Source organism: Sardina pilchardus, chromosome 21 (assembly GCF_963854185.1).
Source record: "Sardina pilchardus chromosome 21, fSarPil1.1, whole genome shotgun sequence".
NCBI lineage: Eukaryota > Metazoa > Chordata > Actinopteri > Clupeiformes > Clupeidae > Sardina > Sardina pilchardus.
Genome location: NC_085014.1, coordinates 28,576,484 through 28,848,957, shown reverse-complemented (window position 1 = coordinate 28,848,957; position 272,474 = coordinate 28,576,484). Strand labels below are relative to the sequence as shown.

Below are 272,474 nucleotides of genomic sequence, written 5' to 3'. Positions count from 1 at the left end.
CTATCCAGCCTAGGCTATTCGTGAACATATCAGTCACAAAAAAACTGTAACGATGTCATATTTCATGACCATCATTTTTGGCTTCTGCTTGGCTTTGCTACAGCCTAGATTGTATTAAACGTGCGCGTGATTTCGATACCGGTTCCTATCCATCTCAAGCGCGCGCCTGCTCGCGCAATTTCCTCCACTCCCTGGTAACCTTCCTTGAGCGTGTAGCCTGCGAATTGGTGCTTCCACTGAAAAGCCACTGATTCAACGATCACAACCGAAACCGGCTGTGTGGGCAACCACACCTTGACTGCGTAGGGTATTGCGATTATTCACTCGTAATCCAACCAAGACTACTGCGGCGCGAGGACCTCAATCATGAGCCTTCAAATGCATCTGCTGGAATAATATTTGCGTCTGCTACCTGTTCCATCGAGGAAAGTTCGGTGTTGAGCGAGAGATTTTACGTTTTCGGTTATTCATGTTATTGGAGCTGCAACAGTACCCTGTAACAGGCTTAAGAGTATCATCATCCTCGAAAGCAGTTCATTTGAGCATACTTCTAGCCTACGGAAAAGGACACTCGTTAAGATTTTGACCATTTTTTAATTATCAAGTCTAAGGTCGTGATATTATTCATCTGTTCTATCAAAGAGGGAGAGGATGGGGACGCGGCGTGTGTAGAATTGGTAAGTCAAAGCTACTCATATGTATCTTGATGACATGCTCAGAAGCGTGTCAGAATGCAGAATTTACAGAGAATGCTTGTAGGCTGTTAGTATAGAGCGAGCTTGCCTGAACGATCAGGAGCAATGTTTAGGTAGAATTGGATTAATACATCTTTATATATACAAACCAATGTATAGGTTTTAAAAAACCGTTTACTGCATACAATATAGGCTACCTGCAATGCAATCGACATTTGTGTATCCCTTTACTTTACGTGGTTTGGTCTCCTTTGTGATCAGGCTACTCCCATACCCTTCATTGATATGCACCGCAATATAGCCTATACATTTACACACAGCAATGATTCTGGAAATGTCCCTTTTCAGCGGGTTGACACGGCCAAAGTTTACCGGATTTTAGAAGTCCACTTGACAGCGCATCCAGTCACTGGGCATGCAGAGGCTAGGTGTAGCGCGTGGTGGGTCCAACAACAATACCACTACGATATGACATTACACATTGCTCATGTGGGAGTCAGCGCTGAGGCTATGCTGAGAAAGTGCTGGGTGAACACAACAGATCTGTTGGAGTTTTTGGTTGGGGTTTGTCAGGACCTAACAGCTGCAAGCCTGGAGAAGGTGATGTGATAGGGATCTGTCGGAGGGTTGGGATACAATGAATGTGTAGAGGTAGGTTGTAAACTCCCCACAACCTTAAATCCTTAACCCAGTGTTCTTTCAGTAGCTCTATAGACTATGTGCAGTGTGCCCTTGCGTTTTCCTGACTGAAAACTGATAGACAGACCTATACTTCAAACAGCAAGAAATATTGTTTTAAAGATCTCGAACTCAATGTTTCACAACAGATAAAAACAAAGAAGGACACCCTAATACAACTGAGGAACATCTATAAGGTAATGAGAACACCCTTTTTATACACAACCTAATCTTCTGGCAGTGAAGGATGTTTGCAATTTATGCGCTTGCGTTAGGACACTTGTTCAAACCACAGTGGAGGAATTGACTATCACAGTTTTGCTTAACAAGAATGAGAGCATGGCCCCATGTTTTTTTTCTCTGTAACTTGTTGGTTTGGTAGAAATCCTTCTGTGATTATTGAGACAACATTCTGAAAAGCAACGCCTGCTCTCAGCACGGTTCTCCTCTGTGGCCAGGGGGACAGAGAAGTCACCTTGAGCTTTTCTGTCTCTTTCATGATGTTCTACTCCGGGACAAGATCTGAGATGCTCCCCAGACACATTCTCTCTCTCCCCCTATCTCTCTCTCTCTCTCCCCCTATCTCTCTCTCTCTCTCTCTCTCTCTCTCTCTCTCTCTCTCTCTGACACACACACACACACACACACACACACACACATTGTTGTTTTTGTCAATGGAATCTCCACTATTTCATTGGAGGGGGTAGGTCTACTGTATGTCTATTCTTTTACATGTGTCCCAGTCAGGACTGTGACAAGGAGTGTATCACCAATTGACTACATTGCATTGGTGACTGTTTCTATACCCAGATTCTAAAGGTCCTAGTCCTAGCATGCAGCTTAGCTGTGAATATTAAGTGTTTCCTTTACATCCTGCTAGTAATCCTGTTAATAGTTAACACACTTTTAATGGTAAGAACTCTGCCTCAGTATAACCTGAACCTGTTCTGGCCATAAACGTGGTTTGTATGTTATAGAACGTTATACCCACCTAAACATGGTGTTTCTGTGTTAAAAAGTGATGTTTACTTGGACACTGTTGTGTTTCCTTTTGTATTGATTACAGATTTAGCACTAAAGTCGCTTTGGACAAAAGAGAAACATACAAAGTGTCAGATATGCTTTAAGAAAGGGTACATTTTTGCTCTCAAGGCAATATTGAAATCATGGTCATGTTGATTGACTGCTCAAGTGAAACTGAACTGTGCTGTCAGAGATTCCCATGCCTGTGTTGGTTTCCCTCACTGAATGAAGTGGCCTTTGTGGTGTTCTCTTTGTTTGCGCAACCCTGTTTAGTGTGGCAGGAAGTTGTCCTGCCAGATTTTTTGACATCAGACATGAAAAAGGACCTGTGTTTATGTGTGTGTAATCACTATTTAATGACAGCTGTTTTGGGTCTTTGAATTGCTTGTCCTCATCCTGATGAGCTGACTAATTTTAATCCTTAACATTTTCAGTCTTTACTATCGGCATCAGTTGGATTTTTTTTTTCAGAGGGTATGAAGCTTTTTTTTTTCAAGAACAACAAAGAGTACTACAGTTTTGTATTAAAGCTTGAATATGACAAGAGTCATCATCATGAGTACATAAATTATTGATGAACTTTGCTCTTCCAGGTCCACAGAGAGACCACTATGTGTATTAGAGATGGTCATAGCAGGAGGGAGGCAGGAGCACCAGTTGCCCCGCTTAGCAGCTGTTAAGGCTGGGGATGTGCTATATCAGTGCTGAGTATACTCTGATCCCATTTCCCGTGTATTAGACGCATGATGTAACTTATAAACCGCACAGCAGTGTTTATGCTATTTTCAAGTGTATTGGCTGCACCCGTGTATAAACCACAGTTTATTAAGCATTACTTTATATTGTGTCACAATTAAATACAATTCACTTATGTAAAATGAAGTCCACAACTAAGGTTCACTTCAGTAGATCTCACTGTTTGATACCAAGGTCCAGTTTCTGACACTAGTGTTCTCTCCTGCCCTCTTCCCACAATCCAAATGACTGCCAATGGGTTCAGACTGGCTGGCATCAATGAGACTACAGTACAGTACATCTACAGTAATAGTCTAACAATGTGGAGTGATGTCATAGTTCTAGCTGTTGTTGTTTTATTTGACCCCACCCCCAGCCTCAGCCCCACCCACACCCTGCTTCTGTAGTGGAATCAAGTGAACCCCATTTCCATATCTAGATGGGAATCTTTCTGATGTCAGTAGAAGAAGATAAGATAGTAACAGTGCTTCTCTGTTCTTCTCCATTATTGCCTGGGGCCCCTTTTTGTAGTATAAACATCAACCACCTGCCTTCAGCTTCACCTCTTCCTCCCACAAAGGTCTGCTACTTCTGGTCTGTCATTACAAATTGTTCCTCTGTCTTTCTTCCTTTTTTATATGATAATGTAATTGAGCTGCTAGTTGACCACGCCTATGCTGTGTAACAATCAGGCAAGTGTGTGCTGCAGTCCTAAGATTAGCTTGGTCTCATTAGCCCACAGCCTGTGCCCAGACTCGCTCTGGAATGGGGCTGGCTGCCTCTCTGTGGAGACGCTTTTGTGCACAATCCTGTGAAAGCTATTAGGAACTCATTCCCAAATGGACTGATAAAGCTGACCGGAGAGTGGGGTAGGTGTCAGGATTTGGACTTGAAATCTTTCCAGAGGCCATACGAGCACATTGCTGAGGCAGTGTTCAGAATGCATCCTCACGTCTGCGTTAAGCTCTTTGTCGTGCCTTGGGCGATGGTATGTGTGCCTCCACTGTAACCTGATAGCGTGTGGGTGTACATGAATTTGGGTTTCACAGTTATCTGCCCTCCCTTTTGGAGGTGCTACATAATTGTGGTGCACCGTAACAAAACAGCCAATTAAGGATTAATAATATTCATGAATTGGTGACCTAATAATTTTGGCATGCAATCATGATCCTCTGTGTACCAATTATTCAGTACCTGTTAGCCCAGCCCTTTCTACTGCCATAGCACCAGCAAGCCTCTGCCCTCTGCCACTGCAAAAGCTTACCATTTGTTTGGCTAACTAAATGGTGCTGGTATTTCTGTGTTTTTTTTATTTAGAGCAGCAATAGAAAAGAGTGGATGTGCATCAATCGATGTAATTGAATGTCCAAACATTATGGGTGGGGCAAGTGTTAAAGATTATGCAACCATACCATACATACAGTGTGCATACCATATACGACATTCAGCTTTATTATGCTAAATGCTTCTTGCCTACTAAGTAGAAAGCCTTAAAGCCTTTTTTCATAACACTATGGCATTACTGAAAAGAGCACCAATAAATTATGTCTGAGGCTTTCTGAGGATGTATGGTAGCTGTTTGATTCAAATAACCTCAGGAACTCTTTGAAATGCTGTGTTTGCTTAACTAAATAGAAAAGCTCCTTTCCGCCAGTCATTGCACCCCACTTAGTTGTTATTGTGTTTGGTTTCCTGCATCCTATGGCCTTTGAAATGCTTCCATTGGAAAGGCCAGAGGCTGTGACCTTGAGGTCAGGTGGCAGGGCTTTGAGTCTGAAGAAGTGACATTCCTCTTAGTGCTGACAGCCCCAGGCCATCTGTTTGATGTGTTAAAACATTCAACTTTGCGTCTGATATCAAATCTCACAAAAATACATAAATGTGTTTAAACTGCTTACATGACAGACAGACAAGCACATAAAGTAAGCACATTGACAACAAAACCCAGGTATGCAAATGCATGTAGACAGACACACATAGATACATACATACATACATACAAAGCCTACGGACTACCTTTACATGCATGGTGTGGCGCTGTCCACATTAGAAGAGTGGGTGTCCAGATGGTGCTCTCCCAGGCGTTGGCATGGCTTGTTTTGGTTTTGGCTCATGTTCCGCCTTGGTCACTGTAGGACTATAGCGTTGGTGTTTAGGGACTTGCCTGGAGGCAGCAGAACCTCTTCGCCAAAACTAGATCCAAAAAAAAGGAAACTTCTCCCACATCTCCCACAGTATGTTAAACATTCGGATTGACTTCTACTCACATTTTAGCCTGGGTGTTCCCATGCTGCCTTGCACACAATTTGATTCAGGCTGAAGGCAGGCCTGGAAACTACCGCCCTAGTTTTTGCCTCAGATAGGGGACCAATCACAGAACAGGGGGAAAAGCAAGACGATGATTAGCTATGCACAGATGCATTTGATAGACATCGGTGGTGCCCAATAAACGGATCTGGACATTTTTTTCAAGTATGAGAAAATTAACGTTTGGTTCCCAGACCACGTATCATTGAGAAGTGGTGGCGCTAGCCAGGCTACTCACATTGTGAATTGGGTACACTTTGTACCAAAGCACCACCACAACACATCGCTTCTGTGCATATACCCAATAGCAATACTTCATTAATTGATCAGTTATTGATTAAAAGATTCACTTTAAATTTGTTTACATTTTTGTTATGATTTATTTATATAAAATATGAGTAACCTTTTCCTCTTATTATTTAAATTCCATTTGAAATAATTTGATTTTGATAGCCCAAAAGGGCAGCCTAGACCAGGGGTTAGTAATGATTACTTTTCAACTTGGTTATGGTCATGGAATTTAGCAGATGCTTTTGTTCAAAGCGACTTACAAAATAAAATAGTGCAATGAAACAATGAACAGTAAACAGTAGCAACAATAATCTCAACGCAATATCAATGGTCTAAAATGAGAATGAACAATATAAAGGGTGATTGACAGCTCACCTCAATTATTATATTGGCTATTGGTTGAAATAATTCCAGATATACAGTATATTCTTGATGAGTTGAGTCAGACATTTAGTTGAAAAGAAACAGTCACCAGTCTCATTTAAACTGCTGACAACAAACCTTCCTCAGTCTGTCTTTATTTGAACCCACTGAATGCATACAGTAGAGTTTAAGTGCTCAGATTATTGTGTGAGCTGCTGGACAGCTACATTTCCCAGGGGAATGAATAAAGTATCTGTTTGAGAAGATGGAAGTGGCAATGCAGTTGATGTAATCACACAACTCCCCCAGTGGGACTTCCTTCTCTGAGTTATCAAAGGCTAACGCCATACATGTGGAACATAAACACTTTCCAGGTTACAGTTACAACAGATGTTAACATTTTACTCCGTTTTTCTTCATGTGTGTACAAGCTTTATGTTTTATTCTTGTACACTGCATATACTTTACATTCTATGTTAAAACACAAATCTGGAGTCCCCCCGTTTATTGACTGCAAACATTCCCTCACTCCAGAATACAATAGCAATATAGCAATATTAGATTTGGTCTGCATCTTGGTGTAGCTTTATTGACTTCTTGTTGAGTCAATCAATACAATTATACTCTTTTAGAATGTTGCCAGGTTTCTGCCTGTGCTGTCTAATATTGAATTATTGCTATCACATAAAAGCCACCCAAATATATTTAGGATACAATGGTTTAAATGTGAAAACAGCATGAGTGTATCCCACCTGCACTGTATTCATTTGACCTTTTCACTGATCATGATCAAATGTGTGAATGTTACGTAATCCCACCATATGATGGAGTGTGGAGAAGCCTGGAGAAGGGCTTGGGGATCAGTGTGATGGTGCTTGTCTAGACTTGACTTGAATCGTCTTTGTGTTGGCCTGCTTATACCGTCTTCCTTGCTCTCCAACATGCACACAATATAGGCTGACAGCTCTAGCTGCTTGCGTTCCAGGGATGCAGTGTCCATTTTGACCTGACCTATTACAGCCGCCTGTGTTGCCTGCACAGCCAAGGAAACCCCTTCTGAATATGCATGATCTAAAGCAGACCATGTTTTATCATTGTACTTATCCACGGATGTCAGTGATGTTACTTGAATATAGAGGTGTGTTGAGGGCAAGCCTCATTGTTGATTGGTGTTTTCAGTTGCTGACCTATTGTGATATGGTATTCTGAAGCAGGTAAGGTAGGCTTAGTGTCTGAGCTAGATACAGGCTGATATATATCAGGATGGATGCCAATACACAAGTGTGATAATACTCTATCCTGAAATACAGTCTGTAGAGATCCATTAGGAGATCCAACAAGTGAAGTCCATGCAGTCCATGTTCAGCACAGCTTCAAGACTAGGCTGGATGTCTATGAAAGGAAGTGTAGCTGTCACCTGCTAGTCAGTTGTAATTAGGACTCAGGAAAGGAAAGCAGATGACAGGGAGGAACAGGAAGTGAGAGGATGTGGAGATCTGAGGAGGTGGTATGGGGTGACCAACACACATAAACACAGAAGGGAAACATGAAGGCTTCCTAATGTCTGGCCGGCGCATAGACACTCCGACCTGAGTGCACCAACACTTCCTGTCACTTGCCCACGGATATCAGCATTGAGATGTTCAACTGGCAAGCATTCGATAAACTATGGACTTTATTGAGCGGTGCCGACAGAAATAGAACCGAATGGTAATCTACACGGCAGCAGCAAAAGGGTCCGTCAGTGGTGTGCAGGGTTGTATTGAAAACAGTGGAATCTGAGTAATTGAATGTGCTGCACTCATATTGGCACCCATGTGTGGGGGCCTTAACTGTGGCCAAACATGCACATGCAGTGCACACACACAAAGGTGATCCACTGATCTATGACTGGACACACACAGCCTTACCACAGGCCTGTGCCACCACTATACTACTAGCCTACTAGTGCTACTACACTGGCTCCCTCCCTGAAGGCATGCATGTGCACTTTGAGTCTTGGTGGTGCCTGTAGGGCCGTGCTGTGGTGTGAGTGCCCTCAGCGTTGGGCCTGTGTATCCTCACAAGGCTGGACACACAGCTTGCCTCATTCTGATGCCTTTGTGTACTTCAATTAGAGCAGAAAAGATGGTTTGTGGACACACCTCCTACAACAGGATTAGACAGCGTGAAAGGGAAACACTGTAAATATGCTTCCAGTATGTCTGTTGTTTTTACACTTCACTGCAAGGCTACAAGAAGATTACAACCACAAAAAAAACTCTCAGAAAGATGTAGTAGCCATACAGTATATTTTAATCAGTAAATGCATGTAGTGCGTAGATTTATATACTTTCCAAAAATACATATTAATAAAAATGCACAGTGAGAAATGTTGAATGTGTAGATTGGGATATTTGATGTAGAAATAGGCATCTGAGTGGATAGATCATTGTGTAGTGTGCAGTGTAAGCACTATGCAGTGTGTGTGGCACAGATCATGTCAAAGAGAAGTTACTAATCACAGCACCAAGTGGAAGGACATTCTGTCTTACTGCTACTGCATAAAGATGATTTAATAGCTGAATCATTTGATTTAAATCCAGGGCATTTCACCACCTGAATCCTATTGGCCAGCCTTCTGCAATGCTCTTTCTGATGTAGCGTAATGTATGTCCTCCCCAGTGCCAGACAGCCATGCTCTGTCAGAAGTAGGATCTGATGAAGCATGAACCTGCTCCCCCCTCCATTTCACCCCTCTGTAAGATATGGGCCCCCAGCAGCTCTTGTGTTGCTCTCGTGCCCGTGTTTATGTCTCCTTCTGTTGTCCCCACATGCTCTTACTTCTGCCCACATGCTGGGAGGTCCATCAAGGACAAGGAGCTCTTTTGTCTGCATGTTTCCTGCTGCCAACAGCGCCTCGTCTCAAATGCCTCAACAGGGATATTAGCATAATATTATGAAGTATTGTACAGCACCTACAGTTACACATTTTAGCAAGAGAGAGAGAGAGAGCGCAATCCAGTATAATACCTGTAGCTATATTAAGTAGAGATGCATGCAGTGCATTTATTAAACAAACCATGGATCCAAATGAAAAGACATCTTTGTCATAAATGATACTCTAATATTGACTTTCACATGTGTGGTGTTTGGCTTGGCCGTTGCTTTAGCTGTTGCCTGAGACATGAACAGATGAGTAGACGCTGTGCAGTTGTTCATGTGTCCTATTGTGCAGATATTGTCCTTTATAGCACCAACCTGATTCTCCTATCATAGTGCTGCCCTTGCTGTCATGCTATTGTTCCTCCCAAGAAACAAAAGGACTGCCCATGCGGCATGCGCACCCACACAGGTCATTAAACCTGTGCAGTGACACTACCCTGGTGACTCCACTGCCTGGTGCAGGATCTTGGGCAACAGACGGAAATGAAGAAATGCATGAGATGTTGTTTACTTTGGCTGTGCCATGTTGAAGAATCTGCCTTCAGAGACTAGCAGGGCCTTTGTGTCAACACCACACCCATCCCCCATCGCTCGCTTGTTCTCATGCTCGACTACCACTAAATAAATAAAGTGTGTCCGTGTCCGTGTGTGTGTGTGTGTGTGTGTGTGTGTGTGTGTGTGTGTGTGTGTGTGTGCGGGTGTGCGTGTGTGACGGAGAGTGAGAGCTCAGTCACAAATGGAAGCTGAGAGTTGTGGAAACTGGAGACATGTCCTGCTGAGAGACCCCTAGTGCGACCTCTCCCCTCTTTTAAGAGCTGTGACCACTGCAGGCTCAGAGGTCAGCCACTCAGCTGAGGAGCAGGGGCACTCCTAACATGATTTAATGCCTGCTCCCCTCACCAGCCGCTATATAGCCCTCATATAACAATACAACACTTTGGACAGATCAACAGACATATCTTAGTTTTTAACAAGTTACTCAACCTAGTGTGTTATAAAATACCTAAACAAACCCCGGAAATGTACAGTATGGGATTTCAATCAATAGCTTCACAAGGCTTCATACGGGTAGTCATGCTATACAGATCCTAATGACTTCCCAGTTCCCAAACATCCATAGTATCTTCACCTATAGCTATTGAACTAGATCGACCATGTTATTGGTATTACACAGGAAATGAGTTGTGTGTTTCACATGCCAGTGAATCCCCTGTTTTCAGTGCATGTCCAGTAGGTCCAGTAGGCAGTTTACAGATGAACTGTCACCTTCATTCATTTGAGCCAAGATTAGAGTAGACTTTGGAGCACTGGTCAATGCCCACATGAGCTATCAGGTTCTGTTGTAGGCCTACAAAGAGAGATTTTTCTACCTCTACACTGTCAAACAAGATATGGTCAAGTAACTGCCACACCTTTCTCTAGAATTTCCCTTGTTCTGCAATCGTGTACACCTGACATGGGAGCAGTTATTGTTGTCCCACTCCCTCTACATCCTTTCAGTGCAGCTGGTCTGGTGTCAGCTATTAAAGTCCTGCCGCACTGCCATGTACTACTTTCTGGTTTAATGTCAGTGTAACAGACAGTACTTACTGAGAGGGCTTGCTGAGAAGGAAGTGGTTAATGTTTAATCTGACTAGTGTTTCCCAGCAGAGAGCAGGGCTGGGATTGCCGTGGCGACAGCTAGACCCATATTTTGCGTGACTTAGCCTCTCCAGTGGTGCAGCTGTTGGGGAGTGAGGCAGTGTCCCACAACAACTGCTCATACTGTGTCCCCATAACAACTGTTGTCTAGTGTGATGGAATGGAGTTGGGCAGATGAGAAAAGTAGGCTCTTATCTCAGTGTGGACTCACTATAAAGCACCTCAGCACTGCACTGGCAGATTGGCCAGTTTGATAACAGGCTGTTAACAGGCAAATAACAGGTTGTTATTTCATTTGAGCGACCAGCTGGAGCCATATGTAAATCTTTGACATTGTTAATATTGCATTGTGACGGTATCAGGGATGTCCGTTGCCTATTCTTTATTCATGGCTAGACTTTTACATACTTCCGTCACAAGCCATTTTACTATGACCTTATGCTGTACTTTAACTACGTACTGTAATATAGACAAATCATTTTCATTGTGATTATGCACAATGTATGTGCCCTTGCTCAATATTAAAGACCTAAGACCTGCTCTAAGCATGATCATATTGTGATTTTTCCAGCAATATATCCATTCAGTGTGTGACTTCAACTAGAGATGAAAATGTAAGGTTTATCTGTGTGTAAAATGTCTCCTTTTCCTGGGCTATTTATGTCCCATTGCTAGTTGGCTCACTTGCACTGTTTTTGCCTGGTGGCCAAGTGGCTTGTCTCACGTATGATACACCTTATGGGAATAGCATGCAAGTCTGCTGGCACACTGGCCTTGAACAGCTGCCATCGAAATAGTGGCACATTGTCGCAACAGATTGTGGTTGTGTTGGTTTGACCATCTAACAAGTGTGACTTGTTCTCAGATCAGCGATTAGAATAACAGGCCAAACATGTTAACACTAATGTTGGACAGCATCAGCTTGCTGGGACTGTCAAAAAAGGGCTCTCTCTTTTGTTTGGGTGTTATATCTCACAAGTGTGACTCAGTAAGTTATATACTATCTCTCCCTCTCTCTCATTCTCCCTCTCCCTCTCTCTCTCTCTCTATCTCTCTCTCTCTCTCTCTCTCTCTCTCTCTCTCTCTCTCTCTCTCGTGTTCTTCTGTTCCCCGGTGTAAGATAGGAATGCCCCAAACGGTGTGCTCCAGCACTATGTTTGCTCCCAGTGGCGTGGGCCCCCCTTTGGCCTCCGGTGAGGATCCCCCTCAGGAGGGCCCGGGCCCCGAGACTGGATTTGGCGAGAGTCCCCCCTTCTCCTCGGCCTCCCTGGACACCCTCATCCAGAACCTGGTGCCCACCACAGACTACTACCCTGAGGTATGTGCCAGCATCGCTCCACAGAACATTAACCTTGCTGCCCCCTGGTATTGATGAGGAAAACAGTATTTTCAGATGGCTGCCATTTAGACAATGGGCCTATTCTCTCAGTGTAGCTAAAATATCGGTAGTCTTGTGAAGCATGTCAATGTCAATGCCTTAGTGTTAGTGCCAGAATGTGACACTATAGACACCTTATTGGATGGACTGCCCACCCCCCCCCCCCCCCCCCCCCCCCCCATCACATTTACATGTGCTGATGCTTCAGGAAGAACAAAGCTCGCTTTTAATTAACACCCTACACCATGCTGTTAAATAGTGCCATTTTAAATTAATAAGAGTTTCAATACACTGAATGACATTTCAACAAAAGACTCTTCAGCTGTCCCATCATAATGCTTCCAAATGAATAGTAGCGAATAATAATAGTCATTGGGAACATTGCTATATGTGATGAGTGTCATATTTGTTTCTAATTAAACTTCATTGGAAATTCTTTTTGAAAAGAAAACAATCCTCCTATGATGTCAAAACCACTGCATCAAAGTTAATTTTCTAAGAAAAGATGAAGAAGGCTTGTGATACATTTAGCACAGGTGCACACGAAACAGTGTGCATTTCCAAGCTGGGCTAGTGGTTAGAACTCAACAGTATGAAAATGTGAAAGGTAATAAATCTACTCTTGGCCATTTATTACACTCTAACAAGGTGCTATGGATCAGTTGTAAAAACATGGATGTCCCCCCTTGGTCTTGTTGCGTATGGGACTCCAGTTTAATTGTCCTCTCTCTCCCCTGCAGAAAGCCTACGTGTTTACATTCCTGCTCAGCTCACGGCTCTTCATCCCCCCCCACGAGCTCCTGGCGCGGGTCTGTGAGCTGTGCATCAAACAGCAGCAGCTGGAGCAGACGCCCCTGGACGCGGTCAGTATCCAAGCCACACTGCGTGTGTGTGTGTGTGTGTGTGTGTGTGTGTGTGTGTGTGTGTGTGTGTGTGTGTGTGTGCATGTGTGTGTGTGTGTGCCTACATGTGTGTGTGTGTGTGTGTGTCTGTGTGTGTGTGTTTGTGCTTGTCTCATATCTCGATCCAGAGTGGCAAATATGAAAGAACAAAATGCTTGGTGATGTTTCAGTCAGAATGGAGTGTGGCGCCTGACGTATTTGGGCCAGCTTTGATATGGTCCTCATCTCCTCACTGCTCATTCCCTTTGCTCGCCTCCTCACTGAGCGTGTGTGTGTTGTGCGCACCAAACTCTAGCAGTTAGCCTGCTGCTAACTAGCCCGTTTGTGTTTCTAGGCCAAGGTGAAGAAGTTTGGTCCCAAAATCCTGCAGCTGTTGACCGAGTGGACAGAGACCTTCCCCTCGGATTTCCGAGAAGAGAAGATGGTGGCCCATCTTAAAGACATCATCCACAGGATAGCCCCTTGTGATGAGGTAATGTGAAATAGGGCATGAGGAGTAAAAAGGGTGCCCTGGCTGAGAGAAGGCTGATTTCAGTCCATGTCTCTGGTTAGTGGGATTACTGTAGACATCACATCTCCAGCATGTCATCAGATGCTATCTGGAGCTGAAGAGGGAAGGAGGAGATAACTAGGGTGGAGAATGAGATGGTGCTGAGAGAAGCACACGTCCAGGAGAATAAAACGGGTGGAGAGAACGCTGAGTGAGAGAGGACAGAGAGAGGGGCGAAGCTGCAGCTCTGGGCCCAGACAGCAGGGCTGATCCTGACATGCGGAGGAGGATGTGGGCTGTGTGGAGGCTGAGTGGGCAGGGTGGAGGCTGAGTGGGGAGGGTGTGGCGCGGAGCGGTGCGGAGGTGGAGGATGAGAGCACAGCGCTGGGGGCGCACTGGGACGCCTCAGCTTGGTGCAGCTCCCGCTGCTGTGGAGAGAGCACACACACACACACACACACACACACACACACACACACACACACACACACACACCAGAGCAACATGGAGGGGGGGAGAGATGGGGAGTGGGATTGTGAGAGAGATGGTGGGGGAGAGGGCCCAAAGAGGCGAAAGAAGACAGACTTGAGGGTGTGTGGGGAGGTTGAGATGGGGGTGTTGGGAGAGAGGAGAGCCATGGCCATCAGGAGGGGAGGGGAGGAGGACTAGCCCAGCAGTGAGAGGAGAGCCATGGCCATCAGGAGGGGAGGGGAGGAGGACTAGCCCAGCAGTGATGAATGTGCTGCTATTTGCGGTGGCGCTGGGCACAGGAGTGGGGCTGGGTAATTGATGACACACATGGCGTGATTAGCACAGGTTCCTGACCCAGTGGCCCCACGTTCCTCCTGTTCTAGAGCAGAGGAGCCAAGAACCCACTGGAACCCTCTTCACCAGGCCATAGACACAGACAAAAGAGAAATGCAACTAGAAACGCTGTTTGTCATTTGTATTGAACTAGTTCAGTTCTGAAAGCCATGTGGATTTCTTTTTTTTATTGCTGTCAGAAACACACTGTAAATGGGCCACAACTGTTTGTGAATGTCACAATGACAACAATCAAAAGCCATGTGGTGAGCGAGACTGTGCTTTGTCTTGGCAGGCGTACAGGAAGAAGCTGAACCTGGTGCTCCAGAATCTCAGTGCCAAGCTGGCGTCCATGGCTCAGGGCGACGAGAGCATCGTCAAGGTCACCACCTCCGTCTCCGACAAACTGGTGGCCTTCAAGACCAAGCCGGCGCCCATCCAGAAGGACATGATCAGCATCTGCAACGACCCCTTCACTCTGGCCCAGCAGCTCACACACATCGAGCTGGTGAGGGGGGGGGCACTGGGGGCGGAGCACTGCAGTGCGGTCAGAGACATGGCATGTCATGTGAGGACAGGGGTCAGCGCAGGAGCGAGAGGAGGAGTGGTCAGATGTGGAGGAGTGCGCTCAGATAATGACTGAAAAGGAATAAGAATCGGAGGAATAAAGCCGAGTAGATTAAAATACGTTCATGTTGAATCAGGTGGATGCCTACCTGGCGCCGCTAAGACCCTGAAATCTCTGGTCCCATTAGCTTCATTAGCAGCTATTATTAGATGTTTTTATTAAGCGCTGTTAGTTTTAGCCTGCAGCTGAGGCGAGTGAGGGCACAAATGAAGCGTTTTGGACAAGAATAGATTGCCGTTAGAAGCCAGAAGAAAAGAGTCTCTCGCTGCTGTCACGGGGCTGATATTGGTGTGTATTTTTGTCCTAGTGAGGGCTGTGTGTGAGGGCCGTGGCGTGGTGTGGCGTGGCGTGGGGTGGGGGGCTCGTGCGCGCCCCAGGCGGGGAGGAAAGCGTGCACTCTCGCCCGAGACTGTGACATCATCCCCAAAGTCACTGCGCTGGCCGCAGGGCTGCCGAGTGAGCCGGCGCTGACGGAATGCGACCTGACAGTTTTACGCCACGCCACGCCACCGAGCCTCTGACACACACACACTGACACACACACACACACACATGGACACACACATTTACACACATTCATTCACTTTGCGTGACAGTTGAAGGTTTAGGTGCAGGCCAGCAAGTCCAATTAGAAAACAAAGGCATCAGGGCAGATTCAGACATGTACGTCTCCACATGCCGCTGCCTTCTTTAGTGTAGAAGCAAATGTTCCATTCATCTCTCACTCTCACTCGTCTGTCTGTTTCTCTCACTTTCTCTCTTTCTTTCTCTCTCCCTCTGTGTAATTGTAGCATCACTGTGTGTATGCAAATGATGTATGTGTGTATGTGCATGCTGACTGTTTTGGGTTTAAAATGTTTTTATTTTACAGGAGCATCTGAGTCACATTGGGCCTGAGGAGTTTGTCCAGGCCTTTATTCAGAAAGATCCCCTGGACACCACCCAGGTACATCTGTGATGGAGAGTACAAGAGTATCCATTGTCCTCAATTGGACTGAAATCAATAACTTATGTGTGTGTGTCATTTTACAATTAAAAAAAAGTCCTTTCAGCTAGTTTAGATATTCAGTCTACTGTTGTTTGATGGATTTAAAGGTTATAGTTCCCTGATGTATTAACCAATAACAGTGTGATAGTAATGTGATAACATTACTAGTTTCTACTAGTTAGTTTCTTCTGCTGGGCAGTAAATCCGTCATTATAAATCACATTGACAACTAATTGCCAAGTGAAGCCACTCTCACTGTCTGGTGTCTGCCCCTGAGACATGGTTTAGTGTGTGCCATTGTAAAAGCTCTGTCCAGTAGCCAGTTATCTGTTGAGAGGTCATAGGTCGCGGGAGCGCTAGGGTCTGTAATGATGAGAATCCCCCTCCCCCTCACCACACACAAGTGCCTGACCCAACTACAGATAGTGATAGCGTCCAGTGTACAGTGCTGCAGGAGGACAAAGGAGAGTCATCAGCAATAGCACTGGTGATGAACTAAGTGTGCACTGCATATGGAGCCATCATGTCCATGCTGTGTTGATCAGCGCTCTCATTACAGACCGGATCACTGTCCTTTGTCTCCTTTCCCTTCCTCATGGTAACCACATGTGTTCCCCCACAGCCTTGCTTCAGTGAGCAGAGTAAATCCTCCTCCAACTTGGAGGCCTATGTGCGCTGGTTCAACAGACTGTGCTACCTGGTGGCCACAGAGATCTGCATGGTAGGTTCTGGAGTCCACGTTCCCATTTTAAACCAGCTTTATGACTCACACCCAGCAGTAAAGCAAGGCTTCAGCAGCCATCACTGGGTGCCACAAATGGAACTGTAGTGCCTCCTGGTGATATTTCACTGTCATAGCATTAGGAGACACTCCTATACTGTATTTACTGCCTTACAGGTACTTTATCTTGGGGCAAATGTGTTTGAAATTTGATGTAGAATACAGAAATGTAATATAATGATCATGTTACTTTGTTCATTTATGCAGTAGACTGATGGGTAAACAACAGTAAATGTCCAATGTCATCTGTCATGTTTAATTAGCCTGCCAAGAAGAAGCAGCGTGCCCAGGTCATTGAGTTCTTCATAGATGTGGCTCGGGAGTGCTTCAACATTGGCAACTTCAACTCCCTCATGGCTATCATATGTAAGTGGGAGGCTTCAGTCTGTGCATGTGGAAATACATTTGTTCTGACTGTGTGTTCACCCAGGTCTTGAGATGTTTAAGCCAATCTACAAATGTTTCTCTAAGCATATATCAAATGTTTCATAAAATGAATGTATTATATTCAGCTGGCATGAACATGAGCCCAGTGTCTCGTCTGAAGAAGACGTGGGCGAAAGCCAAGACGGCAAAGTTCTTCATACTTGAGGTAAATGGCTCTCATGTCAAAGGTCCAAGTGTGGCTATCACTGGCAGCATCTTGTTGTAATCATATTTATGACGCCATCAAGGTCCACCACTGATGAGAGCATCCATTCTTGACAGATTAAAAACCATAAAAGCATTTTTCAGATTGCAGACTAGTTTTTTGAGCCCTAATATAACTAAATTATACAATATAACGTATTATTATGAAATATAACTATTTCCTTAAGGTTGTCATCAGTCTAGCAATGTGGCATACATATTGAAATAGTTTTCAAATAACATCTGAGACACCAATGATATCCAAAGTGCTGTGCTGTTGAAACAGGTTTTTTTTTTCAGATTTCACTAAATAGCTTGTCTAAAAGAGGAGTGGTGAATGTGTAATATTATGGGCATAGGTCACATCATACTATGCATGTTGCTATTGCTTTATGAATTGTTATTTGATTGTGCAAACAGCATCAAATGGACCCTACTGGCAACTTCTACAACTACAGGACTGCTCTGAGAGGAGCAGCACACCGGTCCCACACAGCGCACAGCAACAGGGAGAAGGTACCTCTGGCCCTGCACCATCACAACGCAGTAGTAGAGTATGCTTAGGGGACAGCAGTACTTTAGAGTGATGATGAGGAGCCCTGCACCATCACAACGCAACACAGTAGAGTATGCTTAGGGGACAGCAGTATTTTAGACTGATGATGAGGAGTAGTAGTAGTAGTAGTAGTGGTGGTGGTGATGGTGTTAAGAGTAGTGTCTCCCAAGCCTGAGAGAGATCTAATGTCTGATGTGCTTCTTTCCTGTCAGATTGTCATTCCTTTCTTCAGCCTCCTCATCAAGGATATCTACTTCCTGAATGAGAGCTGTGCCAATCGTTTGCCCAATGGGCATGTCAACTTTGAGGTGTGGTGGTACAGACTCAGTTGGCCTCCTTTTCCTGTTAGTCATCTTGATGTTGGGAAGGTAAATGTTGACCATGAGGGTTTGTCTGCAGAAATTTGTGGAGCTGGCCAGGCAGGTGGGAGAGTTCATGGCCTGGAAGCAGGTGGAGTGCCCATTTGAAGAGGACCGCAGCATCCTGCACTACCTCCACACTGCACCCATCTTCAACGAAGATGGTACGTTCCTGTGAGCTCCTGAGATCACTTTATTCACTGAATGTCCAATTGGGAATACTGGTCATCTGACCCAAATAATGCTGATTTGTCAAAGTAGTGTAGTCTTACGCTGTTGCCATGTTATGTGATTGTGGTTATACTGTATGTATACAAAGCCATTCCTTAACTGACATGTGCACCTTCTGTCTCACATGGTTCGTGTGTGTGTTGTAGGTCTCTATCTGGCGTCCTATGAGAGTGAAAGTCCAGAGAATCAAGTGGAGAAGGACCGCTGGAAATGTCTCAGGTATGACGTCCAGTCACGTACATTACTTCCCCACTTTGCCTGTCCAGTGGGATTATTGGGAGCGCTTGCCCCCACACTCAGCTCATTTCTCCATCTCCCCACAGGTCCTCCATTCTTGGGAAGACCTGAGACAGACCTGCAGCTCCCTTTGATGTGTAATTTGGAGAGGGTATTTATTGCACTAGAAGAAACTGTGAAGGAACTAAGCTGGCTCTTAGATGTGTTTATATATGTAATGAAGAACAAACATACTTCAATACAAGAACTGATGAGCCGGAATCATCATCAAAAACGACATGTCAAAAATGAGCAGTGAAACATGAATTGTATAGCGAGGGCTGAGAGGCAAAGGGGCGTAAGTGATATTTTGGTCAAAATTGAGTTATATATATCACCTGAAAGCTCTTGATGAGCTCTTGCTAACTGACAAAATTATAGAAGTAAAATATTCATAAATATACAGTTATTGAACAAAAACCAAAGGTCTTTAACTGTGAACATATACTGTAGAAGCAGTTAGATTTGTTTTGGCTCTCCTGTAAAGTTGGTGAAATGTCACTTACGCTCCTTTGCTTCTCAGCCCTTGATAGGCTGTAACTGCTGTTTGAACTGTAGTGTGTGGAAGCATTTTGTGTGTGGATGTGTGTCTTTCCATCATTATATCTTGAGAATTCTTCAGAATTTAAAAAGAAATATAGTTACAGGGAAAATGCAGCTTTTAAAACTTTTTATTGAAATTATGATGTATTATTTTTCTGTTATTTTTAAGGGTCTTTTGAACAATACTGTAATCTTGTTGTAACTCAATTATTGTCCAGGGCGCTGGTTTGCCCATGAAGTTGCCTGTGCATATTAGACAGGGAACCATTACATGCTGTACTGTTTTGAGCATATGTGTGCTGACAGGCAAGTGTATGCCTCTGTGTGTGTGTGTGTGTGTGTGTGTGTGTGTGTGTGTGTGTGTGTGTGTGTGTGTGTGTGTGTGTGTGTGTGTGTGTGTGTGTGTGTGTGTGTGTGTGTGTGTGTGTGTGTGTGTGTGTGTGTGTGTGTGTGTGTGTGTGTGTGTGTGTTCATTGCACTCATTATCTGTACACTGAGTCTCAGAACTGGACATTAGAGCCATAAAGACAACATGAAAAAAAAACCCATGAAAAGACCACATGCTACCTGAAGTGACTGAGAACAGGGCAAATCATTGATATACTCTATGTTTACGTCAGAAAACAAGCTGTTCTGACTATTTCACAGCTGATGTGGCGTCTCTAATACTCTTATGTGTGTTTTTTCTGATGTTTACCTTTTGAAAACAAAAACAATCAAATGAAGAGAAACTGTATAGTGTGTGTAAAGGACTCCCTGCCAAACTTCCTGTGTCCCAGGGACCGCTCTACTCGACTGATATTCAGTTGTTTAACATGTTCATGATTCTGTGATAGCAGATATTTGTTTTTATTATTTGAGTTATTTCCTGAAATGTTGTAGTGTTCTACCAGGAGGTAGTGACATGCGGTGTGTTTTCAGTGGGCATTATGGTTGTACTTGAAAATTGCAAGCCTTTTACCTTCGCAGTAGAATCATGCATACCATTCTTAAGCCTTTTTGTAAATATAGTTTTTAATGGTTTAATGGATCATAGTGGCATTTTTGGTGCATAAGTTACTGAGTTTAGTTTTAGTCATACTCCTCTACAGTATATGTTCTTCATCTAAGCGCTCTTTTGAACCATGACCTTGGTGTGTTTGTGGAACTTTGTTTTTCTGTAAATATATAGTGTGCACAGTTTGGGATGTGTTTAGTTTCATCTGAGGATTATTTGAATAGATATTTAAGTGATGTGTTAATTTAAGCACATTTTGTGTGCTGTTGTGAAGCCATGACATACTTCCTGAAGCATTTTCCCAACCTCATCTTCCTCCCATACAATCCTCTTTGACATTGAAGAAGCACTGGATACATTGGAGTAAAGCCGCCATTCTCTTGCACCTGACTATCACCATACGTTATGCAGCGCCCATACAGCACAGCACAGCACAGCACAGCACAGCACAGCACAGCAAGGCTGCTTTAGTCACAGCAGCTCATACACTGGTGTCATCATCTGCAAGCTGAGCACATTCTACTGGTGGATCATTTAGGACCTTATTCATATTACCATGCAAGTGTTGATTTGGATTTCCAGAATGAGGTGTAATTACAGCCCAAATGTGACGTGTGAAACTTTTGCTCCCTATCATGTCATCAGTGAGATATTCATGATATACAACTGAGAGGAGCATTTGTGCCTGTCCTGCTGAAGTTTTCCACATACATTTCTAACCGTTTATGAAAAAAAGAATGAAAAAATATATTTGGTGCTAGAAGCTTCTGCTGGCTTCATTTGGTTCCATCAACCTTTACTGTCATGAACAGTCACAGTGCAGGAATTGTCTCTAGGGAGATCCGAACAAGCCGGTTCTCAAAATGAACTTTAAGTCAAACTACTGTAAATCCTGAATCAGCATTCCTGCTACACTTCATAGTATGCCTACACATGTACCTCATAAGCCTGAATCTATATAGTGAAACCTGTAGTGTTATGTGAGCTTCATATGCATTATAATCATGCCATAATATTAGAAAACTAAGCCTTTTTTGAGATGGTTGCATAACAACTCACAACTTGACAGAATCCACACACGTCACTGCTGTCCATATGAAGAAGTCAGGAACTTCCCCATTCCTTATCAGTACTGGTGCCATGTTTCGTTTATCTCTCTTGCGCTGTGTTTTAACAGTATTCGCCTATCTTCATTTTTTTTGTGTTGGTTTCTTTGTATTACTCCTGCTTTGTACAGTAGACTTGATATTGAAACTGTCCTTTAAAATAAATTGGTTGGGCTGCATCTAATGTTACCTGTGTTTTTTGATGCTGAATGATCTTTATATCATTTGTACAAATGCCAATCCTGCTTCATACATGTTTGTGATTTCTAATTGAAGATTTAATTTGATAGATTTATCAGATTGATCTGCATTCAATTGTTAGCTCACATTAACTCTGTTATTTAATCAAATGGTCTTTTTGAATATGTGGTTTAATATGTGTTCATACTTTCATTGTAGAAAAATGTCCATCTGTTTAAAGTTGGACTGCCTACACACAAAGTTTGCATAATGGGCTCTGAGAAATATAGGACACATTTTAAGAGAAAGAAAGAGCTGCAGTATTAATGGTGAGGGAAGTTAGGCATCCAGTAGACACACACACACAGTGCCTGTAAAACATATCACCCCCTTGGATATGTGTCCTTGGCGTCAATTACATTATATAATTTGAATTGAATACTATTATTCTGTAGAAATGTGCTGTCACTTTGACATAGAGGAAGGGATTTTTGTATATTATTGTTAAAAACAAATCAAATTCCATTTATAAAAGCAGTAAAGAGAGGAATGTCCAAGGCACAATTTTATTCATGTTCTATATAGGCCTGATGATGACTAGTCAGATGTGTTTTAGTATTATGTGTCTTTTTAGTCATTCACTGTACTTCACTTTTCCAACTTATGCTGTGTGTAAATGTGCTTTATAAATTAAATTTACTTACTTTACTTACACAAATACAGAACAAGAAACTCACAACACTGTAAGGATAGAAATACAATCGCGAGATGAATCTATCCACCAGATTCCAGGCAGGGAATGGACACGGTCATGCAGTATGTAAAAACAGAAGTGATGCAGTGAGATATTATGGTCAAGTGTGTGCCATGGAGGTAATCCAAAAGTAGACAGTGGAAGCATAGAATTACTTTGTGTGACAGAAAACAAAAAGGTGAACAGAAAAACAAACCCTTAATACTCTATAAACATTAATACTAAAATACAGGAGAAAGATTCAAACTAAGACATTTATTTACATATTTATTTATCAAAAAAAGAGATTATACAGGTCGAGACACAGTACAAATTTGGACAGAGGACAAATAACAATTCCCTGAGTTATTGTTTGTGAAGATTATCCAGTCATTTTATAACGTCCAATGCCATATTGATTGCCAGGATTATAAAGTCCAAGAGAAAAACATCATGTTTCATTTCCCTCTGTGTAGATCATATTCACACGAGGGAGAAGACCAAATGAATTTATTCATCTCAAGTTAAACAGAAAGCTGTGACTGCAATTGAGGGCTGAAACATTGTGGAGAAACCCTCTATAACTGAAACAAAACAACATTTTTGCAAACTGAAAATTAAGATTATGGCCTTCTGAAGGTTTCCATCCTTCCAAATCAGGATGACAGCCATTACAAGCTGTGTTTGCTAAATGTATAGTTATCTATGACTGCTAGAATCCTTTGTCCCCTTAGATGACATGTTGATATCTATAAAACATCCCAAACAAAAAAACTTTTTTACAGAATCAAAGAATTACGATCAAGATTCACTAATTTATCTCAAGCACACAATCATATGCTTTGGCATCTCCCCACATGTGAAAAACATGCTTCAAGAGACTGACACTAGTTTCTGCCATGTAGCATTCTGTTGTTGTCACACACTCGGTCCTGTACCTGCTCGTCAATAAACTAACGAAAGAAGGCCATTACCCCATCAAAACATGTATGATTACACCACAACAATGAATACACAATACTGACATTTTCTGTCTGAACCTTGCCTCAGTGTCCAAGTGTAGACACCACAAACACTACGCTGTACCTTACATTTCTACTTTAAAAGAACGACTCAAAGCTCCAACTTTGATAATAAGGCGATCTGCGTTCAGTCATTGGCCCAGTGTGCCACGTATTGCACTGTGTACTGTACCTTTGGTGGAGTGGGCTGTGGGGTGATCCTTTACGTCAGCTTTGACGCGCTGGGAATCCCTTCAGCACCATTTTTCATTATGCAGCACAGTCCAAAGCACCCTCATGAAACTCTGCATAATCAAAAATTATGCTGAAGGGATATCAAAAAATATTATACAAGGGGTATAGAATACAATTTTTGCATTATGCTGTTTTAAGCTCAAAACTGGAGAGGCAAGCCCTTTGGTAAAACGGTTATGTCCTTTGGCAGGACATTAGCAGGACATTAGCTTTTTCAAGAATTCAAACTGTGGTGGCTGCAACACTGGTGCTCACTCAATGTTGGGGGGAAGTTTAACTAATCCAGAATGATACAAGTGCAATAACACCAACTTTTTAAAAATCAGCATTTGTAAATGTATTGGAGAAAGTAACTGTTGTGTCTAGGATGGGCAATGTAACATTTTTCTACATTTAATGGCCTGAAAAAACAAGGCAAACTGACAGAAGGCACGTATGACGTTCGTAGTCTTACTGGTGTGAAGGGAAAAAGAAAAGAAGTAAGAGGTCAAAAGTCATTCATCATTTGGCAGTCTATTGCCTTCTGGAAAACGGCAGCACAGATCCAACCAAGTGTTTTTAGATTCAATTCTCAAAGTGTCTTTGAATTGTCTGTTGAAATTCAAATTTCATCTGAACCATTCCATCCATCATTTCACCTGTGGGTAGAGTATAAACAAGAGTGTTAATTCATAGACATGTCAGAGGAAAACGACACAGCTTCAAAGGCCTCTCATTGTTTTTCTCTGCACATGCCCACCTCTGGGTTTTGGAGTTGGACTCAGCGGGCAATGCAGACGTCCAGGATGCAAAACTTGGCCCTGCAGGTGGGGCAGGGCACCCTGCTGCCCAGCCAGGTCTCAGGCCGCTGCTGGTCCTGCCGGCTGGCAAACCACTTGCCCATGCAGGTCAGGCACCACATGGGGCGGCAGTAGCACTGCTGGCACTCGCCCTCACCCTCGCCCTCTCCGTGGCACAGGTGCAGCAGCTTGATGTTGGCCGTCTCCTGCATGCAGCCAATGCAGGGCTCCAGCTCCTGGGCACGTACAGGACTTTTCAGTATTTGTTTACGCGTTCATCATTAACACACAAATGTATTCCTAGAATCTAGTTTGAATGACTTGAGTCTGCTATAGGCGGCGTCACTCTCACCTGACCACTGGGGCTTTCATAGACTTGGTTCAGCTCCACGAAAGACCTGAAGGTCTCCAAAAAGAGCTCACTCATGGTCAGATGGATGACCACGTTTGCTGCATTCCTCACAGGAGCCTGTAGTTTGTCTCGGAGTTCAGTGTACTCTGTGGAATTTAACCTGCCAACATCCAAGTCAGGGATTAAAGTTTAATCTTTTTGAATAAAGAGTATAGTAATATATCATCCAAAAATGAATTAACCTCAAACCTTCATCTTGACCTAGTCAAGAAGATAAGTGATGACACTTTGGTAAAGAACAGGTATGGAAAAAGAGATCAAGTTCAAATATTACTGTCCCTCAGTGACCCAGTTAGTTAGTGAGAGGTAAGTAGCATAATGTTTTATCTGTACATGAGATAACCATACATTGTCTAAAGCTGAACGTTATTGATTCTCGTAATGTCTGCTTTTCAAAAATGTATGGCAGTATAACATAGCCTATACATTGTAACTACCAGACATGCACAATGCATTCATCCCGTGTAGCTTACTCACCTGATGTCAAAGGGCTTGACATTGGGATTGATACTGGCGACACTAAGGGTCAGGATCTGCACCGGCGTGCCAGAGTCAGGTGAAAGATCATGCTGCTTCGACTCGGTGACAGTCAGGTGTGTGTCTTGCTGCAGGGCCACATGGACATAGTAGGTGGTGACCTTCATGATCCAGGTGTCTGTAACGATGACTCTGGCACCTGGCGCACCTGTAGCGAACTTATCGATTCGGCGGAACTCCGTGTTGATAGAGGAAGCTACAGCTCTCCAGCTGGATTGAGGTAAGGCATGGGAGGCTAACGTTTTTGATATGGTGTGATTTGCCCATTTCTTGCCAGACCAATAGAGAGCGACGAGGCAACTCAGAAGCAGAACAGCAGCTGACACAGTGAAGTACAGCTGCCATCCTTCACTTGCCAGGTACACATAGATCAGCTTTTTATCTGGGGCAGCTATACACATACCCAGGTAGTAACCTGACAAGATAGAAAGAGATACGTTACAGTTTATTTCTTTCTCTGTGTCTGCAAAAAAAACACTATCATCTTTTGTCAGGAGAAGTGTCTAGATTACATTTAGTTCCATAGGTCAAAACAAGTAGCCCAGCCTAGCCTAAGATATAGCTAAAGTCGAAATATTGGGTTTTCTTTTGCCTCAAACATCTTATTCACAGTATGAATAGAAAGAGGACCGTAACACTTACCAAGAGGCAGTGAGCAATGGACAACGAGGGTTAAGGTCGTTCTCCTGATGTGGTACTGGACGAAACCTATGTCTTCGCTCCCGAGCCAAAAAGAGAACAAATTCTGAACGGTAAAGCCTGCCGATCTGAACTCATTTGGCGTAAACACAAAACAAAATGCAAACACAACATATGCCAAAGTAAATGTCACATCGGGGGAGTCCATCCTCACAATCAGCTGTTGCCAACACCGACTTCCTGTCAGTGTATGCGGAAGTTTTATAATAAAAGTCCCACTGCGCTTCACATCCCGGGTGCGTATTTACGCGTGATCCCGCGTACACCCAAAGCACGATAAAGGGTTCTCTCATCAGTTGTGTTAGGAGGGCCTGCGCAACATGTTTTAAAAATACAAGATATGATGTTGACATTTTTGTAAAGAACATTAGACATTAGACATTCTGAAACAATTATTTATATTCATATGAAAAATGTTAGGGCTGTTGTTAGGTGTGTGTGTGTGTGTGTGGGTGTGTGGGTGTGTGGGTGTGTGTGTGTGTGTGTGTGTGTGTGTGTGTGTGTGTGTGTGTGTGTGTGTGTGTGTGTGTGTGTGTGTGTGTCTGTGTGTGTGTCTGTGTGTGTGTGTGGGGGGGGGGTAACATATCAGATAATATTGAATATATTATCTAAGATATAAACATTGAACAGAGTGGGATTGTAAGCACCTAACAATTTTGTTTGTGTTCCATATGTATTGAAGAACAAACCTAGGAAGATGCTAAAATGGCATAGGCTGAAACGTGTTCGTTTTGTGACATGCTTTCTTAAAAATTAGACTAAATGAGTTGAAGCTTGAGAGTGTTTCATCCAGTGCTTCCTTTGTTTACGCACCCAAAACTGCTCTTTTTAGGTTGAGTTGAGCGCACCTATTTCTTGCCCTCCATACCAAACCAGAACATACCAAACATCCTTTTTGCCTTTTCCCCCATATAGCTTTAGGCTACATGTTGATGTTGAAATATGAATTATGCATAGGCTGTATAGGCTACTGTTTTTTTGGATATAGCTTGTTCCTGCAAGACTGAAGTTTGTAGCCTACTAAACACACAACATGACATGACCTCCACCATGACAGATGTCGGAGGCAGACCGAATGGCCTCAATCACAACAAAAGTTTGATCACATTCACAATTCTGTAAAACAAATCGTATAGACTCCTGTGAAGACTATATAAAAGCTACAGAAAATATGTATTAATTCTAACATCACATTATTCAAGTCTGCAAATGAACAGAATCAGGTTGACCCTCTCATCTTGCATCATTTAGGATCAATTTGGATTCCAATTACATGTTAAACCAAGCTCTTCAATACATTACTCTCCAGCGCAGACACCCAGTTTAACATCAGTCTACGTAGGCTACTCCTGACATGTCATTGTGTGAGGGAATGTTGGTGATTGGAGCTGAAAACAACTGAATAGGGACATTTTTTAGGCAGCTTAAAGATAAGGCCTGGGTTAAGTCTGCCCTATAGGCCACTATTGGCCACTCAGAGACTGCAATAGATAGATCAAAGGTGAACGGGACTGACCCGGAGCATTTCACAAACAAACAAACAAACAAACAAAACTGACTGTGAGGCAGAGCCTGCAGTGTACATTACAGGAAGATAGAGATGGTTGCAGATATGATAGTTTGAGAAAGAAATGCATTTTCATTTTCATCTCACAAATATCCACTGTTGTCACTGCCAGTCCATCTCTATTCATGTTTCTGTTCTTCTTTCCCAACAATGATGTAGGTCTAGAACTTATTGTAATACTGTGTTTTAGCGGTGTTTGATATGGCTAACACTACATATCCATTAAAAATATTTATTGCCCAGTGGTATTTGTTAGAGACAAATGTTATTCTATCACAAAATATTTTCCTTTACACTTCACTAGCATTGTTTCGATGGGATAAAACAGTTGTATTCCAAACTCTCAGACAGGGCAATAAATTACCTCATCAGAGAGCCCCTGCAGTTCTGCCTGTTAGAGATATTTACCTTTGGGGTCTTGTGGAGGGCTGGCGTCAGCCAGGGCAAAGTACATGCCAGAGGAATTTAATATCTGGAGGAAGCAGCAGGTCGCTGCAGCAATGGCACATTGCCCAGGAACAACTGGAGGCCTTTTTTTTTCAATCCCATGTCCTTCTGTTTCTGCAGATTCTTTTACACTGGGGAAATGTGGTATTTGAGGTGTCAGTAGATTATTACAATATAGGATACTTAACTTAAGACTTTAGACTAATGCATTTAAATAGTAAATAATTTAACCAGATGTGTGTGTGGACTGACATAACATTTAATACATGCTGAAAAATATTCCTTCAGGCCTACTTATCCTTTTGTTTGCTATAACCCTTTATTTGTGAACCGTATTACAAACTGCTTCTGAAAAGGACTTTCTGTTGTTGAGCTGTATTATTATGACCTTAAGAAATGAAGATTCTGCAGGGTACCACAAGATGGCGTAGCAGATAGGAATAAATAAATAGTTTCTTGCTTTTCAGAAATGTAGGCTAGCCTACATGGCGTTAAGTCGACGGGGCCAAAATGAAGCAGACTAAACTCATCTACTGATATGAGATTTTGCTATTGTTTCGTCTACCTGTTTGTAGTTTATTGTTAGGCCTGCATGACTGGTTTAATTCTAAAAACATTTTAGGTTAATAATTAAGCCAAACAAATCGGACCTTTAAATTGTATGCATACTAGTATGCGTCCAATGTTTACTGAACATATATTTTCAATATTTAACTTTTCTAACAACATAGTTCTTGTGCCTTCATTCACAGAGCAACAGCACAAACCCTAATGATGTCATTGGCGTCCAGTAGGCTGGTTGAGGTCTGGTGTCTACGAGTGTCACACTGCAATTCCGTTGCAATTTAGTAGGGTATTACATGGCCCAACGATCTAAGCATACGAGATGACACAGATCAAGCCTGTTGCTTATCATATGATACGTCGCCCTTACTACAGGATACTTTTGATTCTGAAACGCAAAGGACATAAGGCAAAGTCTGTCGTGTAGATGAAAAGCGCATGTCGCAATTAAGAATGTGACAAGTTCTCCAGGTAGTTTCAGATGTCAAATAAGCTATTGCTTCAGCGTAGCGGTATCATAGGCGGTGTTATTATTTGAGCACCGCCCGGGGTCGTTTTATTTTGGGCGGTCTCCTAGTGCTGGCGGCTCGCAGACTTATCTCGCCAACAGGGGCTTCTATGTAAACTGAGGCTAAACAAATACATATGAACCTCTGAGTCCAGGCGCGTTTACTACATTTGCTGGCAATGCTGCATGGCTCCAGAAGCCGCCGGGAGTCCAAGAGAACAACACGCATCTGCTTAAGCTGTCTGGTCAGGATTTTAACATCTAACATGGGCTTCAACACCGTCAGACAGCGTCTAGCTGTGCCTAGCTGAGTGATTGCAGAAGAGAAGCGTTTCTTTGTGGAATAGCCTGGTGATAATCAGCAAAGGTTTGCGTCTCTCTTGGAGTGGAACTACTGCAATCATTTGAAATGAAGGATCCACATCTTGTGAATGATGGCAACTGGAAGACACTCAACGTAAAGGAAGTGTCTATGAATAAAAAGTTCAAGCGCAAATCACGAGAGCCAGTAAAACGTGTTAGTGAGTTCAGAAGTTCTCAAGATGACTCTAAATTGGACGAAGACTCAAATGAAGACTCAATGGACAACACTTTTGTTTTAAACAGTCAAAAAAGGCTTCAAGCCATTGCTTCTGTCGTCAGTGGAGAGCACATTGGTCAATTGGGGATTTCGGACACGGCTCTTGATATGCGGATAAATGCATTGCCTGCTATCAGCGGTAAGGGTCCATCACAACCCCAATCATTGTCTGAAACAGCTTCTTCTAAGGACACAATTCAGGCGACATTCGCTCAAGTGTCTGGCTTTGACAATCAGCAGGTTTTTTCTCGTGAACAGAGCTTACAGTCTCGGGTTGTGCTGTGCCAACGCGCAGAGCGACCGCTATCCTCAGCCTCACAGGCGTCTTACATGAATAACAACGAGCCGCCGGAATCGCCGAGGAAACTGCTGGGAGAGGCGTCTGGCGTCGTCACTGAGATCAAAGCAATTCAGCAGACACGGAGATTGCTGGCAAATGCCAGAGAGAGGACCCGGGTGCATACCATAAGCGCAGCCTTTGAGGCGCTTAGAAAACAGGTATTTTCCGCCAAACTGACCATAGGCATTATCGAGTTATGTTTTTCCATTTTGACAGAGTTTGTCACAGTAGCTTTCTATAGACAGATGCTGTAAGAAATATGATCACCAAAGTATCCAATCACCTTAACACATATTTGACAAATGTCTTTTGAGGTGCATTTGACTTACACTAAGCCAGCATGAATTCAATCTGAGATGACAAGTGTAATGCTAGGCCTAGGTGGTATTTTTGGAAGAGAAGAGGTACCTGACCTTTGACATGAGACAATTAGGCTAGCACAGGTCAAACTGGAGATGGCACAGCAACATTTAAAGTCAATGAATTCATTTATTAGAAGCACATGATTCAGTAGAATGTCCATCCCACACAGATAGAAGATAGTCTATTTTAACTGGATAGCTCACAGTTATAGGAAGTCATATTAATTCTTCTCATTCTTGGATTTTGCTCCAAAGTTTTGCATCTTGCCTTGCATACACTCTCTTTGTCCCATTCAAGGAGATACAAAACATAAGGCAATGCAAGCATTCACTGGTATTTCTATCAGATGCACAAAAACAAATCTGTCTCTCTCTTTGACACCCACACACCCACACTGACATAGCTAATCCACTGCATTGCTTCTGTAATCCCAAGCAGTCACAAACACCATACCCTTCCAAAAATAAGCACACAAACAACAGTGAAAAGATAAGTACTGTATGGGCTATAATAGAAACGTGTGATTTCTAGTCACTGGCTGCATGTCTACAAGCCCTCCCTGTTGATGGCTGATAACCATATTAGCATCCAATTGGGCCTTCTAACGGTCCTGTAAGTGAAATACATGCATGGAAAGCTGAAGCAGTTGCTGCCATCTCTGATTGCCCTTCTGTGTGCAGTAAAGTGAAATGCTGTGCTCACATCTGCTCTGCAGTGTCATGCACAAGTAAAGAAGAAAGAGGCTACTGTAAGATAAAAGCCCCGACGCTTCCATGCTGCAGGCTGTTGTGTAGAGACAATGTCTACAATTCTTCCTTTTAGTTTTAGTCCATACTCTAAACATACTCTCAAACTATGACATTCAACAGTGGTATACAAATCTTTAATATTTAACAAGTCTAATTTACAGCACTATTTAAAGCTACACAGATTTGTTTTTTTTTTCTTTAAAGGACGAACAACCCCCTGCAGGAATTAAACATCGGGTTGTTATTATCAGATAATGAATGTTATATAATATAAATATTACGATATGATATGCACAACTAGGCTACTTCAATCTTCCCTCCTGCCATATTAGTGCTGCATAGATCAGTGCCATCATGGCATCCCTTTTAGATATTTGGGGGGGGCCCACAGTAACCCTCCGTCTGGCTCCTCACAGGTGCCATGCTACTCCTATGGGCAGAAGCTCTCCAAGCTGGCTATATTAAGAATCGCCTGCAACTACATCCTGTCCCTGGCTCAACTTGCAGACCTGGACTACACCCCGGACCACAGCAACATGAGCTTCAGGGAGTGTGTGGAGCAGTGCACCCGCACCCTGCAGGCCGAGGGACGCTCCAAGAAGAGGAAGGTAATTGGGTGATGGTGGGATCGGGCCTGTGCGGCTCACTCCATGTGAAAGTGACAGACATAACGAGTATGGACACACACATCATGTAAACAATAGTAGGCCTAGCACTTAGTCCATCAAGTTCTCTCCCTGTCTACATACACAACAGAAGATAAAGTGAATAAAGTGGTTTGCTAAATACAATATTTAACTGGTGATTTGGGAAAATAGCTCTGAAAGAATGGATGATTTCATAAATATTTAGAAGTTCCTGTATTTCAGACAGCTTTTAATATACTCTAATTCAGAATATCTGCCATTCTAAATACAAAATATCAAACGACTGACAGTTGACATAATGTAGCTAGTATGTCCTTGAACACAATATTAAGTTCAAGGAATAGCACATTCTTCTATTCAACTTTGTCAATAATTGAATATATTCAGCATGACAAAGACAAAAGAAAACTGTAGTGACAGTTAGCTCAGAAAGTAGTTGTGCCACGGGAGAATCAGCAGAGTAGAGCATTCCCATCTGGGATACGCACCCCGCAAGCTCACAGTTGGTGTTGATAATTTTGATGGGCTCTGTCAGACTTGGTGGCGCAAACTCTTAACCAGATACGTGTGCTGTTTACTTCATTTGTTTTGTGTTTTTTTATATCAGCGGACACCATAACAAAGCTGGAGTAAAATATATTCGCTCCAATTAGGGAGTGCATTCCTTTGCTTAGTAAGGACCCCATTAAATTAAATCATCATCAAGTTGTGTTTGAAAAGGAACTGGGTGTTCAGCCAGCTTTTTCCTCCCTAAACAGAGGAGCAAAGTGCCTCGGGTGAATAAAGAGGGGTGATTGATGCCTTTGTGTGCAGTTTTATGACATGGGGAGTCATGTAAACCAAGGCTGAACTTCCGTCTGTGCTCTCCTGGACCCACACGCTTAGGGGCCTTGTGTGTAGTGGTCATTCCTCAAAAGTCCACAGGTCTTTCCAAATGCATGATGAAGATCCCAGTAACAACATGGTTGGTCTCTTCATGGTTTATCCAGTATATTTCTGGCCAGTAATTTAGTCAAATATTCACATGTTAATAGATATATGTTTGCATAGAGTACGTCAGAATACGATTTGATAATAATCCAGCTATAGGGTAAAAGTTGTTGTCTGGAAATCAGTACAATAAGTAATGATAAGATTCCATAATGTTAGTTGAAACCTTTAGCGTTTTAAAAAACAAAACATTTTCAGTAATCTTAAATTAGTAGGAACTGTTGCAAATATTCTTTGGTACAATTTTGTAAAGGAGTATTCATTTAAAACATGCTGAATGTAAGTCCTGTCTCTTCCTCCTGCACTCTATGTGTGTGTGTGTGTGTGTGTGTGTGTGTGAGCTAATGTGTTTCCCTAGCATAAGCGTATTCAGAAGGAAACTAGCTGAGCTGCTGCTTTTTTTTTCCTGGCAGTCCCAGACACCAGATGTTCGTAACGCTAGTTGGGAAGTCCTGCTGGCGCCACTCAGGGCAGAGGGCAGGGTGAAGGCACGCGAGCAGGATCCCAGAGAACTCACTCACTGCAGGAATTGGCACATTCCCCAGCCCAGTGCTGGCACATTCCCCCACTGCTCCCCTCCGCCATCTGTTCCAAAAAAACACTTTGAAATGAAAAACACTGATCATCACTCTCGCAGGATACAAGCACTGAGGAGCAGCTGTTACAGAGGCCGGGGGAGAGAGAGGGAGAGAGAGAGACGGAGAGAGAGAGAGGGAGAGAGAGGGAGAGAGCGAAAGGGAGGGAAGGGAGAGAGGGAGGGAGGAACGGGGGCTCTGTGTAAGAAAGAAATCCCTTTGTCAGAGCGAGCCAGTGAGTCTGAGGGGAAACTTTGTGGAAAAAAACACTGTTTTCTCAGTGCAGCTTGATTAGAAGCCATTCAGAGCTGGACTTGTGGGGTTGTTTTAAGTGGAGTTTTCATCTGAATTAAGCAGCCATTCACACATTTTTCACTCCTCAAAACGTTTTAAAACTAATAAGCATTTGATTAGTTACATTTGAAGCATTTGATTATTATACTTTTTCTATACCTTAATGACAAGAATTGATCCACAATCATATAAATCAGTATGTAAAACTGCATGTGTTTGCACAACTTTGTTGGAAAATCCAAACAAACAAAACATTCCATCTTTTTAACTTTGGCTGACTTCCAGTCCCTTTGAAAGGGCCAAAGAAATTCAAGCTGTCCTGTGAGATCCCTCCCTCAGATTTACCAAACTAGCCTTTCCAAAAACAAATATACATTTCTCATTCGTCCATTTGGATTAATGCTCACTCCCCACCTGTGATCAGGTTGGTTTCACATGTGACCATGTGAGTGTGTTCTGTCATGTATGTAAGGCAGCACTACTCTTCTGGCTTCTGACATATGCTTTGCTTCTGAATTGGCAGGAATGAAGATGAAGAAGGAATCTCTGGTGGCGTCTGAAGGAGCGTGGGGGATTTAACCGTAGGAGACTGCAGAAGAAAGACTTTACTCAGCTCAACACTTGCAGTCACCTTCGTAACTTACTCCCTGATAGATCCTCTATGCTGCCATGGAGATGAATGTAGCAAGCACTTTGTCAAGTTAGAAGATGTTCATTATCTTAAATGGACAATAGCATCATTTATTGGTTGTACACCATCCTGGGTTGCCCATTACCAAGTGTTGGGATTAATCAATTGAAGGCATCTGATGCTTTAGTTGCCAAAAGACTGTTTCTTCAATTGCAGAATGGACATAATTTGAGTAGCTATCAGGGGCAAGCCATGCCTCACACTCAAACCACATACAAGAACTCATAACCATCATGGATTGGTTACAACAGAGAATGGAAACTGCCTTATAACCGAATATATCATAATAGACATACTAGACAGATTTCTTTTTTTTTTTTTTTTTTTCTTTTTTCTGGGAAAATTGAAGTTGCTTGGATTGGAGTTTTCCTGTAATCTGATACTCTGACAATCAATTAAATCTGCACAATCAAAGTGATGAAGGCATAACAGACTTAAGAGGTAACATTCTGCAATGTGAAAATAATAAAAATGGATCATTTGGTTTTACTAATGTTAAGCATTTAACAACGCTGAATAAACAGTATATGTACATTAAAAAAAGCATGGGGTTTATTTAAGATAGAAGGCAGTGATGCAGTCACTGAAATCAAGTTGATGCATGTTATGTATTTTAAAGCATTTACCCATGTGAAATGTTATATATCTCTTGACATCTATTGCCATTTATAAAGATTAGAGGTGTTAATATTTTTATATTATATTATACTATTTTCAGAAAGGTTATGTATTAATTCAATTGACATTTTTCACACTTATTGCTAAACTGTTCCAAATTCAGAGAAAAAAAACATGTTTTCCAATCCCTTATCATATGTGTTATCACTGCTTTTGTATCTGAGGAAGAGTTGAAATGGGCTTAAACATCTGTTTTATATTTAAGACGAAAAATAATATATATATATTTCAAAAAAAATAAAATTAAATAATATAAAAAAAAAAAACGCTCTGGCCAATGACCCCATTACCATCACAACATAGTGGCTTCTGGTCCCTAACAGGACGGAATGAGTAGTATGGACAAATGATATCTCCATTTCCTCACTGGAACAGACGCAATAACTGTAAGATGTGAGCAGCAGAGATCTGTCTGACCCCTCAACACACCAAGATGGTCTTTCCAATGACACCGGCTGTCCCTCACTCCCATGTGAATGCCCCCCACACACACGCACCCTGAGCTGCACTGGCCCACACAGCTGTCAGTGGCCACGTCTATCACCAGTACTAGCCCGATGACCTCACAGCTCCAGTTGTAAACCAAAGCCCAAACAAAGACTGACTCACCAGAGCATATCCAATTTGCTCTATTAAATAAGGACCAGCTTCAAAAGTTCCCACTCATTATTGTAAATGTAATTGCCTACAGTCCAGAAACTACTGTCAGAATGTAGTCATTGCTGTCAAACTGTTACTCAGCCTCTCAAAATCAACGAAATTAAAGAAATCTGCATTTGAGTGAGTCAAATGAGTGGCGAGTGAGCTCAGCTGAATAAATGGAGTGAAAGCTAGAGAGCAGGTTTTTTGAGTGGTCTCCCTCAGTAAGATCAGTTCGTTCTGGTCTGCTGGCATGCTGCCCTCAAAAGTTGGAACGCATTCAGCCCTTTACAGTCCTTCAAATTGGGGCTGGAGCCGGAGAGGAAATACTAGTATCCTGTATATACAACCTCTGTCTGTCTGCACTAAAAGGCAGCGTGAAGGGAAAGCAAACGCAGACGGCCAGGAATCGCTCCGATCTGAAATCACCCGTGAACACTCTGCTGTGAACGCAGTCAACAAAAGACAGTGGAGCTCTTCCCTTGTGCCTTGCACTGAAAGGGTAGCTCATTGAATTTGTTAAGGTTCTTTTGTTTTGTTTTCTGGGATTTTGTTCAGAGTGCCTGTAGCAAGCATTGAGATTGTAATCAAAACATTTAATGTCATAACTTAAATTCTGAACTTTCCGTAATTCTGAAAAGTGAACTAAAGACAAGGTCTTGCCTATGGCATAGTCCTGTGTTTTCATGGCACAAATGTGCTTCCATGACAAATGAGAAAAAGGAAATCCTTAGTAACTGACACATGAATTTAAGTGCAGTATCCACTCCATCTATTGGCAAAGCAATGTTATTACAACACAAGCGGTAACCATTTGTGTCTTTCAAATCCAAGTTTGCTCGCAACTGTTGAATAGTGTGTTCACTGATTGTGGCTTTTGAGCATAAAGGTGAATCATTTAACGTATTAACTGGTTTGAGAGGTGTCTCCAATGGTGGTCACTGTTATTATGTAAAACTAATTAAGTTAACGGAGGGAGACAAAAACCTGCTCTCCAGCCTTCACTCCATTTATTCAGCTGAGTTCACACACTCATTTGACTCACTCAAATGCAGATTTCACTGATTTCATTGATTTGAGAGGCTGAGTAACAGTTTGAGAGCAATGACCATTCACCCTTTAAAACCTAGAATGAGTACAACAGTATCAGAATAGGATGATTTCTTTTAACAATTCATTCATTCTTAAGATAAAAATAAAAATACATTCTTTAGAGAAAAAATAAATAAATTGCTACTCTTCATGAAAACAGAATTTGAAGTGGCCATAATCATTTAACATGTTAACTGGCTTGAGAGGTGTCTCCAATGGTGGTCACTGTTATTATTAACTAAATTAACTAAGTTAAAGACAACATCAAGTCCAAACATGTATATGTTGTAATTGTTGTTTTGATACAACTACATTCGCAACAATCACACAAGTTCAACCTGTATTTCCAGTTATTTCTCTTTATTTGGATACAGTGATAAAGCAAAGCATTGTTACTTCCTTTGCAGCAATGTAATGTAAAAATATACTATATTGCCAAAACCTTGTCACAAGTACAACTATACAGTTGTTAGCCAGCATCATGCTGCATACCAACACCAGTGGCCTGCTTTTTTAAACAGTAGTGTACAGTAAAAAAGTCTTAATAGGTCTGGAATGGTGGCCTGAGGTCCACTGATCATAAAGACAAGGACAAGGGAGATCTTGTAATTCTTAATGTCCCCCCAGATTTAAGCTTAAAGGGATATTCCGCCATTTTTGGAAATAAGTTCATTTGCCACCTCCCCTCGAACAAAACAATCGATATTTATCTTGTTCCCGTTCATCCAGCCATTCTGTGAGTCTGGCGATACAACTTTTAGCTTCAGCCTAGCATAGATCATTGAATCGGATTAGACCATTAGCTTCTCGCCTGCTAGCTTCATGTTTAAAAGTTACTAAGATTTCTGGTAATTTTCCCCATTTAAAACATGTCTCCTCTCAAGTTAGAAAGTGCAATAAGACCAACTGAAAATGAAACCTGGCGTTTTACTAGGCTGATTTGACATGGAACTACACTCTCATCTGGCGTAATAATCAAGGCAACTTGCAAACTACTGGCACTACTACTGCTTGTTGTCTGTGAGGACTATTTTCAGATGCTGCGTACGATATCACTGCGCCTATGGTACGTTTGCAAGTTGCCTTGATTATTACGCCAGATGAGAGTGTAGTTCCATGTCAAATCAGCCTAGAAAAACGTCAGGTTTCATTTTCAGTTGGTCTTATTGCACTTTCTAACTTGAGAGGAGACACGTTTTAAATGGGAAAATTACCAGAAATCTTAGTCACTTTTAAACATGAAGCTAGCAGGCGAGAAGCTAATGGTCTAATCCGGTTCAATGATCTATGCTAGGCTGAAGCTAAAAGTTGTATCGCCAGACTCACAGAATGGCTGGATGAACGGGAACAAGGTAAATATGGATTGTTTTGTTCGAGGGGAGGTGGGAAATGAGCTTATTTCCAAAAATGGCGGAATATCCCTTTAAATGAAAGCTTTGTTGCAACGCTGGAGGATGTACAGCATGATAAAGTAAGGCCCATAACCTGAAATAAATACATTGGAATGATAAAACAAGATTGTAAAATTATGGCAAAAACAATCAAAAAAGTCAGAACACTCGAGTACCAATTGTCATAAGACGTACAGTGCCAAAGACATGCAGTGTACATGTCTACAACTCTTTACAGTCAAGTGGCCGATTACACCTTTTTCAACAGACACACAAACAAGCACGCACGCACACACACACACACACACACACACACACACACACACACACACACACACACACACACACACACACACACACACACACACACACACACACACACACACACACACACACACACACACACACACACACACACACACACACACACACACACACACACACACACACACACACACACACACACACACACACACACACACCTCAGTGTTGAGCTGAAATAATCTAAACCAGGTGTGGGTTATACAGTGACTGGCCTGAGTAAAGTTCACATTAGGTCGCATGCATGTTTCTCCCGAATACAACAGAAAAACACTGTAAAGTGCATGTAATATTCATAATGTACATATTTTAGCCAATATCATCTGCAAACACTTCTAAGCAATGTAATCGGCAAGTACCACTTAATGTAAACAGTCTTTGCACCACACATAAGTAGAACCTAGGTACAGAAATGTCAACCTTTCTGCTTCGGTCATTCACTAATTGTCTTTGACCACAATCAAAACATCACATTTGTTAAGTTAGTTTTTCCCATCGAGATTCATCATACATTTTAAGAGTAAGATGTTTCTGTATTGCAAGTCATAAAAGATCTGTTGATTCGCCTTATGCAAATCCGTATACCAGTATGAAAACTATGAGACAATTTCTGACGGCAGCTGCATATACAAATATGTATTCTAAAATCTAAACAAAAACAATAACAACCTAAACCCATTAAGACCATAAGGCAGCAGCAGAAAATACCTGAGAGTATAGCTCTCACTCTAAAAAATGAAAAGGAGCATGAGAATGAAGTTGTAGTCTAATTCTATTGATTGTAGTTTAGTATTGCAACTAGAACATGCAAACATGCCTCCTGTTGTCAGACTACAGCCCTATTGTATTTATTGAGTTGATCAGTGTATCAAAATGCACCCATCCTTGATTCCAGATAATATTATGATGAGATCATATTAAAACAGGACTGTTCCCCCTTTTCCCCCTCCTCTGACATTTATCTCAACAACACAGGTGCGTTCAAATTCAGCAAACATTGGCCAACGTTCGATGTGAACATGTTTCTTCTAAACCGTTAAATTTGAGCGATTTGGTGTGAACCTTGTAACAGTAATTGCATTGTGCTCATCAAGGCCACGTCCAGCTCCACTGCATTTTCACGGAGAACTACCTCCTCAGACGGTTTACGAGTGTTTGCAAACGTTCCCCAAAAACTCAAGGCAAACAGAGATTTCTTTCCAAACGTTTGCCTATGTTTGAAAATTTGTACGCACCTCAGGTCATCTTGGCCAAAACACACGGCTTTGAAAACCTTCACATTAACCTCTTCTGACGGGGCTAAACAGGTCTGGCCAGTCAAGAGAGGTGCCATCAGCTGGGGCAGAAACTGCAGTGGATACCCCCTGTGAGATCTGCGATGCTTCCCTCTGCCACTAGGCTCTGGAGGAGTGCCCGCTCCTGGTCCACATTGTGCATCTCCTGTGTCAGCATTGATGACATGGGCAGATTATCGTAATAGTGCAACGATGCCTCTCTCTGGCTGAGGTTGTAGCCAAAGCCAGCTAGGCTCACCTCATCACACAAGTAGCTTGCCAGGTTAAGAGCAGACATCCCCAGGGTTGGCACGTTCTGTAATGTCATTTGAGAATGGAACACCTCATCATTAGTGTAGTAGAGTAGTAATACAAGATAACCAATGAGAGGGGTGTGATATAACGGTCTGCAATGACATCATATGGTTCATAAACACACTTCTCTTCACCTAAGAGTGATATATTACAGCAAAGTCTTTCATCTATTACCTCCGCAAGCATTTCCTGTTTATTTTTACTTTTGAGGACATACATTAGCCCCTTTCACATATACACTGGACATGATCCGGAGGCGGAGGTCATTCTGTATGTGTGAACACAAATGTCCAAATTATTTGACCAGCCCTGTAGTATCAAGTCCGGAGGTTATGCGGGTGAAGGTATCTAAACACAAATGGGTAAGCTTGCGGATGATGCAAAACGATTTAACTGTAGCCTAGGCTATGGCCAGATTGTCATGATGACCTTTAAGTAGACAGGGTTTTGGCTACCACTTGGATGAAAACGATAGTCAGTCGATCGCGAAAACGATCTTAAAAGGGCAATTTTCGATCTCTAGGATCTTCTTATTGCGAGTGCATCTTGCAAGTGAGACTAACGGAACCATGAAACATTTGAAGGGAAAATAAAACACGTTTTCAGACCTTCTTTTCATATATTAGCATGAGTGTAAACCCTGGCTCCTCCCCTTACTTAAATCACCTGGTATTTACTCCAGGTATGCACAAGTCCCACCGTCACAATATCTGTACGTGAGGGCCATGTTAGAGTACCCGAGTCCGTATGAGACACAATTACCCGGGCATTGTCTTGGAATTCATACAGTATCTGAAAGGGGCTATTGAGAATGGAAGTAGTCAACCTACCTGGTCCCAACCCCAGAGCCGGAACTTTGGCTTTGGGTACTGCAATAGATCTAAGGCCGTCTCCCTGATGATCTCTGGGTTTAGGATGTAGAACTGCGACAACTTTATCGGGATTTCATCGGGCACCTTCTGCCAGAAGAACAGCCAGTCCCACAATGACTGTATTGGGAGGAAGCCATTCACAGTGTTAGGGACTGAACCGATCAGTTGATGAGATGATTGATGGACTTCTGTCTTCTCTTCTACCCATAATCAATACATCACTTTGATTTATTACGCATTTGTTACGCACTTCTGCATGCTACAATAAAACTCTCAAGGGATGCTCAAGTACAAACAAAAACAAACAACAAAACAACAAAAACATAATACTCACCACTTTCTGTTTGGTAATCATGGCATTGAGCCAATTGAAGTCCACCGATTTATAGATCACAGCCACATATTTCAGTTTTGGGTCCACGTCCTCCCAGACCTTTGGACTGCCCTCTGGGTAGCTCATCCGAATGGTGGTGCGATTGCCCACATCTTTGCTGAAACGTCGCACTGGACCACTATTCAGCCTGGGGAAAAATGCTCAGTTATCTAATGATTCATCCCAATGAGAGATTGCATTATATTTCTGCCACTTCTCCATGTGGTCCAGTTAGAACTGCCTGCATAATTGAATGGATTAAGCAGGTGGATCATAACAGTTCTGTTGTGACCCTCATAGCTTTTTGAAAATGTTGCCATCTTGAATACAACCACAAAAGTGCTCCTGTTCAGAGAAAATTGCAGATACAAAATCTGAAACAGAAAACAGTTACATATTGCTATAAGCACTAAGCAGTTGAATACACATAGACCTGCTTAGTCCTGTGCAAAACAGGGCAATAAAAGTTGTCAGTCATTCAAGTCTTTGTCTTATAAAACAACTCAAGTTGATTCAGTGCTGGCTCTATGCTTGGAAGTACACTTGAGCCCCTTGGTTGCAGAGAGAAGGATGCTGCAAAAACTCCATTGCATTATGAACAACACCTCACATCCACTATATGAACTAGTGGTCAGACAACAGGGTGTTCAGCTGGAGGTGGCTTCAACTTCGCTGTATTAAGGACTGTTCTAGAAAGTCATTCCTGCCCCCTGCTGTAACTATTTACAATAACTCCTCTTGATGCTGTGAGAGGAGAAGCATATTCTGAGAGACAAGTTCACAATCAATTGCACAGAGACTTATCATAATTGTTTTTGTATATGTGTGTGATCTATGTTCATATCATTTATTACTGCCATAAATTCCCTTTAGAAATGAATAAAAGTGATCTATCTATATATCTATCTATCTCTTATCTGAAGTACCAATGTGTGAGAAAAGAAAATGCTTCTATCATACAAAAATACATTTAGCAATAATTTTAAATAGGCTATGCAATCAATCTCTTCTATAAGTTACAGTAACCCTCTCTACTGTTTGGCACAAAACTAATAACATCTCCCATTTTCATTTGTCTATATAGGCGCTATATTTATTCAAAGCAACAATGTGCCTTGTAGCAGACATGCAGCATGCTTTTGTTTTGAGTCTCAATGCTTTAAGCATGTCATTCGGAGTGAAATGAATCTCAATTTGTAATATTTGCCAATTCCAATTATTTCCTTGCAAATTATTTACTACATCAGTAACAAAAATCGACATACGGTGTCTAACCACATGATGCAACAAGGGGAGGGACACCTACCGAATAACCATGTCAAATTGGTCAATCAGAGTTCCAAGCTCCAGCCCACGTAAGATTCCTCCATTGCCCACCACCACACATCGCTGGCAATCTTTCTCATGATGTTCTTGAGTGGGGGAGGGCTGCAGAAGCCTCAGGACCTCCATGAGCTTGTCCTGCAGGTCCAGAAATCCAAAGGGAGGTGGATATTGGAAAACTGTATCCATTGAACTGGTTTCTCTCCACAGGAAAGGCTCCATCACTGGGGTGGTTGTGGGAATCCGAGCCTCAATTCCTTTCCGGGCAAAGGAAGGTCTGCATTCTCTTGCTAAGACACTTCGCACATAGGTATGCACCAGCTGAAAAAATGGTTAGAAATGGTTAAGTGCAAAGGACCTCAGTGTCTTCCCAAAACATCCTACTGGTAATTGGTTTATATCTCTAGACCTGCTGCTGCTACTACTGTTGCAATTTAATTTATTTTAAGTAATGTAATCCATGAAATTATTTTCACTGTTCCATGGAAAATGTTCATATTGATGCTAACGAAATTTTCACCACTAATGTACTCCATAACATGTGAAACCATAAATACTCATTACCTCTTGATGTTGGGGATCCACATGCAATTCATAAGGCTTTGGGTTGGTGTTGAAAACCACCCCTTTCAGAACCCAAGGCGAGGCCAATGCTAGAGCTATGAGAGGCACAAGGAAACGCCTGTGGCAATACATCACAGTCAAAATGTTAAATCATTAACTTAAGAATTTGACAAGATGTAAATGTTTAATGAATTAAAGCATGTTTTCATTACAGTTTGTGATCATGTGCTCATAACAACTCAGCAGGGGTACATTTGCCAAAAGGAACCACTGGTAGTTAGAACCATAGAGTTTTGATGTGTTTCCAGACAACTACAGACAATACAGACGATATTCTTCTGCTTCTGCTTTTCTCACTTCTGTACATTTATCAAAAAGGAATTATATCAAAGACTACCAGAATGTTCACGTGTCCATGTGCTGTTATTAATATGACACACAACATATCAAGAGTGTAATAAGCTCACACTTAATCTCATGGCTGAAACTGTCTGCTTTGGATCTGCTTTGCACAAATGTCAGAAAAATAAATTCAGGCAACCCATGACCTCCAAGTAGCTTGTGGAGTGGTGCTTTTCATAACAGCATACCACTATGGTGACAGCTATCCTGACAGAGGACAGTTGTTGTTGTTGTTGTTGTTGTTGTTGTTGTTGTTGAAGGGTCTTTATAACACTTAAATATAGCATTTAAATATGGCTTGCTTTTAGAATTATTATTATTATAAGTGCTTACCTTTGACAACAAAAGCGAAGAGTTCTTGATACCAACATGGTGGGAGGGGAATTCGTCGGCTGTTGTCTCACAGCTCTTCTCCTCAAGAGGAAAACCCCTGTACAGTTAATACATCAAAGACCATTCTTAAAAACAGCTTCTCTAATGATAAATCATGACTTGTACAGAATGTCAGTTGCCTATCCTTACAAAAATAACTAGTGCAGATCTTGCAAGGCTGGTCTTCTGCTTGGAGATAGTATGCGAAGCAGAGAAAGCCATCATTTTTGCCACAGGTCATTTGACCATCACAATGATTTCTAAACCATGTGTTGAAAGGAGAACTATGCAACACTTTCAATTTAATAACACAGATTATTTAGATGTTCATGCTGTAGGGGGAGCAAGGTAGAGAAAAATGCAGCAACAAATTTGAGAAATTGGCAAAGAAATGACTGACAGAGTTACCAGAGATAGTTAAGGCGGAGCCAAGATACTTCATCAGAACCCACTTCCTGGAAGAATTTCACCACATATGCTAAGATCTTGGTTCTATAGAGTTAGGATTAGAATTGTGCATTTTGGGCATGGATTCACGACTCTGAAACCCTTCTGACCATTTCAGGAACATTTGTAGCATTTTTGAGCATGTCAGTCTCGAGAAAACCGACTTCAGGTGTGCCCCTGTTACGTACGCCCTACCTTGACAACACATTCGCCGACCAGCTGAACCAAATCCTGCGATGTAAACTAACGATGATCAGGAGGCGCAGGGTAACTTAATGAGAGCAGTGACATATTTCCATTGATGTCTTTATTCAATTATTTGAAAGCTGACATGCTTTGAGTGTGCCATATTAGAATTAAAGGAACTGTATGTAGGATTTTGGGCAAAACCGGTACTGCAATCACTTTCAATTATTGTAGAGCGGTGTATCCCCTAACCTGCCTCTCGCCAGATCCTTGTAGTTCCCTGAGCTTCACACAAGGATCTGGGAATTCTCGACACGAGATGCATTTCTGAAGGCGGGACCTTGTAAAAAAATCCTTACATGTGATTTGATAAACCACTTGTCCGTTATCTTGAATGACGTGCTAGGCTACTTCAAACTTTTGCCAAACCCGGTCGGAAGAAGAGTGAAAACATCCTTGCCACCAATAAATGCCTTCCAAACCATTCTCTGTTTATCTTTTAAAGAATGAATACTCGATAGATTTGACAAAACGTTTGAAATAGCAGAATCAATGTCAGCACAAGACTCCTCGCTGCGTGCCGCCATTGTTGTTTGAATCAGACAGTCACTTCGGCACTACGTCACATCTATGAAATCCCCTTTGGCGCTCCTGATTGGTTCATTATTTTTTGCTCCCTGGAAGGAGTTTGCATTGCCCTCGAGCCCAGACCCTTGTGTGGAGCTCAGCGAAACGCCTCTGGTGGAGCATGGCGGAACTACAAGGGTCTGGCGAGAGTCAGGCAATGTATCCCCTCCCCCTGAGTCGAAGTTGTCAACCCGGATGCCGAAATACCACTGACTTAGTGATTAGTAGATAGGTGGAGCGTGGCGCATCAGGCCAAAACACATAATATGTAAACAATCATCAGTTGAGGGCTGCAACTTCACTTTTTAAATGACCATATCCTGGCTGGACTACTGTTGTCAGTGAAGTATTTGAAACGGGCATGATTTCTTAATGTCTAGTGACATATCAGGGCCATTTTATGATTCATTTAAATAAAAATCTTACATACGAGTCCTTTAATAAATGTTATCAGAAGGCTTGAAAGAGTGGCAAGATTATTTTGAAACATCATCAATTCACCAGGTCCCTTTCCACTGGTGTATTAATCAAGCAATTGATAGCAATTGCACTGATAATCAAGGTGCTTGATTTGGAAAGAGACCTGATGAAACCCATGAAACCCGTCAATTAAACGCCTCTTTATGCAGAGGAAGCAATCCCCATTTTGCCCCATATGACATGAACTATGACGAAGTATCTTGCTACGCCTTATCAATCTTTGGAGTTACAGAAGGCCCCAGAGAATAGGCGCATTCAACTTCATGTAGCCGTCTCAAGACCACTGCAGATAAGGCCATTTCTGACATTCTGACACGTTTTCAACCATGACGTACGTACAATTTCCAGTTTCAAAGACGTATCAGAACATAGACAGACAAGGTTCTATGTCTATGTATCAGAATGTCAGAAATAGTCTCGTCTGCAGTCGTCTTAAGACGGCTACATGAAGTCGAATGCACCTAAAGTCTAATAATGGGAGAACTTTCAGTCTCGGGAAACTTCCTGTTTCTGAACTGGTTCAAATCTCACCCTGGTTCCCATGTGGGAGGTACTCGCTGAGGAGTGCATAATGAATGGAGGTCTATGGCAGTGTTTTTCAACCTTTTTTGAGCCGAGGCACACTTTTTTCATTGAAAAAATCCTGAGGCACACCACCAGCCGAAAATGTTAAATAAAAGGAAATTTTATGGAAAATTAAATTAAATAAAAATCTGTAGCCCGCATTAATGATATCAAGTCATTCTTGTCAAAGTGTCTTGAATAGGAATCAAATGAACACAAAGAAAATTATTTCTATTCACTCTTTTTTAGACCACTTAGATGAAATTGGATAATTTCCCACGGCACACCTAGCAATGTGTCACGGCACACTAGTGTGCCACGGCACAGTGGTTGAAAAACACTGGTCTATGGAGCTGTACCCTCAAAATCCACTTTTCTTGGGATATAATTTTCTGTCTAGTAATTTGAATGCTCCAATTGAAAGGGGGGGCAAAAAAAACACACACGGCGAAGTATTATATATTTATATCTTATCACTTATTTGTTCTTAAAAGCCTTTAAAAAATGTAATATTTCATTAGCAGCATGCTAGCGCGTTATGGGCAACGACGACTCAACCTGTAAGAAATCGAAAGGACATAATCGCTCGTTCAACTATAGGCCTATAATCCATATCAAACTTGCAGAAACTACAAAATAGAGAAAGCACACATCTTTCAAGGACAATCAGGTGAAAGAGACAAATTTAGCCATGTAGCTTCATAGACCCCAATAGATTTTGCACTCACCCCCAGAGAAAGCTCATGAAACTGCAACCAAATTCAGCACAATGGGGCTGAATACGAAGTGAACAAAGCTGCAGTTGGCAAGATGTTTTTGATCACTGAAACCGACAGTATGCTCTGACAGAACAACATAAATCAGCCGTAGTAAAAAAAACAGTGCATCTCCCTCCTCCTAGAGCCTGTTATTTTGAATTTTCCCTTGGGGATCAATAAAGTATCTATCTATCTATCTATCTATCATCTATCTATCTATCTATTTGTTAAGAAAAAATCCACTGCTCCAGGTTCTTCTGGTCCAATAAGCGCAGGGCTATATGATCATTAATTGGCAGATCTGACTGTCACAGTTGGTGCACAGTCACTAACAAGCACAAAGTCAATGGAAGGGTGTTCGGTGATAGTGGGGTTTAGATTGCATTCAGATGTATAGGCCTATGTTCAAAATGTTGGCCAAATCCCCTCAATCATCCAGATTTGCCAACAGCAGCTTTAAGATGTTTCAAGTGTAGACATGTCCCAAATGTAGCGTACTCACCCCACCCTACTTGTATGATGTTCTGCAATCCTTCTGATTACGGTCTAGTGCTTCTAGGCCTATAATGCCCTACAAAGCCAAAAGGCAGTAACTGACCACAGTGTAAAACTGGGAAAATGTACTTGAAAATCTGGTGACTTGTTGCCCTGATGAAGAGATGTGTGTATACAAAATATTGTGCTCAAAGTTGCCCTTTGATGCTTATTTGTCAGATACTGTACTCTGCCTTTGTATTATGTACTTAATAAGGAGTTGTACCAAGGAGGCAAAAGGCAGTAACTGATATAATCACTACCACCATATAGAAAATCATTAACTGAACATCATTAACTGAACATTCATTGAAGTCTAATGATCAGGGGCCGGTTTCCCGATAACGTTCACTCTTAGCGAGCTACGAAGACTCCAAAGGTATAACTTACCAAGGTTGTTTACCTTTCTAGTCGTGGTTCCCGAACTATCACTTAGGAGTCTTCTTACGAAAAGCCCCTTACGTCCGACGTATAAGGCACTGTCCACCATGAAGGTGCTGAATTAGGTGACATCGATTGCTCAGAAATCGATTTTTTATTTCACGCGGAGGCTTGACAGACTTATGAAAGCGTTCTTTGCACCAAAACCATTGCTTATAATAGCCTACCGCCCCCACAACATTCACGCAACTTCAACGTGGATGAACTTATTAGCACACAATGATAAAACACGTAGTCTAGAAATTAAATGATCTACGTAGGTAAGTAGGTTATATTTGGGGGCCAAGCAGCGAAGCTGCGAGGCAACCCATAGTGATTGTACGTATTCTTATTATTATTGGGGGCCAAGCAGCGAAGCTGCGAGGACCCCATTGTGTTACTCTGTTTTCTTATTATAGTGCATGAAAATGCACTATACTGTTATTCCAAGTTTTCTTATTATAGTGCATGAAAATGCACTATACTGTTATTCCAAGTTTTCTTATTATAGTGCATGAAAATGCACTATACTGTTATTCCAAGTCTTCTTATTACAGTGCATGAAAATGCACTGTACTGTTCTTCCTATTCTTCTTATTATTACAGTGCATGGAAATGCACTGTATTGTTATTCCTAGGCTTTTTCTTTTTATTATTACAGTGCATGGAAATGCACTGTATTGTTATTCCTAGGCTTTTTCTTTTTATTACAGTGCATGAAAATGCACTGTACTGTTCTTCCTAGGTTTCTTATTATTCCAACTTCTTCTAACGCTCGCAATTCAGCTTGAACCGTTTAACGTAGAAACTTGATTCAAACTTTGTTATGTAGGTCTTACTAAGGAGACCTGTGCAATATATTTTTCAACTTTGTAACTTTTATACTTTTTAAACTGTAAATTAAAAACTATTAAACATTTCCCCATAGACTTAACATTGCTCATTATGACATCACGGCAGCAATTAGAATGTTACGCCAGGTGGCCAGTCCAGGTGCAGCAGCTCTCTCTCTCTCTCTCTCGCTCTCTCTCTCTCTCAGGCTTTAAACTGGCTCTCTTGAGACTACATTTTCTGTTCCCCTGTATCAACGGTATCAACATAAGTCTTCCTAATTCCATCCAACTTTCTATCCATTCATCTTCTTCAAACCATTCACTCATCCACCCATTCTAAACAGTTTGCCTATCAACATCAATTAGACGATCTACATTCAACTTTGAAACAATCTACTCTGTCTCAGGCCTGGCTCTCTTAAGACTAGCCAGTTAAATTGATTACACCTGTATCTGTATCCACTACTCTCTCAGTAGAGAGCTGTGTCTCTCCATTCTACAAGAATATAAGGCACATTCCATCCAACTTTCTATCCATTCATCTTCTTCAGACCATTCACTCATCCACCCATTAAACTGTTTATCAACATCCATTAAACTCTCTGTCTATCAACATTAATTAGACTAGCTACATTCAACTTTTAAATGATTTACACTGTCTCAGGCTTTAAGCGTACACTCTGGCACTCTTAAGACTAGCCAGTTAAATTGATTACACCTGTATCAACAACTCTCAGAGAGCTGTATCAGCGTCTCTCTTAACAAGAATATAAGGCACATTCCATCCAACCTTCTATCCATTCATCTTCTTCAGACCATTCACTCATCCACCCATTAAACTGTCAATCAATATCTATTAAACAATCTGCCTATCAACATCCATTAAACATTCTATCTATCAACATTAATTAGACTATCTACATACAACTTTTAAAGTATTTACTGTGGGTGCCTCTCAAGCAGCGTTTATATGTCCTCCCTCGCTCCTCGATCCTCAATGATCTACATAAAGAAAGATAGAAGAAGGGCTAGACTATCCCATTGTTGCCGCTCCATCATTCTTTATGTAGATCAGTGAGGATCGAGGAGCGAGAGAGGACGCGTAAACACTATATGAGAGGCACCTTCTGTCTCAGGCTTTAAGCATACAATCTCATTAAGACTACAGATCCTGTTTCACTACTTCCTTTGTCCACAACTGTTTCAAAATAAAGGTCCTCACTGCAATAATACACTATTAAATCATTTAACCATTGTAACTACTCAACTATTTAACTGTTCAACCATTCCAACTGTCAGTTATCAACTAGAACTATGCCTCCAGTCAACTACACGAAAACTCCATGTACCTAGCAACCAATATATCAACCATTAAAATTAAGTGTTTATGACCGTTTCCATAGCAACCAACATGATTATACCGCAGTAACTTCTTGTTTCCTGATAGTGGCCACCATGGATACCCTAGCAACAAATGTTTCAAAATAAAAGTCCTCACTAGCAAGTTAGCATGGTTAGCATAGTTAACATAGTTAGCATTTTGCCCCGGCTGTGGCGCGACTGGCTGGGGCACCTGCACCGCACACCGGCGACCCGGGTTCGATTCCCGCCCCGTGGTCCTTTCCGGATCCCACCCCGACACTCTCTCCCATTCACTTCCTGTCTCTCTTCACTGTCCTGTCATTAAAGGCATAAAAGCCCAAAAAATATACTTTAAAAAAAAAAACATAGTTCGCATTTTTAGCATAACTGCAAAAAACATCAACTAAGTTAGCTAATCAACCTGGTTAGCATTGTTAGCAATTTTAGCATTGTTAGCATTTTTAGCATTATTGCTAGAAATCATCAGTTAAGTTAGCTAATCAACCTGGTTAGCATTGTTAGTTTAAGTTAGCATTGTTACCATAGTTAGCATTGCTAGCATAGTTAGCATGTTTAGCATAACTGCTAGAAATCATTAGCTAAGTTAGCTAATCAACCTGGTTAACACTGTGAGCATAGTTAGCATAGTTAACATTTTTACCATTACTGCATGAAATCAGTAGCTAAGTTAACCAATCAACCTGGTTATCATTGTTACCATAGTTAACATTTTAACATGAATAGTAATCATTAGTTAAGTTAGAACTGGGAATGTTTCAGCTTTAAACTGTCTACCTTCACACTATCAACTCTCTGTAAACTATGCAACCACCATGTTTACCCTAGCTTCACCTTAGTAACCATATCTACATTATCTATCTATTTTTGCATTTTCATGCACTGGTAATTCCTTGGAATTGCATTTCTAGTTATTATTATTATTATTATTATTCTTCCAGGCCCTAATTTGACTTGAACCACTTATCGTAGGAACTTGGTTCAAACTTTGTCACGTAGCTCTTGCATCAAAGTTTTGGCCTATTACTTTTCATATTTCTACGACTTTTACTTTTTGAGATATTAGATAAAAACTAAACTTAATTTTGCCATAGACTTAACATGGCTTTGTGACATCATAATTAGCTTTTAAAGAAATAGAATGGAATCAACTTTGCCAGTGTTCTCTCACTGACTTCAGCAACTTCAATGGAACTTCTTCTCTGTGTGTCTCTCCATTGAACTGGATAGCTCACTTGTCATCCCCACTTTCTTTCACTTCTTTTTCTTCACTTCCTCTCACTTTCTCTATCACTCTCTCTATTTCTCCCAATTTCAATAACTTTATAAAACTATTTAAAATAACACTTTTTAGAGCAAAGCAACCACTATAATTACTTAGTAACAACCTAGCAACCACTTCCATAATTACACCCTGGCAACCGCCTTAGCAACCGACTTGATTTCCCTAGCAACCAACGTGATTTCCCTAGCAACCATCCTAGTAACCACTTTTTATTGAATATTAACCACTTTATTTAGCCTAGCAACACCTTAGTAATCACTTTAAGTACCCTAGCATAATCCTTGCAATGACTTTCCATGCACTGGTATTTCCTTCAGGAAATGCTTTTCTAGTTATTATTATTATTACAGTGCATGGAAATGCACTGTATTGATATTCCTTCGTTTTTTCTTTTTATTACAGTGCATGGAAATGCACTGTATTGTTATTCCTAGGCTTTTTCTTTTTATTATTATTATTATTATTATTATTATTCCAGGCCGTAATTTGACTTGAACCACTTATCATAGAAACTTGGTTCAAACTTTGTCACGTAGCTCTTGCATCAAATTTTTGGCCTATTACTTTTCATATTTCTACGACTTTTACTTTTTGAGATATTATATAAAAACTAAACTTAATTTTGCCATAGACTTAACATTGGCTTTGTGACATCATAATTAGCTTTTAAAGAAATAGAATGGAATCAACTTTGCCAGTGTTCTCTCACTGACTTCAGCAACTTCAATGGAACTTCTTCTCTGTGTGTCTCTCCATTGAACTGGATATCTCACTTGTCAACTCCACTTTCTTTCACTTCTTTTTCTTCACTTCCTCTCACTTTCTCTATCACTCTCTCTATTTCTCCCAATTTTGATAACTTTTCAAAACTATTATTTAAAATAACACTTTTTATAGCAAAGCAACCACTATAATAACTTAGCAACAACCTAGCACCCACTTCCATAATTACACCCTGGCAACCACCTTAGCAACCAACGTGATTTCCCTAGCAACCAACGTGATTTCCCTAGCAACCAACCTAGTAACCACTTTTTATAGAATAGTAACCACTTTATTTAGCCTAGCAACACCTTAGTTATCATTTTAGGTACCCTAGCATAATCCTTGCAATGACTTTCCATGCACTGGTATTTCCTTCAGGAAATGCTTTTCTAGTTTTTATTATTATTATTCTTCCAGGCCCTAATTTGACTTGAACCGCTTATCGTAGGAACTTGGTTCAAACTTTGTCACATAGCTCTTGCATCAAATTTTCAGTCTATTACTTTTCATATTTCTACGACTTTTACTTTTTGAGATATTGAATAAAAACTAAACTTAATTTTGCCATAGACTTAACATTGGCTTTGTGACATCATAATTAGCTTTTAAAGCAATAGAATGGAATCCACTTTGCCGGTGTTCTCTCACTGACTTCAGCAACTTCAATGAAACTTTTTCTCTGTGTGTCCTTCCATTGAACTGGATAGCTCACTTGTCATCCCCACTTTCTTTCACTTCTTTTTCTTCACTTCCTCTCACTTTCTCTATCACTCTCTCTATTTCTCCAATTTCAATAACTTTTTAAAACTATATTTAAAATAACACTTTTTATAGCAAAGCAACCACTATAATTACTTAGTAACAACCTAGCATCCACTTCCATAATTACACCCTGGCAACCGCCTTAGCAACCCATTTGATTTCCCTAGCAACCAACGTGATTTCCCTAGCAACCAACCTAGTAACCACTTTTTATAGAATAGTAACCACTTTATTTAGCCTAGCAACACCTTAGTTATCACTTTAGGTACCCTAGCATAATCCTTGCAATGACTTTCCATGCACTGGTATTTCCTTCAGGAAATGCTTTTCTAGTTATTACAGTGCATGAAAATGCACTGTACTGTTCTTCCTATTCTTCTTATTATTACAGTGCATGAAAATGCACTGTACTGTTCTTCCTAGGCTTCTTCTTCTTATTATTCTTCTTCTAACGCACGCAAATCAGCTAGAACCGTTTAACGTAGAAACTTCATTAAAACTGCGTTACGTAGGTCTTACTTAGGACATGTGTGCTATGACTTTTCAACTTTGTAACTTTTATACTTTTTAAACTATTAGTTAAAAACTATTACAATTTCCCCCATAGACTTAACATTGCTCATTATGACATCACGGCAGCAATTAGAATCTTACTCCAGCTGGTCAGCCACCTGGGCACCAACTGTCAGTTTCTCTCAGGCAATCTCTCTGAAGACTACATATTCTGTTCCCCTGTATCCTCTGCGCACAACAGTATCAAAATAAGTCCTCCTAATTCCATCCAACTTTATATCCATTCATCTTCTTCAAACCATTCACTCATCCACCCATTCTAAACAGTCTGCCTATCAACATCAATTAGACGTTCTACATTCAACTTTTAAACAATCTACTCTCTCAGGCTGGCTCTCTTAAGACTAGCCAGTTAAATTGATTACACCTGTGTCTGTATCCACTACTCTCAGTAGAGAGCTGTGTCTCTCCATTCTACAAGAATATAAGGCACATTCCATCCAACATTCTATCCATTCATCTTCTTCAGACCATTCACTCATCCACCCATTAAACTGTCTATCAACATCTATTAAACAATCTGTCTATCAACATCCATTAAACTCTCTGTCTATCAACATTAATTAGACTATCTACATTCAACTTTTTAATTATTTACTCTGTCTCAGGCTTTAAGAGTACACTCTGGTTCTCTTAAGACTAGCCAGTTAAATTGATTACACCTGTGTCAACTACTCTCAGAGAGCTGTATCAGTGTCTCTCTTAACAAGAATATAAGGCACATTCCATCCAACCTTCTACCCATTCATCTTCTTCAGACCATTCACTCATCCACCATTAAACTGTCAATCAATATCTATTAAACAATCTGCCTATCAACATCCATTAAACATTCTGTCTATCAACATTAATTAGACTATCTACATACAACTTTTAAAGTATTTACTGTGGGTCCCTCTCAAGCAGCTCCCTCCCTCGCTCCTCGATCCTCAATGATCTACATAAAGAAAGATAGAAGAAGGGCTAGACTATCCCATTGTTGCCGCTCCATCATTCTTTATGTAGATCAGTGAGGAGCGAGAGAGGACGCGTAAACGCTGTATGAGAGGCACCTTCTGTCTCAGGCTTTAAGCATACAATCTCATTAAGACTACAGATCCTGTTAACTGTTTCCTCTGTCCACAACTGTTTCAAAATAAAAGTCCTCACTGCAATAATACACTATTAAATCATTTGACCATTGAAACTACTCAACTATTTAACTGTTCAACCATTCCAACTGTCAGTTATCATCAACTATGCCTCCAGTCAACTACATGAAACCTCCATGTACCTAGCAACCAACATAGCAACCATTAAAATTAAGCGTTTATGACCGTTTCCATAGCAACCAACATGATTATACTGCAGTAACTTCTTGTTTCCTGATAGTGGCCACCATGGATACCCTAGCAACAAATGTTTCAAAATAAAAGTCCTCACTAGCAAGTTATCTAGTTAGCATGGTTAGCTTTGTTAGCATAGCTAGCATTTTTAGCATAACTGCAAAAAATCATCAACTAAGTTAGCTAATCAACCTGGTTAGCATTGTTAGCAAATCTAGCATTGTTAGCATAGTTAGCATTTTTAGCATTACTGCTAGAAATCATCGGTTAAGTTAGCTAATCAACCTGGTTAGCATTGTTAGTAAAGTTAGCATTGCTAACATAATTAGCATTTTTAGCACAACTGTTAGAAATCATTAGCTAAGTTAGCTAATCAACATTTTAACATGAATATAAATCATTAGTTAAGTTAGAACAGGAATGTTTCAGCTTTAAACTGTCTACCTTCACACTATCAACTCTCTGTAAACGATGCAACCACCATGTTTACCCTAGCTACACCTTAGTAACCATATCTACATTATCTATCTTTTTTTGCATTTTCATGCACTGGTAATTCCTTGGAATTGCATTTCTAGTTATTACAGTGCATGAAAATGCACTGTACTGTTCTTCCTAGGCTTCAACTTCTTATTATTCTTCTTCTAACGCAGCCAATTCAGCTTCAACCGTTTAACGTAGAAACTTCATTCAAACGTTGTTGCGTAGGTCTTGCTTATGCCATGCCTGCTTTGTATTTTTCAAATTTGTAACTTTTATACTTTTTAAACTATTAGTTAAAAACTATTACAATTTCCCCCATAGACTTAACATTGCTCATTATGACATCACGGCAGCAATTAGAATCTTAGGCCAGGTGGCCGGCCACCTGGGCACCAACTGTCAGTTTCTCTGGCTTTAAGCATACAGTCTCATAGAAGACTACATATCCTGTTAACTGTTTCCTCTGTCCACAACTGTTTCAAAATAAAAGTCCTCACTGCAATAATACACTATTAAATCATTTAACCATTGAAACTACTCAACTATTGAACTGTTCAACCATTCCAACTGTCAGTTATCATCCACTATGCCTCCAGTCAACTACATGAAACCTCCATGTACCTAGCAACCAACATAGCAACCATTAAAATTAAGCGTTTATGACCGTTTCCATAGCAACCAACATGATTATACTGCAGTAACTTCTTGTTTCCTGATAGTGGCCACCATGGATACCCTAGCAACAAATGTTTCAAAATAAAAGTCCTCACTAGCAAGTTAGCTAGCTAGCATGGTTAGCATAGCTATTATTGTTGGCATAGTTAGCATTTTTAGCATAACTGCAAAAAATCATCAACTAAGTTAGCTAATCAACCTGGTTAGCATTGTAAGTAAATTTAACATTGTTAGCATAGTTAGCATTTTTAGCATTGCTGCTAGAAATCATTGGTTAAGTTAGCTAATCAACCTGGTTAGCATTGTTAGTAAAGTTAGCATTGCTAACATAATTAGCATTTTTAGCGTAACTGCTAGAAATCATTAGCTAAGTTAGCTAATCAACATTTTAACATGAATAGAAATCATTACTTAAGTTAGAACTGGAATGTTTCATCTTTAAACAGTCTACCTTCACACTATCAACTCTCTGTAAACTATGCAACCACCATGTTTACCCTAGCTACACCTTAGTAACCATATCTACATTATCTATCTATTTCTGCATTTTCATGCACTGGTAATTCCTTGGAATTGCATTTCTAGTTCTTATTATTCTTCTTCTAACGTGTTTAATGCAGCTTCAACCGTTTAACGTAGAAACTTCATTCAAACGTTGTTGCGTAGGTCTTATTTAGGACATGTGTGCTTTATATGTTTTAACTTTGTAACTTTTATACTTTTTAAACTGTAAATTAAAAACTATTAAACATTTCCCCATAGACTTAACATTGCTCATTATGACATCACGGCAGCAATTAGAATGTTACGCCAGGTGGCCAGTCCAGGTGCAGCAGCTCTCTCTCTCTCTCAGGCTACATACACTGGCTCTCTTAAGACTAGCCAGTTAAATTGATTACACCTGTATCTGTATCCACTACTCTCAGTAGAGAGCTGTGTCTCTCCAGTCTACAAGAATATAAGGCACATTCCATCCAACTTTCTATCCATTCATCTTCTTCAGACCATTCACTCATCCACCCATTAAACTGTCTATCAACATCTATTAAACAATCTGCCTATCAACATCCATTAAACTCTCTGTCTATCAACATTAATTAGACTATCTACATTCAACTTTTAAATGATTTACTCTGTCTCAGGCTTTAAGCACACTCTCTCTAAAGACTAGCCAGTTAAATTGATTACACCTGTATCAACTACTCTCAGAGAGCTGTATCAGTGTCTCTCTTAACAAGAATATAAGGCACATTCCATCCAACCTTCTATCCATTCATCTTCTTCAGACCATTCACTCATCCACCCATTAAACTGTCAATCAATATCTATTAAACAATCTGCCTATCAACATCCATTAAACATTCTGTCTATCAACATTAATTAGACTATCTACATACAACTTTCAAAGTATTTACTGTGGGTGCCTCTCAAGCAGCGTTTATATGTCCTCCCTCGCTCCTCGATCCTCAATGATCTACATAAAGAAAGATAGAAGAAGGGCTAGACTATCCCATTGTTGCCGCTCCATCATTCTTTATGTAGATCAGTGAGGATCGAGGAGCGAGAGAGGACGCGTAAACGCTATATGAGAGGCACCTTCTGTCTCAGGCTTTAAGCATACAATCTCATTTAGACTACAGATTCTGTTTCACTACTTCCTCTGTCCAAAACTGTTTCAAAATAAAGGTCCTCACTGCAATAATACACTATTAAATCATTTAACCATTGTAACTACTCAACTATTTAACTGTTCAACCATTCCAACTGTCAGTTATCAACTATGCCTCCAGTCAATACACGAAACCTCCATGTACCTAGCAATCAACATACCAACCATTAAAATTAAGCGTTTATGACCGTTTCCATAGCAACCAACATGATTATGCTGCAGTAACTTCTTGCTTCCTGATAGTGGTCACCATGGATACCCTAGCAACAAATGTTTCAAAATAAAAGTCTTCACTAGCAAGTTAGCTAGTTAGCATGGTTAGCATAGTTAACATTGTTAGCATAGTTAGCATTTTTAGCATAACTGCAAAAAACATCTAACTAAGTTAGCTAATCAACCTGGTTAGCATTGTTAGCAATTTTAGCATAGTTAGCATTTTTAGCATTATTGCTAGAAATCATCAGTTAAGTTAGCTAATCAACCTGGTTAGCATTGTTAGTTTAAGTTAGCATTGTTACCATAGTTAGCATTGCTAGCATAGTTAGCATGTTTAGCATAACTGCTAGAAATCATTAGCTAAGTTAGCTAATCAACCTGGTTAACACTGTGAGCATAGTTAGCATAGTTAACATTTTTACCATTACTGCATGAAATCAGTAGCTAAGTTAACCAATCAACCTGGTTATCATTGTTACCATAGTTAACATTTTAACATGAATAGAAATCAGCAAATCAAAATGTTTCAGCTTTAAACTGTCTACCTTCACACTATCAACTCTCTGTAAACTATGCATCCACCATATTTACCCTAGCTACACCTTAGTAACCATATCTACATTATCTATCTATTTTTGCATTTCATGCACTGGTAATTCCTTGGAATTGCATTTCTAGTTATTATTATAGTGCATGAAAATGCACTATACTGTTATTCCAAGTTTTCTTATTCTTATTATTCTTCTTCTAACGTGTTTAATGCAGCTTCAACCGTTTAACGTAGAAACTTCATTCAAACGTTGTTGCGTAGGTCTTATTTAGGACATGTGTGCTTTGTATGTTTCAACTTTGTAACTTTTATACTTTTTAAACTATAAATTAAAAACTATTAAAATTTCCCCATAGACTTTACATTGGCCTCTATGACATCACAATCGGGTCGTTAAGCAATTAGAATCTTATGCCAGGTGGCCAGCCCCACCTGCAGCAGCTCTCTGGCTTTAAGCATACAGTCTCTCAGAAGACTACATATCCTGTTTACTGTTTCCTCTGTCCACAACTGTTTCAAAATAAAAGTCCTCACTGCAATAATACACTATTAAATCATTTAACCGTTGAAATTACTCAACTATTGAACTGTTCAACCATTCCAACTGTCAGTTATCATCAACTATGCCTCCAGTCAACTACATGAAACCTCCATGTACCTGGCAACCAACATAGCAACCATTAAAATTAAGCGTTTATGACCGTTTCCATAGCAACCAACATGATTTTACTACAGTAACTTCTTTATTCCTGATAGTGGCCACCATGGATACCCTAGCAACAAATGTTTCAAAATTAAAGTCCTAACTAGCAAGTTAGCTAGTTAGCATGGTTAGCATAGTTAGCATTGTTAACATTTTTAGCATAACTGTAAAAAATCATCAACTAAGTTAGCTAATCAACCTGGTTAGCATTGTTAGCAAATTTAGCATTGTTAGCATTTTTAGCATTACTGCTAGAAATCATCGGTTAAGTTAGCTAATCAACCTGGTTAGCATTGTTAGTAAAGTTAGCATTGCTAGCATAATTAGCATTTTTAACGTAACTGCTAGAAATCATTAGTTAAGTTAAAACTGGAATGTTTCATCTTTAAACTGTCTACCTTCACACTATCAACTCTCTGTAAACTATGCAACCACCATGTTTACCCTAGCTACACCTTAGTAACCATATCTACATTATCTATCTATTTTTGCATTTTCATGCACTGGTAATTCCTTGGAATTGCATTTCTAGTTCTTATTATTCTTCTTCTAACGTGTTTAATGCAGCTTCAACCGTTTAACGTAGAAACTTCATTCAAACGTTGTTGCGTAGGTCTTATTTAGGACATGTGTGCTTTGTATGTTTCAACTTTGTAACTTTTATACTTTTTAAACTATAAATTAAAAACTATTAAAATTTCCCCATAGACTTAACATTGGCCTCTATGACATCACAATCGGGTCGTTAAGCAATTAGAATCTTATGCCAGGTGGCCAGCCCCACCTGCAGCAGCCCTCTCTCTCTCAGGCTTTAAGCATACAATCTCTCTGTAAAGACTACATATCCTGTTAACCTGTTTCGTCTTTCCACAACCGTTTCAAAATAAAAGTCCTCACTGCAATAATACACTATTAAATCATTTAACCATTGAAACTACTCAACTATTTAACTGTTCAACCATTCCAACTGTCAGTTATCATCAACTATGCCTCCAGTCAACTACATGAGACCTCCATGTACCTAGCAACCAACATAGCAACCATCAAAATTAAGTGTTTATGACTGTTTCCATAGCAACCAACATGATTTTACTACAGTAACTTCTTTATTCCTGATAGTGGCAGCCATGGATACCCTATCAACAAATGTTTCAAAATAAAAGTCCTCAGTAGCAAGTTAGCTAGTTAGCATGGTTAGCATTGTTAGTATAGTTAGCATTTTTAGCATAACTGCTAAAAATTATTAGCTAAGTTAGCTAATCAACGTGGTTAGCATTGTTAGCATAGTTAGCATTGTTAGCATAATTAGCATTTTTAGCATTACTGTTAGAAATCATCACCTAAATTAGCTTATCAACCTGGTTAGCATTGTTAACATAGCTAACATTTTTACAATAACTGTTAGAAATCATTAGCCAAGTAAACCAATCAACCTGGTTATCATTGTTAGCATAGTTAACATTTTGAATACCTATTAGAAATCATTAGTTAAGTTAGAACAGGAATGTTTCAGCTTTAAAATGTCTACCTTAACACTATCAACTCTCTTTAAACTATGCAACCACCATGTTTACCCTAGCTACACCTTAGTAACTATATCTACATTATCTATCTATACATTTTTTTGCATTTTCATGCACTGGTAATTCCTTGGAATTGCATTTCTAGTTATTATTATGAATCCGCCATGGGAGTCAATGGCAGCCCATAGAACCGACTGATGAAAAGTTGTAAAATTTGGCACACTGATTAGGGACAGTCCCATTATTCATGTCACCAAATTTCATGTCGGCACCTCGAACCCTCTAGCGCCACCAACAGGTCAAAGTTAGAGGTGCCTTCATGCACGTAACTTTTGACCCGTTGATCCGATTTTAAAAAGTCAGGTATCATTGGAATCCTTGGACCTGCCCGCGTTCAACGCACCCTATGATGTCATTTTCCGCCATGATGGATTTTCCGCCATTTTGGATTTCATCAAAAACACTTGAGAGCCTACTCCTCTCACAAATTTTGTCCGACCGACACCAAACTTGACGTGGAGAATCCACAGAATATGTTTTGCCAATGCATTGCTTTTTTTCTCCGGAAATATTACCGTTTGCTCAAAACAGCGAATCGAAATTCGTGGCGAAGCCGCCAAACAGGAAGTTGGCTCATATTTCAGCAAACCTTGCACGCATCAAAACCAAACTTAGTACATGGACTTGTGACTCCATCAGGAGGACGCTCAAGAAATTTGGTGACCTGTGACCTCTAGGAGGCGCTGTTATTCAGAAACATGCTTTTTGGCCTATAACTGCTGTTGTGCTTAGAATTACAATGTACTAGTGATGTCTAGTAATACTTTGGAAGATACTTATGTCGACAGATGACAACTTGTGACATCAACCTAATTGATTCGGCCGCCATATTGGACTTAATCAAAAACACTAACACATTTCCTTAGGTCACAAATTTCAACTGATCCTCACCAAAATTGGCACAGACCATCTTCAGACCATGCCTTGTTAGTGTTGTGATTTCTGTAACAATTGACAGAAGCGTTTGCCCGTCGCAGCCAATCGAAATTCGCGGCGAAGCCGCCAAACAGGAAATGAGCCCATATCTTAGCTGCCTTTGCATCTATCAACACCAAACTTAGTATATGGACTTGTGACCCAATTGGGACGAAGCCCAATAAATTTGGTGACCTTTGACCTCGAGGGTATGAAGCCACCAAACAGGAAGTGAGCTCATATCTCAGCAACCTTTGAATCTATCAAAACCAAACTTAGTGCATGGACTCGTGACCCGATCCTGAGGACGCTCAAGAAATTTGGTGACCTTTGACCTTTAGGATAGCTTCAATTAGCAAAAATGCAAGTTGGCTTGTAACTTTTGACGTGTTTGACATGAAACTTGTTCTGACTGCTTACGGCCATATGTCTCATTGCCGCATTGAGCCAACAGCGTCGAGTTGCCGTGGTTACTCCGGCCTACTGCTTGGCCCCCACATTGCTGCTTGCAGCTATATTTATTATTATTATTATTACACATTGCCCATTTCCCAGCCAACCATACACTCCAGAGTTCTGAAATTTGGCACACTCATTCAACTTCAAATTTGCCCGGATCTATTAAATTTACAGACAACAAACCCCAAAACTCCAGCGCCACCAACAGGTCAGGCTGAATTTTTCTAAAAGTTACCCAGGTCTCACATTTTGTCCATTTCTTACCAAACTTGTCACACATGACCTTCAGACAAGGCCACTCAAGACTTATCACTTTGTTAATAAATATTCATAAGCGTTTGCCTGTCACAGCCAATCAAAGTTGGTGACGCACCAAAAAACAGCATGTGAACCTATTCTCTATGTAACCAAAGAACCATACAGTAAAAAGTTGGGATATGGCCCCAGCCGTGGCGCAACTGGCTGGGGCACCTGCACCGCACGCCGGCGACCCGGGTTCGATTCCCGCCCCGTGGTCCTTTCCGGATCCCACCCCAGCTCTCTCTCCCACTCGCTTCCTGTCATTCTCTCTACTGTCCTGTCCAATTAAAGGCATAAAAAGCCCAAAAAAATAACCTTTAAAAAAAAAAAAAGTTGGGATATTTGGTACACTTATTCTCCCTAAGCCAATGACCACATACCTCAATTTTCAGACCCCAAAGCCCAAAACTCCAGCGCCACCAACAGGTCAAAATTCATCAATTTTTCAACAACATTAATGCAAATAACTCTAAAATGCTTAGACCTATCAAGCTGAAACTTGCTCAGTACATTAACGCAATAGGTATAGCCCCACCCACCAATTAACAAGACTTTTCCACAAACGCTGTAGCGCCACCAATAGACCAAGGTCAAAACTTTCAAAAAGTTTCACAGGTCAGAGATTTCATCCGATTCTCACCAAACTTGTCACACATGACCTTCAGACAAGGCCACTCAAGACTTATCACTTTGTTAATAAATATTCATAAGCGTTTGCCTGTCACAGCCAATCAAAGTTGGTGACGCACCAAAAAACAGCATGTGAACGTATTCTCTATGTAACCAAAGAACCATACAGTAAAAAGTTGGGATATTTGGTACACTTATTCTCCCTAAGCCAATGACCACATACCTCAATTTTCAGACCCCAGAGCCCAAAACTCCAGCGCCACCAACAGGTCAAAATTCATCAATTTTTCAACAACATTAATGCAAATAACTCCAAAATGCTTAGACCTATCAAGCTGAAACTTGCTCAGTACATTAACGCAATAGGTATAGCCCCACCCACCAATTAACAAGACTTTTCCACAAACGCTGTAGCGCCACCAATAGACCAAGATCAAAACTTTCAAAAAGTTTCACAGGTCAGAGATTTCATCCGATTCTCACCAAAATTTGCACAGACAATCTTCAGACCATGACTTATCATTGCATTGCTTTATGGATCAATTGACGGAAGTGCTCGCCTGTAACAGCCAATCCAATTTGGCGGCGAAGCCGCCACACAGGAAGTGAACCTATATCTCTGCAAGGCTTTCACGTATCAAGACCAAACTTAGAACATGGGCTCAGAACCCAATTAAGAGAAGCCTCAACAACTTTGGTGCCAATTGACAACTGTGGGGGCGCTATAGTAACAGGAAGTAGGCTCATATCTCAGCGATGCTTACATGTATCGAAACCAAACTTGGTATATGGACTTGGGACCCCACCCTGAGGACGTACAATACATTTGGTGCACTCTGACCACTAGGGGCGCTATAATTAGTAAAACTTTCTCGTATCAACACCAAACTTGGTACGTGGACTTGTGAGCACATCCGGAGGACCTTCACTAAATTTGGTGACGTTTGAACACTAGGGGCGCTATAATAAACAACACTTTCACCTATCGACAACAAACTTGGTAAGTGGTCTTAGGAACACATCCCAAGGACACACACACAAAAACAAAAAAAATAGAAATTAATTTTGCCTATTTTCTTCACATCCACTCTCTCTCTGTCTCAAACCCAGACACAAGCACACACACCCTCCTCTATGGTGGTCGAGGGGGGGGGGGGTTCCATTTGCACACGCCCACTCTCCCATGTCATGTCTTTTGACCACTAGGGGGGTGCTATAATCACAGGAAGTCAGCTTATTTTTCATTAATGCTTTAATCTCTCTCTCTCAAACCCAGACACAAGCACACACACCCTCCTCTATGGTGGTCGTGGGGGGGGGGGGTTCCATTTGCACGCGCCCACTCTCCCATTTCATGTCTTTTGACCACTAGGGGGGCGCTATAATCACAGGAAGTCAGCTCATTTTTCATTAATGCTTTCATCTCCCTCGCTCTCTAACCCAGACACAAGCACACACACCCTCCTCTATGGTGGTCGTAGGGGGGGGGGGGGGGGGGGGGGTTCCATTTGCACACGGCCACTCTCCCATTTCATGTCTTTTGACCACTAGGGGGGTGCTAGAATCACAGGAAGTCAGCTCATTTTTCATTAATGCTTTCATATCTCTCGCTCTCTAACCCAGACACAAGCACACACACCCTCCTATATGGTGGTCGTGGGGGGGGGGTTCCATTTGCACACGCCCACTCTCCCATGTCATGTCTTTTGACCACTATGGGGGCGCTATAATCACAGAAAGTCAGCTCATTTTTCAGTAACGCTTTCATCTCTCTCTCTCTCTCTCTCAAGCCCAGACAAAAGCACACAAATACTCCTCTATGGTGGTCACAGGGGGAGGGGCGGAGGGGGGGTTGTCTTTCCAAATTTCCAAAGCTTGGCCCCCACATTGCTGCTCGCAGCTTTAATTTCATCTGGGTTTGTTTGTTGGTGTGTTAGTTTGTTTCCCGCATGGATAAAAGGATTCGAACGCTTGTTTGAAAGCAGAGGTCTGCGCTCTCTGAGTGCTTTTCTAGTTTGTTTGTTTGTTTGTTTGTCTGTTTGTTTGCAAGATAGGCTAACTCTAAAAGTTAAAGATGGATTTCGATTAAATTTCCAGGGAAGATCTGAAATGACCCAAGGAAGAAACTATTTAATTTTGTGAGTGATTCGTATCACCGTCTGGATGCAGCTAGGCTACATGTGTTTGCTTGGGGGAGGTTTGTGCTTTTCTAGTTGAAATAGGCTATGTAGACTTTTTTTTAATCACAGCTGATTGACCAACATCCTCATTCAGTATTGTGAGCCTTTGGTTAACATTAAACATGACAGCAAGCCCGCACATTAGGCCTAAACATTGTAGGACGGTGGGGGGAAGCAAAGAATAAAGCGCTTTTAACTATTTTCAAATGCGTGCACGTTTCATATTTGCATGAAAACATTTCCAGAAACTATTTTCTAAATTAGCATACTTACATAAAATCATTGGCGAACCAAAATAGTGATTTTGTATCATATGAGTTGCATGCGTAACGGAAATTGCTGTAGGGTATAGTGGCGGCGACTAACGTCGCGAGTCGAAACATAAGGTGCAGCTAAGAGAGGTCTGAGAGTGCTCCAGACCACTCTTACCAACGAACGACGTGCGAAAGACATTCGTAGCAAAGAAGGTTTCGGGAAATGCGTGAGGTACTTAAGGTAGAGCTTAAGATAGAGGTTACGAACTACGTAGCGTTAAGAAGGCTTCGGGAAACCGGCCCCAGAACATTGACTGAGTGCACTCCCAGCACTGGATAGCAACAACTAAAAGTAATTGTGTGTCATCTAAAACAAATGCCATGATCATTAGACTTTAATGAAGATGTGCAGTTAATGATCTTATATGGTGGTAGTATTGATTATATGTCAGCTACTGCCTTTTGCCTTTGCACAACTCCTTATTTTTTAGTACAGTATCTGACAAATAAGGGCCAAAGGTCAACTTTGAGCACAATATATATTTTTTATATACACACATTTCTTCATCGTGGCAGCAAGTTACCAGATTTTCATTGCTCTACCTATACATTTGTGTAGACAAAACAGTCAAATTGAGTATATATCCACATGATAAATGAAGAATCCCAAAAATGACCACAAATGCAGATACTGCCTTTTGGCTTTGTAGGGCAGTAGGCTAGCCTATGTCCCAAATAACACGGTACAATATAGCCCCAATGAAAGGAGTGTGAACAAATGGAACAAAAGCAGCATGACTAATGTGTATTGGTCTTATAGGCTAGGCTACCTGACTATGGGTGCGTTCATAAATTAAAATCGACACACTGAGAGTGTGACGCTCTTTAAATAGACGCACGATACTTCCGAATTTATGAATGGTTAAGAGCGCTCGTGGCAATTTACGAACGCACCATATGTTGACCAAACACAGCTGACTGTGGTAGAAATGTAGGCTACTGTGATTGTAGCAGCCGTGCCGCGTACATATTTTTTGCTTTTCCAAAACTCTCAGGTCTAGGATAAGCAGCAAAGGTGAACCGTCCATGTCATGTATCAGCAGGCCTAATCGCATCTCAATCGATAGCCTTTACAGCCTATGTTTTGGTGCCAGTGGATGTCATTCCTATTATTAACAAAAGATAGGCTGAGTTGTCGATGATGAGACTCACTATCTCTGATATCTCCTCGGGTTCTCATTCACCAATCGATTTGTTCAGGGTGCTGACTTCAACTCTCCTTTATCCCGTGTGTTAAGTAGCCTAAAATGTAAGGAATCGTGTCTACCTACCGTTAAATCCATGTAGGCTTGTCAACTTCAACACGAGCCTACTGTTCCAATGTAAGGCTCCATCACATACCGTTCAAAAGGCTGCGGTAGGACCTTTCTAAACATCCAAAAGTGTCCAACAACGTCTTGGCAACATCCGTGTTCTGTGAACACTAAAATGCCAATGAGCTGTCTTGACTTCCGGTCGATTTGTACCATAATAAGGGCCTTTCTGCAACTACAGGCGCTTTTGAATTCCCTAACTGAGGAATATAAACCCTTATGAATTTTAATTTCACAGCATGTCGAACAAACATCTAAGTAGGCTACACACATTTGAAAACAGTTATGAAGATTATAGGTTTGCATTTTTTCTGCAGCCTATTTGATTAGAGCTGCAAAGCTGGTAAAGACATGCTGCGGTAAGGACATTTAATTTAAAGTATAGGCTAATTGTTTCAGAAGTGCTGCAAACACATCTTTCTTGTAGGCCTAAACAAAGGTTTCAAAAGCAGTTGTTAACTCAATTCCTAAGAAAATACTGTAGGCCTACATGTTCCTGGGTTTAGGAGATTCAGAAATGGACCTCGATGGGATCCTTTTCAGAGAGACCTGCAGTCAATTAAAATATGTTACCAGGTTCGCCTGCGGTTTACCCAGGCTATTGTTGTGTTGGACCATGCAGGCCCTTTGCTAGATAAAGAGTAGGCCTATATGAAGTGCCACATAACTCAAGGACCATCAATAAACCAGCATCCATCTCAATACCTGCCACCACTTTTCTTTTTTGCTTCTTGATATGATCCCTCCCATCCAGTTTGATTCAAAACCTTTTGCAACAGCTGAACTGAAAATCACTGAAGCATTTGATAGATATCAACGTGACAAAATAACTGAAATAATGTGTTTCTTAAGTAGGCTATTTTATAAATCATTTTCTTTATTTACAGAACATAAATCTCTTATTAAGTCTCTCATCATCTCAGTGAGTCCATATTGAAGATGGGTCAGAAGCGAGATGTGTTCATTTGTCCTCTATAAAGTGAACAAAAATACCTTTTTGCCTAAGTAGTTTCAGAAGTTTAACCAGTTGAAGACAGTCTACACTTTTCATCAGGATCATTTGTTGGATTGGCTGCAGCTGACTGTTTCTGACTGCCAACAACTGCAGGGGTGGAGAAACACATTTTACACTACCAAGCACAGTCGCTGGTGTGTACGTTTAGTTTTGAACTTTTACTTTGATACAAAATATCCGTATTTCGTTGTACTTCCTGAATTTGTAGTAGCTTATTGTTCCTAGCAGAGGAAGGGTTCATCTGTGGTCATCCATATTTGGTGCCAGAACAACATAATTTCCCTTTGATAGTGAATAAAGTAACCTATCTATCTATCTATCTATCTATCTATCTGTCTGTCTATTAGTGAGGCATCTGACAAAAAGTGAGTGATACAAATAAATCCATTAGTTAGATCAAAAGGTTGCGTTGAAGGAAATAATGTGACCCCTGGACACAGTAGCTTCCTCATGCCAGCACCCTCATAAAAGCCAATATGGAAGCCCTAAAGCAATGCCCTAAGCTCGTTAATGACGGACGCACGCACGCACGCATGCACGCGCACGCACACACACACACACACACACACACACAGACACACACACACACACACACAATTGAATCACTGAATCAAGGTGACAAGCCAACTATTGACCCAGGAAAAAAATGTTGGCCCTATCTGCAGTCTTTAACATTTTATTAAGAATTACAATGACTTCAAAATATCCTCGTTAAGAGCATATTAATGATGTGATGATTGACAAGTCAACCCTCTTCCGTCTATCAGAAATTTAAATCTGCCTCATCTCTGTCATGCACTCTGGCCCCGCCCACCCGAATCCATACATCCTCACCCAGCATAAGAAAATCAGTCAGCATTTTTTCAGTGTTGTAGCAATACAACAATATCAACGGAGTACAAACGGATCACCTCACTCATCTTCTTTGCTATGATTGCAAAAGTGAATGATGAACTCAATAGGCAAAATGTATTTTTAATAATTTATTTTATTTTAAGCCAAGGCATGTTTCAATGTGTATCTTTTGCTGTTTAAAAACATAACAATAATGCAAGTAGTCATCCGAGAAGAACAAGACAATTAAAACATGTATTTCTAATTATCAAAATGCAAACAATTTAAAATAGATATTCAAGACAAAATCATTTAACAGTATACAGCATCTCCTAAAGATCTTAAGCAAAAAAGTTTTTAAAAAATATTGAAGCATCAAAATATGCAACCCCTGAATTATGTGTTTCACAATCTCTCTCCTCCTGTTTCCAGTATAGCTCTGCCTTAATCAGGATTATCAACTGTCCTCTCATATTTATGCCTCTCATATCTAATATCGTATCAAGGTATTCATGCAGATTGCTATGGTCTGTGGGCTTTGGTGAGGAGCATTAAAATGAAAACTCTGTACAGAATAATGTAATCATGTCATGCCAAACTGACAAATGTTTATTTCCTGTGGTCCAGGGAGGTGGAGGTCAACAGCGTCTAGCCTACTTTTTAAATTTGGTTGACTGGGAAGACAGTAGCCCCACATGGTCAAAACAGAATTAGACTGACAGAGTATGCATTCAAATAATGGACTGAAAGGTTGTCAAGGCAGACAGGAAATGAGATAAGTGGTGTTGCTGCCCTGCTACATTTTGACCTCAGCAGCTTTCAACCGTCTGCCTGACAGACTGGCCACTCCTGACCTGATGGGGGACTGGAGCTGAGGCTTCAGGGGGATTGTGGGGACAGGAATGGGACTGTGGGTGCACTGGGATGCCTTCATAAGTCAGAGATGAAGACGAAAATAGGACAGAGGTAGTGAAATGAAAGGTCTGGACACCATGCTGATGTAGTGAGGATTGGATTTAATCAATCTCGTCACTCATTTGTCAAGCATGGGTCAAGCCAGGACACTTTATCCTTCGATCAGATGCAGAGATGATACACATTTATTTGCTGTCATGCAATCTACTCTGTCAAAGCGTATGGTATATTTAAGATTGAAATTCATGTCTTTTAACATGATTGCCTGAGTTTAAAAAAATACATCTGTTTCACGCAGAGACGCCAGGTAATGTATTTTGGGAACGCTGCTTTCAATACTAATTTGAATCTGGACAAAATTTGTTTAGTGGTTTGCATTAATATTTAACTCAACCACAGAGAGGTGTGCATTTAGAAAGCATGTAGCTGGGCACCAGAGGTCCAGGGGATTGTAAGCTACGTCAGGAGAAAAAGTAGAGGGTTTAGGGCTCCGTAATTGGTGGGGCCACAAGTTTGGGAGTGCAGTACAGGTGGGCGTAGTACAGTCTAAAGGAATCAAAACTTTATGTGAGCATGTCCCATAGGCAGCAGCAGCAGAGTGCAGTCCAGCATGCGGTCAGACAAGTGTCCGCAGAGTCATCACGTCTCCTGTCCTCCACCACATAGACTGGAACAGAGAGCAACCAGAAAGCAACAAGAACAATGAGAATGATAAATAAGGAGAGATTGACAAATTATAAAAAATAGCTAGAACTCGTACATTTAACAGAATCCAGCAAAAGTTGTGAGGGAATTGGCCTACATTTGCTGCATATGTTGCTTGATACATTAACATTTTGATCCCAACAATGACATCACACTTGTCACAGCCATAGATATATAGAACTAATATATCTATGGTCACAGCTCTCTCCATTTCATAAACGCCTTTTATAAGAGAAAGTTTCCCCTACTCAAGTGAAGGTCAACACAATAAAACCATACCTTATAGTATGTGAACAACATATCAAATATGAATGTTATTATATTTAACATGTCAAGTTCAATGTGTTTAGTTTTCATCAAAGTTCAAAGATGACTATGTATGTTTAGTCGCAGGCTTGAGCAGGTCTACTGTGTGCCTCACACTTATAGTAGAGGTAACCGCAGTGAGCCTGTTAATGCTGCTTCTTTGTCACATGTTTCAAAATTAAGTTAGCTGATACTAGCAAATTCAGTGATGGGATAGGTCTCTTGACTGTAAAAAGTAACTTGTCAGTGAAAACTTAGGCCTAATAATAATAGCAATACTACTACTACTAATAATAATAATAATAATAATGATAATAATAATAGGCTAATAATAATAATTATTATTATTATCACTGTTGCTATTGTTATTAATATTATTAATAATACTAATACTAACAATACGTTATTTCTTGGTATACAGTTACAATATACATCTTAACAAAATGAACTGGTCTGGGCAGTCTAAATGGAAGACAGAGGTGGGCAAGCTCTGAAATAGTGTATATACAATATATTAATATATAGGCCTACTTGTAAGGAGAGATTGAGAAATTAGATGTGACCTGGTTAAGATGGGACTGTATTTACCCGTGTTCTTAGGCCCCTCATCATACATTGGGCCAGCTGGTGGAGCATTTTGCCATCCAAATGGTGGTTGTTGTGGATATCCTTGATAGGGTGGCTGACCAGGTCCAGGGTAAGGCCCACCCGGCCCAGCAGGGTAGTTTGGATACGCTGGGTTCTGAGGAGGGAAGCCGGTGTTGGGCTGTTCCATGTTGACAGGGTAGCCCTGTGGAGGGTAGCCCTGTGGCGGGTATCCCTGAACAGGATAAGCGGGTGCGGTGTTACCTGGCCCAGGGTATGGAGGTGGCTGTTCAAAATTCATTTCCAATCACCAGTGTTGGCTGTGGAAGCAAATGACATTTATCGATAAGTACAAATTTAAAAAAAGTCCGAACATCTATGGTGCCCGTAGTCATGATAGGGATTCATCTCTCTATGTGGAGGGGCATTCTTACAATAGTGACAGAAATGCTAAATGTTAGTGAGGAAACACAACATGATTGAGAGGGAATGCAAAACTGTTGCAAGAGAGCAAGAGGGGCTCAAAAAACTATTTGTCATGTTAAAACAACAGTTTGAGATAACTCGAGCTTTGACATGTCCCATTGTCCTGCTGGAAGTATCCGTCACAATATATAGGTACACATTATTTCCATGCGCTGACTAGTCTGCGATGGGCCGCCTCAAGAACAACACTGGACACCACACAATAATGTTCTATGTTGCAATATTCAAATGATGAGATCAGATCCTTTCATTGAGCTGAACTGTTTTACACACGCAACCTTTCCTTGTCCTCTCTCTCATAACGGACCACATCCAACAAAACATTAACAATTGTTGAAGTATTATTGTTGGCACATAGAAGCATTGTATAGAAGACCACGGGCTATATTGCTATTAAATCAACTTAGCATCGTGACCATGTGCAAATGTGTTCAAAACGGCTGCTTTCATGTGAACTCTGCTAAGGTCTTACCACAACATAATAAATTGGGGAGACTAAACTAAGCTATGCAATCAAGCTGTATATCTAAGATAACGTTAGAATACTGTTTGGATGTCGAGATTATGCTTAGTTACAGCTGCTTGTCAATAGATAGGCGTAACTCATGCAGGGCTCTATTCATTTTATTGACTCTGACACTGAATGTTTGCAAAAGCAGCATGTGAATGGAAAAGTGTTTTCCAAGACTCAAAAGTGCTTGTCCCAAGGAGAAGTATGAACCTTTATTCTAACTAACTTCATAGAAGACATTATGAATTGCATCCACACATCTCATACCTTTTAACTGTGTTAAAACTGCATGCGTCCCTCCCTCATGAACCTCTTTCAGTGACAGGCACTCAATTAGACACCACCATATGTTGTGTGTTGCATGGTTCTGCATTTAAATAAAATAAAAATTGTATTGCAAAAATAAAATTAGACCTACAGTACACACTACAAAGACAATCTTAAAGTGACAGCAATTCAACTTCAACCTACACACCTACAATGCACTGTATACCTTTCAATGTCAAAGGATATTACTGTAATACCAGTACCCATACTTCTGTTTCCAATCATTTATTTTGTTGGCGAGGGCACCAAATTTAGGATTTTTATGTGGTTTAATTCCTGCTGTCTCTGCACATGCAAATATGCTGCTTGACAGAACACTGTTGTCACTTATTTTCACCAGTGGTACCAGTTTGGTAACCAGGCATGAGCTTTTGGTTGGCAAATCCAACTAAATGGTTGCCAGGATCATCTGTCTTTGTTTTGAGCTGTGTGTTTGTTTGTGTGTGTGTGTGTGTGTGTGTGTGTGTGTGTGAGAGAGAGAGAGAGAGAGAGAGAGAGAGAGAGTGAGAGTGAGAGTGAGAGTGAGAGTGAGAGAGTCTGAGAGACACAGAGAGAAAGAGAGAAATTAGGCTAAACCAAATTCACATGGCAGAGTTTAATTTTCCTTAATGATGACAAGTTTTCTAATTCATAAACAGTCTCATTCTCAGTCTCATTTAATTGGAGTAGTGCCTTGGCCTGGAGATATTCCTTTGTGTTTCAGAAGATAACAACATGGAAAACCAAGTCTGTTGTTTCACTCTGAGTAAAGTTGAGAAACTGACGTGTTTTGATTGTGACTTAGGTGTTATATATAATTATACATATACAATTATGTATATAATTCAGGTGTCCATACTGTAGAATATGCATTGCATGCAGAATGAACATATCAATATAGTTGATTGTCCATCTGACCCTTCTGATGTGTGTTCTGTTTTTACAGTTTAACTAGTGTCCTGCAAAGCCAGCCAGAGAACACAAGATAAGATAAGAATATTTTCAATGGGCTTTTTATTCAGAGTCCCACCTCTAAATCAAACCAGGCAAATGTAAATATTAACAGCTGAATGTACAGTGGCTTCAATTAGTAATGCTTGATGAAAACCATTTAGCACTCAGGCAATCTGCTCTGTGCTCTCATCAGACTGCTGTGTCCCTGTGCGGATTTACATCATCCAAGCATGCAAGATAACCAGATTAAGCCAGACCTAGGTCCAAGCAAGACAACTATCTGTTATTTTCTGTGATGCCAATGACCACTTACAGTATATTGCATTGTCATGAGGAACTCTGAAATTCACCTTCACTTCAATAAAGAGAATTTTAACATGCATGACAGCACCCATACAGTATGTCTGACAAACCTACTGTATATACCATGAATTTTGGGTGGCACAAAAAAAGGTGTTTATATCCATTTAGAAACAATGTGTTTCCTGCACATGTAAAGTCCACATACAGTATACAAAGAAACAGAAATCTACTACTATTCGTATTATTCTAATGAGCTGTGGTAGTGTCACAACCCGACAATCCAGCCTAGGTTTGACATGCTGATGCAAGACTCTGACACTTAGATAGAAGTGTCTGCTACTACATTTTACTTTACTTACCATCGCTTGATAGTACAATTCCCAAATAGCAAGACAAAAATATGAAATAATAAAAATGTTTAGGTTCAAAGATGAATTGCCACCAAACTACATATTTCATACTCAATATGCCTAAACGTTCAGTCAGCTTGAAATAACTTATAATAAACACATTGGGTCAACTATCATACTGGTGGCAGTTTACGGTTAGGTAGGCTACTACCACATAATGCTAGATAAGTATTTGCAGCCTGATTGCTGTGAATAGAATAGATCACAAAACCAAGTTCTTGAAAGTTTCTATGAAAACAAAGAATACAAATTGATTGGATTAAGTGATGCTGTACTCGTTTCACTTCTGGTAAATCACAAGAGTGGGTGAGAGCATACAGTAACTGTAGAAATGAACAGCTAGGTGCTCAGAATCTAATCTATGTATGCCCAAGGAGTGGTTTCACCAACTGGTAGGGATAGACAAGTAGTCTAGCGATCTCTAGTAGCGAGACATTAGGGACGATATCTACTATGTGAAACTCAATAAAGGCTAGTTCAGTTACATGACAAATCTCCTCTTCTTTCCAATGGTAATAGAACATACAACAAAACATTTGCAGGAAAGCTACCTTCAAATGGCCTTGCAAAACATTACTGTGGTTGTGAACACTCAATGACCCATGACATGAGTTGTTTCCACAACAAACTGACTCATCCAGCAGAAACCCTCTGGGATCCCATTAGCTGGAAGAAGGACACCAAACACATAAAAAGACCTAGTCGAACAAGAATGGGCACTCCCTGTGTCTAGCTATTCTCATCCAAAATTCACACCTGACACCAGAAGCTGGTATTTGTCACACCTTATGGAGACCACAGGTGTGATGTGAAAACTGTAATGCATTTTCAACAGCCAGAAGTCAGATAGACCTTTATAGGACACGTACATTAACTGAAAGGATGAATATGTTGTTTATTTGTTGACTACATCCTATTGGCTAATATCCAAAGCTCCATCTGTTCACTGTTAAATATTTTAGAGGCTTTAGATTTTAAGTGGAACCCAGCTGTGTTAAGATATATTATTATTATCATTATTCATTTATAAGTTACTCATATGTCTAACAGATTTTATGTGACGTAGGCTATGTAGCAACATCTCAGGTTTGGCTGCGCACTTACCACCAGAATAAAAACACAGGCTACTATATCCTAGGCCTAATTGCCCGGCGTTGTAGCCTACTCACCTTATCTAAATAATGGGCTATTGAGGAACTATCATGCCTATCATGAGAAATAACACGACAACTAAGAGTAGTGTCACTTTCACAGTCAAACATTTAACCATGAGTATTGATCTCTATAGCTACAACATGCAGAATAGGAGACAGCCATAGCCCAACAGGAAATTAGATGTGCGCATTTATGAGGCGCAAGACCCGGTGACAGGGAATGATAAGAATTACGAACAGGCTCGTTATGAATGAATATCACTTACCTCAAGCAGAAAAAAACCCTCCAAAAACACTTCAGCACACACGCAATGAGGGATCAGCCTGATTCCACTTTATCGGTTTCAGTGGTACGTCGAAAGGGAGCATAGATCGCAACTGATGTTGCAGCGGAGTGATGTCATTGCAGACGTAACTGGCAGTGGCAACCTAGCGGTATTACATGATAACCAATGTTCATGAGTCATCCTGTAGAAGCCTGACCCCAAGCGGATTGAGGACAGAATCAATTTGAATGCAGATCAACGTCATCACATTTGTCACCAAAAAAAAGCATTGATCAAACAGTTCCGGACAAGACAAACAAACAAAAAAACAATCTAAATTGCCAATATGTAAATCCCCCTGCAGCTAAAACAAAAATGTGAAATGTAATAGGCTTATAATACTCAATAGGCCGACTTTGAATCCTTTGAATCCTGAAGTAGAAGTTTCACTTGCATGTGGAAAGTGGTTTAAGGTGGAAAATGACACTAGCTTGGTTTAGGCCTATGCATGAAGTAGCCTAATGGGTAGGCCTGTGCATGTGAAACATTCTTGGCAATAATCAACAGCATATCTTTTCCTGCCAATGAATTACAAGAATGATTTACCCATGGGCTTCCTCATCTTTTTGGCTACTCACGGATCCGGTTTCATTCAGTGGAAAGCCTGTATCATTTAATGAACTTAAACTTGATTGGCACAAACACTGTACAGCACTGAATCACAGGTTGAATCATGATGATTAGTCAGGCCAAGTGTACCAAGCATATCTTAAAGGTACAGTCAGGTATACGGTCACATTTGCTTGTGTTTATGTAAGCTGTTTAGATCTATTAGCAGATGCTTTTATGTAGGCTATATATTAAACAAAACAATTAAGTTACTGGACATATCCTGTCCTGTCACTGATATTTTTTCAGATAGCCTACACTTGGTGTCATTAAGTGTTGCTCTTGTAGACTATGAGTTCATCAACTCTTTGTTCAAAATGAGAGAACATTTAGAGCACAACAAAAGTAAGTGCAATATAACTTCTTCACTCACTGTCAAAATGATTCAAAAGAGCATTCAAAAGTTGTGCAGTGTTTTCTCTGATCAAATAAAGACATTGAAAATACAGTAAAAATGATACATTACATGACCATGCATTACTGTTCATGAGATGGCCCATCTCACCTCAGTCTTAGTGACACACTACCATTCAGTAAGCATCAAAACAGTCAAAGGTTGCATGACCTTTATTTAGTCATTTGATTAGTCAGACATCAATTAATTGCTCATGGAATTCTGACATGCAAATACATCTAGACATAGACTGTATTGTATTTGGGATGGGACCTACAAATGGGAACACAGCAAAGTGTTAGAAGTCTTACAGTACCTCACAAGATCTACCAGCAGATGTCAGTCTAAACTCAGACAGCAGGATTTCAGTTTATCTCGTCTGGGTCTTGGTGACACTAATATTCAGTATAAGTATTAAAGCAGTCAAAGGTTGCATGATCTTTATTTGGTCATTTGATTAGAGTCACATCAAATTCATTGCTCATGGAATTCTGATGTGCAAACAAATCTAGACTGTTTATATGTTATGAATGTGGGTAGGTGTCAATATTCAATCAATTACATTACACTATCTTGAACACATTGCCAGAGGAGACATGGTGTACAGACTCATTAGCTTTTGCTGCACTTGAATGGACTGTGTCCATATGATCACCTATATGTGCTCTACCCAGTGGAAATTCCCCTGCTCTCTGCCTCAGTTCACAAAGGAGTTATTTTTAACCAGCCCACAAGGCACATGGTCTGGGTACAGTGGCACTGCAACCCTCCCCCACCCCCACTGGAATATTTGATGCATAGTACATGTCCATCCACCCCACTGAACAGCTGCCCCAACCAGGAGACATGACTGAACTCATCTCACTCATGTGAAATAGTGTTTATTCAGTCACCATGCCAGCACTGGCCTGTCCAGGGATACACACCAGGGCACCAAAATAGCATCCATGGCAGGCAGACAACGTTGGGAAACATTTCGTCTGCATTAAAGGTCAGAATATTCACCACAGCAAAGTCTAGATTACTGGAGCAAACTTTTTCAGCAGATACCTTTCCGTTCATTACCTCTGAAACAACATTATTAACATGCATCACTGTCCAATAGTAGTGGAAAGTTATCAACATAGGAAATGACCAGGCTTGATTTGAATGGGATGGATGCAGCTATAGGCTTCACATACAGTGGCCCACCTCTCTGCAGCTGTCACTCCTCTATTCCAGTTGCATATTATATTATGTCATCTAGCCCAAACATAAAGGCACATTTATCATTCATCATTAGAAATGCCCCACGAGAAAAACATTTCTTCAGACACTGGTCTGTTTATTTATTTATTTTTTTTTTTTTTTTTATCATAGTTCTGTTTTGAGAAATGCTATTGCTAAAGTGAGAGTGGGCAACTTTGTTTGCGTTCTTATGTATGTTTCTCTTGGTGACAGCTCGCTGGCAGCATCGCCCAGATTTAGCTGAATTTGCATTTTCTTAATAATATGACCACTTAGGCAGATGGTGATGTGTTTGTCAGCCAAAAACTAGTGGAATTGTTTGGAATGAGCCATCATTTAGTATAGTTCAACCTTTGGTATGAAAATGTGTATTGACTGAAGAGATGTCATATCTATTTACAAGAGAAGCTGCATGTCATAATCTCCAAAATACTTTAAAGGGGTTATACCACAGGAAACCAATTTGCCCCTGTTATTGTATAATTAAGATATTGTAGCGTGCCAGCATATAGGCAGTCCCTAATAGTGAGTTCCCACAACACTGTGCGAAGCATATCGGAATGTTAATGTTGATAACTGTTGATCATCACAATGTTGTTCACGTTAATGCATTATCTTGAATGTTGTGGCTGTGTTCTGTAGTCACTACAGTGCTTATTACCTGGTGTGTGCTTCCAGCACAGCCTTATACAGAGGTACAGTCCTGGGGCATTAGGGCCGGGTCTGTCCCTATGTCTGGACGCTCAGAGTGATTGAGAACTAATAAACAGTTCTAAAGAAAAAAATCCTGCCTATTTTTGCAAAACGCTACAATATGTTAATGTAACAAGGGACATGCCTGGCTTGATTTGCCTGTTCCTTTGCCTGGTAGCAAAGAAAATGGTCATACATGTAGGCTACATTAAAGCATATGGTTTCTACATCTAATGCCCTGATTTATAGTCTCCCTCCCTTCTTAGCAATCAATATACTTGGAAGATTTCAAAAGATATTGGCCTATCAGACTGAAGCTGTAAAATCTAATGTCAGGTAAGAAATACAAGCTGCAAAATCTGCTATAGTTTTTTAGGCTTTTTGGAGCCCGAATCGTGACATAATGAGTCAAAGCATTTCTTCAATAATAAGACTTTACAAAAGCATATCAGGTAATGTTATCAAATAATTCAAATGTGGCATGGCTCATTTAAAGTACAGTCTCATTATTTTGCTGCTCAATATAATGACTGTTCCCTTCCTGCTCGTAATGGTCATAGAAAGGAAATAGTCAGTATAAAAAGAGTTCAATATGAAAACTCATAATTTTGATTGTTGATTTGATATTGTTGTCATTATTGATATTGTTGCTATTGTTACTTTCATGCTTGCAGGGTTTTCTGCTGTACTTGAAACTACTTTTACAGTTTTTTTTACAATCACTTTGCTACTTTTTCAAAACTCTAGACGCAAAACTCAAAACGGTTATCACTTATAACACAGGCTGTCTAATGTTCAAAACATTGGATTGTGCATTCACATCTTCAAAGAAATCTTGCAATCATTGGTTCAAGAAACAAACTTACTGTGAAATACCACTGAAACATAACTATAGATCACCTGCACACAAGCAACCGATAGTTTCATTGTGTCATTGTTCGTACAATCATTACTGTAAATAACCTATTGTAGAACAAAAAAGGGTGATACAGGTTTCATTATGGTGCTACATTGGTACAGTAAATACATCTCTGTAAAAGTACTGCAGTAGTAGAGAATACTACCGACACAGTGGAATCATTGAACAAAGTTTGTAATATATTGATGCAAAACAGTACAATCACAACATACTGTAGCTTTATTTTAATTAATGTAAAGTAAAAATAATTAGCTAGAAAAATAGACACCTTGATGAAGCATTGTAAAATACTGTAGCCATGGATATTGTAGTCTAACTGGTTCATGCTCCACACTAATTGGTGACAGTGAATCTTGTTACATTATCTTGAAACTTTCATGATTTGCAATAAACATGGAAGATTTAGTGTCTGTTTCCCGATTAAGAGTAATGCAACAGTTACTTATCATTTTGAGCAGTTGTATCAATTGATCGTTAGATCATTGTAAGGAAATCAATACGTAGACAGTCATTTGAAATGTAATGTGTGCATTGCCTTTTGAAATAGTAGTACTTTGATGTTAAGTTGTATCATATTGAACAGGTGAGATTTGTTGAATGAACAAATTATCTAAGTTGTATGTGTATTGTATCCAAGCAATTGAGAAAAGGGTTAGTTTTGAAAAATTTGCATTTTGATCATTGGTTGTGACTTTTGTGTGAGTTGTGAAAAATGACATCAAGGTTCTGAAAATAGTAGCAAAGTGATTGTAAAAAACTGTAACTCATGTAGTGTTCTTATACTGAAAGTCACTTTGCACAAACACTTCTGCCAAATACCATAACCATAAACACACCTTTGGTCAAACGCCAAACAACTGAAGGCCCATGTCCAGACCTCTTTTTGCTATTCTGAACCTTTGACAGCTGAGACAGCTGACTGTGCTGACCCACTTTGCCCATCAGTATCAGCTACTATCACATTATCAGGGGAGCCTACGAGTGACTCTGCAGTTCAAATTAACCCTTTAAAAGACTTTTAAAGAGACAGCTGCTGATGTGAAGATCACACGGGACTTCGTACTCCCACTGACCTTTGAAAAAAGATTCAGCTTTTTTTTTAATATCACTGTGTTGGTGTACATTGGAAACAGCGATGGCACGGCATAAGCATGGAATACAATAGCAAAACGATGACCTCTGACAATATCATGTAGACCAGCAATTGCAAACTCTACAGCAAATCTGACAGAAGCTACAGAATTGGATAGATCAAAAGTCCCGCCCCTCATGTATTAAGTGAAATCCATAGTTCAGTGCATATCATAGATGTTGTTGCACAACAGTTACAGTTAAGTAATGTCTGCCTGAAGACTATGTGGGTATTCAACTTAACAAATATCTGTATATTAAATTTTAGCAATGAAAACATAATCTCTCCACTGAAAGGTATGTATGGCATCTAAAAACAGATTTGTGGCCAACTCGGGGATTGCATGATCATGGTTATGCTTACTTCCATGTGACATAAAAAGCCAAGTGTTGTTTTTTTTCCACAGCATAGGACTGTAATGCATCCAGCCACTTGTTTGCATAACTTTACACCTTCACACTTATCTCTGTTATAGATAAGATAAGAAGGAGATACAGCATTGCTGTATGCATATGGCAAACAAACACATGGCTGTACCATGCACTAAACCAGGTCATAACAAATCATTTTAGTGAGTCACTTTGTAATCATAGAGCAAGACCTATGCAACAATCTGGGTCTTACTGACTGGGAAATTTGGACTTAATGTGGGTAGGAACAATGAGAGCAAAATACTATTGAAATCTCTGAAACCTCTGAATGCCGTACACAAGCAAAGCTCAAGCTGCTTCAATCATCAGGTACCGGAGTCATGTCTGGCCATACGACTAGTTCTGGTGGTGTCTATGACTGGAGTAAATAAATACTTAACAGCAACCCATAGAACCAAAAACAAGTTGTACATTTGTTACATGTTTTTATTCAAAGCTTTTTGAATGTCTTTTTCACATCCGCATGGGACAAGTATCCAAAAACGCAAACAAAAGTGGGGAGTGTTAATCCCGTTGGACATTCACCATGCGTAATGCATCAAAGTTTTTTTCAGATGGACAACCTTGCGTAAAAATGAACAGCAATGCTGTTGGTTTATAAACCCCCTGACCTACCCCATTCGACCCTCAAAAACAACACCCTATCATTTTAATGTATTATTTTACATTGTTCATCTTGGAAAAAAAATATACAAAGTATGTACATTAAAAAAAACATATGACAGCCGCCATCATCCGTTGATCTCTACTGCAGCATTTTAACATGCCTGTAGCCATCATATTCTTCTCAGTCAACGGCAACAATGAGCGGCAGAAATAGAGGTGCTCTCACACACAGGGTAATGTGTCCCTTTTTGCATCAAAGTGCCTGCTGATCCAAAGGGATCCCAAAAGGCATCACACCAAAAGACGCCCACCATAGGAGGCCAGAAAGGGAGCTCACATATCCATCTCAAACTGGCTGTCATCTTCTGCCGAAGAACATCCATAGAAAAAGCACAGACAAAAAATTCATTAGGGAGGGTTGTTATGTTATGTATTTCAAAAACACATCAGCTACACTTCCAAAAAGTAAATAGATTGTTGTTTAGTTCTATAATCATAGTTTACCTGCCAGATCCTTCTCCTCCTCCAGCTCTTCTTTGAGATCCTGGAGTTTGGAAAGAGGGTGCAAGGAGGGCATGGTTACCCCTGGAATTTGAGGCAGGCAGCATGGCGGGGTGCGAGCAATTGGAGAGTTTCTGCAGTCGAGCAAGAACTTCCTATCATATATGATGCGTGTACCTGCGGAAGCAGACAGAATGATGTGAGAAGGATACCAATGGATAACAACTGTGTAATATTGATTATGCAATGACCATGGTGCAATAATATAGGGAGGTCAGTTATTACATAATTAAAATACATGTCTGACATCAAAACATACAGTAGTTAAACATAGAAAATACAACAGTTAAACATAGAAAAATGGCTTTCCCCAAATAACAACCAGTTGGAGGAAAATTACAAAAAATATAAATGTCTATGTTTTTACAACAATTACTGAAATAAGTACAGTATTATTAGTGTAGTATAAAAGCAGGCTTAAAGCACCTGTACCAATGTAGCCCTCAGAAACTCTACACACATGAACATTTTGTTACCATTGGGCGTGTGTGTGTGTGGGGGGGGGGCGGGGGTGTTGTTGTGGAAAGGGTTATTTACAAACATAAGCATACTTCAGTGTCTGTACATTCCATGTCAATTTGGACTGGATGTCTCTCGGCTTTCACAAGTGGATAGAGTAGCATGAGGTTCAGAGCTTGCTGTGAAGTTTGATCTAAACCTGGGAGTGGTTTGAACTTTGAGAGGCAATGCGAACCATACAGTGCACATAAGTTCCCGACGACGAGCAGAAAAACATGTTATGCAACGCAGCCTATTTTGTGCAGTGTGTCCTGAACAAAGGGGAGTGGGGGAGAGAAGGGAGGGACAGAAGCACATGGGCTGAATTCTGGATGAAGAGCAGCAGGCCACAGCAATGAAGGGTAGCTGGCCAGAAATGGACCGAGACTAACTATACCTATACCTGAGCTTTTGCATTTTCTTGATTGGCTTTAATGTGCACAAGACAACATTACAACAACATTAACTCCGTTTTATCTTCAGACGCAACTTTGAATGTCTTCATCAAATGTCCATGCAAGAACTACTACAGTTGACACAGGTGAATGAAACATAGTGCTAATGTCATGACACTACACACTTGCAGTATTCAGTTTCACCAGTATTTCAAATGTGAATCCCAGACACGTGTCGTCTCCTCAGGATTATCCTTAACATACTGCAACCCCCCTGCCCCCCTTTTTCTGAGCCATGCAGTTCTTAGAAGGGAGGCGCGGGGCGTCCTCTCCAAAGCACGGCTCCTGTTGGCTGGGACAGAATGTTCTCCGTCATTCCTAAAATGCAGAGCAACAGCAGCTGGGTCCACTAGGGGCGTGCCCCAAGACACCCTTTCCTACCCTAACCACAACCAACTGCCTCGAGTGGGGGTGGAAAAAGGGGAGCTCCTGACTGCTGATAAGGTGTCTATGTCCCTTGTTGACGGATCAGGTTTTGTTTTCTATCAACAGACTGTGGTATTCTGCACTGCATGCCCATAACCCACACCCCTTGTCTAGACCTACCGAGAAACAAATTAAAGGTGATGTAAGCACACTTCTTTTCGATGGAATTCCTTTCAAAGACGGTGGTCATATTTGTTTTACAGAACACGTTTTATGATAGTGTGCAAACTGTTGCGCAGCACTGTACTCGGCTGTACTGTAAATAAACTGCAATGCCACAGCAATCCACAAGGTAGATGTCTCAGACAACAGCGCGCAACTCGTGCAACCATGAGGTCTGTGTTTGTCACGTCCAATAATTGCATCATGTTTTACAGTAGCCTACATGGCAACAAAAACAAAGCACACGTCTGTCACGAAATTCGTCTCCTCTAGTCTTGATACGTCACATAGTTTCGGTCTAAACGTGAGTGTGCCTGGAAATAGATAAAAAGCCTGACTTTCTGTACACAAGGTTTTTTTGTACATTAATGCTAATATTTCATTCAAGTTCAGATGTTAAAGAAATAACAGACTCACAAAAGCAGTAGGCCTAGGCCTACGTGCTTTCGTGAGGTAAAAAGTATCAGACGGCTGAGCACAATGTTATGATGAAACATGTCAAACTATTTCATAAGAGAGGTTGATGGAACAAACAGGGTGTTGGGGGCAAGAGGTGCCTGTGCTGCTGATTTTAAGTAGCCTAAAACACCAATGGCTAATAGACACCAAACCAACTTTAGGGTGCTTCAGTTTTTATAGGCTAGCCTAACCGAGAATGATTTAACTGCAACTGAGCTTACCTCCAGGCGTGGTGGAGAAGAGGGTCCCTCCGGGCGTCTGGCTGTAGCAGTCGGGCAACTGGGACCAATCCTTCAGCTGCAGGACACGGGTAGGAATGGGACAGCTTTTGCTTGGTGAGGTCGACATCGTTGATGATTTCCCGTCGAAGCAAATGAATCAGAACCGTAGCCTACAGTTACACACTGATCTGCGGTGATAGTTAGGCTACACTGTAAACAACACGTAAGGCTACAAAGTTGCACCAAAGTGAAAAGAACTTGGCAAAAGCGTGCGAGCGCTGCTTCGATTGTTGATTAATCTACGAACAGCCTCTTGGGGGCAGGTCTTCGGGTATTGTGTGCACCTCTGGACTTCTTCAGTCGGACTAAACCTCTACTGCCATGTGCGAATGTATTTAATGTCTACAGGAATCGCTACGTGACTCGAGTCATGTGATGAATTGTGCTGTTGCAACCAGCTTGCCTCCCCGCTGGCCACGTGGGCAAAAGTATGTGCCTGTCAGTCACAAATCAGCGTGAATTGCGCCTTGGACTGGTGGATATGGTTTACAAACAAATTAACAATTGATAGCCTAGGCTACATTTCTGAGAGAGAGAAAAAAAACTATAGATACATAACATTCTAGTCTCACAAGAGGCTATAGCCTACTGAAACAATATAGGCCTAGAGTTTTTTTTTTGTTTTTTTTTAATAAGCTGTCTGTCAACCTAGCAAGTTGAAGCGCGTGGTCCCTATTCATGGGTTTCATCAGGTCCCTTTCCACAGGTGTATACAATCAAGCACCATGCAGTCTGCATTGATAATCAAGGTGCTTGATTGTATAAACCTGTGGAAAGGGACCTGATGAAACCCATGAATAGGGCCTGGTGAACAGAACAGGATTCCCACTTTGTTCATTGGGCTGGGTAGTGTAAGGTCCCGGGGAACTCAGTGTCCACTTGACAACAAATGAGGAACGTTGATGTTGATGATGGGTAGCTAGCCAAAGCTCAAAGGTAGGCTACTTTGGGAAGTACTATAGGTAGGTCTAGCTAGACTATTCAATATCACAATCGCCTGCACTCAGGAGTACAGGTGCTGGTCATATAATTAGAATATCATGAAAAAGTTGATTTATGTCAGTCAAAAAGTAAAATTTGTATAGCCTATTCTTTCATTACACACATATATTTTTCAAATGTTTATTTCTTTTAATTTTTATGATTATTACTGACAACTAATGAAAATCCCAAATTCAGTATCTCAGAAAATTAGAATATTACTTAAGAATACAAAACTTTTTTTTTAGATATGCTTGCCAACTGAAAAGTATGAACATGGAAAGTATGAGCATGTACAGAACACAATATGGAGATGGGGCTCCTTTTGCCTGAATTACTGCAGCAATGCGGCATGGCATGGAGTTCATCCGTCTGTGCCACTGCTCAGAGGTTATGAGAGCCTAGGTTGCTCTGATAGTGGCCTTAACTCTTCTGCATTGTTGGGTCTGGCATATCGCACCTTCCTCTTCACAATACCTCATAGATTTTTTATGGGGTTAAGGTCAGGCGAGTTTTCTGGCCAATTGAGAACAGGGATACCAGATACTGGTAGCTTTGCCACTATGTGGCAAATTAAATCTGCATCTCCATAAAGTTGGTCAGCAGCAGGAAGCAATAAGTGCTCTAAAACTTCCTGGTAGACAGCTGCTTTGACCCTGGACCTCAGAAAACACATTGGACCAACACCAGCAGATGACATGGCACCCCAAACCATCACTGACTGTGGAAACTTTACACTGGACTTCAAGCTACGTGGATTCTGTGCCTCTCCTCTCGTCCTCCAGACTCTGGGACCTTGATTTCCAAAGGAAATGCAAATTGACTTTCTTCAGAGAAGATAACTTTGGACCACTCAGCAGCAGTCCAGTCCTTTCTGTCTTTAGCCCAGGAGACGCTTCTGACACGGTCTCTTGTTCAAGAGTGGCTTGACACAAGTAATGCGACAGCTGAAACCCATTGGAGCCCTGACTCCAGCTGCAGTCCACTCTTTGTGAATCTCCCCCACATTTTTGAATGGGTTTTGTTTCAGAATCCTCTCCAGGGTGCGGTTATTCCTATTGCTTGTACACTTTTCTACCACATCTTTTCCTTCCCTGGCCTCTATTCATTTGCTTGGACACAGCTCTGTGAACAGCCAGCCTCTTTAGCAATGACCTATCGTGTCTTGAATTTGGGGTTTTCATTAGTTGTCAGTTATCATCCAAATTAAAAGCAATAAACACTTGAAATGTCAGTCTGTGTGGAATTAATGTGTACATTATACAAGTTTCACTTTTTGAATGGAATTACTGAAATAAATCAACCAATAACCAGCACCTGTATAATATACACTAACAATGAAGTAACTTATTTGCGTGTTGAACAAGTCCCTTTCTTATATTTATCTTCAATCACCTTAGATTTATAGCCGTGTTAATAAGTGGAACACGACTCTTTAAATATAATGTCAAAAAATGTCAGATGGAACTTTATAATTTTAAGGGGACACTTTCACTATGTTGAGTGACGTCAAAACATTCTCCTGGGTTCTCTCGCAAAGCTCCCACTTTAAAGCCCCCTCAGTTTAGGGGTCACATACCCCCTTAAACTATAGAATTATCCCACTTTCCAGGTGCTCATGATGAACCTAGAAAGTGTATTGTATTGTAAGTCAAATGTAAAATTCCATGACTTTTCCTTGATTTTCAAGCAAGCAGAAAAGCTAATAACCAGATATACACCAATTCTGGGTGGAAATAAAAATGTGGGGAAATAAACCGTAATATTTCAATTAGCACCTCTGCGACGCGCTGTTTTCACTTTCATGACGTGTAACCAGCTGTGGTAGGCTATGGTGCGCATTTGACAGCAGGAAATATACCTGTCCAAGATATCACTTAGTAGTTTATAATAGACTAGTATTAATGGCATTCGTAGTGTGAATGCTCTCTTTTGCGTCACACGCCTTATTTTATCGTATTATAGCACTAACCTCTCTCGTAAGTAGGCTAGCCTATCTCTGTCTCTAGACAGACAAATAGATTACCAATTTTCCACATGATGCAGCATTATATTCAGATATCACCGATCTTATAAATGGCCTTTTTATTTAGCTATTTATTTTTCGAAATAATATTCAATACTATTTTAGATCTATAGTGTTGCATTTTACATTGTGGAGATTCTTTCGTCAAACTAAAGTCTATGAATTAATTGGACAAACCAATGAACAGTTTCATCTTTTTATTGAATATTAAGGTAAATATTTCACATTAATACAGGCTACATAAAGTAGAGCCACTATACGACATGAAATTTGCTGTCATTTTAACCCTTTTTTAGTATGTAAACAATTGTACATGTATTTACCACTCTAAAAGGTCTGATTTCTTTATCTCTTTAGGTTATCGACTAGTTAATGACTGCACTTCTCAGGACCCATACAGTCAAATACCGGCTTTCGTGGGTTTAGGTCAAAACTGCTAAACTACGCAGAGAATGCATCCTGTTGATTTTGTTCAGAGACAAGTGGTAAACCAGTAACATCCCACACTGGATTCCTTTTTATTTTATTTTTTGAGTTAGGCACGTCAAAAATAAAACAAAACAAAAACAAAAAACACAGAGTATGTTTTCTTTTCTTTAACAATTCTTAACTCTGTACTTGCCCGCATTACTAAGTTTTTGTCTTGTGATTTTACTTCCTCATGTTCTCTTTAATGTGAGTATTTTCTGTTAATTTTGGACATATGCCTTGAAGGTTGTTGCCAGTATCGTGGTCTAGTTGACGTGGTTCAAATGCACATTCCCAATATGGGGGGCCCAAGTACCTGGCCAGACCTGTTGGAGGAGAAAGACAGATGATTAGAAACAAAGGCATTCCACTGGATAACACAAAAAGACTAGCTCATGACCAAAGGCTATAAGAAGATCACCCAGTGTCTATGACAAAACTACCTTCATTTCAACACAAAAGCTAAACTGCTGAATTACAGCAGATTTAAATTCTCTTCAAATCTAATTAGGTGTATGATGTTTGGTGTGTTTGTTAGACTAATCAAGCTTGGTAAAAGAGGGCATTTACCTGCTGAGGATCTGAACTCTCTGCGGAATTGGGGACCATCTTAATGATGGGGTTCCAGGCGGGGTCGGATGTGTGCAGGCCGTTGTACATGGGTCCTCCAGGTCCCTCTACCATGGGTCCATGAGGGGGCATCATGGCCCCACCATACATAGACATGGGCATTCCCTGCAGAGACCATGAGGGAAAACACATCTTCAATATACATCACAGCTGGAGAAAACAACGGACATGAACATCCACTACTCTTGAATTGGGTGAAAGTTCTATGATCATAATCCATGTTCACTGTTTATGGTTTAGCCCACTGTCATAGAGCCACTGCTCATGGCACTGTGGTAGAACCCTATTTAAACGACTGACCTGCATGCAGAACGCATTTAGAAACTGGCATTAGAACCTGCCCTCGACCAGAGCAAAAACATCAGCCATATCTGTCTGGGAAGCACCGACCAGACCAGAACAATGTATTTAGCCTAAAGCTGTGACTGAGGTTGCCTTCTCACTTGGTCCATTTAACTAACCAAACCCGAGTGTGATTACTCCCCCCTAGCCCTGACCCCGCTGGCCTCTGTTCACATTACACTGTCCTCCGCAACCTCCACTGGCTCCCAGTCAAACACAGGATCAACTTCAAAATACTTCTCTTGCATCCATTGAGACACTCGAGACCATCTGGACTAAGCTCCGGACCTGGGGTGACAGGGCCTTCTCAGCTGCTGCCCCCTCCCTCTGGAACACCCTCCCCGACCACATCAAACACTATCTATGCCCTACCATCCTTCAAACAGGCCCTCAAAAATCACCTCTTCAAACTGGCCTTTTCCTGTAAAGAGACTTTCTCTGCTTTTCCTTTTCCTACCCACCTCCCTAGTTTTGTCTTCTGCTTTCATACACCTGTGTTTTCCTCTGTTTATGTAACCTTGTCCATGTACCAAGTAAAAACTGTAAAGTGTATATTGAATTGGAACCAGAGTGCTTGTGACTGCTGTGCTGGCAGAGAGCGTGACTGGTGTGATGTGATGCCCACTCACTTTGGGGAAGTCCATGAGATTGTTGGGCAGCTGCTGGTGGAAGGTGTTGGAGGGGGCCACGATGCCCGTGTCGTCCTGCTCCATGGGTTGGTGCTGAGAGAAGGCCACCTGCTCTTGAGCTTGTTGATGCATCATGTGACTACTCATCAAGGGCTGCGACCAGCCAGACACAGGCTCCGCTGGGGTAACAAAGACAGGCACACTCATCAGGGCCAAGTGAACACAAGACCAGAAACGGTGATCGTGATGGTATGCTTTATGGGAGAACGGAAGTAGAGCATGTAGGCATTGATTTCTGACTGCAGTGTTTTGCCAGTCTGTGTTTTGGCACAGTAGCCAAAGTAACACTTTCTCCAGTCACTCACCAGAGGGATTGCCAACGCTGAAGGACCAGATGCCGCCCTGGCCCACAGGCGCTGTGTAGCTGGTGGTGAGCAGCGGCGGGTTGACCGTGCCCGTCTGCCGGATACGGGCAAGCCGCTCGGTGCCGATGGGTGGCGGAACCTTCCGGTCCAGGTGGCTGGAGGAGCCAGGCTTGGCCTGGTGCGGTGGAGCCGAGGTGGATGCCGTGAGCGGGGAGGACGCCCCTGATGACACAGTCGGGACAGCAGATTCACCTGAGGGGGGAGAGGCATCACACAGGGAGATTACAGCACAGCGCAACACTCATCTACACATTGCAACAGCTGCAGATTCAACTACACTCCATTTCTACACTCCCAAGCGTCTGGGAGAAGTACACAAAAGGCCACCTCTAGAGCCAATGTTTTGGTTGGTCTTTTCAGAACTACTGTTGCAAGATTCAACGACGGAACATGGCAGACTACTCCATAGCTAATTAAAACATAATGATTCTTATTCGCAGGACATTATACACAGATTCTGACCACTTTATTCCTTTTCTGCTAATACCTACACACTGTGGCACTGATCAGATACAGAGAGGCTAACACTGCCGGAAGAAGAATTGTCAATACTTAAGAGCATCCCCGTCACTTCAGTGACCAGGATAAAAAAAACTCTAAAGTAACGTGCACTTTGCTCTCAGCAGGATAATGGCAGTACTCCCACAAATGAAGCACTGTAATTGCAATCTGCTTTACCATCAGACCCGGCTAGCTGGCCATAAACATGATTGAACATATTCAAATACAGATTTCTCTACCCTCAACATGACCGTGGTCAAAACATGATCCAGAGTGTAGAACACTGCCATGTGCCCTCTGCCCATATCAAAAAGAAATTCCAAGAGGCTTTGCAGCAATTGAGGGGAGGGGGATCAGCCAGCATGGCATTCCAGGGCAGCGCTACTTACAAGAGCCAGAGGCGCCCCAGAGGTGGGGGGAGAAATGCTGTCGGTTGAAGGAGGGGGCGGAGGCAGGATTGGGGCCGTGGCCATGAAGGTACACAGCACTGCTGGACATGGAGGTGGAGTTGGCCAGGCTGGTCAGCGCAGCAGAAGATGAGGAGATGGAGCTGGCTGCAGGGTCCAGAGGATGGATAGCTGAGAGACAAACACACACACATAATCAACCAGGGTCATCATCCCCATTCATGTTTGCATGGATTTGAGAAACGGATTAAAGAGACAGAAATGGGTTAAACAGAATTGGTGTTGTTCTGAGGGGGGCTTTGTTTTAAGAACAGGTCGTCTATTTGGCAAGAGGCTTACAGTATGTTTAATTCCAGTGTGACCCCCTTCCCAATGTAATGACCACAAGGTGGACATTTCTGCCATTGCTCATATGTACAGCCTATTTGACCCCCTATGTCTAGACTAGAGAACAAATGTGTACCATATCTACTTATCTTGCCAAGCCTTTAGCCCACACCTAATGATGTTGCTACAACCAGCAGCTTTTATTTCAGCATTCGCCCGACTGACCGGACAGCAAAGCAGTTTTCTAAAGGTCAAGATGTGCACATTGCTAGAATGGGGTCTAGTCTGTCAGCTTGAGGCCTCTCTTACCGATGGAGCTCGGGACCATCCTCTGGGAGGCTGACCGGTAGCCAGGGGCCTTGGAGCTGTCCGGAGGTGGCATGGGCGGCGGCGGCATCACGCCGTCCACCTGACCCATGCCCATGCCCATGTAGGCCGGGGGAGCCGAGTAGTGCTGCTCGGGCGGGGAGCGCGTGGGGAGGTGGCAGGCGCCCCACACCTGGTTGGTGCCCACCTGGTTGCTGTCGAAGATGCTGCTGAAATGGTTGAACAGGGCCGTGGGGCCGAAGTTGGGCGGCATCTGGGGCTTGGCGCCGTGCATGTGCACCTGCTGGGAGCCGTTCATCAGGCCCAGGCCGGAGGAGGAGGACGAGGACGAGGGCATCTGCAGCTGGGGCGGCGGGGCGTGAGGGGGCTGTGGGGGCATCGGGGGCTGCTGCTGCTGCTGCTGCGTGGGCTGTGGCTTGGGGGCCTCCTGCTGAGCACCCAGGGACATGAGGAGCGACTGCTGCTGCTGCTGCTGCTGCTGCTGCTGCTCGGCCATGGCGGCTCCGTAGTGAGAGGGGGCCATCTGCATGCGGTGGGACATGCGTGGGGCGGGGGGGCAGAAGTGCGGCGCGGCGGCGCTGCTGGTGTTGCCCAGGTGGGGCTGAGCGGAGGAGGGCGAGGTGGAGCAGGGCGGCAGGGCGGCGGAGGAGGACTGCGCCAGGAGAGGCGTGGCCAGAGGGGTCTCTGCGCTGGAGCTGAAGGCCAGGGACGACTGCTGCTGCTGCTGCTGCTGCTGCTGGAGCTCCGCTTTGGGAGGCACCGCCGGCGTGGGGAAGTCCGCGGGCTCCGGGGCTGGAGGCTGGGGCTCAGGGGCCACGTGCTTCTCTTTGCCAACGGGCGCCGCGGGCACGCTGCCACCCTCGGCAGCCTTGGGGGGCAACTTGGGCGTGTGGGCAGAGGGGCCGCTGGAGGGCAGGGGCGTGCTGGAGGGGGCCGTGGAGGAGGAGGCGTGCTGCGGGTGGAGCAGGGAGGGGGTGCAGCCGGCGGGCTGGGCGGCGCTGGTCAGGGTGGGGTTGGTGCTGGCGCCGGTGGAGGGCGCGGCGGGCGTCTTGGGGTGGGCCGTGGGGGCGAACAGCTGCTTCCTGACGGAGGAGGGCGTGGGCTGCACGTGTGTGTGTGTGTGTGTGTGTGTGGGCGCAGCGCTGCTGATACTGCTGCTGGGGGACGCGGCCATGTGGCCAGCCGCCGAGGACGCCGCCGCCGCCGCTAGGGCCACCGCGCTGGGGCTGACGTTAGTGTTGCCGGCCGACGGCTCGGCGAGCGCCGAGGAGGACGAGGAGGACGAGGAGGGGGCGGGGCGCGAGGCGGGCGAGGGGTTGGCGCTGGTGCCGTGCTTCGGGGAGCTGTTGCTGCTGCCGGGGCTCACGGGCCGCACGGGGAAGGGCCCCCAGGTGCTGGCCGCCGGCGAGAAGGTGCCGCCGAACTGCGCCATGGGCAGCCGCGGGTGGCGGATCTGCTGCATGGTCTGTGCCGCCAGCAGCGCCAGCTGGGGGTGCGCGTAGGCCAGCGGGAGCGACACGGGGAACGGCTGCCTCATCCCGGACGCCGTCGACGACGCCAGCCCCTTGCCCAGCTTGCCCCCGGCCTGCAAGGCGGAGGAGGAGGAGGGCTGGAAGGCGCCCGCGGTGGCGGCGGCGGCCGACGAGCCCTGGCCTTTGGAGCCCACCAGGGCGGCGCTGTTGGCACCGCTGGAGCTGGAGTAGGCGGCCGCGCCGGCCTTGGAGCCCGGGGGCCGGATGTGGTTTCTGGGGATGAGGTCCTCCAGCTCCTTGGCTGGGTCCTGGATGAGAGCGTTGATGAGCTGGATGGCGTGGCGGGTGGACTCTGTGCCTCCTCTGGCAAAACAAGAGGGAAGAACGTTGATTTAGCATTCTTCTAACATTCTTTTGAGTTCAGCAACTTTCCCTATATGCTTTTCACAGGTTTATATCTTTGAAAATAAAACCAAAACAAACTACGGATTCAGACTTGGTGGTGGCAGTGTGCAGTTCCTATTGTGCGGTAGCGTGTACCTTATGGTGATCATTCTCTCTCCGTTCTTGTCCTTCTGCTTGTCCACGTCGATGTGTGCGCCGGTGACGTCCTGGATGGCGGTGATGTTGCAGCCGCCGCGGCCCATGATGCGTGAGACCACTGACGCGGGAACGGAGAGCCTCTTGGACCTACAGGATAAAAACCTCATCGGTCGACTGGAGAGAAGAATATACTGTGATGCCAAGTCTTGATTCACAACAATATCAAACAATCAACTTTGAGCACTTATCATCTAAATAAGATATTATTATAAGATGATCTAAAAATCACATTTCACCACATTCTAAAATCAAATAACAAATGTATATGTATATAACTAGATAAATAGATAAATATTCATTTCACAATGGTAAATCTGTTGTATACAATATACTGTATATAATACAATCTTGTGAATTATATTCAGATTAAATCAACTAGGAGTTTACTGCTAGTTCAATCTAAGTAGCAAGTGCACAGATTGGGTCTGTGAGATTCTTACCTTCTGACGACCTCCTTCCATCCGTCCTCTCTCTTCTGGCCCCGCTTGGGGCTGGTCATGCTCAGCTTGCTGTTGGGGGAAGTCACGGGGAGCGAGATGCTCTTGTATGAGGGCATGGAGCTGGACATCAAGTCCACTGCCTGCTCGTGAGCCCTGAGCGTTTCAGGAGAGAAGGGGGAAGAAGACACACCATCACACAGCGCTCACGGATCAGACTCATTTAAAGAGGAATAATGCAGGATTGGCGATTTCATCTCTGGTTTCGGTTTCGTTTTTCGTTTTCGCACGTTTTATGCTTGCATATTTCTCTGCAGAGCTTCCCCGACAGCTTTAGCGTGTATATTTATACATATATAGGCTATATATAAATATATAAAGCGTGGTTCTTCTTGTTCCTTTCGCATCTCTGACTTCCAGATGTAAACAGCAGACGATCGTTTATCAGAAAGTTGCAAGGTTGTAATAGCGGAGAGGGACACTAGGGGCGGGAGGAAATGTGACTGTTTTCGATAAAACTGGTCAGTCAAGCAAAACAACGATTTCTAAGCAATTTTATGACTATGAAAAAGTTGCATAGGGTCTCTTTAATGCATCAGAGTGCTGGACATGCATGCTGCAGGGCGGTGGTGGTGCTCCTACCTCTTGGAGCTGATGACCTTGTCTTCGCGAGTGCTGTACTGAGGGCCCTGCCTCTTGTCCACGGCGGAGCCCATGTGCGCGGGGGCCGAGGACGAGGACGAGGACGATGAGGTGGTGGACAGGGCGGGGTGCGTGTCGGGTGGGTGGCGGTGGTGGTGGTTGTGGTTGCGGTCTCCTGCGCCTCCTCCTCCTCCCCCTCCGCTGCTGCTGCTGCTGCCGCTGCTCTCGCTGGTGCAGTCCGTGTTGTCCAGGTGGTCCGAGTCGCCGTTGGCCCCCATCAGCTGCTTGCCTCCCTGACCCTGGGCCTGTGGCGCCTCCTGCAGGTGGACCCCGGACTCGCCCGGGCTCTCCTTGCTCTTGTTCTTGCGGCCCTTGCGGGCGGCGATGGGCGCGGTGGCGGCGCCGACGCGCTTCTTGCCAAAGGCGGAGGTGAAGGTGGGAGACGTGGCCGAGATGCCGATGGTGGTGGTGGTGGTGGCACTTGGCGGCTCAATGGGCACCTCTGGTTCTGTGGGCATGAACAGGAAATGTTAGAGAGAGAAAATGGGCAAAGAGAAAGAAAAGCACAGAGAAAAGTTCGGCAGACATTTGCAAAAAAACATTTGCCGTGCTATTTTAATGGCTGGTGACTAGTAAGAGCGTGTCCTTGCTACCTTCAGAAGAGTCCTTCTCCTGCTCCAGTGTCTCTGACTCCTTGGTCTGCGCCTCCTCCTCCTCCTCCTGCTTCCTCTTCTGCTCCTCCTTCTTCTTCTTGCGCTTCTCCTTGCGCTTCTCCCGCTTGGCCGCCAGAGCTTGCTTTTTGCTCTCTTCTCTGGACTACAGACAGACAAAGACCAAAACCATGTGAGACCGTCAGATAGCAGAAACAGCAGAGGACTCCAAGTTAGGATATAGCCCTTCCTAAAAAATGTAGAACCTCAAAATCACAGGGAATGTCATCAGCGAAACCGTTCTTTGCCAAATTTGAAGGCATTACTTTAATAAATATTGACCAAAGGGCATGAAATGAATTGATTTTGAATTTTAGTTGATACCCATTTGATTCTTTTCAATTGGATTCGATCTTATTCGTACAGACCTCTGAAGTTCACCTACAAAATAGCCATCTTTACCCATATAAGGAGAGCCATATTTACCTTCTCCAGGTCGAGCTCCTTGAGCAGGATGCTGGCGTTCTTGTTGGCCTCGGCCGCCTGCTGGTCTTTGGCTTTGACGATGGTCTCCATGCACTGGTGGCACTTCTTCAGCAACTCCTGTGAGCACGTCAAGAGGGGGTTCAGTTATTTGCTTACTGCCACTGGCCAAAAGCATCTGCTCAAAAATAGGAAAAAGGAAGTTCTTCTAGACCAGTGTTACCTTGTCAGCAATGGTGGCAATGTATCTCATGCACTCAATATCTGAGGGGAACTGGTTCACCTCCTTCACCAAGTACTGCACCACCTTCACATGGCCCTTTATACACCAAGGGAGAAACAGACGACAGAAAAATGGACAAAATGGTTACACCCTCAACAGCATTCAACATTGATATATCATTGATTACATGGCTGCTGCGCTGTAGGTTTAATCGTGCGTGTGTTGGAGGTTGAAGGTTAAACTGGGGAGGCGGGTGTGGAGGGGTCATGGGTTACCTTGCGGAACGCGGCCATCAGCGGTGTGATCTTGCGGTTGTCTGCAGCGTCCACGTCTGCGCCCGCCTGCACCAGCAGCTGCACCACATCAAAATGGCCGCCGTTGGCCGCCAGCCACAGCGGGGTGTTCCCCTTCTTGTTGCGCACGTCGATGTGAGCCCCTCTACACAGAGACAGAGGACCACACAACAGCATTAGAAACAGCAATCGCTGCTTTGCTGAGGAAGTTCTCCAAAGTGGATGGGATGGTTATGTCATATCATTATCAACACACTTAAAAGCACTTCAGTCTCAGTGTCCTCCTGGGTCATCCACAATAACAAGCCTGGGAACAACAACCTAAAGACCAAAAACAAGCTGAACTGAACTACTGACAGGAAGTGTTGATATGCATTTGTATGTTTGTGTGTGTGTGTGTGTGTGTGTGTTTGTGTGTTTGTGTGTGCGCGTGTGCTCACCTATTGATGAGCAGCTCACAGAACTTGTAGTGGCCCTTGTCTGCAGCGATGGTGAGGGCGGTGTCGCGTGAGGAGGGGACAGGCGGGGCGTTGACATCTGCCCCCTTGTCCAGCAGAACACGGCCCACCTCAGCGTAGCCTCCAGAGGCAGCCTCCATCAGAGGCGTCAGGCCCGTCTGGAGAACACAAGCAGAGGCAGAGCAGCCAAGTCTTAGTCAGAGACACACTTTTGGACTAGTCCAAACATCAACACCTAACACATAAGCGAACAGAGAGCATCATACTGAACATTCAGTTTGGGAAATGTATTTTTTTTGTTTATTTATTATTATTATTATTATTATTATCATTATTGTGGTGCTACAAAAGGTTAAGTATCCAGCTAGAGTGTAAAGTGGGCATCCATCGCCTGATCCTCTATGGGGGCTGACCTTTGCGCGGTGCTCTACGTTGGCCCTGCGGTCAAGCAGCAGGCTGACCACCTCGGCGCGGCCCTGGAAGCAGGCCAGTGTCAGCGCTGTGTTGCGGTTGGTCTCGATCTGGGCGTTGATGTCCGAGCCCATGTCCAGCAGCAGCTTCACCGCGGGGACGTGGCCGTTCATGGCCGCCAGCATGAGAGGAGAGATGCCCAGCTTACTGCCAGTCCTGCAGACACACACACACACACACACACACACACACACACACACAGAGAGAGAGAAGAGTCAGTTCCCTACCACAACACGCTTTCAAACACCATATCCAGATAAACTGATAGATTAGCTCTATATTTCTGCAAGTCACACTGGAAAAGGTCTGACAAAAAGTTAGGGAATTCTTTGAACTTTCTTAATACTGAACTCAAAACAAAATGTTAAAAAAGTTCTCTAACCGGGAGTTGATTTCGGCGCCGGCGTTGAGGAGGATCTTGATGATGTTGACGTAGCCGCCCGAGGCGGCCAGGCTGAGAGGGGTGTAGTCGGAGACGTTGCGGTGCTCCTTATTGGCCCCCCGCAGCAGCAGGAGCTCCACAACCTGCACACACAGCAGCTCATCCTTTACACTCAGCACTGGAGCAGGAGCAGCAGTACACTTAGACTACATCTCAGTGACTACTACACATCACAACTAGTCCACACGAGCAATACTTTTCTACTTTTGTGCTTGAGTCCTATATTACTCTGACAAGTTATTTATCAATTGTCAATATGTCCAACTAATATTTCTTGATGTTATATTATTTTGCTGCTTTCATTATTCTTCCCCCCCCCCACACCATTCCGTTTGCAGCCCAATAGAGCACTAGTTGTGTGGGCCCAGTGGGCGTGCAGTAGAGTGTGTGTGGCTCTAGTGCGTGGGCCCAGTGGGCGTGCGGTAGAGTGTGTGTGGCTGTAGTGCGTGGCGTACCTCCTGACGCCCCCCAGAGCAGGCCAGTGAGAGCGGCGTGTCTTTGGTTCTCTCCGACTGCGCCTCGATGTCGGCCCCTTTGACCAGCAGGACCTCCACCACGCCCACGTGGCCCGCTGTGGCCGCCAGGATCAACGGGGTGAAGCCTACAGGGAGGACAACACACATCACACTCACATACAACACCAGTAGAGACAGGACATTCAGGCAAGAAACCATCTTTCTTTCATCAAGATAGTTGTTGGAACCTATTGATGAAAGCAATTTCTATCTTCATGGTGCGGTGTCCGTAGTGGATCTGTAGTGTTGCTGTGGGTCAGTGGATCTGTAGTGTTGCTGTAGGTCAGTGGATCAGTAGTGTTGCTGTAGGTCAGTGGATCTGTAGTGTTGCTGTAGGTCAGTGGATCTGTAGTGTAGCTGTAGGTCAGTGGATCTGTAGTGTTGCTGTAGGTCAGTGGATCTGTAGTGTTGCTGTAGGTCAGTGGATCTGTAGTGTTGCTGTAGGTCAGTGGATCTGTAGTGTTGCTATAGGTCAGTGGATCTGTAGTGTTGCTGTAGGTCAGTGGATCTGTAGTGTTGCTGTAGGTCAGTGGATCTGTAGTGTTGCTGTAGGTCAGTGGATCTGTAGTGTTGCTGTAGGTCAGTGGATCTGTAGTGTTGCTGTAGGTCAGTGGATCTGTAGTGTTGCTGTAGGTCAGTGGATCTGTAGTGTTGCTGTGGGTCAGTCGATCTGTAGTGTTGCTGTGGGGTCAGTGGATCTGTGGGGTCAGTGGATCTGTAGTGTTGCTGTGGGTCAGTGGATCTGTAGTGTTGCTGTAGGTCAGTGGATCTGTAGTGTTGCTGTAGGTCAGTGGATCTGTAGTGTTGCTGTAGGTCAGTGGATCTGTAGTGTTGCTGTAGGTCAGTGGATCTGTAGTGTTGCTGTAGGTCAGTGGATCTGTAGTGTTGCTGTAGGTCAGTGGATCTGTAGTGTTGCTGTAGGTCAGTGCAGCTGTAGTGTGCTAAGGCCGCTCACCCTTCTTGTCCCGGTGCTCGATGTTGGCCCCGCGAGCGATCAGCACCGACACCAGCTCCTCATGGCCCCCGGCGCAGGCCAGCGTCAGCGCAGTGTCATGGTTACTCTCCGTCTGAGAGAGACACACACACAAGCATGTGGTTTAGCTTGCAAGTTAAAAATATTCCTACATAATCAATGAAAACTACAAAAGGAAGGAGTGTTTGTCTTACATGTGCGTCGATGTCCACCGAGGGGTAGAGGGGCAGTGCCGAGGGGGGAGAGAGGCCGTTGGCGGTGCTCTGCGTCGGTGGTTGGGACATGGGGGTGGGTGAGGTGGTAGTGTTCAGCATAGGCACTCGGCTGCTCACGGCTGAAACACACACACAAGGGACACGGTTAGTGCATGAATCAGAGCTATACTTTAGATGACAATGATCATTTTTATTGCATATTATTCATTGCTACCCACTATGGATTGTTTATGTTCTACATGTACCCCACTTAGTCTATATAAAGTGTTTAATGGACACGGAGCAGGAAGTGGGCCGTACCCGCCATGATGTCATCCAGTGTGTCGGTGAGCGTCTGTGCGGGCGTGGCCACCATGAGGCCGTCGGGCGGGGCCTGCGTCAGGAGCCCAGAGCCCACCACCATCTGCTGCTGCTGCTCTGTGTGGGCGGCCAGGGCCCTCTGCAGCTCAGGGCTGGCCCCGCCTGGGTACTCACACACCTGGGGCGGCAGAGACGGGAAGGCTGGCTGCAGGGCCGGGGGAGGGGGTGGGGGCGGAGGGGGCTGCTGCTGCTGCTGCTGCTGCTGTAGCGGAGGCTGGAGGGTGGGGGCCGGAGGTGGAGGTAGAGGTAGAGGCTGCTGGAGGCTGCTGCCGTCGGGTTGAGGGTGGTGGTGGTAGATAACTGATGCTTCCTGCTGTGGGGGAAGCTGGCTATAAACCGAATCCGCCACCTCTTCCTCGTCGTCCTCCTCCTCGTCCTCCTCCTCTTCCTCCTCCTCCTCCTCCTCATCGTCTTCCTCGTCGTCCTCCTCCTCTTCCTCCTCCTCCTCCTCACCTGGCGACGGCTGCTCCTCCTCGTACTCCTGCAGCTGCAGCTGCCCCTCCTGCTCCTTGTCGCAGGCGGCGGTCTGAGCGGGCATGGGGGGGTCTCGGGGCTGCTGGATGCCGTGGTGGTGCGGCGGAGGCGGTGGCGGGGGCGGGGGGGAGGGCAACAGGTGGCCCGGGTGGTGCCCGCCGTGCCCAGGGCCCGGGCACTGCCCCTGGCAGCCCACCTCCGCCTTCAGCCCCTTGGCCTCCATGTACTCTTTGGTGAACTGCTGCTGCGTCTTGAGCTGCAGCTGGCGCTCCACCTTCTGCAGCTCCTTGAGGATCTTCTTCTTCTTCTGCACCTGCTCCTCGCGGCTCTTCTTCAGCTCCTCGATCTTGTCTTTGGTGAGCGGCTCGCCCTGGATCAGCTCCAGCGACTGCAGCTGGGCGCGCTCGATGGCGCTGATGCGCTGGCCCAGCTCGTTGAGCTTGCCCTCCGTCTCCTCCACGATGCAGTCCAGCGGCTGGTAGGGGTGGAAGGCCGGGGGCAGCGCGTCGGACGAGGGCGGAGGGGCGGAGGAGGCGGGCGGGGCGGGGGCGGGCTGGAGGGCGGCTTGCCTCTGTTTGGAGGCGGCTGAGGAGGCCAGACAAACCACTGATTACTACAATGCAACTTCATCGAAGCAACTTTTCCTATCAATACCTCCTATCAATGTCTCCACCTTGTATGACAGAGTGACTTTTTCACAGAAGACTTGTTTACATTCAGACTACAGATTATGACTTTACTGAAAAAGGTTTTATCAGATTTATGCCAATTTGTATGCTAAAGTAGCATGAAGAATATAATTGAGATTCAAGAAGAAAAATCCTTTCTATCAGGGGGTAACCAATCAATATCATGAACATTCACCCATAATGCCATTCAGGAGAGGCGGACACTCACCTTTGCTTGTGGCCGGTGGGGGGCTGGCGATGTTGGAGGGCACTCGGTCTGGTTCTTGTGGGGGCACCACCATGGCCAGTGCTTGGAATGGGACACGAGGAACCTGGAGGTCAAGAGGTAGATGTCAGTAGATGTCAACACTCTGCATTGTGCAACGACTCAGATCAACATTTATACAGTGCTAGAAAAAAGAAATTACTGGGTGCTCTTGTCGGTCGTCGGTAAACTCCTGTTGTGTAAGGTGCTCTTGAAGTAAAAAAACGAAGTTTTTAGTCAAAAAAATGTGGTGGCCTTCTCCAGGCATCTCATGGGGGGTATTCACACCTGCCTTGTTTAGTTCGATTAAAACGAACTCAAGTTCTTGCTTGATTCGGACCTTTTTGACTGGTGTGAATACAATCACTCGAACTCTAGTGCGGACCAAACAAGCGGACCGAGACCCAGGTGAGGAGGTGGTCTCGGAGCGGTTCCTATCGAACCCTGGTGCGGTTCGTTTATGGTGTGAAAGCAGACCGACCTCGATCCGACCCAGTTACAGAAATCTACCTTTTTTGGATTTGACGAGCTCCCGTAGTTTTTGCGCATTATGGGGAATGTAGGATAGCTCCGTGACGCACAACAGCTGTAAGCAGCAGTGGGCTAACGCTTTTTTGCCAACAATAATTTGATTTTGCATCTCCTCCCCGTTCCGTCTTCCGTAGGCCTGCTGTTAGCATGTTGGACACACATGAGAGCTCTTCTCAGCTGTTTTGTTGCACGTCTTCGTTGTTGCAAAATTACGAGCATGATATTGTTAAACTTGCATCAAACGGTCTTGACGCTCAAGCACTTCTGCAAAGCTGTAACTGTATAAACTATATTGCTAGGATAATAACGAGTACAGTACGCAAACATAGTATTTACGTGGGCCAACTTTGACTTTGGCTTCCTATTCTTCACCCCACCTACACGTTTACCAGCCAATGGTTGAACGACCTTAGTTAGCACATGTGCTTTTGTTTATAAATTCTGGTCCGGTTGCAATTAATCACGGTGTGAAAATGAACCGCACTAAAAAAGAAAAAAAGAAAAAAAAATTGGTCCGGACCAAATAAGTGAACTAACGGACCTTCCTGGTGTGAATACGCCCTTACACTGAGCAAAGGATTAGGCTATGCTTTAGGTTAAAACCCTTTACTTGCACTGGGGCATTTGTAAAATTCACCTATTCTAATTTTACAAATGCCCCAGTACCATTTATACAGTGCTATTTGAACACTACTTTCTAAATAGCAATTTTGTCATTATTATTATTATTATTATTATATCCCAGCCTATGACTCTGAAATGATCATTTGTTAGAGTTAACATTAATATTCATGCAAGCAGCCATGTGAGGGTGTTTCCATGGCAGATCTATCTTGTCTTTTGTTAAGAACCTTCCAGGTTCTTAAAACTCCAGGTTCAGAACGTAAAAATCCAATCATGTATTGGTTCTACCTGTGCACTTAACACAGGTGATCTCGTCAATTAGCTGCTCTACCTGGCTGAAGAGTTGTGCTAATTAGAATCAGCTGGTTTAAGTGAATGGTTGGCACAGATATGTGGGAGGACTTTTACTTTCTGAAGCTGGCCTTTTCCACCTCTGGTGTGTTGTGTTATGCCGTAGACAACTACTTTTCATACTGTCTGCCATAAATGTCGGCGCTGCAACCAAAGGGCCAAAGGAGCAAGAGGTGCGGTGTGGGGCCACTTCTCACCTGAGAGGGGTCTTGAGAAGGGGGCGTGAGCTGAGACAGGTCAGGAGCTGGGACTGACAGGATGTTGTTTGGGTAGTCTAGCAGGTAGGACACCACGTTAGTGTGGCCACCTTTAGCAGCTTCGATCAGCATGCTAGAACCATCCTGTGGGAGAAGAGCATCATCAGCATACTGGTTTAGAATTTGGATCATATATTCTATTAGAAAAGCCCCAAAAATATTTCTGACAAACAATTCTGCCAAAGCAGATGACAATATGCATAAATCATGAAACAATGCATTAAAACATAACTATGCAGTGCAGCTTGGGCTTCATTTATAACATTATTCTACTTTTGGTAGCAGATAGCCTGTCTGACAATAGTGAGGACATGTTCCCACAGCAGAGTCTCTCCACAGAAGTTTCTTTGGGAGGCATGTCAATGGTTTGACCACCAGGGGGACTCACTTTCAGTCTGTGGGTGGGGTCAGCCCCATGAGCTAGCAGCAACTCCACCACGGCAAGATGGCCACCAGCACAGGCCAGAGACACCACCGTGTGATCGTTATTGGCTGTTGACCTATTCACATTAGCCCCTGGGGAAGAGAGAGAGGAAGGTTACATGCGCTCTACTATTAATCTGACCACATCAGCAGAAGGATGCCACAATACAGTGGGCCCACGCTTCAGGCCACGGCTGTTTATACCATTTCAGCATCTTAATATATATACTTTTTGAAAATCATGAATATCATCATATTGAATTAAAACAATAATTTAATACATATTTTGTAAATTGACAATAAAATTGAGAAAAATTGCTGTATGACCAAAAATGTGTACTGCAGTGGGATTGCTTTCAATTACTGTGGAGTACCAACTATCAGTGGAGAGCACTAGATGGAGTGTATCAATTTAATTAAAATTTCTCTCACTGATGCTTCATAGAATTCACTTAGCTGCCTAAATATGTGCAAGTGGGGACAATATAAGCCTAACAATTGTTCTTTATTTTTTTATTTGAAATTATGTGATTGAATTGTGTGCCCATAACCACCAAATACAGCCATTAATCTTTGGCTACTAACACAAATATAACCTGAATATCATCTCCGAGATATTAGTCTACGATCTGGTGCAGTTTTGGTAGTTTATCTGTCTGTAAGCCGGACGCCATAAATGAGTTGCCTCAATTTCCATGAAACATTTGGCCTTGGTAGGGGGCATAGTTCCACTGATTTATTTTTGTCGCAAATTGTTTATCAAAAGCGAGAGATGGGTGTGGAATCTCTAACAAGTGGACTCTCCTTGATGCACTATGGTATTTTACGTATTGAACTGTACGGGGCCTACCGCTCAGTTCCAGAATGTACCATGGCATCCCTAATCAGCATTATGTATGTAGTGTGAAAACAATGTTGTGTTGCCCTCGGGTAAACATACCCTTGCTGATGAGGAACTGCACGGTGCACAAGTGACCTGCCCTCGCTGCCTTCATCAAAGGAGTCCTTCCGCCTTCTGACTCATGTTCCTAAAACACATATACACACAGCCATTAGAACATCTTTTAGAGCATCCCTGAAAAATATCACATCAGATGACGTGAGACAAGGAATGTGCAGATAGATACTGTACAAGAGGGACTGCAGAAGGGGTAGAACAAGGCAGAGAGATGCGGAGGGAAAGTGTCTTGCAGGGTAACTGAGAAGCATGTCGACTGAGACACTGTGTGATGGATCATGAGGAGGTGACTGGACAATAGTGGTTCAAAAGCAGAGGAAAGGATGGCAGACAGAAGCAGGGCAGGTGAGGGTTGTGTGTGTACTGTGTAGAGGGTGAGCGCGCACCAGGTCTGCACCAGCCTGCAGCAGCACATCTGCCACGTCCGTGTGGCCGTTCTCACAGGCGTACGTCAGCGCAGTGTCCCCCGTGGCAGTGGTGGCATGCACATTGGCACCTAGGAGACGGGCACACGCACAAATATGCTTGAGGAGGGGCAGAGATTCCAGGCTTACTCCAGAACAGGCTTACTTACATACAGTAGACAAGAGGATACACTGGTGCATTACATTTACTGCTAAACCATTAGAACATGAAAGCTTGTTATATACTCAAAACACCTTGTGTTGCAAACTCATATTTGAACAAGGAAGAAAAGGCAAGAATTCTATATTCTAGAACTGTACCAAAACGACCTAATGGCCATAGCTTAAACATTTAAGGGCATCAACTTTGATTTCATACATTGTCCAAACTACACGTGTCTATCAGTCGGCCTTATTGTACTCACCAGCAGCGAGTAGGTACTTGACCAGCTCCAGGTGCCCTTCCTGTGCAGCCTCCATCAGCGGTGTGGAGCAGCCCAGCTCGATGTCTGCCCCTGCCTTGATGAGGAAATCAGCCACCTCCAGGAAGCCTCCACAGCAAGCCAGGGTCAACGCCGTCTCCTGGGTCTCCTCTGTCTGGGCATTAATGTTGGCACCTGACACAAGAACACAGAGGCAACCAGGAACATTAGCATGCTGTCAACACCCCAGTCAGTCATGAGAAGCAAATAGGACCCTTCACAGCCATCAATTGCACTAGGAAAATTGTTTATACTAAAAATATTTCTTGATAGTGTAATATTGTGTTCTGTTTTTGTCCAATTTTAGTTCACCAAGTGATCAGACTTGATTTATGCATCACTGTTAGGGATCGTAATGACCGTAACTTGTGATGTCACCAGCAAAAGGGCAGCCAAGGCTAGAAAGAATGTGCAAGCCTGAGAAATCTCATTTCGTCCCATTTCTGCCGTGTTGCATCTGGTATCCCCCAGGGGTCAGTATTGAACCCAATTGAATTGAAGTGGCCAGTGGCCTTTTTTACCAGGGCCCGTATTCACAAAGAATTTTAGGGCTAAAAGTAGCTCCTAACTGGCGAATTTAGGGAGGAACTCCTAAAAATAATGGGCGTGTCACTCCTAACTTTATGACTCCTAATTTTTTTCACTAAAAGTTATTCACAAAGCATTTTTAGCCTAAAAGTAGCTCCTAAGTCTAGAACAGCGTAAAAGAACTCGAGAGGACTTCTAACTCACTAAGAGCTATTCACAACCCGCTTTTAGTGGCATTTCACGTCGCAATGTTTTGAAATGACCGTGCAGTGCAGGAGCTCGCTGTCATGCAAGGGAATAAATGTGCATTGCAACTAAGGATGCAAATGCAATAATGCCACCGACAACCAAAACCACCATTGCATGTAAACTAAATGTAACGTCTTATTGTGCCTAATTAAATTAAATCGTTTCTCCTCTTTGCAGGCTATGTGTTTTCATACAGATTAATTTAAGACATGTTGCAAATATACTGCTCCAGTCCATAGTGTTTCATTAAGCCTAGGCTTGCTTTACTCTTTATTCATTAAGGCTATGCCTATTTATTCATCATCTTCCATCCTTCACAGCCCGACATAGCACACGCATTCTCACCAGCTAAGACCTAACACCTGTCACTCAACTCGTCATTGTAGGAGAGGTTTGCCATCATTCCCGCATTATAATCACCAGCCAATCAAGGTGGTCACTTCCATCAAGCTCGTGCATGAGTAATGACGTCAACCATAGCCAACGAAGACTCACTTTTAGTTTAGGAGTGGGCGTTTCTCCTTACTAAAAGTAGGTCTGAAAGGCTTTGTGAATAACTTTTAGGGGAAAACTCCTAACTAAAATCTTCTAGCGCGATTTAGGAGTACTCTTAGTGGTAAGATAAAATGCTTTGTGAATACGGGCCCAGAAAAACTAGCTTCAGATTGAGTGCCATTCTGCCATCTATATTCTTCTTGCTTTTTGATTTAACAGTGGCAGTCTCACATACCAACAAGAACTCCTCTGTGATTTCAATATTTTAGGTCCACTATCTGGAATTTGCTGATTATATAAACAGGTTACAAAAAGTAACCAACAGAAAAACCAACTGTAAGGCCCTGACTGGTGAAACGACTCAAGATCACTTGATCTTCATTAGATGGCATTAGCATCAGCAGAAGTTAACTTTCAACATCAACAATTACCGACGAAGGATTATTATGGAACCAGGTTGCGTTATATTCAGGTTTGATTGTCTACATCAACAACCAACTCAGTCCTGAAGATATCAACCTAGAGTGGACAAAGTGAGTGTGCAACAACATTGTGTGGTAATTCACCTTGTGCTAACAGCAGTGCTACCATCTCCTCGTGCCCCTCGCGGGCAGCCTCCATGAGCGGGGTGTAGCCCTCATCGTTGACCTCCTCCAGGTTGGCCCCGCGCTCGATCAGCAGGGCAGCCAGCTCCACGTGGCCCCCGCATGCCGCCAGCGTCAGCGGAGACTCAAACGAGTCGGCCGGCATGTTGACCTGCGCCCCGCTGTCCAACAGCAGCCGGGCCACCTCCACATGCCCATCCTGGGACAGCATAGGGAGAGCACAGGATGCAGAGAATAAGCATCTCGACATGGCACCGTAACCTCTGCACACACTTCACATGCTACAGATGAATGTATGCTCTCATATGTCAAACTCAACTGCAAAACCCTTTTTATACATACATACTGAATAATCCATTTCATCCTTTATTTGTTAGCTGTGCAAAAATTCACAACTGCGGAAGGACAATAAATTAGGTGAATTGCAGCACTTCTACAGGGTATATACAGAAATCCTGAAATGAAATTCAATACCTTCTCAAAAAAATGTAAAACCTCCACATCACAGTGATTTTCATTGGTGAAATCTTTCTTAGTCAAATTTGAAGCAGTTATCTTAAGGGTATGAACTTAATTGACAGTTTATGGCCCTTTCCAAAACGTGCCCCTAAACCCTAGCCCTAACACTTCCACTTCGTTTGCACGTTCACGCGAGGGTCCGCCACATTGAGTATCATCCGAAACAAAATTTGAGTCGAGTGAAGTGCCTAGGGAGAGGGGCTACCACGCCTCCAGGAGCAAGTCAGCATGGATGCTGACTTGGAACACAGGTGCAACCGTTTTCACGTGTTTGTGTAGCTCGTGTAAGCGTCGTCGTTTTTTGGTCCGTATGACAGCATTTACAGACAAAAGCGTGATTTAAGCTACATTGTATCAACTCATGTTTAGTTTGATACTCAGTAAAATGTGCAAGATCGTACAGAAGTAGGCTGTAATATTTAAACACATGTGCAGGTCGCATTTACAGCACTTTTATAATTTGGTTAAATAAGTTAAATAAAACATAAAATAAATAATAAAATAAAGCATAAAATAAGTTTTATAAAGCATAAAATGCAACTCCTCACTCATAGTAATGAAAGGAGAGAAGAGGGATGTATATCCTAATACACAGGGGTGTCCAGAACATCTTTATTGGCAAATTAATATATAATGCCTTCATAATTTCTATGAAAACAGATATGACGTCAATTTCCTTCTCCCTTCAAGTGCATCCGAAATGTAGCGCTGTTTTAACCCCTACCCCTTCAATGCGAGTGTTCTCCGCACCCACGAGTGGACTTGAAAAGGAAGTTCACTCGCTAACCGAGTCGAAGTGAGTAGGGACTCCGTTTCGGAAAGGGCCTTTATCTAGCCTGGGTATACCCATGCTGCCTTGCAAGTTACTTCATTCGCGCTGCTAGGCAGCCTGGATGCCATGGACCTAATTTCCGCCCCTAATTTCTGCCTAATTCCCGCCTTTCAGCTAGGGAAAAGCTATTTTGCCCGTGATATTAGGCTTGCCTACTGATCAAGTAAAGATTTTGCAATGGGACTTATAATGTACAGTGCCTATAGAAAGTCATCATACCCTTTTGAAATAGTTACTTTTTTTGTCTTACAGCCTGAAATCAAAACCAATTTAAAAAAAAAATCTTTTCCAGTTTTATTAACAAATTTAGCTGTACAACATCAAAATAATGAAAAAAAGGTCAACAGTTCTGAAAATTAATAAAAAAATAAAAACTAGAATAACAGGGTTGGAAAAGTCATCATACCCCTGACTTAATACTTTGTAAAGCTTCCTTTTGCTTTCATTACAGCCATCAATCTGTTCGGATATGTCAATTTTCCGTGCAGAAATGTTCAAATTTAGGCAAATTCTGTAGGGAATGGCGATGGACTGCTCTCTTCAAGTCAATCCACAGATTTTCTATAGGATTTAAGTCAGGGCTCTGACTTTGCCACTCAAGGATATTCACCATCCTATCCTTAGGCCACGGCTTTGTTCTTTTGGCAGTATATGTTTAGGATTATTGTCATGTTGGAGGGCGAATGACCTCCCCATCCTCAGCTGTCTAGGAGAGGGACGCAGGTTTTCCTTAAGGATGTGGGTGTACTTGGCAGCATCCACTTTCCCTTCTATCCTGACCAATTGCCCAGTTCCCGCTGAAAAGAAACATCCCCACAACATAATGTTGCCCCCACCATGCTTCACACTAGGTATGGTGTGTTTTGGGTGGTGTACTGTGTTGGTTTTCGCCAAACATTGCGCTTGGAGTTCAGTGCAAAAACACATCTGGAATATTCTGCTACCATGTGGAAAAAGCTTTTATGGTCAGATGAGACTAAGATCGAACTTTTTGGAGACTAAGATTGAACTTTTTGGACTGAGCTCCAGGCGCTAACCAAACACAGTATACACACCCAAACACACCCAAAACACACCATACCTACTGTGAAGCATGGTGGGGGCAACATTATGTTTTGGGGATGTTTCTCTTCAGCGGGGACTGGGCAATTGGTCAGGATAGAAAGGAAAATGGATGCTGCCAAGTACACCCAAATTCTTGAGGAAAACCTGCGTCCCTCTCCTAGACAGCTGAGGATGGGGAGGTCATTCACCTTCCAACACGACAATAATCCTAAACATACTGCCAAAAGAACAAAGCAGTGGCCTAAGGATAGGATGGTGAATATCCTTGAGTGGCAAAGTCAGAGCCCTGACTTAAATCCTATAGAAAATCTGTGGATTGACTTGAAGAGAGCAGTCCATTGCCATTCCCTACAGAATTTGACTAAATTTGAACATTTCTGCATGGAAAATGGGGCAAATATTCCCCTATCTAGGTGTGCAAAGCTAAAATAGAGACATATCCAAACAGATTGATGGCTGTAATGAAAGCAAAAGGAAGCTTTACAAAGTATTAAGTCAGGGGTATGATGACTTTTCCAACCCTGTTATTCTAGTTTTTAATGTTTTATTAATTTTCAGAACTGCTGACTTTTTTTTCATTATTTTGATGTTGTACAGCTAAATTTGTTAATAAAACTGGAAAAGATTTTTTTAAAAATGGGTTTTGATTTCAGGCTGTAAGACAAAAAAAGTAACTATTTCAAAAGGGTATGATGACTTTCTATAGGCACTGTAGGAGTGGCGATTAAGATATTCATTGTTTAAAAAATAATTGTGGAATTTTATACCCTGCAAAATCATGATTACTACATTTACCAATAATGGCCTTAAATTGTGCTAAGTTGATTCACTACTCGTATTAACTAAAGTAGACGCCCTGTTCTAAGGAAGACCGTAACAAGCTGCCTGAAATAAGAGTGGTCCTCGGCTGCTGTGAGCCGCTCCTCTGCTGCAGAAGCTCACCATGCAGGCCTCCATAAGCGCAGTGTGCATCTCGTCTGTCTTGTGCTCCTGGTCCGCCCCAGCCTCCAGTAAGAAGCGCACCATGTCAAGATGGCCTACCGGACAGACAGAGAAACAGCAGATACATCAATGCAATGCTACCTACTTTAAGATAACTGCAATCACCAGCACGTCACCAATAGTCACTGATGCAGGCATCTGTTCACAAGATTTTGTAATTGTAATTGATTTATTTCAATGGAGACAATGTACAAAAAAACATTATTATGCAGACCTGCCAACCATGAGACATTTTTGAGTAGCACCTCGAGCTGAGGTGAAAAAAGAAAATCCCTCACATCGGCCTGCAAACTGAATCTTTTACAGCAGTTCAATAATGTTGAAAGACCTATGAAAACCATTTATGTTGACAGAGAATGATGTGGATATGTTCATCATATCATATTTTTTATTATCGTTACTTTCCCCTTATATGTGGTCTCTGTTCAAGCATGCTGTGTTGCTTAGCAGCTAGGCCTACGCCAAGAATGTCGCTATCTGCCATGGACTTGACTTGTCTGTTGTGCTGGTCTTATGTCTGTCTTGATGTCTGTGCCTACAGGAACGCTGTGCGAGTACGCTGCTCTGTCTGGCACCTGCCTATATTGTGTTTGTAATTGTCTCTGTATTTTGTTTTTATTTCATTTTGTAAAGTGACCTTGGGTGTCTTGAAAAGCGCTTTATGAATGAAATTCATTATTATTATCATTATTATTATTAGATATTTCTGTTGTAAAAAAATACATCTGTTCCTCATGTTATGACGACATATGTGACCCTGCATGGCGAAAGCAGTCGCTTTGGGTAAAATTTTCAAAATTGAGTTATTGTGCTCACATGAACAGCCATAAAACTAAGCTTTCCAACGATATGTATATCGAGGGTATTTTGAAAAACAAATCGCTAATATAACTGCATTCAAAGTTGACATGGTTCTCCGATATCATATGCCAGAAAAGGAGAAATTCTCCTTTTTAAGCGGCGTGGACAATGGGAATGACTGCTAATATGTTGAATCTTCACCGGGTTTAAGCATCAAAGCGTATGTTTTTCCGTGAAATTTGTTCACGATATGAAAGTGTAGACTGTATACTGTTGAATTAAGCGATAACGTGAAATTCAACATTTTAGCCCAAACGTTTGTTTATCGTGGATTTTCTCAATATAGCATCGAGCGCAAAGCGACTGGCTTTGCTTTGCAGGGTCACATATTTGATTCACCTAAATGTATAACAGTATATCTCCTTCAGATGGTGGTGTCTTCCTGCCATCTGAGAGGCTGCAATGATTACATGAATTACTAAAGCGCACAATCTCCGCCTGGAAACCTATTATTTGTTTTCGCTTAATTTTGTGCTAATAATCAAGAAGAATGATCTACAGTTAAGCCCAAAATTATTAGCCCCCCTTATGAATTCAGACATAATCCTTTGTTAAGACATGAAAATGATCATTTCCAAAAATGTGCCTAGTTTATATGATTACAGAAGCGCAAAGACAGTATGCCCGCAAAGTTTGATGATCATTGTTTACTCATGCTCTGATTTGTGACAAGAAAAGCAAGAATTGACATGTTCAAAATTATTAGCCCCCAGACCATTAATAGTCAATAGTGTAGCCTTTCTTTGCTTCAACTGACAACAACTTCTTTGAATAGTCTTTTACTAGGTTGGCACATATCTCTTAAGCACTCTTTAGCTCCAGCTCGTCCAAACTGCATGGTTTTCTTGTATGGACTCCTTGCTTTAAGCACGTGCCACAGATTCTCAATGGGGTTGAGGTCTGGTCTCTGTGTAGGCTATTCCAGCACCTTGATTTTGGTATCCTTTAGGGTGTTTTAGACCACTTTTCACTATGCTTTGGGTTATTATCATGCTGAAGGACCTGGTGGTGACCTAAGCCTAGACTAAGAGCAGGCGTCTTGATGTTATCCCTCAAAAGGTCAACATCATCTTTCTTTTTCATGATCCTATGCACCCAAACAAGGCTCCCTGTGCCTGAGACAGCAAAACAGCCCCATAACCTGATGCTCCTACCACCATGCTGCACTGTGGGAACTGTATTTTTATGGTTGTAGGCCTTCCCTTTTTTCGCCAAACATAGGCAACATCCATGTGCCCAAACAGCTCCAGTTTAATGTCATCAGACCAAAGGACAGTTTTCCAAAACTCATTTTTAGCTTTTAAATGTGCATGGGCAAAGTTCAGTCTGACTTTGAAGCGCCCCTTTTGGTGTAATGGGGTTTTTCTCAGCCGATGACCTTGGAGGCCTCCACAATAAAAATCCCTCGCTACTGTCTTCCACAAGACTTTAACCCCAGAGGTCTCAAGGTCAGCAACTATCATTTTGGCGGATGTGCAGGGTTGCTTGCTAACATCCCTGATGATTTTTCTCTCTAGATTGAGATATTTAGCATTTTCATCCACACTTAGGTTTGTTATGCACAAACTTGGAACTCTTTGTACTTTGTAATGATGCCTTGCACGGCTGTTCTACAGACTGTGAAGCATCTAGAGATTACAGTATAGCCTTTCTCCATATTATAGGCCTCAATTGCTGCGTTTACATGAGAGCTTTAATTCCGAATAAAACCAAGTTAAATCGGAATAAAAGTTAATTCCGCTTTAAAAGAGACCATGTAAACCCTTATTCCGCTTGAAAATGATTATTCCGAATTAAACTTAATTCCGATTTAAGTGGTTGGTTTATTCCGATGTTAAAGCGGAATTAACTCCCCTCCTTGATCATGTAAACCTTTATTCCGATTAAAAGTTTATTCCGTTTGTTTGGCGCATGCTCGTACAAGGAGGAAGAAGAAGCGCATGCTCGTTTCATGGTTAATTCGGCTCCGTCTTCTTCCCCCCTTCTCCGACAGTCTTCTCCTCCTCAGCTAGCAAACGTGAAGCTTGACAATATTCTCGAGCTGCTGGCTAAATAGTAGGCCTATTATCAGAGTTACAGTGAAACCCGTTTTCATTATGTTATTGTCCATGCTGTAACGTTAACCCGAGATGACAAAAAAGTTGCTAGCCAGCTAAAGTTTGTTTTCTTCCGGTAGACCTTATTAGGCTACGTTCATGCGCCGCCTGTCCAATCGGAACCCTTCCCGACCCCCAGACGTTCAGCAGAATACAATAAAGCGTAATTAACGTATGTTCCATGTAAACGCCAATTCGGAATTATTATTTCCATGTAAACTCGAAGGAGAATATTTTAATTCCGATCTATTTAATTCTGAATAAACTAATTCAGAATTAAAAACATCATGTAAACGTGGCCAATGATGTTCTTTCTGAGGTCCAGACAGATTTCCTTTATCTTCAGCATGCCTGTAAAGGCAGTCCCCTCTCAGACAGGTGTTCAAGTGCCTGTAGGCCTGTTCCTTGAAGTCTTTAGGTAAACAATCAATGCTGGTTGGGTGTTCAGGTGTTGTCTGGACATTAACTAACTGCAAAGGTGTGGCTTGAAAGGTGACAGGTTGGTCGTGTGTGTTTAAAAGCAAAAAAATCACATGGGGGCTAATAATTTTGACCACTCCACTTTTCACACAATTTGAGATTAAGCATTCCTAATAATATATTAGCACTCCAAAATGCACCAGATTCTACATAATAACACTGGCGAATGTTTGACTTTTAAAATTTGATCAGGGATGAAAAATTTAGGGAGAACCCTGGCATGAAATAGATTTGCTGGAGATTCTAATGCGCGTGCTCCACGGAGCTTTACGGAGAAGTTATAGTCCAGCTCATTTTTACGTGGTTAAGAAAAAAATTGTACCAGCGTACTTTCATGCGAAAATCCTTGGTTGCAACGCAAAATGTGTACAGGTTGGCAGGTTGGTAAATGCATTGTGCCATGTTGTAGCAAATTTGCAAATTGCTACATTGATGGGCAAAAGGGTCTCCGACTCACCTTTGTAGCAGGCCAGGGTGAGGGCACTCTCCTTGAATTCGTTGGAGTGAGTGTTGATGCCAGCCCCATACTCCAGCAGCACGCGTGCCACCTCTACGTGACCCGCGCTGGCAGCCTCCATCAGCGGCGTGTGGCCGTTCTCGTTGTGGTCCTCGATGTTAGCGCCTTCCTTCAGCAGCACCTTCACCACATCAACAAAGCCACCCGCGCTGGCATACGTCAGGGCTGTGTTGCCTGTAGAAATCCAGGGGCAAATATTAACACCCGATTGCACCCAATAAATCAGAAACGGGGTGTGCTTTCACTTCAGAAAGAAGAATGAAGAAAAGCAATGCATTCCCATGTAAAGCCCGCCCTCATGTATTAGCTTCATAGCTGAAGAAATCTTGCTGAATCAATGTATAAACTTTAAATAGGTGAGAAGTGATGGTAATTCCTTCACTCATTAGTATGGTTATTCTCTCCTCAGTAGCCCCACAACATTTGGTGAGGTACATAGCACTCAGGTTTTGCACAGTGCCACATGCAAAGATTACCACATCTAATTTGAATTGCTATAAAACTGTTTGTGTATTGTGAAAAATATTTTCAAGTAAAATGTGTGTGATTTTGTTGACCATATTTATAGGTTTTTTAAGTGTGTCACTAATAACTTTTAAAGGGGATCAGAATTTTCACACAAACTCTTTAAATATCAATTCTATTTTAAAATAATGATTTTTTTTTTTTTTTTTAAATGCACAAATTAGTACATACAATAAATCTGACTTATTTGTGGTCCTTGAATCACTGTGGTCCTAAGTTCTTGTTACAAATGCATGTAGACCACAATGACCTGAAGATCAACTATTGGTAGCAGCTAATGGCCTGACTGTTGCCATGGAAGTTTGAAGGTTAGCTACTTGGGCTAAGTGAAAATGGCACTTTTTAAAAAATAATGACAATATGGCATCATATGGGTTGCAAAATTGTAGGAATTTTCAACATTTTAAACTATCCATGGGAATATGTGGGAATTAATGGGAATAAACTGGATTTTTTTAATAACAGAGGATCTAAAGGTAGCTAAAAAACATCTTGCAGCATAATATTACTTAATACAACCTAATCAAATGGAAATTCAGTTGAATTTCTGCCCTGCACATATCGTGAGCTGAGAATTATAAGGTTCTATCTCCATTTTGGTCGAAATTGAGTTTTTGACATCATCTGATCCATTAGGTGCTTATTAATGCCTGTGTGGTGTTATTTTTGTAAAAAAAAAAAAAAAAAGTCAATTATTAGCAAAATAAAAAAGTACTACAGTACAGTTTTGCTAGCTATGTAAAACTTTGATGCTCAATATCTCAGAACTACCCTAAACGGAGATAGAACCTTATAATTCTAAGCTCACGATATGTCAATCACATGCACACAGCAATCAGCTGTGTACATCAGGCTACTAGACATATAGGAAACATTGTGCGTTCATGCACGATTTTTCCTACTGAAATAGTCATTGTCAGTGTTTTCGTGTGGGAGTAACTGGTTGGAAACTGTTTACAATTGCGAACAGAGTTGCCCAGTTCTGGTGTTGTTATCACTCAAATGGGAGTATGCAATTTTGCATAAGCTCTAATGGAATGGTAATAACCATAATAAAGTTACCCGTCTGGAATATTTCCAAAATTCCCCAGCTTAACTTCGGAAACGGAATGGAAAATTTCCGGAAAGTTACCGGAAAATTTATGCAACCCTAGTTAAGATGCACCTTTGTCTCCAGCATGTTGAAAAACCAACAAGGATTTCCCTCATCGTATCAGTGTCAATAGCCCTTTTTCAATTAAAAAGTTAATTCAATTAAAAAACGATGCGCATCAAAAGTTAGTGCGACACATGTGAACCATCTAGCGCAGTAGAAATATGCACATTAACAGGGCTCTGATGACATAATTTTGATTCGCTAGAATTGTTCTTTTGAATGGAAAACCGTTTTAGTACTTATTGTATCGCTCAAAATTACATCAACTTATGAGTTAATTCGCTTGAAAATCTTATGGAAAAAGGGCTTATGTCTTAATAATAACCTTGTTAAGTTGTAATTGCTATGCAAGACACATTTGTGCACATAGACACACTGTGCACAGTAGCCCTTCTGCCTTAACACACGGACATCTTTGTAAATTTAATTTCAAAATCCCTTGCTTTTTCATTTCGGAACCATTAGGAACTCCTTCCATTTCCTGTCCATCTACTGTAGCTCAGTGTTGAGCAACACTAGCCTAATACCCATGGACAGTAATGCTACCACTGCTGTTGACCTGAAAGTTTACTTCTTCTAGTCTACACCTAGACATCACACATTCTTCTGAATAGACTGTTCAGGATCAGTTGGTGAGTGTGTGATGTGCGTTGTTCACGTTGTTACTGAGAAGGAGGGAGAGGGGGCAAGTGACGGAGATAGGGGCATGAAACGCCAAAGCAAGTGTTGCCACTTAAAAATAATGACTGAAATACAAAATATCTGCGATACACATTGTCTGTCATTCAATAATCTAATTGTTAGCCTTTACTAACAATCAGAGATAATCATTGGTCGTTTACAAAATGCCCTCAAAGATGTTCCTGTGATTGGTCCGACCGATTTTTAGCCCTTTTATATGGGAGATGGGCCAAACGGATATGCCAGGGTAAATGAAATTAGCTCTTTATGTCTGGTTCCCAGGCGACAACAACAGAGTTTTCACCCTTTTTTGCTTCTGTGCTACTGGACACAGACAAGCGGTCATGAGGACAGGAATCTTTTTGAAAAGGCAAAAATGAAAAATCAGCACTCCCACAACACTCTGGCATCACACAGACAAGGTTTTATAGAGGCAATACATCAAATGGCTGGCAAAAAATAATAATCATAATCATAATAATTATAAAAAGCCTGTAGATGTGTACCTGTAGATGACTGTGCGTTGACGTCAGCCCCGTGCACCAGTAGTAGTTTGACTATGTCCACATAGCCGCCGCTGGCCGCTGCCATCAGAGGGGTTATGTCGCCTTTAATGCCCCGGTCCTCTACATTGGCATGCATGGCCAAGAGCACCTGTGGACAGAGCAGGCAAAGATCAGAAGAGCAATGACCAGGCATTTTACACAACAAAAGGAGAAGATCATAAAGATGCAACAGGCTCTACGTATGAATGCAGTTGCTTATTCTAATTATTTACTGTGGTCTGAACTCACTACGCTGTCAGAAAATCTGAGAGATCACCTGAAATACCATCTTTCTGAACTCTCCTAAGCTGAATAATATCAACAATTCACATACACACGTCCACACAAACCCATGACATTGAGTGTTGATGTAGCTCCACCCGACACAAACACACATAATTACCTGTGCAAGTTCATAGTAGCCAGCCGAGCAGGCGAGACACAGAAGGCTCTCGCCCTCCTCCGTGTGCTCGTTGACGCTGCGCCCCTCGTCCAGGAGCTTGCGCACGGCGTTGACGTCCCCATCTGAGCAGGCCTCAGCTAAGCTCCGGCTGAAAACAACCAGACTGCTACCATTACTGCCTCAGTGATGTGACAGACACCAACAGAAATACAAACACACAACAGCCACCTATATGCAACATAAGCCAAGAAATAAACCCCTTATACGTTACCAATTCTGACAAAGATGTTTCTGTTTCTTTTCAATTTAGCAAGTAAAATGTATTTCAAATACAAATAAAGCCTACTGCATACTACGAAGCACATCAATGCAAGAAATATCTTGAAGTTGAAGTGAGCTTGAATAAAAAAAAATCTAGATGAAACTACAATTGAGCCCTCTATTCATCAACCCCCATAAGCTAAACAGAACACATGAGTTCTGTCCACTGGGTTCTCCACCAAAAATGCTCTCATCTTCTCATGTAGCAAAGATCATGTGCTCTCGCTGACTTCATAGCTAGTGGACAAGGGCTGTACTGCTGCTGTGTGGTGGTGGGGTGTTGTGGCCAGGGTGCAGGGGATCCATACTTGTCTGGTTGACCGGCGTTGAGCGTGTTCTCGGCCCGCATCCGCGTGAGGGCAGCCGCCGCCTCATCCAGTGCGCAGCTCACGGATGATGTCAGACGCCGCAACACCTCGGGATCTGCAAAGGCTTTACCATCCGCAGTCGAGAGTTTACCAATGCCTGCCGAGGCCAGGGGTTCCACACACGCATGCAGAGACACAAAGCACACAGGCAGAGGGAGCCGAGTCAGCAATCAAACACAATCCAGGAGTTAGTGGCAGCCTTCAAATACACACTCCCATGTGCACACACACCAAAAATAACACTTGTTTTGGTTAATAGATTTGAAGTCTAAACAAGCATCACAGCTGTTGAACTTGAATTTAGCATGCAAATCCACCTTAACAACTTCATACTAAAACATGTTATTGAAACAGGACTGCAGTGCACATGATAATGACGCTCCACGACATGTGGACTGTCAATACAAAGGAATTTGGATGCTATATTAAATGTACTGTACAGTTACAAAGCCGTGTTTTAGGTACACATTTTATGCAATTCTTTCACGAGTTACAAGGATGTTTATTTGTCACATGCATAGATAACTAATGCAAAGAATGCAGTGAAATCGCCTATTGTGCATGTGGGGGGGGTGATGCCTTGTGTGATGTCTTGGGTGGAGTGGACAGTTAAAATAAAAAAAAGGGGGGGGGGGAGGAGTAATAAAAGTTGGTAAACATTTAACTGCAATTTATATTACGTATTACTGACACACAAAATATACTTATTGACCGAGTCCATTATGTCTGTGCACTCAAAATGACATAATAATCCAAAACCAAAATCAGTAATCCAAACCTGTTGTCCAATTAAGCCTAACTGAACAATGGGTTAAGCGTTGGGGATTATAATGTATAGTCCATACATTGGGTATGTGACTTCTGGTCTCTTTAGATATGCTACACTATAAAGAGCTTACACATCTCTCTCTCTCTCTTGACTGTCGCATGCTTGGGTATATGTCATGACTGTGGCTGCCAAACAAAGTCTCCGACTGTCTTCGTTAACGTCCTGTGTCAAGTGAGGTTAACATGAGAGCCCTTGCCAGTGGCTACACCCTTGTAAGCATGTAGTCAAGTCACATAGGCCAACTCATAATGGAAGGACCCATCTTTATTTCTCGCCTTCACTGTTGCAGCTGAAAGGCTCTTACAAGCAAAGAATATGTGTCAGAAAATCTAAGCATATCTTATACTATATTTTACTCTACTTTCAACAATGTCTACATCATCTGCCACTAACTGAAATATATCTTCGGTAATGGAGATCTCATGGTACACAAAATAACAATTTGTGATGTTCCATTTATGTGCCATACGGAAATGTTTATACAAGTGTGTGTTCCCAAGTCAGTAGTGCGTAACAGTTCAAAGTCTAATTTGTGAAGAGTAAAAACAAAAACATCTGGTGTGACCAAAAACATCCTGTTGGATAAACTTTACTTAGAATGACTGGTATATGGCCCAGTTATACATGAACTCATGACAGTAGACACGGTCGCAGTGGAACTTTTTTCCTCAATGAATTTTAAATGAGGTCAAAAAACTGAATTGGTCAGAGGCAAGCATAGAGGAATGCGGTGCTGCACGAGACTCCTGTACTGTATGTGTGTGTCCATTTCTTTGCACTCCTACACACAGAATGCCCTTTCTGCTGACCTAAATAGGACCTTTCCTGCAAGAAAGGGCCATGGCTGCCTCCATAACATACGACTGGGGGGGGGGGGGGGGGCAGTTAACTTCAACAATAAGGATACAGTGGTTGCGATTGTCACAACTGTATTCGTCTAGTTAAAAAAGGGTCAGGTTCAAGAGAGGAAGTGATCATGCTGATCACTGACACTTTAAATGCACGCATGTGGAAAATGGGGAGTTGACCACCTTGTACCAGTGACCTTGACTGAAGAAAAACAAACAATATCCCATGGACCAAAACAAAAGATAGAGCCTGGGGTGCAACTGCAAAGTTTAACTTTCCGGAAGTCCTTGAACACATTGACAAATCGTTTTTTCCTCCAAATCACTCTTTCTCCTCTACCCGTTTAGTATTTGTAGGGTAAATAGACGTATAAAAGCCTGAAGACATTTAAATATTGCGCTGTAGAAGCTCTGTGCAAGATGGCTTTAATACGATCCAAACCCATGAGGTGTCAATGTTTTATGAATCAACAGAGGACCTGGATGTCCTTGTGAGAGGATCTTGCCACACAATGCTTCACGTTCTGTTATGTAAACCAGCCCAGCGCAATAACAGAGGTTAGTGAGAATGTACGTCCTCCAAATACGAGCCAAAAGATTTGGAGCAGTCATCACTGGGCCGCCCGTATTGTGTTAGTTCCCTCACACTGAGAGTAATGGGACTATTCTCTGCTCACGGCTCCTTTCTCGGGCCTTCAAAAAATGAAATTACTACTATCCAGATCCCATCCAAGATCACGGATTTAACTAAATTATGACCACAATCAGGGACGTCAATGTGTAATTAGAATACTTTCATCCTCAAAATGCGGACTGGTGTTCATGATGTAATGCCATGGCTAGGATAGGCTCCCAATGAGGTCTCATGTGATACTGTGATTTCATCCAGGTTGCTCCTGAGCAGTTCCTCAGGACTTGTTGCGGTGACACCAATATCAGTTTCCCAAGAACTGGAAGCCAGTAATCCACATGAGGAATGGTACTCTGGTTTATGGCATGTAATCAATACATGCTAGATTCATGTTAGCTGTACTCGACATTCTTTGTCCCAATTCACAATGCATGCACCATGAATGCAACACTCTTTTCAGATTAGGCACCTTTCCACAGCATGATCTTAAAGGACTTTGAAGTGGCTTGAACGTTTGTAGGAAACATATTTTTGGGTGGTCAAATATTGCAGTTGTGGGAAGTTTACATGGCTTTAACTGTTCCCATGAATGTTTTGTCGCGGCCAGACGCACATTCGACTTTTGCTTTAATAACTCCTGAACAGTTTTGTTCAGATCTGAAAATGTGACTGTGCTTAACAGAGGACAGATTTAGATTGCTAGTGACAAAATATTTCAGTGTGGTACAATGTGTTAGTAAAGGACGTTAATTAAATGCTTCATTTGGAGCAGAGTTGCGTTCTGTATGCCATCCTCATACATTTTCGTATATTTTGCTTACACAGGCATTACGGCTTTTAAAGACTGCTAATGCAGGATTGACAATGGGCGTGACTTATGAGTTGGACCAATCAATGTAGACCTAGCTCACTAAGGGTTTGAATGCAAACAAAATACCCTGCCCTGAGGGAAGAGCTGAAAGAGTTACAGAAATTGCAGTCAGAGGAACTTAATAATCCCTGATTCCATCCTGTTCGAATGCGGAAAACAAGGGGTTCTAGGAACGTGATGTTAAAAATGGCGTTGGCTGGCTATTGTGCTTGACCAATCAAGATGTACGACGTCAATCATGTTTTCATGGAAAAGCAGGGAAAACACCCTACCCCGAAGCAGAAGCTAAAATAGCTATAGAAACTGCAGTCATAGGATCTACGAACCAGTTCCATACAAGTCCCTACAGTGCGATTATACATGTTCCTGCGATTTTTTTAAATGGCGCTGCTAGTTTTCTTCAACTCACGTTGCATTTAACCAATAAACTTCGAGCATTACTGCAAGCCTCGCCCAGCAGTTGGGCCTACACCACGCTCAAGCATTCTCTCATACCTGCAGCCTCCAGCAGGGCCTCCAAGCGAGCCTGTGTCTCTGGGTCCACCGTCCGCAGGTCTACACCATCTGTAGCGCTGGACAGGAGCAGCTCAGACGCCGTCTTCATGATGGGATTGTCCAGGTCTTCCTGGTCCAGGATGAAAGACTCCACCTAAGGGACCAAGACAGAGTGGGTTCAAATTCTAGACCCAAATCAAAACCACAGCTGTGGGCATCGACTCATTGTCTTGTGCTCTTAAAGTGTGTCATTAAAACAAGCTGATCATCTCTTGTATTTGTAATACCTATGTAGTCATCAAACCAATTGCGCAAATAGGTTGTTGCTAAACTGTGAGGTTTGGCTATTTAGCCATTTTGAGTTTGGTTATTATTTTTGCAGTCTGCATATGGGTTACCAAGCATGGTGAGGCCTGAAGGGAGCCCGGAAGCCTGCCGGAATTTGCCAAATGCCTTAACCACCGTTTCCAGTTAGTATTTTGTATTTATTGCACTTCCAAATAGTTTACATCTTATCTTAATGCGGAATCTAAACATATTGCTTCTCAAGCAGCAGCAATTTTGTCGTAAACAAAAACAGGCATGCACATGTGATATAGATAACTGCTTCACAATTGCCCATCAGTCCATCATCGTATGATCAAAGCAAAGCAAAATGCCAAACCTTCAAACAGGCAGAGGATCAACTACCCAGGGTTCCCACCCAAAGTGAAATGTAAAATTCCATGACTTTTTCCTGACAAAACAATCACTGAATTTCCATTACCTGCTACTATATAATGAAGGGGACAATATACCGTCCAAAGATGTCAGAACAGTCACGTAGCATTCAAGAACCTCTTTTTAGAGCGAGAGATGAATAAATGGGTATTGAATAAACAAAGTTGGACAAACCACAACTATGCCATATATACACCAATTCTGAGTGGAAATATATTTGGAATAATGTATTTTGGGAACTAAATGTCTATTTCCTGGTATTCCATGACATTGCCCCCAAAATAATACAATTCCCAGAGTTTCCATGTATGGAATAGACAAAATTCCATGATATTCCAAAAATGCAATGACCTGTGGGAATCCTGAATATCTATGTGTTAGTTAGTTAATTGATTCCCAAGAGTACCCAGAAATGTAGTGTAATTACAAGTTCAGAATTAGCAAACTGCAGTAGACAGGTTCCATATGCGGTCCCACATATATACTGTACTCTGTTAGGTTTTAATTTAAATGGCTAAAATGTTACTAGAATGTAACAAAGAACCTGTGTATTGCTTTTCTAACATCCTCTTCTTTTGAAGACAAAGGTAGTTAATGTCTACAAGGATAAGACTCTGGTCTCAGGTCTGTGCAATCAAACTCTGAAAATGGTCATGGCAAAAAACATAACCTGGTTACGAAGCATTCAATTATTGAGGTAAGGACATACCCAACCAATTTAGACAATAATCTGCCTGTCATTCATTGGTGCACGCCAAGGCAGGGCACGTGCAGGAAGACGGACAACAATACTGGGATCAATTTACCTGGTTGCCAAATTCTGAAACACCTTACTTCTGGGAAAAACCTTTCTTAACGCAAAAAAATCCACATCTTCAACGTAATCTGGTTACTAAGGCTGCACGATTTAGGGAAAATACTGAATAGCGATTATTCTGACGGATATCATAATTTGCAGATTTGCAGAATTTGCAATAACATTTCTGAATGTCAAAGGATTGGTTCAGTTCAATATTCCAAATGTCTCTTGAATTTGTGCCACCCCTGACTGGCGAGCACACCCAGTGCACAAAAAGCACAGCAACCCTGACTGGCATATTCAAGGATGAAATGAATACAAGTCAGAAATGTGACAAAATCAACTCTGCATGATTTCTAGCTTTGTGATTAGGCCATTGTGTTGGTTCATATTGCAATAACACATAGAAATAACACCAGGTAGGGATGCCTGTCAGATTAGGATGTAGTTTGCTATCTGAATGATACAATGATACATGTATTAATATATCATCATCAGTGGAAGGCTTGCACACCAATAAAGAGCATAAGGTATATATTTCAACCCTAAAATAAGATGGGCTTCTCCTCTTTGTCTTGGTTGTGTCTGCCATGTGTCCAGTAGAGACATGAAGACTGGGGCGTGGTGAGCTCTGTGGGGAGGTAGTGACCAGAAGTGACCCTTGCAGCATGAAACAGGGAAAACAGCACAAAGCACATTGAATACACATGCCTCTCCATTGGTCTTCTGACCATTTGACAGCTGTGTCAAATAACCAAGGTCGAGAACATGTCAAACCATACGCACACAACATAGTCAAACCTCTTTAGAAACTGGGCTACAAATTAATTGGCCAAACTTAAAGTTTATTTATAGAACACCACTGACTTCTTAGTACAAAAACATCTCTCTCTGGACAAACTATTTTCATGTAATGTAGCTAACTGTCATTATTGACAATGTACAAAACTACTTGAATAATATGTGACAATTGCGTCCTACGGTATGAGCTAGTCTGAGACTGCAGAACGCCAGGTCTTTTTCCTTGTGTTACAATCTTGCTGATGTAACACGGTCATGCCAATATCAATTACCTGCTTGTTTTACATGAATAGGTTTTTTTCCCAACAGTCTATTTATCCGTGCTGGAACGAGCGAGGGCAACTGCTAATGGAGGGCAGAAATGTGGAGGGACATGAATGTAAAGAATGCAGTGCACAATGACCTGTGGGAACTGTAGTCCAGCAACAGCCCTGCAGAGCAACAATGAGCAGGATCCTCTCCCAGTTAATGAACTACAGTTCCCAGGATCAAATCCGCCTTGAGAGCAGGAAAGGCCTGGAAAAGCATTCACCTAATCCTGGACCTCAAATTTTAGCTTTGGCCTAGAGCAGTGAGCTCTTGGCAGGGATAATACTTAACAAAAGCCTCTGCAATGGCTGTTCCTGAAGGCCTCTTACAGAAGCTGTAAATGTCTTAAGGAAAATAAAGATATTCTTAAAAATAAAAAAAAGAAATAAAAAAGTAATAGAGAAAGACTAGTATCTGAAACCCTGACGTTTCAGGGGTACTGTCAAAGCTGGCAGCTGTCACTTGTGGCAGACAGCAACTGAGAGAAACAGGACAACTGCAACGGCCTCTACAAGCAATTCAGGCCATATCTGAAACATCCACTCATTCAATGAATAGGCCATATGGTGGTTATTCTGTTTAAATGTACAGCACTATACAGTTCCACAGGAACGAGCGTCTAATTTCTAATAACATTTGTCTAAATCCACTTATAAGGGAGCAAGATGTTCACGTACCAAATCTATTCACATTGTTCACCATAAAGAGCTCTTTCCAGACTGATTCTGAAATGATTGGCATAACAAGAGAAGAATCACAAAGAAATGTGCATCTAATGTTTCTTTAGCTTTTAACTAGTGACATGACTAACAGCAGCTGTGCAGTGATTAAGCTTGAAAATATATTTTTTACCTGTTAAATCTAATGTTTATATTGATCAAGTCCTGACTCAATAACCTCATCTGTACTATCGGACTTGAAGCCAGTGATTGTACACGTCCAGTCGTCCACGCTTCTAAATAATAAATAAAATGGTGTACTTTGAAATCTGACATCATATTATTCAATATTATTAATTTAAAACAATGAGGTCATAGCTGCAAATGCAGCGCTCAACTTTTATTTCCTTACTTGACTGGCCGATAGAGCACTAAAGCCAGATGCAAGCAGGAGGACAAATGTGAACAGCAAGACCTACAGTAAGAAGAGAACATCCCTGGAAGATGTTCTTCTGCATCCCATCACAGATTTTGACTCAGTACAGTGGAACTAACAGCAAGCTCATTCTCCAAGATCCTGCAGACCTTTGACAAGCTTTTGGTCATGAATCTGTTGCCTCAATATTCCTCAACTACTGATGCTCTGAATGATGTTTCACTCATCACTGGCATATGGAAAATAAATGTCTGATCTGAACTTACCATGAATCACTGGTGACAGTCTCCATCTTAACATGACAATATATGTTTGAAGTGAGTGAGACAATTCAATCATTAAGCATGTTAATCTTACTGATTTAAGAGCAAGATTCTGCTGTCGATGCTTCTAGGAATGACTGATTAATTATGTAGCAGGTCTTATGAGCTTTATTTGTAACCGCCCTCTATATTGTGACTCACACGGAGGTGAGAGGGAGCGAGGGGAACCATGCCAGTCCCACCGACTACAAGTGAAGGCGCTTTTAAAGGACGTGACTTACAGATGACGTATTACACCTTGTGTACCGTTTCGGGGACCCTACGCGCTGCCATTTTTCCCTTGAGGTGAAAAATTCCGGAAGGCACCTTTAACCCCCAATATTACGTTTAAATGACAGACACAGAATCATTTCGACTTCTTCTAGCTCGTGTGGGTGATAGAGTAGAACACGCTGCAAATAAACCATTCCAGTTATCCAAATACAGTGTTATTGATGACGAGACTCTGCTGACAGCAACTGCTTTACTCTCGATACTTTCAGACATAATGTAACATTAGGATCATGAATGACCAGCTTGTATTATTTAGGCACGCAGCTAATAAACACAGCCAATGTTAAAAGTGTCGAGAAAGAGACAAGTGTCATCTTCAGCTACACCTAATTAAACTCACTGTCAAACCCCTTGTAATGGTTAGACTGCAATAATAAGAGCCTACGTCGTTTCCAAAATAGTATATGCTGCCGCATGAAAATCGCTGCAAAGTTGAAAATGAGTACGAGACTTGGGCATTGGCGCTGCCATTGCTAGCCACCCAGTCTTAGGCCCAGATCTCAGCCTACGCCGCATAAATAAAACATAACATCGATCAGTTGTGAAAAAAATGCCATCGTCTGGCGAGATTGACTTCAATTAATCGTACTTATTGATGGTTTACGTGTGTGTTGTTACACTATAAGGGATTCAGCTGGTTACTTCATACGTATTTTTATCGGCCAGTGAATGCTGGCTAGTTAGCTAACTAGCTAGCTGTCTAGCTACTAATGCCGCTGTGGGCTCGTTCGCTAGCATTCTAGCTAAAGATGGCTCTTAGCTTACCTCAGAAACCTCGTCCTCGTCGCTGCCGGACCCAGGTCCAGATGAGAGCACTGCAGCCGCTGCTAATTTAAAATCCAGTCTGTCTGCACTAGGCCCACCGGGCTCGTTAAACAAGCGCACTTTCTTTCCTCCAACACCAATACCTATTCCCCCAAGTCCGACTCCTGGTGTTGCTCCTACCCCCATCCCTACCGCTGGGGACCGTGGAGTCACCGAGTCAATCTCGTCCTCAAAGCCGTCCGTCAGCATAGCCGTCCCGGCTAATGCATCCTGCATACTTGTCAGAACAATACGTAGATAGGTAAAGATATTAATCAGGTAATCTATCGTTTGATATATAGTTTGAATTAATGTATATTCACTTCAGGAAATCGAAAAACTCTCCTGAAGCGAGAGTAGAGGCATATCTTTCTCCCCCAGCCATTAACTTTCTAACAACCTACCCTGTCTTCGAGAAGCCCCACCTTTGAAGAATTTTAGCCAATGCAATTGGCTGAACTACTGTGACCCTACACGTTGGTTGGTTTATATCATTGACAATCATGTAAAACCTTGAAGAGAAAGTTAGGTTTACCAGTATCACGAGGCTTTGCGACTTAACGTCATGCTATCCAACTGCTAATGATGGCTAGCACGAATTGCGAAATACTCCCCATGCGGTTGCACCCATGTACAGTTAAATAAACTGGTGGCCTCCTACGACTGTGCTTTTATATGATAGAAAACAGCATACAGACATTAAAGGCAATCAGCGGCGAAATATATTACGTTACCCTGAAATCATTACTGATGCTAGCTAACATTTAGCAGGTCAAGAACATGTAAGTAAGCTATCATTCTAAAAAGCTGGTTAACGTCAAACAGTGTAATGTTATGATATGATTCTATGACGTACAGAATATTGCTGTTTATGTGGTGAAAAAGCAAAAACAAAAATCACTGATAATCAAGATCAACTCAATTAAAAGAGAATTATGATTTAGCCAATACATCAAGACACCAAAGTAAATAACTTTGCGCAGTTAATGTCAGGTAACGTTAGCTATGACAAACAACAACATCTGTGCTGGGCGGTGTCAGCATAGCACTGTGAAATATGTATGACTGACACATTGATTTAATAACAATGGCTCTATCACTTAAATATTTACATATCCAGCGTAGAGGATGTTTATTCTGAGGATGTGCCATAACACTCAATAAACACTTTATATTTTGATAACTTAGGGCACGTTAATATGGGTTATATACAACCTATATTCACATGGTAATTCATGTTATGTTTATCCAAAAGACATGGTTTTGCCTGGAAAACAATAATAGGCAAACGCCTTGCGGGAAAGTGCTGATCTCGGAACAGTCTAGCAAATTAACCTAGCAGCGTGAGAAACTGCAAAACTTGACTGCAGCCGCGGGGCGGAGCTTCTCACTTCTCGCGAGCTGCCATACAGTGTGTTATCTCTGGCTTTTTTAGACACGCCGCCGACGCAGCAAGAGCATTCTTTCACTGAAAATCACTAGGTAACGTTAATAATAAATATGCTGTCTTTACTGCTGAACATAAGCTTGATAACTAAAAGTAACTTTCATAAAGTGTTCGTTAAAGTTACATCCGCAAAAAATACCATCGCTGGTTAAAGTATAGCATAGAATCGTAATGTCAAGGCCTGTCTTTGTTAGCTAGCTGCTAGCCTTGTTAACACTGTCTATGGTTAACACCGGCTAGGCACTTTAGCTAGACATTACTGTCTCGTCTGCATGATTGAAGTTACCTCTACTAAATAGAGGGTTTATTTCTATGTAATTGTCTTTGTTGGTCGTTTGTCTTGGAGTGGTCATTTGCTTTTTGCAATGAAGTAACCCGATTCTAGGTCATTTGGATCGTCACGTTAACACAACGTTGACGTTTAGCATGGCGCTTTGTAGGCTGTCGTTATTTAGCCAAAGGATAGTAGAGTATCGTACGCTCTCACTGTTTTCTTAATTCAAGTTAACAAATTAACATTAAAATAGTCTTTGTTATTGAATGGTGTAAAGACATCGGAGGCCTTAACGTTAGCTATTTCCGTGGTTAATCCACATTAACGTAAACATTTAACGTAGCCGCTTTTGTTGCTTCTAAGTTTCTAACGTTACGTTACCGGCCAGTGCTATCCCAAGCGTTGTCATATTTTCTTTCTTATTTTATGAGACCATCAAGGGAATGTTAAACCATAAACGTTATTCTGCAAGGAGCGGCCCTGAAACATTGATCAATCAGGCATAGCATCACATCTCCGTTTATTCTGTGTCATGTATGTTGATAGTAATTCTATGCATTTCTTTCATGAAGGCTTGGTCAGAATATGGCAGATGGTGAGGGATATGTCGTCCGTGTACGAGGTCTACCCTGGTCTTGTTCAGTGGATGAAGTTCAGCGTTTTTTCTCTGGTAAAACAACTTATCTTGATGTATAATAAACGTAAAGATAATTGCTTGTGGTGGTTAGGTTGCTTGACTAGTCAAAAGATGGCAGCTGTTCGTTTCTTTGCAAAATAACTCAAACATACAATCCTCTATGTAATCCTCTTGTTGCATGCTCCATGCATCCTGTCATGTACAGTGGGGAGAAAATGTATTTGATACCATACTAAAGTTGCCTAAAAAGAAACATATAGAATCATCATTTGACAATAAATCTTAATGTTTGATGATCATTGAGCTCAATCCAAATCAAACAGGCTAATAGGCCTACTGGAAAAAGCACCATGCCAATCTCTAGCGATGGTGAAGGGTATGTGATGATGTGGGGCTATTTTAATTCCAAAGGCCAAGGGAACTTTATCAGGATGCATAATATCCTGGATCCATGAAATAGCTGGCCTTTAAAAATAAAAATCTGCCTGCCCCTATGTCAACCCTATGTGTTAAATTCCCATAGGGTTACATAGGGGGTCAAATACTTCCTTCCCCTAGCATTTAAGGAAACATTTATTTATTTACGATACAATCTTCAATAACAGAGAAAATTGGTGTCCTTGGCGGTATGCTTTTTACTCATTTTTGAATGAAGGCATTAAGATCAATTGTCAAATGATGATTTTATATTCCTGTTTTAGCATGGTATCAAATACATGTGCTCCCCACTGTATGTTGTCCCGTCCCCCATAATCACGTTTTTCTATGGCCGGAAACCCATTGCAAAGTGACACGTTGTTGGGCCATTTACTTGTGGAGTTCAGATGGTGAACTTGAATCCCAAATTATGTACAGCACATTTCAGCTTTTCCTGAAAGAACCTTTGTAGTATTTGTCAGTTCAAATATCTCTTGATTGATCATTCCTTTCCACCACTCTCTCCCTAAGAAGAATGCAAAATAGCAAGCAATGGCAGCAGCATCCACTTTACATATACAAGAGAAGGACGACCCAGTGGAGAGGCCTTTGTGGAGTTTGATTCAGAGGAAGATTTGAAAATAGCCGTCAAGAAAGACAGAGAAACAATGGGCCACAGATATGTGGAAGGTTTGTATGAGCAATGTTGATCCATGGTCCTTTTCCATGAACAGTGTTGACTTTCACAAGAACCAGTGTTGCAAGAATAATAATGACCACAGATTTGACATACATATACACACTTCATGCATATCTGATATCAATGTAATTATGGACGTGTGTGTGTGTTTCTCCAGTGTTCAAATCCAATAATGTAGAAATGGACTGGGTCCTGAAGCACACCGGGCCTAACTGTCCAGAGACTGCAGGAGATGGCCTGGTGAGACTGAGGGGTCTTCCCTTCGGATGCAGCAAAGAAGAAATTGTTCAGTTTTTTGCAGGTACTAATTCACTTGCTCCCTTTCCACTCCCTGTTCATTCATAAATCTGTCTGTAGGAGAGGTGCCTGAGGTCTTCCGTTTATGTGTGCATGAGTGAGTGAGTGAAACTAAAGGTCCTCCATAGTAGTTTAAAGCAGTTTTGGAACGTTTAATTTATTTTTACATTTATGGACACTTTTTCTTTTGTTGTTTTTTTGTTGTTTTAAATCCCCAGAATCGCATTTGGGGAAAAAATATTTTGTAAGCCTTTTAGATGTGTTTTTCCACAGCACATTATACTTTTGCTCATTTACACAGAAGCTTTATTGTCTTGTAATGTGCTTTTAAGACCTGTGTATTGGATAATGGTAACAAATGATTCAGTACCCTTTAGAAAAGAAAGCAAACCTTCCTCAATCCACTGCACCATCTTCACAAAAAAAGATGAATTTCTAAAAAGCGTCACCACATTAGTGCTGAAATAATTTTAAGACCAGTAACGTCCTCTTGGACAGGGTCTTCTCTTCAGTGTAATTGGCAATTAGCACTCCTATTTCTCTCAAAGCATAAATGATATCTGGTCCATTTATATGGGTCTGTGTATGATTCGTTCATTTGTTTTTTTTTTTTCATTTGTTCATTTAAAACCAACAGTAATGGCAATAAAAATGCACTTATTTTTTTATACCAGGTTCTAAAGCCAAATTGAAAAGTAATAAATTAATATTGTCATTTTCCGATTTTGCACTCAAAATGAAAATCGACACATTGGATAACAAGACAAGCTCTCATATTCCTTAATTTGTTTTGTTAACTTGCAAGAACACAATAGGCCTACAAAAAAGCTCACATCTTTGAGATCTGTTATCTGGCGATTTTTCCTATAGGAAATAATATGGGGATTTTTAATTATCACACCCGTTAAACTCTCACAGGGACGAAAAAGTCTTCAATGCCAAACTTTTGGCTGAACATATTTGTGTCCTCTTCCATCGAGTGGATACTGTGATCTCCAGCACGTGAAGGTGGCACACTTTGATTTTTGCTACCCCAAAGCTAACTTGCTAACTAACTTAATGACAAGTTGCTTGTTAAGTAAAAAATCTCAAGATACCGGATCTCCTTATATGGACAAAGATGGTAGCTTTTTTTTGTAGGCGAACTTCAGAGGTCTATTGGCGTGACCCAGAAGGCACTGTTGTCCTCAAATAGAAAGCATAGCCGACAACGTTAATTTACCCAATTATCTTTATTTTCGGGAGTCAGTTGGTTTACTCATTCAATGTTGTTTAATGCTGTGTCCACACATGCTTGGGTATAGAAACAGAGATTGTTCCTTCATATTGCAAATTAATTCCATCCACACGGTTGCGCAAAAACAGCTGTAACACGTCAATCAAAGATGTGGCCAATATTATCCACTAGGTGGCATCAAGTATAGCATCAAGAATTAACTGCAATGATGGCAATCCACTTGAAACATGAAACCCTTCGATTTACATAATTAACGTTCATATTAGCCTACTGTCTATGGCCAGGCAAGTCTGAAATGATAATCTTAGCAATTTCCACACGTAGTCAGGTTTTTGTTTTAAATGATTTTATGCGCTTTAGCCTCTCACCCACACGATAACTCAAAAAAGAGAGGGGGGGGGGGGGGGGTTAAAAAATTGTGTCCTGGCAACTAAACAAGATGAACGAAGTTAGCACTGTTATCCAATTTGTCCATTTTCGTTTTGAGTATGAAATTGGAAAATGAGAAAAAAAACGACTATCTGTGTTTTTCATTTTGGTTTTAGAAACAGATATAGAAAAAAAATGTTTTTTAATTGTTGGTTTTAAAGAGAAAATCAAATGAACGAGTCATACACAGTCCCAAGTGCATTTTAGTTTTATTTGATTGTTGGTTTTAAATGGAAAAAACGAATGAACGAATCATACATGGACCTATATGCACTTGTACAATTTGCACTCTCATCTGGTATGTATGTGATTTTCATAAAACATTTATTTCTTTTTGTTGAAATGGAAAACAAACATCCATAGAAACACTAACTTTTTTTTGTTTTGTGAATGGGCATGTGATTTAATGTCCCCAACTGGGGTTATTTGTCCTTGGGTTGAAGGGTTGGAAATCGTGCCAAATGGGATAACATTGCCGGTGGACTTCCAGGGGAGGAGTACGGGGGAGGCCTTCGTGCAGTTTGCTTCACAGGATATAGCTGAAAAGGCTCTAAAGAAACACAAGGAAAGAATAGGGCACAGGTGGGGATGGTTGGTTGGTTGGTTGGTTGGCTGGATAAGTTGCTTTTCTTATGGTGTACACCTAACAATGATCTACAATACCAAGAGCACACATTCAGACCTCCACATGCATGATGAGACCTACACACAAACACTCACACACTTCATTTTGGGAGGATGAGGCCTACTTCTCAAAATGCTGCAGGCCCATATTTTCTAAACTGCTGAGCAGTAATGATTTTCTAAAAATCTAAATATGGTCAACTGGACATTTACAGGTTTAGGCATTTAAGGACCTTAAAAGATTAAATGAGGAGGGGGGGAGGAGAATCTTTGTTTTCTTGCCATTTGGTTTCAAACCATTTTTAGGCTATACTGTGTGTTAGGATTGCATGCTAGAAAACACTAGCATGTTTAAAATAGCTTCGGTGTTGCTAATTCCTAAGCACTATATAACATGATGAGGACACCGTTTCGGTAATAACATTCCATTGCATTGGATTGAAGTAAAATGCTATGCTTGGAGGTGCAAAAGCTATAAGGCTATTTCGACTACCCCTTCATAGACAGCTGGCCAAATGCTTTTATGTACTATTCGTCCACAAAGTCTTGTCTAGGAATGTGAGTGATAATGTTAACAAAGAAGGGCCTTCCAAAACCAAACTGACAATTGAATGAACACTCGCTCAGCACTAAAATACAGACAAGTAGGGAACAACCAACTTGTTGCAGATAAGGAGGAGTTGGAGCATACACGTCACAGGTAATCTTCTGGTAGCCATGTTGGACCAGTTTTTTCCCCTTTTCAATCTGCACAATCTCATTGTTTTATGCTCAACATATGAGGATGTCAAGGACACCATGCACGGCCATGATGTTTTGCAAAACTAGGTTCTTTTCCGGTGACCATAAGAAAAGTCCTGTAATTCATTTTAGTTTTCTTTTTGTTAAGGTTTCCTTCATTTTTCATTTATTTATTGGACTTCTAATTCTAACTAAAGTAGCTCATGTGGCTGTTCATTATTGAAGTTGCTCGACTGGTCTCGGTAGTATCACCAAGTGTACCCTTTCTTTTGGCGAGTACATGTGAATGCATTTTCCTTCTGTGTGAATGCCTAGTGGTGTTTGGAAGAGGACCCTGGGTTTCCAACACAATCTTGATATGCCCTCAGGTACATTGAGATCTTCAAGAGCAGCCGTGCGGAGGTGCGGACGCACTATGAGCCTCAGCGTAAGCCCATGGGCATGCAGCGCCCCGGGCCCTACGACCGGCCAGGCGTGGGCCGCGGCTACAACAGTCTGGGCCGCGGAGGCTCCTTTGACCGCATGCGCCGTGGAGGATACGGAGGAGGTGAGTGTGGGGGTTTGACCTCGGAGTCCCAACATGAGCGGTGTGCTAATACACCGCATTGGCGAAACAAATAGGGCACCACCTGGATTTAACTAAGCAAATTGGTAAAAAGCCTCCCTGTGGGGCCAGTGCTATGATCTTGGGTTGCTGCAGTTGGTCAAGTCTAGTTTTAGCAATGTTATGTGCTCAAAGAATGAGGTCCACTGACTATCTGAGTATACTGAATGACCAGGGTTTTTTTTCTTCCCTGATGGCATGGGCATATTCCAAGACAACGATGCCAGGATTCATTGGGCTCAAATTGAAAGAGTGGTTCAGCATGAGACATCATTTTCACACATGGATTGGCCACTACAGAGTCCAGACCTTAACCCCATTGAGAATCTTAGGGCTGTGCTATAGAGAAGACTGCAGTGGTCTGAATCTCCTGTCATCAACAAAAGATCTTAGCAAAAAATAAATGCAACGTTGGACTTAAATAAATGTTGTGACATTGCAGACGCTTGTAGAAACCTTGCCACAGTGAATGTGTGCCATAATCAGAGCTAAAGGCGGTCCAACAAAATATTAAGACTGTGACCTTTTTTTTGGCCAGGCAGTGTATGGGTCTAGTGAGGTGAAGGCACACGGTGGCCTTCGTATTGTGTTTACTTGGCAGGATGTTGACTGTTGTGAAGTTGATGAACAACAACTGTGTCCATCAATCGGGGAAACCGTTCTCTTGCAGGTGTGTCAGATGGCCGGTACGGTGATGGCGGCTCTTCGTTTCAGAGCACGACAGGCCACTGTGTTCACATGAGGGGACTTCCCTACAGAGCCACTGAGACAGACATCTATAATGTGAGTTCACTTGTTTTGAACACCATCTACAACTCTGGGAGACTTCTGACTTCATGAGACACCCTCTTACTGTAGATGATTGTAAAGCTGAGAAACAAGTGTTTCATATGTTCACCTCATGTTTCACATGTCCGCCAAAAGACACTCAAACTGACAAACCGCTTCTTTTCAGTTCTTCTCGCCACTGAATCCTGTTCGGGTCCACATAGAGATCGGACCAGACGGCCGGGTCACTGGTGAAGCAGACGTAGAATTTGCCACGCATGAGGATGCAGTAGCCGCCATGTCCAAGGACAAAGCCAACATGCGTGAGTGGAACATCCTTTTGGGATGCATGTTATTGTGACCCACTTCAATTAACATATGGAAGTCCTGGAGGTCTTTAAAATGTATGAATGACCACCAAGAGACCCAAAGGTGGTAAATTAACTTGAGTGTCTCCTCGTACGTGTCCAACAGAGCATCGCTATGTAGAACTATTCCTGAACTCAACAGCAGGGGGCAGCAATGGTGGTTATGGCAGCCAGATGATGGGAGCGATGGGTAAGTGTCTCCACCTAAGCCATTGGTAAATCTGTTTTAATAGAGCAAACTGAGCTGACACCAGCCCCAGTAAGAAGCATTTATGGAGGGCATATCCAGGTAAGGACATTTTTCCAACAAAAAGATGCAGATGGAGATGTATACTTTGGGTGACTATGCAAGGATGTTATTCAGCGTATTAGTATTACTGTCCAAAGTTTCTGAAAATGGCAGTCAGGAGCAAGCAGTGTTACCATACAGTACAGACTCTGCCCCATTCCCCCCAAAAAGAAGTAACCACTTGACATTCTCCCCAGCCAACCAGTCATCCTACGGGTCCAGCAGTCAGCAGCTAGGCTCTGGCTACAGTGGAGGCTACAGCAGTCAGAACAGTATGGGAGGCTACAGAGACTACAGTGAGTGTCAGCTCTGTTTTGTGGGGGGATCCACCAGCCAGTTGTTCCGCTTGCCATCCAGTTCTTATAGCCAATCCTGACAAAAACACTACAATATGGATTTGCAGTATCTTTTTTTCCCTTGCACAATAGAGTGAAAGTGTGACAGAATGACTAATTCAGCTGTGTGACAACTGTGGAGGGATGATCCCACTGGAGGAGAGGGGAGATGGAGTCTCCTCACAGGATGCTGAGCATGCTGGTGTCTAACTGGACTTCTCTTCCTTTTGCCAGGTAATCAGGGCGGGATGAACAGCAGTTACTATGGTGGCGGTAGCCGTGGCTCCATGGGCATGAATGGCCTGAACAGCGGTATGAGCATGGGGGCAGGGTGGGGGATGTAGCACTTTTTTCTCCCCCACTCACCTGTCAGTGCTGGGTCGCACCAGGGAATTTCCCACAATGGCGGGACTGTCATCTGAGATCCAAGTCTCTTCATTTTTGGTGGCAATGGCCAATTTTGGCCTAAGGTTGACATGTTACATGTTTTGTTGACTGTGTTGGAAGGCTACAACACATTGTGGTTGAGAAGAGGAATGCTTTGTCTAAGGACTTGTGTACAGTTTCATGTAAATTTAACCCATCTATGTAATGGTGTCCTCCTTATCCTAGTTGCTCATGTAGTTACTTAAAACAGTATTACAGCTGGTTTAATGAGAAACCTTTAGCATTTCCTGGCGCGTATGACCATACATTCTTTTTCCTGTTTCTAGTCAACATAGCTGAATTTGGTTAAGGTTTACAATCTAAGTCAACTTGAGCAGTTTTATAGTATGAGAGGGTTAGTTTTTAAGTATTTGTTTGGAGAACTTTGGAAGGGAAAGTGTAAGTGATAAAACTTAGTTAAGATTAAAAAAAACAAAAAAAACAGGTTTTAAGTGTATTCTTGTTTCTTGTCTTTCCTGTTCATTTTTTCTATGTCCTCCATAGTGTTGTCATTCTCCATTATGATACACTGCACAAATAAAAAGTTGCAAAAACATTTGAAGTCATGGAACTCCTTCATAGGTGAAGTACAACGGTGTAATTGGGGAATGTTTATTAAATACTGCAATCATCTTATCAAATTTGTATTTATAAAACATGTTTGTCTGGAATATGTCAAAGACTTTAGAAAACAAATTGCTTCAGAAGCACTGGTCACAATTGGAAACGGGAAGAATATTTTACATTCTAAAATAGTCATGAATAGAATTGACTTATCAAACATTCTTTTAGTCCAGGAACATTTCAGGTATTTTCAATACTAGGAGGCCATCACAAATCTCTCTTGTTTCAGTAAGTGCATGAATAAACAGATGCTGATTTACATGTTCAAGATTGTGGTAAAAAATCAAGATGGGAAAATTCATAACAAGGTACTTTATATGGTGTGCACAGGTTTGTAAGTTCATTGAGCAGTGCTCAATTATGTTTTACAAATGGTCCCCAGATTAGACTATTCACATTAATTTAGATGGCAAACAATTTCTAGATCACAAGGAGATCCATCCCTGCCTGAGCTAAAGAAAATCATACTGAGAAGCTAAAAAAAAACCGTGACAGACTTGCAAGACATGTTAGGGGAGACTTGCCACTGGAAAAAAACCAGAAGATCTCACAAGGTCACACAGTGTTGAGTTCATTAGGTCTCACCCACCTTCTCTATCCCACAATATACCTACAGTGTACTAGCAGGTTTAGATGAGACCCCAGCAGAAGAAGCAGTGGAGACCTTGGGGCAGTGGGTAGTCCTGTAGAGTTACTGGCATGTTTTAACTTAAACAACTTAAATGTTAGTATCAGAAACCAACATAGACAACCTATTGAATGTGTCTTGTGAAGGCACCAAAAGCTACACTGTAATCAAAGTGTTGTTAAATGGAGAGAAAAACATTTTAGTAATTTGAAGGGAGGGGGGGATTAGATTAAAGGCCAGTCACACACAAGACTGACTTCAGCAGAATGCAACCCACCACTCATAAAATACAGCCAATGTGCCTTGAGAAGACATTGCATTTATACGAATGGCTGTACCTAATGATTACTTTTACCCTATGTTCCTGAATTTCAGGCAAATAGGTGATGCATAGGGTTGAGAAACTCCCACAATAGATTACATACAGTCCTTTCAGCCTATCGCAAGCTAGCAGTAACTGTTACAGTAACAGTCTAAATTAAGTGTTTACAATAAAGATCTGTGTTGTGTGTGTCTGTATGCAAGTTGTGTCAGGACGCAGAGGTGGAGCTTCTCTGGAGGAGCAGTGAGTGGCAGATGTCGCACACACGGACAGGCTTGGGGTAGGAGGGCAGAGCCAGCTCGTTACTGGAGCAGTTGCTACAGTAGATGTCCCCACAATTCCGGCAGTGGTGCTGTACGTGGATTCAGAGAGAGAGAAGTAAGATGGCTGTTCATGCAACAAAAGATCTTCACAAGGTGCCAGTTAAAAAGGGCTATTGTAGGGTTATTTTTAGTTGAAAACATTCAGAAATACCTACAAATGGCAACAGAATGAGAAAAATAGCTCTATTGACATTATGACAAAATGTCTGCTCTGTGCTAGCCAGATTTCCACTTAAGTGAGCATGGTGACCAGCCAGAGACAGGCCATCTCTTGTATTAGCACTTTGTACTTCAGTGGTGCCGAATCTAAAATAATGCAAGTAAATGGAAGGGTGCCAATAGATTATTCAAGACCGTTCAAATGCTACAGAATTCTACACATAGCTCTTTTAAAAGGTAAGGTAAGCATTGCTGTGTGATCAAGAACTGCTGCATTAGAAATCACTTGCCCAACCTTTAAGGATATGAGTAACTGAACTGAGGACTAATACATAAGGGGTTAATAATATAGTTAAAACAAAATGTATTTGTTAAATATTACAGTAAGCTCATTTGAACACATTTTTACCTTTCTGCGTGAAATTGAGAACTCCTTCTGACACTGCTTACATTGTGTCGCTTCATCATCTTTCAACCACGCATGACCCTAATGAGTAAGAGTCAACAGGAAAGATCTGACGCACCACTCATTACCAATCACTAGGAAAATCTCCTGTGCATGACACTCAGTAACAGCTGCTAGATTCACAAAACAGGCAGTGTTATTTCCTGTCATACGGGAAGACATCTAAATAGACTTACCTTCAAAGCTTTATTCACCTCCTTGAAATCCTCCATTTTCAATTTGGACCTGTGAAACAGAACACTGATTACTCTTCGAAGTACAGTGGAACCTAACCGGCCACATAGAACCACAAAAGCAAAACGTTGACATTTAAGCTTGGCCTCATCATGATTAAATGTAAAAGTTGGGATCCTCCCTTGAAGTGGCAGAGAGAGAGAGAGAGAAAGAGAGAGAGAGACTCACTGGCTAAGGTGGAGGCCCATCTCCTGGAGAGCCTGCTCCTGCTCCTCACAGGTCTGCTGGAGGTGGGTCTTCTCCTGCTGCAAGTCCAACAGCTCCTGGAGAAACCAGCAAGAGATTTGTTTTTAACAGCAAACCCCATATCCAGCGGTAGACAACTACAGCAGGTATAAATGTTAACAACATTAACTTAATGTTAAGTTACAGCCTCAAGGGTGGGGATCATCATATCAGCTGATCATACTGACATCAAGCCAACTGTTATTTCTTGAATGTTTGTTGAATTTACAGAACATTTTATTGACTGCCTTCATGGACCCTGAGTTTTAAAATATTCTGCATGTATTGCTTTCTAAATTTCACCCTCTTAAAGCTAAATGTAAAAAAAACTCCAAACATATTTAGGACTCAGCTGAGTAGTAAATAATGAAGACTCAGCTTTCAACAGCAGCACAGTACACACAGCTAAGCTGAATTTTCCAATGGACTATCGTATGGCAGCAGGAGCAATGTAAGACCTGCTCACAGTGGCTGTGAATGACCGTTGATCATGCACATAATTTAACTCAATGACAGCTTGTATTTGTTTGTATTTGTTTGTTTTTGTTTTTAATACTGCATTAATATATGCCTACATTTACAGACATCATGGCGTGAGCCAAGAGTATTTCTGTTAACATTGGTTGTTTGAGTGGCTCTGTGTTGCCATTGTGAGCCACCTGACCTTCACAAATCAAAAAAAGGAAGTGCAAGGTCATGGTATTAAGTGAAAGTACAAACATTTCTCCTAAACCTCATAATAATGTACTCAATTCTCATTTCTCCTGAACCTCATAATAGTGTACTCAATTCCGGTCTTGGTCTCAAGACCATGTTTTGCTTACTCTGTCTTGACTTAGTCTGGCCTCCTCAAAGACTCAGTCTTGACTCAGTCTCAGCTGCATTCAAACCAACAGTCTTGGTCTCAACTCTGTCTTGGCCATTTAAAGACTCGGTCTCCACATATACAGTCTCATCCCCAACACCACCTCACACTATCCCATCGTAAATATCTGGATAAGCTGCATTACTCTGAGTTACCCCATTACTGGCCACTACTGACATCAGCCAACAAAGGAATCCATTTCAGGCATTTCTCTGAGTCCCTGGTGTGTGGAGTGCTGCTCTAGACGAGGCACTGACCTTCTGCAGGCCCTGCAGTTGCTGCAGCTGGGTGCGCAGCTCCGTGCTGTTGTCCTGCTCCCTCTGCAGGTCCCTCTGCAGACCCTGCCGCTGCTCCTTCTCGCTGCGCAGGTCACTCTCCAGCCCCAGCCTGCCACACAGCACAACACGGTGACCACAGCAGGCCCACCACAGCAGGCCCATCAGAGCACCCAACCAGCCTCCTCTGCCTCCTCCTCCTCCCTCTCCTCCACCAGGACAACATCTTGGGTTGAGGAGCTGGACTAAAAACTGGTTTGGTCCATTAGGATTCTATTCTGGTCAATTTTGTTACACAAACCTCAGTGAGTCGAGGTCAGTAAGCTGTTGATGTAGAGCCTCAACTTTCCCTTCCAGCTCCAATCTCATGTCCTTCTCACATTGGTCGGTCTGTTTGCGGGCGTGTTCAGACTTCAGTAACCTGAGGACATGTAGAAGGAAACATTACATGCATCCACATCAGTCACACACAAGTTACTGCTACATAATATCAATTATCAGAATTTCCTTTATGTTATCCAGTGGCACAGCTATGAGAACTTTTCATAAGGCCATGGTTTCATTGGTCAAAACTGATTCTTTTTGAAATCGTATCCATGTGGTCACCTCTCCTCCAGCTGTTTCATGGCTGTCTCCATGCGGTTCATCTTCTCTACCAGTTTCACTGCATCCTCCTCTTTCTTCTTCACCAGCTTGCCTGTTTCCTGCACAGACCAAAGGAGCAGTTTAGATGCGGTCACATGATGGCCCATTTTAACGATAGAAACATGTCAAAAGTAAAGTCTTCCTCTGCGAAGTGATTATGACAGCAGGATGTCTACCATGATGATGGCTTTTGACAAGGTGATGAAAAGGCTTTTTTTACATGGAGTGATCAAACAATACCACAAAAAGACTGTGCAAGGACCGTTACCTGAGCTTTGTTGAACATCTGCAGGTTGAGGGTCTTGACCTGGTCCAGCTGCTGGCGGAGGGCGGCCAGTGTGTCCTGCTTCTCGTGGGTGTCCTTCTCCAGCAGCTTCATGGCCACCTCCATCTCCTGCTTCAGCCCCACCTGCAGCTCCAGCTCCTTCTCAAGCTCCTGAACTCACACAGCCACATACACTTAAGTCACAGTCACAGCAGGTTTGTGTTAGGAAAAAACAGTACAGTACAGTACAGTACAGTACAGTATGGAATGATTGTTCATATTAACCCTTGTGTGAAAGTTGAGGGTTTGAGGGACACAATAATCACATGAACATGTTTATAGTACTAGGAAGATTGAGTTCTAATTATTGTATCTTCAGAGTCCACAACAATTGCCACCAATCATTTCAGGATCTGTTGCCAACCTAACAAAGATGAACACAATCTTGAAGTCCATGCTGGATGAAATTCTCACCTGCCGGATGCGTTTTTCTTCCCCATATTGCTTCCACACAACATTGTACATCTCATCCAGGCCCTGCCGGGTCTGTCGGTATGTTTCTAGCTCCACCTGACTGTCCTGCAAGGTAGCCTGAGAACAGAGCATCAACATGCTAGTGAGTCCTACTATACGATCACAATCACAACATACAACCTCGTTTGTCTATGTCTAATGTTTTGAAGTCATGTTCTGTGGGTGTCAACTTTGTGTAACATCCTACATTTTGATTGTGTATGATCATGTGAATAAGTGAGCATACCATTATTCCCACAAGCCACACCACACCAACTATTCTCCATGTAGGATTCAAGAAAGATGTTTACCTCTTCTTTCTTTTGGCTGCTTTGGAGGATGGAGGCATTCTCCTCCCGGAGCTGCTCTTGTTCATCTCGAAGTGAATTAATCCGATCTGTTGCAGCTGTAAGCTGTAGAAAAAAAATGTTTTATTGGTGAATAGAAATAAGGAATTCACAATATTGCACATTCCTGCTGATGTTCGATATGCCAATATTTTCAAACTCATTTAGGTCAATTGGCCATGCTGATACAAATGCACATTATTTGATTTCCTTTGAAGTTCTATCCTGTACTAGAATGAACCATTTAGTATTTTGTGATGGCCTGCTCGTCGCACATACAGTACAGGCACCATTACTTCCATTCTACCCTAAGGCAGGGGCCACACTGGACATAATTAAGCAGCAGCGGAAAGTGTAATGCTCTCAGACCATAATAAGTTCTATCTTATTCCTAAGTAACACATTTTCATTAAGTAACATTTCCGGCCCTGCCGGCCCAAAGTTGAAAGGCTTGTTTTTTCGCTCACAGACACTAGGGGGAAGCGAGAAGGTCACCAGTCACCACAGAAAGTGTCCATTCCAATGACTCCAAAGCTGTTAAGTTAAACAGCTAAATTAAGATAAACTGCGTAGCTCCCCTTTAACTGCCAGCAATATCTGCACTGCAGAACCTGCAGATGCTGATAATATAATGCCATTCTTAAACTGTTACTATAGACACGACCACATATTGTGTTGTACCATTAATATTGAGCAGTATCAGAAATTAAAACTCACCTCTTCTATTAGCTTAGAGTTGGTCTTTTCCAGTGCATCCATCTTAGCCTGCAAGTCAGTGACTGTACAACTGAGGTGTCTGTTCAGTTCCTCGATGTAGTGCTTCTGATCCAAAATGGCCGTCATTTTACCATCACTAGCAACAGTAGAAGTGAAGACATGATAAGATGAAAGGGGAAGAGAGAGAAGCGGTGATTTCAAGTCAGTTTGCCATCACAGACACCATCTATGATACTCACTCTTTGGGAGTTTCACTGTTCTGTGGATCCTTCAGGTACAAGGAGAAGTCAATGACACCAACCTAGATTAACCACAAAGAGTCAGAATTAAATCAGTATCAGTGATCTGCCGGTGTTCAGAGAAAAGTGGCAACACATGTGTTTCATAACTTTCATCATCCATAATGTCAACAACCCAAGCAATCAGAAATATGGGTCATGTTTTGATTTGGTGAACAAATCATTTGGGAACAAAATTGACATCCAGGATGTATGTCCTACAGCTCAAGAACACAGTACATTTCTGGAGGCATAGACTGTAAAATGTCTGTGTGCATAATAGCAGAATAACAATATAGATCTGGATACAAATGAGTCTCACCTGTGAGTCCAGGTCTTCCCCTTTCACACAAAGGTTGGCATCAATGACATTCAGTCCCACCAGCATACCCACAATTACAGTCCCTTCCTCTTCCAGCATTAGTGCTCCAGGTTCATAGAAATCCCTGACAAAACAAAATAAAATTATGAAATAATTCATTTTGATGTAAATATAGGGATATAAATAATACAGCTCTGAAGTGTATTCTGCTGTACTTATTATTATAGCAGAATAACATGTGATGTTAAATAGGCTTTTTCACCTCCAAGGTGGAGAGACTAATTTAGGTAGTAAGAATATTTAGGTTACCGCACATAAGCAAAACAATAATACCGGTAAATGATTAAGCAGTGTATCAGTGAAGGGATTTGCTATTGTTCCTATGCCATTTTAGTTCATCCAATTAGCGTTGTGATCATGCAGCAAAAAAAGCCTGCATATGGGCAGGTCCTGTAAGCAGTGGACACACAGCAGCTGAAAGGGTTGAATACTGAGGCGTGACTGTACATGTCCCCTTTACCTGGGCAGTGGGATGAATACCTGTTATGGGAACTCAACTATGTAGGCCTAACACAACTTACCCAAGAAGATCCTTTCTATCAATTAGGGCTTTCATGTAGTCTGCCACCTTTTTTTGCATCAGAGACAAGTGAAGCCAGGCACGTGCTCGCCCAAGTCCTGTCCTGAACCACATAAAGACCAAGCAGAACATTTAACACCATCTGGGTGGTGAAATGGGACAAAGTCAAATGTCGTAATTACATAATGCAAGAGCTCACTGTTCACTTGGTAAAATGAATCATCTCAGACCAATAGTTGATATACGTACTTGAGGCCGGGCATATCTCGTACACTGGTGGCAATATCTGATGATTCTGGACACAGTTTCTCAACAACTTCAAGGGGACCCCATATTGACTTATTCTGGCTGATGAAGGATTTCTTCGCTGCATAGTTACAGGGGAAATAACAGGTGTTTACCCACACAATGTACACTAGTAAAGTAATGTCAACAGAACTGACATCAGTATTTTTTTCAAAATGTGCATGACAGCAATTACCTCCTTCCTTCTTTCTTACACAGAAGAGGAATTTAGGGAAACAAGAAACTCTTTCAGAACCACGTCAGGCTGTTCTGAAGAATATCACTTTAAAACACACAAGTCCCCTTCAATTGTTCATTTACTTTTGACTGGTATGCTGCCACTTTTTCTAGTACATCACATACTTTTTCAAATTCTTACTTTTTCAAAAGCTTTACCAACCTTTTAATCCGTGTTTGAGGCAGTGCTCCAGGACTACAAAAAACTGCTGCAGTGGTGGGTAGTCGGAGTCCAGGGTCCGACCCAAACTAAGTGAAGACTGTATGAGAACTTTTATACTCAGTTTCATCATGCTGAGGAGATTGGACCTCTCCACGGTCATGGGGTCTTTTACAGCTGCAGACACAGATAAGAGGTTAATGCGCACACACTTTTCAAATCCACGTAGTCCTATTTAGACAGACTTTGGTAAATGTGGTGAATTTGTTTTGATACGCACTAATTTCTTGTTAACCTAACTAACATTTTGGAATAGCAATGCAAACTCATAGAACAAATAAGTTAAGGCGAGCGAAACTGATGTCATTGTGCAAAGCTTAGTAGAGCAAGACATGTCAGCTGTAGAATGGGAGAGGTTCGCGACGCAGCACGGACAAAGAAGGCTTTTACCCGTGGTTGTGGTGGTGGTGGCCGTTGCATTGACCGAGGAAACTTCATTCGGAGAGCTGTTACTTGCAGACCCAGGCGCTGCGTTCTTCAAAGCTGACCCGTATGTGTTAACTCCACTGCTAATCGTCTCGCTTGCTTTCCGTGCCAGCGATAGAATAGGAGCCGACCAAGTGCTTTCGGCTGCCTGTCTGTGTTTCTGCTCTTCTTCATTACAGCCTTCTTTGTTGTCTTCAATAAGTTCTGAGGCGTCTGATTCTTCATCTTTGGCGTCGCTATCTTTCTCTACCGAGTTAGGCTCTTTTGCCTCTTCAGCCATTTTTCCCAAAACAAACATGTGATGCTAGACTAGAGCAATCTATAGTGATTGATTCTGGTAGACATCACCAATCGAAGTATGATCAATTGCATCTACACAGACGTAGCCTTAATGATCAACTGATGAGTAAAACGCTTTTTATATTACAAGGTCTATAATAATAATAATAACAACAACAACAACAACAATAATAATAATAATAACTATGTATCGCAAAGCGGTAAAAAAAAATATGACCGCCGCTCAGTCCTTAAAACATTCTCTCCGTAAAAATAAATCACGCTTGTCAATTTGTTTCCATCTCCTACTCCATCCCTTACTGCAACTTGTATGAATGTAAATTAGTATGTGCGTTTACTTTTGTGTATGTGTGCTTCTCTGTCTGTGCGTTTTCGCTTGTGAGTGTGTGTGGTGCATGGTGTGTGGGTGTGTGGGTGTGTGTGTGTGTGGGGGGGGGGGGGCATGTGGGTACGTGTGTGTGCGTGTAAGTGTATGTGTGTCTGTTTAGTGTGTGTGTGTGTGTGTGTGTGTGTGTGAACAGAACAGAACAGAACAGGAGCTGTCCAGGCCAGGAAACATGTTTGTGTGTGTGCCTATGTGTGGGTGTGCAACTCATGTAGCCTACATGTATGTTTTTGACTGTGCACCTGCTAATTTGTCCCTCCCTGTAAGTAAAGCTGTTACCATGCCCCGTTCCCCCCTCTGTCTATCGCCCATTTCTCTCTCTCTCTCTCTCTCTCTCTCTCACACACACACACACACACACACACACACACACACACACACACACACATAGTGCACGTACAGCACCCTTTTTGTTTATTGTCACCCTTGGTGAAGTTGAGTAATAAGAGGTATTTCTTTTTTTAAAAAATCCCTTTTTTTGCCAATTTGCCCTGGTCTCACAATGAATACAAATAAGAAAAACAAATCCAACCTTGAAGGGAAGCAAATTTATTCTGATAAAACCAAATAAAGAAAGCACCACAAAAGTGCCACAATTATTAGCACGTTTTTGTACTTGTTGTCCTCAGAGATCAGTGTGGCCTGCGTGGTGCCATTCAGGGTAAGGCCCGTCCTCTCTCCCTTAGCTGGGCACCACACACCGGGCAGAGCTGTGCCTCCCGGACTCTAGGCTGGTATTGATGCCCGTCCATTTCCAAACAAGGCACATGGCTCGCTTTGTCCCCATCTCCATGCAGCAGGGATGAGCTCTTATCGCCCTCCTCGTCCAGCTGAATTGCCCCCTGATCTACAGTTGACTTGTTCAGGACTGTGGAGACTGGAGAGAAAATAAATGATGATTGTATTAGTTAGTCATACAACTGCAAAATGTAGGTGTCCATTTCAACTCTATTCAACCATCAGAAAAAAGTGATACTTACTGCAGTCGTCTTCGCTGATCTCTTCATAACCATCTCCATCAACATGCAGTGGAGATGGGCTCCCATCCTCCTTGTCCAAATGTGCCCCTTGGTCATTAGATGACTCATTTGGGGCTGTGGACGGAGATGAAATGATGATTGTGATTAGTAAATCTGTCTCTAACATGTAGACGTCCATTTCAACTCTTTTCATCTGAAATTGTGATACTTACTGCAGTCCTCTTTGCTGATCTCTTGATCTCCATCAACATGCAGCGGAGATGGGCTCCTACCCATGGATGACTCAGTCAGGTCTGTGGACAAAGATGATTGTAATTAGTGAATCTGTCAACATTAAAATGTAGGCGTCCATTTCACCTCTATTCAACCGTCTGAAATTGTGATACTTACTGCAGTCCTCTTTGCTGATCTCTTCATCTTCATCAACATACAGCGGAGATGGGCTCCTACCCATGGATGACTCAGTCAGGTCTGTGGACAAAGATGATTGTAATTAGTGAATCTGTCAACATTAAAATGTAGGCGTCCATTTCACCTCTATTCAACTGTCTGAAATTGTGATACTTACTGCAGTCCTCTTTGCTGATCTCTTGATATTCATCAACATGCAGCGGAGATGGGCTCCTACTGGCTCCCTTATCCAGCTGAGGTGTCTCGTTGTTAATGGAGGACTCGGTCGGGTCTGTGGACAAAGATGATTGTAATTGGTGAATCTGTCAACATACAAACGTAGGCGTCCATTTCATCCATCTCTATTCATCGTCCTCTATTCAACCATCTGAAATTGTGATACTTACTGCAGTCCTCTTTGCTGATCTCTTGATCTCCATCACCATGTAGAGGGGATGGGGTCCTACAGCCCCCCTCATCCATCTGAGGTGTTCCACGGTCAGCAGATGACTCGATCAGGTCTTTGGAGAGAGATGAAATGATGATTCTGATGAAGGAGTTTTACAACATTAAAGTGTATGAGATAAGGGCTTAGCGTTAGTTATCTCACCATGGTGAATAGCAATCACAGCCATTTCATCGTCAAATCTCTCTGCAGGCCCGTCCTTCGCTTCATCCAGAGACACTGCTACAGTCTCCACTCTCTGCACCTTGGAGATGTCCATCTCAAGGGCCTCCTTTCTCCTCTTATCTCCCATCTCCTTCTTCAGGCGCTTAGCCTCCTTTCTTTTCTTCTTTTTGCTGGTGTCAACCCTCTTGTTCTTTTGCTTCTTCCCTCCGATCGGGAGACAGCAGCTGAAAAGTTCACTGAGCTTCATTTTTGCCACCTGTCTGCTTTGAAGTGTCTAATAAGACTGAGCAGATTCTTGGAATTCACACTGAAAATTCTAACTTGCACATTTTGGAATGGAATCTTCAGAGAACAATCCAAGTTGTCACAGTGATAATTTTGATGCAGCAACAAAGGATTTAGAATGTTCATTCTATACAGCCCAGCTCACTCATTTTGATTGTCTTTTTTAACAATCGGTTATGGTTATAGTTATGGTTATGGTTACTGGCTGATGCTTTTGTCCATAGTGGCATACAAAAATAACTACACACAGACAGAGAGACAGGACTCTCCTCCCCACAAACACACACACACACACACACACACACACACACCCTTTTGCTTTTGTTAGCTGTACTATCCTCTTCTCCTTCTGAATGTGTGTGTGTGTGTTTATGTGTGTGTGTGTGTGTGTGTCTGTGTGTGTCTGTGCTTGTGTGTGCATGCATGTGTGTCTGTGCTTGTCTCTGTGTGTGTGTGTGTGTGTGTGTGTCTGTGTGTGTGTGTGTGTGTGTGTGTGTGTGTGTGTGTGTGTGTGTGTGTGTGTTGTGACGGCCTGTAGGCCTTCTGCTCGTTTTCTTTGTCTTGTCTTTGTTTTCAGGTGTGCTCAAGACGAAACGAGCTGATGAGCTTATATTAATGCATATATTAATGTACACTGAAGTCACACCTTTTGTGATTCCAATGAAGTGGGGATCTGGGTGAACATGGTATATTAGCAGATTGGAGGAGGCCTGGTGGTAACTTTGGTGGAGTTGTAATGGTGACTTCCTGAGTAGACTTAGAGATACAAGAAAGGATTTCTCCTGGCCGTTGGCAGCATGTGGTGTTGTCAGACAGTACATTGGGGTGTTTTCTGTCCCAAGAAATACCTCCATGTCAAGTTATGAGGTGTCGTAGGGCTTTGAGGCTCCATGTAGTTTAGTGGCTCTTTTGTCTTGAAGTATCAACTAGATGTGCAGTGGAATCATGTATTTAAACGTAGGTGATCATCTTATGCAGAGCATTAACGACTATAAGGCAAATGGAAATATGAGATAGGAGTCAAACAACAAAAAGATATATATATTTTTTTTTTAAATAAATATAAATATAAATATATAAATATATATATAATAAAAGTTTTGTGTGATGCAAGGCCTCGAGCTTGATTGCCTTCTCACTGTGGATGCCCCTCCTGGCAAAAAAGCGCAGAAGGATTTCCCTCCTCACGTACTCCTCCTCATCTCTTAGCTCTGGCGTTGGAGCCGTTCGCCATTCACCCCGCTGTGTGGCCGTACGCTCATGTGCCACTCTGGCACAGAACTTTTCCGCGTCCAATTTCGGATGAACCACAGCCAACACTTGGTCTCCAGCACCATCCTCTTTGGCTAGCTGAAGTGTTGACTGTTGTTTGTCTGTTGAGAAAGATAAAATGATGATTGGATTTATGAACAGAAAAAAAATGAAAACAAGCAAGTGCCCACTTCACTTCCAATAGGATATCCTGTCATCTAAAAAAAAAAAAACCTACTGCTGTCCTCTTCACTGAACAATGCAATGAGTGAGGCTGCAAGGTTATCTGTATAGTCGCCTGTTATGATAATTCAAAAAAAGACAATTGTGAAGTGAGAGAACTAGATGAAGATGAGTATAGCTTGATATGTTTCATGATGGGAGAGTAATAGCATGATGGTTACATGACATTTAAATCACGCTTGTGTGAGTGTAAATACGTGTGTGTGTGAGTGTAAGTGTGTGTGCACATGTAAGTGTGTGCGTACCTGTGTGTATTGGGTGTACTGGGTGTGTATGTGCGTGTGTGTGTGTGTGTGTGTGCGTGTGTGTGTGTCTGTACTTGTGTGTGTATGCGTGTGTGTGTCTGTGCTTGTCTGTGTGTGTGTGTTTATTTGTGTGTGTGTGTGTGTGTGTGTGTGTGTGTGTGTGTGTGTGTGTGTGTCTGCATGTGTGTGCATAGTGTACTGTACAGTCACTAAATGTACACATATATTCAGTTATTGTATGGTCCCCCATGAACCAAATTACACAAAACGTGGCATACATTCAGAGGGCGTCATAATGATCCTATACTTCAAATTCCGTGCAGTTTTGAACCTGTAAACCAATTACAATGCCTCATTTTTGCTTTTTCATTTTGTACGAGGTGGCACAATACATTAAAGAGTGGTTATGGGATGGGTTGACATGGCATGAACCGAGTTCCACGAAACTTGGTATGATCCTACACTTCCAATTTCGTGCAGTTTTGACATGTCAGCCATGCAGAGATACCTTACTTTATTTATTATTTACAACGTTTCTTGGTGTTTTGAGCCCCCAATGTAGTCTTGAAGGCAGCGCTGCCTGGAAGGCACTAGGGTTAGGCATTGGTTAAGGTTAGGGTTAGGGGTAGGACTAAGTGCCATTAAGTCAACAGTGGCAGCACTGCCTGGAAGATGACATTGGGGGCTCAAAACACCATTGAGCATTTACAGCGCTTAATTTTTGCTTTTTAATTTAGGTGGCGCTATACATGAAATGAGTGGTTATGGGATGGGTTGAGATGGCCCCTTAAGACCAACATACAAAAAAAAGGCGGTCCTCCTAGGCCCTACGGTTCTTGAGATATTCACCGAAAACTGTTTCCGCCCTGCCCTCCTTTTGGGGGGTCCAGTCCGGCTGTGGGGCGTCGAAAAACAATGGTTCCATGCTATCCATGTGGGGCTAATTGCCCACCAAGTTTCGTACACCCCGGTCTTTCAGTCTCCCGGGAATCCTTGACAGAAATTTGCTCTGCACAAAAAAAAGACAGGATGTAAAATACACAGATTTATGATTTATGATTCATAATTACAGATGAATGCAGCAAACAATCTCCAGAGTTTGAATTTGGAGTCAATTTTATCTGGCCATATGACAGGGGTTCTCATAGTGTGGGGCGGGGCCCACTAGTGGAGAATAGACACATGACAGGTGGGGCACGAGGAACAGGAAGAAATATATTCTTTTGTGATAATCTTTAATAATGCCGTTCTTTTTTGACAAGGAAGATCATAGATTCAAAACAAAATGGCCACACATAAGCATAAGTCATAAACAGACCGATATATGAAGTAAAATAACATCTGATCCAGTAGACTAAGACAGGAAATGTAGGCTAATGTAGTAAAAGTATTTTAACATTAGCATTTTGCTGGGTTCGTGGGGTTAAGTGGGGTTTGAAAATTCCCCTCCTCAAAGTGGGGAATGACAGAAAGAGTTTGAGAACCACTGCCATATGGTAACATGTCATCAATTCAAGTCACAGGTCATGTGGCTTGGACAATAAGCTTTTTAAAAGATTTTTTTTAATAGAAGTTAGTTGCAGCACATCTTACAGCCTGCCAGATTACCTGCTTGAGCTATAATAGTTAGAGACTGCTTAGAATACTTATTCTTCACTGATGAAAGGCTGGCAGTGCAGAGTTCCTAAATGGTTCTATCTCTGTCAATATGGACATGCTGCATTGATAGATTGGTTAGATTATCCACAACTGTTTAGTTAATTTTGCAGAAAGATTAACACCAATAGGCTACGGTTGAATTCATTCAGATTTACCTGCACGATAAAGAAAGCCAGAAAAGCGTCTTATGAGTCCATTCCATGTTGTTTACACTAGTCAATTTGATAGTATTTGCAGTGCAAACGTTTTGTATGAAAGGCCTGGCCCATAGATGCCTGTTCCAAATATAAACAGGATGAGTTTGGCAATTCAGGCAAATAAATGCCAGGCTGGGCTATTAATAGAATTTTACAGGCATTATTATTAGGCCTATTATAGTTAGGCTATTATTAGGCTATTATTGTCGTTGTTGTGTTATTGTTATTATTACTAGGCTTAGACTGAAAAGTTTATATAGTAAACAGAAACAAACAGTAGACCTACAGTATAGACACAAAACTCTGGATATCTCATTTTTTAAAAAAGGTCAAAACACATGAACAATGCTTTAGAGCCCTCAAAGGGTTGTAGTAAGGATTTTCATTGTCTTGTTTTTAAGTGGGATTTTGTTTAACTTTTTTGAGCTACATTTGAGGGTTAGTGTTAAGTTTTTTTTTTTTCAGTTGTGTATTACTCACACTCAAATGAATTGCGAGGGAACACAAAAGTATGCAAAGGGAATGCAAAACAATAGGCGACGGAATGCAAAGGCTTGTGTGTCAAGAGTTCCTAAAAGGGAAGCAAAAGTAGATTGGCTAAAAAAAAATCCCCATAAAAAAATCCCATAATGAAATAATGTCTGATTTATTAATTTACATTTTTCATCATTGGCTATTCAGATTTTTGATTCAGATATCTCATCGTAATTGTATTATTATTATCATTAGTAGTAGTAGTAGTAGTAGTAGGCTAGTAGTAGTAGTGGTAGTAGCAGTCGCAGCAGCAGCAGCAGTAGGTCTACTCTTCAGCCTGGCTGTGAAACATTCTGTTTGTTCCATCTCTACCACTCGATGGCGACATAAAGCGTCTGTCGCACAACTGTCACTGGACCTGCGTTATGGTCGCCTAGAAAGAGTAGGCTAATAGAGTAATAGTTTAATAGGCTAAAAGATAAGCATTTTAATTAGACTAAGATGCAAAATATTGTCCTTCTTCACAATTAAAATGAATTGTTTGATTTACTGAATCAATGTTAAACCTATAGGCCTAGGCCTTTACTTGTGTAAAGGCCTAGTTGAAATAGATAAATAGCCTACTGTGCTTAGTCCAAGAAAGCAATATGTTAACAAGCTCGGCACTGTTCAATTTGTAATTTAACATAGCGCGATGGTGTGCTTTACGACGCTCGCTACTGGCTAATAGGCGTGGTCTTGGTCGACCGGTATATAAATGCTTGATGCTCTACCTCTCTGGCTCTTTCGGCAGTCTCAGCGAGGGTGTTGGTCGCACAGTGTTGAAGTCCCGTCATCTTTTAAGTTGAATCAAACGACAAGAAACGAAAGGATTCTGTTCACAAGGTTTCTGTGGATTCAACTCCGTGATCTAAGGAAAAAACAAGTTGTCGAAGTGATTTATTTCCCACACTCGAAGATCATTCGCTTGGGTTTTGCCGTAGACATGAGGATTTCAACAGTGGCACTTTTGGTGGTCCACGCTCTGGGTAAGCCTTAGAATTACTTAAGTTCACTGTTGCTGTCTAGAAAAAAAGTAATATCATATATGTCTGATAGCCTAGTAGCCTATACCTAATGTATAGAATTTCAGCTGTAGGCTAGTGTTATAATCTCAGAAATAGTGACATGCAACTGCAATGATGTCAACTTTTTAAAAGTCGCGTGTGTGTGTCTGTGTCTGTGTGTGTGTGGCTGTCTGTCTGTCTGTCTGTCTGTGAACCATGTATAGGCTAGGCTACACTTTGACCATGCTTCTCCATACAGCCTATCTAAAATGGAATTATAGCCTATACAATGCTATTATTTTTTACATTAACGTATATTTTTCAGAACATCTCGACTACAGGGTTAGATCTAGGTCATCAATCTATTTTAAATCATGTTTTATGTAATTGGATATATTTATTTTTAACTCTCATATTCGAACATTACCTAAGTGTCTATGCATGACATTTTTGTGTGGCTATGGCAGAACTCTCTTTGTATATCGAATAGACATATTATATACACATACATACATCTCTGTGAATGTGTGTTTGTGTGACTTGTCCTCATCAAAGAAATAACTCCCAATTCATGTTTATATCTCTTTCAACTCATTCATGGTATAGTTTACGAGTTAAGTGTTAATCCATTCATTTCACTGAACTTTGTTCCTCTCATATTTCAGTGCTTTCCAAGTTGGTCAGTGGTGCTTCAATCGACAAGCATGAAAGTGAAAAGCCTCCGCAGACTGTGGTGTTTAACCTGTTGGAACCAGTGAGTGAGAAAAGGGTTGCAGAAGACAATCTGCCGCATGAGGTGGATTATGATGAAGAGGAAGATGAAGATGAGGATTACTACTATGATGACGAGGACGACTATGAAGTATCAGGGGACTACATGCCCAGAGGTAATGTAATATGTAATAACAGGAACCTCAGGAACCTCAGTCAGTAATAACACTAGTGGTTGTTGTCATCTTACTGCTGATATAGATGTGTCAAAGAAGATTATAACTGATTATTCCCTGTTTGTCTTTAGTTGCCCTTTCCAGTAAACCTAAGGATCCTAGCAAAGTCCTGAGTGAAGAGAAGGAGTCGGGGAAGAGGAGGAGAGGCAAGGGCAGGAAGAGGGGAAAGGGGAAGAAGAGGAATCCATGCCTGAAGAAATATAAGGATTTCTGCATCCATGGCACCTGCCAATACCTCGCAAACATCCGCAAACCTTCATGCATGTAAGTATTGTCCACTTGCACATCCATCATCCGTTTATACATTCATTGAATGTTCCTACAGATTCATTACATGGACTTTGAATGTAGTTAGTCCCTGTTTTACAACATAAGCTCTACAGTGGAAGTTTCTGAAATACATAATACAAAAACATATTTAAAGCAAACTCCATGCATCCTCATACATGCATTGTGATCTCTGTTGATCCTCCTCACCTCCATTGATCTGAGTGTTGTCTTTATGTCTATAAGGGACTACATGCCAAATCATTAACCACATGTCTCTTCTACAGATGCCACGAAGGTTACTCCGGGGAGCGATGTCACGACGTCATTTGGATTTTGCCCAGTAGTAAAACAGACAAAGGATATAACAGGACGACGGCGCTGGCAGTGGTGGCAGTGGTGCTGTCCTCACTCTGTCTCATCATCATCGGCCTCCTGTTGGCGTTGAGGTCAGTCCACACGTCCACATGCGTCCAGCGGGGGCCTGGGGTGGAGGGAGTTGCTCTATAAGAGCGGGAAAAGAATGAGAGTGCTGACTTGATATTTGTTTGCGGCTGAACTGGAGGTCTGATGTTCGTTTGTGAATGTGGCCGCAGGTTTCACAAGCGAGGTGCCTATGATGTGGAGAACGAGGAGAAGGTGAAGCTGGGGGCAGCGCCACACCACTGACCGAGGAGAAGGACTGGTGAGTGGCCACACAACACATCCCACATGGACAATACCGCCTCTTTTTTCAGTTGACTGCACTGGAGTTAGTGTGACTAATCATTTCTTTTGTGATTGTTTAATTTTAGGGTGGAGATGTGGAAATTCTACCTCAAAATAAAAAAAGAGAAGTAAACAGGCCAATAAGAAGAACACGACAGAAGGAGGTAGAGTGACTGTTCCCGTCACAAGTGACTGACCTCCTCTCGCCGACTGACCCGCTGGACAGACATGAATTGGGTCACGTCTGGAAGAGCCCAACGTCCAGGGAGATGGGACAGAGAAGGCCTGAGTGCCCAGGACTAGGCCCACGAGGGTTAGGCCACATTCTAGAGGCGGTGATCACGAGGCCATGTTGTCTGAGATGGAGGTAGTCTGAATGTAGAGAGGACTGTGGAAACGTTAAGACCGATGTGCCTGATGTCAAGGGCAAGAGGGTCATCCCCAAAGCGATGAACCTTGTCTTTGAATGGAGTGTTTACGCGAAACTGCTTTTTCTTTCTCCCCGCACATTTTCATTGTTGTCTTGTGTACTGTAAAAACTTTATTTATGCCTATCTTTTAATTTATTTATTTATGTTAAGTGATATTTATTCTTATGTCTCCCAACAACAAAAAAAGCACTGCCCGTATATTTGTACTGGTTTTAATGTAATAATATTTATTGTACAATATTTATGGGCAAACAATTGTATTCCCTAAAATGGATAAATTGTTTATTAAAAGGACTAATAATGGGGATTACTGTACATTATCCTCAATCTATATATTTGTGTCATAATGATGCAGTTGTCTCAGTTACCACTTGTTAAAATATTTAGGGCCTGTGGACTGAAAAGTATCCACATTGTTGTGCTCCTCTCATGACATGACAATGTAATACAATGAAATTAAGAATTCCATTACTGTAGTTACTGTTAACTCACAAAATGATCAAGCAGTGTATTGGTAGTGTAAGGATACATTTTCTGTCCGTGATCAGCTCAGTGAGATTGTTGTTAAGCTCAAGAAATGTGAATAAAAGATCTTTTAAACCAACAGTTCAGTGTGTCATTTTGATTTTGAAAGCGAAAAGGATGGGTTTTCTTACTGGACATTTGACATATTTGCCTACACCACCCATTTTCTCAAGCCAGTCTCTTGCGCCCTGGAGTCCTAGGCTTCATAATGAGATCAGTCGTTTGTATCAGTGAGTCACTTCCTCTTGCAGCCAGCTGAATCTAGTCTCTCGCTCGGGCCATATTATTTTTAAGAAATGTGAGGAATGATAACCCAAATATAGCCTTTTGACTCCACCTTTGACTCCAGGCTTTTATCAAGGGAAGAATAATATTTGCTGACCCTTCCAGCCTCCTCTCCGGTCCAGTGATCCCTTTCATGTGTGCCACACCTGTGTCCTCAGCTACTGTGTGTGTGTGTGTGTGTGTGTGTGTGTGTATTTGTGTATTTGTGTTTGTGTGTGGCACACACACCTGTCCACCTCCACCCCGGTCTCCCATTGTCCAGTTCAGATGCAACAAGACCAGATTATGCCCAACAACTGGCCAAACAGTCACTTGATCAGTCCTGTCCATGTGCTGCATCCACGAGATCCCACAAATGCCCCCAGGGCTAAAACTTTCTTCACAGGAAAAGGGTTTAGTCAGCTAAGCCAGCACAAGTGCCAAGCCCTGGGTTGATGGGGGAAGGGAGGAGTAAAGGACTGAAACGTGCCTTATTCACCCGGTGAGTTATGGCATGATGTCACCACCACCCCCAGAGCCCCCATAGGCCGGATCCTGTCCTCTGAGCATGCTAGAGCTCGGCTGCCTCAGGTCTCTTTGATGTGGTGGGGCTGTTGGTTTTTCAGAAGGGGCTTTATGACCCACCGGAATGAGGGTCTGGAAGTAAGTGGCTGGGAACAGCGGCACATTCATGTGGTTCAGGTGGTGTGTAAGACAGCAGTGGCCAGACAGACGCACATGAAACAACATCTCTAACAGATTGGTATTCACTGCTTCTGAAGAATAATTGTTATTGCAAGTCACTGCTTCCAAAGAATAATCATCTTGAGTATCTTCCACTTCACAGGACGGAAACTGCACTACTTAGAGTTTATCATGACATTTTATTAGCTGTGATGCTGGTGATCCTATTAGATCTCACAGCGGCCTTTGACACAGTTGATCACACCATCCTTCTCTCTCGCCTTGAGCAGTGTGGTTGAGTGGTTCAGATCATACTGTACCTCTCTGATACAAGTTCCTCTGCTGCATAGGCGACTTTGTTCCTCTCCAGCTCATCTATCCTGTGGTGTCCCCCAGGGAGCCATTCTTGCGCCCATCCTCTTTGGCCTCTATCTGCTCTGTCTATATGCTTTGTTCTATATGCTTTGCTCTATATGCTATGCCTTAAGACTCCATCTTTCACCTCTTTCCACTGCTATGCAGATGACGCCCACATTTACAGATTAAATGAGTCAGTTTGTGCAGATTAACTTGATGATCTCAGGTCTGGGTGTCCGTCTGTCTGGCTGAGGAGAGATTCCCATCGTTTTTACCTTTACTCTCCACTTTTTTTACATTAGCCTTCCACTGAAAGGCCAAGGCTCCTTGAAACGTCTTTTAGACTGTCTTGATGATGTTAAAGCCTGGATGGCCTTAATTTTGTTTTATTTTAATATCAGCAAAACTGAAGTCGTCCTTTCAGGACCCAGTGGAAATTACAGCCAGGGTATGGACTCAAGATCCCTGAGGCCCTCTGTAAAGAGCCTGAGTGTGATCATGGACATAGATCTTAAATTTGACAAACAGGTGAAGTCCAGAGTCAAAGTTTGTTTCTAGAAGAAAGAAACGTAGCTAAAATCATGCCTTTCCTGACTTTTGTGGATTTAGTAATCCATGCTTCATAACAACCTGACTGGACTACTGTAACTCTTTATGTGTTGGTCTCAGCCAGGCCTCCCATTCCCGCTTGCTATTGGTTCAAAATGCCTCTTACCACTTGCTATCTCTCTGACCTATTGCATAAATACTCCCCTTTAGGAAGTCTCATAAGTCTTTTTCTGCTGACTGTTCCCAAAACCAAATACAAATGTAGATACTGTACTCCCTCCCCCCCCACACACACTAGACTGGCCCTTCTTTAAATATTTTCAAATCACATCTCAAAACCCATTTCTACTTTTTTAACTCAGTTTATTTCAGCAAGCTTTTTCTTTACCAATAGCATAGAAAAGGAGTCAGAGGGGCTATAGGCAAGTAAGAGAGGACATGTCCTGGCAAGGTGTGAGTGCTCACTCATACCATATTTGGCAAAAAGAGAGCGATGAGACTCTCCTCTGCCAGACAGACGGACACCCCGACCTGAGATCATCAAGTTGATCTGCACACGCTGACTCATTTAATCTGCTCTGGAGTTGACTATTGTAATCTGAAGTGATGGCACTTGTCACACATTCATCCTATCAGTTGATTATATAGTGTGTCTGGAAACAGCACTCACTGTACATGGTTTGCCCCTTCTCTTTGTCTTGTCTAAATGGCTACTTCTGTATACAATCCATTGTTTTCATGATAGCATTTAGCATTCAGACTGCAATAGCCATCCAAGATGTGATTTACTGTTAAAACACCCCCCGATTATTCAACAATGTGCATTAAGAAATGAATAGCACTTGACCATCTGACTTCAAATTCTATTTTTTCCCTTGCCATTCCCCAAATAAAAAGGAAGGAATTGTTCCTTCCACTGATAACAGGATTGTGGAGGCAGGAAAGCTTTTTGTTCCTTATCACACCTGTTATGATTCAGAAAGGCCAATGACGAGATCCATTCTACTCGATTATGTTACTTTCTGATGAGTCACATTGACTTTCCCCAAGGTATTTCATGCTGTCTATTACTGAGCAGAAGAATAGACATTAAGCAGGTGAACATGGAGGAAAGGTGTAACACATCTTGTTGAAGGAGCCAGTGTTTGTTTACTATCAGCCCATGCATGACTACTGAGGGCCGCTGTGCCCAGTAGCCCTAAGAGAACCTCCCTGGTTGAGTAACTTCTTCTCTGCTGTTCCCGTAAGAGACGGCACCATCTCAAGTATTATTTGGCTGTGCAAGGTGCTTCCTGCCTCCCCCAGTGCAAACAATGGGCCATTTCCACAGTACTATGGAAGTGAGCAGTGACACAGTTGGAAATGTAATCATGGCGGAACATCATAGTGAGAAACCAGTCAACAGCAAACATCCTACTCGTGTGAATGGAGCTGCGTGCCAATGTGTGTTTACAACATCTAACACCTGAAGTCTCATGTTAATCGGCTTTACCACATAGTTGTGGCCTGTTAACAGTAGCAAACGTTTTGGGGCTTTGTGTTTGTTTTGTGGTCTGTCAACCTGTATGTGTGTGTGTGTGTGTGTGTGTGTGTGTGTGTGTGTGTGTGTGTGCCATGACATGCACAGGGCTGGTGTTTGGGAGCTGCTTTGGCATGAGCGTGGACCAGCTGCTGCTGTCCTGAGTGAACTGGCTCTCCTGCGCTGACACATGTGGGCTGATGGATGAGGTGCTGACACAGCCATTGTGGAGCTACAGGGAAGTCTCCTGACAGGGGCCATGGGGCAGTGGCTGCTAGTATTTACAAGTTAGAGAGATAGCGAGGTGAAGAGAGGGAGAGACAGAGAGGGAGAGAGAGAGAGAGAGAGAGTGTGTGTGTGTTCCATAGTCAGAGGGGCCTATTGTTGGATCAAAGGGCAACACCATCACTTGAAAGACGCAGATCCTTTGAAAATCCCCCGCATTCCCCTGTCCGTCTTGCATCAGAGCGGCGCGCCCAGGCATTGTGCTCCGGCCTCCTCTCTTTCCACCTTCTCGCCCATCTCGTCCTTCATCTCCGCCTGAGGGCTTGATTTCCACCCGCTCTCAGTAGATGTCAACTGGATGCCGCTGTTGGAGAATAAATAGCAGCGCGGCCCCACTCCCCCATTCACTGGCCCGGCTGTGCCAGCAGATTCCTCCTCGGTGACCTCATACCCCTGGACAGACACTTGTTATGTATCTTGATCACGTTATTAAATTCTCACGAGTTTATTTAGACTTTCAGGGGCTCAAAACAGGATTGTATTTCAAGTGAACCTCAGGGGGGGGTGAGAGGCGAGATTGTGAGAGGTGGGTGTAACGATGCAGGGAGCACACAAGCGTGCGCACAAACACACACGTTTCACCCCCATAGGCGGCGCGTTGAAAGTGCACAAATGCAAACATGCTGAAACGATTGTGCTTGTGGTTCCATTTTGACACACACAGCAGTGTGTTGGGCACAAGACATATGATGACTTGCATTTGACTCATTTGTTTTTTTGGCCACTCAAGCTGCGAGCGACTCCACCCCCCGCTCCCATATCCGCCGTGTGTGTGTAATGTGGTCTGTGTGAATCAGCCTAAAGCCTGCATGTATGGTTAGCAGAATAGCGCTAGTATGACAAGATCCAGCCAGCGAGATAAAAAACACTATCAGAAGATTGCTTCAATGTGTGGGGAATTTTCTTTGGGAGACAACAGGGATGCAAGCGTGTCTTAAGAAGTAAATGACTGCTGATGAGCACTTTCATAGATCAAAAAGATTGAAGTAGAACTAACAGCTTGAAGCATGATGAGAAACTGTAGTAATAAAAGCAGCCTCAGCTGGGTTAGTCAACAATTTGCCTTTCATTTTCATATGAATGTAGAGTTGCCACATGGCCTGTGCCAGTGGAACAGCTAGAATGAGAGGTGCGTGTTGCATGCCGTGGGGCACCGTGCCAACCACAAATGGCAGGCAGAGAGACGGGCACATGGAGGGAAAACAGGACTGTTGGGCCAGAGCTTTCTAAGCATCTTTCCATATTCTACATATGGGCCGGTCTCTCCCTCCATCAGCCACAGCTAACTGGTGGTGGTGGTCAGCATTGCCTGTCCCTGCAGGGGAGAGTGCATCTCTCTTCAGGGAGTAAATCTTCTAATGGCCATGCTGACATTTCCATCATGACAGTGTCATCACCCAAAAACTATAAACGGACATTGGCCCTTCACCCACCCCCCAGCCCTCCTCAGCCCTGCTTCCTTCCCTCTGTGTTACTCTTTGTCTCCTGTGACTCTTTCCCTTTCTCCTCTCGCCAGGCTTACTCATGCCTGCCTGTCTCATTCAGCAGGACCTTAGGAACCGTCCCATTCACCTCTTTCCTCACATTCATCTCTCTTCATGCCCTTTCTTTCTTTCTTTCTTTCTTTCTTCCATTCTTTCGTTCTTTCTTTCTCTCCCTGCTTCTCCCTCTCTCCCACTGTGAAGCAGGAGAGTGTGGGAGCGCTTCTCAGTGCGCAGGAATGCAGCCAGAGCAGCGCTGCGCGAGCAGGGGGATTTTTCTCACTGGTGAGATCATTGGGCTGTGGGGTTTTTCTTCGGGAGTGACCCGCGGTGTCATGACAGAGATTCCACCGCAAGAGCGCCTTCAAACAGACACCAAGCGACGGCACAGCATCGTGTGGTCTCTGCTTAACATGTCCATCTGCCTGATGATAGCTTGATCATCCAAACAAGAGCTGTCCCGCTTATTTCTCAATGTCAGATGATGCCATTGCATCTCAGAAAAAGAACAGTATGGATAGTCTACGTGTGTCCTTGCTTTAGCTACAATATTTTGGATGAGCCATCGAAACAGTTTGTAATCTGTTTCCAGGAGTGGTAGAAGCCACAGTTATGGCGAGCCAAAGCCATGAGTTTGGCCCAAAGATGCAAGGGCTTAGTAACAAAATCCTACTTGTCTAGTCTGCAAATATAGGGCTGACTCTTTCTCTGACACAGGCCCCATCTTGAGAAGTGATCTGTTTATTATTGTGCCTCAGGACCCCCAATGACTTGTAAAGCGGACTTGGTGTTGGATGATTAGTCAGTCGATTTTCCTCCCTGTGAGTGTTTTCGCAGGGCAGTGAGTCAGAGGGCCAACTGGTTGTATGTCGGTGTGAAAAGCTCCCTCCTACTCGGAGCCTTTCACTCTGAGCTCAGCGCTCTGCAGCTGAATGTGTGGTGGCGGCCGTCTCTGAAAGAGCGCTGGGGACAGCAAGTGACTCACGCCATTATTCCAGCACAATCTGCTGCTGTCATCACTGACCATTGGCAGTCTCATCTGAATCGACTGGGAGTGATTCAGTGTCTGTGATGCACGGGTACCAATCCACTCTAGAGGCCAAATGTCCCACATCACTTCCACGTCCATGATGTCACCTGATGGCATTCAAGATCATTTGTAATAAGCAAAAGCCTACATGGGCAATTATCATCAAATGTGGAGTAAATAATTGCAAAATTGTTTGATTATGATGAGCATATGATTTAAGCGTATAACATCGCCGCAACTGACAGGAGGTGGTTAAGACATGAATGAAGAACATCTGTCTCATGATTATATGCTTTGATTTTGCCAACATTCACACATTTGCCAATGAGAACTTTTGGGAAGAGGGAATCTTGGAAAGCACAGACCAAGAATAGTAGGCAGGGTCACCGTACGCTGCTCTTGAAACCTGACACCAGGCTCTGTCCTCAAGTGTCCTCTGTGCAATGCTTACTTCTCTAGTGAATGCACATTAGCACACACCTGTTCTGGACGACCTCTTTGGCAACATTAACAAATCTCCTTACACTCTCTCGGAACACCTTCTTCCCTTTCGGACATACATGTTGCGCTAAAAACTTTCCACGGGGCTCTCAATTGCACAGGGCCACACAAAGATGGTATTGTTTCTCAAGTGCAGCTGTTCAGCTTCAAGTGTTTCCTCACAGGCACATTGTGTGCGACATCTTCATTGTGTTTGAATTCCATCCCTCCCTCTCCTTTGAGCTCTTAAATGTCACCTGGGCCTAGACGAGCTCAGATACGCCTAGCTGGTCCACTGTCAGTTTTCTTGAGGAATTCACCCTTATGTGGGCCGTTCCACTGATCCAGATGTAGAGGTTAAAGATAAATGGTTCATGCAAAGCTGTGCAAATTGGGCACAGTTCCAGTCTGGGTTTTTACGCGTAATTACTGGGAACAGAACGTCTTTAGAGGGAGGGCTGTGTGCTCGTGGTTGTGCTGGGCAGCCATGATTGATTCATGCCAACAGTTTCTTTCATCAAGATCGAAACTTTCCCTTACGTAAAAGTTGACTGATTATAAGATGGGGAGTCAAGGTCAGTAAGCCAGTTAGGGCTGTGCAGAGGCACATAAAGCAGAATCAGCACACGGCTACATGAACCTGTTCTCAGCCTGGGATACGATTCATTCATTGGACTGAGAAGCACAGATGCAGGGACAGTCTTCATCGGAGTTTGCATGTTATTCCCATAAAGAGTCTAGCCGGCAGTAATCTGGAAACCTCTATTGGTTCTTTCCTGGAACCCAGCTTGGTTGTGGCCCAGTGGAGCCAGCTGAGGCCCAGTGATGTGCATTCCACTCCCAGGCTCGGCATGTTGCACTGGGAGAGCAGCACCTCTTCTTTGACTTTCTTTGACATCTCCTCTTCCCTTTTTCTCTCCTCCTCTTCTCTCTCTACCCCTCTCTCCTCTCTTTCCAACGCATGCACATTCTGCATACACAGACTGTGCAATAGTCCATGGATAATTTATGTTTTTTTGTTTGGAATAAAACAATGCCACTTCACTGTGCTGTGTACACCAAAAGTGATTCACAAAAGATGAATATCTCTAATGTCTAAACATTGTTCCTAGTAACCAAACAGACAAGACGAGTCCACCATTTAACTGCGTGCTTCCTCTTTCTCTCTTGCATAATAATAGTGTTTGTCAATACACAGACACCAAAGGGTGAGTGAGCTGTTCTTTCATGTCTGTCATTCTTGACAATGCCTTTGATGATGACCTTTGTTGTGACCTTTGCCGGAGGAGGACAAATAGGCAATCAGAGTAAAGGTGGTCTGAATCTCTTTAATCACCCAATAGCCATTTTAGTATCACTATACGGTCTAGTAGAGTGTTGAACAACACAAAAACATTGGAGTAGATCTTTTCTGTCAGTGAGAATAGCCACATCTCTCTTGGAGATCATTTATAAAGACTTTGCAATGTCTTTCCATGATCCATCTGTGATCAGTGAATAAAATCCCCCTCCCTGCTCACACACTCTTTCTCGGGCCAACCCACAAACATGATCTTTTTATAAACATTTAAGTAATTGTTGCCTTTTTTTCGTCACCCTTTGCTACAGACTCTTCCAGTTTTCTTGTGAAGCTGTTCTGACTATGTTTTCTTTGAAGGCGGGGTGTTACCAATGCTAAAGAAACTAAAAATAGACCTTAGAGAAGACGCGGTGAAAAGTGCACAAGTGTACAGTTCCTCTGTCTTCGCTGCGCTGAGCTGCGAGGCATCTGTCTCCTTCAGGCTTCACTTCTCTCCACAGGCTGGTGTGAACAATGTTATTCTATATACAGTCTGCGGGCTATTCTGAGCCACACTACCCAGTGCTGTCCTTTGTTTGCCCTTTTGAAAATATGGTCCCAACAATGGACCAACAGCACACCAAGGAAAACAAATAATCATGGAACAGAAAATAAACTGGTGAAAATCAAAGCTTATCTAATGTCCTGAAGTGTGATTGTAGTCACTATGTTATCTATCTGGACATATGGACACCCACAACACGTGTGCATGCATACTCACACACACACACACACACACACACACACACACACACACATGTACACACACACGCACACACACACACACACACACACACACATACACACACATACACACACACACACACACACACACACACACACACACACACACACATACACCTACACAGAGAGAGAGAGAGAGAGACATGTCCTGCACACACCCATACTCATGCACGCAATTACAGAAGTAAATACACCCCATTAATGGCTTTGAATGTGCATCCATTAATGTGAGATGCATACTTTTCCTTTTGGACACTGTCTGGTTTCCATCCCCCTTCTCCATGCCCCCACTGTTATGTGTATAAAACGCAGTGGCACTCAGCCCATTCACACTGCCACATTCTTCTCCTCTCTCCTGTTCTTTTTTACAATGTGTCTGTGTGTCTGTCTCTCTGTGTGTGTGTGTGTGTGTGTGTGTGTGTGTGTGTGTGTGTGTGTGTGTGTGTGTGTGTGTGTTGAGAGAGAGAGAGAGAGAGAGAGAGAGAGAGAGAGAGAGAGAGAGAGAGAGAGAAAGATGGGAGTGACGGTGGTTGTGAGTGTCTGTGTATGAATGTGTGTCTTGTGTTGGGAGACCAAGCAGAAGCAAAAGAGGAAATGATTGGCTGAGACAAAGCATAGCAGCCCTCTCTGATGTCATGGAAAGAGTTGTCCCTCCAGGCCCAAAAGCATTACCGCAGGGCACAATGGGACTCAGTTCTCCTCATTCCTACCTGCTGAACTGAAACCTCGGAATGGTGACAAAGATACGGAAGTGTGATCGTCTGATTGCAAAATTCATGATAACTCACCGAAGCGGAACTTGATATCAAAACTGGGTTCAGTCGACCACCGCTGAAACTATAGGCCTACAGTCTTTTCTCAGGGAAGTAAGGGCTCAGTCACCTCAGTGGTGAAAACCACCAATGGTAGACCACCTCAGCTTTTTCAGTAACCAAAGAATATTACAAAAAAAAGGTTTCCTTGTTGTGCATGTTAAGCTCTTCTATTTGACATTGGAATCTTGGTGTGTATTTCCTTAGTTTGTTCAGTGTTTCTGTACTCCATATATGCGACTTGGAACATGCTTCCTGACTGATATCTGTGTTGACAAACCATCAGTCGTGGAACAGACTGTATCACAATGGACCACAATTTCACACAAGCTATTTCAGACTTCTTCATGATGTAATTTGCAGGAAAGGGGTTTTAGGACAAGGTCGATGTGACATTGCTTTTCATTTGAAAGAAATAGGCATACAGTATTTATTTTGGGCATAACGATGTATCTAGGTGTCATATTTCAGACTTTCAAGACTTCAGACTTTATTTAGGACTATATTTTAGCGATCTGAAATGCCCGGTCAGAGAAGTTTAAGGCGTGTCCAGTCAGCGTTCGCTAATTTAACAGCATGATTTTGTGACCAGGCGCCATGTGCATTGTTCAAAAGGGTTGTTTTGTGTTTCTTACGCAGTCATGGGTGTGTGTTGGGTGTGACATCTTTTAACCAATGAGAGTGACATGTGTAATTCCCTTTAAGAGCCACCAGTGCAGCATCAAACAGCGCGTCAGTATTTTGACATCAGCACATCTGAAGGGATCTGCTTGCACGTGAGTGTATGCAACTCCAGGATTCCACCAACAAAACATAGCCTAAAAACAGCACACGTATTAATGTTCAAATCACTGAATAAAAATCAGTCATTTGGGACTTGTTGTGAAGGGTTGCTTTCATCTCGTGACAGTGCATTTTCAACTGTGTTTTATCTTCGCCTTTCGTTTTAGACCAGGTTTTTCTTGGTCAATGGCATAATGATTTTTAGAGATTATAAGATAGCGATAAGATAGTGTTTAAAAGGAAGATAAAAGAAGGAGTTGAAGATGTTAAAAAAGGAAACATTTAAGCTAAAGATGCCACACACAAAATAAAAAGATGCCACACACAATAGATAAGTCAATAAATAGCACTAAGTACACAATAAATAAGATACACATATATCCGCAGCAACACTGGTGGGTGGGTAGAATGGAGCTATGTGTAATTGTTCAATAGAGTTGTTGCCCTTGGACAGAAGCTATTGAGGTGCCTGGTGTTCCTGGTGCCAATGGAAGGGAACCTGCGGCCTGAAGGAGGCCGACTGAAGAGTGAATGGGTCGGGTGGGAGGGGTCAGACAGGACGCTCACCTGCTTCTGCTCCTGGCCAGTTAGCCACGCGGTGGTCTGTGTTGTGTTGCAGCAGTGGATGATGGACACCAAACAGTTAAGGATGAGGTGATGGTGCTCTCCAACTGAGACTGAATTTGGGAGGAGGTGTTAAGTTCAGCAACCGGGCTTCCCGGGCTTCACGGGCTTCCCGGGCTACCAACGAGCTTCCCATCTCAGGGCGCTGCTGAGGGTTGCGCCCACGAACTGTTGTGTTGTTGATGAGTAGTGGGGGTTGTAGGGTTGGGATTTATGATCATTCCCACTGTTTTACTAATGTTGAGCTCCAGGTTGCTGTCTATGCACCATGCCGTCAGCTGTGACCCCACACTCCTGTAGGCCGACTCATTGGTGTGCAGGAAGAACAGGTATGGGGAGAGGACACAGCCCTGTGAGGTGCCAGTATCGGTGATGGGGGGGGGGGGGGGGGGGGGGCAGACAGCTGACTGCCATGTCGAAGCTGCTGCTTCCTGTTGGACAGGAAATCCGTAACCCAGTCACTGATATGGTCTGGTGCTTACATATGGAGCATCTTAGTCCACAGTAGGACGGGGAGGATGGTGTTGAAGGCCGAACTGAAGTCCACAAACAGTGCTCTGACGTAGGTGTGGGGGCTGACCAGGTGTTGAAGTCTCATCATCTGCAGAGCGGGTAGCTCTGTAGGCCAACTGTAAGGGGTCCAGGTGCAAGTCTCTCCAGACACATCATGACAGCAGATACCAGAGCAACTGGTGTGTGGTGGTTGAGGGACGTGATCGTGCCTGTCTTGGGGAGGGCTACGATAGTGATGCTGTAAAGACGGGCTGAAGATGGATGAGAACATCAGTAAGAGCTGGATGGCGCAACGCGTTAGTGTGGCGTGGGAGACGCCATCTGGTCTGCATACCTCACTCACTGTGAAGCTGAGAGGGTGTGGGTGGGTGGGGGGAGGTGGGGACAGTGGGCTGTCTGTGGGTGTGGTGTCTTGCCTCACCTGCTGTGAACGCTACTGAGTGCATCAGCCAGTCTGGGGGAGTGGGGGATTGCTGGGCTTTGTGTTGTTGTAGTTGTGTAGTTTAGTTTTATGCGCTCCAGAGTCCAGACCGCTGCAGGGTTGTTGGTGGCAGAGTCACGATCCAGTCTGGGCTCATAGTCCACTTTGGGAGATCTAATGGCCCTCCTGTTCAGCCAGCTTGAACCAGTCTGAATGAGTTGCCTCCCCTGAAACCTTTTCCCTTGTGGCACCTTAGGTCTCTGAGCTGCTTGCTGAACCAGGGTTTATGATATATCTAGTGAACGGTTTTGTTGGGAGACCGACCTGTTCAGAAGCCTGAGCATACTGTGTCAGTGAAGGTATTATTATTTGTGTTATTGTCCTCAGGACCCCTGAGCCACTCCCTGTCAGTGGATTCCAAGCGGTGTTGCAGTAAATCAATAGCTTCAGGACTCCACCTTTTAGCTGTGCCCCTGGTTGGCTTGGACCTTTTCAGTGGCTGTCTGTGAATTGACACGGCGTGAGTGCAATGTTCCATTAAAGTGGTGCAAATGACGAAAAATTCATCACTGAAATGGGTATAAGATATAAGAACAAACCTTGCTGTGCGCTTGGTAACGGGTGTAAGATAGGGCCCATAGTCACACTCAGTTGCTTAAACATGATGATGTATGCATTACAAATAATGTATCATTACCTATTTCCCCATTGAATCATGACATAAATTAACAACATGTGCTATCTTTTGCTGATCTGTCTGTGCAGGTATTAGTGGCTAATCTGGCTATCATGATTTATTTCAGAGGAATGCTTTTGAAAAGAGCAAAATAAAAGAGAAAACAGCTAAAACCATCATCCACCATCAACATTGACATGACATTTCCCTGATGAAAACATGACCCTGTATGCTGTTCAAACACACAACATCTGTTTGCCTCTGTGTCATGTTTTTCACTCTGGCTATACTGTGTGGAAACCTACAATGGTGTGCGCAATGCTTTGGTCGTCCCCCCTCAACACACCCCGCCTCACCTCCACAGGTGCAAGCCCTGACAGGAAGGCAAAGGAATGTAACCTGGAGTGGTTATTAGTCAGAGAAAAGGACCGCGTATGAAACATCGCCCCAGGCTGTGTTACTTGTTGACTCTGTTCCTTATCCTCCTTATCACAGCTTAAAGAATTCCTCGCTTGTCAGTTTATTTCAAATAGGCCTGGCTGTCTCATTGGGGGGACCCCTTCTCTAAACAATATCTGCATCCTCGTCAACAGTAATGCAACACAATAGCTGAAAGTCATTGGCTTCAGTAACCGGAGACAGCCAAGCTGCGTTTACCCAGATGTATCACATTTCCCCTCTATTCTCCTCTTCTTTTGGAGGCTTGGCTGCTTGGCATGCTGGGCTTTTATTTGTTGACTATGGGTCATTTCATTGCTTTTAATCCCCGAATGTGAAGTCTGGAGAGCCACAAAGGCCAGGTGCCTGTCTGCATGTGTGCATGCAGCAGGTGAATGGCTATTATGAGAGGGTGGCCCGCAGTGTCGCAGGTGTGTGACTGTGTGACTCACGCTACCACAAGCCTTTTAGAAGCTTAATGAGATGCCACACAGAGGCCACATGAAAGGGGCTTGAACATCTGTGAAGTGAACCACAATGCCCAGCATACATGGAAGATGTGACGGACTCATTTCTATTGAGGGTCCATCTAGACATATAGACAATGAAATAATACTGATATGTCTTGTGCCACTGGAGAGGAAATGCTGGAGCAGGAAACCCATTTTCTTACCAGATAAACAGATTAGCATACCGTCCTCTCACTTCCTGCGTTGAGCAACTAATCAAGCCAACGGTGTGTGCACTGACAAGGATTTGACACCACCCCGAGGCTGAGGCCCGACACTTATGTCAAACTGTCATCAGCCTATGAACTGTTTCAAATGGAAAATTTACAGAGCTGTTAGTCAAAGATGTTTTGCCACAGTTAGCTCTAATGCTATGGGGAAGAAATTGATTGCTAAACATGTTAAAATATATTATATTGTATATATATTATATATTTTTGGATTCTTGTGGTAATCTGGGTTAGTACTAAGAACAGCAGAAGTGAGTGGTTTTGGTTATAGGCGCTATAGACTAGCATATAGTGGGAAAATGTTTATGAGTGATTCACTCGTAAATGCAAAATTGTCTTGAAACAAACAAACAAACAAAAAAAACACAGCCCTCGGTTTCATATGGTTTGATTGTGTCACAATTGCACATGAAAAGCCACATACTTCAAGAGAAATCTCGCAGGAAGTGGTTCATTTAGACACTTCCTATCACTAAACTAACTCCAGGATGTGGGGCAAGGTTCCCCTTTTCCATAATTTCGCCATAAACCTTGCGGTTTCGTTTCTGTCATAAAGTCACAACCATTGCCACCAAGAACGTGGGTTGTTCGAAAGTGTGATGGAATTTATGGTACCTGCACGGCAGCATTGCACTGTAGACTTTCGCTTGAGACAACATTGCCCTCAGGCTAATTGCTTGTGCTATCAGTCTTCAGTTTCCAGTCCAGCACATGACTGTTTATGCTCTCTGTTTCCTTCCCCCCAAATAGCAGCCTTATCACCACTCAACTGTATTATACTGTAATGTAATGCTGGCATCTTGAGTAGGCCAAATGGCTCAAAAGCAGAGACAGTAATTTGGTTGTTGTCAGTACAACCAGGCCACTGCGCAGTATTTCTGTCAGGCAAAATAATGGAGGAAACTGTCAGCAATGGCCAGCTACTGTAAGAACCACAGTCTCCTGGCATGGTAAGTGTCTGCCTCCACAGCTTTTCTTTTTGCCTGTGACTAGTGAATGTCAGAGTCATTCAGTATATATCTCCATTCCACAGAGTTTCCTGACCTCAGAACAATACAGCCTTTGAAATTCAGAAATGCCTTGGCTTGGCAGCAGGGGGGCGGGGGGATCCCTGAGACAAACGCCATGTTTCAGAGGCTGGCATATGAATGCCAGCCCTGGTGCCAACACAAACTAAGTGTCCCTTGGAATTTAAGGAGCTTCAATGGAAAGGCATCTTGGAAGACAATTAGCTCTGGCTCTGCTGAAGGTATGAACGTCTCCACAGACAAAGCATCATCCGTCTCATTGTGTGCCTTCTAAATAATGAATAACTTCCTGCCTGGTCACATTTGCTATGAGCTGTGGGCTTGTTGAAAGACCCAGTGTCATGCACAGTCTAAGATTTCACCCAGTCAGTGTGTTCTGGTGGGGAAATCTGGGCTTGGCAGAGAGGACTTGTGTTCTGCTCTGGGCCCAGTGTGAGTGCGCTGTCAGAGAGGAGGCAGCTCATGCCCAGGCATGTCTGAGGCTCCTTTCCCTATTGTGACATCAAAGTGATTTATATAGCCTTCAGCCCTTTGGAATGCAGCACTTAGAGCTCTCTTCATTGCCAGAGGTGAGCTTTAAGAGCACTGTAAAAAAAAAAAAAAAAAAAAAAGTCCATTGTTGCCCACTTTTTTTGGTCATTATCAAATCTCTCGTCCTTGGTCCACGTCACAGTGTTTGCCCTGTAAATAGCCACTCCCAACTGTAACTATGTTGTTTGCCGACACAGTGCCCTGATGTCCCCTCCAAGATAACAACAGTGTGCGCATGCACAGCAAGTAGTAATAAAGTAATAAAGCCGGCATTGTGTGTAGATGAATGTTCATAGCGACAGGATAAACAAACAAACAGCAATTTCAATAAACAAACAGTCCATAACTCCATTTTGTTCATTCCGTTTTGAGGTATTATTTACCCATCTGGGTTCATGTCATTTGTTACTATGTCTGCCCAGTAGGTACCATTGGCTTCATTACGTGCTGTAATGTTCTCAATATACTGTACTGACTGCAGCACTGTGCTGCAGCCCCCAAACAAAACAGAAAAGCCAACCACCAACTACAAATCCATTCTTATCAAGCCCAGTGTATAAAAAGCAAAACATTTGATAAGGTATGTTACTTGTTTATTTGAACATTCATTCACTTCATAAAATGAATATCTTGCCTTTTCTGATGCAAGAACAAAAGTGGCATTTTGATAAATGTTTGGACAAATACTATAGTTACACACTGAAAATCACAGTCATTACAATAAAACTCTGTTGCACTCATTGACAGCGCTCAACTTTGTCCAGCAACTTATGTCAATATTTTAGTAATTAGTCATCACACATGACTTTCCCTACAAGTTACAGACAGTGTTGAGAGGCTGTCTGAAGTCCAAAAGGTCCCTGGTACTTGTCCAGCGTGCAGATTTCAAACTGACCTGCATGCATAATAGGCTGAGCGATGACCTCAAGGTTGGCTGCACGTCCCACGCCCTCTGCCAGGCCAGTGGATGGCGTGTGTGTGTCTGTGTGTGTGTGTGTGTCTGTGTGTGTGTGTGTGTGTGTGTGTGTGTGTGTGTGTGTGTGTGTGTGTGTGTGTGTGTGTGTGTGTGTGTGTGTGTGTGTGGTGTGTGGGTGTGTGTGTGTGGGTGTGTGGGTGTGTGTGTGCTGTGTGTGTGTGTGTGTGGGTGTGTGTGTGGGTGTGTGTGTGTGTGTGTGTGCTTCATCTATGGTTTTAGCTCAGCACTCATGCAGGCGGAGGGCCGGCCGGTACCCCATGGCAGGGCGTACAGTGTGGGTGCATAGCCAGCATTCCCCCCATACTGTATTTAGCAGCAGCTCCTCTGCCAGGACCTCAGACATGAGCATATGATCTCATCGCTTACAAGACCACCACCACCACCACCACCACCACTCTCACCTTCACACAGCCTGCACAGCCAGCCAGTCACACACACATCAAAAACACACCCTCTCTCATACTCAAGCAAACACACATACACACACACACATATAGATCTGCATGCATGCACGTATGCATGTGATAGAAAGAAAAACATTCTCAAATTGACATGCTCAGACGGCGTCCCTGCACTTGTTTGGCTCATGTGTTAAGGATAAAGATGACTCATTCCCAAGATGACACGGTAGCATTGCAGTGCGCCACCTCATCCCCCCCATTCACAGCCCTTCACCCCCTCAAGAGGATGACTGATGAGCACAATACATGCTTACTGAGGGGCTCCATCACCCTCCACATATAACCCCACCTCAGAGCGGTGCAGTGTGCAGGTCTTTGTGGGGGGGGGGGGGGGGGGGGGTGGATGGAGAGGTGTATGGGGTGGTGACATGTCTTTTCAGCACCTGTCAGAATAACCTAAGACCCCTCCCCCTCCACACAGTCAACTCCACAGCCCTCCACCCTCTCTGGCTCCCCTCCTTCGGCCTGACCCGGGTTATTGTTTATGGACAGGCAGACGGGCGGATGGATGTGTGTTATTAATACCCCTGGGGAGGGCAGTTGGGGGATTTGTGAAGCCCTCTTTAGTTTCAGAGCCTCCAGGCTCACATACAAATGTCCCTAAAAGGAGCTTTTAACTCTCTGCAGCTCTGAGCAACCTCCCCCTGTGTGCTTTGATCTGTGCCACTGTGTCATTTTTACACTTATTCCCAAAGCGCACTGACCTCACGCCCCACAGAGAGAGAGAGAGAGGAGAAGGAGAGGAATCTTCCAGAACAGGACATGCAGGACATGCTTTTGTAGAGTCTGAAGAGAGTGAGAACGTAATGATGCATAACTTGTCATCACGCCTGTTTACAATTATCAGCAGCAGTGAAAGTGAATAGGGCTGCATCATTAAGATGAAAGGAAAATGCTTGAGTCAGTCTGATGAAGGTGCATCAGAGGTTGTGAGCGAGACTCACAGGAAGCAGTTGTAAGTGTCTAGATGTCTGTCTGTTCCTCTTCCTTCCATTTGTGCTTAATGGCGGCCTTTATTTCTGTCCCTCAGTCACTTCCTTCCTGGTCTGTTTGTACTCCAGTCAGTCTGTTCATTTGTCTGTCTGTCTGCTCCAGTCGGTCTGCTTCATGTCTGTGTTGTTGTCAAGTCCACTACCTGCAGCGCGTGCATGGTCATGGCAGATGTCAGGGGTTGTCGAGTTTCACATGGGGATTTCCTCCCTCCTTTGCCCTTTCTGCAGTTTCACTTACAGCCCAATCAGTGGACACAAATGAAGACCCCCATACAGGTATGCATAAGCAGCATATGGTGCTCTCATGCCCACACTACTACAGAATCTGAAAATGCCGCCTGTCAAACACATTACAGATGCAGGTTTGTGCCACAAGAGCTTGTACAATAAGTGAAAAAAGTGTTCAAGTGTGACCAAGTGGGAGTGTGGGGCAAATGAATGGTTCTGTTACCATGAAGCGGCTGCTCTCCTCTCTGCCTGCCCAGACCTCTGTGTCTGTTGCTGTCTTCTTGTTGTGGGCTCATTTTAGCAGGAGGGCTGGGAAGACATACAGGCCACTGACAAATGGGGGCACACTTTCACCCCATGCCTGCCCCCGTGTCTGTGTGCCACCGGGAGCCTACCCCCCCCAACATCAACCCCCTCCCCCCAGACAAATATAGCCTGACCCCGCCTTATTTTCATGGCTGACATTGTACGAGCTTGCTATCATTGGCTAAAAATAACACTAAAATAAATGCTTCCAGATTTGACTCGTGCGTTGTTGTTTATAGAGAGGCCTTCAGTCCAGTGTGCTGCATGAAGAAAAACAGCAGAGGCTGCCGGTGCGGTATGTTGTGGTGCGGTATGCCATCCTGCGTAAGAGCGAGCTATATGGGAAAAGAAAACTCCAGGGTTGTGGGCTGCTTCTCCACAAACATCTTCTAGCTGGAGCCACAGGCACGGTGGTGAGGAGTCATCGCGCTGGTTTCCTGCTGCCTCTGCCTTGGAGACAGTAGGAGGTGTCCTGCGTGGGATGAAAGGAAGGAAATGCAGAGTGACCACAGGAAGTGACCACAGCTGACATATGACGAGACTGGCCAGCATCATAGAGCTTGCATTTAGACAGGTGTTCCGCTCCATGTGCGTTTGGATGTACATCCGTATTATGATAGCTGAAAATGAGCTGATTAGTCATCGCTGTTTTCTTATGGGCTTCTCTGTAAGTGGGGGAGTGTCCTGAGGTCAAGTATAGATGTGTGTCAAACAAGCAAGAGGTTGAAGTGCAAGTTCGAAGGTACAGCCTTTTATAGGGTGTAAGGAATCTCAAACTTGCATATTAAAACCCACAGTCACCCAGTTTCTACTGTGGTTACTCATTTGGGCAGTAGCAATGGGTTTGTGCCTGCATCAAAACACAATTAAAAGTTACTCGTCCAATTATGTGGACAGGCAGTGTTTAAATGTAATCCTAGCTGCCTGAATCACAAAATATGACTGGGCATGTGTGTCAACGTTTTTGTCCCAATGAAATAGATGGGATGTATTGATTGAGGGCAACATTTGAAGACGGGTTGGTTGACATGGATAAGTGCACTGCTGGAATGCCAAGTACCACCCTTCTGGTGAGCCTCTTGCATGCCTCAGTGAAGTCTGCCTGTTTTTCTGGAGCTCAGCCTCATGCATTCTCTAGATTGTCAAGCGTAGATCCTAGATTCCATGAATTCCATTGTGTGATGATTACCAAGTGTCTCACAGCAGAGCTGGGCACTAGTGGTTTACAAACGCTGTCACCGTTTGTTTATGGCCTCAGCCATGACACTTGAGAGCTATAAAAGGAAGTCCAGACTTCCTGAAGCACATCTTACATTAATCAATCAAACAAAGAAAAACAGTGTTAGCCTACTGAGTTTCACAAAATCTAAACATTCTGATTGACAATGCCTGGAATATTCGCTCCGCAAATTAGATATCCTACCATTTTTGGCTGAATTACTTGTTCTAAAAATAGAACTTTAGAGATGCATATCACTGGATAGACAAATACAAATGACGGCCATTTGTAAAATGAGACTGGTATCTGCGACAGCCGCGACTGAACTAACTGTGGCCAGCTTTACGTTATATTGGAGCCGTCTGGTTTATTTTGTCAGCCATCCAAATTTGTGAGTGAATGACTGGACTCACATCCTTAGCCGGTGAGGACAAGACAAGGAGACACGGGTGAAATATTGGGTGTCAAGACAATAAAAGGTGAGTGGATTTAACACGGTCCAATCTGTCTGCCAGCTCCAGGAGATCAGGGTCTGTTTCCACTGGAGAATAGATACTCAGACAGAGCCTTTGGGCCTGAGTCACTCTTCTTATCTCATGCTGTGAAAATGTAATTGCTGCTAAAGCTTATAACAGCCAGCGCAGCAGCAGTGGACTTGGCTCCTCAGTGTGGTCCTGTAGAGGGGGGAATCCCCGTCTCCACGGGCAACACACATGTGTTTTCACAGGCAAACACAGCTTTTTACGAGTATTTCAAAGTAAACTTTAAATGTAGGGTATACGGTATTTATACATATGTGAATGATTATGATTTCGTCATCTCTCTCTCTCTCTCTCTCTCTCTCTCTCTCACACACACACACACACACACTCTCTCTCTCACTCTAGCTGTGGGAAGTCTCTTGGCCAAAGGTGAAAAATGTAGTTTAGTGATTTCCTGTCAGGTCTATCCCTCTCTCACATTCTTCCCATTCCCCCTGGGTGGATCACATGCTCAAGTCTGCTGGGGAGAAACCCTCTCGGTATGGGCAGCAGGGCAAAGTGCTGAGGCCATTACATCATCCAGTACCTCACCCACAAATGTGTCTCAGGAGAATATGAGAGACAGACAGACGCAGACAAACGAACAACTATTTTCCTTTCTGACTTCACTTTTACTGTGAAGCCCTGTCAGACTGTAGACATGTTATTTCTGCTTCAGCGTTTGAACAGGAGCATTACTATGCCTCCGCTATTTGCAGTCCAGTGTGCTTACAGTGAAGTCACACACGGGTGTGATCAGATGTTTTGTCATTTATGGGGTGAAATGTTAATCTGAGATTTAGGGAAATCTCTTCCAAAAAAGCAATTAAGGTAATTAAGTACGCGGCGGCAATCCGAGGTGATTCACTCTTCACTGATGAAAAACATCTGTCACTCATATTTTTGGGCAACGCTCGAGGTGATGTAATGTTGGCGGCCATGTGTGAAATCTAAGCAGGTGGGGAGAGCATGGAGGAGACTGCTCCTCCTGGTGGCACCTGAGGAAACCTTTCTGTGTCACTAACACCCCCCCCCCCCCCACACACCCCCCACCACACACACACACACACACACACACACACACACACCTTTTCGGTTTACAAACACTTGACTGTGGCTATGTAAGGCGTGGCTGTTACCCAGCAACCAAACAAAACCGGAAGGGTCTCTGCTTAAACAGGTTTCCCAATCTGCCTCACTCACCAGGTGTGTTGCAGAGAGCTGCGTGTTGTCAGACATGCCGCCTGTAGGAAGTCCTTATATGGACGAAAGTGGCCCTTGTGCTTGATTCAAATAATTGCTTTGCATCAACAGAATGGGATGATGTGATCTTGAGCAAGCTGCTCAAACTAGACTCAACCAGCCACCGGCTGATGTATTGTGTAAATGACAAACATACCCTAAGCTGCATAGCTAAACTGCATAGCATACCCTAAGCTGGATTCTCAGAAAATATGTTAACACGAAAATGAGTATGGTTCAGAGAATCCCTCATTCTACATTGTACATTCAGATATTTCTTATTTAGGTGCCTGTTAGTCTCGAAAGTGGTGTATTATTGACAGCCACAACATGAAGTTCTGTCTGTTCTTCCACATTATCCTGTTTATGGAACATCCCCCTTGTATACTATTTATAAAGTATGCCTGTGTACTGATAGCAGGTGAGATAAGGTTCTGCCACACAACACAAGTGCCACCCATGTTAAGGGACTGTGTAATGTCCATCATCAAGGTCTTTGACCAAAAGTACCACCCTAAAGACACACAACAGCCCTCTTTCTGTTGCTCTTCAAGTTCAGTTTGTTCAAAGAGAAATGGTGGAAACAATCATAGGCGAGGTCATACACAGGCTCGCAAAAACAAGTGGTATCAGCGCTCAAAGAAAATAGCGCCGACAGCTATCTATTGACTCAGTTTGTTTGACGCCCCCACAGGGGTGATCCACACTCTGCCCACACAGCCAGCGCTGTATCCGTGAGGGAACGCTGGCACCCAGCCCCCATGTGCCTCCCTCACGCTCCACACGTGGGTCAACAACAGACTAGACACAGGCAGGAAGTCCAGGCAAGTCACCCCGAGGTGCGGTTACGAGCGTGGGCGGGGTGAAGGAGGTGTGTGTGTGTGTGTGTGTGTGTGTGTGTGTCTGTGTCTGTGTCTGTGTGTGTGTGTGTATGCTTGGAGGGTGGGCATGGCAATAAGGCAATCATGTAGTGAATGGAAAAACTTCAACAAGCAACAGTGTCTCTACACAGAAAATATTCCCTTGGGACATGTCCTCATGGTGCTTGTGATCTCCCCACCTCACATAGTTACTCTGCAGTCACATGGCAGAGGTTGCCAGTATATGGTTGATGTATAGAGTGTGATATCAGTCTTAGAATATGTTTTTTCTTCTCACATGATATACAGTACATATTGCCACTTAGAGAGCTCTTCAAATGCTTTCTTCACTTATACTGTACATACAGTGTAATATGTTGGTGGACCTTTCAACCAGGTCCCCTGTCTACCCAGCTGTATGAAGCACAAAAAATATTCTTTTACTAGTTTGTATTGTGGAAATGACATATCACATGTAGGCTTGATTGTGAATCACACACCTTTGTGAATTTTATGAGGAAGGTATCAGTAACAGATGACTTTGTAAGACGCACACCTTCAATTCTGAATGATGCATCTCCCAGACCAGTCGCCCACACACATGCAAACACCTGGGCCTTATCTTTGATTTCAGACATAACACCTGTTGTTGCCTTGTTTTGAGCGTCTTCGTATTTGTTTTGATGACAACGAAGTAACTAGCTTGTGTAGTTATAGGGGTCATTCCCTATTAAATGACTCTATGCCAGCCAGCTGGAGAAACCCAGTGAGTCAGCTCTATGATGCCTTTTATGGGTGCATGGTATTTTTTAACTGCCCTTAATGCGTAGCTACAGTGAGCGGACTACCACAGAGGAAAGTGTGTGGATCTGACACAGACGGCCCCTGACACTGGTGTGGATGTGGCCTCAGTCTGGCTCAGGTCTGGCAGATGACAGCTGAAGAGGCAGTGCTGCTAAACCACATTCTGGAAGAAGAGCCTTTTGCCTATGAACACAAGGCAATGAAGAAACAGTGATGATTTGCAGTTAGTATTCATATATTTGTAACAATAATTGGGTAGTGTGGTGGCTTCAGTTCTTAATTTTACTGTATCAGTTTTTGTTTTATAAGAAACTCAAATCGCAACTGAGCTTCACTGATTTATGAGTCCTCCATTTTTAGCCAGTAACACAGTTTTTCTTTTCTCTTCAGCTGTGGGCACACCCAAGTATGAAAAATGGGTGATAATAATGAATTATTCCTGTTTCATATGATGTCATAGCTTTTTGGTTAACCAAAGAAAAAAAGATACTTTTCATAGTTTGGCAGCAGGGCAGCATTTTGACCATAACTGTATTATATGATGATGAATATGTAAAATATCTTTATAGCATTACCTAAATAAATACAGAGGAGCTACATTTGAAGGGCTTAGTCCTAAATGACCATTTCATGATCTTTTTTTTCTCTCCATGAGATGGCACTCTTTGACAAAGTATCTCTCAATTTCCTGAGTCCCTTGTGACAACGGTGGGGGCAGTTCCAAAAATCATATATCAAACAAATACATAAATGGTAGCTATAGTTCTACACCAGATTCTAAGACAAGGAGGGCACTTCATCATCTCCAAATAATATTGTTATGAGGGTGGGCATCTAGACTCACAGTTACATACATGTACATCTGAGATTTTAGCCACTGTGCTCTTTCTATCTAATATGTGGCACATTTTTGAGTGTGTATAATTTTAATTACAATGCAAAGATGTGTCAAAACATGATGTAATATGTGTTTAGACCATGAGAAATTAAAAAGTATTGCTTAGGTCAGTTTTGCTGCATTTGCTCTGTAAACATGGAGAAATTGCAGTACTAACTCATTGTGAGTGCATGCATGGTCCATCCATGCATTCACATGAGAGATGCGATAGTTTCATGAGCTCTAAAATGTACAAAAAGATTAGCAAAAATGTTATAAATGATATGCTGATTCTTTATTGGATAAATGTGGTTTAACAGCCATTTGAATTTCAGGAGGGGCAATAAACTGGGACAGAAAGAGTTATAGTGTAAAACTTTTATCCAAACATTATACATATCTACACAGCAACTGTATTCCTTAAAACATTCATTTAGTGACGAAATGTACTGCTTAATTCATGTGCACACAAATTTCATTCCATCAGAAAAAAAGAAAGGAAAAAAAACTTGAAAAGTGCTTGCATGGGAGTAATGTGATTTGCAGTGACAAAATGTGTAGCCTACTCCAAGTGAAAAATATGTGGACCTATCAATGCTTTAATATAATGAATCTCCTCATTTAAGGCACAAACAACAAAGAGTACCACAAGTAATTGGCAATCTATTGCCCCAGGGACAGATGAGGCCTCTCAGTTTATTCATTTATTCATTTACTCTCCACACAACTTTCCATAATATTTTGTGATGTTTCATAAAAGTGTTTCATAAATGACATCCAATGGAATTATAGCTGATATACAACTAAATGAATGGCATTGTGAGACTGTCATAAAAAGGAGATATTTGCATAATATACAGGACATCTGATACCTTCATATTTTAAAACTAAAATTAAAATCAAATTGTGGGGTAATGATGAAAATTATTATACCAGAGAGGTGATGATATTTTATCCTTTGATATACAGGCTCACCCCTCATGGACAATTACCATAATTCATAGACGGGTATCATTTCATGCTGGGTGGCACAGCCTTGTTACAGGATTTAAAACCTGCATATTAATGGTAGCAGTTCAAGTCCTTTAGATCAAGACCTTCTACTCCCTGAAGTAGGCAAGTTAGAGGGCTTATGATAGCAGTCCGATGGTGTGGGGTTTGGGCTTGCATTCATTCCCGTTGGAATATAATACATGCTTTCCAGGTAGCCCTGATCTAGAGGTGGCTGGTTTTGCAGCTCGGACTTTGGCACCTGGCCTCCTGGGTTTCCATAACCCATGCTGTTTTGATGGAGCGCTGTGGAGACCGGGGGCTCAGGATTGCGAGGGGGGTGAGTAGCTTGGGGATGAGTGGGGACAGGGTAAGGGAGGTACTGCGGGGCATACATGCTCGGCCCATGCATGGAGGAGTAGGGGGCCGCGGGAGGGGGATACATGCCAGAGTGGGACAGGGCCTGCTGTGGGATCAGCACCTCCACGTACTGGCCAGTCTCTGGGTCAAACAGCATCTTTCTGAGGGGCTGCATAGGCACCTCAATGTAGAAATACTTCCCTGTGTCAGGGTCTAAAAGAACGCGGCGGGGACCTCCTTGTCCATACCCAAGTCCCCCAGCACTGTCTGGGTACATAACATTACCACCCCCTGGCCCATCGCTCCCATACTCTGGGCCATAAGAGGAGGCCAGGTCTTGTGGACTGCACAGGTATTGGGGTCTAGACTCCATGGGGGGCATGCCGGATGGATGGAGATGGTCACTGTATGGCCCACTACTGGCACCTGGTGGCTGCTGCTGCTGCTGTGTGGGATGGTGAGCTGGACGCCGGTCCCCATGCTGACCAGGAGGAGGTTGCCGTTCATCCCCACACGGCTGCAGCAGTGGCCCAGGGCAGGCAGGCGGTGGATGGAGTGGCTGGAACATGGCTGGGGGCTGGGTAGGGTTCAACATAGGGGCTTTAGGTGAGCCTGGTTTGTAGGTCAGAGGTTGACCGTCAGGTCTGCACTGATGAGGACGCACCTGGGCTTGAGGTGGGACCCCGGGGTAGGGCAGGGACTGTCCTGGAGAGTGAGGGGCCATGGGAGGAGTGCGAGTGTGTGGGCTGAGGCGAGGGTGGCCAGGATGGGAGGAACATGTTGTGCTGCAAGAGCATGGTGGAAGCCTGGAATTTGGATGGTACCTGTTTGCTCTTCTTGAAGCTAAGTCTGGCAGGAGGTATGGGCTGAAACTCTCCCGGTCATCATAGCTCGGAGGGTCATCTGAAGCGTAGAAACGGAGATCCTCTCTCTGAACCTGATTGCCAGGTGATTTCACAGCTAGCTGCTGTGTGTAGCTGGGGGCTTGTGTCATCAGTGGCTCCACTGTTTGGACAGAACCACTGGTGCTGGCTGGCATCACCTGCTCCTGAGGGCCTGGCATATTAGATGCCCCAGAGTTGCTTGGTTTGTCTAAGATTATGGGTTGTCCTGGGACTCTTGATGTGGAAACTGTTGGTATCTGTGTTTTATTGACTTGAGAATATTCAACCGTGGCTGTTTTCTGTGTCAAGCTGGATACTGCTGCCATTTTATTTGGGGGAGGCCTGTAGCTTGAGCGGGCTGATACTGCTAATTTATTTGTGTGGACTGGTGGTGCTGGTTTTGCCATTGCCTCACCAAGAGAAACTGCTTCCAACTTTCTTTCTTCTGTGCCCTGATTTCTATCCAGTGCAGGTTGTGGTTTGTCTGCTTTTGTTTTGTCATTTGATATCGACCTTATTTCTATCAAGGGCTGCTTGCAGCTTGGTTTTGTAGGAAGCACTGGTTTAGGCCTGTCATATGATATGGATCTAACCTGTATAGGAAGTTCTATCTCTTTTGATTTCTTTTGCAATGCAGGCACATTCACTTCCCCACATACAGGCTTCACTTCTGTTACAAGCTGGTTTTTGCTTGTTGCCACAGGGGAAGCTTTTTCTTTGCTGATGCTGACAACCTGTGGAACTTCTAAGTCATTCAGTCCCTGTACTTCTCTAGAAGGTGATGGCTGATTTTCCTCAAATGTTACCTTGGGAGCTTTCTTGTCCTGCTCTTGTGGCTTTGGGGAGGTACCATGCTTGGGCACAGTCTTATCAGGACTGAGCACAAGCCTTGGAGATGAAGTAGCAGAATGTCGGGCTGGGTCTACCTGTTTTCTGGGTGTCTCTCCTGTAGTGTCCTCCATGCAGGATGTCTGCAGTGGCACTTCAATCCTGTTAATGTGTTTGCGAGGATTGCTACTACCTTCACTGACAATGTCACAAACCCCAATGTCAGCTTGCATCCCCTTCTCCTTGCGTAGCATAGATACAGAGTGGCTGCTGCTTGTGGCTGCTAAACGCGGGGAAGGTGGCAGGTCTGGATTTGGAATGCCTTTTGATGAGCCATCTGGCTGAAATAACATTTTGGACACTTTACTAGGGATTTGGGGTGAACTGCTCAGTTTTGGGCGTCGACCAGTCTCATCTGAGACTTTCTCCATTTGACTGGATGCAGCTGAAACAGTGTTGGTGCCCATTCTTGGGGCAACAGTGTCTAGCTCTTTGCTTGGCAAGGCTGAAGTCAGTTTGTTGGCATGAGTTGCCTTTGGGGGGATGTGGGGAGATCCTGTCGGTGTCTTCCTTTCTGTGAAGTTCAAAGGTGTCATTGAGGTGTCTGCAGACTTGTCACTTTCTTGAGAGGGTTCTTTGTTTTCCTTCCTGCTGATAGCTTTGCACTGAATCTGCATTGGGGCAGGTTTCACTGGTACTGTCTCCTCCTGAGCCTGGGGCTCACACTCCTGTGGTGATTCAGCAGGGGCTGCAGCTTTAAATGAAAGGTTATATGTATTTTTAACAAGTCTTCTCACATCCCTTACTTTATGCATAGGTTTCTTTATTTTATTTGTGTCACATTCATCTTCTGTCAGCTCCGTCTCTGCCTCTAATTCGGGTTCCTCCTGTCTCTCTTCCAGAACTTTTTCCTGGCTGCCACCAGTTTTTCTCTCCAGACTAGGAGACAAAGATACTTTCACAGAGGACTGCTTTTTTCTCTCCTGAGGCGTACAGGGCTTTAGCATTATTTCTGGTGTTTTGGACATGAACATGCTCCTGCCACTGTGTTGTTTATGATTTTCCGGTCTCGCATGGCGTTCCTGGTCCCTGTTTATCATTCCACTCGGCATGCCCAGGGCTCGGGTGGCAGTTGTGCCTGTATTCCCGACACTGACATTCGCTGAGTCACGGCTGTGCTTGCCTCCAAGATTACCGTTAGCCGCCTGCTGTCCACCATACTCTGGCTTCCGTTTCTCCATTTCTCTGCCCTCTGTAGGGGCATCTAGAGGACTTCCTTTCATAACTGTTTTTTTGTCCCGTGGTTCAGGCTTCATTGAAATATCCTGAGGAAGAGGAGGAAGGGTGTAATGCAGTGGCTTTGGAGGCACTTTGGGCGCAACACCTCTTTGCTGTTTGGACACTTGAGGTGGACAATACTCTTCCTCGTCTGATGGCTTCACAGGTGGCAAACTGTAGTCTGAAATTTGGCTGGACCCATCATTGTCAGGTTTAGAGTCCTCTCTTTCAGGAGGTGGGGTTGTACTCTCCAAAGCCTTGGTAATGTCTTCAGATGGACTTAAATCCTCTCTATCGTGTGTAGTCTTGCTGCTCTCACTCTGCATTTTCTTAGACAGTACATTCTTAAGAAGACACGAGGCAATTTTAGTTTTTTTAGTCTCATCCAAGGACAAGGACTTATGCATCTTCTGTTTTCTGTCAGGTTGATCTGTCTCAGGACCATCTGTTGTCATGTCCTCCTCTGTGGTCACCGGTGTACTGTGTTGCCGAACAAAGGTATCCTTGGAACGTCTCTCCATAGAAGGAGAATCCAAAGCACACTCCGTGTTTTCCTTGGTCGTAGGTTCATTGTCACGCCTCTTGAGCTGAATTTGCCTCTTCGGAACTGTTCTTTTGCCTTTCCTGGCCTCCTCTTTGCTCTCTAAAGCCACATCTACACACTCAAAACTTCCCAGTTCAAAGCGCCTCGAGGGATCCAAGCCACCCAGTGGTGGCACATACGAAGGCTGACGTGAGACATCGTCACCTTCACCTTGACCTGAGCCACGTAGGTCTGCGTAGGATAGCCATGCTGTTGCACCTGGGCTCTCCTGGGTGGAGGGTTGTGAGGCGTTTGTAGACGACCTGTGGCTGGAGTTATACATGTCCAGGTAATCCACCTGAGGGCTTGAGAGGCTACTAAAAGCCACGTCTGTCAGCCACTTCACCTCACTGTCAGCCTCATCAAACTCACTCCCCATGCTGGAGGTCTCACTAGTGTGATCTGTGGAGAAGCGGCCAGGCCCAGTGTTATTGCTCCGGGTGACTGGCTTTAGCCTCCTGGCACCTCCCTTGTTTTCTTGCTGCAAGGTCTGAGCTCTGATCTTACTCTGTTGCTGTCGAGTTGCGAGGAGCCACTCTGAATAACCGCGAGAAGGAATTCCCAGCTTTGGATCTCTGCTTGTGGGAGCAGCACTGTAGCTGGCAGGCCCCTTTCTATTCCTGGCACTGAATGACAGCTCAACCTGTTCTCCTCTGTAACCCGCCTCCCTACTCCTCCCCTCCCCCTGAACTGACGCCTTACCCTCCTCACCCTCTCTGTCCCTACCCTCCTCCCTGTCCTGCCATGGCCAGCAGTCATATTCTCCATTGCCGTCACCACGGCTGACAGTGGGGCTTTCCCTGCATGTCAATCCCCTGTGGCGTGCCCTCACACCTACCGATTGTCTTTCAAATGCCTCTGGGTTCCATCTTTCATTTTTCTCCCTGCAACTATGTTGCTCCACTTTAGAGGCAATTTCAGAGTGGGACCAAGCTACTGAGTTTGAAGGGTTCTCACAATGTATTGATCCAGCTTTAATTTCTATAATTTTGTCATCTTTCACTTGCCTTGGTGTAGGGTATTTTCTTAAGGATTCAGGTGAGGGATCAGGCAGGTTGATCGGACTGTACTGATGGGTTGGAGATGCACCTATGTTTGAATGAGGATCCAGCCCACACATTTCCTGTTCGTGTAACTCATCCTTTAACTCATGTTCAAATAAAGGGCTTGCGCTTTTGCTTTTAAAAGAGAGAGGAGACAGTTGTTGTCCTTTGCAGTTAATATCAGTGGAAGGGCTAGCTCCACTTTTTGCACTACTTGGTGAAAGATGACGTCCTTCGGATACTGGTGAAGTGGCAACTGATAAGACCCCAACATATCTTTCTTCAGGTGAGCTCGATTTCCCTCGTTGCCCAGGTGAGTATGTTCGAATTGGTGAATAACTAGTTGCAGCAGCATCAGGTGACAGAGTTCTACTCTGTAAATCTGGTGAGGATGCTGTGTCTTTCACTGCAGACGGGGAGCTTGGGGACCACAGTTCAAGAGAACATTCTGAAACACAACGCTCTGGCTCAGGGGTGACATTGTTTAGTTCAGGGGAGGAGCAAATGTCCTTCAACTCTGAGAATGGGGTCGTATTTCTGGTATCAGCCAACAGACTTGAACTTTCAGGGCTTCTGACAGATAGACGGTCTGGTGATTGTGCCATATGCTTCATCTCATTTGGTAAAACACCACAAGTTATACCTCTAATTTCAGGTGACTCTGTCATGACCCTATCAGATGACACAGCACTGTATGTCGAACCTGTTACCTGTGGTGATGCTGTTGTACTTCTGTAAGGTGATGGAGTTCTATTTGAAAGTTCAGGTGAAAGGTTTCTCCTGTTTGTCTGTGTGGTAGTGCTCATCTCAGGGGTCAGGGTAATTCTTCTTGAATCCAGTGGGGATGCTGAATGGCCAGAATATGGTGAGTTGGACATAGCTCTAGTTTCAGGAGAGTAGCTCATTCTCACATCAGAAGGAGAGGGCGTTGCTCTGGGTTCATCTGAGTAAGTCACCCGTATTTCAGGTGAGACACAGGTTGGATTAAACATTGGTGATGGGGATTTTAAAACAAATTCAGGTGTTATTATTGTGGGTTCAGGAGATTGGTTAGTTTTAGTAGGTTTGTGGGTAGATAATATATTGGGAGAAATTGAAACCAATATCGGTTCAGGTGTAATAGCCACCACTATGGACTCAGATGGGTTTGGGTTAACCAAATGGTCAGGTAAATGTGTAAGAACTTCAGGCTCTGGTGTGGTGGTAATCACAATAGGCTCTGGTGAAAAAGTGGTGAGCTCAGTTGAAACAGCTCTTTCTATGGATTCAGGTAAAGTATCTGTTTCACTGGGCTCAGGTGAATTTGCCTCAGATAGGAGCTCAGAGAAACCAATGACTGTTATGGGCTTAGCTGAACTTTCTACTACAGAAGAGTCAGATGAACAACTAAATTGAGTGGGTTCTGGTGAAGAAAAATATGCTACTCTTTCAGGCTCTGGTGAATCAGAAATTATAGAGTCTTCAGGTGAAGTATCTGTTTCACTGGGCTCAGGTGAATTTGCCTCAGATATGAGCTCAGAGAAACCAATGACTGTTATGGGCTCAGCTGAACTTTCTACTACAGAAGAGTCAGATGAACAACTAAATTGAGTGGGTTCTGGTGAAGAAAAATATGCTACTCTTTCAGGCTCTGGTGAATCAGAAATTATAGAGTCTTCAGGTGAAGAGAAATTATCAATGTCTTCAGGTTCTTGTGAATGAAATATTTCTGTTAGTTGAGGTGTATTGAAGTTAGCTGCTAATTCAGGTTCTGGCGAATTAACTGTTTCTGTTGAAACAGGTGAAGGGAAGTCAGTTGATAATTCAGGTTCTGGTGAATTAACAATATCTATGGCTTCAGAGGAGGTAAAGTTAGCTGCTAATTCAGGTTCTGGTGATATAACTATTTCTGTTGGTTCAGGTGAAGTGAAGTTAGCTACAATTTCAGGTTCTGGTGAATTAACAATTTGTGTTGGTTCAGATGAAGGGAAATTAGCTGCTAATTCAGGTTCCGGTGAGTTAAGAATTTCTATTGGCGCAGGTGTTGTAAGGTTAGTTGCTAGTTCAGGTTCAGGTGAATTAATTCCTATGGGTTCAGGTGTTGTAAAGTTAGTTGCTAGTTCAAGTTCGGGTGAATTAATTCCTCTGGGTGTAAGTGGTAGGCCTATTCCTGAACTAGTGACTACTGGGGGTTCAGGTGAATGAAATGTAGGCTCAGGTGAATTAGTGAGTACTGTGGGCTCAGGTGTGGAAAGGTAAGGTAAATCTTCGACCTCAGATGAACTGGTAACTTCGGGCTTGAGTGAACTATCTACTTCTATATGCTCAGGGGGATTAGTGATTAATTTAGGCTCTGGTGAGGAAATGTTAGCTATTCCTTCAAGCTCAGATGAACTGGCAACTGCTGTGGCTTCAGGTGAGGACAGCTCAGTGAATAATGTGGACTCAGATGGTGAGTTAGGTAATACTTTAGATTCAGATAAATTAGTAACTACTTGGGACTGAGTTGATTTTGCAGATTCTGTAGGAGGCGGTGAATTAGTTGATTCAGTTGAAGAGGAAATGGTACCCCTTATGACATTTGAGGGGATGGTGTGTCCCTTTTCAATATGGTTTACTTCAAACAGTTCCTCAGAGTATGAGGCTGTAATGTTTTGTTCATTCACAACACTTGCTGTCCAGGCTTCAGAAGAACCCTTAGGTTCAGACAAGAAATTTGTGTCCACTTTACCTCCCTGTATGTCAGCAGAGCCTTTTGTAGGCCTATCACTTGTTTCGAAGAAGAGAGGACTGTCTCTTGATTCAGGTATGATTGAAAATACAGGAATTGGACAAATATTTGTTCTATCAAGTGGAGACCCTAAATCTCTGAACTCATTTTGACTTGAGAAACCATTCTCTGTCTCGGAAATATAAGTTGCAGTTGGCTGTGGTTGTATTCTATATGAGTCCTCTCTCAAGGAAAATGAGTTCACTTTTTGACTGTCAGAGAAAACCCCAGTGCTTTGAGGGCTAGAGTCAGATTCCAGATAGTCAGCTTTTTGTAAGGGTTTACTTGTATCCGGACCATCTGATGGAGCTGTCACTGATGCAGATGAATTCAGATCAGTTTTGAGCGTGCAGGGCAGAGCCTCTCTTGACTTGTTGAATTTATCACTCGAGTAGTTGGCTGTGTGAGATCCTGATGAATTGGTGGTGTCGTCCACAGGTGTCACTTCATCCACCTCCCTTTTGAAAATTGCCTTTGAGGCCGGGCTACTAGAGAGGGAATGTGCTTCACCGTCGTCACCAAAGATGTCACAGAGGGAGGTGGTCTCAGAAATAGCGTTACGTTGACTCGGGATTCTGGTGATATCAAAGATCTCCACACGATTCGGCCGATCCCTATTTTGCAGATTGAAGGTGCGAGGAGCACTGCTGAGGAATGAGTAGCTGTCCCCCTCTAGGACCCAGCTTTCCATTGCTTCTCGGCAGACCCCAGTGTCACAGGATGCAGTGCTGCAGTGTGTAGAGGCGCCAGTATGTTGCCAAATCAGAAGTACACACTGCCTGAACTAGTGAGGGATGTTGCTGAAATCCCTGAACATCCCCTGTAAAATGAATCATGGTGTCAGACATTCAGGTGTCAGGCATTCAGGCATTAAATTAGTTAATACAAATCAAAATGTACAAATGAATGAAAAATAAATACAACTCTGTGTAGCCACACAATCTGTGGTAAAACGCACAAAAGTGGTAAATTGGGAGAAAAGTGAACATTATGTCTTACTGATGGATATATAGACTGAACAAATTGAAACTTTTAAAAATGCATGTGTCCAAAAAACAGGTCATCAAAATATCTGATTATGTATTAGACAAAGGCATGCATAAAATGTAGGCTCACATTGTTTTACCCATTGATTCATTTTCTTCAACATCCTTCTCAACTTTATATACACATGTTATACATATCTTCTTTATCAAAAATGTGGACAATTCCTACCTAAAAAAAACTCGTTTTGAAGTTGAATCAAATCAAAACACTAAATTGCTTGTATATCATTTGTTTGAATTTGTTCAAATCAAAATGACTTCAAACCATTTTCAGATATCCATTACACAATTCAAGCACATAACAAAATTCTCTAAATATCAAGCTTGACTACACCAAGCTTAAAATGACATATTCTGAGCATATAACACAGCAAAAGTGCAATATAGAGAACAAATACCTGTTCATTGCCGTTGCATTCTCTCGGACTGAATTGAATGGGTGAGCTAACTCGCCCACATGAGTGCGTTTAAAGAGAGCAGAGGTGTACTGAACTGAACTTTACCTCTTGCCGATAGTCCTCCCAAGGGAGTCTTGTGTCTTCAGATCCTCACTGACCCCTCATTCTAGCCAGTGTCGTCCTCCAGCAGAGTCCAGCACTCCTGCAGAGTATCCACCGACCACAGAGTCAGTCTGGCCACATTTGGCCCTTTGAAAGACATATTGACACCACATTATAAAAAGATACAACATCGTTAAAAGATGAGAGATTAGAAAAGAGGAAAGGAGGGCACACCAGCCCCTCCCTTTAAGTCTCTGCAAAAAAAAGGACTTAATAAATCTGACCTGGATTTTTTTGTGACTGAAGTTTGGCAGAGACTGCCCAGTCTGCGCTTAGTATGAGTGTAGGGTTATAGCTTGCAGCAGGTGCAAGTCCAGCCAGAAAGGAGCATACCATAGGAATCTGACACGCTCTGCCAACAGTCACAGGGCCCACCTAAATATAGACCAATGCTATCAAGGGAACAAACTCAATCGTGTTTGAAGGCGCAAGGGACACAAAATGTCAACTTCGCTGTAGTGGGGTAGATAACATGACGCACATCACCAACTTGGTGATTATGTCTGGATTAGACATACTAATTAAAGTTAGTAGCAGATTCCTGGAAATTCCTCTAGAGTGCTTTAAATCCACCCAATGTACATTTATTAGCAGCCACATGAAAGCTTTCAGTGTCAAAAGACAGCATGCATTTATAGAAACTTAGCAAGGAGAAACTTAGCCAGGAGAAATGATCTCGCAGAGAAAGGAATAAAAAAGCTATTTACATTATGTTGTCTTAATTCACATGGTAAATAAATGAACTGTACAGGGTTTTGTCTATTATTTCATCCTCATTCTAATTTTAGTTTTCTAAAGCCGTACATATGAACAGGCGCTATATCACTCATGGGGAAAGAATTTCAGGCACCTTTGTAATGAAGGGGGTTTAGCATGCAACTCTACAGCAGATAAAGCTGACTGTCTCAAACCCAAAACTCCAGTGGATACACCTCCAGCACAAAGCTTGCCATCTCCTCCTACAAAGTCAAATAAAGCTTGGTTCCTAGGTAACTGATAGGACAACTAAGAACTTCTCCCACCCTGATGCTATCTTTGGGATGATAAACCAGGGCACTGTTTCTCTAAGAGTGTTTAAAATCCTGTGGTATTTATTGCAAACACGAACATATAACTCCACCACTCTCATGTTTCAAATCTTTTTTAACATCCACATGCTAGATGTGTCTTTTAGGACGGGTATCGGTTCAAGCATGCATCTACTTTTGGATAAACTGGGCAAGGTTGGACTTGCAAGAACATAAACAAGGGATAGAAATGAAGAGAAATGGAACCTTTTCCTCTGGCTTGAAGTTATAAAGGACTCATGATCAGCCTCTGTGTGAGAACCTGGGCCAAAGCCACTGCTATTCTACAATAACGTCATTAAGCCTGTCATTACAGAAATCCATTCTAATGGGAATCCATTGCAAGAGTCACCTACATGTCTGCACACTAGACTGATAAGCAACACCTATTCTAAATGTGAAGGACCAAGTTTCAGTTTTCCAGATTTGCCAAAGTGATTCTAAACATGTGTCTAGGCCTTATGAAGAAATGTATAATGCCATTTTGACCCTTTAACACAGACAGCCTAGCTTTGCTTTCTGTTAAGTGATACTCTGTGCATGGTCCTGGGTTATATTTTAATGTCATGCCATCCACATGGTTACAGTAGGCTGATTTGGCAAGAGACAGAAGACTAAGCGTCATTATGCCTTCTGCTGAAACTGTATCCAACTGATTCTCCATTGGCAGAGAACTGCAAGCAGAGTACTCACTGAAAGCTACGACATCCTGGCACGAGGATACTGATGGATGGAACACATGCTGACGCAATCATTTTTGTTTTACATGCCATGGTTGTGCAGGGTTGTGCAATATCTTTACTTCATTGGATCATAAAGACTTTCCCATACTGTATATCTTTACAATAACCCACAATCAGTCTAATCTTAGCACAATACTACAGAATGCACATATTCACACAGAACAAAAATGCTAAACCCACAATCTAAATAATGATGTTTCCTCTTGACAGATATCACCAGAAGCTCACTAAATCAATAAGGTTTTTTTTTTCATCCAAAAATGTATATTTTAATAGAACATATTAAATTACGTTTTAGGTTTAAACAAGTCAATGTCAGATTTCCAAGACCGACACATTTGTGTCATTTCCCACCATCATGAAATAACAAAAACATTGATAATCTCACAAGTGATCCAATATACAAAAAAATACTACTACTACTACTACTACTACTACTAATAATAATAATAATAATAATAATAATAATAACAATAATAATAATAATAAGGAATAGCGCTCATATCAAACAAATTAACAAAATGTAAAACCTCACTCAAAAACACCCTTATTTCTGTACGTGACACTTAAGATCTGCTGCTGGTGGTATATCATCTCCAGCAGTTCAGTTTAACACAAACATTTTATGTGTTGGCCTACTCTGCCATGAACACAGGAATTAGAAATATGCAATACAAACTTCTGTCTGCCTGCTCGCCTCAAACTAATAAACTTAACAGTCTAAGAAAACTACCCATCATAATACACCTAAAGAAATGTACAATTACCAAAGCATTATGCCACTTAAGAATTAGTACAGCCCATACATTCAAAGGTTCAAAATGCTTTAATTGTCCCTGTGAAATGCAAAAAGCCTTCAAACTATTCTGAATGTAGACTATTCAAAAGTTTCAATCAAACTAAAACTAAAGGCTCTTATTCAGTGGGCTTCCAAGGCCTTGAGGATGGCTCAACTTGTGTCATTTTAAAACAAGCGTTTCTTAAACTTCTATATGGTACATGATGTAGCCTACTAGCCTGATAAACCAGCCTAGTAGCCTACAGAATAACTTATTTCACGACTTATTTAGACTTTTATTTTGACATATTCGTCAGCTTGCTGTCTTGTTCCCTTCTGCCTATTACTTCCGGATCATGGGAACCAAAACCTTGTAAACACAGTATTGTATATTGAGGACGTGTGCAAGGTAACTATCAACTGCTCTATCATTACATTCACAGTTACTGGGTTGCCATCTACAGAAATTCATTCCGTATATGAAAGCTGATGACTGATAAGATGGCGAGTGGCAATGCTTATTTAATTTCAACCGAAAAAGCGAATGGTCACTCAACGTGATGGCAAGCTAATGTAGCTAAATAGCTAACAACTTAGCTGCGTATACAAATTTGGCAGCCTGCCTAAGATCCCAAATGGCTTAAAAGCATAATGTTACGTTTCATATATTCAAGAATAAGCCTACACAGTCAAATACCGCTGCTTTGAGCTTGGCTCAAAATTAGTTGAATGCTTAGTAGGTGTCTGTTACACGTTAGCTAAATAGCTAAGTTAAGCTAGCTACTTACCTACCTAATAGCTCGTTTATATAACGATGATTGTAAATAATAGGGATGCCTTACTGTTTACAATATGCATTAAAATATGTTCTGTGTTGTGTTAAGCAGAAATCATGCAGCAGCAGGAACCAGCAGAAACTGGCCAAGAGGGGGTGGTGGGTCTGGAGGAGCCCAAGAAGATGACCCGTGAAGACTGGAGGAAGAAGAAAGAGCTCGAGGAGCAGAGGAAGCTGGGAAATGCCCCAGCCGAAGTGGACGAGGAGGGAAAGTAAGTTGTTACCTCCTTTAGAAGATGTGCTGACTGTCCGAGGAGATGTAGAGGTCCCTTCTGGAATGGCTTATTAGTAGCCTCACTTGCAGCCTGGTTGAAGGGAATCAGATGCTAATGCTTTATGTACCCAGATCTAATCATATTTGGAGCTCACCTCTGGTTATTTTTTCATTTGTCATCTGCATCATCTTCTAGGGACATCAACCCTCACATTCCTCAGTACATTTCATCAGTGCCATGGTATATCGACCCCTCAAAGCGTCCCACACTCAAGCATCAGAGGCCTCAGGATGAAACTGAGGAGACGTTTTCAAATATTTCAGAATGGTACAAGAGAGGTGTGCAGGAGGTCGGTGCCCTTTTCTCAAAGTTAGAGCAGAAATACTTCTTGGAAGCTCTGGGTGGTAACCGTGTTGCTTATTGTCTGACAATATGCTTTTGTTTTCAATGGCAATTACAGAAATCAGTCAGCACGAAGTTCCGCAAGGGTGCATGTGAAAACTGCGGCGCCTTAACCCATAAGAAGAAGGACTGCCTGGAGGTGGGAGCAGCATTCATATATCACATAGCGTGCACTTGATATTGTCATGGGGCAATGATTTCTCCCCAAGGTCCATATTACCCAAGTTAACAGTCAATTTATTGCCATTTATTTGCCTCCATAACAGCGTCCCAGGAAAGTGGGGGCCAAATTCACTGGTACAGGCATGGCTCCAGATGAGCATGACCAACTCACACTGTCCCTGGACTATGATGGGAAAAGAGACCGCTGGAATGGCTATGACCCAGACGATCACATGCGCATTGTGGAGGAGTATTCCAAGGTTGACTTGGTGAGTGCTCTCAGTCCTGCAATGGACCATTTCCCCTTTACTGTCCTCCTCAGATAAACTTTTGGATCATCCACACTTCTCCCTTGATTTCTGTTGCTGTATTTGCTATTGTTATATGAGATATGTGTATTTCATGAAGTTTCTTTCAACAGGCAAAACGCACTCTAAAAGCACAGAGGTTGCAAGAGGAATTGGCATCAGGGAAGCTTGTGGACCAGGCGGTAGGTTTAAACTGTTCATATCAGATGACGTTACCATAACAATATCCTAAACGGCTCTGTGATGTATTGATCCATTACACCTACATAATGAACCACTCCTACTTCATAACTGTAAAGGTCATCCGTGAAAAGGGTCTGTACATACAGCGCATTCGTTATATGTGTGTTATTTTAGTAATTCATTTCATTTATATTGGCATTTTACTGAGCACAGTTGAGAAGGCTTTTCTAGTCAATTATTTTATTTAAAAGCAAAAGATGCTTAAGTTCATACAATGAGTGCAACTCTTAAAGCTGTGGTGTGTGTGTGTTTGTGTTTGTTTTATCTTCACTGATGTGATGTGGGTCGTGGCAGGAGCGGGAGCATGACAGCGAGGATGAAGACGAGGATAAATACGCCGATGACATCGATATGCCTGGACAGAACTTCGACTCAAAAAGACGAATCACTGTCAGAAATCTGAGAATTCGAGAAGACATTGCTAAGGTACATTGCCATGGACTCCTGGCACCGCCCTGCCATCATTTGCTGTGTCGGTCTTCCTCAAATGTTCAAACAAACCTGCTCATCCATACATTTATAGGACTGGCAGGTTAAAAAACATTTTAATATAAAAACTGCCACCGTCTATGTTATTTGACATGAAATGACCCAAGGCACATTTAAGTCTATATCTTTTGATATTTCTACTTAAAAATGAACAAGCTAATGAACTGTACTACTATCTTTCCGTTACAGTACCTCAGAAACTTGGATCCAAACTCAGCCTATTATGACCCCAAGACTCGAGCCATGAGGGAGAACCCGTATGCCAACACAGGGAAGAACCCAGAGGAGTAAGTCTGATGTCTATAAGGCAGCTCAGTGGCAGACAGTACACCTGTCCTGTGGGTCTGCATGTTCTGACCATGTGCTTGGTGTTGCAGGGTCGGGTATGCTGGGGACAACTTTGCGCGTTACACTGGTGACACCATCAACATGGCCTCAACTCAGTGTAAGTGGCCCAGCATCTTTCTCTTCACTTATGTTGACTTACTTGAACACTTTTTCCAGTTAGCCTATTAGCCTGTTTGATTTGCATTGAGCTCAATCCAAATCAAACAGGCTAATAGGCTAACTGGAAAAAGCACCATGCCAATCTCTAGCTATGGTGAAGGGTATGTGATGATGTGGGGCTATTTTAATTCCAAAGGCCAAGGGAACTTTATCAGGATGCATAATATCCTGGATCCATGAAATAGCTGGCCTTTAAAAATAAAAACATATAAAAATCCTCCTGCTCCTATGGGAATTTAACATAGGGGTCAAATACTTATGCAAGCTGTATTTAAGGAAGAACATTTATCTATTTACGATACATTCTTCAATCACAAAGAAAATTAGTGTCCTTAGCGGTTTGATTTTTACTCATTTTTCAATTAAGACATTACAATCAATTCTCAAAAGATGATTTTATATTCCTCTTTTTAGTCAACTTTAGCATGGGTGTGCATACTTACTATACCCACTGTATGTGAACTGATGGATGTCCTATGTCTTTTCCATCAGTATTTGCCTGGGAGGCTTATGACAAAGGCTCAGAGGTGCACCTGCAGGCAGACCCCACCAAACTGGAGCTGCTGCATCAGTCCTTCAAAGTCAAGAAGGAGGACTTCAAGCAGATGCAGAAGGAGAGCATCCTAGAAAGGGTAAAACACAATGGCCATACAGATTGGCATGCACACGTTACACATGGATGAGACTGTGTTGATACTGAACTGAGTTGGTGGATTGGGGGGCACAACCTGGGGGGGATTGTCCAAACCTGATTTCTCAGAATACACAGGATGATTGCCATTTGTAGTCCTCCTTGTCATTGGTTTGTTCTCAAAACAGCCCACTAACTATGCCTAACTTAAAAAGTGAAAGTTTTGTGAATTAATCGACACAATAGGTTTTAAAAGTGCTTGTTACTGCTTAAAAAGGTAAATATAGACAGTGCAAAAATAAACTTGAGAGAGCTTGTGAATCTTTTGAACTCACCACCATTTTGTCTGAATTGTTTGACGTTCTAGTACGGTGGTGAAGAGCATTTAGATGCCCCTCCTCGTGAGCTGCTGTTGGCTCAGACAGAGGAGTATGTGGAGTACTCTCGTCATGGTGCCGTGATCAAAGGACAGGATAAGGCCATTGCCCGCTCCAAATACGAAGAGGATGTGCTCATCAACAACCACATAGTACGTCTCTCCACCTGCTCACGGAATAGGAATTCTATCTACAGATGTGCTCGTTCTTCATTATGGATTGTTTGACATCTGTCCTAATTGGCATTGGGAATGGGTTGATTGTATAACAGCAATGTTGTCTGTATAGACTTAAGATGAAATGAAACTGTTTCCTGTTCTCAGTGCATCTGGGGTTCTTACTGGAAAGATGGCATGTGGGGCTACAAATGCTGCCACTCAATGGTCAAACAGAGTTACTGCACAGGAGATGCAGGCAAGAAAACAATGGTAAGTTTGAAATGCGCTGCATTCACCTGCATGTTGAGTTAACGCACTCTAGAATCCTGCTGATTTTAATGACATTTTCTTTAATGAAATCACTGATGAACCATATTGTGGTTGCACAGACCACCTCCTGCGTTCCATTTGAAGAAGGGCTGGAAGTTGCTGAGGAAGAGGAGATGCCAAAGACTCTCTTGGAGGTAGGCTACTCTGCTCTCTTGCTCCTGTGTCTCTCTGCTCATCTCTGTAAATGCAGTGCGTTAACACTAGAATGTGATGAACTCCACCAGCTTCACCAAGAGAAGATGAAGGACAAGAAGAAGAAGAAGAAGAAGGACAAGAAGCACAAGAGGAGGGATTCAGACAGCAGCGACGAGGAAGACGAGGCGAAGAAGAGAGAGAAACTCAAGAAGGTCTGTATACAGTATTTGTGTCTGATTTATCAAGCTCCTCTGTAACCCAAGTTTGGTGTTTTTTGGCATCTCTTCTCGGAAGATGCTGTAACAGCATAATAATAATAGCCTTATTTGTCTCTGGATGGCCAGCTCTTGTGTGTTCTTGTGTGTCGTTCTAACCCAAACGTGTTCCGTGTCTTGGTGCCCAGGCTTTGCTGGCGGAGGACCAGTGGCAGAAGGAGGTGGCGGAGATCATGCTGCTGGACGAGAGGAAGCGCCCCTACAACAGCCTGAAGGAGGTGCGGGAGCCCACCGAGGAGGAGATGGAGGCCTTCCAGATGAAGCGGCCCCGGGCTGACGACCCCATGGCCTCCTTCCTGTTCCAGTGAGCTCCGCTCTGCCGCCGGGCCACGGCTCTTCTCCCTGCACTCCTCAGAGGTCACAGGGAACGCACCACTCTCTTACCGAACTCTGTGCTCCCTGTCGTGGACGGGAAGCCCTTGTAGTGCAAACAGCTGGTCGTCCTTACACCGTTGGCCATCTTTTACCAGCCTTGCTTGAGTGGACCAACATTTTTGTCAAGCTGAATGGTTATCTAGTGTTTACCAGGCTTTCTCGAGCTCCATCAGTGGTGGACCAACTTGTTATAGATCTTCAGTGCTGTTCAGCCACCTTAGATCACTTGGGCACTGCAAGAATGAAGCATAGACTTGGGGGAACCCATATAATCTTTTATGCCAGATAAAAGGGATTATTTTCTGCAAGTCTGCAATCCTGTCCTGTTTCCTACCCTAGTCGTTTCTCCATAGCAAGGAGACACATGCTAAAATCTATACAGTTTTTAATTATTTCAAACATGGACATATTGATGCGTTTTGTAGCGCTTATGATGAGGTCGCTAATTTTGTCATTCACTATTTGTTTTGGTTTCCCATTCATCTCAGACATATGCCATTTTACTTTTATTTTAAGGGCTGTCTGCATCTGTGTTTATAAATCGATATCGATTTTCCTCCTCAAGACTTGTCTGGTGTAATAAAACTTTATGCAGAAACTCAGAAAACATGTGCGCACGTCTGTTTATTTTTATTTTATGTTTGGGGGGCGGTAACGTTTTAACGCAGCTGTGATGCTGAACTGTACTGTGAACTTGAGCGTTAACAACATGCAGATTAAAGACGCCTGAGAAGATATGGTAAGTTACACTGTATTTTGGGAATTGTGCGTCATCTTGTAAGCTGTGGAGCTGTATGTTCATTGCCTAAGCTTTGTTGGGGGGAAAAAGTTGTTCACATCTGGCGTAGCTCACTGGACTGACTAGGCTACAACTAGGGACGTCTTGGAATTATGTTCTAATGCATTAACAACGCCCAGATAGCTGAGAACTTTTCAAACATGTCAGGGCAGAACATTCGAGGGACAGAGTTGATTACACGTGTAGGCTAAGAAGTCAATACGATTTCATTAATTTAACACATTAGAGATTTTAGACAGTGTTTTATGTATGTTGGTAAACTGTTATTCCCCACCAGTTTGGAACAAACTTGCGATTACATCATGGTGAAAGTATTGCCTGGGAGAGTATTATCGCTGTGGTAAAAAAAACAGATTGAGAAGGTTTGTGTACAATGTGGTTGAGTGGGGGGAAAGCAATCATGTTCAGCTTAGCGTAGAGAAAGAAATCGCTGCAATCTAATTTTCCATAACAATCTCCTGTTAAATTAGCTCATAGCCTTATCATTATGGATCCACTGACGAGTTTTGGTCGGGATATTCCATGCAGTCCTCGAACATTGGGTAAGTATTTTTTTTATAGAAATGAGTCGCCCGTTTTGCTCTGGCAACCATTCCAAATGTATCTGTTTCATATGTAGGCTATCTGGCACTAGGTTATTAACTGTAGAAGACTGCACAACTGTTGCTCTGTAAACTTTGCCTTGAGGTGAAAACAACACTCCTTTCTCTCTGTTGCAGTTAGCCCCATTCTCCAGCTTTGCATAGCTGTATGCATACTGCCTTCTGTCTCCACTGATATGCTCGCATACAAGAGAGGACGCAACCTCACCATTCAGTCTTCACAGCTGGTTTGCAGTTATCCAGGCCCTCAGGGGCCTCCAGGTCAACCAGGGGCCTTTGGGTCTCCTGGCATCATGGGCAGGATGGGGTCTCCAGGAAAGGATGGCCAGGATGGGAAGGATGGGGAGTCGGGAGAGAAGGGGGTGAGAGGTATGACTATTTCATTTCTTTGCCATTTACTCATGTTCAACAGGGATGGTTCTAGATGACTCTAGATTTTTTGGGTGGGAAACATAGCAAAGCGGTCAAATTGGATCAAAATTGACATAAACACAAAACACAAACACAAAAATATCAGTTGGCCTACTACCTAGCTTGAGTTGCAGGATTCAGGTTTAGGAACATGATCTAGTGCATGATGAGTAACGTGTGTAGGTTGCACACACCAACCTCAAGTTTGCTGAGAACTTTAATCATCTAATCAGAAGACACAGCACCGGTTATGTGGTTGCCCCGTATCATCTGATGCAACATGATGAAAATGACCAGGCTTGCTCACACACACAATACACTCCCTCATACCAACCTCTAGTTTCTTGAGAACTTTAATGATCGGTTTCTTGAGAAACAGTTTCTTAATCATCCAATCGGAAGACATGGAAACGGTTGTGTAGTTGATACTGCTCAATCCTGGGCATGCATTGATGATGTCAGGGACTTCATCAGGTCACCAGAGGTCTCCATTTTGTACCGCAAGTTCAGTTGTGACTTTTTGAGTGCATCTCTGATATAGTATTTAGGCTATGAGATGTAACAGGCAGGTCAGCATTTTGATCTGTTAACTGTTTGCAGGTTATGGAATGTCTCATAGGCAGAGAAAAGCTGTTGCTTTTCAAACGCTGTCCACTTAAAGATGCTCTATGTTCTAAGCGTGTTGAGTTTCAATTGCATGGGAGGGAGTAGGAGGAGTAGTGAGCTACCTCTGTGTTGAACGTCAACAGAAATGACGTACCCAACATTACTTAGAGCGCCTTTAATCAACAGAGTCAATGTACTGATGAAGGAAGAGATTAGATAGACATGGAAGATTTGCAGAGTGATATCATGCTCCCTTTAAAGAGTATCTTTCAAAATACAAAAATACAATATTTGACTTTGATACTTGGTGTGGTATTTTGTAGTTTATTTTGATACACTTAAAATGAGGGTATTTGATATTTTATTTGAAAACACATTTTGATGTATTTTGCCCATCCCTGCCAACATCTAGAGTAGGCAGGCAGCTGCAGTGCTACATTCTGGGAACATGTTTAAATTCATTGCACTCATTGCAGGGCATTGGATTTCGCCCTGCAGCTCAGGCTGGAAACCTACACAATTATCTCTCCTGCTTCCTATCTACGTTTGCTGGAACCAATCACAAATTGACTTAAAATCCACCAGGTGCACCCGGATCGTTGGCCTGATTGGTTAAAGGACTAGATTCATCCAGAGTCATTTGAACTATGCCCATTGATAACGCCTCTTGTGCAGCAGAAACACAGCACAGACTCCCCAGACTAATGTTCAAGCTCAAAAGTTTGAGCTTAGTGTGGTGATAGCCAGGCTTATAGCACTGTAGCTGCTTTGCTGTTCTATCTGTTGGCTGCAGTAACTCGAGCTAGATAGCACTGATTGTTTTGGAGGGGGGGTTTCTTGTACTGACAGCACTCAGTGACTTTGAGAAACAGAGATCAATGTGAAAAAAGCACCAACTCACCTACACCCAAGCTGAGTTTGAGACTGCACACTGCGCAGATGCACAACTGAAAAATAAACACTTTTGGGTGGGCAAGACACTGCAATAATGCTGCAGCTGGACCCTTCTCAGACACTGTGCTTCAGTTGGCTTAGCCCAAAATTGAGATACTTGTATTAGGATATTTGTGATCTACATAGGCCTCAGGAGGTTCTGAAATATCAGAGTCAGTATTGCACTATTATTGTGTTTATCTTATGGTGCAGTGTATGCTGCAATTTGTGGAGTTCTACAATATGTTTTTACCAGAAAATAGACTGAAATCACTAATCACTAGCTAGCTCCGTTCTCTGAGGATACAGGCTCTGACCAATTTATGAGCTTCCACTCTCGGTCCTAGTTTGGTGGCGAAAGTCCAGAAACGGCGACACCTTGGGATATATTTTCAAGATCAATATAGCCCTCTAGTCTAACATCTTATTGAGAATTTATTTAGGCCAACAGCACAACATGCAAATATAAATCCAAAAAGTGAACACTTTTTTTGGATTCTATTAACGACACATCACCAGCACCTGGAAATCAGAAGGCTGCTGTGCATAGGAACGTTATTCTCTTCTGCATGCAAATATAAATGTATTGATTCCCTGCTAATAAAAAATAGGGTATGAATAACATGGCACTCTTCAAATGAAAGTAAAATCATTATTTGTCAGATAAATAAATCAGACAATAATGGTTTATGGTTGGTCCACAATGATGAACTGGAGTGGTTTGTTGAAAAAAATATCTGTAAGAAAAGCAAAAATAAATAGCATATTACGTTAATTTTCTACACGCACTGCTGTAAGTACATGGTGAATGAATATATAATAGAAACACAAACAGCAAGCATTATTAGGCCTCACAAAGAACAGGAATGGGCACAAATGATGTCATCCATGTGGATTGGCTGATCCTCCCTGCTGGAACCAGCCAATCCACATAGACAAGTCGTTGTGTCCAGAAGTTAGCATGATGGCACTATTTTTAAAAATGGCCAGCCATGCTGAATAAGCTGACCCTCCAAATCCTGACCCCCTGATAGATGCCCACGCATACTGTACACACTCACACAAGTATTCTCTCTCTCTCTCTCTCTCTCAAATTCAAATTCAAATTCAAATTCAAATTCAAATTCAAAATGCTCTATTGGCATGACAAATGAAAACTTGTATTGCCAAAGCAATTGGTACATGTAAAGGTAAGACATAACAACAATTACAGAGACAAAACATATACATATTTAAACTGATAATATAGACATCTATATAAACATACTACTTCACTGAGATTTGTGAACAAAAGTACAACAAAAATACATCGGTTCAATAGAACTATTCATTGAGAGCAGTATGGTGACTGCCTGCATGTAGATATGGTGTATGTGAGTTCATCAGTGTGTTCACAAGGTATTGTGCAGCTATGAGACAGTACTTTTCCTCTCCTAGCAAGTACTGCAGTTTATTTAGGTTTAGTAAAGAACTAAATCCAGGGTGTTTCTCATCAAGTTTTGGAAAGTAGATATCAACTGACTGGAATGAGTTGCACTCTGTCTCAACATCACTGTCCCTGCACTGCTGGCATAGGGGTTCATTACTTGGGAGCCATGTTTTTTTGTGTCTCCCGGTTTCAATGGCTAATCGGTGCTCACTGAGTCTATATTTTGTTAGTGTTTTCCTTAAAGGGATAATCCGGAGTGAAATGCACTTTAGATCAATTTTTCGGACTATTGGGAGTACATACGTTGAGTTGACACCAAAATCATGTCATTCGGATGTATTTTGAGAAAGTTCGCGCTCACCGTTTTTAGCCAAAACTCGTTAGCATGGAAGTGACCGGGGCGTGTCCTTTCGCCGCTACAAAACGCTATTTTTATACCTCTTCTACTGTTCCAAACAACACTACACTTACGTGGTAGTGAGTAGAGGTTCCCTAAAGCCAAACCGAAGTATCAGCACGTCTTTATGTGGTCGGATAGAGAGTCCAGAATGAATTTAATCGAGTCCGTACCTTTCCGGAAATGTTAGTAAAGTGTTGTGAAAACGTTGCTAGCTGCAACAGCGACATTTCCGGAAAGGTACTGACTCGATTAAATTCATTCTGGACTCTCTATCCGACCACATAAAGACGTGGGGATACTTCGGTTTGGCTTTAGGGACCCTCTACTCACTACCACGTAAGTGTAGTGTTGTTTGGAACAGTAGAAGAGGTATAAAAATAGCGTTTTGTAGCGGCGAAATGACATGCCCGAGTCACCTCCAGGCTAACGAGTTTTGGCTAAAAACGGTGAGCTCGAACTTTCTCAAAATACATCCGAATGACATGATTTTGGTGTCAACTCAACGTATGTACTCCCAATAGTCCGAAAAATTGATCTAAAGTGCATTTCACTCCGGATTATCCCTTTAAGTTTGTGTCTTTTACAGTATATTTGTTAGGTAGTCTGCTAAGACAAACTCTCTGCCCAATGTCAAGCATTGCATCTTGCTTTGTGTCTTGGATAGCCAATATTTCCAATATTTGTCTTTTAAGATGGGAGAAATTTGTTTCATTTTAGTATGTTCAATTTGACTACCTACTGTATCAGTGTGTGAATGGCTCAAGACCAAGTTGGGAGAGGAGCTATTTACTTTATTTGCTCAATTCTTGGTCACGCAAGGCTTTATGATGGAATGAGTGTCTCTCTCTCTCTCTCTCTCTCTCTCTCTCTCTCTCTCTCTCTCTCTCTCTCTCTCTCTCTCACACACACACACACACACACACACACACACACACACACACACACACACACACACACACACACACACTCTCACACACAATGGTAGTGCAGTTTGTAGTTTGTACAGACACACACAGATACACACATACATACACAAACAGACCCACAGACGCACTCGCACACATATGCACACACATATGCATGAGGAGATTCAGTTCCTGATTCAGATTCTAAGGCTGCAATGGAAGATCTCTTCATTTGAAATGCCCATTTTCCCAATACATTCTGAATTGTAACTGACATTAGTGGGTAGTTTAACTTGTCATGGTATGTCTGTGCATTAAAGGTGCAGTCAGGGATTATGCAGGAAGTCTCGGTTGTTTATGTTTATGTTTATGATTATGTTTATATTTAAATCTTTTAGCAGCAGACGCTTTTGTCCAAAACAATGCATATTATATTTTATATCGAGCACCAATGGAAACACACCAGAGAGGTATAGCTCCCTTCAGTACACTCCACACAGGGTTTAATTTTGGTTTGGGGGGCAGGCTGCCCATATTTGTTTGTTTCCAGTTTTCGGAGCCTGAGCTGCCTACAGAGACCGCTTCTTTTCACAGTGTACTCACAGAATGGGCAGCTAGCAGATGGTCGGGAGATGATTACTGAACATGACAAGAAATGTTATGGGCTTGAAAATGCATACAATCGCTGACAATAGCTAGCCTTTCATCTGTGTCATAGGACACATCTTCATGTTTTCCTATTAGAGACGTTAGTGACATTTATGTAAAAGTGCATTATTATGATTTTTCATTACCTGTCACGATGACCCCAGGTAGATCCGTCATACCTTCTGTTATTTGCGGTATGCTACCTTGCAAATAGAGGGGGCCAATTGTTTTCTGCTCAGAGCAGCTGAAGAGTGCCAGGTCCTACAAATAGTTGAAGTCCGTTGCTGCTGTTTGCCTCAGGGCGAGGAGCCAGGATGCTGTTATACCATAGAGTTACATGTATATCCAGGGGTAACCAACATATAAGACTTGACACTTACACAGAGTTACAGTAGTAGGAGATGTAGAGGACTTAAGCGTGACTTGTTGTTAACAACAAGTTGAAAGAGTAGGGTAGGCAGAGGCCAAGGGAAATGTATTCTATTTTCTGTGCATAGCAGGTGGCAACACCATGCAGCAGTCATATGTTGCTTGTGTTCATTCTTTCAAGGAGATGCTGGTCGACCCGGAAATCCTGGAAAGCCTGGACCGAAAGGCCGTCTTGGGATAGTGGGGAAAGCAGGAGCCAGGGGCCTCAAAGGTGTGCGTGGGGCCCTAGGTCTGGCTGGTGTGAGAGGAGGGAAAGGGGACCCTGGAGACCCAGGAGAAGCTGGAGCCATGGGTGGCTGCAGCTGTGGATCAAGGGGGCGGTCAGCCTTCTCTGTGGCAGTAACAAAGAGTTACCCAAAGGAGCGCTTACCCATCCGCTTCAACCGCATCCTGATGAATGAAGGGGGGCACTACAATGCCAGCAGCGGCAAGTTTGTATGTGCCGTTCCAGGTGTGTATTTCTTCACCTACGACATCAATTTGGCCAACAAACACTTGGCAATTGGATTAGTACAAAATGGTCAATATAAAATCAGGACCTTTGATGCTAACACGGGCAATAATGATGTGGCATCGGGGTCAACAATTTTGCGTCTGAAGAAGGATGACCAAGTTTGGCTGCAGATTTTCTACTCAGAACAGAATGGTTTATTTTTTGACCCATACTGGACAGACAGTCTCTTCACAGGATTTCTCATTTACGCAGACCAGGACTTTGATGTGGAGAGCCAAAAAGCTGATGAAGGATCCAGATGATGTTGTGAACTTTAGGAAATGATCAGTAGAGTGTTATAGGCCTGTTCAGTAAATGAAACTTTGCGCTGTCAGTGTATCATGCAACAACAGGCAGTTTTTGTGTACTAAAAAGTGTTTTTAATAGTATACATTTTTGCCTTGTTGAAACACTTGCTAATAGAAGTGTCAAGCAACATTATTGTATGTTGGACTAAATGTTACTGCAATAATAACGAAAACATTTCCCCATATTATGTCCAAATTTTAAATGATATAATCACTCTTTTCACAAATAACACTATAACGTGCCTGCTTAGATATTATTGTGTTGTCTTGTCTAGCCTTGTGGTGTTAACATTTTGAAGCAATCATTTTAAACATGAATCATTCTGTGTCAAATCAGATATGGTTGTTACCGACTTTGTTCAGACCTATATTAAGAATGGGTCCCAAAACCAAGGCCTGTCAAACACTTCAGTTCAAATCTAACTGAACCATTAATAGTTTGCATGTCATGCTCACTGACTTTCTACAAGGCCGTAGATTTGGGGGAAAGTGCAAAAAGAGTGGGCATGCAGTACAAACTCTTGGTCCTGTCTGAGAACATGTTTGTCTTCCATCTTTAAAAGATTGGGCAAGCTAGGAGTAAAGATTTTAGAGATATTATGTAGCCTACAAACTTTGAGCAAAATTTGAGACGGTGCAATAATCAATTTCCTGGTTTCTGTCTGAATTCACACGGAATGACCCACATCCTATTGTAAGTCCAAAAGGCTGTTGTTGTATTTTTGGGCAAATCACAAAAGCTGGGGGGGGGGGGGGGCTTCCCCCCCACACCCCCCCACACCTCTGGCTTAGTTTGTAACTATAAAACTATAAAACTTGATAATACAGTATGGTGTTCTGTCCAGTTTGTGCCCTAGTGGTAGTGTCAGGAAAGAGGTCTCAACACATGTCAACATGGTCATAATAAAAAAAGGGGGAACAATGACGCACAGATCCTTAGGTTATTTCTGACAATCTACACTATTATTATTTCAGCATCAAAAGATGATTCACATGTACCTATTTAAAATTTTCAGATTAACTTTAACTTTATGTTATTCATTATACGCTCATGTAATGTTAATAATGCTGCATAATCCTACATTGATGCGGTGAAAGCTTTTCAATACTCCTCTGTCCAGTCACCCGTCCATCGAAATAGCCAAAAAGGCATCTTTGCGCTACGCGCATGCATTGCAATCAGATCTTTTCAGTCATCCATTCATGGCTAAGGCAAAGAGTAGGTGCCATCGACTTTTGTAGTGGACTACAGCTCCCACAAGTCTTTGCCGTTGGTCGTAGGGAGATTCACGAGTAGCCTCAATAGCCGCTGTGGGGAAACCAATCCAGTGTATTGGCTGAGCACACTGGGAGAAAAGCACAAGAAAAGCAGTTAAAAGTGGACCACAGTTAAAAAGGGAACTGTCTTCTTTACACAGGTATCGCGATTTGCTCCCTCCTCCAGCGGACGCACGCGTACTTATTGTTCCTTATTGAAGGAGGATTAAACAAAAACTTCCAACGAGGAATTTCAGGATGTTGGTCTGAGACAAAGGGGTCCGGGGCATTGCATTCGGAGTGGTAAGGGGCACGAGCGTAACAAATGCTTTATCAGTTTTGCGAATTAAGATTAGTATATGGCACAATGGTCTGTGTTGTGTTTGTTTCATTCTGTTTGGTGGTATTTTCCCTTCTGTTGTTCACTTTGAATTTACCGTTGAACTATCTCAACACAAAGCTTCGAGTTCATCAATAGCTGCAAGCTTTCTCGTGGTGTTGATAACATGCGGGAGTGGGACAGCATTAGGCGACTATCACCAAACTATAACCTAGCCTACTGCACCTATGGTTTTCTTCCTTGTGCTTTTAACAGTTGTCAGAAAGTAACAGAAGCCGCAGGCTATAAACTAGCTCTTTAGTCGAACTCCAGAAGAAATTGCCATTTAAATCCCCACCCGCAATAGCCTACACATTTGCTGTTGTCCGGTGTCGTGTTACTTAGTTGATTCTCACTAGGCCTATTTGGTTCACTGACCTTATCAAATGTTGACCTATGTATTACGTGCATTTATTTGCATGTTTCAAATGATTTTGTTTTTAAATGTGTATTTAATTAGCCCACTGTAGTCTCTGGTCAGAGTAGGGTAATCTTTTGAGACGGACAAGAATGCTCATCCCATTCTGAAATTATCCTGTAGGGTTGATTTCATAGCCTACTCTTGGTGCGTTCTGGATGGGAAGAAATGGAAACAGAGTCGCAATGGTGGAAAGGACAGCTGGCTGCGGACATCCATCAAGCTCTCCGCATAAAAGTAAGATGTGTTTGTTTTGGTTATTTGTTTGTTTGCTCGCCTGCGTGCTTGCTTGCATGGATGCATAGTGGCACTGTCTGGTGACACATTTGATTTCTCTCATGGCGGCCTCATTTGGTCTCAAATGTCGACTGAGATTAGTATATGCCTGCCTATGCATCTCTAAGCATATTTATACACATTTTGTCATAGAGAACTATTGGCTAAAGCTAAAGAATAGAACATTCCCCATTCAAATGTCTTTCAGCCATCTCAGGTGGTGTAGGCTAGCTATGGCTGGTAACATCTAAAATTTGGCAAATACGTTCTGCTGTCTTTAAAAGGTACTCTGGAGTGTAGTTTGAATCCATAAATGCCAAAAGAAGCTCAGACAAAAAAAGCCCCAATAAAATCAAACAGTGCCTGTATATGTTTATGTTCATGTTCATGTTTATGGTATTTGGCAGACACTTTGTCCAAAGCGAATGTGTTTCTATGACATCTCTTTTATGTTCATAATAATATACAGAATAACAATAGATCGAGTACACACCATTGAATACATTATATATAATGAAAAACAACAACATTGTCCTCAATCTCTTTGGCTGGTTTTATGCTGTTGGATTTGTCATGTAGGCTAATGTTGGGACACATGGTCTATGTCTTTTCTACACCTGAGTTGACACATATGTCCACACAGCACTTGCCTAAAAGGTCTTTGATGTTTAAAGAACATGAAAGTTAGATTGCCCTAGAATTTACCAGTTTCCATGATCACTTTTTTGTCTCTTCAAAAATATCTACAATAAATTGTAAGAGCATTCTGACTACACCTAAGTCTCATAATGGAAATAGAACTATTATGGACTGTGGCACATGAGCTCTGCATTTTACAGCTGGAACTTGAATATATGTATTCTAGGAAATATTGTCTGCTACATATACATATCATTTTGTCATATTTATTTCATTTTGAGAATTCACAAGCGTATTTGTCAAAGTATCATGAAGTAGATACATTTTGACGTGTGAAGTTTGCATCTGACATTTGTTGAGCTTTTTGTTGGGGTATTACACACATGGAGAGGCAGGTCAGCTGCTCATGTGTCAACAACACAAACAAGTCCCGCTGTTTTTCAGATGAATATGAGCTGGATCTGTTATATAGTCCATGCTGATGCACATTTGGTCTATTTAAATGATTTCAGATATTATCCCTGTGTTTTCTTATTTTACGATTGTTAAGTTCATTTCAGTGTTTAATGAGAACTCTGCCAACTCAAGTGTTGAATTACTTATTACATGTATTTGGGCAAACATATGTTGCACATATGCTCACAAATGTATGTAGTTCCACTGAAGACTTACAGAAAGTGCATGCAAGACATTCTTTGCAGGTTTTACAAGCCACTTACAAAGAAATAGTTTCTGTGTTCATGTGAAAATGAGAGGACTTGCTAATGAGTCTCGGTTATTGGCCCAAGTCATTTTTCCCCTTGAGTCAAGTCAATTTAATTAGCCTTTGTGTATCCATCATGGTAAAGATGTTTTGAAAGAAGGTGTTTGATTATTCAATTTAGAGGTGATTATTATTTTAAATGACAGAAAATTATAGGGAGTAATTTATGCCAACATCACCTTTGAAGGTCAGAAGTGTTTACATGAGACATTTTCAAAGTGTTTAATCTATTTTTGGTGTACTTTATTAATACCTCTGTGATTTTCCTTCCTTTTTTTCTCCTCAACTCTCCCTCTGTAGGAACTGAAGTTGCCTGTCTACCATGCCCACTCTCCCCAAATTGGCATGCGCCGCTACTTTGCCGACTTGCTGGCCATCCTGAGTAACCGCTACCAGCTGTGTGCCACAGCTCGCCATCTGGCTGTCTACCTCTTGGACCTCTTCATGGACCATTATGATGTGGCCATCAAGCAGCTCTACGTCATTGCACTCTCTTGCCTCCTCCTAGCCAGTAAGTGCCTCCAGTCTTCCTCCAGCGTTGGCATCAAGCGCTGTCTGTGGTGCTCGTGGGGAGAGAAAAACAAACTGTGATGCAAATTTCACGTTTTGCCTGAAAAGTGTGAGCTGCATTTGCTGGCGCTGAACTGTTGCATGGGCTTTATAAGGCCAGAGCACATTATGCCCGGTGGTTTATGTTCACTGCACCCTTAACATTCCTGTTAAGCAATTGAGTGAGTTTTTATAAGGGAGCAGTAGCGAGGCGCAGATGGACTTTGTATTAGTTACATTTACAGAGAGTGTATTTGAAGTTAGCCTGTGTTTGCCTCATTTTGTCATGGGAAAGGAATACATATAGTATTTCTCTTACCAGTGTGGTGTATTTTTGGGTCACATGATCACATAGGATGGACTAGCTAAAATAATGAAAAATTACACACTGGCTAGATTAGTCAGTGATAATGATGTATTATTTTGCCATGCTTGAGTTCATTTGAGCAGCACTGAAGCGTGGGCAATTAATCTAATGAAACTGTCACTTGGTGAGACTGGGATATGTTCCACTCACAAGAGACGTGCCTTAGAGAGGGGGGGAGGAACTGTGTGTGTGTGTGTGTGTGTGTGTGTGTGTGTGTGTGTGTGTGTGAGAGAGAGTGAGTGATGGTTTAAGTTTATGGAATAGCACTTGTACATTTTTTAAAAAGTGGAAACATGCGTCACGTTAATAGTTGTGAGATCTGGGTGTCACTACAGCTCTGTGCCTCTGGTAGACACAGCCATACTTTGTTCTTTGCTCTTAAGCACAATAGCTTTAATGTCTAATGAAATATGAGATTCAGAAAAGCAAAGTAAGTCTGAAACAGTAATAGTCTGAGACCCTGAGTTAGACCCTAGCTGCAGTCATATAACATGTATGTCCAGTGTTGCAGTAAGTAGTGCAACACGTTGGCCTTGTTTAATAGTAGGAGAGGGATTGTTTTGGTTCTTTATTGTGTTTTGATGGGGTTTTTGGAACCTCCTCAGCTGTAGTCACAGGGCTTCGTGGAGGGGCTTTAAAAAGTGCAGCCACCCCAACCCCCCTCCAGCCCTCCTCCCCCTGCCATATGCTGCTCGAGTTGGGCCCAAACAAAAGCCCCACCACTCTGTCACACACACACACACACACTTTTAGCAGGTCGGTTCACTATCATATGGGGGATGGGATTGGATCAGCTCAGAAACCACAGCAGAAGGGAACATTATATATATTTAATAATACATTTGCAATTATTATTTTCCCGTTGTCTCAAGTGTTTCACGCGTCTCAAAAGTTTAATTCCAATCTTGCAGTATATTTCCTAAGGGTGTTATTTTGGGCCATTATTTGTAAGGACTAACGACTGTTACTAAAATTGATTAAAGTATTTCATCAGGTCTCGTGCTAAATCAAAATTCAGTCTTTGTCCTTGTCCTTATTTGTTTTATTTGCCTTAGATCGCACATGTTGCCCCCCTTAAAAATTGGACACGTTTTCAGCAGGTATTAGTGGTGTGAGAGACAGAGACTTTTCGAGGAAAGCCCTTTGTGGTATGCGCCTCCGGAGTTGCACCTCTGTGACACACCTTGTCAGAGTCAGGCTTGAATGGCCCTGAGAAATGGCCTCCGTAAAAAGCAGCCTTGAGTTTCCTCGGGGGTTGGAGTTGGCGGAGAGGAAAGGAAAGAACAGGAAAGGAGCGAGCTTCAAAGGCAGGTGGAGGCCTGATATTGAGCAGAGTGGAAGAGGAGAGAGAAGTGGGCGTCGAGACACAGAGGAGGGGGCACACGGTTGAGCTGAAAGGCCCAGCGGGGAGCCCTGATATGTAGATTAAACCCCCAAAGCCCAGTCCCTCAGGGGTTTGATGGTAATGCAAAGGAATTAAGCCCCCACTAGATACTTAAGACAATTATTTTTGCATTGCAGATTTTAAGACTGATTGCTGCTGTCCCTCATAGATTATCGTATTTTTCATATGACTACTAAAAAATACCTTATGTGAAGTTGAAAATCAAATACCAAAATGTCTTTGGACCTTACCATTATTGAATGTCTTGAATGTAGTTTTAACATCTTGAGTAGCCTTTTGGCGTAGGCTATCGGGTGTCTGTTATTTTAGAACCCAGTATTATGTGTGTGGGCATGTGTTGTGTGGTTTTAAAAGTGACACAGTGCGAGTGAGCGAGCGAGCACGTTTCAGTTCATTGTTCCCACATAGCAGCACATAGTCTGCATAAGCAGCTCCCCATCAGAACTGTCTGCAGATGCCTCTGGCAGCATTTTTTGTCTGCTGCCATGCATTTGCACCCTGGGTCAAAGATCTCCGGAGATCTGCATTGTCTGCGCTCAGAGCCGGGGGTGAGGACACGGAGCAGGCCTGTGGCTGAGCTCTGACCAATTTCACACCCCCAACGAAAGACGAGCTGGCAAATTAAAGACCTTTGCTGCGCACAGAGGAATTTCTTTTAAGGCTGTCAAGACGCCCCTTTTCTTTCTATAGATGGGATTAAAGATGATTTAGTTGTAACAACCAGTGTTTTCTTAACTCACTAAGTTGCTGGTGTCTGCTGTAGCAATAAGATTATAAAGGTTTCCAGAAAGTACTTACAACAAAGATCCTTTACTAAGCGATGGGGCAGTCCACGTAAATATATTATAGATGATCGAGGATGAGAAAAGATAACAACATTTATACATACAAATGCAAACTTACTTTTATAAATATTTTCATTAATCCTTTTCTTGACTTGTAGTCCTCTACTCCATTTATCTGTTGACGGGAAGTCCTCTCCCTAATGGATTTAATGTGTAGGTTCTGGTGTGTATTGTAATGCATTTTTATGAAGATTGGAATGTAAAGGGCTCAGTGATTAATGGCCATCACTTTGTGCCAAATTATCCTAGGGGTAAATAAGTGCCCACTTAGCTCAGTAGTGGCCAATATCCATGCTGAACTTACCATCATTGGCAAGATTTGGACAATTTTTAAAGACAACGTAAAGAAATTGGACACACAATTGCAAATGTCACCTTCAGAATATTAGTAAACAGCGGTCTTGTTTGTAGTACAATGGCAGTAAGAAACAATGGGCATTATAGCCTATATTGAAATATGAGCAGAAGGTAGATGAGCACTGTATTGATTGAAAGGAAACGGCAGAGAGAATGTGTAGCAACATACAGGCTGGTGTGGTAATCTATACTTCACATTGTTTTTGAGTAGCGCCACATCCACATATGCTGATGTCAGCATTTCACTGAAATATTGACCTCCGCTTGCCTTTTTAGATTTCAAAAGCAGCATTCTCAGTCTTTGGCTGAGTCATTTCATAAAAGACCTTGAAGATCATAGCAAACACATTACAGTGATAGATATACAACTTGTCACGGAATTTACAAGTCCCTTGTTTGACATTCAGGGTAAAGTAGACCTGGTGGTGGTGAGTTGCGGCCGTATCTGAGATCACGTCCTCTTTGTGGGGCTGTGAGAACAGAGGAGAGGAATGTGTGTACACTTCAAACAGTATCATGCAGGTGATAAGGCCCCAACTGTATGTATGACAAACCCACCGACATGGTGAGTCAACCATTTAGCAAGAATGTTTGGAAAATTCCAGGTTGTCCAAGGCCTATGTTAAAAAAATGAGTAATTTATTTATTAAAAGCAGAGGCAGTTTGTAGAATATCTTGTTATTTTTCCATCCGTTTTTCAATTATTTCCACCATGGTCACATTAATCAAAAAAGTCCTTGGGTTCACCTGAGGGTATGAAGTATTTTAGGTTTGTTTTTCAGTGCAAGTGTCCATCTCCTTAGCTGTTAAAAAGCCTCCTACAGCGCTTTAAATAGTATAAATGCAAGGGAGCAAATGTGGTTTTCAGTGACTACATGAGGTTTTGTTTTATTTTGATATTATTTTGGTAACATTTCTCTCTGTGGCTTAGTTGGTCCAACACTAGACAGTCATTTGTTTTTCAGGTTGAAATTAAAATATCCCATATCTCTCCGTATGGGAAAACCTCAAAGCAGGCTAGTCTAACATCTTGTACCTGCTGTACTAGGTCTTGTAAAAGTTCATTTATTTATGTGTCCCTGCGGCTGTCTGAGAGATGATCCATCATCCAGGGCCCGGGAAGGGTTGCTTGGCTTTGTTGTTGCTAACTTGCTAACATTTGAGCTTGTAAATTGCCTGTCAAATCCTAATTCCTAGGTGCCTGTTTTGGTGCAATTTTTTAGTAAATCTTGGAGCAGTAGCCTACAGGTTGGAACCTGGCTGCACCGATGGCCCTGATCCCCCTGAATCATTTGTTCACCCCACGTCTGTGCCTCCTCCCTTACATCTTATCCGGTGGCCCTCATGCATTCTTTCACAAATGAAAAAGGGAGTCATCATCCCATTCAGGCCTTATCTTAATCCAAGTTAACTGGAATCAGGCATGCATTTGGTGCCACTGGCTATCATAAGTCTCTCTGTGCAGCTTTTTAATTGAATATTGGATACAAAACAGTTTGGTCTGAAGCACATTAGTGACTTTTCCATGAGGTTTGTGATTGTTATGCGCTGTTGTTTTTACATACAAAGTTTGATCCCATTTTTCTCCTTTTAGTTTAAAAGTGATTTATTCCAAGAAAGCTGCAATCCAAAAAAAGTTAAGAAAACAGCCCTGTTTGACCAACAAGCGTGGGCCAGTGGGCCAGCCATGCAGCAGGCTGTGTGCAGACGGAGTTGAGCCAAAGCTGAGCGCGCTGCAGCGGGGCAGACGGGGAGGAGAGTGGGCCATTTCCTGTCTCTAGCCATTAGACGCTATTACAGTCTGTTTGCTAATTGCCCCCCTAGCCTGCCTGGGCCGCGGACCTCCAGGGTTTATGGCACGCCTGGCATGAGCAGTAAAAATCACACCAGGCAAGGAGCTCAGCCCAGCCAGCGTTTGTCAAGATGAACAGAGGCAGCAGCTGGGGCGGAGGGAGGGAGAGGGGGAAGGAGCTCAATGAAAGAAAAAAAAAGACGGGGAAGTTGAAAGGAAGCTTGAGAAAATAAGACGGCAAGATCTTATCAGTCTCCACCCCTTCAGTTGACTGTCAGTGTTTTCGTATGCAAAGGGATGAGGGAGGAATAAAACGGCTGTAATCACGCTGGCTTATTGTAGTCTGCTGATTAGCTCTCTCTGGCTCTTGAGCTTTTTCTACGGCCCATGTTTGTTATTTTTGACATTTTTGTCACGGAAGAAGATATTTAAGTAGGGTTTTGAAAAGGCCTGTCTGAACAACCTCAGAAACCACCATGTCTATATTTATCTGCCCTTTCCACCAGTGTTTGTATAGCAACCTTGAGGTATTGAAGTATTATCAGTTTTTAACTATGTCTCAAATGTTCGCTTGCTCTTGAAACACTGTCACTGTGGTTTTAGTGTATCGAAAGTTTATCATGCCTAGTACTCAGGGCACTGTTCTCTGCTGTGTTCTGTTACTCTGATTCTGCTTTATATCTCGTGTAGCAGGTAATTTGCCTGACCTTCCCAGGCACTGAATAGTGTATCTCTTGCCCCAGCACTAGTCTGGACAGCACACAATGAAGGGCCTGTGTGGCCAGACATTCCAGTGACCATCTCCGTGTGTGTGTGTGTGTGTGTGTGTGTGTGTGTGTGTGTGTGTGTGTGTGTCCTCAGGCAAGTTTGAGGAGAAGGAGGACCGCGTGCCCAAGCTGGAGCAGCTCAACTCGCTGGGCATCATGTGCAGCCTCAACCTGGTGCTCAACAAGCGCGACCTCATCAAGATGGAGCTGCTGCTGCTGGAGACCTTCAACTGGAACCTGTGCATCCCCACGCCGGCCCACTTCATCGACTACTACCTCCAGGCCTCCGTGCAGGAAGGCGACCTCTACAACAGCTGGCCGCTCGCCTCCATCTCCAAGACCAAAGCGTTCATGGACAAGTACACCCACTACTTCCTGGAAGTGTCTTTGCAAGGTAATGTGAAGTGGGGAGGCAGAGAGGATAACTGTCTGTGAAGTCAGAAAAAAATGGAAGGGTGCATACTGCATACACTACAGAAAGTCAGGGATGTTTGGCTTTTGGGTGAAAGTTGTTACTTTCAATAAATAGTTTGAGGAAATCACCATTGCATGCTTCTGCTTAAATGCCATACTTTCATGATAAAATAGCAATATTTCAACCAAAAGCCAGATATCCCGTAACGTTTTGTGAGTAGTGTACTTCATTCAAAGTTTAAACATAAGTAGCTCCGATCTGAAATGTCTTAAAATGTCCTTCCCTGTGCTGTAATCCACTTTATAACTAAAGCATCTGTTAGTGACTGTGTTTACATGCACTTTAGTTTCCCGGTTACGATCGGCGTTTTGAAGTATCCCGGTTTTGTATTTGCACATGTAAACATCATACTCCGATTTCGGAACCCCGGATAAGCCCTTATCCAGGTTACGAGTATTCCGGTTATGCTAGGTGGTGTACTCCCAGAGAAACTGGGATACTGTTCCATGTATACACCTTCTGCCGGTTTCTCAGGCAAAACACGTATTACATTAGTAACCGGGATACGGAGTGCTAATAGAACTTTATTGTTGGTAACCGGAATACTGTTATTCGTCATGTAAACAGGGATATTAATAACCGGGTTTCTCATAACCGGAATACTAAAGTGCATGTAAACGCAGTCAGTGAGACTCACAAGTCTGTGTAATTGGGACTGGATGTGGAAGGCGTAAATGGCCTAGCTGATAAGAGCAGGGCTTTTGCTGGCTGGCCTGCTGCTCAACTCCCTCCCCGTGCCGTCTCTTCCAGATCACGCCTTCCTGAGCTTCCGTCCGTCCCAGGTGGCGGCGGCCTGCGTGGCGTCCTCCAGGATCTGTCTGCAGATCAGCCCCAGCTGGACCACCGCCCTGCACCTGCTCACCGGCTACACCTGGGACCACCTCACCAAGTGCATTGAGCTCATGCTGCTGTAAGCTCCCGCTGCTGCCGCCGCTCTGCCAGCATTCCCATCATTTCAGTAGACACACAGCTCAGTCTCTCAACGGTTCCAGTTACATTGCTTCTACGTTGTCACCAACTGTGAATGTCTCTCCTAATTCTGTCTTCTGTCTTCTCCCCCTCCTCTACAGTGCCCATGACAACGATGTGAAGGAAGCCAACAAGACCAAATCTCCACATCCCTCCAGTCAGGTGTCCCTGCAGTCGGTGGCCCAGCACATGCACCTCTCGCCCGTCTCTGCCGTGCAGCGACCCGCCTTGACCTCCAGCGGCCTCTCTTCCTCCTCCTCCTCGTCCTCCTCGTCCTCCTCCGGCTCCCAGGCGCTGCTGTTCCAGGCGCGGGACTTCCCCCACCTGTCCCAGCACTCGCACTCGCACTCGCACGCCCACTCGCCCTCGCTGGCGCAGCTGCACGCGCTGGCCGTGTCCGAGCCGCAGGCGCTGGGCGGCCTGGTGCCACAGGACTTCCTGCACAGCCACCGGATGGGCGTGCTGGCGGGCGCGGAGCTGGCGGGCGCGCTGCCCTCCTACCAGGGCCTGCCCGCGGGGCTGCAGACGGGGCCGCGCGCCCTCCAGCTCCAGGGGCCCATCTCCATGCAGGTGGCCATCGCCGCCGAGCCCCGCCACTGCATGAGCATGGCGGCCTACGCCGGGGGCTACCTGGGCTCCCACCCCACCTTCAGCGCCGGCTGCTTCAACAGGTGACGCCAGGAGCGCGAGAGGAAAGGCAAGCGGGAGCGGCCGAGCAGCGCCGCCACCACCACCAGCACCAGCACCAGCACCAGCACCAGCGTGCCCCTCTCTCTCGCCCTCGCCCTCGCCACGCCGCCCCCGTCCGCCCCGCGCCCACCCCCGCCCACGCTGCGCGAGCGCCGGCACAAGCACAGACCCAAGCCAAACCCCAGCAGAGACCCCGTGGAGGTCATCACTCTGACGTGACACTGAAGACTCGCAGACCTCGTTCTGTCTCTCTCTCTCTCTCTCTCTGGAGCTACTCTTTAAAACCAAGGGAAGTGCGCTTCCCGTCACTGTGATCGTTTTGGAGGGAGCCATGTAGCATATTCCCCATATGGCCTCTCCTGCCTGCCCTCCATCCCTGTGGAGCATGACTGAACACGAACATACCAGGGACGCATACTTGAGCTGCTTGACGTGCTTCACTTTGAATTCAGACTAGTGTGGCCAGTTGTCTCCAGCTCACAACGCAAGAAGAACCACTGACTGAAACCCCACTAGAAGAGTGTTATGTGCTGAGCAACTGAGGTGTTTCTGCAGGGTTGGGAAGAATAAAATGTGTCCAAACACTGTTTCTGTTCACTCTCCTCATCTTCTGTTCCTCCAGCACTCTGGATTCACACTGCTGGTTTGACGCCTTTTGAAGAAAAGCTTTTGAAATCCCGTTTTATCCTCAGAAAGGACACTTTTATTGCCTAGGGATTTTTTTTTTTAATTTCTCTTTTTTTATTAATATCCTTATTAGTATCCTTTTGGTAACCAATGCTGCTGCCCTTTATGAACTAATGAACTGAACAAGTATAGAGTGTATAAGGAGTATTTCCTCAGATATGTTTACACAGATCTGTTTCATCAACCATGTGCTATCAGGGATCAGGGACTTGATGGATTACTTGAATATGAAACCATTTACCTAAGGTTTATTTATACTTTTTATAAGTTGTTTTATTTGTACTCTTTAGTTTAGTTTTTTTTATTTACAGTATGAAAACACTGTTGATAAAATGTTTCCCCTCAATAAAGCCGTATCCCTTGATAGAATGTATGGTTTGTTTGAGGAAGCGCACAGAAGGGTTCTACAAAACGTGCTCTTTCAGGGTCAACCTTTCCAAGTAGTCTTTATGCAAATGAGTGACCCTCTCATGAAATAAGGAGCATCTAACTGCTGTTACCCTCACCATCCAGTGTGGCGTGGTAAAGAGGGAAGGACACACATCTTATAAGGTTCTCGCAAGTTTTCTGAAGTATTCACCAAATATTAAAACACAAAATCTACAGTCTTTTTCTGTGAAATGTTTTCCCTCAAAGTTTTCTTTTAATATGAGGAGGACGCGTGCTCATTTGTCAGTGAATTTTTACGTAACAAAAACATTTCCACTGTCCACTGAAAAGAAAATATGATTTTCACTGATTGTTTCATATCCTGTTTCAGTTAATCATTTGGTTTGAATTTGTCAGTTGCTTCAGGTTTTGTTTCACACTCACAAGGGTCTTTGTGTCTTCTGTGAATTACAGAGCATCACTGATTTTCCAAATGTTTTTATGCCTTCCTTCTCATTTGTTGAATAATACTGATGAACAGAATCTTCAAACCACACAGAATGTCCACAGTTCATCTGTCTGTTAGTAGACAGGCCAATGCAAAAATAGTAATGCAAAAAGATTGTACAAAACTGCTGTGACAAGCTTTTTTTCCTGACAAAACATGTACCCTAATACCAATGATTGATTGACCAAACTGACCATGAAATAAAATCCTACATTTTGTTTTGGGGAAATTAAATTCTTGCTTTTGAATAATGACCCAATTTTTGGAATCCAGTGTTGATTTCCCTTTGGGGATCAATAAAGTATCTATCTATCTATCTATCTATTTGTCAGTACTAAAATCAGTGAAGGACCAAATCAGATACGTTTTTTTAGTAAGATCACTGTGCCAATCCAAGAATACATTCATTTTTCCAGGAGACAGAAGTTCAGTAATGAGACAATAAGACCAAAGATGTGTAGAGAATAATGTATTAGTTCATATCTCAAATGCTTACAGGTCTAGCTGGTCTCACAGTGTCCCCTAGTGTTCAAATAGTCCCATTTCTCACAGATCAATATGCTAACTGTGAGAAAGCAGAACCCCTTCCACGCATTGGGAAATTGTACATTTATTATCACCACTTCCAAACAAAACCTGACTATTATAATGTAAACATTATTATTACAAGCAGATATGTACATGTGAGTGTGACAATACTATTGTGTGAATTGATATACAGGAAATCCAAACAACCCAAAAAGTGAAAAGTGAGTGTTCAACTCTGGAGGCTGGTCCGTGGTGACTGGAGTTCAACTCCCGTCGTCCCCAGCTGGTAGTCTGAGGTATTACCTGATGTGGAGGTGGAGATGCCCTCCAGTGTTTGGCAAGACCCGTCTTCTGGGCAGGGTGCCAGTCCAGGGCCAGGGCTAGAGCCTCGATGGGCCGAGGACAGCATCCGCTTGCTGCCGTTAGGGTGCAGGCTCCCTGCGGAGCCCCGGTGGGAGGAGCTGCTGGCGTGCGCCTGGGAGCTGGTGTAGTTGTGCACCCGCCCCCTCCAGCCGGGCCGCCGGCCCTCGTGGCACTGGCACCGCAGGATGCGGATGAAGGCCAGCTTGAAGGCTCGGCTGTAGCAGGGGTAGATGACGGGGTTCATGCAGCTGTTGAAGTAGCCCAGCCAGAAGATCACCTTGGACACCAGCTCGGGGGGCCGCAGGCTGTTGTTGAACGACACTGCAGGACATTGTGTAATACAAGGGTTACATTTTCAGTTGGAATGTCTCATAGTCTACAACACAGAAAAGCAATATAGAAGCATTTGGCTCAGTACACCCAATAATTATATTCTTGCCATGAGTTAATCACATAAATACACATTATACACTCGGTGTGCTTTTCTGTGGTATTATTATCTACTGCAGAATAACACGGTTGTCAGCATTCAAGGTCTGTCTCATTGCACTATTTCTGCAGCAGGTGGCAGCATGTTCAAACCATGAAAAACACTGCTGCTTCAGCACTTCTATGTTCTAAAACCAGAGCCTTTTTCCAAGAAGTTAACAGGGAAATCATTTTATGCACTGATTGTGCTTTTTAGAAGTCTTTGATCTTGATCTTAAAACATGACTTATGGAGAAATGCATTGTTCCCCACTCACAGAGAGCATTGTCATCCACCTTGTGGAGTTTCACAGCATTGCATTGGATGCCAACAGGATTACATCCACAACTCAGGTGGCAGATGTTATCTGTAAGTGCAATGACTGTGGCTGAAAAGATGAAAGTCTGCTATCTTCTCCATCTCACCCACATGGAGGAGGAATTTGCATGTCAAAGGGTCTGAGAGTGAGGAGTGATCGGCGCTCCTTGGGGAGGATATGTGCTCTTGGCAATACAACATAGTACAATCATCATTTCCTGAGTGCAGTTAAGTTCCTCAGTTCCCAAATGACACTTCAGCCAAAGTTTTATATTTTCTCAGTACAGAGAATTTATGACTTGCTAATCAATTAAATACTTTAGTTCCCATAAGGCAGGCAGGCGCGTCCCTACATGTCATCATTGAGTAAATCCATTTGAGGAGTTTTTCCATACAACTAAGGAGGAGTGAATAATGGACAGAAAATAGAAAATAAAAAAATGTAAAAAATCAACTGAGCCCTTCACAGTAGACCATAACTAATTCACAGGAGCATAGGGAGGGAGGTTATGTGACTTGCTGCACAGAGTTCATTCCCAACAAGTCAAGAGCACGAGGCCAATGGTCTAAAAGGAAGTGAACGGACAACGCTGATGTCACATTCCAGTAAGAGAATCATGACTTTGATTCAATATAACAGAAGCGAAAACGAATGAAAACTAATCCTGGGGGATAAGAGTTGGTAATGTTGTCGGTAGGTCATGTAATTGATAGTCTTGCTCATTGAGTAAGCAAACACACCTATTAGTTATAGTCGCATAACTGGACAGGTCTCTCCTGCCTCCCCATATTAAGTACCACTGTAACTTGCATGTTACATAATCTCATTCACTGTGGTTTGTAGGGGTGAAAATAGCATGTGAAAATACCAAAATTGAGTGAAACCCCATTTATCTCCACCCAGACATGCAGATATGGCAACGGTCCTAAGAGAACGACCCAGGATGATTCTGTCTATTTTGTGAGTGTGGTTTATATTGTTGATATTGCAAGTCAGACTAGGAGCTGTGCATAACAACATTTTAAAATAAGATGACTTGCATTCATCCATCTACTGACCAATCTATAAGTGTGGACCATTTTAAACGTGGACATAAACAGAAGATGTCATCCCTTCCTACCTCTAAATAGTGCTGCTCCATATCAAAGGAAAGAAAATAGAAACAATGTGGAGAGTCAATAAATAGATCCCAGATGCATATGTGCCTACACTAGAAAAACTTAAAAGACCTTTACACCTCCTTCCTGAACGGCACAAAGTGAAAAACAGAACAACAATAGAAACCCTGAGAGAACACAAGGAAACCTGGCATCCTGTTTTCCCTCTGGCTGGTTTCAACACTGGGTGTCTTCATTGTCCAATTGTCTTATTCTGTCGGACAAAGATTATGTGCTGCTGATGCAGAGACTGAGAGGAGATATGGGCACTGCTGAGGTGATAATATCACTGTTGATATTATCATTTGCATGATTGATACTGTGAATTGTGACCAATTGTAATGTTTCAAATGGTCCATGCTCACAAATCTGCAATCTGTATGCTCTCAAATCAGCAGAATGTGTCAGCTAATTATTCTAAATGAGGTGCTACAGACGGACACATGAGCATGGGAGGCGCAGGACACTAATGAACACTTTCAGCAAAATGTCAGATCCACGGAGACGTGTTTGCATTTAATCAAGTTCGATCATATTCCATATGCCACTGAAAGGAATCAATTTCTTCGATTTCCATCATGGTGAGTGGCACGTGCTCATGTGATGCATACAGGAAAATCGTTAAAGACAGCATCAATAGAAATCCCATGCAACTACAGGTAAAAGGACACGGCATGTGACCACAGCTACGGAATGGCATGTAGGGGAATTATTTAAAATGATGATGAAAGACCTTCTCCAACAAATACCTCTGCAAGCTGAAATCTGCGTGTGGACATGTGTAAAGCTCCACTGCTAATCAAGGGGCAGAGAAATGGAAAACAGCTGCAAGAGGCTAATGCATCACAACCCTGTTGATCAGTCCGTTGGTGCACGGGTTTAATGCAGTGGCTGTGCAGAGGGACATGCAGCCGTGTTGCTGGGTCTGATCTGCCCTCTGTCCATCTGCACTCACTCACCTGCACAGCCATGCATTGGCACTGGGACACTGAGGCCGAGTCCACAGGATTCCTTTCTTTTTTTAATTACATTTTTTAGAGTTATTAACATTCCACAGGAAAGGATAACACACTCCATTCATTCGGAGATTCTGTTCTGTCTGTGTTGAAAACATTACTTCCTATATTCAGGCAATACAGCAGACCAGCTGTGACCTTGTGGCCAATTGCCTGAAGGGCCAAGCCACACGAAACAAGCTAACAGGGTGCTTTAAAGCTATTAAGTAATAAAACAGATTTATGTTGTCATAACCCTTGGTAGCATGGACTCTCTCTGACCACAACAGCCCCACAGCACAAGTGGCCTGTCAGAAAAAAATGAACATTTAATTTCCTCTGAAAAGCATACAAAAACCACACCCGCAAGGCACTAAGGAAACATGTCTGCATTTCTTCCCCCTGCCTTTCAAGGGTGATCCTGGGGTTAAACAGTGGCCTACTATATCACACACAGTGTCAGAGTGGTAAGACCAAGGCTACCATAGAGTTGAAAGAAACTCAAATGGGAATCTAAAGTCCACTCAAGTCTTATGTTAGTGGAAAGAGTAAATCTTCATTAAATGTCCTAGAATGACAAGGGAGGACTTGAAAGTATTCTGGAATGCCGAATTTATAGCATGTGAAACGTTTGGCCTTCCAGGAAAGAAGGATACTTTATTCACCCTGAATGAATGTATACATTACCTTAGTATTTGCTGGATAGTGAGAAATATTTCAACTATGCATATTGTCAACATCATTCAGTTTTTACAGAAACCCATACCTACCAATGGGCAAAGACAGGAAGAATGGCAGCCAGCAAAGGGTGAACATCCCGACGACAACACCAAGGGTTTTAGCAGCTTTCTTCTCCCGAGAGAACTTTAGGACTTTCACTGTGAGAGAATTCCTTGCTTGATGCCCTTGACCTCTGGCTCCGCCACTGCCATCCTGCATCTGCGAACCTCTGTGAATCCTAAGCGTCATTTCACTTGAATTCAGTCTCTCTCGCATGACTCCGGCCTCAAGGTTTTTGGTGGTCCTTTTGACGACTACATAAACTCTGAAATACATAACCAATATGACTATTAATGGAATATAGAAGGAGCCCAAGGATGAAAACAGCGCGTAAAATGGTTCCTCTGTGATCAGACAAATTGTAGGCTCTGGCGATGGCGGTTGCTTCCATCCAAGAAGAGGACCAATGGATATCACCAGTGCTAATATCCATACACCGACCATAGCAAGAAGTGCTCTGCGTTCCGTCACAATGCTAGGGTATTGCAAAGGGTAGCTCACTCCGATGTAACGGTCGATAGATATCACACACAGACTCATTATAGACGCAGTACAACAGAGCACATCAAGAGCAGCCCAAATGTCACAAAATATCCTCCCAAAGACCCAGTAGTCCAAAATTTCCAAAGTTGCAGACACTGGCAGCACGGTTGTGCCGAGCAACAAGTCTGCAATCGCTAAGTTTATAATAAAATAGTTAGTAGGGATTCTGAGATGCCTGTTACAAATCACCGACAATATGACTAAGATGTTCCCGACGATGGCTAAAATGATAAAGGTGCCCAAAATCAGAGCAAGGGGGACAGCTCTCCAAAGTGCCAGAGCAGTCTGACTCGTTCTGTTTGGCGAAGTGGTGTTGGTATGGTTCTCAAGAGAGAGGGTTCCATTGTAAAGTTCATAAGAGTCGTTTTGCCAGAGGTTTGTTGCATCCTCACTGACATTTCTCATTTTGACAAAAACGCCATAGCAATCCGTGTTCCAGGACGTCTGATTGAATACTAACCGGCAGCCTATTGCGGTCTCATTGCGCACGACATTCCCCTTTACATAGACTCCATAATTCAGATATTTCAAACATAAACATATGCCTGGCTAATAAGACAAAATCGAGGTCTAAAGTTCCACTTGTTTCTGTAACGAAATTAAAGTCACGCATCTAACCGCCCTGACCATCTTTAAACTGCATCCAGTCTCCGAGGGAGAGATGCACAAGCGCTCATGCGGTGTACCTCCTCTTTGCGCTCAAACAGGAATCTCAGTAACGGAGGAGGTGACGTAAGAAGCCCGAGCTTTACGTTCATGCAACAGGCTGTGTAAATAAGAATGGGTTTTCCCACGTGCGTTTTATTTGAAAGAAAAATCGCATCTAACATTATTATTATCATCAACGCATCAATGCAGATCGACTGTGAAAACCTTAACCGTGACTTTGACATTATGAGAAGCCCATGTATGTGAGAAGCAAAAACATTATGCGGATATAGAACAGTCAATAATCTCTCAATGTGTATGATAATTTAATTTGAGACAATTTTTAGGCTGAATTAACTGAGAAAACTATGCAAGCTTTACAACTTGGGTTGTAAATGAATGAATCTGAGTTGCTTTGAAGTGTTTTCATGTGAAAGTGCATGCAAATACTCCATGTAGAGTACTCTCAATACAGGATTGCACAGGGCTGAGAAGTAACACTTTACAGTAATTTCCTTCCTTTGTCTCACCATTAAAAGACATGGCTGGTGACAGCAGACCTGTTTTGAATAGCACATTTATTCTGGTTTACATCTTTTTATTTTCAATCAATCGCAGAAGGGTTAATTTACACATTTGTATTAAAAGCTTCAATGGATCTCATGAATAGATTTTTTTTTTTTTGAACAAGTGCTCTACGTCCCCATCACACCTTCTTCCTCCTCACGCACACGCTCACTCACACCATGCGTGGGCATGTAGTTACCTACATGCCCATGCATGCATACACACACACCTGCGTCCACACACACACACCTGTAGCAATATCACAAATACACACAAAAGGAAAAATAAAAAGCACATTTATTCAAGTGACACATGAATACAGAAACTTGCTTTAATAAAATCATATCATGACACATCCACCAAAAGGCAACCAAAACAGATCAAGACACCGTGCCATGCAAATGAATGTTTTGCAGTTGCTTGCTGTCGTATGATAGTATGGTAAAGATCTCCACTTTACAGTAATGCTTTGGTATCTTAAATGCTCAGACATAGAGCTGTCATTTACAGTAATAGATCAGCAATTCATAGATCAGCAATAGTTACAGTAAAAGCTTCAGTCAGATCAACTCCTCCACAGTTATATAGTCAGTAGCTCTCCTCTCCTGCGCCTAGATGGATACTGGCAACACGGTAGTAGAAACTGGGCCTGCCCAAATGTGTGTGTGTGTGAGAGAGACTGTGTGTGTGTGTGTGTGTGTTAGGGGTGGGTTGGGGTGGGATGGTTTGCATTCATTGTGCTGTGACAAGGCAGCACTGTGAATAGTATACAAATCAATTTGTATCCAAGCAAGACCCTTAACTTGTGCCAATACTGTAACAAGTGAACCTTCCTTCAATAAAATGTGTTGCAGTCGCTTCGGACAGACACATCTGCTAAATGCTTGAACTACAGACAGATCTGAGTGCATACTTCTCTTGTGGATGTGAAAATGTAGTACACTACATCTGATATATCGTTTTTGATAAACCAATCTTTGTGAATTATTCAGTACAGATATTGTGCTGGAAACATCTCAGCTTTCCACTCAGAAGCACACACAATTCAGACACCATAATGAGACATGGGACCTAAGAGACCTCCAGTTTCCCCAAGCAATCCAGTTCAACAAACAAGTGAAAAAAGCTAGAGGCCATATCAAAACTATCAAAATCAAAATAACAAGTAGGCTAATATATTATCATGCATTAGAAATCAGGTGAGAAGTTCCTCTGGTGATTGTTTCAAATTATTTCCAGTGACCAACCAATTTATGAAGACTAGCCAGTCTGCATTCTACACAATCCAGTAAGTGCTTGGCTGGAAACGTACGCTGAAATGTCTTTTCCAACAGCCAAGCTTCCATAGGCTTATCTACTGTCTTACTATTGGGAGTTTCTCTCGAGGATGCCACGTCTCAAAACACTTGCAACAACTCTGTTACAAAACTATAATTAGGTGGGAGTGGCATTTATTGTTGGTCAACTTGCGTCTCTGGTTCTGTGCGCAGACTGCATATTTCTTCCAGGTATTAAGGTACGTGCTCATACATGGCTGATGCAAATTTCAAGTAACATAGACTACATTCATAAACAAAGACTATCGCCTGAAGTAGTGGTATCCAGCGTGGATCGGGTTTACTAGCGAAGCGAAGATTACGGTTCACAACATGGCATGGCATGGCATGGCATGGCGTTGCGTTGCGCAAAAGTAATTTGCTTTCGAACATGTCCTAATCTTATACTCTGCATGCCTTTTTTATATCACAGATTAAAAACGGGACGATATGTATGCACTTCCTGTCTTATCTAACCTTTTGTGCGCATACCAAAACGTTTTTTATTCGTATGTCGTGCGATAATGTAGCAGTATTAATGAGCAGTCCAATTGAAAAGCAACATGTTTATTATTCTTCATTTTAGTTTACCGAACCTGAAAAGTATACAATCTCACAGAGAGTAATGATTCAGGAGGCAAAAAATAGAGCCTTTGTGCCAACTAAAAGGTTGCCGTCTCTACTGTAGGTCTGGCCAGAATGGCGAGCCTTCATCCATATCTCCTGCTTCTGGTCCTCTGTGGTTGCCATTTATGCCTCAGTGTCAATGGCGATTCTGTCCCCAAAGAGGTGGGTCCTGCTGAGCTCAATGAGAACAGTGGGACTCTCTACGCTACCTGCAGAATGCGACCGAATGCCAAACTTGGGACTGGCATGCCAAAAATTTATGGGCATGTGATGTTCAAGCAGGAACACGCTGATGATACGCTTAAGGTGGCGATCAATCTGCATGGCTTTCCAAACTCTGACGGACAGCTCAGAGCCATCCATATTCATCAGTATGGGGACCTGAGTGAGGGATGCACTTCTACTGCTGGCCACTACAACCCGTTATCAGTTGATCATCCAGACCACCCAGGAGACTTTGGCAACTTCTCGCCGTCAAACGGGAAGATCGTGCAGACGCTGAATTCTGATGCCACGCTTTTTGGGGGCCTGTCAGTTCTTGGCAGGTCAGTGGTGGTCCATGCAAAGGAAGATGACCTGGGTCGTGGTGGAGATGCAGGAAGCCTCCTTCATGGAAATGCTGGAGAGAGGCTGGCGTGCTGTGTTATTGGGATGGCCAGGCCTAAGGTGTGGGACCACTTCCAGCAAAAACGCAGACGAGTGCAGACGAGAAACTGACTGGACTTTCACACTATGGACACACACTACACCAATGTGCTACAGTTCCTATCCATACGAAGTGCAATACAATGAAGTTCCTGTAATATATATTTCACTGTTTTCTTGCTCTGTTTTCTTTTTTATCATTATCATTATTATTAGTTTTTCATGCACTTAGATTATATTATTTCTGGGTCAGACAATTGTGCCTGCTATTATTTGAAATAAAGGCCTAATTCTTATCTGAATGCACAAGAATGCTTTAGAGACATTTGAAAACTTTAAAGTATTTCCCAAGCATAACTGTAGCTCTTTTCTTTAACAATATCTACATATTGCATCTTTTACTACAATTCAGATTTTGAACAAAGGCATTCCATATACCATTGCTTATGTCTTAATGTTTTCTTTAATGTTTCTTTAACACATTAAAGAAAACGGAATTTGGAATTGTATCAGTGCATGCCTTAATTCCTTGATATTCAACACCTTTCAGATGCAGTGACCATCACAGTGGTGTACTACATTGCTATGACCCCTGAGAAATTCCTTGTACAAGATCAAAAAGAATCCAACCACATTTGAAAGAATTCAGACAGTATATTTCTTGGCACTGTTTTCAGTGCCTGTTCACTATCTCTCCGTGGTTTCCTCTAATAAGCTCTTGATTTTGTATCATAAACCCTTCAATAAATTTGATGAGATCCATATGTGTGAGATACCGTTCTGAGAGGAAGACTGTGGCCGTGACTGGAGTGAAGCAGGCTGAGGCAGAGAAGGCCGAATGGGCTTAACTGTGCCTCCTACTGTCCACGCAAGAGCAGATAAAGCCCTCAGCAGATCAACTCTCATCCAGCCCAGTTGGTATGTGAACCACCTTTTATTGTGTGTCAGCTGTTCCCATGTGCCCAGCATCACCGGTGTTGGTTTAATGGGCCATATAAAGCAATACATAATTCAGGCAACGACTGAAAAATAACAAGCCCTCATCCTCGTGGTGATACTGGCTACTATGAGACCAGACGATAACAGGCAATGCCACACACATGGACCTTCTGATTACAGTCTGTAATGTATGTATTTGTGTGCAATACATATTAACCCTCTCTTGCCCCTTCCCGGTCCTTTGCACTAAAGAATTGCTGAATTAACATGAAAATCACTATTGACACTTGAAAGGTGTAACTTATTTGTATGAAGTGAATGTTTATAAGTTGTGATAAAAGTATTTCTGTCTGTAGCCAGGATCTGTACACTTATCCCACTGATCTGAGTTCAGTGGGAGTATAAATAAAGATAGTATGGATTGTGGGAAAAAGGAGCATGTCAGATATTCAAAATTCCAGAGGTTAAACATGCTTCCTGCATCCAATTTTGGGCATGATTTTTTGGAGGCTGTTTCTGTACTGGATTCGTAGCCATTAGCAATTGTGATGCAAGTAACAGTGGGTGCTTGAGATCATTATCTACAGTTACATTCATCCAGTCTACTGTCTACTGTTCTTACAATAGACTTTCAATGATTAATGTGTTTCATGCTATACAACTATATAAATCCACTATATTATTACCACAAACTTCAAACTCAAGCTCCATGTGCACATATGGTCATTCCCTGTTGTATTGTACTTATGTTAAAGGTCCTCTACAAAAGGCTGTTCCAAGAGGACCCTGTTCTGCTCAGTGTTATGGTGATGGTATTTGGCAGATGCGATGGCATTTGCTTCAGATAGAGTTGAAAATGTAGTAGTAGTAATAGTAATAATAACAAAAATGTCAATAACAATACGGAATATCAATAATTAAAGTAATGAGTGAATCTACTGAGCTGTTCTGTAGAGGGGTATATGCTGATAATGCTTACTGCAGCACTTTCAGTCCCTATGACATCGATACGACAGCACTCACATGCTGTTGCGTTTGCCAAGAGGACACGGATTAAATGAGCTTTTATGGAAGTTTATAAACATCCCAAAATAAAGGTTTTGGAGATAGCTCTCTTGACATCTGATGATGCCAAGCTCCATTATTACAGGGGGCGGGGATATTTTCATCCTGAGAAATTTCGAATGTCCTGAGACAGAGACCAGGGGAAAAAAAACATATGGGCAGATTTTGGAAGAAACAAAAAATTCCCTGTAGATACTTGGCTGTGAAGTCCCAAGGTTAAAGGAGTCAGAATATATAACATAATAATAACAGCAAACTATCTCAACTCTTTCAAATCATGTCAATCACCTCAAAAGTCAGAAATGTTACAGTGGAAAGACCAGCCAAAGCTTATCTTTAAAGAAGCTCCGTTTTCTAAGAAGTTACACACACCTCAAACTCAAATGCTTGCAAAAATAAGGTTTTATAAATCAAAATAATCTTCAAAAGATTTTTTTTTTTTTTTTTTTTTTTTAAGTCAGCAAAAACAAATAAACGGTGTACTGTGAAATACAGTAGTATTGTATAATATCACAAATCACTAGGCCTGTTTGGCAAAAAGACATGCCCTCTTCTTCCTACTTTCTGATTGGCTATTCCAGCTTCCCACAATCCTCATGGGCACAGTGATAGGCTGGTGCGTCAGGAAAGGGGCAGAAACTCCATCTATTGATCAGATTTGGCAAGACAAGAGTGCGCATGGACTGTTGTTTATACACAAAACTCCAAGTCCCTAATGGGGAACTGAGAATAAGTACTAACTTCCTGTCAGCCACCAAAGCTATTTTGAGCAGTTGCATCAAGAGATGTGATCTATAGGACTCACTATATGGTATGTTTGATTGTACAATCTGATACAGACCATAAAAGATGGCCAATCATTTAGATGTTTATTCATAAATTGTCACAAATTAGCATTATCTTTGATCCATAGACAGATGATTCAGTCAAAGAATGTTTGCTGGCTGAAATTATGTTCCAGTGTGAAATGGAATACTAAGATGGCCAAGCCGTGATATCTGTGATAAATCTAAATTCCTTAGTAATTTCTAATTTAGCTCTGGAGCCCACCTCCCACTTCAAAAAAACAAAAAACAAAAAATTGGGGAAAAAATACACCGGAGAAACTAAGAGGTCCTCAGCTTATTTCCCATGAGAAAAAGGCCTGGCCCTGCCAAGAAGGCAGTTAATCACAGCAGACACACTCCAAAGTCCCTTTCACCTCTCCTCTTGTGTGGTACACTGCAAAACAAGAGACTGTCTCTGTCCATCTTCCTGGGACAGACTCATTGCTAGGTGCTGTAGGTACATCCCTCGTAGCAACACCAGAGTTCGCCCAACATCTCCAAACAAATCATGGTGCCTCTCATGCTCATGTTTTTCTGTGAAGCGTTGCTTTACTCCACATTCTTCCTCGTAGTTTCCGAGATGATCCTTGGCCTGATTTAGAAAGGGATAATAATAATAATAATATGAATTTCCTCTGTTATGCATCACGACACGAGTACATTTTGGGAAAAGTTGGGTATTTCCTTGCTATACAAACACTCTTCTTGACTTACAGCCCACTGTTTAATTTACCGCGGTTGAAAACAGCTGTGTGATTCACAAACAGTTTTGAAGGTCTTGTTTCAGCCTCTCAAAAATCATGTCATTTCAGTCTTGAAAATTTTAGCAAAACCTAAATCACTAATTTGCCCTAGAAGTTAATATACTGTATAAGCAAATGGTAAAGCTGTGGAACATGGACCAATCCTGTAGGAACCTCTGACATACCTGATGTATACATTATTCATGTTCTACGTGAGTTAAGTAGTGAGGGCACATTTTGTGAGCAACACACCCCTGAAAAAGACAAGTTTGTGTTCCAAATGTAACTGGCTTGTTATACAATAATAATTCACTCCAAATATTTGGGACAAACAGAACATATAGAGTTTCCAAATAAAGTAAATGAATAGAGTAAATCTACTTTCTCATGATAAGGAAAATCAATACAGTCTGAAATTATGTCAAAAAACATTCATGCACTGCAAAAGTGCTTATTTCAATACTTTGAGCACATACCACATAATACCATTGAGGCCCATGCTCTCTGTGAAGGTTAAAAAGCAGTGGACTAATTCAAGAACAATAGAAAAGTTACAAATGATAGCATTAAAAGGACTAAAAACATTAAATGTTTAGCTGGCTGAGCTGAATCTTTGACTGTGTGTTCTCCAAGGTGTTTTATGTTTTGCTCCGTGGAAAAATATTGTTACGCTACCACTGTTCCTTGGTATTCACAGCAGACCTCCAACCTAATGGACTGCAGGTCTCCATGGCGTTTCCAAGGAGTTTCAACAAGACTGTCCAGAGGGCGTTTCTTCTCTTAACAAAGCAGAGGATTGTGCAAGCGAGAAGGAATCACATCCCTTGATGTGGGAAGCTTTTTTCTATTCAGTAGTATTTGGGGCATGAGGCACAGGAAATTGAATGTGAACACAGACGGTTGTGCTGAAGTTCACACATAAAGAGAACAAATAAACTTATGCCTATGTAAACGAAAACAGACACACTGTCAATTAAAATGGACTAATTTCAGTGTAAGTGATATTTGAGTTTAAATATTTTCATTCCCATAGCAATATAATGTCCCATTACTAGGAATTCTTGTTCTTATACTAAGAGGGTCATTGCTAAACTCTTTACATCTGTGTGTGTGTGTGTGTGTGTGTGTGTGTGTGTGTGTGCACACACGCGCGTGCGCGCGTATGTCTGTGTAAGTGTGCAAGTGTGTGTGTGTGTGTGTGTATGTGTGTGTGTGTGTGTGTGTGTGTGTGTGTGTGTAAGTGTGCACTTGCCTGTGTGAAAGATAACAGTGCATCAGGCTTAATTCCATCAGACCATGCAACACCTGACTTGATCTTGCAGTAAAATATTGAAAATATGATCATTTTAAGCCCTGAAGAAGACCAGGTGACTGGTCAAAACATGTTGGCTTTTTAATCGATGTAGCCATTATAAGAAAAGCTTTTTCAAGTTCCTTCTTCATTTTTCACCCTCCTTGGAGTGCCTGGATTGCTCTCTTTTTCTTGGAAGGTTTGAAAATATGTTGGCAATAAAAAGTCTCCTATTTATAGACATAACATTTACATATCAACTTGTTAAAAATAGAATTGTAAAATATTTTCATATCAAAATAATAGGAATGAGTAAGTAAAGACATTATTAAACCTTCCATTACAAGATGCCAACTGAAGAGAATGATACGGCATCGATTATAGATACGTTTTTGGCTAAACCAAAGATATTCTGATGATGTATAATGAGCTATCAGGAAAACAGAGAGTGAATGTTGGGGGGGAGGGGGGGGGGTGTATGTTCCTTTTTGGGCTACATTTGGAGGTTTGCAATAAATAAATACATATATTATATAATAATAATAATAATAATAATAATAATAATAATAATAATAATAACATGATAAATAAAGCCACAAACTTTAGAGGCCGGGTACTTTGGAGCATTAAAAAGACAGCAGTACCACTGCATGGCAGTTTAGAGTTCTGAAAAGAAGTCTGTAACCCATCAATGTCTGTCTGTTTTGATGAGATAAGACATGGTGAGATAACATGATGTGACACAATGACATATGCATTTGTATCCCCACACTAATACAAACGGGTGTATTGAGACTGCTTTGAAAATATAGGCCTACAACGTGGCTTTAAATAGCAAATCATCTGCCCTCAGAGCTCGTCAAGGACCTAAAGTGTCCTATGTGAGGAATGTGCATTCCCACTGCATGGTAGCCTCCCTGCTTAGCCCCTGCCCTCTGAGATCACTCCTCTCTCCTCCTTCATTGCTCTCAGAGCCTCCTCTGCTACGCCAAACGCCTAAAGCAGCCCTCTGGGGGCTGTGGTCAGCCATGTTTTAATATGAATAGTCAAACGTACCTGACTGTGGCTAGATTGATTGTCTTCTAATCCGGGATAAGTTAAAACAACACGCATGCTGCTTCCCTGTCACCACAGTTTGCCTCTGCGCTCTCTCTTCCTCCCCCAGCATCCTCTCTCTGTTTGCATTTTTGGACCCCTTGATCTCTGTGGGAACACACTCCAGTGTGCGTCCAGTCCTTCTATTCTAGGCCTAATTAAAACATCATCAGCATAGGGTCTATGGAAATGGTCAGAGGTGGTTCAGCTTATTTTATAAAGTGAAAAATTGAAGGAACCCATGGTGATATCCAATCACTATCAAGTTCTCAAGTGATTGCCTCTTTTCAAATCAATTAATTTTGCCCATACTCTTCTCAGTGTGAACTGAAGACAGACTAAATCTGTTGTTAAAGAAGTGAATTCAAACACACCAAGTGAGTAAAACCTGAGCTCAGATGGTTGTTACATTATAGTATGTATCCAGAACAACACAGCAACAACAAACTACAACAAAGCCTTGTTTCCAATTATGGCTCTGCTGAGGTGGTTGTAAAATGATACAACTCTCATTGTATCTCAAAATCTATCTTGTTCAATCCTGAAAAGGATATTAGCAATTAAAAGATCATTGAAACAGGTGAGTCAGTGAAGTGAGATGGCGTGATGCTGCCAAAATTATGCAAATAATAACCATGCTCTTTGAACACAACCCAATCCAAAGTTTGGCAAGTAAAAGTATGTGACATGGAAAAACATGGACTTCACTGCTCTGTAATTTGCTTTTGATCAGTGATAAAAGGCCCCTTATAACTGCTATATGAAGAGCTGTATTCATAAAGTGTTTCCAATCCCAACATAAGACTCGGGAGAAGTCCAGTCCAGATGGGAGTTAGGAGTAGCTTTCCATCCCAGAGTATTAATCTTGCTTCTGACTCTGTTTACATTTGGACATTCTTCCCCTGCAGAAGTGCAGTAGGAGAGCGACCCCATGGGAACATGTTGTTGAGTCATTTGTCATCAGCTTTCTTTACAAACATATTGGTGTTCTTGATTACATTGGCAGCGTTTGTATTTAATGTGTTTTGTTGCCCCTCTGTGCCAATATAGAATGCTGTTCTATTTCGCTTATCAAGAAATGAGTCATTTCAGACTGACACTGACTGGTGTGCTTCTAGTCATCTGGAATTACAGACAATTGACCCCCTGATATTTTGATCTCATTCGGCAGGCCATAGCCCATTCTCTTTATTGGAATATTTGTAATTGAGGCAGCTTTCTCCGGCCCCCCTCTCATATACATTCCTTCCTGGGAACACGTTTCCCCTTTCTCTAGCTCCTTCCTCCTCCACTCTCACCTTTAACCTTTGCGCTCGGCTTCCTTAGCTGTTCATGGGGACCTTGAGGTCCCTGCTCTTCAAGGGAGACAGCAGACTCATTAAAGATAATCTTAGAAAAGCACACACTTAAATGTCCACTGATTCTCTTTCTGTGCAGTTTCAATGTACTGTCTGACTGAACTGACTTGATTTTTCATGAGTGCAAGAAGACACTATGAGTAAAAAGAGAGATTTGGGATGACTGTGTGAGAGCAAGACACATTCTTGTTACAGCTAATGTGATGACAGTACTGTTAAAAGGTCTACTAACGATCGCCTCAAAAGCTTGATTCACTCTGCAATGTTAACATGTCAAGAGCGAAACAGACATAGATTGTAGATGACTAACCCTCTTCAAGAGGTTGAAAATTACAACCCGGCAAAACATTTACCTTAAAGCTTCTGCTGAAGGACCTCAGGTACATATACTATTTTGCCATCGGTTAGGAATGTGGAACGCTGGCCTGCAGAAGGTTTTAGACAAGCTGATGACTAAATTTGTATGTTGGCAGCTGTGTTTCATCTCTGAGCAAAAGCCCAGGGCAGACCTTGGATAAGGGATGTTCTGGAAGTCCAGGTCAAAAAGGAGCAAAGAGTTGTAGAAGGAATGTTTGTAATGATCTTAGTAGTAAGAAGGGCCATTTTCTTGAAAACACTTCTCAGTCAATAACAGACAGCCCCGAGCGAATTCAGTCATTATCAACATGGCCGTAGTTGTCAGATTTTCTCACATTTTTTTTAAACAAGTAATACATCAGTAGTGACTGTCTTTTGCCTCTTCTTAGCTACAAGGACAAGAGTTCAGAGTTCTCACAAAAATTGGCGGTATCAAATGTATACTTGAGATTCAAAAACACATGCTACCACTCAAAAAGGAACAAATGGTGACTCAACTGCTCTCAACATATCTGAGCTTGCTTCTTGTTGAAATTAAGATTAATAAGCCATGTGGTTTGCATGGGTCAAAAACACTGAATAAGGGCCAATCCTGGAAGGAAAGTGATTGTATTTTGACATTGCGCCAAACATGTCTGTATCTGGCTACATTTGTCTTTGTTTAGGAAGTAACTCGCAACCTCTCTTCTACTCACAACCTTGATGTATTTCACAGTACTTCTAAATGTTTATATTAATGCAACTTCAACTTAACTTAAGGAGAAAAAAGCTATATAGGTGCTTAAAATGTATAAAATAGATGGTTTTATATCATGAACTATTTGAAACTACTTTATACACTCAGGAAGCTGCTTCAACATTGAAATGGTCCGTGGTCCAAAAGGATCACATTAAAAATACACAGTGGTGAAAATAAACAGAAAAATATATGTGACAGCAAGGAATATATTATTGGTCAACATGGGCTGACTTCATTTATCCCAGTTTAGAGCGGAATAAGGAAGTTGGTAAGAATAACTCCGACTCCACAGAGTGTTGCAACAGAGACGATGTCTGGTCTCTTTTTAACATGCTGTATCTTTCTTTTAATGTTTTTTGGAGGTAAGGAACTGTCTTATTTGTTCAATTCTTTCTTTAACCTTTGCACTTAATGTTGTATTGATCATGTGTTAAACAACATCAAAACATTATGAGGAACAACATAAAGCATCCTAAGATACATGTAGGCTATTGTGTTCATCAGTGTTCAACAGTTCACTGCTGGTGGTCCACATGGAATGAAGCCGATAAACAAAATATTTCAAGTCTGCTCCCCAAAGAACAATCTACCTTCCTCTGAGAGGAAATGTGCTGAAAGATCTCTATTTCTCTCCACAGTACGGAGCATGACAATAGTTGGACTGGTTGGGGAAACAGTTACACTGTCCTGCAACTACAACACCAGGACCCACCACACTACAAGCATATGCTGGGGAAGAGGAGAGGTGCCCTGGACCCAATGCTCGGACACCCTCCTGTCAACCAATGATGAAGGCAGGATAACATACAGGGAGTCGGAAAGGTATCAGCTCCAAGGAAGAGTCAGAGAGGGGGATGTCTCCCTCAGCATTCAAAATGTTCAAGAAATTGATAGTGGCATCTATGGCTGCCGTGTGGAGTTACCTGGATGGTTCAATGACCTAAAGATCAACATCCATTTGACTATCCTTAAAGGTAAGACAGCTGTGTATGTGTTTGCTTATGTGATAGGGCCACAACTAGTAATATATACCAATTAATGGTGTTTCTCCTCAGCACCTGAACCCCCCACCAGTGTCATCACTGAAGCATTTGGTATGTGCTTCAAAGTAGGACCACGGCCCATTTCAAATGATGGTGTTTGTATGTACTTATGAAATAATGGGCTTGACCTGAAACTTTATAGTAGATATCTGTTAATGTCTGCCCTGCAGGTGGAAATCTGGCCATTACAGAGGATTATCAAGAGCCAGTTGTAAACCCCGTCCACTCAAAGGTATGCCAAAGAAAATGAAAAGGTCAGTAAGGAGTACTTGTACTTGAAGAAATTGAACAAAGCTGTTTTGTGTCCTATTCCAGGAAAGCACACTATTCTGGCCACAGAACATAGTAAGAGTGGCCGCTGTATTTGTCATGACAGTTGCAACACCAGTCTTTATTTATGGTATGTACTGTGCGTGTCATTTACTTACAGCTAAGACGCATTGTTTTACAGCAAAACCGCAAGCTGATGATGTGACCCACTTTTTCTTTTCACTTCATTTTGTCCCAGCAGGCCTGACAAGAGTCCTGAAGAAGAAATCTCATGAAGGGACAGCTTAAACCTCACCAAGATCTAACTTATTTCTAACTTGTACTGACATATTGTCAGCTAAAATGCAGTAAACTTTGTTTTATTATTTTTTTAAGATTCAACTTTATTGTCATTGTACAATTACAATAAAGTACAACAACAATTCAAGTACAAGTGAAAAGACAACAAAATGCAGTTTGTGTCTAACTAGAAGTGCAAAAAAAAGCAGAAAAGTGCAATGTGATATACTGAGAGAAAGTGAAGTGTTCTGTTCTAGTGTCTCTCTAGGTCATGTTGACACTAAAAGTATGCTCCTGTGTTGTGACTCTGTCTGATATCTGTACTGTTCCTAAAGGCGCCAGGGTTTCGTGTCAACAGCCATTGATTAGGGAAGACTGGATGTCTCCTGACTTTGCCACTGTTACTGAATGATTATCTATCTTTTGCTGTTGAGTACTTAAACCCTAACTATTTCCTTGTCTAGAGCTAATGGATCTCTCCCTTGATGCGCATCATTGTAAAACTCTACTCCTGATTTTTCCTACCATTGGTCTGACTGGGTCTTCATTCATCTGTGGTATCAAAATGACCATCAATACAAAGTAGACAGATGGTGCATAGTACAAGATATATAATGCAGTGTATACAGTAGTATACTGTTTGTTTACAAAAGGTGGTTCACATGAGTAACATAAATAAACTATAAATATGTGCAGTGTATTAGCACTTACATTATAAGAGCAGACTATAAATATGGCTATGCATTATGAACAATGTATGAACAACATGTACAGAATACTGTATGTGCAGTTTAGCAGCCGTATAAGAGTAGTACAAATTCAAAATACTGTCCAAATTATGCACATTTATGGACATATTTGAACCTGTCTTGGACCAGTAGGCCCACTGATAAACAACCAATCGAGTATGCTGATATAAACAGAACACAGTATGTGTGTGATCCGGTCCTTCTTAAATGTATTTGTGAACCGCTCATATTAACAACTGATCTGCAATGCTACCACCTTGTGGCTGTAGGATGGCAGTGCCTTTTTTCCCTTGTATTTTTGCTCAATCGTGTGTAGACTGCTGTCGAAACTTAACTTAAACCTCAAATGTAGTACACAATAAAATAAATATAGCAATAAAGAAGTGTTTGAGTCTATTCCTTTCCAAGTTAATATCAAATTATGGAGAGATACAGGCCTAGTGCTGATGCAAAATAGATGAGGTAGCCTATGGTCACATTTAAAGAAAGCAAAGTGGATCTGTGGGTGTTTGTGTCATTCCAAAAGGAGTCTTTGGTGATAGACAAAGTAATAGTCAAGAAGGACTAAGTGGACTGTAATATTAAATGGTTATTTTAGCTACAGATGACCTAGGCCCTAAGCCACTGGCATAGGCCTATATTTGGAAAATGCTTTTGCCATTTCTAGCCATTCAAAGCCATCATGAATAGGTTTTATGTTTGGCCAAATTATTTTGATGCCTGCTCATACACAACAGAAAACAGCATAGTATATATTTTTTAATTTCTGAACTATGATATTGTGAGTATACTATCCAGAAAAGGATTTTCTTTTATCAGATTTTGTTTATCAGATTTACAAAAGGACTAGAGGAAGCTGGCAAGGCAGAGGCATACGGAGAACTGACGTCACTTCAGGTCCCGCTATCCACAGTGACGCCGTCTCCATGGTATTTCAACATGGCGGCCAGTGGTAAGCAAGCCATATTCACTGTGTATGATTAGTAGAAATGCGAAGACTTCAGTCAGGTTTTAGATGTAGACATGCAGAATAGCTGTACATATAGTTCTTAGATAACTACTGCTGTTGTTCTTTTTAAAAATACCAGTTTCCAAATGAGAACGGTTACCTTTGCTCGTCAAGTTAGATGCTTTCACTTCAAAACAGTTCAACTTGACTGTCTAAATCATTATGAGTACCGTCAAAGTTAACTTCAAATAGCCTAATATAGATTCCAACTGGTTTGCTTTCCTGGTAAGGTTTTTGAAACATCATGAATTTTATGTTTGAGAGGTTTGTAAAGTTACCTCTCTGCAACACAATGTATTGTTGTGCTTCGATGTGCTAGCCAAGCTAGCTAGCAAGCAAGCATGACTGTCTAACTTTAACGTTAAGATAACGTTATCTTTACAGATTGCAGATAACGTTATCTCTGATGATAACAAGTCGGTTGAAATCAGTAAAAAGCAAAATATTGACATAGTAGTCTACAAAATGCTGTACTTACCTAGAATGTCTAGAATTGCCTGCATTAATTCTTCACTGTCTCCTCGTTTACTGAATAACTGTTATCTCTTTTGCAGGGAAGCATCCAATAGTATCCTTTTACTTTGAGAAAAAAGAAGCCTTCTGTAGTCTGCCATACTGATCTCTATGTAAAATAATTTTGTTGGGAAGAAATACTTGCTAGACTGTACACTCACCTTAACAAGTCTTTCAGCTTTCCTCCACACCACTGCAGGTTCTCCTTTACCTCAACAGCTGGTATTTTGCTGCCTTCTTCGTTGCAGAGTGTCTTATGTTTGTGTATAAAGGTATGTTCATTCTAGACATTAGGCTATGACATGTAGCTTATGGATGGAGAAGCAGCTCAAGCAAAAACTGTTCTTTACTGTTGTTGATGGCGCACACCACTCGCCTGCTGTCCCACAGCACTCCCCCACTGTCTCGTGCCACTTGCTTACTGTCCCGTGCCACTTGCCCTGTCCCATGCCACTCCCCCACTGTCCCGTGCCACTTGCCCTGTCCCATGCCACTCCCCCACTGTCCCGTGCCACTTGCCCTGTCCCATGCCACTCCCCCACTGTCCCGTGCCACTTGCCCTGTCCCATGCCACTCCCCCACTGTCTCGTGCCACTTGCCCTGTCCCATGCCACTCCCCCACTGTCTCGTGCCACTTGCCCTGTCCCATGCCACTCGCTTACTGTCCCATGCCACTTGCCTACTATAACAACCCTATCTCTGACCTAAACCCATAGAAAAGCTGGCAGTGCCATAGGACAGTAAGCGAATGGTACAAGACAGTAGGTGACTGGCGTGGGACAATAGGTGTGCCGCCAACAACAGTACAGTATGCTCCTACTGCTACTGGATAGATGGGCACTAAGACCTCTGGAATGTTCTAATGTGTCTCCCCTCCATACAGGTGTTATGCTTCCATATCCATCGCCAAATCTCATCCTGGACATTGTGTTGCTTCTTCTCTTTCTTGGTCTAGAAATCCTCAGACTCTTTTATGGTTGGTATATTCACCAGAAGTGCATGCTTATACGATGACGACAGCACTGTCCACACTGGTTAATGCTTTTCTGGCCTTGCTGTGTTTGTAGGCTGGAAGGGGAACCTTTGTGAGCACAAACTGGCCATGTCCGTGAGTGTGGGTGTGCTTGTGCCGTGCACAGTGCTCTGTGTGTACTATCTGCTGCTGCAGACGTTTGTGCTGAGGCTGGAGTTCATACTCAATGCTATTCTTTTGGGCTTCTATGGCGTTGAACTGATTCTCGGGATAATGTGTATCTCAACTTTCTCTTGGTAAGTTGTGTTGTGATCCATACCTCTGATTTGAAATTCAAATATCTTTTGACCGATCATTATGTTCATGTGATCTTTTTGATGATGTGATGGATTGATAAAGTTTATTTGAATAAGTGCAATCTATGTGGTACACAGAATAGTACAGTTTGGCCCACATTAGCTCATGCTATTGGATTTCTCCTTTTCTTTTTATGTTTAAGGTCAAGTGTATACTGATGAAGTCCTCTTTTGTCTGGAGACAAGAACAGTGTTGAAGACATCTGCAATGGTTGAGATTTGACTGGACTGCGCCTTCAATGGCCAACTCACATGAGAATAAGATGTCTGTTGTTTTCATGATGTGTGTTTTTTGTATAAACTTTATTTAAGAATGTGTCTAGAGCTGCATAACTACTATAGGGGTATCATGTGTACTGGTTGTACAAAGCTAGTCATTTCATGTTCTTGGTCCTATCATGAAATGGGGGAACATGTGTACAAAGAAAATGTGTACAAAGATTTTTGATATTGTATTTTTTATAATAAATTGTTCAACATTTCCAGATTTGTTGTTTTGTTTGATAACAAGGGCATGGGAAGGAACACACTCCTCATTGCAGAATAATCCGATATCACTTTGAAATAATTCTCTGATTTGTCTCTAGGAGTCATATACTGTGGGGCATTTCTCTCTAGGAGTGATATACTGTGGGACATTTGTTCCCAATTCCATGTTGATGCTGCATGTGATTCTGAGACAGTTGGGATAAGGTCTGTACTTGCTATAAGCCTTCTCTTATACATTTGAAAGCAGCTGTCTATTCTATTAGCCTCTTCTTACATCCCGTTCACACCCAGCGCATCACCTGCTACCACCATCCCTGAGCTTGTTTTGGCTTTTTCTTGGTAACACAACTTGCTGAAAAAGTAGTATTTCTGCTATGTTGCTCAGTTGTTCAGTGGTTCTCTCACATAATAGGCCTAAATGAGATGGCTTATGCCTAGCCTACTTCAAAAAAGCACATTTATAAACTTGATGTTTTTGGTACTTAAGTGCAGTGTTAATTTGGACCTATTTGTATAATTTGAAGAATATATGTGTCTACTTCCATGCCCTGCAATGGTTTCAATGGGGCAGATGATAGATGACTTAATCCCCCAAATCTGCGAAAATGGGCGGGGTTTGCGCATTCATCAGCGTTTTGGCTACCGCTCAGAATTGGGACGCAACTCCAAGTACATCAGCCAGTAGCCTTCCACTAGCGGTTGCGTGTGTGCAGTGGATGGGGATAGGAGATGGGGAGGAGGGGCGGGCAGCTCCGTCTGATCAGGGTTTGCGCTGTCAACCTAGGTTCTTGGATGCAAGACGTATGTGCTCGGGCCGGTAGCTTCATTTGACAGAAATAGAAATAATGACTAAATAAGATATAAATTAAGTATTAGCAAGCAATAATATTTATTGTTTAAAAAATACATAGGCTACCCTCATTCATCACATGCTCCGTTTTTATAACGGGCCATAGCTATTGTGTGTTTGGTTGGGTGATGCTTCCTTGTTCATCTTCGTCGGTGGTAGAGATGGAGGGCTGTGGAGACGGCGAGGTGGTGGTTCAGAAAGTGAAAACGGAGGTTAGTGATTCTTTTGTTAAATCCCTCTCTGCTGGTGGCCGTGCTTATTTTGTTATCTGTTTCACGTGGATTTAATGTCGTATGGTCAAGGTTCTTGGTGCTATCGTTTTTGAGACATGGACGAAAAAGCCGGCATTGTGATTTTCCTTGGATTGACTTGACACTCCTATCTCCTTTGACACCAGGCAGATCCGCTATTCGAGGTTTTCCATTTAGGAATAACTAGGAAGACCCCTCCCATAAATTTGCCATTGATATGGAGGAGTTATTTTATTGCCATTTTCTGATCATATTCAATCCTTTTAAATGACGTGTCATTCTTTGATCAGTTCCTTGGTATAGGCTACACTAGACACACAAATAGGCTATATGTAGTAAGAATGATCCTTCAATATGAAAATTATTGAGATGGCATTTGTGAAGCCTAATATTATGTATTAAGAAATTCACTTTCCCTGCGTTGTATGAAATGATTGGGTGGGAAAGTGTTTGCGCATCTTTGAGATGAATGTGCAAGAGGATTGAAGTAGTTCAGGGTGGGGGGTCTAGATTAAAGAGATTACTGTTTTTGGCTGGGTAGTAGCAGTGGGGCAGAGCTTGGCCATGTGCATCCTACTCAAATGGCATGTTTCCCCTATAGCTGTTTGAGGCAGCTGGGTTAACGGTGTCAAGGTGGTCAAATCAGAAACTGTAGTCTGTGCTCATAATGATGCCTTACATGCACCAAGGTAGAGCTAAACTTGTCTCCGCTGCCAGGATATCATTTCTTACCTGACAAGAATCTGAATGGACAGGAACGTCTCTTGCTGTAATGAAGCCCTAACAAACAGAGAGTTCAGGGAGATATATTTTCCAAAGTCAGGACATGTATTATGCCTTCAGTATAGGTAGCTTTGCCTTTACTCCTAATTATGGTTAAGAGCCAACCATGTGGAAACATCTACCTCATCAAACCATTTCAAAGGAGTAGGCTATATGCTGTATCAGCTTAGTTCAAATCATATGATTATACACAGAACATGTACTTTTATTTAAGCTCCTGCATTTATTTTGTAAACAAGTTGTCACCCAAGTATTTTACTTGTAGGCTATTATAGGCTTACTTCACTCTTTGGTAGGATCATTTAGATTTATAATCAGAATATGCATACACTTGGGTTGAAACCTAATAGGATGGATTTCTTCTGTTTTCTCTTAAGTGTTCACGATTGACAGAAGAAAGAGATGAAGCAGAAAGACAGTTGAAACACATCAAGCGAGGTGAGTTTAATACCCTTATGCAATGAGATGCATTGTATTCCAGGTATATCTTCTGTCAACCACAGTGTTTTGAAGTGTTTGTGTATAGTGTGTCAAATTCAATGGTTTTCTACAGCACTTTCTTTCTCAGAATAGTAAGACATCAAAAGAGGGTCATGTTGGCATCATTCCTTTATTCACTGGCGGAAATAGAGAGGGAGTCGATTTCATTAGACATGTTGTTACCTCAGCCCAACACTTGCCCTCCCTGCTTACCTTGTGACACCTCCTCCCACACACCCATCCCATAATGACAGTGTCTGGAAGCTGGCCTCTGAATGGCCATCCACACCCACATTCAAGGGGTTATCCCAGTTTCCATGACTACTCAAACCCAGCCCATGTAATGCATTTGTGTTTTGGTGACCTTACGTACCTGGTGACATGTAATGAAATACAGCCACCATTAACAATTGATCTGCTAACACACTGGCTGCTGGAAGTCTGTCTGAAGACTGCTCTTAGGTAAGAAGACGCGTTTAGGTGGCCTCTTCCAAAATACATTTACAATTTTCTTTATGTCCTAGCACAATACTTTCTACTCGCATGCATGTTTTTTTAAGTCTCAGTGTAGTTTAGAACCTTTTCCGATTTAATAATGTTTCTTTTAATGGGCTTTGTCCAGTGGCTTAGGATAACAGTCTGAGGATTTGTGAGGATAACAGCAGTACAAACAGTCCAAACAGTCCTACATCGATTTATATCACACGGTTTAGAGAGATGCTTCACTGCTTTTGTTTTGCTTTGTTTTGTTAAGACATTATGTTTAGATTTATGTTTATTTTAGCACAAATGATTTTGTGCTAAAGTTACTTGCTTGAATTATTGCAGCAGATGTTTGTTTGTTTGCTTCATCACTCTCTTTGCAAGGTAATTGAAAATAGTGTTTGAAAGTAACAGCAGTGCATTGCTCTTGTAGCCCTAAGAATGCTGATGCTCCCTATTACTTAGTGTTGTCTTTTGAGGTTTGAGGTCTTGTAAGTTAAATATGATGGTCTCAGGCAAAACTATGCCATGATGCCTGAATAGGCAGTAGGACACCTCATATTACGACTACAGTAGTGTATTGCGTCGTGCATGACCATTGTCTAAGAAACAGGTGTCCAGGGGACCTCCCTCTGAACCGGACAACTGAGGGGCTTTTTTAATGTCCACTGGAGTCATCCATAATGCTGAGCCACCCCCCAGGGAGGACATGAGAGCACAACTAATTCTATACTCATCCCTGTCATGTTATTTCACTGAATTATTCAAATGTCCTGTGATAAATCATTAATCAGTAGAAAATGAGTGGATGCCTCTGCCCACATTACAGCCCTATTGTAGTTCATGCAGTAGGCCTTTTACCTGCTGCTGTATATTTCATGAGCAGACTGTTCCCAAGCTATCATGCCTTCCTGCCTCACATTCAATTTAGTGATGACAGAAAGCATATGTTATTATAACATTTGATGATTAAACATCATCAGCAACTGCACTTCATGCATTTCTAATGAATTTATTTTAAAAATATTTTTAGACAACTGACAGTTTTTCCCATTTTTCTGTGCTGTGTCTAACATGACGCTGCAAATGTGCGTGTTTATTGGCCTACTTGCTGACTTACAGGACAATGCCCTAGTGCTGGTGGCTCCTGATTGGTTGGAATGCTATTTGATGATTGGCTGCTTTGGGGAAACTGCCGTTGAGTATCTGGGAGGCACCGTGTGTGTCTGCTACAGCAGCTGTTTCCCACCTCATGGCTCTGAAGAGGCTCCAGTGCACATAATAGTGCTGAATCTGTGCTAGTTCATTAACACACACGCATCAATAATCTGGCTGCCACTGTGAAATAATGATTGCAAAAAGTCACAGCTATCTATTATCAATGTATATATCTTCAATATGTAGCATATTTGTCTTTTATACATCTTTGTGATAGCCATATGCACATACGCACACATTTATTTTTTCTAAAAGCAATCTTAATTTGTACAAAACAGCACACACATGGCTAATGGAATGCTTTCTCATTTCCACAGTGCCATGCCTTTATGTGTTTCTGTGCCTCCGCTGCAGGTTTTCTGAGGCCATATTTTCCTTATGCAGCATTAAGCACCGAGTAGTTAGTGACCTAGAATCTCCACACAAGACGGCCCCAGAGCTATGCGTTAGCAGTCTGTCATGAGAGAGGGAGATGAACAGAGCCCGTGAGTCAGGGCTGCTCCACCAGGACAGATCTGCAGCGCAGTGCAGCGCTCCCCCCTCTGCTCCACACGCGGCTGAGGCCTCTCTCCACGCTGCGGCGGCTGTATGGAAATGAGCCACATGTTTAGTGCAGGCCACTCTTGAGTCACAGACGGTGGAATTGTGAATGATCCACCATGCTTTGTTAAACCGAGCAGTCATTCATCAGAGGCGCTGACTGGACACAAAGGGTTGATGGGCCAGTGAAAGGAGTGTGATTTGAGATTGCTACCAGTAGATCACTTTTGAGAACAAAAGGCTCGAGCTGGCACATGTTTATTTGGAGCACAGATGTTTGCCCTTAGCACAGCTTTGTACCCAGGTGAGAAATACAGCCATAGCACGCATGGAGCTGTGCTGTCTTATGTTTTCTTGGGAAAAACAGCCAGATGATGTTGCCGCATAGGAAGAATATGGTCTTTGTCCTCCAAACACAACAAGAGGCAAATGATGGATGACAGGGAGAGAACAGTGTTGTTTTGATCATCTTTGCAGGGGATGCTACCCTGTTGTAGCTTACTGCTGAAGACACAACCATGCAACCGGCACAGCATTCTGCTGCTGTAACAGTATAGTCTCTAGCCCTTCAGTCAAGTTTCTTGATTTAAAACAAGAAAATGTTAGTTAATGAGATTGTAATTTCTTGCAGGACAGAAAGTTGACATGAAATGTTGTTCCAGATATAGTCTTTATATCTACAAGCTGTAAATAGGCTGTATGCCTAATTTATAATATATAGTTATATATTTAATATATGAATGGATTCATCATCTTACAATATTAGAGAATCAATTAATATTTCTATTGTAATTATACTGTAATTTATCAGTTATTTATTTATTTTATTTTATTTGTATTTAAAAAAACCTTTATTGCTATATTATTCTGTTCTGCAGATCCCCCAGTGCTAGTGCTGTGGAGATGTGTTGTGTGCTGCAGGCTGCACTCTTCTGGGTGTGCCACATGAAAGGAAAACAACAACCCCAAAGAGATTTAAACAGTTTGGGGGGAATAGTGAGCATGTCAGCGTGCTACGTGCCTGATTCCCAATTCCAGACTAGCTACTAGCAGAGCAAGGCAGCCCCCATGAATAATTCACCAGCTGCTTTGTACGGAAGAGCACAGCGCAGACCCTGCCGCTCCTCCCTGGCTGCTACAAGCCCATTCACAAATGACTCATTTACTGCCATGTCAACTACACCTGCAGAAAACATGCGTCTGGCAGAGTGCCCCTGACCTCTCCAAGGAAATGAAATTATTTACTGTATTGCTGATGCACTTTATGTTTACAGTGAAAGGCTGGAGTGCTATGGCTCAATGTCATGTGAAGGGTGTGGGATGAGCTGGTGTGTTTGGGGTGGCTGTGTGGTGGGATGGCACTGGGTGGAGGTTAAAGATGAGGGTACTGCAGTGGTGGGGGGCAGGATGCCTGGAGAGTAACAGAGGTCTGCTGCTGACTTAACACTTCAAGCCTGACATGAGTGTGACACCAGATACCCCACAGAGGGGCAGCTTTGGAGGCTTGAGTTACCCCCAGTGTCAGGATGTGTGCTGCAGAACATGAAAGCGCATATTGTCATTTCCATCAAAATGATCCATCCAGTTTTGAATAAAAGAACATTATAACAGACGTTTACCCCTGATCTCATATAATACCATTTCTGCATAGACTGGCAAAAACAGTGTCCACTAATGTACAGCCACTGTACAATAGCTCTGAAATGCAGCAGGCTTCACAGTCTTTTTAGTTCTTATTGAGACACTGGTGAGTAGCCCCTGAGCAGTCTGATTCTGCTGCAGATGTGTTTTGTGTGAATGGACACAGTCCTATGGCTCAGTTCCCTCTGATAATTGTGATACTAAGATGATAATGGATCTGCAGTGTTACTTTTGACAAAGGATTATCTGCATTGTGTTTATTGGACCAAGTCATTCAGTTTCTATGTCTGTGATGACATGCAGTGTTTTATGTCAAATGATTTAAATGAGAAGGCTGAATGATTAGACTAATTCTATTCCGTATGATCCCATATTTTAAGACATTTCCTGACCCCTGAACTAAACTGTGTGCAAAGCTAAATCTATCCCTTTCTGTCACACTTTACCCAGACGACGTTGTACGAGCAAGGTGGCATTTGACCTTGTCCAGTGATATACTTGAGAATCTTTCTTTGAAGCTTTCTTGTGATAGTCGGAAATTGTCTTGCTCTAGCAGTGCATGTTTGTTTGTTCAGTCTATTATGTGATGCTGGTTGTTTGTTAAAGCCTTTTGTTTGCCCTAGTTTCCCAGATGGTGATTGAGGAGGTGAGCGTTTTGCAGACTCAGCTGGAGATAGAGAAATCTTGCAGAGAGAATGCAGAAGCCCTCGCTACGAAGGTAACAGAACCTTACTGCGTATACATGTTTCACATCTCGTGTGTAGCAACGTTAAAAGAGATTCTGTAAGAATACTCATTTGGACCACTGTAGCTGACCCGCCACTTGATGGTTTCTGTGTGTGTAGCTGAACTGTGAGAACAGGAAACTGAAGTACCTGAGTCTGTCGTCTCGGCCCTGTCTGGATGAGCTGCTGCCCAGTATCTCCGACTGCATCTCCCTGGAGGAAGAACCGGACCCTCAGGAGCCCAGCCCTGACCCCTACACCCAGTATCAACAGCAGGTCAAAGGTCAGCACACACAGGCCATTCACACTGCAGGGCTGTCAGTGTTAATAGTGGAGTGCAGATATAAACAAGTAATGGATTGAGTTTCTGAAGGAGCCATCTTAGTTGTGTTTTCTGTATGGACCGACGTTTATCAGCCATTCCAGTGCTTTGGTAGTAGATCTCCATTTGAAGGATTACATGTTCTCATGTCCATGTTTATCTTTTCATTTATGTGATCCCTACAATCTGTTGGACACTGGATGCACTCATATGATACACTGCTATTTAAGATTACCCTCTTTACACAACAGCCAGATTAGTGGTATTTGATATTTCAAAACAGTTTAAAGCATTTGATGGTGTCTGTGTCTGTTATATTATTCCTCAAATGCTGCTGTTGTTTTTGTTCATGTGCCATATTTAGGGATTAGATTGTATTCTGTTTCATCAGACAAACAGTGGTCAGATTAGCTCAGTGACTGTCCCGCCCTGCTGCAGATCTCCAGGTGACCGTGAGCAGCCTTCTGGAGGAGAAGAAACAGCTGGCCTGTCAGCTCCAGGAGCACCAGAAGCAGATCGAGGAGCTCAGCACACAGGTGACCGGCCACACAGACAGACTGGAGCACTGAGTAGACATGCGCTCTTTACTTAGTGGAAACAAAACCCCACTCATCGACTCATCCAAATACCGACTCATCAAAACTTCTGTGGCCTCCTCAGAGTCCAAATGGCAGCATTAGATCATTAAATCATTACATTAAATCATTACTGAGGGTGGTTTTGACTACTGACCGCCACTACCGCAGATAGATACCCAGGACTGATCTCAAGTTGAATACTGCTAACATAAATAGGTTGTGTTTATTTATCAACTGTAAATACAGAGTAAGTTTTACTTGCTGGAGGATGTGCATGTTTTATGCGTCACACTGTGTAACATCTAAACGTATTGTTTAATAGACTGAAAAGGAGCAAGCAGAGATGAAGGAACTGTACAAAACAATTGAACAGCAAAACAAGACCATTAAGAGGTTTAACAGAGGTAAGCAGATGCACTTCATCCTTTTGAATAAAGTGTGGATGCTATCATGTCACTAACACTCTTCCACGGCAGGGTAAAGGAGAGGATGGGTTTGTGTACATCTGCTAACTCCTGTGTTAGGACTGGACACATCTGTTCTTCCAGCCCACAGATGCCCAGAGCACTTAAACATGCCCCTAACCACATTAGCTGCAGGAAATGTCCATACTCCCATCCTGTAGAGACACTCACATCACTTACTCGCAGCCCCCTTCCCCCATCCCAAACCCACACCCACACACTGATCACTGTAAACATTTTACTGTAAACATATTTTATTGGCTTGAGTTATAATTATGGGAAGATTATTAAACCAAGATATAGCTCGCTCAGTGCACACAGTGGCATGCACCCTGATACTGTGTGTGTGTGTGTGTGTGTGAGTGTGTGAGTGTGTGTGTGTGTGTGTGTGTGTGTGTGTGTGTGTGTGTGTGTGTGTGTGTGGGTAGAAAAGTTAAAAAGAAGTTGGTGTAGTGTTGTTTTCTCTGGTGCCCGGGTGCATAATGGATTACCCTGAGAGGAGAAAAGCATTCATGGACCCTGATGACCTTTTGGACTAACGGAGTTAGACCCTCCTGTTTTGCGTTTTAGTCAAACCAATAGGCTAGCGCTGGACAAGCTGCTTTGATTTTCTGTTCACCTGTCTTGTCCCTAAACATCTTCAATCATTTCCATGGTGGCGCCAGTCTCTCTACCCTCTAACTGGCGTGCACAACTTCAGACTGACCTAAGATTTCACTTATTCTTATTTTGCATTTCTTGTTTTCTTTATCAGCTTAAATCTTTTATAATGTTAAGGTAAACAGGAAACCTATATTTTGTTTTTGAAATAAGAGCAAGACCATTAAGACCAATGTTGTCGGAAACTCATTATGTCTGGTAACTATATATCGTTACTGTTTATGTAATGATGGAAGTATGCTGAAGAAATGTACATCTCCATCTTGGGAACGAATGACTTTGGATAATTGATTATTTGATGGACCTTTCAATAGTGTTTTTTCCTAAAAGTGCTGGCGAACTCTAGTCTCAATTCCCAAATGCAAACATTTGCTGACGTAGCTGGAATCATATTTATATCCTGGTGTGTGTGTGTGTGTGTGTGTGTGTGTGTGTGTGTGTGTGTGTGTGTGTGTGTGTGTGTGTGTGTGTGTGTGTGTGTGTGTGTGTGTGTGTGTGTGTGTGTGTGTGTGTGTGTGTGTGTGTGTGTGTGTGTGTGTGTGTGTGTGTGTGTGTGTGTGTGTGTGTGTGTGTGTGTGTGTGTGATTTTGTACAGTGTCCATGATGGCAGCTCATGAGTATGAGGGCCTGAAGGAGCAGCTGGATCTGGAGGAGAGTCTGCGACAGAAAGCTGAGACCTATGCACACGAGGTAACACCAGATATCCCTAGTCTTCACAATCTGCTACCGCTGAAATCAGAGCAATAGGCCAGACTAGGACTACTAGAGGACCTGGGTGAGGTGTGCTGACTCTTGGCTCCATGGATGTCTCCAGATGCTGGTGAAGCAGAAGGAGGCGAACCGCCAGAGCATGATCCTGATGCAGCAGTCGGAGCCCAGCCTGCAGCTCCTCAAGGCCCTGGAGGACGTGGCCAACCTCACCAAGACTCTGGAGCAGGAGAGAGTGCAGCACCAGCAGAAGGTAAGCAGGCTCCATCCTCGCTTAACACTCGACTGAGGGAAATGGCCCTCTGTCATTTCCACCGTAGTGCATAGAGGGCAGAGTTAAACATTTAAGCCCTGCTTTTCTGTCCGCCTCGAGACTGATCAAGCCTGTCTGACAGACGACCCGTGATCCACCACAGTCTCAACATTTGACACGTTGAGGTCTCTGAGCTCAGTGAGACTGGCATGCTGGTGAAAAACACAAATCCCTTATACCAGCAAGTCCTGCTGGGAAACTGTGCTGAATCTGCAGCATCAGCACTCCTCTTCTCACTAGAGATGATGCCACAGGATATGATAAGACGATGGAATGGGATGGAGGCAGTTATCACAGCAGCCATAACTCAGATGAAGGCAACTGCAGCACCACTACATCAAACAGACTCCTTTGGAGTTTACCAGCTGTCATGATAGAGAAGAGATTCATTGATGAAAATGAACTTTGTCATTGTTATGAGGGTGACTTAAGTTGATACAGATGACATCAGGCCTAAGCTACCCACAGCTTTTTAAACCTTATACTGTTCCAAAGCAGACTTTTTGTTGCACATTTTGGGTCATCAACAAATATGCTAATTGCAGTTTGTTATTTATAAATTATAATGTTATAATTAGTGTAATATTGTAATAGTACTTTCACTTAGGGATGAGGCAGTATGACTTATTTGGTTTTTTGAGATTTCACAATAGTTTCACGCAAAACAAAACTACAAGTATATGTGCACTATCCTCTTTGTCTCTGACATTTGCTTGCTGTTTTCCCCCTAGTAGCACTGTGTTGCCTATCAGGATCAATATGGGCTGTTATATTCTCGTCACACAATACTCAGATGCTCTCTGTGGCCACTCCATCTGCTGCAAACGGCTGTTTACCAGTGAGCACAAACAGATGCCCATGTGCTGTACAATCAGTGCCACAGAGCCAAAGTGCTGACTGTGATCTGCATTCTGGAACACTGCTAGCCGCATCCCTACGCCATACACATCCAGCAGACAGTGCAGAAAGAGCCTGATGCGTGTGCCCTCAACACAGGGGAGTGCAGCTGGATGCCAAATTCACAGCATGTCAATCAATAGCGATTACTGGGAGATTGCTGTTTACTACTAGCAACCTACACAGGCCAGCAGAGCGGTGGCACTCTCTGAAGCGCTCGATTCTCCTGCCTGTGAATTGTTCCAGCCGTGTGGATCACAGGACATGTTTGGTGGGATCTGAAGGTAGACCGTAATGTCACGCAGATGGCTGATGTGTTGCTGTGGCTCAGAGACTGAGTGTGGTGTGGTGTGGTGCCTTTCCCCAGGTGAAGGCTCTCGAGGCAGAGTTTGAGGAGTGCGCCCTCCACAAGCAACTGGGCCAGATGCAGAAGCAGCTGGATCTGCTGGAGGAGGAGAAGAAGGAGACCGAGGTGCGACTACTGGAGGAAGAGAAGAAGAGAGTCACTCTAGAGAGCCGAGGTAACACACACACATGTCTAATGCAACCCTATAGAACGTGAAGATAAAGTGATGTTCAAATCGTATTTGTGATTTCATTGGGCTTCTGGCATATGTAAACATTTTGATTAAGTGCATTGTATTATGGCATTAAAGGTATCGATGTATGTAGTCTTTGGTGTCAGTTATACCTGTGTTTTTATTCACATTCTGAATGTGCTGTTTATCTGTCAGTGATTTAAATGATGTATTCATACATTTTACAGTGCAATGAAAGGCCTGAAAAAATAATGGTGAAATGCACAGAATTTGTAAGCCCTGTATTTAGTTTATTGCCTATAAGCAGCTCTTGTCTTTGATAAGAAAAGCTGCGTGTGGTGCCTTTAAGGCCACTGTTAGCCGTGTTGGTCCAGGGTGAGTGTAATGAATGAGGGCACCTCTCTGCTCCTCCCTCCTCAGTGTGTGAGCTGCTGGAGGCTCAGAAAGGCCCCGCGGATCCAGTGGAGGCGGCTGAAGCTGCAGCACCGTCTCCTGGGACGGCTCCTCCCCCCGCTCCTCCTCCTCAGCCCCCTCCACCTCCTCCTCCCCCACCTCCTCCTCCTCCGCCTCCTCCCCCCTCTCGCTGCAACCCCCTCAGGTGATGCTCTACTTGCAAAAGCCACTCTGTCTGACCAACATTTTGACATCTCTAGAGGACATGTTATGCTTGTTGTGTTTCCCTGGACAATTCTAGCACATCCTTTTATTTGCCCCTAACACAGACCCCTCTATGTGCTATATACTCCTGCCCCACTAGTAATGGTCATGATTCATTTTCAGATGGACATATCTTAATGCACGTGAAGTCAGAATGATGTCATTGCTCATTTCCATTTGCCATCTTTATTTGACAGCTCACTCATTGCCATCATGAGGAAGTCCTCCAAGGGTGGGAAGGGCTCCCTGAAGACAGAGCCAGCGCCTGGTGAGTGTGGGTCTGCCATGGGCCGTCTGCTGAGGCCTTTCTTGGCTGTGCAAATCATCAGCCATGTTTCATCTGTGGACCTGCTGTTACCGAGTCTGTCTGTCTGCGGATATCCATTCATGTGTGTGCGTGTGTGTGTGTGTGTGTGTGTGTGTGTACGTGTGTGTGTGTGTGTGTGTGTGTGTCTGTGTGTGTGTGTGTGTGTGTGTGTGTGTGTGTGTGTGTGTGTGTTCCTCCCTGTAGCGGACGCGGGTGCGGATGATGTGAAAGTGAAGGCGGTGAATGAGATGATGGAGAGGATCAAACATGGCGTGGTGCTCAGGCCAGTGAAAGGACCGGACACAAAGGTGAGGCACCCAAACAGGAGCCGTCTGAAGCGCCTCTAGTCTACCAGTCTTCACGCCCATTCTGGCCATTTTGTCTGCCATCCAATAAGTGCTTTCTCAGCTACTCATTTGTCAGTTGTCATGTAGTTGCAGTGTCCATCTAATCAACATGTTTCTGTTTCCTTTCTCTCTACTGACTTCATCATTGAAGAGATTTGGAGTGAAGGTGATTTAATGAATTCATTGATTCGCTGTGGTCTCAACTCAATGGAATGGCAGCTAACTTAATCATGGCTTGAGTATGCCTTGTTGATGGTGACCATTAACAGAACAGAGGATATAGAACAGAACACAACAGAGAGAATAGTGTCGTGCTGTAGTAACATGATTACAGCAGGACTTTGTCCATTTTCTGCCTTTCTTTATGGCATCAGGATTTTCTTCCAGGCAAATTCTATTTTCAGACCCAAAAACAAGAGTCAATCAGACCAGGCAGTGATTGACTGGGCTGCTAGCCAGTTACCCCTGCTAAATCAATAATATGACGTTGTGCCTGGTGCTTTTTTTAAATGTAACCAGCTGCACATTCTGATTTGAGTACATTTAGTCTGGTTGATTCAATGAGATCATGAAAACCAAAGTAGCCCACATTACACTGACTTTTGTTTCAGATAATGGATCAACCTATTGTAGCATATTCCTCACAGTGTTTTAACCATTTCATTTCAGCCAGCACCTGCAGTGGAGGAGAAGCCACAGGAGAGCGCCATGGAGGAGCTGAAAGGAATCCTGGTACCTGATTACAATTCTTCTCTCAGCTTCACTATATACATGAACTACTGACACACTCCAACACACGCACTCTGCGACTCTTCTAAATGTGATGTGTCCGTGCCTGTGTGTTAGGAGACGGTGAAGAAGAGCCCCAGTCGAGGGTTCCAGGAGCCGGTGCAGGTGAGCGCTAAGAAGGACAGCGAGCTGGAGGTGATCCTGAGGAGGAGACGCAAGCAAGCCTGTGACCCTGCAGGTACAGCTGCTGTCCACATGGAGGCGCTCCATGTTAGTGTAATCAGTATGAGTAGACACAGGCATGAAAAGAGCGTCCATTCTGCTCTCTCTCTTGCTCAGGATGGGGTCTGTTGTGTGCATACTTGTGTGTGTTATGTGGGGTTTTAGTTCATGTGCAATGATTCCTACAGTGACAACCTGTGGTCATGAGGTGCAGATGCAAGCTCTGAAGTGCAACTGATGACATATTTCCATTCAATTGTTGTGTCTGCACCTCAGAAGCACTGTTTTTTATTTTTGTGTATTCTATTTGTGTGTAAATCCTTCCAGTGATAGATGTTTTTGCTGCATGCACTTGGGAGTTGGAATGGGTTCCCCCCCCCCCCCCCCCCCCCACATTGTCAGTGTCACTATATGATCCAGTAGGGGGCGACACAAGCTCAGTCCTTATGTAACTTTGCCATTGCCCCAGTGGTGTGCTAAAGCTTACACAAAGCTCTTACTATAGAAAGGTTCCATTTATTCTCTCTTTTGATGGACACATTTTCCACAGTGACAGCTGAATAGAAGTGTGAAATAAGCACATAGAGAGGACATCAACAAAAAAGGCAAAATGAAGAAAAAAGACGCTCTCGTAAAACAATCACACCCCCCATTGTACCCTGAAAATGATTTTTGGAAAGTGACTACTTGGAGTATTCTCTTCAGAAAAGAAGTGTCTAAGTGTTCTAAGTGTTCTGGTGTCTCCTCCTGCAGATGAAAGAGACGGCCTGGAGAAAGGGTCCTCGTCCAGCTGCATGAATGGAGGCCACAGCTCCGACGCAGGCCCAGAGCCAGAGGCAGCAGGCAGCAGCCCTCAGCTGAGCGGGGAGCCGGGCGAGTCGGCCGCGGGCCCGGAGTCCACTCGTGGCGCGGCTGCGGCCAGACGCAGCTCGGATATCGGCACCGAGCTCAAGGGACTCAAACTGGCAGGGGGAGTCCGCCGATCCATGTCTGAGAAAGGGCCCTCAAACGCAGGCTACAAGGCCAAGTGTGTACGGTAAGCCCTGCGACTTCTTCTCAAACAGACAAGTCAGATCAAGACTGTTCCACAAGCACCTGATCATCAGAAAAGGCACATGAACCTGAGCTGTGGTCCTGTGCATGAGTATGTGTGTGCACTGTGCAGGGTGTGAGCGCACTGTAATTAGGCAGCCAGTGGTCCAGGGTGAGTCTTCTGATCCTGTCTGTGGTGTCGTTCCAGCGCTGGGAGATGTGAGAAGCAGGCCGAGAGCGTGCAGGCCAACGGGATCGGCCACCCCGCCTCGGGAGAGGACACGCACGCCACGCTGGCCTCCCCCGCCCCCGGCCCCGACGGCCACGCCGCAGCCAACGGGAGTGCGGCCGCCGCCTCCGCCGACGACGCCGAGTGCTAGTGTCCGCAGGCGGGCCGCCACCGCCGCCGCACTGCGCTCACCGCACAGTCTCCCGTTTGACTTTGTATTCTCTGGTTTGTTTTTGAGTTTCTGAGACACAGTTTGGAAAGCTTTAGTTATTTCAATGTACATTTTATGCAAAAAAACTGACTGCTGGTGTGAGTTGTCCTCTAAAGGCATCCACTGCAAATGGTCATCGCAACAATACCAATTGGCCAACTGGAGTGAGGAAGTGAGAGTGTACTTTGGCGGTGGCTTTGTTAAGCAGCTGTTATCCCTTGAAGGTGAAGACTTTTGTATATCAACTTGGATGGAGCAATGTGATTATTATAAATGCTGAATCTAATTATGCATCTAATCTAATTTCAGTCGACATGTATACTGGCTCCGATATACTCTTTGACATCTAAGCAATTGGTTTCCAGGAGAATGCAAACTGTCCATATTGCCATGGTCTTTTGCTATTCTATTGGCAGCCGAGTTGAGTCACATTTTTGTCACAAAAACGTGGTGTGGAGTGAGGCTCTGTAATGAGATAGGGGGTTCACAGGCTCTGGGCTTACCAGTGCAGCAGTCCAACAGTAGCGAGCAATGTTTACAAAACAGTAATTGGATAAATTGTCGTTCAGGAACTATGAAGGCACTTTTTTTGCTATCTGGATTCGATCCACGATTTTGTGGGTTCCCATTGTGGTGTACAACTCTCTGGTGATGCAAGTGAAAGCCATGCAGCTGCTCTGATTTGTAAAGACAGCCTTGAAGCAGAAAGGTGCTGACATACTCAGTCTACCTCCCATACGACACTCTTGCCTCTTAATCTTATCTGAAATTGTATGGAGTGTTAGTGTTGAGCAGCTTCAAGGACAGGTGATCCAGCTTGTAATGTCTTCCACCACTGTTCGCCAAAGAGACTTTGCACTGCTGAGGATGCTTTGCACATGGAGAGTGTTAACTCCTAAGATGGGAGCAGTGTTTCCTACAACGCCAAATCCCTGGGCTATGCTATCCAAATAGTTCACGCAATATCCTCTGCAATAGCATTAAGTAGTGTAATTGTGCAGAACCATGCCACCTTCATGCATCCCTCATGGTCATTTAGGAAATGTTCAAGCGGTTTTGAAAATGATGTTAAGTAAACAAAACCTTGCAGTTAGAACAATGAGATATTTGTTTCGAATTTTGCAATTACTCACCTGAAGTGAATCAGCCTTTTTAGTTCTTATACCAACAGAATCCATCATAAGTCCTAACGCCCACCTGCTCTTGCTCATTGTAGACTACTTTAAGAACACCTGTACACACACCTGTAAACCCTAGATTAATTCGGAACACTTCCTGAATGTCTTCTTGCCTTACCAAACATATTCTTTTCTTCATACCACTCAATTTAGGTATTTGCTTTTGTACAAGTATTTAAACATAAAATGTGTCTGATTTCTTATTTTGCTGTGTCTGGCCTCCAAGATGTCTCCATCCATTTTCTCATTCACTGCCCCTTTTTAATTAGATTACAATAAAGTTATTACCAATAACTAGCCAGTTGGGTTTTTTATTCAATATTGTTGTATGTCTCAAACATGAATCAAAGTGAAGGCATATGATACCTCCCCACAATGGAATCACAATGGCACATGGCAAGGCTCCAGACAAAACATTATCTCTTAACTTTCAAGAAAAACAGATTTAATATAGAAAAATTAGTTAATATAAGTGAATCACAACAGTTCACAGCTTGTTAAACAAGTGTTTTTTTATTTAATGTTACACACAACATACCCAAACACTCAATCAACCAGCAAGAGTTCTCTTTGAACGTTTCAAAGAGGAAACACTTATTTACATAGACTGTAATAGAAACCTTTTACCAAATGTTCTCTTTTGATACAAGAGTTCCAACGCTTCCAACATGCCAGTTTGCAAGGGACTTTAAAGAGGCATGAAGAGACCCGGAGTGGGAGTCCAAACCAAACTTTTATTTGTGTTGTGGGTAAAGGGAGGTCAAACCTATGCTCAAATGGTTTTGAAACTTACCAACAGGACATACTTTTGTGAAAACAAAAGAAATCATCTTATTTCTGAATACATATAAGGAGCAGAATCTTCCCCTCTAGACATTTTAGACATGTGGTGTGGTCTTAGATCTGTCGCATGGAATTCTTTTTTTTTTTTTTTTCCCCAAAAGATTTTGGCACTTTTCTGGACTAACGAACAAGACTATGTGCCACATATGTTTTCTTTGCAGAGGCCTGCAACATTGTTCAAGAGGTTTACCAGAACAGAGGGAGGGGAAGCTTAAAAAAAACCAAAACAAATTGTGATCAGAAATATCACCAAGAGAGGGTGATGACAGCATTTAGCAGTATGAGCAACATCTCCAGATTCTGTAATTATTAGAGGGGATTTTTTGACAAAAATTTACAAGGAAACATATAGAGTGACTTTCATCAGGAGTAAAAAGACAGAATATGTAGGTTATAGATGGACCAGCAGTCCTTGTAAGCATGATTTCTCAAAAACACCATGATCAGATCTCTCTGCAAACCCAGTAATGTATTGTGTTACAAGGCTCGCTACTGATAGTCGAGGGAATGGATAGACACAAAAATACACATGGAACCAGAGTGAAGAGCAACAGCTTTTTTCTGCTCTGCTTTTTTCACGGCATTTCTAAATACCCCCAGCATTAGTATAGCTGAGATGCACATGTAAAGCTTTCAAATTTAGTACTTTATTATTTCTGTAGGTGTGTGTGTCTGTGTGAGAGAGTGTGTGTTTGTGTAAAGTGTATGTATCTATGAATATGTACAAAAATAAAGAAAATATGAAGGGCAACTTTTAAAATGGAAAACTAAATGCATACAAGCAGAAAAGGAAAAGTGTATAGCAGCGACCAATCCTATAACAAAACAAGTGCTCTCTCTTTTGGCACATACTGTCGTCTCCTCCTTTTATTGGCTCCACCGTGCCCTACAATTAAACAATTGCCTGATTGACACTGATGAAAAGCTTGTACATAGACTAAGACGGACAGCTGTGCAACTCAGAATTCGCCAACTTTGCTGCAGTTCCAACAGACTTGCCACAAACAAAATATGACCCAGTCAAATGAAAGTCTATAGTCAATGTTTCTAGATTAGTCTTTAAAACAACACTGAACAAACACGAGTCTCATTTCATTAGTCATCGTTTTCCTTAAGCAGAGAATAACAGTATATGTTGGTGACAACACTTGCATGGGATACACAGTGGAGATAAAGAGGGAAAAAAAAGACTTCAGAACAGAATGCAATGAACGTAAGGACACAGAACAGAGTTTGAAAAATAAACGTGTCCGCTCCGTAGGAAAGAAGGGATATCCAACCTTGATGAATTTCCTTTTCCTGTCCCAGAAAGTCCAATTCCCACTCTGAGCATGAGCAATATTCTCTTTAAATGGGCATGCAGTCCACAGGAACAAACACACACACACCAGAAAACCCTGTGGAGCAATATCCATTCAGCTGTCGGCTGCTTTGTTAAACGGGGCTAATGGTAACATCAACTGGAGCAAAGGGTTTCAGACCAAGTGTTCTGAGAAGTTGACTGCCTTCCACCTTTTCTTTCCATCTCTACTTTCCTTATCTCCTTCCCCCTTTTCACTTCCTAAGCAACGTAGTTGTACTGGTTAGGATTCTCCTTGTCTCGTTCCATGTAGTCCCTGTCGATGAGCGATTCTATTCTCTTCTTTAAATCAGCAGGCTGAGGAAGAGAGGGAGAAAAACAGAGAAGCAGAACGTTACAGTTTGCATTCATTCAATACAACACAGAAACACAAACTATGGAAGCACCTCTTATATAGAGACAGTGAAGTTTGTCTGAACACGATTTGTGCGTGCTGAGAAAGTGGCTCTAAGCATCCATCATGTCACCAAACTGCACAGCTTACAAGTTTGCATGCCAATTCATGATCAACACCACAATCACCACAACGCTTTTCAGAACACTTTAAGGATTATGAAAACGGAACAAAGAATACTCGCTCTCCATCGGACACCACTCCTTGCTGACATACACCCAAACAACTACTCCAACTAGTCCTGCTGTAAACCATGAGGACACTGTGCTAGTGGAGGACATGGGCAGAAGGGCCACAGGCAGCACTGAGAGTCCACCTGGCCTGCCATGAACAGCGTCAATGACCATTCAACACCAGTGCAGTGCCCGTTCTGTAGCTCTGTAGAAACACTATTCCTGTAGAAAACCCATTGGCCCATTAAATGCCCGCAGGTAGGCCTACTTTAAAAATAGGATGATCGAGAAAAACATAATTCCAGCTGCGCATTCAATAATGAACATTGAATATTATATTATAATGCGTTAGCCTATAATAAATGTGCAGTGAGCAAAATGTAGGCATGGCTGCATGTGACATTTCTTACAGATCAAGACTAGCCTAACAGCTATTTGAGTTGCAAAGAGTCAAAAACAAGCTCTGGTAGCTTATAAGTGACACCACCCATTGTCTGCTACTCATTGTCTGTAGCTGATCAAAAGTACCATTATATAGCTTATTTAAGGCTACATGTTTAGCCTACTGAATAACAAATCATTTTGTAGAAAGATGCATCATATGAAATTTGCAACGATGGGACTTAAACACAGTCTCTAGTGACATCTTGCTCTGTCTGCCACTCGTTATCTGTGGATGTGGCCCATTTTGAAACGCTCTTAAAACTCTGCTCGTTTCAATTCGGGCCCTTGCAGTCGGAATTGTCGTTTGTTTACTCAAAGTCCAAAGTAGCATGTCTGGGCTATTCCAAGCGTCAGTTTAGTGCGCATCATTTTGAATAGCCACTGCATACTGGTGTGTTGTAGTGTGTTGTTGCAAAATCTGTGGAAACATTTTATGCACGTTAACCGCATACAAGGAGATCAGACATGATAATCATCCAAATATCCTGCGCTGCCAAAACCCTGCTTGCCCTCTCGGCCTCCTGTCCTGCAGTGTGCTGTGCAAGAGGGGGAGTGGCTACAGAAGAGTGGAGAAAGCCAGCGCACGCGTGCTTCTTTTACCCATGTATTTTACAATATCTTTTGCCTACTTATACAAACAACATCAAACTTGGAACTGCACTAGCAAGACACCTTGAACGGATTAATGGTTCGACAGATATGCGGTTAACACACGAACACACACACTGACAGACTGACGTGCAATGTATAGACAGATGTAGGAATGAGTTGACAGATCTCACAGATTCAACTCATCTCCCATCTCACTCTGGCCAGTGTGAAATGTACGTCAACTCTTCTCTCAGCGACGCCCTCCCAAGACGTAAAGCACTGTAGAACGAGAGCTGCCATCTAGCTCACTCTACATCACCACGCTGCGCAGCACAACAGAAGGCCATGGCCAGAGCAAAAGCAGAGGTGATGCCCATGCAGAGAGGGAGAATCAAAAAGAAACAGGCACTTCCACAGGACTAAACTAAAACTAAATGCCTCAAAAGAAGTGAATCAGTAAGGGACCCAGGTCAGCTAAGAACACTACCTAAAGAAAACACACACAGCCAGGTATAATAAGTAAGGACTAATGTATAGAACTCCAAAATAAGTCCCGGTAGGGTCTTGCTTCACCCTGAAAGGACTTGTTTTCCCCATAAGGTCCAGTGTTCTATACATTATCCTGCTTATTACACGACTACTTGCCATTGCCAAATAATAATAAAAAAAACTCTACAATGATATGACTATATATTTATTTGTTACGGTTTCATCATGGCTTTTGCTGAGAAACAAATAGTTTACAACACACGCTAAACTTGAATCAACCATTCTTTAGAACACTGATGATCAACCGTCTGCTTTCACTTTTGAATGAAGTTCCTGAAGAAGTGACCTGACGTGACCTGACTACTTGGGGAGTAATATGAAAGACGCGAATAAAAAGAACAAAACCCATTTTCCTTCACAGCGGCCGGTTCTACTTAGCAGCAGTCTGTTATCGAGAAATATCAGACCTCCGTTAACGTTGTGAAGGCCCATTCAAGTGAATGGAGCATTCTGGAACATTATGAAGAGCCATATAATAACATAAGATAAATACAAATAAAGATAAATTATACTTAATTAATCCTGAGGGAAATTAAGTGTCACAACCACACTGCCCAGTGTGAACACACAGGGAAAAAAGATAGAAAATCTGTTTAACTGTATGAGTCATGAGTATTAATGACCTTCTATGTCACTCAGTTGAACAGTTAGGGGAGAACAGCCTGCCACTACTCACAATGTATCCTAACTGCATACAATGTGAGTGAGCAAGCGTTAGCGACAAAAACAGCAACAAATATATAACAGATTCAGTGTGGACAGAGGCCATTCAATGCTACACCACAGTCAGATGCTCACATGCAGTTAGGATAAGCAGTCATATAGGTCTTTTCTACAGACAGAGAACCGGCTCTATTCCCGTTCGCGAACCAACATTTGAACCGGTTGGAGCTTTTTGACCAAAGAAAAAACAGTTCAGAACGTGGCACTTTGGTTTGGAGCTGGAACCACAAAATAGTTGGATTTTTAAATAGTTGTCACTTTACCATGGGGAAAAGGCTTTTACCATGCTTTTCCCCTCCTTATCAGCTGTTACCATGAGTAAACAAAACTAGTCAATTAGCACTAGTCTGCAGATATTAACTAGCATTTTACACAGCTAATTTCTGCCGTTTTTATGGGACAACTGGTCATCTCATTAACTTTTGTTTTGCATGCTACACCTATTGTTGATGACACACCCTTGCGGGCTGGTTCACTAGATAGCACCCAAGGTTCAAAGAAGTCTGAACAGTTCAAGAACAGGAACTCTTTCAGTGGAAAAACGCCTATCGAGGAGATGAGAGGGGTGTTCTAGAACGCTCATCAGCTTGTTCATGTGTGCAACGTTGTGGAAAAGAATAGTACTGACATGTTGGGGCATGCTGGATTATTGGATGGAGCTGCAAAAGAAATGATCTTTTAGTCTGCTTGGCAGCATTCCTACTGCTGTGCTTACATATGTAGACATCCTCAGGTGTCAGAGTCATGTATCTGACATTAAAGGCTCCAACCTACATAGCACATGTGCACAGGTGGCACTTTCTAAAATTGGCCAGATTTATAAGAAAGCCAAGTAAGTAAAAGTTGGGGCTATCCTACACAATTTGTGGTCTGCATGAGCAAGATGGCCTGGAAAGGAGTCAAGTGATTGGCTCTGTTGGCAGATATTTCAAACAACTAAAAAAACGAAATCACACAATTTCTTTGTGATTAATCACAATTAATTAATATAATGAAACTTTTAAATCACGGATAATGACATTCCAATTTGACCATCCTATATTTCCCTTGCCAAAATTTTGGCTAGATTTGGACTGTTAGTTAGCATGTCAAGAGTGATACCAATGGATGTGTTAGGTTGTCTACTTTATGATACCATGGTCCATGGCTGAGCTCAGTATAGCCACTGACAGAGAATGAGGCTAAATGGCAGTCGCCCACAGGTATTTAGTGTTATTTTTTTATTTATTTATCAATTACAATGATTAACACATCTACCTATAAATTTAACGTAACGTCAGTAACGTCTGTGAGTCTGTGCGTGTGTGTGTCTTATTCACTTATCTCTCGAACCTTTTTATTTCAAACTTGACAGGTGTCTTGCAAGGAACACAAATAAGTGCGGTGCCAAGTTTGACATTGTTTGGTAATGCAAAAGATATCGGTAAATATATTGGTAAAAAAAGCACACGTTGGCTTTCTCTGCTCTACTGTAGCCACTCCGCCTCAGCACAGCGCAAGGCCAGAGACAGAGAGGGTACGCAGAGTTTTGGCAGCACTGAATCAGGGCACAGCACAAGATGCACGATATTTGGATGATTATCATGTCTGACCTCAACAATTAAGACTACCTGTATGCACTTTGCATGCATGAATTGGTTTCCGCAGATTTTGCAACATGACAACAAACACGGGTACGCAGTGGCTGTTCAAAATGACGGACACATGATGTGCAAAAAAACTGACACTTTGAATAGCCCAGGCTACTTTGGACTTTGACTGCAAGGTCCCAAATTGAAAAGAGCGATAGGCTAACGGTCCCGAATATAGTGACGTTTCAGAATACCACACAGCTAGACAAGTAGCAGACAAAGCAACATGTCACTTACGCTACCGAAGAGTGTTTCATCTCATATGATGATACATCTTTCTACAAAATGGTTCTTCTTGTATATTATTAAGTTATTCAATAGGCTAAACATAGAGCCTTACGTCAAAGCTTCAGGCTTCATTTAATTTCGATCAGCTTTTGGCTTCATTTCGATCAGCTAACAGACAACAAGTGGTAGACAGAGACTGATGTCACTTAGATCATACTTATAGGCTTCAAGAGATTGTTGTCACATTGTTGCCAATTTCATATGATGCATCATTCCACGAAAATGGAATGATGTTGAAGTTATTCAATAAGCTTCACAATAAACATAGTCTTGACTCAAAACAGCTGTTAAACTTATGTCATTTTGATCTGTAAAAATGTCACATGCAGCCATGCCTAATTTCTACTTACTGCACATAAAATAAAGGCTAATATATTATTAGATAATATTCAGTAGTCATTATTGAATGCTGAGCTAGAATGATGCTTTCCCCCCCCCCCATCATCCTATTTTTAAAAGCAGGTATACCTGCGGGTGTCCAATTGGGCTACAGGTTTTCAACAGAAATGGCATGTTTGAACGGGCACAGCACTAGTTAATTTTAACAACACTAACAGACAACACTATATGGACAAAAGTATTGGGACACCTGGCCAATAGCGCTTCCACTTTTGTGGGAAGGCTCCAGAGGTCCAGAGGGGAAGAGGCTGCTGAGATTCTTCAGAAGAAAATAGGGCTCATGACGCCCAGTAATTATCATGGGTGTATCAACCCCTAGAGTTACAATCAGCAGAATCAATTCTGAATTGAAGCCTCGTGTCAAACATGGACAAGAAAGGAGCATTATATTTATAAAGTATCAAAAGTAGCCATAGTATCCATAGCAATAAGAAAGCAACCAGGTAAGGTTCTGAGTATGGAATCACTTGAAATCACTTGGGTCTCCAGAATACCAATATGACTTGACTTTCTTTCTGCTTTTGTCTAAGCATGACCAGTTTAGATCTCTGAAATGATTGCAAGCTCACCTTCACTGGGAACTTGAGTTGATTATAGACCTCTGACACCAAAAGGTTGTGGCTGAGAGTCTTCCTCATTTTCATGATGCGGACGATGGCTGCGTCAATCTGGTACTGCCGGTCTTGGAAGACCCTCTCAGTAGTGCTGGCTTGTTCCTCCACCTACGGGAAACACATTTTCCACCATGAGACCACCAGTGACCTCACAGATCAACAACACAATAATCAACAAGAGCGTGGATGAACTGGGACAAGGTACCGTCTCTTTCATTTGGATCTGGTTGATCTTGATCCTGAAGAGCTTGTGTCTGAAGTCGTCGTTGCAGGAGAACTTGTCACCATCTTCCACATCTTTGCTCTTGGGGAGTTTGGTGAGAACACGGGCTTTCCCACAAGCCAGGGACTGCAGAGTCCGCCTGAGTTCACTGTCCTCTGTACATACACACATTAATCAGTCCAATTAATTGAAACAGGTTTAAAAATCATACAACAGGACTTTCATAATGCCTAATCTACAACTACAACTACTACATTTGTTTACTTTGCAAGATACAAAGTATCTATAAGGTACATTAAGCAATATATTTGTCAGGGAATAATAAATGTCATGTCTTTATACAAACCAATTCCTGTTGCAAGTTTTATGTCCTCCAAGGAAAACTCCTCTCCTTCGTTGAACATAAGTAGCACCAGTGTCTGAAACAGCGACACTTGCAGCTCCTTCTTGCCCTTTTTCAACGAAAGAAGAGGATTGTACATTTGAACTGGGATTGCCATTGACACTGATGACATAAAAACAAACAAACTGTGGGGGCATGATCGTCACCTCCTTGAACTCAGCCTTCAGCACACAGTGCCCTAATGTGGACTGCCACTGCAGCTTCCTGCCACTGTGCTTGCCCAGGTAGAACGTTTTGAAGATCTCCTGCAGCTTCACCATCTGTGGTGGAGAGCACAAGCAACATTGATGGAGTTTTATCTTCATTTCGGGGCATGATTCACAAAGAGTAACTGCACGGGTGGGTTTCAGAGAACATTTACATACCTCTGCGGGCAGATGGACTTCCATAGGGACGTAGGTAGGCCAGTACCCCATGGTGAGGATGTTCACTGTCAGCTCAATGTTTCCAGGGATGTTCTGACACTGCATATACTACAGGAAGAAACATGGAGAAAGGAATTCAACAAAAACAGGTTTGAAACACAGAGGTTGCATTGAACAAGTTATATTCATATTAATAAACCTCACCATTACCTGTTTGAACTGCACCATAATATCCTTTGACAATTCCATGTCCTTGAACATGCCTTCTAGTTTGCTGGTGAATGCAGCACCACATTCTGAAACCAGACAAGAGTATATTCTCATCAAGAGTTGACAAACAACAGCTTATGATTAAGTATTGACAATGGCCCATTCACAGCCTAAACTTGACAGATACTTGCCATGTTTCAATTTTGACAGCATGGACTTCTCTGCATCCACAGAGGCACTCTTTCCTACCAGTAGCCTCTTGGCCAGGTCTTTCTTGTAAAAGGCCTCAAAAACATCTTTGCCTGTAAGACAAACACAGTTAGCCACTCATTTTGCCTCTAGTCAATACTCACATGATGCTGCCATAGGAGTAGACACTCACCATAGATAAACCTGAAGATGATCATGATTTTGTCCAGCATTTTCTCTAGCTCCTCATCAGTAGCCTCCTTGTTTCCTGCCCTCAGTTTTGAGTCGACATACTTTGCTAAAAGACAGAGGATCCATCAAATGTCACCGATATGAGAAGGCACAGGATCTCGTGCTTTTTAACTACAACTAAACAAATACATTTGGACATCATGCCATTCAAACATAACTTAAATGAGACTGATAGCAACCAACCTATAAGTTCAGCAGGCTTGTTTGGCCGTTTGTTGATGAAGGTCTCAAAGGCCTCCTTCATAGCGTTCACAAACTTCTCATTTTTCATGAAGCACACATCAATAATGTAATCCACTTTGTCCTTAAAGTCCAGCAGCTCCTGGACCATAGTCTTGTCCTTCTCAGGGTTGATGACAATTGTGCTTCCGAAGGCCTAATAACAGCAAAACACTTTCAGTGCCTTAAGTTCAAAACAGTATTATTACATATCATACTTCCTAAACTGAGCGTGATTCTAACTCTAACTCTAAACTCTTCCCCGCACCATTTACTAGACAGTAGTGGAGGTGAGTAACACCTACCTTGATGTACTCAATCCAGTGATGGAGAAGAGCCTGTACTCCCCCTCGTACACGACTGAAGAGCTGGTAGAGGAGGGACAGGTCCTGGATCCGGTTCTCGTCCAGCAAGTGATTCAAACCTACAGCGATACCCAATGAGTTATGAAAGACTCTCACATCACCCACATCATCACACTGGGTCACGGTAATAACCACCCTGGTAATAACCACAGACAAAGAATGATGATCTGGTAGGGAACAATCTACAACATTCAATCATGTATCTACTGACGTTGGCTCATCTTAACAGTATCAGCTTTGTAGGGCAAAGACCTAAGCAATTTCATCCAATGAACATGCAGATGTTATTGTGTGAGAGACAAAACCCCTCTCTAATGGACTTCACACCATGTGAAACAAACCAGACCATGTGAAGCAAACTATGTTTCAACTATGTGTAACCAATGTGTTTGTGGCAAAATCGGTATTAGAAATTAGAGGTTAGATTCTCTGCCCGAGCCTGAGCCCGACCCGAGCCCGACCCGACCCGCGGGCCGGGTCGGGCCGATATTTCCCGCCACTATCCTCGGGCCGGGCCGGGTCGGGCCTTTGATCAAGCATTTGTGTTTTTTTAAAAAATATATAATTTCTTTATTAGCCTAACTGGGTGGGGAGACAATGCCATTATCCGAAATATTACATATATTTTTTAGCAAAGTAGGCTTAAGTAACAAAATGTGTAAGTTGCAAGTTACAAAATGCAACACATGCGCACGGTCTCCTCCACTGGCACGCATCACACTGCTGCTCTGCTGTAGAACATTGTGTGGCCTAGCTTAAGCGCAACATGGAGATGGACGATATAAAGAAGAAAATTAAATCAGGAGAATTTAACTTTGAGCAAGTCTGGAGGACAGTCGGACGTATGGAAGAGTTTCGAACAAGTCGTGGACAGTGACAACATTTGCGTTGGCGTTTCGTTTTGACATTTGCGTTTCTTCATTCGGATCCATTTGTGATCCATTTCAGAATAAACAAACAACTAAGTTTACATGCTTAGTCCTTGTTTCATTATTCATTAAGATAGGCCTAATTCAGCTTTATGTAGTTAAAACAACTCGTAATTGTAGTTGAGAACGTCAGTTATAAGGCTCACGCATTTAAAAAAGTGTCGGGTTTAAATCGGGCTCGGGCTCATAATTACAGTTAATATGTCGGGCCGGGCCGGGCTCGGACACAACGTGCATGGGCTCGGGCCGGTTCGGGCTTGATTTTTTGGGCCCGATCTAAGCTCTATTAGAAATGCAAATACAAATTATGCTGAGACTAAGACAAAATATTATCAAATACATTTCATATCTGTGTATCCTCAGTAAAAATGACGTATATGTATATAACTCTAAAATAACAGTTCATATGAAATTGGAGATCGGCACCTTTCTGTAAGATTGCCGTCAGATGCTCCCCCAGAAGCTGCTTTTCCACAGAGGCAATCAACGGCTTTCTGTTGGGAGAGGACAAGGCTGGTAAGATAGATAGACCATAAACTCATTTGATGGAAATCAATCAGATGGGCATTTGAAAATATTACTGTGTGCTCTGGTCCAAATAAGTTATGACCCTGTCTGCCTCCTCTTCCAAACGCTTGTTGACATGATGAAGGTACTCTGGAACCTGGGAAAAGATGTCAGAGCTGAACTGAAATTTCAACAAAATATTTCAGTGTTCCACACTAACTACCAGTTAGAAAACATTGATATCTGCTGAACAACAAAATGTGCAGTGTGATTGGTTAATGCCATCCCTACACCGAAAGATTTTGGAAAGATTTGGAAAAGATTTTTGAAAGACTACAGTCTCAGACCCTCGCGCATCTAAAGACAAGTCAAAGTGTTTAGTCACAGTGTAGTCCCAGACTAGGCCTTTGAAACGACTGTAACTAGATTCCTTTAAATGATTTCCCATTGTGCACTAGATATCAACAGGAACTCAAACAATAGCCTGCTCATATCAAAGTCATATGTTCCATGTTTCTGCAGCATTGTTTTATGTGTGACATCCCTAACCGATATAGAGTTGTTCTGTCAGGTGGAAAAGCCAACTTATCATTTACCAGAAACAAAATAACAAATAATCATATAGGCTAAGCATAATAGCGGTCATCTACTTTGCCCCTTCATGTTTGGTGCTGGAGAGGTCACAATGTTTTTTTTTTAATTTTGTTCATGTCACTATTTGCACGAGCCACGACTAAAAGACTTGTAATAATAACAAACATGTTTTGATATTGTCATAACGCCGAGATTAGAAAGACACAGACCGACTTAAAACCACTGTAAGATTGGCACCTTACACTAAAAAATCTAGTTGACGGGAGCCCGCCGTAACTCCAGCAAAATTCCCCTGATTTCATTCGGACTTTGGAAATTTAGTCCCCAATCACTCAAAATCACTATGAAATCACTCGAAAATCGGATGATACAAGGCCGGCAGAAGGTTATCCATAAAACAACAACAACAACAACAACAACAACAAATCACCTCTCTCTCTTGC

General features: G+C 42.6%; 19 protein-coding genes and 1 non-coding gene across 43 annotated transcripts in view; 11 read left to right on the top strand and 9 right to left on the bottom strand.

The window, feature by feature from the left end:
* The first annotated feature begins 208 nt into the window (after window positions 1-208).
* Window positions 209-21,506, top strand: LOC134069068 (ras-GEF domain-containing family member 1C-like). Of its 4 annotated transcripts, none has more exons than XM_062524923.1 (15): window positions 209-677; window positions 1,523-1,570; window positions 11,783-11,976; window positions 12,777-12,899; window positions 13,273-13,410; window positions 14,528-14,740; window positions 15,732-15,806; window positions 16,471-16,569; window positions 16,893-16,995; window positions 17,142-17,221; window positions 17,680-17,775; window positions 18,028-18,123; window positions 18,215-18,338; window positions 18,552-18,624; window positions 18,729-21,506. In XM_062524923.1, exons 3-15 carry the CDS (start codon window positions 11,785-11,787, stop codon window positions 18,751-18,753), a joined length of 1,437 nt encoding a protein of 478 aa, XP_062380907.1. In that variant the 5' UTR covers window positions 209-677; window positions 1,523-1,570; window positions 11,783-11,784; the 3' UTR covers window positions 18,754-21,506. The 4 variants fall into 4 exon arrangements, with proteins under 4 accessions (XP_062380907.1, XP_062380905.1, XP_062380908.1 ...); XM_062524921.1 differs by having other exon boundaries at window positions 11,779-11,976; XM_062524922.1 differs by lacking the exon at window positions 209-677 and adding an exon at window positions 1,317-1,346 and having other exon boundaries at window positions 11,779-11,976.
* A 792-nt stretch (window positions 21,507-22,298) lies between these two features.
* Window positions 22,299-26,098, bottom strand: tmem129 (transmembrane protein 129, E3 ubiquitin protein ligase). The gene is made up of 5 exons (XM_062524920.1): window positions 25,867-26,098; window positions 25,165-25,639; window positions 24,628-24,787; window positions 24,236-24,511; window positions 22,299-24,134 (listed from the first exon to the last, which is right to left on the bottom strand). Exons 1-4 carry the CDS (start codon window positions 26,069-26,071, stop codon window positions 24,257-24,259), a joined length of 1,095 nt encoding a protein of 364 aa, XP_062380904.1. The 5' UTR covers window positions 26,072-26,098; the 3' UTR covers window positions 22,299-24,134; window positions 24,236-24,256.
* A 2,815-nt stretch (window positions 26,099-28,913) lies between these two features.
* atoh8 (atonal bHLH transcription factor 8) lies at window positions 28,914-34,781 on the top strand. The gene is made up of 3 exons (XM_062524919.1): window positions 28,914-30,087; window positions 31,458-31,649; window positions 34,071-34,781. The coding sequence occupies exons 1-3, from the start codon at window positions 29,419-29,421 to the stop codon at window positions 34,074-34,076; spliced, it is 867 nt and encodes a 288-aa protein (XP_062380903.1). The 5' UTR covers window positions 28,914-29,418; the 3' UTR covers window positions 34,077-34,781.
* Window positions 34,782-37,975: 3,194 nt separating this feature from the next.
* st3gal5 (ST3 beta-galactoside alpha-2,3-sialyltransferase 5) lies at window positions 37,976-66,882 on the bottom strand. Of its 2 annotated transcripts, none has more exons than XM_062524917.1 (7): window positions 66,742-66,882; window positions 43,816-43,912; window positions 43,081-43,198; window positions 42,500-42,837; window positions 41,155-41,341; window positions 40,779-40,937; window positions 37,976-39,949 (listed from the first exon to the last, which is right to left on the bottom strand). In XM_062524917.1, the coding sequence occupies exons 2-7, from the start codon at window positions 43,851-43,853 to the stop codon at window positions 39,692-39,694; spliced, it is 1,098 nt and encodes a 365-aa protein (XP_062380901.1). In that variant the 5' UTR covers window positions 43,854-43,912; window positions 66,742-66,882; the 3' UTR covers window positions 37,976-39,691. The 2 variants fall into 2 exon arrangements, with proteins under 2 accessions (XP_062380901.1, XP_062380900.1); XM_062524916.1 differs by lacking the exon at window positions 66,742-66,882 and adding an exon at window positions 66,623-66,676.
* A 1,886-nt stretch (window positions 66,883-68,768) lies between these two features.
* LOC134068953 (cysteine-rich and transmembrane domain-containing protein 1-like) lies at window positions 68,769-75,689 on the bottom strand. 2 transcript variants are annotated; one of them, XM_062524780.1, is made up of 4 exons: window positions 75,534-75,685; window positions 72,408-72,507; window positions 71,147-71,463; window positions 68,769-70,214 (listed from the first exon to the last, which is right to left on the bottom strand). In XM_062524780.1, the coding sequence occupies exons 3-4, from the start codon at window positions 71,442-71,444 to the stop codon at window positions 70,111-70,113; spliced, it is 402 nt and encodes a 133-aa protein (XP_062380764.1). In that variant the 5' UTR covers window positions 71,445-71,463; window positions 72,408-72,507; window positions 75,534-75,685; the 3' UTR covers window positions 68,769-70,110. The 2 variants fall into 2 exon arrangements, with proteins under 2 accessions (XP_062380764.1, XP_062380763.1); XM_062524779.1 differs by lacking the exon at window positions 72,408-72,507 and having other exon boundaries at window positions 75,534-75,689.
* A 5,714-nt stretch (window positions 75,690-81,403) lies between these two features.
* On the bottom strand, window positions 81,404-84,786 carry eif4ebp3l (eukaryotic translation initiation factor 4E binding protein 3, like). 2 transcript variants are annotated; one of them, XM_062523905.1, is made up of 3 exons: window positions 84,387-84,786; window positions 82,109-82,282; window positions 81,404-81,969 (listed from the first exon to the last, which is right to left on the bottom strand). In XM_062523905.1, exons 1-3 carry the CDS (start codon window positions 84,511-84,513, stop codon window positions 81,938-81,940), a joined length of 333 nt encoding a protein of 110 aa, XP_062379889.1. In that variant the 5' UTR covers window positions 84,514-84,786; the 3' UTR covers window positions 81,404-81,937. The 2 variants fall into 2 exon arrangements, with proteins under 2 accessions (XP_062379889.1, XP_062379890.1); XM_062523906.1 differs by having other exon boundaries at window positions 81,404-81,966; window positions 84,387-84,783.
* A 3,173-nt stretch (window positions 84,787-87,959) lies between these two features.
* LOC134068353 (ankyrin repeat and KH domain-containing protein 1-like) lies at window positions 87,960-127,614 on the bottom strand. 6 transcript variants are annotated; one of them, XM_062523893.1, is made up of 34 exons: window positions 127,191-127,614; window positions 122,106-122,259; window positions 118,372-118,528; window positions 117,743-117,905; window positions 117,301-117,448; window positions 114,373-114,606; window positions 110,419-110,513; window positions 107,022-107,259; window positions 105,127-105,318; window positions 104,684-104,793; window positions 104,280-104,367; window positions 103,305-103,432; window positions 102,857-103,000; window positions 101,118-101,220; window positions 99,687-100,805; window positions 99,366-99,505; window positions 99,154-99,265; window positions 98,139-98,284; window positions 97,624-97,766; window positions 97,184-97,397; window positions 96,753-96,928; window positions 96,295-96,457; window positions 96,020-96,115; window positions 95,800-95,916; window positions 95,317-95,479; window positions 94,664-95,171; window positions 94,025-94,177; window positions 93,522-93,698; window positions 91,492-93,344; window positions 90,838-91,026; window positions 89,888-90,139; window positions 89,523-89,701; window positions 88,492-88,656; window positions 87,960-88,247 (listed from the first exon to the last, which is right to left on the bottom strand). In XM_062523893.1, the coding sequence occupies exons 1-34, from the start codon at window positions 127,464-127,466 to the stop codon at window positions 88,188-88,190; spliced, it is 8,355 nt and encodes a 2,784-aa protein (XP_062379877.1). In that variant the 5' UTR covers window positions 127,467-127,614; the 3' UTR covers window positions 87,960-88,187. The 6 variants fall into 6 exon arrangements, with proteins under 6 accessions (XP_062379877.1, XP_062379879.1, XP_062379878.1 ...); XM_062523895.1 differs by having other exon boundaries at window positions 93,522-93,671; XM_062523894.1 differs by having other exon boundaries at window positions 117,743-117,890.
* LOC134069529 (small nucleolar RNA SNORA69) lies at window positions 90,488-90,623 on the bottom strand. The gene has a single exon (XR_009936830.1). It is a non-coding gene; the product is annotated as a small nucleolar RNA SNORA69 (small nucleolar RNA).
* Window positions 127,615-127,866: 252 nt separating the features above from the next.
* On the top strand, window positions 127,867-137,378 carry LOC134068355 (heterogeneous nuclear ribonucleoprotein H-like). Of its 5 annotated transcripts, none has more exons than XM_062523900.1 (11): window positions 127,867-128,011; window positions 129,523-129,620; window positions 130,539-130,694; window positions 130,862-131,005; window positions 133,111-133,249; window positions 134,401-134,579; window positions 135,307-135,419; window positions 135,592-135,727; window positions 135,879-135,962; window positions 136,259-136,357; window positions 136,631-137,378. In XM_062523900.1, coding segments are annotated over exons 1-11 (1,260 nt in total). In that variant the 5' UTR covers window positions 127,867-128,009; the 3' UTR covers window positions 136,741-137,378. The 5 variants fall into 5 exon arrangements, with proteins under 5 accessions (XP_062379884.1, XP_062379883.1, XP_062379888.1 ...); XM_062523899.1 differs by having other exon boundaries at window positions 130,536-130,694; XM_062523903.1 differs by lacking the exon at window positions 127,867-128,011 and adding an exon at window positions 128,628-128,711.
* A 42-nt stretch (window positions 137,379-137,420) lies between these two features.
* On the bottom strand, window positions 137,421-146,057 carry rufy1 (RUN and FYVE domain containing 1). The gene is made up of 17 exons (XM_062523892.1): window positions 145,743-146,057; window positions 145,296-145,469; window positions 144,860-144,977; window positions 144,612-144,713; window positions 144,031-144,154; window positions 143,670-143,731; window positions 143,431-143,566; window positions 142,678-142,779; window positions 142,328-142,444; window positions 141,857-142,024; window positions 141,550-141,647; window positions 141,245-141,364; window positions 140,926-141,055; window positions 139,747-139,841; window positions 139,521-139,569; window positions 139,288-139,365; window positions 137,421-138,748 (listed from the first exon to the last, which is right to left on the bottom strand). The coding sequence occupies exons 2-17, from the start codon at window positions 145,453-145,455 to the stop codon at window positions 138,605-138,607; spliced, it is 1,803 nt and encodes a 600-aa protein (XP_062379876.1). The 5' UTR covers window positions 145,456-145,469; window positions 145,743-146,057; the 3' UTR covers window positions 137,421-138,604.
* A 7,542-nt stretch (window positions 146,058-153,599) lies between these two features.
* LOC134069170 (proheparin-binding EGF-like growth factor) lies at window positions 153,600-156,821 on the top strand. The gene is made up of 6 exons (XM_062525053.1): window positions 153,600-153,846; window positions 154,530-154,751; window positions 154,883-155,075; window positions 155,366-155,527; window positions 155,675-155,763; window positions 155,873-156,821. The coding sequence occupies exons 1-5, from the start codon at window positions 153,804-153,806 to the stop codon at window positions 155,745-155,747; spliced, it is 693 nt and encodes a 230-aa protein (XP_062381037.1). The 5' UTR covers window positions 153,600-153,803; the 3' UTR covers window positions 155,748-155,763; window positions 155,873-156,821.
* A 36,951-nt stretch (window positions 156,822-193,772) lies between these two features.
* Window positions 193,773-199,483, top strand: slu7 (SLU7 homolog, splicing factor). 2 transcript variants are annotated; one of them, XM_062524669.1, is made up of 15 exons: window positions 193,773-193,843; window positions 194,322-194,481; window positions 194,680-194,833; window positions 194,945-195,025; window positions 195,153-195,317; window positions 195,470-195,538; window positions 195,894-196,025; window positions 196,278-196,375; window positions 196,466-196,533; window positions 197,088-197,227; window positions 197,594-197,755; window positions 197,927-198,031; window positions 198,151-198,225; window positions 198,316-198,438; window positions 198,630-199,483. In XM_062524669.1, exons 2-15 carry the CDS (start codon window positions 194,327-194,329, stop codon window positions 198,807-198,809), a joined length of 1,707 nt encoding a protein of 568 aa, XP_062380653.1. In that variant the 5' UTR covers window positions 193,773-193,843; window positions 194,322-194,326; the 3' UTR covers window positions 198,810-199,483. The 2 variants fall into 2 exon arrangements, with proteins under 2 accessions (XP_062380653.1, XP_062380654.1); XM_062524670.1 differs by having other exon boundaries at window positions 193,826-193,843; window positions 194,319-194,481.
* A 93-nt stretch (window positions 199,484-199,576) lies between these two features.
* Window positions 199,577-207,573, top strand: c1qtnf2 (C1q and TNF related 2). Of its 2 annotated transcripts, XM_062524967.1 has the most exons (4): window positions 199,577-199,615; window positions 200,146-200,217; window positions 200,395-200,646; window positions 206,160-207,573. In XM_062524967.1, the coding sequence occupies exons 2-4, from the start codon at window positions 200,163-200,165 to the stop codon at window positions 206,792-206,794; spliced, it is 942 nt and encodes a 313-aa protein (XP_062380951.1). In that variant the 5' UTR covers window positions 199,577-199,615; window positions 200,146-200,162; the 3' UTR covers window positions 206,795-207,573. The 2 variants fall into 2 exon arrangements, with proteins under 2 accessions (XP_062380951.1, XP_062380950.1); XM_062524966.1 differs by lacking the exon at window positions 199,577-199,615 and having other exon boundaries at window positions 199,852-200,217.
* Window positions 207,574-208,191: 618 nt separating this feature from the next.
* On the top strand, window positions 208,192-220,602 carry ccnjl (cyclin J-like). Its single transcript, XM_062524964.1, has 6 exons — window positions 208,192-208,399; window positions 209,017-209,130; window positions 210,872-211,082; window positions 216,748-217,047; window positions 217,879-218,038; window positions 218,199-220,602. Exons 2-6 carry the CDS (start codon window positions 209,062-209,064, stop codon window positions 218,770-218,772), a joined length of 1,314 nt encoding a protein of 437 aa, XP_062380948.1. The 5' UTR covers window positions 208,192-208,399; window positions 209,017-209,061; the 3' UTR covers window positions 218,773-220,602.
* A 121-nt stretch (window positions 220,603-220,723) lies between these two features.
* LOC134068739 (alpha-1A adrenergic receptor-like) lies at window positions 220,724-226,178 on the bottom strand. Its single transcript, XM_062524476.1, has 2 exons — window positions 224,952-226,178; window positions 220,724-221,563 (listed from the first exon to the last, which is right to left on the bottom strand). The coding sequence occupies exons 1-2, from the start codon at window positions 225,907-225,909 to the stop codon at window positions 221,109-221,111; spliced, it is 1,413 nt and encodes a 470-aa protein (XP_062380460.1). The 5' UTR covers window positions 225,910-226,178; the 3' UTR covers window positions 220,724-221,108.
* A 1,965-nt stretch (window positions 226,179-228,143) lies between these two features.
* On the top strand, window positions 228,144-230,069 carry LOC134069236 (extracellular superoxide dismutase [Cu-Zn]-like). Its single transcript, XM_062525139.1, has 2 exons — window positions 228,144-228,235; window positions 228,724-230,069. The coding sequence occupies exon 2, from the start codon at window positions 228,735-228,737 to the stop codon at window positions 229,377-229,379; it is 645 nt and encodes a 214-aa protein (XP_062381123.1). The 5' UTR covers window positions 228,144-228,235; window positions 228,724-228,734; the 3' UTR covers window positions 229,380-230,069.
* Window positions 230,070-238,014: 7,945 nt separating this feature from the next.
* LOC134068969 (hepatitis A virus cellular receptor 1 homolog) lies at window positions 238,015-240,422 on the top strand. 3 transcript variants are annotated; one of them, XM_062524797.1, is made up of 6 exons: window positions 238,015-238,083; window positions 238,360-238,695; window positions 238,777-238,815; window positions 238,935-238,996; window positions 239,080-239,164; window positions 239,276-240,422. In XM_062524797.1, exons 1-6 carry the CDS (start codon window positions 238,032-238,034, stop codon window positions 239,320-239,322), a joined length of 621 nt encoding a protein of 206 aa, XP_062380781.1. In that variant the 5' UTR covers window positions 238,015-238,031; the 3' UTR covers window positions 239,323-240,422. The 3 variants fall into 3 exon arrangements, with proteins under 3 accessions (XP_062380781.1, XP_062380780.1, XP_062380782.1); XM_062524796.1 differs by having other exon boundaries at window positions 239,273-240,422; XM_062524798.1 differs by lacking the exon at window positions 238,777-238,815 and having other exon boundaries at window positions 239,273-240,422.
* A 530-nt stretch (window positions 240,423-240,952) lies between these two features.
* On the top strand, window positions 240,953-243,306 carry tmem216 (transmembrane protein 216). The gene is made up of 6 exons (XM_062524877.1): window positions 240,953-241,014; window positions 241,626-241,639; window positions 241,763-241,856; window positions 242,468-242,560; window positions 242,652-242,853; window positions 243,057-243,306. Exons 1-6 carry the CDS (start codon window positions 241,002-241,004, stop codon window positions 243,070-243,072), a joined length of 432 nt encoding a protein of 143 aa, XP_062380861.1. The 5' UTR covers window positions 240,953-241,001; the 3' UTR covers window positions 243,073-243,306.
* Window positions 243,307-244,208: 902 nt separating this feature from the next.
* Window positions 244,209-260,060, top strand: shtn3 (shootin 3). 2 transcript variants are annotated; one of them, XM_062525203.1, is made up of 17 exons: window positions 244,209-244,464; window positions 245,664-245,724; window positions 250,272-250,366; window positions 250,494-250,656; window positions 251,134-251,231; window positions 251,596-251,677; window positions 252,993-253,087; window positions 253,212-253,358; window positions 254,683-254,836; window positions 255,275-255,452; window positions 255,709-255,779; window positions 256,023-256,126; window positions 256,317-256,331; window positions 256,835-256,897; window positions 257,012-257,132; window positions 257,870-258,152; window positions 258,357-260,060. In XM_062525203.1, the coding sequence occupies exons 1-17, from the start codon at window positions 244,381-244,383 to the stop codon at window positions 258,526-258,528; spliced, it is 1,986 nt and encodes a 661-aa protein (XP_062381187.1). In that variant the 5' UTR covers window positions 244,209-244,380; the 3' UTR covers window positions 258,529-260,060. The 2 variants fall into 2 exon arrangements, with proteins under 2 accessions (XP_062381187.1, XP_062381188.1); XM_062525204.1 differs by lacking the exon at window positions 256,317-256,331.
* Window positions 260,061-260,260: 200 nt separating this feature from the next.
* The window catches only part of cul4b (cullin 4B), an 18,763-nt gene continuing 6,549 nt past the window's right edge, over window positions 260,261-272,474 (bottom strand). For all 4 annotated transcript variants that reach the window (XM_062524211.1, XM_062524210.1, XM_062524208.1 and 1 more), the window contains 14 exons: window positions 272,462-272,474; window positions 271,512-271,594; window positions 271,357-271,424; window positions 269,942-270,060; window positions 269,601-269,793; window positions 269,359-269,463; window positions 269,168-269,278; window positions 268,977-269,062; window positions 268,767-268,874; window positions 268,548-268,661; window positions 268,345-268,450; window positions 267,981-268,153; window positions 267,731-267,883; window positions 260,261-262,266 (listed from right to left, as the gene is read on the bottom strand). The exon at window positions 272,462-272,474 is cut by the window's right edge and continues 77 nt beyond it. In XM_062524211.1, the coding sequence (XP_062380195.1) occupies window positions 262,171-262,266; window positions 267,731-267,883; window positions 267,981-268,153; window positions 268,345-268,450; window positions 268,548-268,661; window positions 268,767-268,874; window positions 268,977-269,062; window positions 269,168-269,278; window positions 269,359-269,463; window positions 269,601-269,793; window positions 269,942-270,060; window positions 271,357-271,424; window positions 271,512-271,594; window positions 272,462-272,474 (1,528 nt within the window). In that variant the 3' untranslated portion in view covers window positions 260,261-262,170. The remainder of the gene's footprint in view (window positions 262,267-267,730; window positions 267,884-267,980; window positions 268,154-268,344; window positions 268,451-268,547; window positions 268,662-268,766; window positions 268,875-268,976; window positions 269,063-269,167; window positions 269,279-269,358; window positions 269,464-269,600; window positions 269,794-269,941; window positions 270,061-271,356; window positions 271,425-271,511; window positions 271,595-272,461) is intronic.

Excerpts from the sequence above, each read along its gene's own strand:
- LOC134069068 (XM_062524924.1), top strand. The coding sequence starts at position 11,785 with ATGCCCCAAACGGTGTGCTCCAGCACTATGTTTGCTCCCAGTGGCGTG. Across the intron at positions 13,411-14,527 it reads GGATAGCCCCTTGTGATGAG|GCGTACAGGAAGAAGCTGAA; the intron begins GTAATGTGAAAT and ends TTGTCTTGGCAG. Across the intron at positions 16,570-16,892 it reads TGGCCACAGAGATCTGCATG|CCTGCCAAGAAGAAGCAGCG; the intron begins GTAGGTTCTGGA and ends ATGTTTAATTAG.
- tmem129 (XM_062524920.1), bottom strand. The coding sequence starts at position 26,071 with ATGGACTCCCCCGATGTGACATTTACTTTGGCATATGTTGTGTTTGCA. Across the intron at positions 25,640-25,866 it reads CCATTGCTCACTGCCTCTTG|GTTACTACCTGGGTATGTGT; the intron begins GTAAGTGTTACG and ends CTATCTTGTCAG. Across the intron at positions 24,512-24,627 it reads ATGAAAGCCCCAGTGGTCAG|GAGCTGGAGCCCTGCATTGG; the intron begins GTGAGAGTGACG and ends GTACGTGCCCAG.
- atoh8 (XM_062524919.1), top strand. The coding sequence starts at position 29,419 with ATGAAGGATCCACATCTTGTGAATGATGGCAACTGGAAGACACTCAAC. Across the intron at positions 30,088-31,457 it reads TTGAGGCGCTTAGAAAACAG|GTGCCATGCTACTCCTATGG; the intron begins GTATTTTCCGCC and ends GGCTCCTCACAG.
- st3gal5 (XM_062524916.1), bottom strand. The coding sequence starts at position 66,650 with ATGAGAACCCGAGGAGATATCAGAGATA. Across the intron at positions 42,838-43,080 it reads TGGATCCCCAACATCAAGAG|CTGGTGCATACCTATGTGCG; the intron begins GTAATGAGTATT and ends CCATTTTTTCAG. Across the intron at positions 40,938-41,154 it reads TGATTACCAAACAGAAAGTG|TCATTGTGGGACTGGCTGTT; the intron begins GTGAGTATTATG and ends CTCCCAATACAG.
- LOC134068953 (XM_062524779.1), bottom strand. The coding sequence starts at position 71,444 with ATGAATTTTGAACAGCCACCTCCATACCCTGGGCCAGGTAACACCGCA. Across the intron at positions 70,215-71,146 it reads TGAGGGGCCTAAGAACACGG|TCTATGTGGTGGAGGACAGG; the intron begins GTAAATACAGTC and ends TCTCTGTTCCAG.
- eif4ebp3l (XM_062523905.1), bottom strand. The coding sequence starts at position 84,513 with ATGTCGACCTCACCAAGCAAAAGCTGTCCCATTCCTACCCGTGTCCTG. Across the intron at positions 82,283-84,386 it reads CTTCTCCACCACGCCTGGAG|GTACACGCATCATATATGAT; the intron begins GTAAGCTCAGTT and ends CTGCTTCCGCAG. Across the intron at positions 81,970-82,108 it reads GGAGGAGAAGGATCTGGCAG|AAGATGACAGCCAGTTTGAG; the intron begins GTAAACTATGAT and ends GTTCTTCGGCAG.
- LOC134068353 (XM_062523893.1), bottom strand. The coding sequence starts at position 127,466 with ATGCAGGATGCATTAGCCGGGACGGCTATGCTGACGGACGGCTTTGAG. Across the intron at positions 95,480-95,799 it reads AGGAGCTCGACCTGGAGAAG|TCCAGAGAAGAGAGCAAAAA; the intron begins GTAAATATGGCT and ends GTCTGTCTGTAG. Across the intron at positions 95,172-95,316 it reads GGAGAAGGACTCTTCTGAAG|AACCAGAGGTGCCCATTGAG; the intron begins GTAGCAAGGACA and ends TCATGCCCACAG.
- LOC134068355 (XM_062523899.1), top strand. Across the intron at positions 135,728-135,878 it reads CAAGGACAAAGCCAACATGC|AGCATCGCTATGTAGAACTA; the intron begins GTGAGTGGAACA and ends CGTGTCCAACAG. Across the intron at positions 136,358-136,630 it reads GGGAGGCTACAGAGACTACA|GTAATCAGGGCGGGATGAAC; the intron begins GTGAGTGTCAGC and ends TCCTTTTGCCAG.
- rufy1 (XM_062523892.1), bottom strand. The coding sequence starts at position 145,455 with ATGACCGTGGAGAGGTCCAATCTCCTCAGCATGATGAAACTGAGTATA. Across the intron at positions 144,978-145,295 it reads CCTCAAACACGGATTAAAAG|CGAAGAAATCCTTCATCAGC; the intron begins GTTGGTAAAGCT and ends GTAACTATGCAG. Across the intron at positions 141,365-141,549 it reads ATGAAACAGCTGGAGGAGAG|GTTACTGAAGTCTGAACACG; the intron begins GTGACCACATGG and ends ACATGTCCTCAG.
- LOC134069170 (XM_062525053.1), top strand. The coding sequence starts at position 153,804 with ATGAGGATTTCAACAGTGGCACTTTTGGTGGTCCACGCTCTGG. Across the intron at positions 153,847-154,529 it reads TTTGGTGGTCCACGCTCTGG|TGCTTTCCAAGTTGGTCAGT; the intron begins GTAAGCCTTAGA and ends CTCATATTTCAG. Across the intron at positions 155,528-155,674 it reads GGCCTCCTGTTGGCGTTGAG|GTTTCACAAGCGAGGTGCCT; the intron begins GTCAGTCCACAC and ends ATGTGGCCGCAG.
- slu7 (XM_062524669.1), top strand. The coding sequence starts at position 194,327 with ATGCAGCAGCAGGAACCAGCAGAAACTGGCCAAGAGGGGGTGGTGGGT. Across the intron at positions 196,026-196,277 it reads TTCGAGAAGACATTGCTAAG|TACCTCAGAAACTTGGATCC; the intron begins GTACATTGCCAT and ends TTTCCGTTACAG. Across the intron at positions 196,376-196,465 it reads ACAGGGAAGAACCCAGAGGA|GGTCGGGTATGCTGGGGACA; the intron begins GTAAGTCTGATG and ends TTGGTGTTGCAG.
- c1qtnf2 (XM_062524967.1), top strand. The coding sequence starts at position 200,163 with ATGGATCCACTGACGAGTTTTGGTCGGGATATTCCATGCAGTCCTCGA. Across the intron at positions 200,218-200,394 it reads ATGCAGTCCTCGAACATTGG|TTAGCCCCATTCTCCAGCTT; the intron begins GTAAGTATTTTT and ends TCTCTGTTGCAG. Across the intron at positions 200,647-206,159 it reads GGGAGAGAAGGGGGTGAGAG|GAGATGCTGGTCGACCCGGA; the intron begins GTATGACTATTT and ends CATTCTTTCAAG.
- ccnjl (XM_062524964.1), top strand. The coding sequence starts at position 209,062 with ATGGAAACAGAGTCGCAATGGTGGAAAGGACAGCTGGCTGCGGACATC. Across the intron at positions 211,083-216,747 it reads CTCTTGCCTCCTCCTAGCCA|GCAAGTTTGAGGAGAAGGAG; the intron begins GTAAGTGCCTCC and ends GTGTGTCCTCAG. Across the intron at positions 217,048-217,878 it reads CCTGGAAGTGTCTTTGCAAG|ATCACGCCTTCCTGAGCTTC; the intron begins GTAATGTGAAGT and ends CGTCTCTTCCAG.
- LOC134068739 (XM_062524476.1), bottom strand. The coding sequence starts at position 225,909 with ATGAGAAATGTCAGTGAGGATGCAACAAACCTCTGGCAAAACGACTCT. Across the intron at positions 221,564-224,951 it reads CTTCCTGTCTTTGCCCATTG|TGTCGTTCAACAACAGCCTG; the intron begins GTAGGTATGGGT and ends AATGTCCTGCAG.
- LOC134069236 (XM_062525139.1), top strand. The coding sequence starts at position 228,735 with ATGGCGAGCCTTCATCCATATCTCCTGCTTCTGGTCCTCTGTGGTTGC.
- LOC134068969 (XM_062524796.1), top strand. The coding sequence starts at position 238,032 with ATGTCTGGTCTCTTTTTAACATGCTGTATCTTTCTTTTAATGTTTTTT. Across the intron at positions 238,084-238,359 it reads TCTTTTAATGTTTTTTGGAG|TACGGAGCATGACAATAGTT; the intron begins GTAAGGAACTGT and ends TTCTCTCCACAG. Across the intron at positions 239,165-239,272 it reads AACACCAGTCTTTATTTATG|CAGGCCTGACAAGAGTCCTG; the intron begins GTATGTACTGTG and ends ATTTTGTCCCAG.
- tmem216 (XM_062524877.1), top strand. Across the intron at positions 241,857-242,467 it reads TCTTATGTTTGTGTATAAAG|GTGTTATGCTTCCATATCCA; the intron begins GTATGTTCATTC and ends CCCTCCATACAG. Across the intron at positions 242,561-242,651 it reads AATCCTCAGACTCTTTTATG|GCTGGAAGGGGAACCTTTGT; the intron begins GTTGGTATATTC and ends CTGTGTTTGTAG.
- shtn3 (XM_062525203.1), top strand. The coding sequence starts at position 244,381 with ATGCTTCCTTGTTCATCTTCGTCGGTGGTAGAGATGGAGGGCTGTGGA. Across the intron at positions 254,837-255,274 it reads AGTCACTCTAGAGAGCCGAG|TGTGTGAGCTGCTGGAGGCT; the intron begins GTAACACACACA and ends CTCCCTCCTCAG. Across the intron at positions 257,133-257,869 it reads GCAAGCCTGTGACCCTGCAG|ATGAAAGAGACGGCCTGGAG; the intron begins GTACAGCTGCTG and ends CTCCTCCTGCAG.